The sequence below is a fragment of the Cnephaeus nilssonii genome (assembly GCF_951640355.1).
Source record: "Cnephaeus nilssonii genome assembly, chromosome: 2".
NCBI classification, from domain to species: domain Eukaryota; kingdom Metazoa; phylum Chordata; class Mammalia; order Chiroptera; family Vespertilionidae; genus Cnephaeus; species Cnephaeus nilssonii.
The window spans coordinates 91,010,292-91,297,846 of NC_137073.1; the positions used below are offsets into that span (position 1 = coordinate 91,010,292).

Consider the following 287,555-nt stretch of genomic DNA (forward strand, 5'->3'; position numbering starts at 1 on the left):
GACCTGCCCTCCCAGGAAATTGGGTGGGAATGGAGGGATTAAATCTGACTTTATAGAGTTTAAATATGAAATGACTGGCTTTGCCTAATTGACAATGGTAAAGATTCTGCCGGCTTATAAATGGTGTCTTTTAGTTACAGAAAATAAAATTAATCCTTTTTATGCCCAACAAGATGGCTTGAGAAAATGGAACCTGCTGCATAAAAAAATTGAGGCATAAGTATATTATTTAAAGTAATTAAAAATAGACAAGCAAAGAAAAAAATGGCAATACATCAAATAGTATAAAGAAGAGGTGGGAGAGGAGAGGATGGTTACAAAAAAAGCTAATTAAATCCTCATTTTTCATTTCTGGAAGACAATAGGCTAAATATAAAATTTGATACTTTCAGAAATCTCATATTCATGCTTCTTAGTATTTTGAAGGTAACAAGTATAAGACTTAAAAAAAACATTTAAGAGGTTGTTTCTTGGGAGAGGGATTGGGTATAGGTAGGAGTCTTTCTTTTTATCATAAATTGTTCTTTACTATTTGATTTTTTTCTTACAACATACTGGTATTACTTTGATATAAATTAAACTAGAAAGAGGATCACCATGAACCTGTGTGTGTTTGTGCTATGTGCTGTAGCCGTGTACGCTAATAGAATATGTATACTAAGATAAAAGTACCCCAGAGTGTTCTAAGAATATGGAATACCTTGCACCAGAGAGTAGTTTTGCAGAGCTCTGCAAGAATTCCTGGGCTTTATGGGCAACTGTGGCAACCACCAGACCAATAGCAAGTGGAAACAATGGGGCAAGAGACAGACCGAGGACAAATAACCCATGAAGCTTAGATAGAGACTTGTCAATATAGTTATTGTGAGAGAGATTGAATGAAAGGCTGTGTCATAGTAGTTGGAGCTAAGGGATGATAAATGTAACATTTGGATTTTCTTTGGTGAAATGTACCCGGAGTTTACAGTTTACACACACACACACACACACACACACACACACACACACACACGCACACACACACACACACGGTTTAGCTTGCACTCTAGACCACTAATCATCACTTTTTTTCACTTAGCCCTTGAGTCTCCAGAGCCCAGTGAGATCTCCCTACCTTGCCCATGTTCTCTCATAGGCAGAGGCTGACGGCAGTGGGTAGAGGGCTTATGACTGAAATAGCTGGTCATTTGACTGTCACTTCCAATGGGTGTAGGAAACAGCCCAGCAAATCTTTGTAATGTTGCCAAGCACACCCCTGTACAACAACACTGAGCCCAGTTGTTTTGTTTTGTTTGTTTTTAGTCAAAATTTGTACTGACTCTGGCCAACAGGGCCGATGGAGCTGTAAGAGGAGATAAATTCGGGGACAGGTGAATTAGTGATATGGATCTGCATCCCTTAATTGCTTCCACATGCAAAATAGCATTTTAAGGATGCTACCAAGTTCATTCTCATAGAGTCTGAAGAGGCAATTAAGGGTTTTATATATTCTATTTAAAAAATGTTTCTTTATTGATTTCAGAGAGAGAGATCAGTGATGAGAGAGAATCATTGATTGGCTGCCTCCTGCAGGATTGGGGATAGACCCAGCAACCTGGCCATATGCCCCGACCTGAAATTGAACTGTGACCTCCTGGTTCATAGGTTGACGCTCAACCACTGAGCCACCGTGACTGGGCGTTTTATATATTCATGATCCAAAATCAATTCAAGTTGGTTTATGACTGGTAACAACAATCAGTGGGATTAGTTAAAATTTCCAGCCTGACAAATTTTCTGAAGTTATTTCATAAACTCTTGAAAACCAGAGAATGAGCTGAGATTTATTTTTTAAAAGTGATTCCAACCCATGACACCAAGGGTATAACCACACTCTTCCACAGCCACATTCCACCAAAGAAAAGTCTATTCATGTGGTAGGTGAATGGGAGCTCCTGACCTCTGACAGTGCTATTTACTTTCCCAGCAGCAGCATCTGGGAAGCACTGGGGGTAGGTAGGTTGCTTTTGCCAGATCGCAACACCTGAAAACTGGCATTTGCTTTCTGGCCACCCATCTGGCCAACCCGGAGAGGGCTTACAGCTGAGGACAATACAGATAGAGGTTTAATCAAAATCAAGCTCCATACAGCCCTAGCTGGTTTGGCTCAATGGATAGAGTGTTGGCCTGTGGACCGAAGGGTCCCAGGTTTGATTCAGGTCAAGGTCAGGCAACCAATCGATGTGTCTCTCTAATATCTGTGTTTCTCTCTGTCCCTCCCTCTCCCTTCTATTCTCTCTAACTATCAATGGGAAAAATATCCTCAGGTGATGATAAAAATAATCAAGCTCCATACACATTTTAAACCTACAACAGGGTCATTTGGTTGCAATTCAACATTAGGATGTTTGAAGTGTTGATAGTTAGGAGTTGGAAAACCTGTCATTTAAAAACCGCCAGCAGTTGTCTAGTTCAGTGGAGGCCTCCTTTCTGAACAAGATGGCTCTTTTGTTCTGGGTGAACTGTCCAAATGGGCTGCTTAGTGGACTGAACACAAGTACACCTAACCCTCGTCTATCAATTTGAATTTTTTTCCTGAAACTTCTGCCATTTAGTGAAAAGCTGATTCATGAAAAACATTTCCATTAGTTGTAATGAATTTTGTCCTCATCTAAGACTCTCAGTTATCTCGGAGAGAAATATATCAATTGGATAATGAAAATATGGTTAGTTAGTAAACAATAATTGTAAAATATATAGAACTTGCACATAAAATGTAATGTAATGAAGGTTTATTACCACTTTTTTTTCTCTGCACCATTTTCTTTACCAGTTTTTCAATGATTTTAGGCCTCGTGGTTATCTTGCACGCAAACTGTATTTAAAAATAAATTGAAGCACAGGAAAATAATCTTTCAGGAAAAATGAAGGCTAAACAGGAGAGCGCTTTGTGAGACATGGAAATGGGGCAAGGTACAACAGCATGAGGATTAGTGGAAGAGGCCACTGTCTCATTTCTCTTGCTTGGTATAGGTACACCAAGCAAAACATCCACACATGTGCACGCTTCACTTTGTTCCAGATGATATTCTCTAACTAGAAGCTGTTGGCCTGAAAATTGGTGTGTCTTTGCCTGAAAATATAATTTCAGAATATCACTCCTGTAGCTCATTTTTTTAGTATGTTTTGGGACACAAAAGTCATCCTATTGACAAAAAGGAGTGGTAGGCATCCCAAGATGCCCATGTCCTAATCCCCCAAACCTGTGACTATGTCACTTTACATGGCAAAATAAACTTTGCAGATGTGATTGAGTTAAGGATCTTCAGATAAGAGGATTCTTTGGGATTATGGTTGGGGTGGGGAGGTGGGGGCAGAGGAGCAAGGTAATCACAATGGTCCCCATGAGAGAGAGAGGCAGGAGGGTTGGAGAGAGCTGGTGATGATGGAAGTAGAGGTCAGGGTGATGCAAGGGAGAACTCACTGGACAAGGAAGCAGACGGATGGTTTCTAGAAGCTGGGACAGGCAGGGATATGGATTCTCTCTAGTGCCCCTGAAGGAACATGGTCCTGCTGTTCTATTTTAGATTTCTCATCTCAAAAGTTGTTACATAGCCTGGCTGGTGTGGCTCAGTGGGTGAGCGTCGACCCATGCACAAAGAAGTCACTGGTTCGATTCCTGGTCAGGGCATATGCCTGGGTTTCTGGCTCAATCCCCAGTAGGGGGTGTGCAGGAGGCAACTGATCAATGATTATCATCACTGATGTTTCTATCTCTCTCTGAAATCAATAAAAAGCATTAAAAAATTTGTTAGATAAATTTGTGTTGTTTTAAGCCACTGAGTTTGTGGTAATTCATTACAGGAGCAATAGGAAACTAATACAAGTCATTAGTTTTGAAAAGAGTCATTGCAAAGTAGTGCAATTTTCAAGAGCCAGTAGGACAAACTTGTTGATTTGACAGTCTCTATGAAGTGTAAGTCTGTGCCTACCCTTTGTTCTATGCAGTCTCTTCATCATTGGCTGACATCAGTATCCACCACTTGGTTTTGTGATTCACTGAATGTAGTATTTTATTTTCAATTGTGATATAATTGACATATAACGTATTAGTTTTAGGTGCACAACATAATGATTTGATATATGCATATACTGCTATTGCAAAATGATTGTCACAAGTTTAGTTAACATCCAAAATTTTTTTTCTTGTGATGAGAACTTTTAAGATAGACTCTTACAACAGCTTTCAAATGCACAATACAGTATTGTTAACTATAGAAATTTATTGACTTCACTGGAAAGTATAAAATTAGGCCTGGCTCCAAGTACTGTCTTACCCAGAAGTTCGAAATGCTACATTTCCACGTGGTTGTTTTAGTTGTCCCTCCTGTTTATGCTAGATTTATCTTCAGGGTGGCTCCCCTCATGTGAACATAATAACCCCTGCAATTTCAGACCTGACAGCCTCACCCTCACCTGAGAAGAAGAGAATTGGACTTCTTGGAGTTCCTGTGGAAGATAAGATTTCTTTCCTCAAAGCCCCAGCAAATATCTCTATGCCTCATGAGAAGAGATGTCTTCTTCTCTAAACAAAATATCAAAACTCAGGGATGGGGAGGAGAGGAGAAGGCGAGGTAGTGGATTGGTTTATGTTCCACATGAAAACAGAAGAAGAATAAATTCCACCCAAATCACTGGCTGAGAATAGGAAAGGGGAAATTGTCTAATGAAAGATTTGGGTGCTGTTGGAGAGATGAGGTGAATCAATACATGTCCTCAATAATAGAGTACAATAAATACATTAAGATAAGCACCAAATACTATGGTGCTATAGTATCAAAAAGGAGAAAGGTTCAATCTTTTGTCAGGAGATAAGAAAAGGTTGTGTTAACTAGTTGTGGCTTGCCTATTTTCTACCTATCCTTAAAAGACCCACCTTAGAGAGGGGAAAAGACATCCTTCGAAGTAGGAACAGAACAGCAAGAGCAAGGAGGCAGAAAACTGGGGAGTTGTATTATGGTGACACTAATTAATGTAGCATGACTACAATACAAAATGTTGGAGGACACAGCTGAAAAGGGAAGTTGGAACCTTATGGTGAAGGACTTTCCTTGAATTCCAGCAGGAGTCATATTTAATTTAGAAGCCAGTGGGGAGCCATTGACAAGTTTTGAATAGGGGAAAGATATAATGAAATATGCCCATTGGAAATGTTAATCTGTCAGCAGTGCATTGGATGAGCTGCAGCCAAGTGAGACACAAGTCAGGGAGACCAGTTCGGGAGCTGTTGTAGAATTCCAATGAAAAGCTATGAAGTACTAGTAGGTGGCAGCTAAGAAGTGAAAGGAGATGATGGGTGTGAGAAACTCAAGATGGTAGAATCTTCCTGGCTTGCTAATAAATTGGTTGTAAAGGGCTAATGGAGGAGGATCAGTGGTGACATAGAGTTCTGATATCACCACCATGAGTAAGAAAATGGTATCATTCATGAAAATGGAGAACTCAAAAACAGGTGTTTTATAGAGGGACAAGCTCCACAGGTAGGGGGCAGTAAAGACTGCCTGTCTCCATGGCAGCTGATCTCTAGTTGCATGAAAAGCAAAGGGGCCCCTCATCTAAAATTCACCTCTTTTATGAGCAAAAGTGGTTAGCTATGACCTTTTATAGTGTCAGTTCATTAGTTCTTAACATCTCAGAGTCATAACCCAGGGGCAGAATCATGAGCCTTCCAAAGTGTTGGGGTCTGAGTGGGTTAGAATGACTTCCACTTTCCCCTAAGTAGGTTCATAATTGAAACTCTAAAGACAAGTAGATGGAGATCCAAATATTATCTTTAGTGCTGATACAACCATAGGAGAATGAGGCTTACTGTGAGGGTCAGATGGACTTGCTTAGATTGTCCCTGAAAATTAAAACAACTCACGATTTACAGTCAGTGCTCGGGATGCAGATTTTCTCCTGCAGGGATAGAGCCTTTACATGAAAAACTGACACCGTGCCCTAAAAGAATGGCACTTTCTCTATGGGCAGCCAGGTCCCAGAGAGAAGAGGGCCATAGTGGCCCATTTCTTTCATTTACCAATAGGTCTTCCTCTTTCTCCAGGGAGGGTAGAGATGGGCTTGAGGTTTTGTTCCTCATGCAGAACTTGTCTCCCCTTTCTTCAAAGCCTGGTGTCCCTGATCCATGATGACCCTGAACTCTGGCGCTCTCTCTCTTGTGCTGGCAAGACAGAGCAGTAGAGGAAGCCAGACCAGGCAGAGTCCCTGGTTGCTCACATAAGGAGCTTGAACTATTTTAATTTATGACATTCTGTGGTCAGATTGGGGTTTTAGAAGGTTCACTTTTGTGACAATGTGGAAAGTGGCATGTGGCTAAGTGTCAGACCTATTTTTGATAAAATGGATTTGAGATTGTGGCTTTAGGTCAGCAATCATTAGGGCTTTCGTGAAAATCAAACCAGCAGGCCTTCCCTGGAAACATATCAGGTGGGGGAGCTGAGGAAGCGCTCTCTACGTGAGCAGACATCTGGAAGGAAGAGTGCCCAGAGCCAGTTGGAAATATGGCTGACATGTGTGTGTCTTATTTATCCGTTGGTTCACAACTTTGGAGGAGACTGTATTAGTTTGCTAGGGCTGTTGTAACAAAGCATCACAGACTGGGTGGCTCACACAACACAATTTATTTTCTTATGGTCTGGAGGCTAGAAATCCAGATCAAGGCATCATCAGGACTGGTTTCTTTAGAGGCCTCTCTCCTTGGCTTGCAGAAGGCTGTCTTCTCCCCCTGCCTTTACATGGTCTTCCCTCTGTAGCAGCCTGTGTCCAAATTTCCTCTTCTTATAAGGATACCAGTGACATTGGATTAGGTCCCAATGCTTAATTTTAATTAGTCAACCCATCAAAAGCTCTATCTCCAAATACATTGTGAGGTATTGTGGGTTAGGGCTTCAACATATGATTTTTTTTTGGTGGAGGTGTGGGGGAGGCATCACAATTCAGCCTGTAACAGAGAGAATGGTACTTATTGATCCTCTAAAACTCCATCAACAGCTCCTGTCCTGTCTTCCTTCTTAAATTCATTCTTATACATAATTTTTGAGACAGATTTTCCCCCCTCACTCTATTTATTTCAATGCCAAGAACCAAGAAAATTTTAATCAGGGCACTGTTTAGTTTCATTGAAGAAAAAGCAGGGCAGTGACGCTCAAAGGCTGGATCTCAGTAGGGGCAGGGCTGCTAGGCTATGCATCACCCGGATCTGGAGAGGTTTTAGACAGGCCTGGTGAGAACCTGACCCCCTGACAGTCAAGATGTCTGTAAGTCTTCCCTCAGAAACAGTGGGGAGCAATGAGGTCATCGTTTCTCCAATCCTACGGAATGTACGACTTGCCAAAATATCCAAGGTCAACACTGTGTGTATATTTAGGTTCACAACTAATTATGAGGCCATAATCCAGACTTATGTTTCTAAACTAATTTTGTTGTCTGATATTTCTCTCACCAAATTTGAGCTTGAATAGTTTTCCCAAGGGAAATGATGCATCTGGAATGATGGCTGATTTTATGGAATTCTGTTAATATCCAACCCAACTGAAGACTGTCATTCAGAGCTTTGTTTCTGGGACATAAAACCTTTAGTGTCTCCAACAGTGAAAGGAAGAACTGACAGATCTGAGGCAATGAACTACTTTTCTTGATCAGTGTGATGATATTAGGATGCTTAACTTGGATATATTGATTTGTCTTTGAGAGTGCTTTGTGCCACATAAATCTCAGAGAAATATCTGTAAGGAGCTGCCCCAGAAGGCCACTGCTTCCCTCTTCAGCAAAGAGAAGCAAAGCCAGGGAGTCATTTGTCAAAGTTTCCAACAGAATGGTCCATTTATGAACTGACATTGCATGGTTTCCTTTTCTGACATTCATGGGATTTTTAAACAAAGATGCATTTTATGATTAACCTCGGCAGATAGAAGCAAAGATATTTTGTCTCTTTTGACATACTTCAGCTACCTGAATTTTTAAAAAATCACCTTCAAGGAGAATCATATTTATTCTACCTCAAAAATTCAGTTTACATGCACCATTGTTCAGAGCAATTTCTTTCCCCCTACGTCTAATAGCCAAATGACCACATTTGTTTTGGAGATGTGGTCATACTTTGGGAGATTTGGCCACCAATGGAAAGAACATTCTGGAGAGCGTCCCCCCCCCCCCCCCCCCCCCGCCACTGCCTTAGTTCATGGAAATCGGGTTTTAAAATTATAGATGAATTTTACAATATTGGTGAAAAATTTCATCCTTGCTCTGTATTTTGGAACACATAACCCCGGTTTTCTAATTTTTTAAGAGCTGTAGTGAAAAGAGAATCTTTTCTCTCTTTTGAATTGACTGACCTTGAGCAAATTGTTGAATTGAAGCTTAAATTTTTTCTTCTGTGAAAGGAGTATGTGATGTTCAAGTTACTAAGTAGGCAGTGTTAGAGGAAGAGGGGAGGTGGTTTAGCACATTGTTTATTTGGGAGCATGGGTTTGGAGCCAGTTGCTTGGTAAATCTGTTACTTGATGGTTGGGTGATGCTGGGTGTGTGACTTAATCCCCTAATCCTCAGTTTCCTTTTCTGTGAAGGGGACATAAGATATAATACTCCTTTCTCAAGAAATTGTTTGAAAAGGAAATGAAATAATTTACAACATAGTGGCTAGCATACCATAAATGTGAGATCATGATGATGGTCTCATCATGATGAAAATAACAAATAACCATGAACTATTTAATTATTTTACTTCCTTTAATATACTAACTAAGACTCAGACAAAAGAAGGGAAAGTGAAATCCAGAAAATTCAAACTCTGTCCTAGGCAAATGGATTTAAACCAGACTCATGTAATTTGAAATATATCTTTTGAATATTTATATTCATATCTACAAATACATATATATACACAGATACATATATAGATACTTATATAGAAATATAAAATATATCTATTTATACTCAGTTGAAATTTCATGGAAGTTTTAAGTAACATCTTGAAATGTATTTACCAAGATTTTATAACTATGCTTCCATTTCTAATGCAAAACTATTTTCTAAATAAAAATTTATTTAGTCACAAGTACAAAATTGGAATAAGATTTAATAATCTCCCTTGGCAACTTATTTTAAACTGCCCTTTCATGACTGCATTAACTCTTAAATCCTTCCTATAATGTCTTCATGTTTAGGCTTCAGTGGAGAGAGAGACTCACCATTCTTGCATTTATTTAAAATTATTTCTGGATTTAAAAATATTAAGAGCCTCTGCTTGCAGATAAAGATAATTGTATTAAGCTCCACTTTCTAATATTGACTGAAAGCAACACAGATTCTAACAAAAGAGACCATTTTTAATGAAGCCCAGAGGCAGACACAACCCCAAACTATGAAGAATTGCTTCTAAATATAGAGACATTTGGCCCCAATTCCAGGAGGATGCCCGAAGGAGATTCAGACTCCACAATCTACACACACACTGCAGTGTCTTCCAGTAGTGGGTGAGCAGCCCGGGAGGGCTTCACCGGCTATCCCTTCCTGGAAACCATTCATTCTGCATCCCACACTGAGGAACTGTAGACCAGATGGTATCGGAAGGAGAAAAACCCAGTGACTTTGCAGGAAACATCCTGGAGGCATGTAATGGGAATAATAATAATACCACTAACAATATCAACAATAACAATGGCCGATATTTATTGAGTGATTACTATGTGCTCAATGCTGTTTTCAATGGTCTACATGTACCCACCCAGCTATTCCTCAGAGTAACCCTATGATGAGGGTACTATTATTATCCCAATTAAAAATATATATATTTCTTTATTGATTTCAGAGAGGAAGGGAGAAGAAGAGAGATATAGAAACATCAATGATGAGAGAGAATCATTGATCGGCTGCCTCCTGCATGCCCCCTACTGGGGATCGAGCCCACAACCGAGGCATGTGCCCTTGGCCAGAATCAAACCTGGGACTCTTCAGTCCGCAGGCTGACGCTCCATCCACTGAGCCAAGCTGGCTAGGACTATTATCCCAATCTTACTGCTCAATTGTAAACCCTGTACTCCTTTTTTTTATATATATATATTTTATTGATTTTTTAGAGAGAGAAAGGGAGAGGGATAGAGAGTTAGAAACATCAATGAGAGAGAAACATCGACCAGCTGCCTCCTGCACACCTCCTACTGGGGATATGCCTGCAACCGAGGTACATGCCCTTGACCGGAATCGAACCTGGGACCTCTCAGTCTGCAGGCCGACACTCTATCCACTGAGCCAAACCAGTCAGGGCAAAACCCTGTACTCTTAACCTCCATGCCCTCCTGTGCCTCTACGGTGTACCTGGAGTCAGCTTTGATGAGGGGCTCAATGTCAGTTGAGGAGAGTGAAGATACACGGCCAGTCACCCCACTGAGCCTGTGGGGCTTCACTGCGAGCCACAGAAACTTCTGCTCAGGTCCAGGAGGAGTGTGGGTCACTGCGAAGGCCCAGCCGAGCTGGTGAGGAAGTTGTCTGAAACAACCTGCTGGAACGTGGCTCCTGCGACCTTGGCTCTCGAGCAGAAAGCTGAACAAGATGGAGCTGCCCTCATTGAAAAATGAGCCACAATTAGAAAGAGACTAGCAGAGACTAATGTCTAAATATTTAAAAGATAGAAAAAAAAGGTGGTGTGAGTGGAGACAAAAAAAAGCAGTAAAAAAGGCAAATGGATAATACATGTCAGAAGATGAATTAAATCGCAAAGTGAATAAATTTCAAACACTTTTCCACACAGATAAGAACAGAATTTATGGGAGCTCCATAATATTTTAAAGGTTAAGAAGAAAAACTCACAGCCATCAAAGAAGACTCGATCCTGTGGGTTGAAGGCACATACCATGTCCTTATGTCATAGGATAGTTACAATGGCAAAGCTGCTGGACATAAAGAATCCAGAACCTGATATGGACCCAGCAGTTACAATGGTACCTCTTACACAGTAAACATTCAACTAATATGAATAAGCCAAGCCAGAAAATAAAGCAATTCAGCTATATCAGGGGAAAACCAAGTTGGTATTAAATTTCACAGCAACTGTACTAAAAAATGTTGAGGCAATTACTCCAAAATCTTCAGGGAAAGAAAATGTGTTCCGAGATTTTTATATTCAGTTATGTCATTCAAGTATATAGAAAACAAACATTATTTTGACACACAAAAGAACTCAGGAAATATAGTATTCTTCAGCTTTTGTTGGCAAAAATATATACTTGATTATGAAATCTAGCCAAGAGGTAAGAGATAAATAAAAATAAAGAGTTCAGGTATAGAAAACTGAGAATACTGATGTGAGGACTGAGACCATTTAAATATAGCAGCGAGACTAAACTCCAGGGAAGGCAGGCATTAGAAAAGAATGCAAAGGTTGTAAATTGTAACAACATAGAAATGATGATCTTAGTACAATAATCAGGAGGTCAGAAGGAAGTAGAGATGGGAGGATGTGTTCATCTCATTTCCTCTTATTTCATTACAGAGCTTAAGAGATTCTAACACATGCTGATAATTCAAATTATGAAGGTTTAAGTGTATTATTTTAAAGCATAAAGATAACAGCAGAGTAATTTGAAGTAGCAATTTAACCAACCAAATCCATAAGTGGAGGGGTATGTAAATTTGGGAGGAGAGATTTATATGATAATTTCCTCATCTTCCTCAGTGGAAGTTTGTACTAGTATATATAGTTTTTTGTGAAGTTAGAACTCTACTGTAGGCACAAGCCTTGGAGTCTTTTTTTGCATTCTCTTTGGAGACCCTTTGACTTCTCCATTTGACTCTCTGATTCTGGGTTTTTATTCAACTCACTGATCTTAAAATTCTTGACATGATCTTAGAGGAGAATCACTTCTTTTAGTTCTATTCTTGCAAGATGTATAGGCAGGTTTTTAAAATGGCTCCCATGACCTTTGTCCCCTGATACTGCTCTCACAATTATGCTATGTCAGATGGCAAATGGGAGAATATCTGAATGTGCCTAAATCACATGAGCCCTGTAAAAGCAGAGTTTCTCTGGCTGGTGGCAGAAGAGAGATTCATGGCATGAGGATTCACCGCACCCTGGCTAGCTTTGAAGATGGAAGGGGCCACGTGCCAAGGAATGCAGGTGGCCTCTAAAGCTGAAAGTAGCCTTTGGCTGACAGCCAGCAAGTAATCGGGACTTCAGTCCTACAGCTGCAAGGAACTGGATTCTGCCAACAACCCGAGTGAACGTGGAAGCAGAGGCTCCACATAAGAGCTCAACCCAGCTACACCTGATTTCAGTCTGGAGAGACCCTAAGCAGAGAGAACGTAGACATGCCATGCCAGACTTCTGACCTCTGAAACTCTGAGCTAATGAGCGGTATTGTTTTAATTCACCCAGGCTGTAGTAATTTTTACACCACAACGAAAAACTAATGCATAAACATTGCTCAATAGCTTAATGTTCCAGAGAAATATCTGATATAAATTCTGGCTGGGAAGAGGGCAGGGAATACTACAGGACTTTTGCAAACAGTGGCTAAACCAAAATATAACATTGACTCTTTACTCCACACCTGCTAATCATCCTTGTAGTCACAGAAAGAGCTGGTGTCCACCGTAGCCCCCACTTTCCCCTCTTCCTTATCCTCACATTCCTTTACATGGCCATCCAAACTATCTCTCTTATTTTTTACTAGAGGCCTGGTGCATGAAAATTCATGCACTGGAGGGGGGTCCCTCAGCCCGGCCTGCCCCCTCTCACAGTTGGGGAGCCTTCAGGGGCAGGAGGCGACCTGGCAATCAGGGGAAGATGACACTCCATCACACCTCTGCTGCTGCCACTGCTGGCAGCGCAAGCCTTGGCTGGCCTGGTTACTTGAGCCTTGGGTGGCCCTGGGCAGCTGGGCAGCCGCTATCTGAGACTTGCCTGTGCCTCAGGCTGGCCCTGGGCAGCTGGGGGGCTGAGGAGACTGGGGTACTCCAGAGGCAGGCACGCAGAGCAGCCGGGCCCGACTGGGGGCGGGCTCAGCCTTACAGTGCAACTGCTGCCCAGGTGGGGCTGAGGGGACTGGCTGCCACCATCTTGTGACTGTGGGTGCCACCATCTTTGAGGGCAGGGCAGTCAATTAGCATATTCCCTCCTTATTGTCTGTTGGTGCCACCATCTTTGAGGGTGGGGCAGTCAATTAGCATATTCCCTCCTAATTGGCTGTGGGCACCGTGATCTTTGAAGGTGGGTCAGTCAATTAGCATATACCCTCCTTATTGGCTGTGGGCGCCACCATCTTTGCAATGGCGTGAGGGTCAATTAGCAAATTCCCTCTTTATTAGATAGGATTCTCCTTGAATTGTCTGATTTAGGAAACTCTGTTACTTCTTGATTAAATTAGTGTAATAGCCTCCTAACTCAGGGCTTTACTCAGTTCTCTACATTGCTCTTGTTTTGAAGTTTCTGAATCTCTAATTTGATTATGCCACTCTTTTACTTCAACTCTTTCAAGTACATCCTCTAGACCTCAGCAGAAAATTAGAACTCCTTGGCATAGTATTTCCAGCTTGAAGTTCTCCCACACTTATCATTGACTCGTCATACTAAATTACTTGTCTTTGCTACAATGAAGCATATTTTTTCATCACTCTGTGCTTGGAAGACTACTGCCAATTCTGTCTGGAAGATTGCTATTCATCCTTAAAACTCAATTCAAACATCTTGCCTTCTAGAAAGTGTTTTATGAGTTAGATACAGACACTCCTCCCACATGGTCCTCTTCATACTGAGATAGTTGGGTGCCTTAATAGGGGCTTTCTCCCCTTCATCACTGACAGACCACTTTCCCAACAACACAGACTTTAGATTTAGTCTGATGCAGATGTTCAGGTTCAAATGCATAACTCAATATTTATCACTGTATTAGTTGTTTGACCAGCTATGGAGCAGAGATGGGCAATTTGCATAGGAAATTCAGAGTTGTCTGGGAAAGATGGTTAATCACTCCTCTATCTCTTCTCACTGAAATTTGAATTTTTGGAGGACTTGGGATTTACAGGCTTGACCTGATGAATGTCTAATGGGAGGGAAGAACAACAGGCTTTTGATATAATGCTGGTTTGAATCAGACAGAGATGTGAAAGTCTATTCGGTGCTGCTGAAATGGCCATGAACTGGTTAATCTGGGGTCTGCTCTTGCCCTGAGATGTGGCAATTTGGGAATGGAAAGGGCTGGTAACTCAGGCCTAGAACAGCATGGCCTGCCCTGATACGGGACCTAATTGTTTCTCCAAATAGCTAATAAACATTTTACAGTCATTCATTTTTCCCCCCTATTTCTAATGAGTATCTGACTCAAAATAGATAATTCAGTAACATTAAACCAATTTTTAAAAATTCAGGGTTTTATGGATGAACCTTGAGAACATTATGCCAAGTGCAATAAGTCAGACAGAAAGAGCTAAGAACCATACGATTACACTCATATGTGGGATATAAAACTGAACCTTACGAAAACAAACAGCAGTGTGTTGGTTGATGGGGGGTGGGCAACCTAATATGAGGTGACAGGAGAAGACTTGACTTTGGGTGTTGGACACATGGTTCTATATACAAACTTTGTAACTTAGAAATCCACATATGAAACTTACATGTTCATGTTGACCAATGTCACCCCAATAACATTTAATTAAAGAAAATTCAGGGTCTTATATACTGTATTTCTGTTCATATGTTTTATCATACTTGGTTTTACAGATATAATGTGCATTCTCAAAGGATGATGAACTCTGATAATTAAATATACTCCTTAATTACAAGTTATTTTGATACTTGAGAAAAATATTTGATGCAGATCTGTTGGTAACATAATTTTGTCTAATCAAATGAATACTCTGAAAGTTATAATAAAACACTGCTCTATTAACACATTTAAGGTATATTGTTTCCCTCCAAATTTGAAAATTATCTTAAAAAAAAAGTCTTTCTCCATAGGAAATATATAAATAAGAAGTAAATAATAAAAAAGCACATTATCAGCCCGGCCGGAGTGGCTCAGTTAATTGAGCATCATCCTGTGCACTAAAAGGTTGCTGGTTCCCGGCCAGAGCACATACCTGGGTTGAGGATTTGGTCCCTGGTCAGGGTTTGTACAGAAGGCAACTGATCTATGTTTCTCTCCCACATAGATGTTTCTCTCTCTCTCTCCCTATTTCTTTCTCTCTCTGACTCTCCTCCCTTCCTATCTCTAAGCATGTCCTTGGGTGAGGATTTAAAAAAACACAAATAATCCCCCCAAACAAACAAAAAGCACATATCAAATAATTACGCATATTTAGCTATATCAAATACTCTTTTACACTAATAAAATGCTTAAATATTTCTTTCTTTATTTTTAAAATATATTTTATTGATTTTTTTTTTTACAGAGGGGAAGGGAGAGAGAGAGGGATAGAGAGTTAGAAACATCGATGAGAGAGAAACATCGATTCAGCTGTCTCCTGCACACTCCCTACTGGGGATGTGCCCGCAACCAAGGTACATGCCCTTGACCAGAATCGAACCTGGGACCCTTCAGTCCGCAGTCTGACACTCTATCCACTGAGCCAAACTGGTTAGGGCTTGAATATTTATTTTTTATCATTTTTATTTTTTACTAATTTTATGAATTAGTAATTCATATAATAAAGGAAGGACACTAGTAATTTGAACAATTATTCTAGTTTTAAATTTTTACTACAAATGGGAAGGATACCTTTATTTTTTCAAAAGTTCCCAAGTGGATAGAAAAAGACAATAAATATCTAAGTCATTATTTTTCTTTGAAAAATTTAAAAAATATTTTCTTGATTTTGGAGAGAGAGCGGAAGGGAGAGAGAGAGGAAGGGAGAGAGAGAGAGAGAGAGAAACATTGATGTGAGAGAACAACATTGATCCGCTGCCTCCTGAACATCCTGACTGGGGATTGATCCTGCCACCCAGGCATATGGACTTCACTGGGCATCTAACCTCCTGGTGCATGGGATGAAGCCCAACCAACTGAGCCACTCGGGCCAGGGCTATACAGCCTTTTTTAACAAACACTGCTGAGCCATCCTCAGCCTGAAAATATTTAACAACTCTTCCAGGATAATAACAATTCAACTCTCTTTTTATCTCTAACATGGCTTTGCAAAGAACTTTGTGTGGAGTAGGTGCATGACAAATGCTTTTAGAAACAATAATGGATGCAGAAACAAAGAGAAGTTAGTGCACAGAGAAGTTAAGACTGTGCTGAAAGCAAAACACACATTAAATGTTTTGAATGGTTGGGATATTGAGAGTAAACTTAAAAACAGTTTTTATATGTAAAAAGTTATCCATTTCATTAACCCTCATTTAGGAAATAATTTTTTAAGTTTAAACCAGTGGTTTAAAATTTTTGTCCTGGCCTGAAGTTTCTGGTGCTATGCCTCAATTATCTCTCCTTGTCATAACCGCCTCCCCCCAACAATGGACCAATAGATATAAGTAGCCAAATCCAGAAAACAATGTTTTCTTTCTTTCTTTTCTTTTTTTTTTTTACAAAGAGCCACAAATTCAGAAAGCAATCTTAATCCAAAATCTTTTTTAAAAAATAACCTAACTTTCAAAATTAAAATACATATTTTCAAAGCTGCTGGATGAAACTTTTCCTCATCGGTTTTGATTGTGCAGCATTTCCCATGGTCCACACTATTATCCTGAACATTGTGCTTGTTCAGCACCATTCTCCTCTCCATTATCATGTATTCAGGAGAGATGAGCATTGCCTTTCAGTGTGTGTATAACACTTGTCCCCCAGGTATTCAGGCTCTTTTCTCCTGATTAAGAAGCTCAGCTGCAATATTCAACACTTAAAAAAAAATTAATGTCTTTTCCTGAGTCACCATCTAATATTGTACCTGGGGATTTCAAGGTCAATGTGTGTGATAGCTCAACACTGAGCGTCTTAACTATGTGGGATCATTGCAAACATGAAAAGGATGCTTTATGTACTTGCTGTTGGAAAGTGAATGTGAAAGCATGTAAAATTTAAGATACAAAAAGCTTAGGAAAATATTACAATTGATTACTCTTAGACGCAGCTTGACATTCCTGAAGAATAAATATTAAAGAGTAACTCTTCTTCAAAGATATGAAAATTCACTCATTCAGGTAGTCAATAAATATTCATTGGGAACCTACTGGGTACGTAACGCAGCTGGTACACTGATGGATAGCAAAGATGTATATCATATCATGTTGTCCATGTGTGTATCATTTCCTAGAGGGCTTGACCAACAAAGCAGAAAAAAAAGAGGAATGATTATTGTGAATGGTGTTGAAAGTTAATCTTTACGTACAGTAACATGACCAGGAAAACCTTTAACAACCTTATCCCCCAAAGATACATTATATATTACTCACCAATAGCCAAGGATAATTTTAAAAAGACTCTTCTGTGGAGGAAGTGGACCTAGACTGTATTTGGTTAAGGAAAGATAATCTGAACACCAATGGTTTAAAAAATTTCCAAGTAAATGAGATCAGCCTGACTTGATTATAAAGGGCATGTTTTCTGAGATAATTACACAGATTTAAAGCAAAAGGTGTCAGTACAATGCAACATTGGGAATCCCATGATTAGAGGGGGGAGGGGATTTTGTATATATGGAGCTACTCATTCTCTAAGGACATAATGAATAGCCCTTGAAACTAAGGGAGCTAGAATAATCCAATTGGTTACATAAGAGAATCATTTAAAAGCTTTTTTCTATGGAGACATGATCTTTCAAGTTGTGAGCTAGATTGTCAAGAGACTGAAATTTTAATACTGCTGAATTATGTCACGGAATTGTTCTGTAAAGTACAGTATTACAATTTTCCTTAAATTTTCTATGTAGCTTACAAATTTGATGGAAAGGTGCATGGCTTTAGATCACATTATATCTTTTAGTATTTGAACAAAAAGATGATTCAAACTTTAATCACAGGCTAGAGATTGGAGCTACCACAAGTTCATGGTCTTGAACATCAGCTTGGACCTTAATGTTACCTGGAAGATGCCTGGCTGGTGTGGCTCAATGGTTGACCATTGACCCAGGAACCAAGAAGTCACTGGTCAGGGCACACGCCTGGGTTTCGGGCTTGAACCCCAGTAGGGGACATGTAAGAGGCAGCCGATGGATGATGTGTTTCTATCTGTCTATCCCTCTCCCTTCCTCTCTCTCTCAATAAAAATATATTTTTAAAAAATGCTACCTGGAGGAGATTGGAGAAATCCTCTTGGTGGAAACTTACTGACCTAAGACAAAAGATATACAAATGCCAACATTTGGGTGCTCCCATGAAACTATTAGTTTCCTTCATGCTATGCTGAGGCCCATTAGCTGACCAAAGAGCTTCTAATTAGCTTTTCAGGACCTCACCATTAACTATGAACAGACAGCTCATGATCACTAGACATTTGAGGAAGACTTCTAATGTGAAGACAAAGACCAAAGCAAACAGAGAAAAGAAATTCAGAAAAAATAGAAGCACTGGGGAGCAGAAGAAAATGTTTTTAAAAATTATCTATGACATCAGAGAGATGGAGAGTTTCTATCGTGATGTCGCAAAAAAAGAGAGAAAACTTATAGAAATTACTTTACATGGTAGAGAGGAATTTAAGAATCACGTCGGGAAATCTGTGGCTGAATTATGACAGGTATATAGGAAACTAAGCAAATAAAAAAACACACACACACCAGGCAATTATTCATTTCAGGAAAAAACAGAGTTGAACAAGAAAGGAAACAAAATTATATACATTCTAAGGCTCAACTATGAGCAATATTTACATAAGGTAATAATGTAAACTCAATTAATAATTGTGCTATAATTATATTGGAAGAACGAGGGAGAAATGAGTGTGTGTGTGTGTGTGTGTGTGTTGGTGTTGCAGTAAATTCTTACTCTCCATATTGGGATGTCAGTAGATAATGTTCAAAACTGTAAACCCAAGGAATAGTAGTATTAAGTTGAACCACCTGAAATTCTTGATATTAACCACTTTTTACCCACAAAAATGGCAATTTCTTATGATTCAACCTAATATAAATATTATTTACAAATATGGAAGTAAACACCAGAAGAACTATCTGGAAGAGTTAAAGGGTGAGTGAATGAGGGTAGAGTGGGAAGTTTTTGCTATAAGCTTTATAGAACTATTTGGTATCTATAATAATAAAAGTGTAATATTCTAATTAGACCGGACATCCTCCCGGACGTCCTTCCAGACGACCTTCCAGACGAAGCTGGGGCTGTGAGGGAAGCCCGGGTCCTGGGCACCAGAGGGAAGTTGGCAGCTGGGGGAAGGAAGGCCTGAATGAATTTCGTGCATCGGGCCTCTAGTTTTAGATAATATGCATATATTAATTTAACAAAAATTAAATTTAATAAAAGAATGAATAAGTGGTTTATTTCCAAATTACCTATGTGAAAAGAGCCAACTTTACTTTAGGGATGATTAATAGCGGTAATTGATCTGATTGTGCTCACCTTTTCTCCTTTAAAGATTTCTACCTTTTAAAAAATGACTTTTAGGAGAAGTTTCTCTGAAAAGACAAAAATAGTCTGTTCTAATAGCTCATTTGGAACTCTAATTGGAAATTCGGTTGTGTCTTCTTCCAATTAAGCTAATTAAAGTGGAACTCTGATTGGGCCCTGGGAGAGGAGGAGTTCCCTAGCTGAGACTCATAGAATAACAGCTGACTTTAAAAAGAGAAAAATAGAAGCAAATGCTTAGGAAGCCTGGTGGATCAACTCTAGAGAGATTTTAATGATTTACTTATTGACTGACACATGCAGGGAAAGTAGCCAGAAAAGTTCTGAAAAACAGGTGGGAGAGTGGAGAGCTTCACCTGAGGTTTTAAATTAATGTGTATGAACCGCTCCTGGTACCTTAATTGGAAACTTCTATTCCTTTCTAGGGAGAGCACCGTTTTAATCCCCTTATTATTGGATAGACAAGCCCATGCTTTGAATACAACAGGTAAATGACAGTTGAAAACGTGTGAAAATATTAGAACTTTCATCTCTTCTGGTCTCTTCCAGAACCTTCCTTGCTAACCTGACTGACTTATCCACAGCTCCGTGAGCATGCCTTTGCCTTGTTACCTCAATAACTTCACTTCTACCTCAAATTCTGGTGTGCAAACAAGTCACAAGGAAATCTATAAATGCAGATTCCCAAGCCCCACCCTTATTTTCCTCTGTAATGTCTTTGAATTCATTATGCACAACACACGTCAGTACCTATTTGCTCTCAGATGATCTACAGGCGAAAAAAGCCAAAATAAAAAGAGGAGGGCTTCAGATTATGTCCCCCCCTCCTCCCCCCGCAAATGGTGGCAGAGTAAGTGGAAGCTTACTCAGGACTGAACTGGAATTACAGCTAAAATACAGAAAAACCACCCTGAATAAGCAACTGAAAACTAGCTGGAAAGAACCCTGATAACCAAGGACGGAAAGTGGAGACCGCATAGAGACTGGCAGGAAGTGTGGAGGCGTGAGAGGGCCGGCCGGGCTCCCTCAGACAGCAGCTGAAGCTCCGGAGAGATATCTCAGATGTGGGGGTTCCCACTGAGGACTCCGGGGTCTAAACCCCTAGCTGGACTCCCCAGCCCAGAGCACCAGAAAAGGAGGGCTTCAAAATAAAGAAAGAAAATTTCAAAAATAAAATCAACAAGACTCTAAGGGCTCATATAACAATGTAATGTAAACCGGCAAACTGCAACTTGACTCACGTCTATAAGGTAAAGTGTGGGTATATTTTCATAGTTTAATATACTGAAGGTGGAGCCTCCAACTTTGGAATGCAACAGCCCTGATTATTTCTGGGATCCGGGGATTTGCATTTTAGAAAAACATCCAGGGACTTTGCTGTGGGTTCTAACACTCTTCTGAGGCCCAGCTCAATCAACCTGCCCCTCACCTTTTCTGATTTGAATCTTGATGTCATTTTTGCCAAATTCCAGTCAGGTAGATAGATATATTTCTTTGGATCCAAAGGGATCTAAACAGTCTAGATTTAATATATTTATTGTTTTCAATACAACTTAATTGTTAAATATATATTCAATTTGATTTAATTTTAGTAACTTTGCAAGATTTTTTATATAAATGTATTCACAAATCAGAAAACACTTTGTCACAATCCTCTTGATTTACGATAAAGAAAAATGTATTTTATGCATAAAATAGGAAAGTTCTCAACGCATAAGAGAGGTTCAAAGGTCGAACTTAGTATATTTATTTTATATATTTTCATACTATAAATGAGTACTCGTATAATGCTTGACATAGTAGAGCATAAGAAGACTGTTATAAATTAGCATTAAATTGGAAATAGTGACATTCTGAGGTAACTTTTAGCTCTTTCTGAATCTGCGAAAGCCGTAAGTCAGGAATGAAGGAGGTGTCTCTCCTAAGCTTTTGATCCTGATGCTCTGAGAATGAGACATAATGACAGTAACATAAAATATTTCAGATCAATAACCTTTAGCCTCCCCATTTTGTAATGGCTGAAAGGACGGACAGGGAAGGTGAAAAGAATTATTGTGTTTTCTTCCGGAATCCATCTGCTCTTCTGGCTCCCTCAGCAGCTCAGCTGTAAGCTCCAACATGCCTCATCTTCCTTCAAACCCTAACTCTTATGTTACCTAGCCCCTGAGAACCGAGCTGAAATATCAGTGAAAGGTTGTAGAAGGAAACCCTAAATGACTAATGTTGAGTTTCTGTTGCTCATAGGAATCAGGGTTTAAAAAAGAAATTATGTTAAGTTATAGAAAAATACAGAAAATACATTACTTTAGTTTATTAACAAAGATTTGTAGCTACTGCTCTGCCATACCACCTAACTGGAGAGTAGGGTTTTCTAGGATAACACAGATACCACATCATTGGGGTGGGCACCTGGATTCAGTGGGAGCTCATGGTCAGATCAGGTCTCCCTTCTTCCTCCTCCTTTAATCACAGAGTCTGAATTGCCTGAAGAGCAACAGGAAGTTCTAATTCCCTTCCTTTCTCTCTCCACCCTACAAAGGGCTTACCACAGTTTGATATTTGAAATATCAATATTGTCAATATTATTATATAATTGATTAGAGCTTTTGCGGTTTTGGGTGGAGTTTCATATTTCTTGGGAATAATTTTCCTTGGGAACACTGTTCCAATTTTATAATAGGAATCAGTTGGATAATTAAGGTTAATAGGCAGAATTTTGCTTTTCAGATTCTTTTTTTTTTTTTTTTAATTCATGGAGCATTTGTCCTGATCTTATAGAGAGGAATATCTTAGAGCCTGCATCCGTCAGCAGGTAACCTCATCTGAATTTGTATAAAGGAAAAAATAATCCTTTATCCCCTTCCAATATTTCTCTCAAACGGATGAGATGGGATTGTGCATACACAGGGGGGAAAGTGGGGTTCAGTGGCAAGACTGAGTTAGAAGAAGTGGGTTTAATTCTAATTCCTGTGATGGGATCTAAGGACAAATGACCTCACTTTGTGAAATGGGAGTGATACAGCCTATTGCATGGGGCTTTTGTGAGTGTTATATGAAGTTCTATATATGATGGTTATTTCAAAAGTGCTGTATAAAAGTAAGGCATTATTATCAGACTGCCAAGCAAAATTAAAAGCTGTAATAAAACCCATCCTTTACTCACTGCAAGGAGACATTTTCTTACCCATGTGCAAACAAGACATATTTGCCATTGAAAGTTAAGTTTTTGAGACTAGATGGCTCAGGAAGCAATAAAGATGATCAAATATGTCAAGGGAGACATTTTAAAAAAGGGATAAGTATATTATAGCAGAAGTAGGAGACAATCTACTTCTTTTAAAGAGCCATATCTATTCATAGCATATTTGGAAAAGTATTGAATTCAGGAATATGAGACCTAGAAAAGTGATCTAAAGAGTCAGGGTGTCATTCAGTATAAAAGGTTTAGTCAGGCAAACTAAGATTAATAACAGGAGATTAAATCATGGCCGTCCTTGAGGGAAGGATATGCACAGAGAAGGGTGCACGCCTGTGTATTCCTATCACCTTGATCCATGCCTTGCCCATAGTAGTTTCTCAAATGATTTTTGCAGAATGAATGTAAAGGCTCAGGAGTATACCTGAGAAGCGATACATCAACCAAGCTGATAATATATCTGAATTGTTCAAATAGAGATACGTGCTTGTTGGTTCTGATTTATGAAATAAAAGTGTGAGCTAATTATGAAGGCAGACCGAGCCTTGTAGCTTCCTTAATTATTCCAATTTTTTTACAATCTCGGGATCAGAATGCTCTCCCCAAATATCAGTGGTGAGTAGTCAACGACACTTAGAATGAAAGAAAACAGGTTTCACAGCAGAACTGAATCTCTTTGGTTTGGGATGGCAAATAGGTCAGCATTATTCTGTTGTGATGGCTGCTGGGATTCTAAGGCTAGGCCCTAGGGGATCTGTGAGTCAATTGATTAGCAATATCAACCATGGGTGCTGGAGTCAGGGATGGTACACAAACACTTTCTCAAAGGGGTTTCCAATTTGAAGGTTGAATTTGTAAATGACCTCCTACCTGCTCTTCTGATAACAACCTCATGATTATTATGCGGCATGGCTTATTATGGTGACTAAAATTGGGATGAATTGGGAAAGGTATTGCAAGATTGACAGAGACTGAAACTATGCTCACCCGACACAATGTGTTTGTGTGTGTATGTCTCCCAGCCTTGGTCCAGTTAGTTTGGGCCACATGACTGAGTTCTGGCCAATGAGATGTGAGCAGAAATGGTATAAACTATGTATGGGCCTGCCCCTTAGAAACATCCCATATGATCACCCGGCAGCTCTCCGCTGCCATGGTAAACCTTGGGGCATTGAGCTCCGAATGCAAAGCTGCAAGGGGAGAAAGGCCCACAACCACCCTGAACTTCGAAGGATCGAGGCATAAACTTCATGGAGATGCTAGATTTTGTACTGTTGCAGCAATAGAGTGAATGATCGTAATACATACTAATGATTATTATGGGTAGTGGTTTGTTATCATGATGGGGAATGTTTGCAGGAATCTGCTTCCTGACCTGCGCCTTTGAGACAGTGCATTGCACTGCCTGCCTATGTCACCATTAGGTCATGGAGGTTTCCTAGATCCTGTGGACTCTGCTTGCCCTGGGCTGGTGCAGAGCAGGGGGTGGGGTGGGACAATGTACTTATCCTTCAGAAAGTGTATTTCTAATAGCATCATTCCTTTCCATGGATTTCTGTACCTGACCAAGTTAACTTTAAACCAAACAGCAGAAAACAAAAGTAAAAACAAAACAACATCAAAACCTAGCTGCTCTGGCATTGCTGAGCCTCTGTTTCTGGTGCCACGTGATTTTCCAAGCTGAGACCCCTTCAGGGACCTCAGCTGAGATCAATGGCATTGCTTAAACATCCCTCTCTTTTCTGTCTTTCCCCGGCTCTTCTTCTTGATTTCTTATCTTCCTTTATCTCAATTTTGCTAATTCCTAAACCTTCCATACAGCCCTCCACTGGGGCAGACACAGTTTCTCTAACCTGTGAACACTGTCATCTGTATCTCTCTGAAGACACCTCCAGGCCACCTCCTGGTGGGTACTATAGTTACGTACTCACAATATTTACAATACACTTATGGCGGCCCTTCCTAGACCATGAGCTTCTGGAGAGGAGGGAAAATACAGCTATCTGGCTCCTGTCGAACATTCTACAGCACACAGCAGTGTGCCTACGCTGTATTGAACACATGAATGAATAAACAAAAATCTCCTTTGCAAAGCTATGAATTCTCCCAGCTTAAAAATTATGAAATAGCCTCTGTAGAAATAGAAGGCAGCTTAAAAAAAGGACAAGCATGTAAAATATTATAGCTCTGAATAAACAAAAAACATTTTATTTACTCATAGTATCAGAATGCTGGATGGATTTTATTATTTCCCTCTGGTTTGGTTCTTGCTTTTCCTTTTTCTTTTTTAAATCTGAAGTCCTTAGACAATTGCTTTTATGGGAGTAAAATAAAGGATGGAGATTTGGGATTGGCAAAAATATAGAACTTCCCCCCACCGCTTTTTTTAAAATCTAAAGCAGTTACCATGAGGATAAACAGGTTTCTTCTCAATGCAGCAATTCCATAAATAATAGAGGAGTTTTTGTCCCACTAGTGAGAAGTTTGCAGGGCAGTGCCTACGATATATATATTTCTGGCTGGGAGAAGCTATGGTTTTACAAGCTAATTATTATATAACAAGTTGGCTTTTGTTAGCTACCTGGGAAGTTAAAACAGCAGGTTCAGAAAGATAAAGTGTGCATCCACGTGTACATTTTAAAAACTATGATTACAAACAACAGTTTGAGAGAATTGAAAAAAAAAAACAAGTTAGAAAAAAACAGTTTATTAAGTAATATCATATAAATAACTTGTTACAAAAATTGATCTGCAAAAGGCATATTTACTCTTTGTGAGAAATCACTTTTTAAATTGCATTCTTTTCAAATGTATACGTCTAAGAAAACGAAGGGAAATCAGAGAAGCCGTTTCAAGGAGCGTGTACTTGCCATTGGATTACAACAAAAGGCCCGGCCACAGTGAGCTGAAAGGTAGTGGTCTCACCCCTTTCTTCTAATACAGAAAACTTGCTCATGTAACCTGTGACGTCTGAACATCTCCCTAACTAGGAATGTTGATGAGAGCTGAGCAGCGACTGTTTCCATCCGGTGTTCTCACTGCTGAAGACACGAGCAATACGGAGAAAAATGATATGAACCGAGCACTCCAGCCAGTAAATCTTCAAGGGTGGCATCGGCTTCAATTTGTACTTGGGAGTGTTTTTAATTAAAAACAATCAATACCCGAAAGCTTTGATTTTTCTGGGTTGAAAAATCACAAATCACAGTAGGAGAAAGCCAAATTGCCTTAGCTCGATACTACCGAAGACGCATGTAGCATTTATTATAAGGCCTATTCTTATGCAGTGTACTTTCAAAGCAATGAAAATAATCACAAACAAAAGAGTACAGTGGTTTGGAAGCGTTCCTGTGTTTCTTCCGAGAAGATCAGTTTTACGTTTGCTACACGGCATTCCCCCTGGATGCCTCGTAATTCTATACATTTGATTCCTTAATAAACACTAAACTAACAGATCATAGAAAACTAAAAGCTTATAGAAGGTGCCTCTAGACATATTTACATGAATAGCACAGTCTCGCAGGAAAGACCAAGATCTCATTAAAGTGGAAAGCTTTTTCCACAACACTGGGTCCATGCCTCATTTGTCAAATTAACCCCATTTGAAGAGAAATTTGAGTTTGTGGTCCATGGGTTTAAAAAAAAAAAAAGAAAGAAAGAAAGAAAAAGAATTAAGTAATTCATAAAAGCTCTTTTGAAATTAATCTAATAACCCAGTGGCTCTTCAGCTAAGTGCCTGGGTCCTGACTGTGACAGTGGGTAAAAGGCTCTGTCCATCTGACCTCCTTTCGGCACTTTCATCTGCTGGCTCTGTCGGGCTAATGTTCCCCCCAAATTAAAAAATGAAAATGCATCATAAATAAGGTATTACAAAATGGGGAGTAGATTAAAGATTGTCTCAGCAATGCTTAAATTAAATTGACGATGCAGAGACCATAAACGTGTGGCTTTAAAAATGAGCTATTTCTTTATTAACTTTTAACAAGCATGCAAGTCATTGTATTTCTTTTCTAAGAGGGTATTAAATATGGTCAGGGTCTGATATATTTTAGTAGAGAATTATCCCTTCAGAAAATGATTCCATAAAGATGCCAGAGGGAGATTCAAAATGCTGCAACTGTAATAGCACTGAACTTTTCAGGAGACCATACGGGGATCCTGTATTCTCCGGGGAAAAAAAGTTGCCTGTCAGACCTTAAGAAATAGTTCATCCTCCGGAAGATCCACACACAAAGTCTTGATCTTTCCTCTCTTACAATCTGATAAAGAAGGCTGACTAGTAGTGTTAATGTAAACGCAGTAGATTTTTCATCCCCTGTCACAATTCAAAAAAGATTTCATCTAGATAAAAACACAAAAGACAAAATTACACTAAAATGATCCTTTTTAGAGGATGCCTTGCAAAATAGTGGGGTCATGACTTTCTAGAGTGTTCTTCCAAAGTAATTACACTACTTCAAAATTAGTGACGAAGATACAATAATTTATTTGGTTGTAAATTTCCTGGGGAAAATACATTTAGCTATACCTGATTTAAATATTGAGTTTGTTCTCAGGATTCAACTCTGTTCTTTCTTTTCAACTGCATAGTCTTTTTTGCCCTTAAGTATATAGAAGTGAGGAATGCCCAATCATAGTGTATACATTATTATCTCCAATAAAATATGCATTTCAAGACAAAACATTTGATATAAGGCCTTGTTCAGCAAATCAGGATATCTAAAATTTATGTACTTGACAATGAGAATAATGGAAACATCTTAAAGTTAATTTGGATCCATAAAGTTGAGATGCTTCTAGGATAAAGATTCAATTTTAAGAACTTTTTGCACAACTTTTTGGGAGCTGAAAATGAAAACTCAACCACAAGTTTTTATACTGAGTTAAAATTGAATAGAAAATAGAATTGTCCTAGCTGGTTTGACTCAGTGGATAGAGCATCGGCCTATGGACTGAATGAAGGGTCCTGGGTTTGATTCTGGTCAAAGGCACATGCCTGGGTTGCGGGCTCCATCCCCAGTGTGGGGCGTGCAGGAGGCAGCCAATCAATGATTCTCTCTCATCATTGATGTTTCTATCTCTCTCTTCCTTCCTCTCTGAAATAAATTTTAAAAAATATAAAAAACAAGCAAACAAAAAAGAAAAGAGAGTCAATTTAAATCTGAACCTCTCTTTAAGCACCTAAACCATAAAGCTAAAAAAAAGCTCTGTAAAAAAATATTTACTGTGCCTAGATCCCCTCTCTTATGGTTCTATGGAGCCATCTTTTCTTCTCCCCCATTAGATTTAGTTTTTTATTTGGGGACAAATATATTCTAGGCCTTTCAGGAGAAAGTGGCCATGAAGTGAAGGGGCTTTAAATGTATGCACAATGGCTGAATGTTTTTAAAATGTCAGCTTACTCCAGTGAACATCTTTGTAGTTTAAAAAATTCTCCCCTTTGAATGGGGGCGCGCTCAGAAATACCTCAAAGTTCCTGAAACAACCCATAAAAGCAATCTGCTTATATTGACTGAATTTTAGTTTCTCAGTAATTAAAGAAAATATTAAAATTTTACCTCTTTCTATTTTTCATACTTCTCATCATAAACATCTAATATCAGGGCAGAGACAATGTGAAAAGTGAGCTGAAAGATTTTAATTTTTTTTCTCCAGTGATCAGTTGTGTTGCTCCTGGTCCTTGACCTGATGTTTTGGTGGGAAGGAAGTTAGACCTGGGTGGAATAATGGAATTGTGGTTCTTATTGTTTCCATGATGTCAAAGAGTCTTAATGGTAGGAAAATAGTACTCTGCCTCGATACTAACAGGACCCTACTGCTAAATATTCAGCTCCGGCCTCAAATTATCCAATTTCTTAGACATTCACTTCATCATCAGCTTCTGTGGTAAGAGATTAAATAGTTATTTCAATATTTAGTCATATTCACCTGTTCTTGGTATACTGACTGTATCATCTTTAGGATGGGATAACATATCTGGCCACTTATATCTCAAATATTCCACTACAGAACTACTTACTATCACTTATAAGGAAAGAGTAAACCTTACCCTTAAATATTGGAAGTTGCTAGTGTCAGCCCTCAGACTTTCCAATTAATGCCAAAAGTTCAAAAGGAAGACTTCTGCTGATAGTTTTCTTTTTATAGAACTTTCTTGATTCAGTTTGTTACATGACATAAAACATAATGATAGGAACTCTTTAATTTTACAGTAAGTCTTGTGATTAAGGTGCTGGTCTATTGCTATAGATAACTAATTCTTATTAATTAACTTTACTAAGTTTACCTTTTTCCAGTGCTTACCTATGACTATGATATGTGTCGTTTCATTACAAGGAAACCCTCCTGTAGTATTTTGTTTGCATTCCTATGTGTGTGTAACTAGGAAAAGAAAACCATAAAAACAGGAACTAACCTAAACATGAAATAGTTGTTAGTATACAGGGGGGTACTTTACAAAATAGGAAAACATTCAGGAAACAGAAGGAATAACATGGTTGTAAAAATTTTTCACTCTAAATGGGTAATCTTAAAGGTGCCATCTTTACTTCCTGGGCAATATGTCTATTTAAAACTTGACTAAATGACAGTGTATTTTCAAATATAAATTATGTGCTGATATGACATTATCCTCAAATGGATATGACACTAAGATTATCTGTAGAAAATTAACATTAGTTGAAAATAAATCTCTAAGATTAATAATTGAAGTCAGCATATTCTTATATATATATATGCAGAGTCTGTTTTGTTTTTAAGTTTTCAAAATAAGGATGTTTTCATTACAGTACTTTGGAAATTTCTGATGACTGCCCATGAAGATTCTAATGATAAAAGTCATTAGAACAGCCACATGAAATAAATGATTTGAACCTGCCAAAAGGAATAGTTCAGTTCGGTTAGGTCTTCTGGATAATAACTATGATGCTAATTGCATAATTAGAGAAATAATAGATTTGGATGGATTGTACATTATCTTCTGTCATCATTTGAGGACCATTACTTTATCATTGTTCAAAGACAAAGAGAGCAGAGTTGCCATGGAAATAAAGTTAAAAACAATGAAAAAATATTAATGCTTTTGAAAGCCAACTATCATTTTAATTTTAACCTTAAACACTCTTGTTGTAGGGAATCCAACTTTTCCCTTTGTAAGCGTCTTCCAAGCATGTCATATGTAGGTTTTCACGATGATTTCAACGTTCATCTATATCTATCACGTTATATAAATATATAGGTGTTTCCGGATGTGAAGGACAGGGTGTCAGGTTCAAGTGTGGCTGGCTCTTACCACCCCATTAAACTCTGAGTGGGATTTAAGTTTTATTTAATCTACCTTTACTAATGCAACTTAATTTAGTAAGAAGTATCTGAAGAACATGAATTATTGTACCTCACACTGCTACTTTCAAGTATATATTAGAATAATACTGACGACAACTACAGACAAGAAGTTAAAATTTATCTCAGAAAAGTTCCTTCAAGAACTTTTAAACAAGTAGACTTATTTGTAATTAACCTACTGACGGTTGGAAAAAATTCAAGTGATCTGTGGTACATTTGGTGGCCCAGATTTTAAAATACGCTAAATATGTCCTTTGTTAATATTATTAGCTACTTTCAATTTTCCCTTCTAAGGTACCAGGGCAAACTTCTACATGGCTAATATATAACAAATTATGAGTTAGTGGTAAGGAATGAGGTCTTACTTATTTTTTTTTTTTTTGGTTGTTTTTGAATGTCGCTATTTAATTTGCTCCTATTCCTTGAGAGGAATGAGAATCTCAAAACATTGGTGGATATCATGCTTAGAATAGTCACTGGTGTCGGAAAAAGTTCTTGAAGAACAAACAGGATGGGCAAATGTCATTTTAAATTCATTGTGACAGAAATACACACCCATATATATATATATAGTTCCTTGTCTCCTTGTGAGCTGAGATAACCGGGGACAACGTCACGGTCGGTCGTCCCCCCCCTTATTTCTTTTTACTAAAACTATATTTTATCCTTAAAGAACAGTCCTTCCTCCCGTTAGCAGGGAGAGGCGGAGTCAGAGCAGTCAGCTGACCTGGGTCCATGGGTGGTGCACCAGAGGCCAGGCCGGTGGGATGAACGGGGTCCACACTGCCCGCCGGGAACGCGGGGGCCACGGCTCTGCCCTCCGTCCTCCCCTCCAGCACGGAGCCTGCTGGGCCGACGTGGTTCGCTGGGATGCACTAAAAAATAAACATTTGCCTCTTGGGAGCTCAGAAAAGTGTACTAGAAAAAGGTCTCTACCATTGGATCCACGCGACGGCAGGACAAGGGACCCCTTCCCGGAGCCAGTGGGTCCATCGGAAGACACAGCCGCGTGGCGCGGTCCAGCATCCCACAGCCCAAGGGGAAAAGGCCACAATCAGGTTAGGAGTCCTTGTCGCTGTCGGCCCCTCCGTACAGGTCCGCGAGCTTTTTGAAGCGGGGGCCCCAGTCGCTCAGGTAATCGTAGTCCTGGTCTCCATCCGTGGTCACCGACTCCAGCGAGCTCAGGGAGTCGGCCACCGAGCCGGTGCCCTCGTAGGCGTAGGTGGCCAGGGAGTCGTAGGGCGGCGCCGCGGGGTCCGCGTCGTTCTCCTTCAGCCTTTGGCTAATGAAATCGCGGACGTCCGTGTTATCTCGGGCGGCCGGAGTCCGTCGGGGCAGGAAAAGGGCCTCGGGCACGATGTCCCTGCGCAGTTTGCTGTCCTCGATGGCCTCGGGGTTCCTCAGGGTGCCGATGTCGAAGGCCTGCGTGTCCTCCTCGCCGCCCCCCTCGTCGTTGTAACTGACCACATTGTCGCGGATGTCCTCTTTGGAAATGATCAGGGGCTCCTTCTTGCGCTGCCGCCGCAGGGCTGCGAACAGCGCCACGGTCACTGGAAGCAGAAACAAAACAGCCAGGGGAGGGGAGGTTAGTGTGCCACCCAGTGCCCGCCGGGGGGGAACCCCGCGCTCCCACGGCAAGTTTGCAAAGTCCTCTCGGAAAAGTGCAGACTCAACGTCTACTCCCTTAAGCGTGCATTTTTTTGCCTTCGTGCAGGATCAAAGCAGGACCCCAAAGAAACGGAGGAAAAATTTGAAAGAAGGGTACCATTTAAGCAGAGGATAAGACGTTGCCAGATTTTGTCAGTAGGTCCTTTTTGCTTTGAAATGACGGACTAGTTCCGAGGTAAGGAAAGAGAGAAAATGCTAATAAAGAAGAAAGCTCAGCCGGCGTGAGAGGACTGCAGTAAGAGTGCAAATTATGCTGAACACCGAAAACGCTCTGAATCTGCTTAAAAGCACAAGGCTGGCACCTTCCCAACGTGTGGAGGGGTTTGCATAACGCCACATCTAAAATAACGTTGGCACTGCGCTTTCTTTTTTGTTTTCCCGAGAAGAGTGTAAAATTAGTTTAAAGCCCGAAGCAGAGATGCGAATATTTGCATACCTCTCCCACATCTGAGGGAATATGACAGATAATACCTGGAGGGACCCAGATACAATTCAGAAAGCCACTCTGGATTTCACCATCAGCCCATTTGAAGGGGTCAGGTAATACACATACCAGATTATTTCTGTTCAAGCTAAACAAAATGCACACATTGAAGTGGGGACGAAAAAAAAAAATTCTTTCCAAGATTCACGTTCTGCAAGCTTATTGCCTGGAGAGTCAGTCTTTTGATTTTTCCTCCTAAGTCAAATTAGGGACGAAGGAAGCGTTGTGTTTAAATAGCTCCTGATGTTTCTTCCCAGCTGGCTGGCTAGAACACAGCTGGCTACCTGTAGAGACACACATCTGCAAATGGACATATGGGTGGGAAAATAAAAACATAGCAACAGCTTAGAGAGAAAACAGCTACCCAGGGCAGAACGTGCCTTGTTAAACTGGGTTTGTGCAGGGGACTTTATTACAGGAAGTACCAGTAACATCTCTTTATTCTGTCATCCATAACACGGATCCATTTTTTAATAAGCCATGAAAATTGAATTATCGCATTAAGAACACACACAGCAGTGCGGTGGTTGCCAGAGGGAGGGGGGTGTGGGTAGAAAGGGGTCCTAATATGAGGAGACAGGAGAAGATTTGACTTTGGGTGGTGAGCACATGGTCCCTTATGCAGATTTTGTAAATTACTAATCCACATATGAAACCTATGTGTTCATGTTGACTAATGTCACCCCAGTAAAATAAAAGGAAAATAAAATTAAAGAACAATTGATGGATATTTGTATCTACCTATATAATAATGGATACATGCACACATTGTGTCTATACATTAACATTTTAGATGTTAATAGTACTGATGATTGGTCACCTATTGAGAGAGTTCTATGTGTCCAGCACTGGGCTAAGTGCTTTACATACTGATCTCATTTAATGATCGTAATAGCCCTACAAAAGTAGCCCTATGTAATGAGGAGATAGCGAATTTAGTGGAGGGAAGGGAGCCCGAGGTACTATCATTATTAACTCCATTTTACATAAGGAAGCTAAGATGTAGAGATGTCACACGTACAAGCAGTTGAAATCCAGGTCAGCCAGATGAAAAAGCCCATACTGTACCATGCTTTGGCACATGTTTGGATTACAGATCATTTCTCAAGGCTATACAATTTTGCCTTTCTCAGATGTGTCGTTGTATACATTCTCTTTTGCTGTCAGAGAGTATTTTGATGCCCCATTTGTCATGTCCATTCAGGGTATCTTATTTATTCATTCATTCAATAAATATTTATGTCGTGCCTACTCTGTGTCAGGGTCAGTTCTTGGCACTACCAATAAAAAAATTGATCAAGACCTCTGTCCTAATAAGGTGGGCAGGTGGTGGTGGTACAGGGAGACAGAAAATAAACCATGTGCATAATAAAAAAGGAAATTACTGAAAAGGTGATAAGTAGAGCAGAGTCAGGAGGATGGGAGTGCTTCTATGCATGTATGAGGGGCTGTCTATTTATTTTTGGGGTAGATTGCATCATCGAGAAAGTGACATTTGAGCAAAGACATGAGGAATCATCCAAGGAGCTCTCCTCTGGTGAAGAGGTCAGAGCTAGAAGGCCCTGGAGAGGGAGTGTGCCTGGAGTGTTTGAGGAACAGCTAGGAGACCCTGTGGCTGGACCAGCGGGAGCCGGGAGAGGAGAGCAGTAGGGAAGGGCCACCTCATGTGAGGTTGTGGGTGCTTCTGTATGCCTTCACTTTACTCTGGGGTCTGGATGAGTAGAAATTGCAGGGCTTCAGGCAAAGGGATGCTCACAATCTATCTTTCTATACTGACTTGCAGAGTGACCAGTGACATGGATTTGCAAAACAGAAGGTTGTGAGTAAAAGCAGCCTTTGGGATTAGAGAAGAGCATCAAGCTAACTCACTCTCAGAGAATTAAACTCTGATGTCCATGGGTTTGTTCCATCATTGGAGGCAGGCATTTATCACTTCCTAATTCTTCCCCAGCTTAAGCTACCTACATCTTTTATTTTAGTCCTATGTGTACCTAAAAGTGCAGCTGTCTAGGAGAGAGAGGACATATCCAGTCATTCAAAGGCATTTATTCACTGCCTAATTCTCCTACAGCTATTACTGCCTAGATCTTTTCTTAGTAGCCTGAGGCACATCTGAACAGAATTTCTTGATAGTATAACTGTCAAGAAGAGAGAGCTTTCCAAAGCTAACTTTTATAAATGGAAAACGTGTGATCTAAGCACATGGAGCAAAAAAGTTCTGAGCGAGTAATTGACCAAGGAGGTGCCCTTCCCAGTCACTGAGCCTCCCCCTTCCCCTACTCCTTTGGGCAGAAGACAGTAATAACATTATTTTGGAGGAGGAGACCCGTGGACAAATTTGTGCTCAAATCTCATCATATAACTTAGAAAGTAGCAAGGCATTGGGATCAGGTTTACTTAAAGGATTTGACTTGTCTAACTCTGTTTCCTTCTCTGAAAAGAGAAGCAATATCATAATGCCCAATGTTGTTGTCAGGAATGAGTTAATATATGTGAATGTTTTGCAAATTCTAAAGAACCATAGAGACACGAAATGAGTGGTTGTTTTACTGTTTGTTTTTGTAAATAAAACAATAGATGCCACCTGATCCACTTTCTTGACTGAAGATCCCCTCCTATTTGGCTTTCCTTCTCTTACAAACTCTCAGGTTTATTCCACTTTCTTCATCTGTCTCTTCACTTCTGGCTCTCTTTCAGCCTAGAAGTTACCTTGCATTCCGTAAGTTCACAAAGAAAGGAGAGTGCCATGTGGAAGCACAAGGCTCGCGGGGACAAGACCTGAGTTTGGAACTTAGTTCTATCACCTGTTAGCTGTGTGACTGCACATCTTGGAGCCTCAGTTTTCATATTTAAGATGCAGATGAATATATTGCCAGATGATGCTGAGGATTAAGTGAGAAAGACATTTGGAAAGTATTTTGCTCAGTGTCTAGCTCATGAAGTGAGCCTAATTAAAGGTTAAATCCCATTTTTCTTCTTTTTTAACGAGTATAGAATGCTGAAGAGATTAGACAAGATGTGGGAGGCACTGAGGCAAATTAGAAGTAATGAGGAGATAGTGAATTTAGTGGAGAGAAGAGATGGAGGGTCAGGAGGAAGAAAAGAGGAAGGAGAAAATGGGTAGGTGATGAGGGAAAGGAAGAATCACCTCTAGAGATAAGAATCACTCTCCTTACATAGACCATAAAAGAGTCCATGGAATTCTACCTGCCCATCCAGCCCTTCTAAAAATAACCTCTTTTAAGAAATAAAAAAATTAAAACTATTCATATTCTTCTCTTCCAAAAACAGTTTTTACAGGCTCACCATTAGAAGCACTGATTTGTCTTTGCATACTGTCGTTTTTATTTATCCTCATATCTTAAAATACTTCCCCCAAAGATTAGATGACAAAGAGAATCACAGTTCTGTAGCTGAGTTTCAAGGCTTCTGTTATAATTAGCAAAGCTGATCTGGAATGTGAAGCTCTTGAGCAGAGATCCCTAGGCATTCTCATTCTCTTCTTGGAGAAATGTAGGTCTTACTTTGCTCTTCTCAAAGTCACTGTACTGTCAACACCCCCCCCCACCCCCACCCCCCAGTGTAATCCAGGTTAACTCTAAATTCTTACTTTTCTTTTCCCATTGTGTAGCAAGCTATACAAATCTAAGTTTTATTTTTGGAAGTGTTGCATTAGCTAATATTTGATTTCTTAGTTCACAACAGTCAAGGTGCTGCTGGATCACTTTGAGCTCAGCTTATGTGCTTAATCTGTTGGTCGGGGGTAAAAATTTTCATTTGAATTATTGTTACACCTTGATTTTTGCTTTTCTTACATTTATATCTTTTAGGTCCCAGGTTTATTTCCTTGGTCACAGAAGTTCTTTATTATCGAGAGTCTGAGAAATAATAGATATTACGCCTGGCAATTATAGAGCAATGCTAAGAAGGCTGTTATTTAAATGGGTTTAAGTTTGCTGGGTTAGAGAAAATTTATGTGCTTTTTATTTTCCTGTATGAGAGAGAAAAAGTCATTGCATCCCTCTTTCCAGTTTCCCATTGATTTTTAAACTTGACCGTCATAGAATGGGCCCTCATCAGATACTCCATGTCAGATGACTTTCATTCTTTAAAATTTAACAATTGTCAGGTTAAATATTAACCAACAAATGAAATGAAGAGGGCATATTTATGCTGCCCTCACACCCCCCCTGAGATTCAGTCCCAGTCTGATAGGTAAGAGATTCTTTGGTTCAGTGGCTCCCTGGGTAGGTAAAAACACAGGCAAGTTCCACATCTGCTCATTCCCCAAAGCCATATTCAAGCAAAAGCTAGTTCATGGTTGAACAACACAGATTCTCAGCATATAACTCTACTCACCTAGATCAGGCTGTATGCCTTAAGGGGGGAGGTGGATAGAGTGTCACAGTAAGAGAGTGTGCCCCTCAGCATGGGGAGAGAGGATGCAGGGAGCAGTTTACCTAGTAGGATCACGATGCACAGCAGGATGGCCACCAGAGCCCCCGTGCTCAGGCCCGTGGGGTGGACGAGGGCCTCCGCGTGGCAGGACTGCATGTTCCCATGGTGGTCACATGCACAGACCCGGACAGTCACTGTCCCCGTGCTGCTTTGCACTGGGTGATCGTTGTCTGAAATGACCACAGGCAGGAGATAGGTGCTCATCTCGTGTCTATTGTAGCCATTTTTCCGTGTTAAGATTCCCGCTGTGTTGTCTGGAACAGGAAAGCAAATTGGTGAGTACATGTGGATACCGCCTCATGTAGTGGGTCAGTTGGGAGGGGAATAGATGGATATAGGTACAGGTGTCAGTATAGAGATAGAGAAAGTCACTTGGGCTCATTTACCTTTGTTGTCATGGACGGTAAAGTTGGAGCCACTGGCTGCTTCCGGGGCCAAATAGAAGGAGAATTGGTGCCCGCTCTGAGGGTCATCCTTGTCAACAGCTCGGAGGGTCTGAATCAACTGAAACCCAAACCACAACTGTCAGAAAGTTTTGTAACTTAACGTGTTTCCTACAGTGTTGCAGTAAATTGCTCTAGTTTTAATTTAAAAAATGATAGCCTCTATAAAGTTTACAATGAGTCCACTCTATGAAAGAACTAATGGGTTGGAAATAGCTATAGCAGGGCAAATCCCGGAGGTGAGGCTGTCCTGTAGGAAGTTAGCAGCAAGCCTGGCCTCTTCCCACTAGGTACCAGTAGCACCCTCTTCCTTGTGATGATCAAAAATGCCCCAGACAGCCCTGGCCGGTTTGGTTCAGTGGATAGAGCGTCAGCCTGCAGACTAAGGGGTCCCGGGTTCGATTCTGGTCAAGGGCATGTACCTTGGTTGCAGGCACATCCCCAGTAGGGGGTGTGCAGGAGGCAGCTGATCGATGTTTCTCTCTCATCGATGTTTCTAACTCTCTATCCCTCTCCCTTCCTCTCTGTAAAAAATCAATAAAATATATTTTTTTAAAAATGCCCCAGACATTGCTAAATGCCCCCTGAGGGACAAAAGTCACCTGGGTGGAGAGACATCAGCTCTAGGGTGATACAAAGCTATACAATATCAGAATGATCTGTGACAACATTGTAAGTTAAGGACATGGAGGCAACTGTTGGCCAGCCTGCTTAGAAATGCAATCTGGGCATATACAAAAGCCATCAACTTGCAAAAAAGTTAAAAAGAAAATCGGTACATAAAACACATAACTTCAGCTGCCCACGTTAGCATGCATTTTAAAAGTGCACTTTTATTTTGACAAACTGAAACATAATTTCTATATCACTGGCAGAAAAGACCTATTTCAGATGGGGACATGTGTAAAGCACTCATGAATGTGTATTACTTGTACAGATGGGCAATGTAAGTGAGTGGAACTATGCATCATAGGAGTTTGTAAAATATGTTCTAGTGATTACTTTCCAATATGTATGGTAATTAAAACTATCTGCTTACCAATAAAGATTTTTCCAATAAAACTGTGACTAATCTACTTTAATGAAACCTTAAGGCTGATTTGGAATCAGCATCAGACTTTGAGACTGATGAACTTCCAGTTCTTAAAAAGTGTTTTTTCTCTTATGCAAGTTAAACATTCATCCTGGTTCTTCCTTATAGTATTAATTTTGTTAGCATTCACCTCATAGATAATTCAAAACTGGCCCTTGGTTCTGTTTATCATCTGAATTATTAGAGGATCTAAATAAATCGGACTAAATTAATTTACTTTCGTATGAAACTCACCTGATCTGCTTTTGCCTTTTCACAGACAAAGGTTTCATAGAATTCAGCAAATTCTGGGGCGTTGTCATTGACATCTAGAACTTTAATATAGAGAGGTACTCGGCTGCTCTGCTTTGGATTATCTGCAACATGCCAAAACGAAAGGAAGAGACATTTATATGTTGGTCACCAGTCCCTTTTAGACAACAGTCACTCACTCCTTCTTTCTCATTCATACACAGACTCCTCAAGGCTGCTGTGAGTACCAGAGAGCATTCAGTACCAATGTAGTCACAAAAAGGTAGAATTAGATCATTTGGTACTTCTGGTCCATTAGGTACACTTGATAGAGATACCTGGGACACACAGCTACATGTGTTGATGGAGTATAATTGGGTAATAAACATCAGAGTATAAAGAAAAGCTACCCTACAGAGGCCCTCTAGAGCCAGATTTTAAAGGAAGCCAAGGAAGCAGGCAGGTAGGGAAATGTGGACAAGCCGTCGTGGGGTGGAGGGATGAGTGATTGCTATTATCTTAGTTTTTTAGTTTGAGTGCTGAATAAGAGCTAGACATTGTGCTAAGCACTTGGCTACATTATCTTACTTAATCTGTGCAAATTTCTGAGACTACTGCCCCCCTTCTATAGGTGAGGAAACGGAGGCACAGAGAGGTTAGGTAATTTGCCCAGAGACAGTAAGGAGTAGAGCTTAGATTCAGATTTGGGTCTGTCTGACTCCAATACCCAGGCTGTTCATAGTGGATGATAGAGCAGCAGCAATATTTGAAGACCTGAGATCAACAAACTCTCTGGTTGTCTTCCATGACAATCTCCTGGGTAGTGTAATAGACTGGTTCCTGGTCTAAGAATCAGAAGTCGGAGTCTCTCACCTCAGCTTTCTTCTTTCACTTTGCTCATATGTCTATTTGTTCATTCACTTGATAAATATTTAGTGAGCATCTAATATCTAATTTGTGCCAGCCACTATTTGGAGTGCTGGAACACATGGGGAACCGAACAAAGATCCTGCTTCCTGAAGCTCTATTCTAGTGCGGGTAGCAAACTGTGAACATATAAAAATATAATGTGTCAGATGGTAAATGCTATGGAGAAATTAAACAGGGAAAAGGAGTTGGAGAGAGATGGATGTGTTACTTTGAATGGAATGACCAGGGATGGCTTCTCTGATGAGATGCCATTTGTACAGACATGAATGAATAAAAGGATTAAACCATGTGAATATTTCTGGCTCTCTGGATAGAGGACATAGCAGGTGCAAAGGCCTTGGAGTAGGAGTAAGTGACCTGGATTTAAGCTCTTGGTTTTGCATACAAGAAAGGTAGTTAAGAAGGGCAATTTTTAAGCTCCTTTGTGTCTAACATTTTGCGCTCACTATTCTTCCAAAGTCAGAGCTGCTGAAGGTGAAGTTTTGAAAGGTCTTTATCACTAGTGATTTCAAATATATTGTAGAAACTGTAAATCATAAAAACAGAACATTTTAGGCACAAAGCTTAAAAAATTCCTGATGTTATAGAAAAATGGTACTTTTTGGTGTGAAATGATTTCTTAATTTCAAAGCTTTAAATGTGGCCTATCATTGGTATCCACATTAGTCCCTCCACGTAAATTCTGAAGAGCAAATACTACCGTAACAAATTTATAATGAGGAATTTTCATCGCTATAAAAAAACAATGCTTCATTTTACCCATATTGGTTATTTATTTTTCTACTCAATATCCTTCAGCCACTCAAATCTCATAAGTTATGCTGACAAAGGATGCTACTGTAATATACCATTCGATATGGAATGTTTCACACCAGACACCCAACTGAGTTAAATTTTTTAAAATAAAATTTTTATACTAAGTAAAAAAACAAAAACTAAAAAATGTGCCATAATTTAGTAGAAGCCTATTTTTAAACATTTAAGTAATATTTTTCAAGATCATTTTTTTCCATGCACTTAGTCCTACACATTGTGTTTGCATTGCACAATGTTCACTGTGTATAATAATTTTATTTGAAGCCTTCCTTTGGCACTGATTTTCTTTGCCTTAAATTTCATAGCGACTGCCATAAAATTCATTCTAAACACTTTATTGTGCTGCTCATTTGGTGTACCGTGGGAAAGTTAAAATTTATATCTTTTAATTCTGTAACAATTGAAAAATAGAAAATTAGAGGATGAATAACCAAGAAACTTCCAAACAATGCCTACTTTTCAGAATATATTTGATCCCTGCCCTCCCCCCGCAATGTCTAACCATTTTAAGCAGCTCATTTTTTCAGCTGATTCTGCAATATTCTGGTTTATAAGCTTTTTGAAGTCGAATCCAACATGTACCAGTTCAACCCCAGCTGACACAGATGCTTTCCCATTTTATTGTTTCTAAACTGCTGAATTTCCACAGTTGCATTTGTGAATGAACCAACATATGTCTAGCGGAAACATTATTGCAAATCATTACAGGGCTCTTTCCTTCAATATGAATTGAGCAGGGCATGCTTCACCAGCCCTTGCTGGGATGCTCAGTCAATCAAGGACAGCGTGGTATGGGGTTGGACTTACTGATCTCCGTTGCTATCACTGTAATGTTGTGCCACAGCAATGTTTCTCGGTCAAGAAGTTTCGATGTAAAAACGGAACCATTTCCAGAATGAATGTTGAATATTCTGTCCAGATCTGTGTGTCGATCGACAGAATACCTGGAAATGCAGAATAGAATTTATAAAGGTTTTTTTCTTTGTATTCGCTATTCTCACATCCTAAAACTATTCCCAGAAATCTGTTACATGAAATTTTTTTTCTAATAGTAGCATATATTTGAATATCTGTAGCTTAACATTAAGCAAAATATTCTGAGAAATATAGTTGTTGACAACTGAGTTCTTAAATAGTAAACCCACTAGATAAGCTGCAGGATTTTGAATATCACCACTGAAGTTTCTTTTTAAAAATATAATTTGGGCCAACTTTGTATAGTAATTGTTATAATAACTCAAGTTTTTAGAACCTCAGAACTTTAATGCGTGTGTGTGTTTGTATGAATAATTGGGATTATTGGCTATTTGTTTAATATTTATTTTATTTTAAAAGTTATGTTAAAAGAAGCAAAAGATGGGTAGTGTGGCTGAGGTTAGTGAGGCAGGCAGTGGGGTAGGGGCTGAGCTTGGGAAGAGATCCGCAGTTGGACTGTGGAAGGATGGACTGGCTGTATTAAGAAGCTGTGATTTATTCTAAGAGTGATGTGGCTCTACCAACGGATCTTAAGCAGGAGAGTGTCATAATCTAAAACACATTTGGCCAAGATCTCTGGTTGAATCAAGGAGTATTGAGGAAACTGGTTGGACGGTGCTGACACAAACTTACAGGAATTTGTGAAGAACAGGATTTGGGGAAGATCATAAGTTCCAGTTTTGACATGTTGAGGAATAAACCTTGAGAAAAGTCTGGGTTGAGGTTTCTAGTCTGATGCTCAAGATGAAAATCTGGACTGACAATCTAGATTCCCTATTCAACTCTTCGGGAAGAGAGTGTCCTGGGAAGGAGAATAACAATGGGGACAGAATCACTCAGAGGACGAACTCTAAAACAGAGATGTTCCAGGACTAGGACAGTGCCCAGAGCAGTGTAAGAACTTGATAGATATTTAAGGAGAGTTTGGAGAATTCAAAGAAAACCAAGAGTGTGTCTTGGAAACCAAAGAAGGAAGAGTCTTCAACATGGAAACTCATGGAAGACTAGTAGATTTTGAGAACTGTTACCATCTTTATAAATTGATCACTAGTTTTTGGAATAGCCATGTAAGGGGGAAAGATAGTAAATTATTCTCTGAAAGTAAGCCAGGCATTCTGTTTTATGAGGCGGGGGGAACATTAAAGAGAAAACTCAGAAGAAAGTTGATATGTTAAGGTCATTAAGAACAAAAAACTGCCTGTTTTAGCTGGATTCTCAACCTTTATATCATGTTGGGTGATTTAAAAATGTTGGCTCAGAAATACAATTTAAGTAAGTGATCTAATTAGTCATACACATGTGAATTCATTATGAATGCTCTAAGAAAAATAAACCCTTGTTACTAATGTGTACAATGTCCAATATTCTCTTTCAGCTAATTATTTTGTTTTAAAATATAACTAGTGAATTATAATAAACAAGATATTTTAGCTTAATAAAATCTATTTTTTTTCATTTAGCAGGAGTCAAAATAACACATACATCCAATTATTGCAGGCTATGCAAGCCTGGTTTTAAAGAGAATGAATGGCCCAGCCAGTGTGGCTCTGTGGTTGAGCGTCTGACCTATGAATCAGGAGATCAAGGGTTCAATTCTCTTTTGGGTTAGATCCCCAGTGTGGGACATGCAGGAAGCAGCTAATCAATGATTCTCTCTCATCATTGATGTTTCTATCTCTCTCTCCTTTCCTCTTTGAAATTAATAAAAATATATTTTTTTAAAAAAGAGAATGAATAAAGATCACAATGGATCTATATTTATCAAGTTGGGTTAGAATTTTCATTTCAATTTATAGAAACCTAATGTTTTATTATCAAAAGGATTGAAACAGATGAAATAGGTCTTATTTTTCCATTTATGTCATGAATCAACATTTACTAAGAATTTAGGCAATAGCATGGAACTTGCTTGATCACCTTCATTTTTAATCTGAGAATGATAAATATTTACATACTTAATTAAAAGTAATTAATAATAAACCAATAAAAAGAAAATATCAATATTCATAGACTTTCTAAGAAATTTAATAATTATCTACAAATATATATTTTCCTCGTGAAATACATCAAGCTTAAGATGTGTTGCCTATTGCCTTTATAAGCTGTTACAGCAGTCATCTTTTCTTGTTCTTTGCCTCTTTTTATCTTGCTATAGTTTTTAAAAATATATTTTATTGATTTTTTTACAGAGAGGAAAGGAGAGGGATAGAGAGTTAGAAACATCGATCAGCCACCTCCAGCACACCCACTACTGGGATGTGCCCGCAACCAAGGTACATGCCCTTGACTGGAATCGAACCTGGGACCCTTCAGTCCGCAGGCCAACGCTCTATCCACTGAACCAAACCGGTTAGGGCATCTTGCTATAGTTTTTAAGTTTTACAAGCAATCATATTTTCCCATCAAGCCTTGACATAAAGGGTACAAGGTGAGGAACTTCTAGTTGAAGGCAGCTTTAGGTTTTAAAGAAAAAATAACTTATTTTCTTTAAAAGTAAATACCAAAATGTATATATTTTTTCTTTAATTGTGAGATTTAAAAATTAATAGAAAATCTAAAATGTTTATATTGTTTAGGAAAGATGATTGCATATAAAGCCTTATTTATTTGTTGTTTTTCTTTCCAAAGTATTTCCAGTTTATATCCAGGCTATTTACTGTCCAGTCCCATTAATTCTAATCATAATTGATAAGGAACAAGGTAATCAATCCCACCATGATGGTAGCAGATCATTCTGCTAGATAGCTCTTTTTATTTTCTTTCTAAAACTTTATTGTATTCTGTGATTTAATAATTCGTCTTCTAATGCATCCTCAAATCAGGAAGATTTGAGGGTTAGGAAGGAAGTGTGCATGCATGTAACTTTTTCACAATATGGATTCATAGTGACATTTTATAAGGCTCTTTCATGGAAATCAAAGGTCATTTGTGATGGTTATTGGATGAAAATTATTTTATGTTATTGAAGAGTTAAAGATTTGTGCCTGCATAATGATATATCAATGTTTGGGGGGAGGATTCTCTAGCATTAATTGTAGACCTAACATATTGTCTAGCACCTAGCAGTTCAATATATATGGATGTACTTTCCTAATATAAGAATCAGTTTATGCTATAAAAGGAATCAATGGCATATGTACTTATATACCAATATGTTTATGTGTATTTCTATCCTTAAATCTATATTTATACATCAAATCCATATCTAGCAAGGGAGGGCTGGCAGAAGGAAACTTCAAAATTAGCTGTCAGCCAACCTAGTTTGACGAACTCCTTATTTTCACAAAACATAATATAATGCAGGGGTAAAAGTGATATAAAAAGAAAAATAGACATAAAAATTCAGCTTAAATTTCCAGAAGACATTATCTCTTCCAATTAAAAACAAGTTGACCAATCAAGGAGGTAAACGATGCTCGGATTTGTCAACCTCAGTATTAGCACTTTTAAATTGGTCTTGACATTGACTTGCTAAGGTTTTTTTCCTCACGCAGTTAGAACAAACTCCAAGTGAGAGAATAATTGTTAAAGTACTTAAAATTATTTGTGTTATAAGGTGAAAGCCATCATTCATTTTCCTTATTAATAACACTAATGTAAATGGAAGAGCTCTCATGCAGCTACTTTGGACCATGGAGCTCTCATGCGGCTACTTTGGGTTGACCATAGTCCAATTCAAGGAGTCTAGATATTCCAGTGGAACGATTTAAAATTATTCTCTGAAAGTAAGCCAGGCATTTTTGTGTTTTAGATATGGGACTTGCCACAGGTTTCATGCGAACTAAGGGCTCAAAGGCAATAAAGTTAGAAAATGACTGCCTTAGAGTCTCAAACTCTTATCTGTAACAATATTTTTCCTGCACAGCCAGTGTTATCCTTTTAAAAAGTACTTTTGGATTAGGTAATGCTTTTACTCAAAGCTCTCCAATGGCTTCTTACCTCAATCACAATAAAATCCAGCCTTTACTAGGGCCTACAACCCCCCGTAGGACTTCACCACCCATCAAACCTCCTGTGGCCTCATTCCTATCACTCTTGGCCTCACTCACACTCTTCCCTCTTCATAGGCCTCCTTGCTATTCCTTCTGCTGGCCCAGCATTCAGACCTTACCATTGCTTTTTTCTCTTCTTGGAATGTTCTTCCCCCAGATATCAACATGGTTCATCCCTTCATTTCATTCAAATATTTACTCAAATTATTTCCTACCAAGGCCAAGCCTGATCACACTATCTAAAATAGTTTTCCATATACCTGTTGTCGCCATACTGTCTTATTTTATTGCTCACAATTTATTTTTACCTGACATATGACAATATTTAGTGGTTGCTTATTTCTATCTGCCCCGATTAGAATGTAAGCTCCATGAAACCGGGACTTGGTATCATTCTCTGTTGTTTCCCTGATGCCACCAACATGCCTGGCACATGGCAGGTGCCCTGATTAGGATTTATTCGTGGACTCCCTGGCAAGACTTCCGCTAGCTTCTCAGTTTGCTTGCTTTCTTTATGGGGAATCATTTACACAATGATATTCTGGTTTAGCACTTTTCTCATGTCGTCAACTAAGCTACTGGGTAAAGGCTGGAGGTTGGTTTACTTCCATGCTTTCATGCTAAGAGTCTAGAATCCTGAAGCATCAATGTCTCAAAGAACAATGAGGCTTTTCTTGAAACATGGTTTACAACTAAGGTGTAAAGGAAGTACAGGGAAAATAGAGCTTACACAGTATAAATTGGATTCAGCTCTATTCATTTCCCCAGGATTTCACAGACATATATCATGAAATGGTTCTCATTCTTATCCACTTCTGCAGAAGAAAGAAATTATGCATCCAAATGGAGCAGAATTCTGCCTCAAAGTGTTACACAATAGGTCTTCCACACTTGAAAAACACTTTTACAATGCTTTCTCCACACTACTCTGTAACAAATGTAAGATCTTAAAAAAAAATAAAAAATCCCAGGCCATTCGGGGGTGTTACCTTATACCACTTTAATGTAGGAGCTCCTTATGGCTCGTTTTATGCCCCCTCCCCCCAATTTTGTTTTTGAAGTTATGCTGCTGATAAAATAATATTTATGTTGAGCAAGGAGATGAAAGGTGCTGTTTAGAATAGTTTTTCAAGAAGATACTACTGTCAGCTTGGATGAAAAAGATTAATCTTTTCCAACTTGCAGACATATTTGAATATAAAACCACTGAACCTTATGAAAGAGATGTGTCTCAGAAGTGCGCTTACTTGACAGGATTCCGGGCAGCATCTGGGTCCTGGGCTATGACCGAGCCTATTGCCGTGTTTATCTGAGCGTCTTCTCTTATTTGCAAGATGTAGGCTAGTTTGCTGAAGACAGGGGGCTCATCTACATCTTCCACCACAATTCTCACCGTGGCTGAGTCTTTGAATGGACCCAGGTAGAGAAAGTGGGGTTCAACGTGAGGGTTGGAGGCTTCCACTTTGAGGGTGTACACTTTCTTCTTTTCAAAGTCCAGCAGCTTGGGTGGGAGGGAGAGGGAAAGGGACATATTTAAAGCAGCCAAGACACAGAAAGCCAAGATAGGAACTATTTTTGTGTAAATCACTGATGAATGAAGAGGATCATATTGCTTAGAGACATCACCACACCGTGTGATGCAGGGCTAAAGCCATGGGCGTTCACAGGGCTCACAGTCCGGATGAAAGTGGGAGCAGGGTGCACGGTGTAATGGTCAGGAAAGGGAACCTGGAAGCAGGAGTATGTTAGTCACCCTTTAAAATAAATCCTATGTGACTGGAGGGAGCCATACCAGGGGCAAGTTGGTGAATATGTGGTAGATTATTCTAGGTCAGGGGTTGTCACATCTGGCTTTAACCAAACACCAAATGAGTGTTTAAAATTTGCCAATATCTGGGCTGCACCCTGGATCATTAAACCACAATGTCTGGGGGGCAGGGTGTGTGTGGAATGGGAATTTATACTATTAAACACCTGCCCTAGTGATTCTAATGTGCAGCCAGAATTGAGAACCACAGGCTAGTAGCACGATTCCCTGTTCCTCATTCAGATAAAACAGATTAAAAATGGTGGTGTTTTTCTTTTCTTTTCGTGTTGCATGAGGTGATAACATATTCCAAGTGTTATCTTGATAAGGGCATTGGGCTAATTACTTGCCAAAGAAAGTAATGATCAGTGTTGTCAGAGGTCTTTAGGAAAAGCATCTCTGCTTCTGGAGACACAGTGAACCCGAATGCTTCTTGCTGACTTTTGGTTTTGGATAATAATATGACAAGGCTCACTAGAAACACAATTAATCAAGACGTTCGAGAATGTGATTTAGTCGGCTAGGCAAAATTTCAGTTTGTATCTGATAAGGCACCAGAAAAATTAAAAAGGTTAATGGACACTAATGGGCTTCCTAATTATATTAGAGTGTAAAACATTGGTCTGAGTGTCACTTAAACATGCTTTATTGTGTTTCCAGTTATTAAGACCTGTAATCCAAAGCTTAAGAAGAAAACATTTTCTTGTTATTTACCTTTCTCTATAGTTCATTATGCCTGCAAATATAACAGTGTGCTAAAGGAGAGGGAAGACATGGATGGAAGAGAAATCAGTAAAATGAGTAACCAAAATTAATATTATTTTTAGCTTCAAAGCAAATAGGTTATTGGTTTTAATTTTTGCCACACTTCTCTATAGTACTCTGTAGTACTAGACACATGATGCGGAGATAAACGGTGAATAAATACAGAGGGGACAAACAGGAATTCAGAATATAAAAATTTATTATTGTGTTCCAGAGAGTAGCTAAAGAGCGCATAGGAAATTTGTGTTACTTAATTTATTTTTGTGGTCTTTATAACTCCTCTCAATCTAATTACATTCATTGTTACCATTGCTTGTATTCCTTTTCTTCAAAGCATGTATCAGGAATCATAGTTATGCATGTTTTATTTATTTATTTGATTCCTTGTCTCTTTTCTCCCTATACTAGAAGTTCCATGAGAGCAGAGACCATCCTGTTAAATGGACCATTAAACCTTCAGTATCTAGAACAGTGTCTGCCACTGTTTTTTCACATATTGGTTCATTTCTATTATTTATTTTAGATACTTTTTTTTGTATATCATTTATTTATATTATCTAGTTATTTAGGAGGCCCTTAATAAATTTTATTGAAAGTATGAATGAATGAATCCATAAGATTGTTGAGGACCCCTAAAAGCCAACCAAAGAGATCTCAATGTAATTAGACTTGGTGTTTTAAAAAACTAATTAGTAAAAGCAGAATCCAGAGGAATGTTCATGTGAGATGCGATTGCCCCCGGTTACTTGGGCAGCAGAGAAACGTAAATGCATTCATTTGTAGGGGATTTACCCAATGGCATTACCTTTTTGACAGTTATAATCCCTTCCTGGGTTTCCTGGTCGGTGATGACATCAAACATGTCCAGCCCCTCTCCCTCTGTAATGCTGTACTGAATCGCAGCATTTTCTCCCACGTCGGCGTCGGTGGCTTTGATCCTGCCAATTGATGTACCCGGTGGAGAAGATTCAGGGGTGGTAAACTGGTATGTACCTATTAATCACCAGAAAAATGTAAGTCAGACACAGACTAAGTGTACTCTATCGGAATAGAAATGAACCCATTTTCCAACAGTTCTTTCAGACATCACCACGGATGCAGGCTGATTTGTGCTTTTCTTAAAAGAATTAATGGTGCCCTATACCTCTCCATCTTTACTTTCATGATGGTTAAGAATATTTCTTTTGTTTCATCCCTGTCTCTTTGCAAATGGAGAACACTTTTCTCATTCTGTAAAAAGGTGTGATTGTGAGAAAGACTGAGCTGTTAGGGGCGGCTGCAGGTTGCCAAGCCTCCTGTGAATGTAACCGAGCAGAAAGAGTAGAAAAGAATTTAACCTGAACTGTGACTTTAAGCCAATTACTAGGTTTTTTGTTTGTTTGTTTGTTTTGTTTTTAAGAGTTCTTGCTGTCATTGCTAATAACAACTGAAGGTTAAAGTAAATTATAGCAATTTGGAGAATTTATCCTAGAAGACATTTACTCAAACATAGAACTGGTCTAGTCGCAGTTAGGCATACAGATAAATACACTCAGAGATAAAGCTCTTCATTTTTTTCTTTTGACTAAATTTTTTGTTTAAGTTTTGCTTATATTATTTTTTCTATGCATAGATTTCTCCCATTCTTGAATTCATATCCCTAATTCAAAACCCATATTTCATAGACAGACACTTTGCTTATGTTCTCAAGTTGCAAAATTGGTTTAAGGAGACTATATGTGAATTTCAGTCTAGATCTGCTAAGGCCAGCATTTACTAAGGGCCAAAAAAGTAAAACAAATGTATTCCCTCATCCAATACATTTTGCCAACCATTCACGCAAATTGTTTTGAAAAAAAAGTTGGACTATGACACCACTAGAATATTGTCCTTGAATAATATTAATCCACTAAGTAATGGGCTCGTCCTTGGTAAGATAACAGTTTTCTCTGGTGTATTCAACTTCCATTTGGGGTGCCTCCTACCCCTTTCTCTATTCTCCTCTCTCTTGCCTCTGTACATTATTCACTAATGATCACAGGCTATCCAAGGAGAGAGGAGGATGACATAAGTTACCTGTGGCATCAAAGTGCCCATCAGTCCTTTTGTTATCCTTCCCCAGGGCATTTCCAGATGGAAAAGGGGTTGTTGGGGTTAAGTTGTTGGTAATCCTGATATTTTTACTTCAGGCCCATGGGGGATATTATTGGGCTCCTAAAACGTTTCTCCTACCCATTAAATCAGAAATTATTTAGCCACACCGTTTTTGCATTTAGCTAATTGTGATTAATTAGTGGACAAAAGTAAAGAAAATAGAACTATTTCCTATTGATCCATGTGGATCTCCATTATATAAGAAGCCTATATTAGCTGACTGGCTTTTTAAAATGCCATGATTGAGTAAGTGGGTTTTCTGTTTAATAATGGGCAGCTGTTTTTTCCTGGAAGACAGGATTCAGGTAATTTTCTGAGAAGACCGTAGTCAGAAAGGAATTTTGTTCCTGGGAGAAAAATTACATTATAACCAGTACCCACTGAGGTGCTCTGGGTGAAAGGGGCTAGTGCTCAGCTAGATACAAAGTGGGCATTGGTGAAGGCTGTTTTTCCTTCTTGTTCCTTCCTACATAATCATGAGAGTTAATGGTTTTGGAGATGATTTTCGGGATCTCAATTAACCATAATGTAGAAAAGTATTTATGAGCACAAATGGATTAAGTGCACAGTTATTTCCACAGATGTATTTTTAGAAACAGTAAAATGATAAATCCTCCTCTTATGAGGCTTCGTGAGGATTTAAAAGAGATTACATGGCTGATTAAATTCACAAAATATAAAGTCAAATTTTTCCTAACAAATAGCAGCATGCTTGTATGCGTATGTTCTGAGCAAGCAAATTTATGTCTGCGGTTGTCTTTTTTTAATAAGGAAAAAGAAAACAATGATGTTGCATTTGCAATGACAGCCATATCAGAAATCGCTTGGCTAATTTCCAATTCAGGAACATAAATGTTCACATCTACTGAGTGTAAACGTTGTCAACTCATTCTTAATAAAAGTGTCAGCTCTTACTAAGTTAATTAATTCTGACAATTAATAGCAACAATTGAAAATAAATATCATTCTTCAATTTAGAGTTTTACAAAAGTGCACTGAAGAAAGTCATCATTCAAATGTTCCTACTCTGAGGAAACCGGGGAGGATTGTCGTTGACATCTGTCAGTGTGATGTTCACCGTGGTGGTCCCAGATAATCCCCCCATCTGGCCGGCCATGTCCTTGGCTTGAATCACCACTTGGTACTGCTCCTTGTTTTCTCGATCCATGTTGAACAAAGCTGTCTTGATGATACCTATGGATAGGAAATTCAGAAGTGGAAAGGAATATATTAAAAATACTTTATGGAGTCATTTATTTATGCAAACACACAGATTTTCACCCACAATATGCATAGCACTTTGCAGATGTCATCGGTGACATAAAAATGATTATAGTTAGCCTTTGTACGAAAGGAAATGAAAACCACATAGGGGAGAGAGGTGCATTTAAAAGAACCACCTACAATACAAGAAGAATAAGTCAAATCCTGCAACCGTGGAGAATGTAAGTGGTATAAATATTAATTGTTAGAAGATGACACAGCGAAGTGAACTTGGCGTGTTGCCCAATAGTATACCACAAAAGTTGCTTGATATATTTAGGTGCATTAGGAGGAGATTGTTAAAAGAAAGCCATATACATGAACTGTGTCTTGAGTTTCATTTTACTGAATTGGCTAATTGCTCAGCAAATATACCCACCATAATGAATGTTCTCAGGATTTTCTAAACCATGAAACTATGGTTTAAAAAAAAACCACAGCATCAGTTCTTTCATAATCATCATATTGTGTGATCCAAGAGATTTTAAGATTTCCTAAAGCTGATGTGAACATTAGTTCAGCTGGCCCCAGCAGTGACCAAGATTCTGGTTAGGTGAAGTTTACCTCTATTGTTAAGTAGTTATAAAATAACTAGTTGGAAGAACTTGTGAAAGTTTGCTTAAATTCTTAGCTAGGTTTCATGCTTAAATTAACAACATTCTTTCAAAAATCACTGGAGAAGGCTTTTAACTCTCTCTGGTAGCACATTCCAGTGCTGAACAGCCATGAAACTGGAAAAAAAAAAATCTTCATTGTTTTTAACAAGAATACCTCAGAAAACAGGACAGTTTAATTCCCACAGTCCTGGCTTCATTGAAAGTGGAGCTGTTATTTCTGTTATCCAAACAACAGTATTTTTTTACCTAAATAGCTTAGCCTTGTGTTCTTTAAATTGAATAATTCTAATTTTTTCATCTTCATTGTTTTTAAACTCAACATTTTCTTTCTCTTTGGGCTTCTTTCCAAGTTTATTGCCCCTCTTAACCCATCGATTTCCAACTGGGCGTAATAACCTAGGAGGGTTTTGATTTCTACTAAGAATAATGGAAGCTTGAAAAATGTTTCAAAGAAACTCCACTCCTATTATGACAACAAAAATAAATGTAGAATTTACTAGACAGTACAAATGATGTTCACTAAAATGATTCATTATAAAATAGAATGTTATTTTCTGGAGAAAATGCAGAAAAAGGAGATGTTGAAAAAAAGAATTCCATTAAGGCAATCCACTTTATTAGGGCTATCTTAGTCTGGATGGGGTAGACAATGAGGTAACAACACACAAAGCAAAATCTCAGTGGCTTAATGCAACCCAAGTTTGCTCTGAGCAGGCCGGCAGGTAACTATACTCATCATAATACCCAGATTTCTGGGCTGGAGAAGCATCTCAGCATTGGCTCCCATCTGGGGTCACTCTGGCAAGTGGAAGGGAACATGCTGGATTGTACACCAGGTCAAAAGTTCCACTTGGAAGTAACTCACATCACTGCTATGTTTTATTGGCCCAAATAAATCATATGGCTACATCTAGCTTCAGAGCATGGTAGAGAAATGCAGACCTACCAAATACCTAGAAAAAGAAGAATTGGAATATTTGTAAGCCCACCAAATAGCTATCAGAAGGGCTTGATCTTTCAGCTTCATCCCAAACTGGAAGAAAAAATAAAGCAATGTATAATTGCTTCTGAATATGCCATATAGTGGCTGAAAGATCCATTGTCATATTTCTTGATTAAAATGATCTGGGTGTTATGTTTATAAATATATCACTGGTATTTGGCAGGCAAATCTAAAAAAATTCAATCACGTGGATTGTTTTTATTAAAAAATGTGCTAGCTTAGCCGAGCATGTCAAGTAAAATTACAGATTGTAAAAAGAAGATAAAAATGGAATTCTAACCTGTTTCTGATTCAACTGAGAAATAGGGCTGCCCCTGCAGGATGCTGTAGACAACTTTAGCACTGTTCCCATACGTTGGGTCATCAGCATCGGTGGCAGTGACTTGGACAACAACTGTGCCTGTAATGACAGAACATGAATTGAAAAGATAGTAAAGGGCCCATTTCAGATCCCAGTTAGGCACATATAAAGAGAAAGCATGATCTTACTTTTGTCAGAATCTATCATGGCAAGACAGTGGGGAACTTCAATAATATGCTAGGTTAAATAGGCTTGGATCCCTCACTCTGAAGGAAAGTGATTGCCATTTATAAATACTGTAAGGATTAGATAAAGGGAAGCATGGGAATGATCATGACTTTGGTTGGAACTGATCTCAATCCTCCAAAGGTGGGATTTGATTGGATTCTTGCTATGGTACTTCTTTTAAGTTATCCAGGCCCTAGTCAATCCGAATCTTGCATTACTTCATCCATAGGGATTAGTTTAGGAGTTATCCAACCAGGGGGCCACTCATGATTTTGCTGGAAATTCTGTCATTGGTGATCTTTCTACTGGACTAGAATGTGCTGAAGAGGAGCATGAAAATGCAGTCGCTATTTAGTGACATTAGAGATGGAAGCCTGAGAACAAAGCTGAACAGAACAGAGAATTTAGGGAAAATAGAACTCCAGTCAAACCATGTCTAAAGCCTACTTCATTTCTGGGCTTAAGTAATGTGATCAGTAAATACTTCTGTTGTTTAAAATAGTTTGAATTGAGTTTTCTGTTACTTGCAAATAAAAGCATCCTAAGTGAAAATCTACCTGATAATTCTAAGAGATTGAAATGCCTTTTACCTTAAGTGAGGTAGTTTTGGGTTAAATAAAGAATTAATTGAAACAACAGAGGATACACATCTGGTATCTGTAATACCCAAAATGATCGTAATTAAATGTACAAAGAAAACTGTGGTGTTTTAGATCAGCACTCTTATTTTAGGGAACCAGAGTCGCCTAATAACCTTTGAGGTATCCTTAACTTCCATAAAATTCCATGCAAATGTTTATATATATGCTTGCATGTATATTTCACTAAAGTTCCATGGATTTTTATCTGATCGCAAAGGGGTCTGTGACTTCCAAAAAGATCCTCTGATTAAGATCATTTTGTGGCTGACTTTTGGAATTCCTGGTAGATAAATAGTAAGCACACCACCAAGGTTCTCCTGTCTATGAACAGGGCAGGGAAGCTACATTTAGGGAATACTAGAATTTTTACATCGCTTGGGTACTATCTAACCAATGCATGTATTGAACAAATATGCTGCACTGCTAAGGTTGGCTGCTCTGGATGCAGCATGTTGGTGCATGAGATAGAACACACACCCTTTTAATTCAATGAGGGACTTGGGGAGAATGAGAACATCATGATTTTAGAGTGAGAGCTAATAGCAGAAGTCAACAAACATGTTCTTATTTGACATCAATACAAATTTAATAGCTTTTAGAATATGACTGTCTGGACGTTTTGAGCACTTGTGAATAGCCAGATATTGTACTGGGGGCTGTGCACTTGTTTTCTCCTTTTGTCTTCACCTTAGAAGTTGACATCCATTATTTATTTGTTAGAGATATGGAACTGGAGGGGGAGAGAAATCAAGTTATTTACCTAAACCACACTGCTGTTTATTAGTAGAGGTAACTTCAGACTCAGGTCTGTTTGATACCAGAGTTCATTTTTACTATTCTGCTGTTGTTTCTTTATGTAATTTCTTTAAAATGCTTTTATATATCAGAATACTGACATGTTAATTTATGATAATGATGACTATCAAGATACCCATGCCTATATGCAAATTAGAAAAAGACCTCCCTTTCTCAAAATATGTTTCTGTTTAGCCATTCACTAATATTTGTATTACATATTTAATTCTATAATGGCTTCAAATGAAAGAGAAACAGACTCATAGATACAGAGAACAGACTGACAGCTGTCAGAAGGGAGAGAGGAAGAGTTCTAAATGAAAAAGGTGAAAGGATTATCCCACAAACCTTATAGACAGATAACAGTATGGTGATTACCAGAGGAAAAACAGGGTAGGGGGAGGCAGAGGAGGGTAAAAGGGGGATAAATGGTGATGGAAGGAGATTTGACTTGGGTGGTGAACACACAATACAATATACAGATGATGTATTACAGAATTATACTCCTGAAACCTATATAATCTTATGATCCAATGTCACCCCAATAAAGTCAATTAAAAATTAATCTCTCTGTACAAAAAAACTCAATGGTACCCCTGAGAGTTGTTCAGTGACAACTTGCACATCTGATTACGGTTGTCCTGGGTGGTATTGATGACAGGACTATCCTTTATTCATTCTTTCTGTCTTTTACCACCAAATGGAAAAATATTCTTCCTAACAAATCTTCCTTTTAAAAGAATTCTAATCCTTCTATTTGCTTGGTGATAATCTGTGATTTTTTCAAACAAAACAAAGTGGCTTTAAGTAATGAGATGAGCAACTTCTTCGTGAGAAAAATTTAGATGTTTTACAAGCATTTCCATGGTTTAAATATTTTCAAAGTCTTGGAACTTTGGACTGAAACAGCTGTGATATATGACTCAGAATTGTAGAAACATTTTTATTATGTAATTTAGCTCTTTTGAATTTGATACTGAGTGAAAATTAAAATAACCCTTACATGAGTAGTTTAATATTTGTTACTGTCTCCCATGAAGTATATTAATGTGGCTAAGAATGATGTCAGTAGGATTTTTTTTTCTTAGTTGAAATTCTGTTTACCTTCTCCCAGTCTAAGCAAATTAAATGCATACATATTAACTTTAAAATTGGTAGAATTGTGCACAAAATATTAATTTACCATATTAATGTCATTTACTAATTTCTACCAATTAGTAAAGGATATCTCCCTTAGACATTCTCTGCATATTTTTTATGGATTGAAAAGAAGTTTTCTTTGAGTCTCTTCTCCAAATATACAGTCACTTAAAGCAACAGTCATTACTCCTTAGTCTGGACTGTAAATCCAGGCTTTTGTTTTCCACTGGGGAGATTTTTACTTGGAGCCTTAATGCCAGTACGTGCATTAGAAATAGAGAGGGCTGCTGTTTTCCAGCCCAGGAAATAGAGCAGGGATTTAGGGTGGGAGAAGTAGATGAGATGGCTCTTTTTTTTTTTTTTTTTTTCCTACTCTCACTCTACCCTCATCTTTAAAGGAAGTGCAGTTTTCTTAAAAAGGATAATAAAGTGAGACTAGAATAGTATTAGGAAACATGGGGATACTTACAAAAGGGACATAAGTAGACTGTTTGAAATATGGTACTTTAGAATTTAACATCTATATTTATTCAATCAGTAAATTTTACTCATAGGATTCTTTGTTTAATTGATGAACTGGAGGAGAAGCATTGCTGGTTGAAATCACGTCCCACTCACCCACATCAGACATTTCAGGAACTGTGGCTGTGTAGACCTCCTTGGTGAATATTGGTTCATTGTCGTTGATATCATGGATCTTGATGACAAATTCAGACTCAGGCTCTACAGGAATCCCTGTCTTTTTGTTTACAGCTTGAGCTCGAAGGATGTAAGTAGGTTTTTCTTCCCTGTCTAACCTTCTGGTGGCTTGTATATCGCCTGTGTTTTCATTGATAATGAAGAGATCTCCTGCTCCATCTCCTGAAAGGATATATTTAAGTGATCCATCTCCTTTATCCTGGTCTGAATGTAACTAGTGTAGAAAAAAAATTAAAGAAAGTAAAAATCAAACGTGATTCTAAACTGTTGGTCTTTATGATGCATGCTTTCATTCAATTCTTTCTAAGGGATGCAGTTCTTTTCTTTTACTTCAGTCTCCCATAGTAAATACCATTAATTAATGAACATGTTTCCTTATAATCATAGAAATTTCCAGAACTGAAACAGAGCTTGGAGAAAATTTAGTAATCCTTATTTTGAAGAAGGGAAAACTACAAGACTGACTGGAATGAAACTATTTTTACTACAGCTTTTAGATTCTATTAATACACTCTCCTCCTAACTTTTATGTAAGCAGACACACTAAAGAAGCAATGTATTATTAAGAAAAGGATTTTGGTTTTTGAATCAGACCAGGGTACATTCTGCTTCTATACTGAATTTAGGGGAGCTAATAAATCTCTTTGAGTCTAATATAATGGAGACTATAATCAATTTTCTACATGAAATTTATGTATTTATTTATGAATCAATGAATGAAATTCAACTCGAAGCATTTGAAAAACATCTTAAGTACTGCTATGGACATTGTCTTGAAAACCGCCAACTACATCATTTACAAGGTCACTGGAAATAAGAACATTTAACACTTAGATTTTAGTTTAATATGGGAAAGGACTACTTATAAAGCAGAGCCACCTAAACTTGCATAGTCTGCCTTAGGAAGTAGTGGTTCCTGCTCCTGAAGGCAGTCAAGCAGCGACTCTAATATGGTTAAGTCAAAGCAATGGGTCAGGGTAAAGGGTTGAATTAAATGAATGTGAGGAGACCTTTGAATTGGAAGAGGATGATTGTAACTTGGAAAGTAGCCCATGTTACCTAATCCTAAAGATTATTTCCAAAGAGTTGACTTCCTATTATTTCCCTTTTTCCCACTTCAGCAAGAGTATCTCATAGGTCTTCTAATCTAACCCTTATTTACAGATTTCCCAGAAGTGCTCTTTATTGAGAACTATTTTCAAACCCCAGTTATAAATATCAGCTGCATACAGACAAGTTAGTTTCAATGGGAAGGCTGCTAATCTCTACCTTATTTCAACTTCATCTAACCAGGGTATGGACCGTGTTACAGCAAGTTATGGCAACAATAGCAACAGGTAAACCAGCTCTTTGCCCTCCTGATTACTAATACTGTATGGAATGCTCACAGTAGTGTCTAGAAATAGACAAATCTAAAAATAGAATTTCAGGGTAATAAAGGGATTCTAAGAATAATGTAACCCCGCCTTTCTAAAAGTGTATCACATGGAATGTAATTTATATAAAATGCTGACTCAAAAGGGTTCTGTGGTCCAATAAGTTTGGCAAATACTTTATAGTCTGCCTCTTTTTTGGAGTCATCCGTTGCCCATTAACATATGAAAGACTGTGAATGTTCACAGTTCAAAACTGTACTTGACTTTATTTAATCTAGCTTTCCCGAGTTCTCTTATGTAAAGAAGCCTTTTTGGGTGTGATCCATAGTGATATTCCCCAAAACAGTTTTCCAAGAAGCACAGTTTGGGAAACATGAGCTAATTCAATCCATCGTCGCAGAGTCAAGAAAACTGCAGTTTCCTTTTATGTAGTGTTTCCCAAATCACACCGCTCCCGTGAAAGCACCAGAAGTATAGAGTTAAAGTGTAAGAAGAGGCCTTATAGATGATTGGGTGCAACCTCCCGGTTTTTAGAGATGGGAAATTGTGTCCAATGCCACACAGCTAATGCTGGTTAATAGCAGGGTTTGAGGAAGAGAATATTATTCATACAATTAGTGGCCTTGAAAGCAGTTTGACAGAAATAATGGAAGATAAATGCACACGGGGAGGAAATTGCTTAGAAGTGAGACAAACGCAATAAGAAATGTAAAACAAGAGCACTCCATGATTTGTGTAATGTGATATGCTAAGAAAACGTTGAAACCATGATTACACAGAAAGAGCCACTGGGGAACGTTTAACTCTCCACCATCAAACTCTAATGACTGAAGTGAGCTCTTAAAAAGCTATTTCATTAGCTCATGAGGAACGCAACCAACATCACTGCCCATTGGGTCCTGGCTCCAGGGCAGCCATGGTTAGCATCCTGGCACATTGCAGGCGCCCTGCAGCCGCAGCCCTAAGTATAGGTCTTGCTCATTCTATTTCCTCCCCAAATATAGGACCCCAGCAGTCAATTAACCTCCCTGTGCCAGGCTCCTTATCAGTAACATGAGGATGATAAGAGCTACAGGACAAGGCTGTCATGAGCATCTAATTAAAGCCTGTATATAAATACCACATTAAACGCTATGTAAACATGATAAAAGCACATATGTGTTTTATAAATGACAAAGCTCCTTCCAAATTTAAGAAATCATTACTATTTTTAACTCTCAGTTCATCATAAGCATGTTTTTTTTTCTCTCTGATTTTGACTTTGAGAACTTTGTTGTAAGGACTTTGAAAACCCAATTTTGCAAATACACAGTGTCTCTAAGGTGAAATCTGTTATCAACACCCAGTATTCTTCTACCAGGTGGCAATTGCCAGTTTCCCATGTGATTTATTATATTCTGCATTCCACTAGATTATAGACTCCCCTTGGCCTGTTCTCTCATCCCTCTCAATGGTAATTGTTGCACACTTAGTAGGTGAATACCACATCTGGTCACAAGATTTATTCAGGTAAAAGTAATCAGAAGCTTATTTTTAGCTGTCAGGAGAGACCATTTCGATGACTTATAGAACAAACACCCGAGACGGTTTGGAAGAGCAGCAGAGACACTAAGTAAGAGGGTGAACAGGGATTGCTCTGCCGATCCCAATTCTGATTTACCAATATTTGAAACCCAGTGGGAAAATGCACCTCTCCACTCAGGCGCAGGATGATAAAACCATTTAACCTCATCTCCTCCACCTGCAGGGTGTGTGTCTGATGGGGTGCAAGGCAACAGGAACCTCAGAAGCTTTTGTATAATTCTTTTCCTACTCTCCCTCCACCCCCACCTTGAACTCCCCCGGGGCTCAGCTCTTTTCTCTCTTCTTGAGGAAAAAAGGAAACATAAGACATCGGTGCTAGTGAAAGGGGTGGTGACAAGCAGACATTAGGGGTTTATTGAGCACTTAGATTTTAATTGGATTTTTTCTTTTGTGATGTCATTCATCACGGCCACTGTAAAGGCAGAAGTTAAACAACAACAAATAAAAGGTTGTAGGCTGCCGGAGGCATGTTCTTACTAATTTCAGTTGAATGTGGCTGTTCCATTAAGCTTAATCATCTGGTTCACTTTTAACGATTCACCATCAAGTAAAAATTACCCGCTTCCCTCAGAAAGGCACATCTCATCTGACGCTGGCGGGACTTTACTACGTATCTGTGGCATTTGGTTTTAGAAGGAGCTCTTGGTATTATTCGTTTTTCGGTTGATTTATTATTATTATTATTTTTAAGTGCATCACCTTGACAAATTCGGGTTGTGGACGTGGCCCCCTGGAGAGTGTCACCAAAGCAAATCTTAGTGTCCTCCATTCCCTTTCTCACTTGATTTTAGGGTAACTCTATGTATCAAGAATATTTGTTCCTAAAGTTGCCAGATAACTTAGCAATTATTACCAAACACTAGGCACATGGTTCAATCTGAGCAATATGAAGGAGGAATACAAGTTATTGTCTCAGTTCTGAAAAAATGTCTTTAATAACCAATGAAACCTCAATACAATTATGTCACTTGTATTTGCTGAAAAGAGCAAAAACGTTATAAGCACATTAAGTACACTGACCATTGTAATTACACTAGGGACTGGGACAGAAGTCACCTGTTAAGGGTGAAGAAGCTACAAGATTTTACTGAGCCATATTTCAAGTATCATCCTGATGCAGAAAGTAATGAATAATGTATGGAAAATGATCCATTTTATGGGAACGTTGCTCTATAATAAACATGATTTAACTGTCAACCAAGACCATTTAAAAACACTTATTGTCTTGAAGAGGCAACAAATAAACAATACCTGTCTTCTACACCTCAATCACAATAAAATCCAGCCCTTTTTTTTTTTATTTGCAATTTAGGCTTGTAAATACTCATATGTAAAAGATACAGAATAAAAGCAGAAATTAGATAGTTGAGTACTTTGATTAAGTATTAGGAATAAAAAAAAATAAAGGGAAAGATGGAGAACAGCATAGAAGGAAGTTATAAGTTGGACAAGGTGGAGTGAGGGAACGTGTTGGGTCTTTGATGGTTTAGGAAGAGTTCTTGGAGGAGTTTAGATTCACTAATGGGAAAAAATGATTTAGCAACCAGATGAGTGCATGGCATGGCTTCAAGGTTCAGTGTGGGAGAAAGTCAAAGGACGCCTTGAGTAGGTGCCTGGGTTAATAAAAGCAATAATGTCAGCTAAAATAAAAACACTCTTTCCCTTGAGTTGCAGGATCCCATATTTTCTCACACTGCACTCAGATATGAAAGGCAAGATAAAGCTTCTTATTATTATTGTTAATCCTCACCTGAGGATATTTTCCCATTCATTTTTGGAGAGAGTGGAAGGGAGAGGGAGAGACATAGAGAGAAAAACATAGATGTGAGAGAGACACATCAATTGTTGGCGCGAGGGTGGGGTGGGGTTGGGGAGTTGAACCTGCAACTGAAGTATGTGCCCTTGACCAGACATGAACCCATGACCCTTCAGTCCATGGGCAAATGCTCTATCCACTGAGCCAAACCCGCTAGGGCCTTATTTTTTTTTAATAGCTTATCCCTCAAGCTCTAATCCTATTGAATATTAGGAACTCTATATTAGGTTGAATATTGAGTCAATAATTTAGTGCAATTCAATAAAGTCTGCCTGATTCAATAATACAGTCTTTTTAGATAACTTTAAAAAATAAATCCTAGTCTTTCTGGCTTCAGCTTTCTTCCCTTGCCCCTGATCTAGTCCAAGATGACATCTTGGTGTATGAAAAAGGGAGAGCCACATGGCCTGAACCAGAGGGAAATTTGGGGCTTTTGGAACCAAAGGTAGTCCTTGCACTGTCCTCTGGCTTGCTAGTCTCTAGCCTGCTAGTCTCTCATCCATTACTTTCCTGAGTGGTGTCTGTGGTTCTGGCAGGTGGAATCATGACCTCAGCTCCTTAAGTCCCAGGTGACCTGCTCTATTCTCTTCTCCATAGGCCCTGATGTCTGGTTGTGACTCCATCATTGTCCTTGGTTGTAGCTAACGAGTTGCTTTGTCCTTGGTAGGGACCATCTATAGGACCATCCACCTTTTTCTTGCCCTGGAGAAGCTTTGGAAGGCTCTTGGGAGCTAAAATGAGCTTCTTCCTCACTACATGATTTCCCCAAAGGGAAAAGGAAAAAACGACTCCCTGTTCACCTGTACCCACAAACTTGCCCCTGCTGCCTGGCCCCCTTCAAGGACTTCAGAGACATTGTCTCAGGGCAGTAAAATGACTTCAAATACACATAGAGCTGTGTGTGTGCACGTATTTAGGAGCCAAAGATGTGAAATGCCTCCCTTGGCTGCAGGAGTACCCCACCACATGAATTTTGGTGACAAGAAGAGCTGATTCCCACTATAAAATCTGAGAGGAAAGCTGGGATGGAAGCATGGCCTGCAGCCCTGAGCCTGGCACCAATAATTTTTGTTGATGACATTTATACATGACTAGAGGCCCAGTGCACAAAATTTGTGGATGGGAAGGGGAGGTCCCTCAGCCTGACCTGCACCCTCTCCAATCCAGGTACCCTCAGGGGATGTCCTACTGATGGCTTAGGCCTCCCTCTGCAGGAGGCAACCAGGCTGACCAGGGGAAGGTGCCGCCCCTATCACCCTGCTGCTGCTGCCACTGCCGGCCGCCACAGCCGCCAAGGTGTTTTCATCAACACGGACTCCAGTCCCTTCACCACTAAAAATGACAACTTTCTTTAGGCATTTTCAGATGTCTCTTTCATAGGATATGACATTTCCTTCTTTTTTTTTATCCTCACCTGAGGATATTTTTCCATTGATTTTTAGAGAGTGTGGAAGAGAGAGGGAAAGACAGAGAGAAACATCAATGTGAGAGGGACACTTTGATTGGTTGCTTCCTACATGAGCCCTGACCTGGGCCCTGGCCAGGGAGGAAGCCTACAACCTAGATACATGCCCTTGACCAGAATCGAACCCAGACCCTGCGGTCGGCAGGCCGAGGCTCTATCCACTGAGCCAAACTGGCTAGGGCAGAATATGACATTTCTTAGCCCCTCCAGCAGCAGACTGTGGAGAGCAGCCACAGTGTTTGGACATGTTCAAGCCTCGGACTAATGAGAGGGCACAGTCCTCTCATTGCCACCTGCAAGTTCCCTCAAGCTCTAATCCTATTAAATATTAGGAACTCTATATTAGGTTGAATATTGAGTCAATAATTTAGTGCAATTCAATAAAGTCTGCCTGATTCAATAATACAGTCTTTTTAGATAACTTTAAAAAATAAATCCCAGTCTTTCTGGCTTCAGCTTTCTTCCCTTGCCCCTGATCTAGTCCAAGATGACATCTTGGTGTATGAAAAAGGGAGAGCCACATGGCCTGAACCGGAGGGAAATTTGGGGCTTTTGCACAATTATAGCCAACAGCTAGAGTTGTAAGCTTGAACCTATGGTCTGAACATGGCCCCATGTGTCTGAGTGATGTGGGCTTGATAGAGTTCAGGTGCATGTAATTGAGTAGGATAGAAACCCACGAGAATGTTGTAAACATCTTGATCATGCCCTTACTTTGCCTCATGGCATCTGGCTATCAAATAAAGACACGGCTTGTAGACCATGGCACTATCGCTAGCTCTCCATCAGAGAGGCTCTCCATCAGAGAGAACAGCATCCCACCGAGACCCAGCTTTCATTCTCTTGTCTGTCTTTTCTCAATTCTTCACCACTCCCACTCAGGTTCACCCTTGGTCATGCTGGTGCGGCATAGCAGGCCTTCATTTTTTCCTCCAGGAGTGAGATGGAAAAACCCTAGATCACCTTCTTGGATTCTTATTACCCAAGTTACCAAGAACACTGTGAGTGGCATACTGGGAGCTTAGCCAATGAGCGGTCAGAAAAGGTGTTTCCTCTACAGCTCATGTGCAGAGGCGGGACTGCCAGCGTGCCCCGGCTGGCAGGCCATGTTCTCTGCGGGCCTGCTCGCTGCTGCGGCGGCTGGCAGGCAGGCCCTGTTCTCTGCTCTCTGTGGGCCTGCCTGCTCGCCGCCGCCACCACCGTGGCTGACAGGCAGGCCCTGCTCCCTGCTCTCTGTGGGCCTGCAGCATCCGTGGCTTGCGTCACCGCGCAGCAGTTCCCTCCCACCCACCTGAGCACGCAGCCTCCTCCTGAGCACTCGTGACTGTTATAGCATCCAGGCTAATTTGCATATTACCTCTTTAAATATATAGATTAGTGAGTTTTATTCTAGTTGGCCAGACCCATCTTTTGATACATTGAATGGGCTCTAAAAGAACCTGGAAAATCTCCTTTTCTCTGACAAAACCTAGGATTGGGTTATCTCCATATCCTATGTTCTTTTTCTGGTTATACTATGTTGCCTCTTGTAATGACCTGAAAAAATAATTTTCTTCTATACAACATAAATAATTTTGTGGAAATTTTCCACTTTATAACAGTGGAAATATTTTATCTTTAAAGTGTTCTTTTATATTATTTTCTAGATTTGTGCACTGGTGGGGTCCCTTGGCTTGGCCTGCGGGGACCAGGCCAAAACCAGCTCTCCAACATCCCCTGAGGGGTCCCAGATTGTGAGAGGGTGGTTCTAGGGTGATGCACCGGAATTGGGCTCCCTCCTCTCTGGTTACGGGTGCGTCACCCGAGAACCACAGCTGCCAAATCACCACAGCTTGGCAGCTCCTGCATTGAGCATCTGCTCCCTGGTGGTCATTGTGCATCATAGCTACTGGTTGGACGGTCAGACAGTCAAATGGTCACTTAGTCTTTTATATATATAGATCATTTGGGAATTGGTTTGGCTGGGATTTGGGAAAATAGTAATAGCAGGCATTTATTAAGTTTATACTATGGACTAGAAAACGTGCTGAATTTTTATATAGATTATATAATTTTTTACTCATTATGAATCTCTTCCTATCCCCTCTACACTAATAAGGAAACTGAGTCAAGATAAAAGTTAAGTAACTTTTCAGCATCATACAACCATCAGGAGCAGAATTTGAGTTCAGGCAGTCTGACATTCCAGCCTAGTCTGTTAACTACAACACAAGTATTTTCTCTCGATGTTTACATACAGTTCTATGAATATTCATTAAAGGCTTACTCTGTACCAAACAATATTTTAAGTGCTGAGTTATAGAGATCTAATGCAGAATTTTCCAACCTCTACACCATTGACAGTTTGGGCTGGGTAACTCTTTGTAGAGGTACCTGTCCTATTTATCAGCATCCTTGACCCCTACCCACTAGATACCTGTAGCAGCTTTCAAGTTGTGAGAATAAAAAATGTTTCCATATATTGCCAAATGTCCTTCGAGGGAACAAAATTGCCTCCACTGAGAGCCATTCATGGAATTCTCTATCTACCTACTATCTATCTATCACCTTTCTCTCCTCCCATCTTTTTTTCTCATTATGTACCTTATAACTTTAAAAATTCATTCAAATTATATCATAAAGGGTTCCACATTTATAGAAATAACTCACGACCCCACTCAATTCCATCTTTTATCTTTTGTTAGATTTAATAGCCACTGAAAAAGACCTTGTGTTATGTGGAGGAGAATTTTTGAAAAAGTTATAAAAGTGAAAAAATTTCAATCTAAACTCAAGAAAAATTTATTCATATCCTTGACATTTATCTTTTACACTCAATACTTTGAATTTTATGTCAAAAGTACCAAAGTAACTAGTAAGTGAACAAAACTTTAGGTTGTGGTAGATGTAGTAGGCAGAATAATGGCTCTCCCAAAGAGGTTCCTGTACTACTTCCCAGAAACAGGGACTATGTTCCCTTAAAGGCAAAAAGGATTTATAGGTGTGATTAAGATAAAGATTTTCAGATCGGAGATTATCCTGGATAGTCCTGACAGAACCCAGCATAATCATCAGCCTCCTTATAAGGAAAGGTAGGGAGTCAGAGAAGGAAATGTGCAACGAAGCAGAGAGATTGATTTGAAGATGCTACACTGCTGGCTTTGAACATGAAGGAAGGGCCCACGAACCAAGGAATGTAGGCTCTAAAAGGCAAGGAGAGGACTTCTCCTAGTGTCTCTAGAAGGACACATTGCAGTCACCTTGGTTTTAGCCCAGTGAAACCCATTTTAGACTTTTGACTTCTAGAATTGGAAGATCATAGATTTGTACTGTTCTAATTCACTAAATTTGCTTAACTTGTCAACAGCAGAAATAGAAAACTATGACAGTTGTTTCTTATCTCTGGGATTCAAGGTGAACTGAAACTGTATGTTGTTTCAGTTCAAGAATCCCAGTGAAGAGGGAAGAAAACTACTAGGTGTACTGGTTAATAATGCGGATTTTTTTTTCCAATTGATAGAGTTACACATATGTTGATATACAGTATATGCGATTTGATATGTATGCTATTTAGTTGTATTGACAACAAGCTTCAAAACTTCATATGTCAAATTTTCTGAAGGTGTTAACATCATAGATATTTTTACACTTAAAAATGTCAAATTTCATGCCAAAAAAAGAGCATTTGCGGGAAGTTATAATACATTATTTTGAAGAAAAGTGCTGCTGAATACTTTGGGAAGCTTATTGTGAACATGCTCCATCTCAAGATCCTTGTGAACTCTGGTTTAAACACTTTAAAAGTGATGATTTTGATGTGAAAGACAAAGAACGCCCAGGTCAACTGAAGAAGTTTGAAGACCAACAATTACAAGCATTATTGGTTGAAGATGCATGTCAAACTCAAAAACAACTTGCAGAAAGATTAAATGTTGCTCAGCAAACAATTTCCGATCATTTACAAGCAATGGGAAAGATTTTAAAGGAAGGAAAATGGGTGCCACATCAACTGAACAAAAGACAAATGGAAAACCGAAAAGTCATCAGTAAAATGTTGCTTCAACGGCATGAAAGAAAGTCTTTTTTGCATTGAATTGTGACTGGCAATGAAAAGTGGATTTATTTTGACAATCCCAAATGCACAAAATCATGGGTTGATCCAGGTCAACCATCAACTTCGACTGCAAGGCCAAATCGCTTCGGAAAGAAGACAATGCTCTGTGTTTGGTGGGATCAGGAAGGTGTGGTGTATTAAGAGCTTCTAAAACCAGGTGAAATTGTTAATACTGATTGCTACCGACAACAAATAATTAATTTGAACTACACTTTGACCGTGAAACGACCAGAATGCTCCAGAAGACAGGGCGAAGTAATTTTGCTTCATGATGACGCACCACCACACACTTCAAAACCAGTTAAAAACACGTTAAAAGATCTTGCCTGAGAAGTATTAACCCACTTGCCATATTCACCAGACCTTGCTCCTTCAGATTACCACTTGTTCCTATCGATGGCACACACACTTTCTGAGCAGCACTTCAAAACATACGAAGTGAAAAATTGGGTCTCTGAATGGTTTGCCTCAAAACAAGAAAAGTTCTATTGGGATGGTATCCACAAATTACCTGAGAGATGGGGAAATGTGTAGCTAGGGATGGACATTACTTTGAATAAAGCACTTTTGATGTTTCTCTTGAAATTATCGTGTTTTCTTTTATTAAAAAATTCGCTATTATTAACCGGTACACCTAGTAACCTTTGGTGACACTATATGTCTGGTACTGCTTAAGCACCTTGTATGATACATCAATTAAGTCTCATAACAACTCCAGGAAATAAGCATTACTTATTACTTTCTCCTTTTTCTTTCTTTCTTTTTTTTTTTTTTTCCAGAGAACCTGAGGTCAGGGAGGTTAAGTAACTGGCCGAAAGTTAAGGGCAGAGCCAGGAAGGATACCAAGATCTGCCTGACTCCAAAGTCTATGTTCACTCACATGAGCACATACTGCCAAACAACACTTCCTAGGATGATTACAAAAGTTTCCCGATTCATTGTATTTATTATATTAGGCCCCAGGCTAAGTTACTTGTAAATTCTATTGGCACAAATGATACAAATTGTAATAGCGGTTATTGTTCATTTTGGGTTTATCAATTAAACAAATGCCTTTTGGTTTATTCACTGCATGAGTTTGTTTCCCCCAAAAGGCATTGTTTACTCCTGCCTTGTGCTTGGCTCTGGATGTCCAAGGTCTTCGGCAGATTAAGACATTAGTCTCAACTCTTGCTTAGTCTAACATTTTCATTTTCAAAATGCCAGTGGTAAATCAAGTTGAGAGCCAGATACCCAGTCAAAAATTGATTTACCAAGGCACTGTAACTCATCAGTTTTAATCCTGCTTTTTTGCCTCATACTGTAATCTTTTCAGCAATTGACAAAGCTAAGGATACACACACACACACACACACACACACACACACACACACACGCACACACACATACACACACATTCCCCCTCTCTCTTTCTCTCCCTCTCTCTGAAAGGGTTAGCTAGCTAGATTAATTAGGCAGGTTTAGGTGAGGAATAAAAAGGGGCCTATGGGGGAAGGAATACATAATGGCGACTTGAAGATGCCAGGGTGTTTATCTTATTTGTACAGAGAGCAGAGAAATGGAATAGGCAAATATATATTTGGCCTGTGCAATTTAAGCCATAAACCAAAAGCCATCTCGGGCCTGAGCCATTAAAGTGACCATAAGTTAGGCCAAAGTAGCCCTGACCTGAGTAGCGGGGTGGGCCATAAGATAAGGCTTTCTCTGCCAACACAGCTGGGAGAGCTGTAAGATCAATCAACAGTGACTCCAACCAACACAATAAGGGGGAGAGAAGGTGGGGGACACTACGTGGTCTTTGAGCTTCGAAAACTAACTCTATGTAGCACAATGACCAATAAGAAGGGGTCAGATTCAGACAAAGAACTGCAGCCTACTTAATGCCCCAAGACAAAGAGAGCAACGGTCACCCTTCTCAGGGACTCCTCTGTCCGTCCAGGAGGGACAGAGTCTCAGGCTTAGGATTTAGAATTAGCTTTTAGAGGTAGTGTCTGCTTGCAGTAAAGTTTCTGTACTTTTCACCTATCACCTTTCATCCGTGGCTTCATTCTTCAAAACCATCCAGACAAGAACCCGGGAATTCAGGGCATTCCAGTTCAATTTTTGCAGTTCATCTCTCTGTATCTCTGACACTACACTTGGAAGAACATATTTATAGATAAATGCAGACATTTAAGACACAAGAAATCAAGCAGCAGAAATTAAAAAAATTATGTTTCTTACTAGCTAATGGACTTTTCCTCAAAAATGTTTTTCTTCAAAGGTAAAAATCATATTAGATATAATAATCTTATGTTGACTCTTACTTGGGATTTAAAAAGTTAAAGCCATATCTTCATAAAACACATAGTTTACTTGAGGGAGAGACTATTTTTTATTCAAATTCAAAGCTCTCAAGCATCCTGTATGTGCTCAGGAAATGATGATTAAATTGAATTCTGTAACCTACTCGAACTAGTACAGTCAAGGAAATAATGGTGAGCATTTCTAGGAGAGAAGATTATGAGTTCATTTATTAGATTTTCTTGCTTGGGAACTAGCATATAAATTCTTAAATGATTTGAACAACACACACTCTCTCTTTTTTTTCTTTAAGGGAGCTACCTGTGAAATAATCAGTGAAGAGAAATGTGTACGGGCCCAACGGCTACACTGGGTAAGTGTTCTCACAGTGATGTTAGAGTCATGAACTTTAGCGCTCAACTCCTAAGCATGTGTGCTATTATTTCATGTGTCCACCATGTCTGAAATGCTCTCTGCTATGTTAATATCTTAATAATAATGTGGTTTTAGGGAACAGTATCTGATGTAACCGTATCAGAAAAGCTGGATTCTGGCTTCCTCAAGTGGAGGCATGCTCCCGTGAATCTCTCTTACAAGTGAGAGAGACGCCCTAAACTGTAGTGCCTGATAAAATGTGAGATAACATCATCACTGCTCCTTATCTCATGACCAGTTGTCTGCAGTGAAACTGCTAAAAAGGATCCATGCTGCCTCGACCTGCTAGGGGATGACTTCCTGTTCTGTCCCTGCTTAGAAGTTGCTTGATGGTTTGCTTCACACTAAGATTCCTACTGCCTCGTTATCTCTGTAAAACTTAAGTCAGTGATGTGTAGACTGTTGAAAAGGAGATAAAACTGAACAAAGTACTGCCACTCAACTTTGCCCAAGTCACCTAATTTCCTTGATTTAATTTTAAAACTACATTTCTCTTTAAGAGGCCAGGTGATTGGTTATCACCAAGATCATAGCTTGAACACAGGGTAAATAATCCCCCCTTTTATTCTTTTTACATAATACACATAGATGGGAGGATGGATAGAACATTCAAGATACAAATAGGATCAGAAAATAATTTCTTATAATCCATTCTGCCTTGCTTTTTGTTTTTTAATTTTTAAAAAACCTTTTATTTGGAAATAATCTCAAACTTAGAGAAGATGCAAAAAAAAAAAAAAGAAAAAAGAAAAAAAAAAAGCTTTACTTGATTTCTAAAAGGGAAGCTCTCTTCCTGGAGGGTATTTGGGGATGGGGTGGGTGTAGCCCCAGGCTATAGATTAAGGAAGGCAATGAGCCAGATTCTTATGCTTTCCAATTTATGAAAAGAGAACAATAAAAGCACATACAGCTTTACATGTCTGTATTTTAAAGCAAATTTTCTTTGCATCTCCTCTTTTATGTTTCTCTTCTGAATTGTACTTAACATAAATAGTAGAAAGAATTAAGATGAGATTATTCTCCAGAGATGATGATTTTTCCTGTGAGAACTAAAACTATGTTGATTAGAAGAATATATAGTTGGTAAAAAAAGAATAGTCATTATATAAAATTTTTCTCTCCCTGTATTATCACATTTGTCTTGATCGTTGATTTATTGTGAATCATTGCAATCAACATTCTCAGGTCTTAAATGATTTCTCTTTTACTGAACACTCTGTACTTTCTTAGGAATTTTAAGAGAAAGAAACTTGTTTTCTATTGGTTAACTCTGGCTTTTTTCTCATTTTGTTTCAAACTTTCTTCTACTGAAACCCTAAATAATGTTTGGTTTTCATTTGTAAAAGTCTTAAAGGAGCCAACTTTTATGATATGATGCTATTTGCTATATATTTCCTTTTTATCTTTCTTGTTAGTTCATGCACATACAGCTGTGTTGTTTTTAGTTTCTCTGGTTTGCACTAAGGAAGCTTGAGTTTTCTCCTATTGTATCATAAATTTTTGTGTCACTTTGATGGGGAAATTTCAGAGGTAGTTTCCATGGAAAGACCTTCATAATAAATTTGGTTTTATATGTTTACAGTTTATATTTTCTTGAACTTTAAAGACTAGATTTTCAGTTGTCAATTCAATGACACAAAGCACCACCAATAATATCCATATCAAACCATTCACGCCAATAAAGTGGGAGGCAGTTTTCAGACAGTACAGCAGATTTTCATCTTTTGTGGTCATTGCAGCTTAATTAAGGAATACTTAACTGTTTCCAATATGCAAAATCTGTGCCAGGACCTTGGAAGATACAGAGATGAGCAAGATGTGTAGTATTGGGCCTTGCAGAGTTTACAAAGATATAAGTATTCAAAGGTATAAATTCAATATCTTAAGTACTAATCGAAAGAGCAGTGCTGTGATCCAATATAAAACACCACTCAATTATTGAAGGTCAAAATTCAGTCTTAAACAAGAAATTCATTATTTTGCTCTAAAACGTGAAGCATTCAGGGTAATTAAACAAGTAAATCAAGAGTAGTTTCCCCACAATAAAACTTTGATTCAATAATATTAGGAGATTGTAATATTATTCCAACTTAATTATGAGAACTCCAACTTGAAATATTAGTATGCCTGAAGTACTATAGTCATTTTTTGAATTACTGGGACACTTAGCATTTCAAAGTAATTTAAATAATATAAACTCCAAATTGTGGTGCAAACTGATGCTTTAAAATGAAATAAATGATAAATAGCCTTAATAGGAAGATGAACAAAAGTTACAAAGATTGAATACAAATGCACACTAACGTGATTGTAGTTTGTGTTTTATTTTTTGTTTGGTGGGGATAATAAAGAAAACTTGGTATTTTTATGTATGCTTAGCCTTCAGAATTGTGGTTGATTAATCAATCATATTTTCAGATGCCTTAGCTGCTTTGACACCATCTTCTGACCCATGATGCTTGGCTTCCCTGAAGGAGGCAGAACATTAGTGGGATGTTCTGGGCACCTTTGGTTCTTCCTTCCCTTCACCTTTTCTTTCTTTGAAGGCACACTTGGTAGCAGGGAGCCTCCTGCCTGGTATTGGTCTTCCCTTAGTTTCCTACGATACACCAGGCCCATTCTAAGCCCTTTCTGTGTATTAACTTATTTAAGCCTCACCTGAATGACTTTATTACCCCCCTCATTTAACAGTTAAAGAAATCGAGGGCAGAGAGGGGTTAAATAACTTGCTCAACATACCTAGATAGTCAGTGTAGCTGTGGCTCAAACATAGGCAGGCTGCCTCTGCTATTAACTTTGCACTCTGGTGAGTAATTGTTGAATGAATGAAAAGCATTTTCTTTCCAAATCTATTTGAAAATGCCATAGCTGAGATAACTTCTTCAATTGCCTTCTTAACTCCAATCTCTGTTCCCTCTAGTCAGCATTAAATCCCACATCCAGAGTGATATTTCAAGCTTTTTGTTATGCTTTTATTACTGCCCTCAGGTCTGCTGAAATACACCAATGCACCTAAAATATTTATTCATATATTTCACACATGTATACATTTTAATCTTTTAAAGTGCCTCTCTTTTCTTGTGTACATGCATTCTCTGTGAATAGAAAACTGGAAGAAACTATAAATATTTTTCCAGTGAAATATTTTGGCATGCTGCTTTTCTTCTTCTTGCAGGTTGCATAATTTCAAATTTGATGCCTCACATTACCTTTGAGAATACGTGTTACTTTTACTTATTTATCAATAATGGCAATAAGAGGAAAAAATCTCTTATTCTCTTCTGGGGAATTCTGTACTTTCCTTCAGCCCCTTCTTCAATTCCCGAGGGAAAGCTAGGTTTGGAGAGAATACAGACATACTTAGCATGCTCATTAGGATTATAGTGCATTGCTGTCTTAATAACTGACTGCATGAAGGCTTATAGGAAGGTGGAGTTGCTACCAGCAGCCTACATCGACACAAAAAGAGATACCTTCTTGAGTTTCCAATGACTCATTAAGATCTAAACATAATCCCTAAATTTGATGAAGGTTATAAAAGGCAGAACCCCTATCAAAAACCTGTTTATTTTTGGTAAAAAAAAAAAAAGAACATTAGGAAGATATATTTAATTTTGACTAGAGAGGTACTGCCCTCTAATAGTAAAATTTATAATTCTGGTTATAATATATACTTGTCATATTTAAAATAATGTTCTAATGCTGTCATTCATATCAATGGAAATGAAAAAGATTATGGTTTTAGAACCTATTGACTGTTAATTACACACATATGTTAGGGATTTTTAATCTATTTTTTTTGAAATAAAATTCAGTCAAAATTATAATTAGGGATTTTGATTTTAAAAGCAATATAAAGTAGATGTGGGCACTCTGAATATTTGCTATTGCAGACCCATAATAAGATAAAAAAGGAAGAACTCTGGTGCAAATCAAGAATTACATGGTTCAATAATAGTACAAACAAGTTAAGGCAATCAGTGAAGAACTACTTAACAATGTCCATGGGCTAGATTCTGGGGGATTTGTTATAATGAGCATGTAGAGTCTCCATAACCTTCCAACAACCTCTGGCTCTGTTTGACTTGTAGAGCATGGAAATAAAATAGCTCAGTGGGGACAAAAAGAATCTAAACCCTTAACTCTCTTTTATTCACCTTCATCACTTTATTTTGTTGAACAAATTGAATTATAAGCAGAAGGATATAGGGTTCCACAGGCATAATGACTTGGAAGTTGGAGGATTCTGGATTGAGTCATTGTTGGCTTTCTGTACTTTACTCTGTGTGAACCAGGAAGCTGAAAGTTGCCTTTGGGTTTGTGACCAAGGTCAAACATTCTAACTGTTTTGCTCTCTATGTGAGCAACTGTGCAGAGAGGGGAGTTTGAGACTTGGGGAATTGCTATTAAATGGCACATTTTCTTAGCATCAAATAGCAAACTGAAGCTTTCGTCATTAAGGAATTGAAATTAGTTGGCTGGTAGTAGAAACAAAACAAGGGTTACTACCAATATTAGCAGTTGGGAAGTTACTTCTTGAGACATTCTAAAAAAGGACATCCAACCCAACAAGCAAGTGAATGCACGTTCTCTAAATTATACCATCAGTTGAAATATAAAAGTGTTAAATGGCTGAGCATTAAATTTAAATGATGAAGAAGAAAGATGTGCTCAAGGCAGTTGTCCTGACTCAGGGAGAAAAGATTATTGCAGGTCATTGAAGTTTAGAGAAGGTTATCAAGAGAAATAAAATTGAAAAAAAAAAAGACACTTTTCATCATGATGACCCAAAAGACCAATAAGTACATACCTAATTTTAAAATCCTCACATGTAACTCTTTTGCATATCGCTGATGTGTTCTGGAAATTAAAATCAAGCAAAAATAAAAGGAAGGCACAAAATATTCATGCAAACATATTTGCGTAGCTCTTTAAAAGCAGTCTTTAAAAAATTCTTTCTCTCTCTCCTCATGGCTGTCACACAGCAGGTTCTCAGTAGGTATTTGTGATATTTAATTGAATTCTATCATTGAACGCCAAAGTATGTTGTGTGTCTGTTTTTTCATTTGTGCCTTGCACTGGCTCTTCGAAGCAGTGGTGTGTGTGTGGGGGGGAGATAACGGAATAGACAGAGGCCAACTGCCAAGTTCTGGCAGTGTGAGACTTTGGGCTAAAATACCTGACTGCTCTGAGCCTTAGTTTACTCATCTATAAAACAGGGATATAACTAACATGTGGGCATCAAGGTTGCTGCGAGGGTCCAATGAGGTAATACACCTGAAGCACTTGGCAGAGTGTCTGGAACAAAGTAATGCTCAGTAAATGTTACTGTGATGATCCTTTCACCTGATGCTGCTGTTTGAAGTAACAGGGGGTTAAATGAGTCTCTGAATCACCCATCAAATTAGCACCAGGAGGTTTCTATTCTTACGTTTATGCTCTTTTCAGAAAAAAATAGGAATATAATAAAGCAATATTTCAATGACAGCATGTTTTAAATGGTCTTTCAGAGTGTATATAATATGTTGCTTTATGTTGACTGATTTTGGATGATGTAATTATAGGAACAAATAATTATTCATCCCTAATTTTAAAGGTGTATTTGGCTGACAACTTTTATTTTTATGGGCCATTAAAACATTACTGTCCAATCATCCTAAGAATATTGGCTTTGGTGAACTGGGTAAAGACTAATTTTAAAGACTCAAGGGAAAGGCTTATTAGGAAGATGTGTACATCAGAGTTTCAAATAGAAGCCACATTTTCGTGATATTTTAAAAAGCACAGTTATCAGTTTTTGGGAAACTCTGCCAAAGAGAACCATCACCAACTTCCAAAAAACTAGCATCAGAAAACATCTATGAAAATATACAGTTTACCAAAGTCCATAAAAACAGATCTTCTGGTATGTTACCAAAAATAGAAGCATCTCGAATGCTTCTAATGGAGATTAGTTTTAGGCACACATTGTGTGGAAGAAGAGGACAAAGAACATTGTGAAGGATCAAGTGGAGGAGACAAGGAAATTAAGCTTCGCTGGGGTCTGTTTAGTGACAATATGCGAATCTTTTGCCTCACATTGTGCAAGTTCTGAGGTTTAAAAATATATTTATCTATGTTTTAATGCCTGTGCCTCGAACATCTAATCAATATCTGCCTCTGTTCTTCTTTCTTATTGAGCTTAATCTCACACTATAGACTGACCATCATCAAGGAATTGCTACATTATGTCAAGTTGGCAGGAAGGCATGGTGTTTTTCTGAAAGTGTGAAATTACGATGCTTTCTTCTTATTTTTCTATAAGCCAAAGACAACCTAAGTAGATTTTGTATAAAATCGTACACTCTTCCCTGAAAACCTGGGCGAGAAAATATGCACCTCTTTCTGTTTCCTGTGCCGGCATTAGTGACACTTTCACTGTCTGATTCTGAATAGAGATCTCTGAACCTTTGGCTTTCTCTCCTTTGGCATCCAATTAATTGGAAAGCCCTGGTAATTCTCCCTCTGCTGTGCGAGCTGACACCTTGAAGCGGTTCTTCAACATCATCACCTCCGTCAGGAAGCTCGGCTGAACCCCGCTCCCAGTTGGCCCTCTCCCTTATATTTCCATCATATGTTTATCACTGACCTTGCCATGTTGTGTTATAATTGTTGCCAATAATATTCTCCTAGGGCAATGATTCGCAAATTTTGTCACATATTGGAATCATAAATAATTAAAAACCAACTCAATCAAAATCTCTGGGGAGGGGAGACCCAGGCAAGGTATTTTTAAAAGCAGCACTTGTCAAATATGAATGTGCATACAGCTCACCTGGGGATCTTGTTGAAATGCAGCTTCTCAGGTGGGGCCCAAGATTCTGCATCTCTAATGGGCGCCCAGGTGACACAGATGCTGCTTATGGTAAATCAGCTCAAAGTTGCCCCCAAATATTCATGTATGTTAGAAAAAATTCACATTCCTTATCTGTATCTGTATCTATATATCTTAAGCTCACAAACTCTTACCCAACACAGGCCACTTCTTCCTGCCTTGTTACCCCTACCTGCCACAACCATTCTAGAGTCAGGTGTTGAAATTTTCCCATACGTCAGAGTTTGGGTGTCAATATCTCGGCTGTTCGCAGTAAGTGCATCCCTACCCTAACCGGCAGAGTCCATGTTTCTCTGTTCATCTTACGGCCATGAGTGAAATGCTGAGGAGTATTAAGACAAGAAAAGGAGGAGGGTCTAACTGCTCTCGCTTGCACTTCAAGTTTTAAGTATGATCTTGTCCAGGGGTCCTCAAACTTTTTAAACAGGGGGCCACTTCACTGTCCCTCAGAGAGAAGGAGGGGAGTCGGAGAGTGCGGCGCACATTCCACACCTGCGGGCCTGGGACGAGTCGGCTGCTAAGCAGGACAGGCAGCGGTGGCAAAAACACCCGGCGGGCCGAATAAATGTCCTCGGCAGGCCGCATGTGGCCCGCGGGCCGTAGTTTGAGGACCCCTGATTCTTGTCTATTCACTTTATTGTCATCCAGCCTCCAACTCTGTCTTCTCCTGCCTCTTGGATGCTCATGTGACCCTATCTTTTTTCTCTTTGGACTCTCGACAGCCCTTTGCTCCCACATCAATTCTCAAATATTCCTTGCTCCACAATTGTCACTGTCATCTCTATTGACTTAAACCCAGGATAACTGGAACCAATGAACACAAATACAAATACAAACAAATGCTTATAATGCAAAAACATTTTTCTTCTACTTTAAGTGTTATTTGCTCAACTGCATTACTTTTCCTCAGTTAACGCTTCTATCCATTACCTGTACTGATTAATCTTTTCAGTTTTAGGCCTCAAGAAGAGGCTCTAAGTAACTATTATTTACTAGGGCTAAGGTTCAGTTAGTCTTTGTATACCTTTACATGGGAATCTAACTATTGTCCAATGGTTCCTAGAGTGTTCACTGAGGTACCCTGGGGTGTAGCAATGAACTCACTGTGGCACCAGGAAATATTTTAAGATTTCCAGGGAAATAATGCAACAAACCCTTGAGCTCTGTCAGACATCTTGTGAAGTACTAGCTCAGAGTAGTTCACAGTTTCAACAGTAGGTGGTACTACATTCCTTTTGATGATGTTACATATTTATGAAGCTGGCTTTCCCCCAGCACTGTGGCAGAAGGCAAGTATATGCAAAAATCAATGTGGAAAAGGGAATGAGGGGGCGGTGTCCATTCTGAGAAGTTGTGCAATGCCCAGAAGGCGCACACCTTCCATTAGTAATTTGTTAACTGATGCGTATTTTTGTCAAACAGTTATTTGTTTTTAGAACATAAATAGTTAGTAAATTGTTTGGGCCTAACTATTTCTTTTGACCTAAGGACACCGTGAAAAAAATGATTGAAACTTTAAGGACATTATGAATTGAGAAAATTTGGAACCCTTGCTATTGCCTGATCTTGAAAAAAAAATTTGTTTTCCAAAGCTTCTTGACCCTATAGATCTGGATAATCTCATCGGTTTCTGTTTTATTCCTTATCTATTAAAAGTGGACCAACTTGTTGCCACATGAGGAACCCAAACCAGTTTCTTTTTAAAATTTCATTTATTTATTTTTGTGTATCTTTTTTATTGTGGTACAAAGCACATTATAGTCTTCCTTTTGTCTATTGATGATACATAACTCCAAAGACAGACTCGGGAAAACGCCCTATGAATAGTGCACAAATACCTCTCACACACATCAGATGAAGCAAGCTGGCCACTACTGGACAACTTCAATCTCCGCCCTTGACTTTCTTCTCCAGCTAGTGCTCTCTTCTGTGTCATAGCTTTAGGGAGGTCGGGGAGGGGCACGCAAAGGTGAGGCAGGGAAATTGATCTTGCTGCTAATGAAATATCCCAACCCAACCAATCAGATTGAAGCTGTGCCTCTCTCCTTTACATTTCCCACCCACTGAGAGATCCATCAGTTACCTCATTTTACTTTTGCAATGATATAAAGATCAACATTCCACTTCGAGGCATTATCAATAAATGTGATAGAGTGCATACAGTGGATTTTTCATCAATAATAACGACTTCTTTATGCCCCTACTATGTGCCAGCCACTAGTTGTCATCTCATCACACTTAAACACTAGGCAACTCCAGGAAGCAGGCATTGTTTTCTAGATGAGAAGCTGAAGCCTGGAAGGTTAATCACCGGCTCTGGGCCACAGCTCACGACTCTTCCCTGCGGCAATACTACTTCCCACAATTATAATCCTAGAGCGGATTCCTAGGCGGTTTTTTTCGCTGCTGCTCCTAGTGTCCTGAAATAGCTTGCCTTTCTTTAAAAATGCGTGGTATTTTTGTTGTACGAGGGCATCACCATTTGAGAAGAAAAAGCAGAAAAGAGAAAGAGGAGGATCAATTAGACAAAGCACTTGAAAAAATGTCTGTGACAGTAGTTATTTGTATTCTAGAAAGTGCTTTAAAGATGATAGGATTATTAATGTTTCTACAACCATTACCCTATTAATGCAGCGCTATTCAAATTTCACAAAGGAAACAGAGAGAAGAACAGGCACGCGGACTGTCTTCAGCAGTCGCTCGGCGTGTGAATTCCACAGCAAATACAAGGGTAGCCCCTTGGGGATCTGTGTCAATGTTCACCCCTTCACCGAATACTTCCTCTCCTACTTTATTCCATATTAATAATTCACCTCATTGGAACAAAGCCTGGTTACCTCAGCCCACGCCATGGCTGGCTCTCCTTCACTGATAGTGGTAAATACTTAAAGAGACTTCTCTGCACATGGTTATTCAGGGCTATTTGACAACAGATTGAAGTGTGACCACACAGCCCTTGGAATCTGCAAAATTTATGCAGTTTGCAGACGCTACTATTGATGTCTGAAATCGTAGCTGCAACCATAAACGGAGACGTTTATCATCTCTGTTACACGTTCATCCCTAGTTTGTTTACGTACAGGATGTGTGACAATGATTTTTCTTACCAACACCATATGATGAAACACGGAACTCACAAAGTTCAAACCCCTATCCCTGGCGTTTTATTTTTCACATCTTTACAGTATGCAGATATTCTGCAACACGAATGGAGCTGATGATAAAATGTCAGGGAAACTCAGGCTGACAGCGTAACCAAGCTGTTTCCCTGACTCAGCGCCAGCCCTCGCTCAGGGCGATCAGAAGCGATGCCTCCTCATCCCACTTTCTGGAGTCCATAAAATGGTCAGATGATATTTGGAAATAGCACCTCTCCATAACCATTTGTCTCTTCTGTGAACCTCGCCACAGCGAAATCACAAGTCTTTGCAATGCCTGGCTCTCGCCCATTAGCTGAGACAAGACAAACCGGCAGCAGCAGTCCCAACAGCCAACCTAAGGCGGTGGTGGGTTTTGAGGGCCAAGGGCTCCATTAGGTCTGAGAATGGCTGGCACTGTAGGTATCGGAGTTAAGAAATAGTTAACTTGAACCTGGCCAAAGAACAAAAGCTCAGAATGTTTGCTTTCAGACTGAGAAAAAGGGACCTGCCTTTCCTTACAGCTTAATCGCTCTGTTCCTATTTTTAATACATCCTGCTTCATAGAATAAGCCGGGCCATATTTTTCCAGCTAAAGTAAAAATTAAAGGATTTATGATAATCCTGCGTGGATGGTTGTGGGCGTTTCATTTCCCACCGGGGCATTTCTCTCTCTTTGTAAGAGCGCTAACATTTCTCAGCTTCTTGCTACAGTCCTCTACCTGAAATGACTCAAGTGGGGAAAAAACTCTTACCAGATAAGCAACAGTTCTTGCTGTGTTGGGGACTAGTGCACACCCTCCCTGTCTGTCCATTAGCAGTAACTTCTTCAGGCTTTTAAAACCACAATGTCAGAGCGCCCAATGGAATCCTACCTTGCCCACATACTGATTACCGGATCCCGTATATTCCTCCAGGAGAAAGAACTGATTCCACATCCAGCTCCTTTTCGAACGGTTCAGCTCATGCCTGCTGTTTCCAGAGAGCTCCAGGGCCCTTTTCTTTGCTGGGAAACCACTAGTCCTCTTAGATAACGGAGTTGAGAAAGTTGGGTAGGGCTGACCAACCCAAAAGAGTAGCAAGAAGTACCGGTAAGTTCTCATGCTGACGACACGGTCCAGGCTCTGGGCAGCGGGACGCCTCTCCTTGAAGCTCCTTTTGTTCACTGCACTGTCTTCAGCGTCATTCCTCCTTTCTTCCTTAACGTTCTTTGTGTGCCTCTCAGAGGCTATCTGGAAAGAATAAGAACATATCAAGTGTTTTTAGAGATGCTTAAAATTCAGTGTTAGAGTAAATAAGCTCTGGCAAAAGAAGACAGACATTTAAATAGCAAGACAACAAAAATAAGTTGGCTATCAGTTTTGAAATGAGGAAAAATGGTCCTTTAGATGTGCTAAATGGAAAGCATAGGGTCAGTAGGAAGCTGCTTGTTTTCCTTTCTCCTCTTCTAACACTTAAAAATCCTATTTTAAGTGATAGCGTTGTTGTAGGTCAGCACGCCAGAGTGGCTAATTTCACTACTCGGGGTACCTGGGCTGAGATCTAGTGAGAAGAAATGAGTTTGTGTTTCTGACTCAAAATGTATACACACTTTAACGGCTAATGGCTCAATTTTGAAAATGGAATGTATTTTAATAAACACCGCCTTTATAATTATTCAAAATGTGTATATACATTTTTTGGGACACCCTATATTTGCATATTTATCCTCATGAACAAGTCTAAGGCAAAGAATATTACAGACAGTTTCAATTCAATTGAGAGTGGATAGTGTTGAAATTTTGCTAGAATGTAGTGAGTACCTGTGATGTGTGGATATGTCCAGCTGGAGCCTGTTTTGCAGACTCTTGGCTTTGGAGATGACCTGCTAGAACAGTCTGGGCCAAATAAGTTTGAAAAGGCCATACACCTTCTCTTCAGAATGCATATTAGCATATTGAAGTTTCTGAAATGGAATTTTGTAATGATGATGATAAGCCTATATTTAATTCAATATTTTCCACATTTAACCAGGAAACTTAATTTTCTCCTATTGTTACCAGTGAGATGAAAAGACCTCAGTTCTTGTCTTCTTGAAGGAAAGATTTCAATCAAGAGACAAAGTGCAGCAAAGTAAGTAAGATTTTACTGGCCACAGCGAAAATATACTTAGTACAGTGAAGCAAGGGAGGTGCATAGACGAAGTAACAGGAGAGCCTAGGCTGGGCTGCTTTGGCTCACTGAGAAGTCAGAGCAAAGAGGGCCTTGGAGACAGGTTTAAGGGGGTTAGCCCGGTCTGAGCTGCCGCTGCCCATTGCTCCCCTAGTTACAAGTCTTGTGGGGTTCCTTAGAGGAAAGAAGTGGGGGAGGGAATGGTGCGGGCATGTTCCCCTAGGGGAGAGAGTGTGCTGGGTCCTTCATCCTGAGCATATTCATCTCTCTCTTGCAGGTGGAATCTTAGGGGCGCTCTCAAGGGAGGATCTCAATAAAATTTTTATCAGCTTTCGAAGTGTGCTTTTTCAGGGTTGTGGTCTCCACTGACTGATTGGCTGGTGCCAGAGCAGGGGCCATTAGTCATTGCAGTTGGTCCTGAGGCAGCCAGAGACACTTTTCTGATCTTGCCACTTTTCTGGGTCTGGAGCTGAAATACAACTGAGGCCTAGATGTTATCTTTTTGGCTTTAAAGTCAATCTTCAACCCTAGCCAGTTTGGCTCAGTAGATAGAGCATCAGCCTGCAGACCAAAGGGTCCCAGGTTCCATTCTGGTCAAGGGCACATACCTTGGTCATAGGCTCCTCCCCGGCCCAGGCCCTAGTCAGGGTGCATGCAGGAGGCAACCAATCAATGGGTTTCTTTCACTTCGATGTTTCTCTCTGTCTTTCCCTTTCTCTTCCACTCTCTCTAAAAGATTAATGGAAAAATATCCTCAGGTGAGGATTAACAAAAAACAAAACAAAAGTCAATATTCATTCCTTAAGGCTTTCCGGTGATATCCAGTGTCCAGGCATATCTCTCTCAGACATGACATTCCAGTCAAAGTTGTGGCTAATAAAACCACAATTGGAAGTTGGTCTTATTGAATTCATGCAAAGAAGTGTATTGCCATGAAAATAATAATACTCATTAAGAGTTGCCAAATCTGGAGGGATTAGGTAGGGAGGAAAATATAAATGCTTCAATGTTGTTTATGAGGGTATAATTTTTTTTGTTTTGCTTTGTTAATCCTCACCCAAGGATATTTTTTTCCCCATTGATTTTTAGAGAGACTGAAAGGGAGGGGCCAGACACAGAGAGAGAAACATCAATGTAAGAGAGACACATTGATTGGTTGCCTCCTGCACACACCCGGACTGGGCATGCATCCTAGGGGAGCTGAGGATCGAGCCTGGATTGAACCTGGATTGAGCCTGCAACTGAGGTACGTGCCCTTGACCAAAATTGAAGCTGAGACCCTTCAGTCTGAGGGCTGATGCTCTAACCACTGAGAAAACCGTCTAGGGCTATGAGGATATAACTTACCAAATTGCTGTAGGGTAAAAACAAGTTTTCTTATATATGGAAAACAAAAGATTTTAAAATCAGCAATATTTTGAACAAAATAATAGTGTTATAATTATTCTCAGTCTATTCAGTCCCACATAACCAATTTTTGTTTATCCTGATTATTTGCCAGTATTTTTATGAATCCAGTTATTTCTTAGCGTTCTATAAATCTTCATCTAGTTTAAAGATATGACATGTTTAGAAACCTGGAATTTAGAGTAAGTCAGAGTTCCTTTCATGAACTAACTAACATATTTGCAAATGCATCAGAGCAAAACAATGACTGTCTGTAAATGACAGAACTTAAAAGGATGTGGTTATAGACCTGAATATTATGCAATTGATAAAGAACTTTGTTTTTCTTTGTAAGATATAACTCTCCAAGATAACAATTTCTTGGTAAATAATAATTACTGTGAAATGACTCAAAACACACATTTTTAGGTTTTATACACATTTCAATATATAAAGAACAAATAATACGTGAGATTTAAAAATACTACATGTGTGCACTGAGCACTGAAAACAATTCATAGGTTTCCAATGTGTGGACCACAAACACATGGAATACTACTGCTGGATGCCTCCACAAGGAGCCATCCCTCTTAGCTTGCCCGGTGTCACTGACAGCACACCTGAGAGTTTTTTGTTTGAACTTGGCTTTGAATTTTGCAAGTTCCTTCTTAAGGCAGGCTGAAAATTTTAGGACATTCATTTAAATAAAAATATATGTATACAAATAGAACATAGTTATTATTACTACTAGAGGCCCAGTGCATGATTGAATCATGCACGTGTAGGGTCCCCTACACGCTTTCGCTTTGATCACGGGGGAGCTGGTGCACCAGGCCTTTCGGAAGCCTCTGGCTTGGTGGAGGCTTCCGAAAGGCCTGGTGCCGGAGCAGATAGGCACCCAGCTCCCCCGCTTTTGATGGTCCACGGCGGGACATGAGCTCGCTGCCCCAGAGGCCCCTTCTGTGCCGCAGCACAGCCGTGGCGCAGACGCTGAGCTTGCGCCGCCACTGGCGACGCGAGCTCAGCGTCCCGCTGGCCCAATCGGCTACCCCGGCCACCCCGAGTCCCGCCCCCGCGCCTCCTGCTGGCCCAATTGTGGGCGTAGCGGAGTGATGGTAATTTACATATTACCATTTTATTAGGTAGGATTATCATTGTTATTGTATTTGGCAAAGCTTCCCATGTAATTTTAAGCATACTAAATAGCCCTAATTAGCTCAAAAACTTCTCTTATTTTATAAGGAGAGAGAACTAATGTTTGAAGCATTCTAGGGGCCTATTGGAATAACTCAAAGTCATTTCTCAGTTAAAAAATGTTTCTTAAAATTTAAACTTTGGGAAGGCTGTCAAACAACCAATCAAAAGATTATAATATACATTTTTTTAAAATAAACCCAGGTAAAACAAATACAGATTTTATAATAATGACTTTAAAAGATCTTAATACAACTTAAACTGGTTTTAACATTAAATATTTTTTCCAGAACACAGGATCCTTATTAATCTATATAAATATTTCATTCTTTGGACCAATAAATATTATACCCTAATTATGCCATCTGGAGACAGAAAACACATCACATATAATACAGATGAGCACATATCACATACTCAAAATCATCCAAATTACTAATTTCTGTAGAAAAGTAACAAAATCTTTTTCATTTGCTTTTGACAACTTTTAAAAAGACTGTAGAAAGGGGTGTGATCACAAATCTTTTTACCCATTTAGAAATAACCAGCTTTAGAACAACTTTTTCTTTTAAAAAAAATTCTTTTATTATTTAAAGTATTACACATGTCTTCCCTTTCCCCCATTGACCTCTCCCCAGTTACCTCCATCCCCAGCACATGCTCTCAACCCCCCTAGTGTCTGTGTCCATTGGTTATATTTATATGCATGCATACAAGTCCTTTGGTTGATCTCTTACCCTCACACCCCCCACCCCGCCTTCCCTCTTCGATTTGACACTCTAGAACAACTCATTTTCAATCCCTGTCCTTCAAAACTGCATTGCCATATTTTATAACTTCTATTAACAAACCATAGTTTCTTTTCAATTTAATTTGAATTCTTAACTTTTAGTGACAACTAAAAGTAAGCGATTAGCATGGTTTAGATTAGCAAATACATTTTATGACTTCTAGAAACATGGGCTCTTTTATTGGCAAACACTCATATCTTTAAGAGACATGTCTAACAAAGCATAAGACACTTATTGATAGCTCTAAAGCTATTTTCTAGCTTTTTTAGTAATAAAAGGCCAAAAGTAGGTGAACTTAAGACTTGTCTAGCAATCAGTGTTTACCAGCTAAAAAAGTTAATTTGTTGCTCAAATGACTAAGGTTTTTTTTTTTTTTCTTTCTTTAAATAAGAATTACCTCTTAGAAACTTGCATTTTAAAAAATGGTGCCGACAAGATTTGGTGGCCCTGAATTGTTTCTGGAGCCACACCTCAGGCCCTGTGAAGATTTCATTTGTATGACCAGGATAGTGGTTTTCTAATATCTCAAGAACTGGGTTGCCACCCAAATGTAGGCAAAGAACTGACAATTTTATTCACCCATTTTTGGAATGCCTTTTTATTTTTTTCCCCATCTGGGTGTACTTTTTTTTCAGGTTCTGTAGCAATTACAGAGATGTAGTTTACAGGTAGTACATAGCTTAGGGTCATCCCTTAGAGCCAGAGAGACTTGGGTATAGTTCCCTGGGACTGGCAAAACTGGTCTAGCTGCAAATCTTACAAAGGGCTGGATTGTTCCTTAAGGCCATAAAGATTTGGATTTAGGGGACTTCAGTCCATTTTCCCTGATGATGGCAGAAAAGATCTAGCTGGAGAATGGTGTTTTATTAAGGTTTCCGTTCTCTGGCCAGGCCTCCTGGTTCCCCAGTTTGTATCAGGGCCATGCTGTATTGCAAAATAAGATTAATCTCCTTTTCTTTAAGGTTTGGGAGTCACATTTTAAACCAGTGCTTGAGGATGCATTCTAGGGGAGAGTCCTGAGGAATGGAGGGTTGGTTTCCCATCTGGAAGAGAGTGGAGAAGAGTATGGGAGAAACAGGCATCCCCATTTTACACCCCCTGCCTATAGTGGGCTCGAAGGACAGTGTCCCCGGGTTCATGCCCAGATTTCCAGACTCAGATAACCTGCCCCCAGTCCTGTGTGAGAGACCGAGTCCCTAAACTCACTGATGGGATCTTTCTCTTCTCAGACCCCTTGCTGCTGTGGTTTGGGTACACACCCTAGTCTTGAGCAAATGAGCTTGCCAGTGCATCTCTTATCTTTCCCATTCCTCAACATGTATAAGGAGGCCTAGCAGGGCAGTGCCTGACATCAGGGACAAGGAGCTGACTCCTTGTTGTCTTTTCATTAATTTCTGAAATTCCCAGAAAAGGGGGGGACCCACTGGAGACACTAACAGTATGCAGAAAGAGTTGCCACCTTCCGCTCCGGGGCCCTCTTTTGTCCCATTTCAGTTTTCTATGACCCTTCTCTACAATAGGTGACCTGGCTCTCTACAACAAAAGCAGACCCCCTACAGGAGTTTCCCAGCATACTCTATTTAGTAATTCTGTGGTTTTGCTCCCCCAAACCAGTAGGTAGATTAATTAGAATAGGTTAGAAAAGCCAGGACCATGTTCTCTTAACAGTTACAGTAAATTAAATTCCTTTGCAAACCCATCGGGACTTTTATCTCTCGAGTCATCTCAAACCCTCTTATGTGCCTCAGTTTCTCTCCCCGGCTTTCTAAGACAGCTTTGAAGACTTGGAGTGCTAAGTAACCAACGTTTATGGGCGCTCACTGGTTGAGTCAATTAATTAATTACAGTTGAGTTGGGATTCCCTATGGGGCTCCTGCATGTCATGAGGTACATCCTCTGACACCTCCACAGAGATTCTTAGTCGCCTAAGAATGCCTACGCTTTGGGCTGGAGAGAGGATGTGTCCCTCATCTTCAGAGTGAACAAGTTCAGCCCTCATTTATGTGGTAAAAGGTTTTATTCAGACCCTCAAAAATTCCAATTGCGAAGCCAAAGTTAAAAACCAGCCATCCACTTTTTTCCTGTCCTTAGTTATCTTGACCCTTATCTATAGCCTAGGTTCTTCTCAATCCTTAATCTTTAGATGTATCTTGAGGATTTAAAAAAAAAACTCAAAGAGAGTCAGCATGAATTTAACTACAGACACAAAGGAAGGAAGAGAAAGGGAAGAAAAGAACATCTTCTCAGCCAAAGGGCACAATCTCTTTTTTCTCTTCTCTTCTCTTCTCTTCTCTTCTCTTCTCTTCTCTTCTCTTCTCTTCTCTTCTCTTCTCTTCTCTTCTCTTCTCTTCTCTCTTCTCTTCTCTTTCTCTCTCTCTCTCTCTCTCTCTCTCTCTCTCTCTCTCTCTCTCTCTCTCTCTCTCTCATTAGAGCTAGTAACCTGACAGGGTAAAGCCATGGGGAAGGGCTTTGTGTGATTTTACAGTGTCCCTGGGTGCATGGACATTGTCTGGCAGTCAGCGGGGTGCCTATTCCTGGTCCATGACCAACTCATCCTGTCACAGGAGTCTTCTAGCAGTGAGAGCCCTAATGGCTTTTAAATGCTCATCCTGTGCCCACACAGCGTGATGAGAGAGAGAGAGAGAGAGAGAGAGAGAGAGAGAGAGAGAGAGATCCCATGGCCAGAGGAGAAGATGCAGGGAGGAAAGAGAACACAGTGAGTCATGTCCTTCAAGCCAAGGTGGCCAGGACGACTGGCTCACCAGTGATAAAACAATCCGAGTCACAGTGAGAACAATCTGGGTAGAGGCACCAAATATGTTACCAACGAAGCAATGAGATCTCAGTTCTTGTCTTCTTGAAGGAAAGATTTCAATCACGAGACAAAGTGTAGCAAAGTAAGTATTTATTTGCCACAGCAAAAATATACTTAGGACAGTGAAGCAAGGAAGGTGCATAGAAGAAGTGACGGGAGAGCTAGGCTGGGCTGCTTTGGCTCACTGAGAAGTCAGAGCAAAAGGGGCCTTGGAGAAGGTTAGGGGGTTAGCTGGATGAGCTGCCGCTGTCCATTGCTCCCCTAGTTGCAAGCCTTGTGGGGTCCCTAAGGCTTAGAGGAAAGAAGTGGGAAGGGAATGGTGTGGGCATGTTCCCCTGGGGGAGAGAGTGTGCTGGGTCCTTCATCCTGAGCATATTCATCTCTCCCTTGTAGGTAGAAATCTTAGGGGAGGTCTCAGGGGAGGGGCTCAATGGAATATGCATGAGTTTTCCAGGTGTGCTTTTTCAGAGGCCTGGTCTCCACTGATTGGTTGGTGCCAGGGCTGGGGGTCATTAGTCAATGTAGCTGGTCCTGAGGCAGTTACTGCATTACTTGTGTGGTCTTGCTGCTTTTCTGGGCCAAACAATTCCATTTCCATTCAGGACACAAGCTCAGGTTGGGGGCTTGATCCCCAGTGTGGGGTGTGCAGGAGGTAGCTGATCTCTCATCATTGATGTTTCTATCTCTCTGTCCCTCTCCCTTCCTCTCTTAAATCAATAAAAATGTGCTTAAAATAAAAAAAAAATATTGGGCCAGATTGTTCGGCAAAAAAGTCACAAATTGGTTTACTATTTTTTATAATTAAAGTAATACCTGCCTGTATCTCCTTCCTAAACTTTTCCACATTTTTTGGAAAAAAAATAAAAATAAAGATCTAACATTACTCCTTCACCTTACTGTTTGATATAGGAAAAATATTTTCATAAATAATATTAACAAAAAATAAAGTGCTTTATAATGTAGAACATAATAGCAATGAAACTGGTACTGTTGGTGGTGGCAAGAACCATACCGGGTATTAGACTGGTGGGGTCAGACCAGAGCTGTGCTCAGCAACCTCGGTACGTGAGTTCTGGCTAGGAAGGAATTCAGAGCCAAGACCCAAACTATAAGAGCACGTTTATTTGGACAATCACAGAGGTAGAAGAAGAAATTTGTAGATGAAATGGGCTTGGGAAACAAGTTATAGAGGCCAAGGAAGGGTCCTTGGAGCTTAGACGTGAGGAAGGTAAAGGTGACATGCTCAGGGGGATGCAGAGGGGAAGGGGAAGGTATAGGGGGAAGAGGCGTGTGCTCCCGGGAGGGAGAGCGCTGGGTCCTCCCTCCTAAAGGTTTTAAGGGCAGAGATTTTAGGGGAGGTCCCAGGTGAATATCTCAATAGAATATTCAGCACTTTCCAGGTGTGTCCTTTGATGCTCTGAGTCTCCACTGACTGATTGGTCGGTGCCGGGGTAGGGGGTCACTATCGATTGCAGCTGGTCCTGAGATCAACCTTGGCATCACTTGTCTGTTTTTGCTGATTTTCTGAGCCCGGAGCTGAAGTACAACTGAGGCCTAGATGTTCTCTCTTTAGGGAGGAAAGGTCAGGGCATCCAAACTACCTGACCAGTGATATGATAGGGGAGGAAAGGCCACCTTGGGTATGAGGTTCTACCCTACAATTATTCATTGCTAGGCAGCTGGGGATTTCTAGCCTGGTGACCTTCTGTACCTGGCCATCATCCTTTCTCGGCTCATCTCTGTCTAACTTTAGAGTACACTCACTCTAAATAAATGCAGATAAATAAACGTTTTAGGTAAGCTGGTCAGTAATTTTCTCTCTCTTTGTCAGAAAAGATTTGTTCACTTGTCTCCTATTATTTTACCAGGTAAATGCATATGTGACCAGTTTTTTCCCCACTCAGCAACTAGTACTTATAGCCACTTAAGGCTTAATGAAAGCTCTCTGTTGGAATATAAGTAAAATATTTCATAGGGTTCAGCATTTTAAAACCTTTATTCCATTATTATGCATCTTCCTGACAGCAGGCTGGGGAAGTTGAAGATTCCACAGGTGAGTAAATTAGTACTGTGACAATTAGTCACCCTGGAAAAATGCCAGGCAACAGAATACTTGTCGGTACGTGGCTTTGGTACAGGTGTGGAATGACTGATGCTCAATTAGGTAACAAGGACTCTTCTCTCCTCATGTGGATGGTGAATAAAGGGGACTGAGAGAGCATCTGGAGAAACGTCTTCCTAAGACATCTATTGATTCATTAACAGTAGAGATGGAGCTGAGGTTGTGTCAGTGGGAATCACATTTTTCTTAATTTCCCACATTCCTCATTATTTGCATAGACAATCCTGCGGTAGAGAATTCCCCGGCTGCAGCAGCACTCTGAGTGGCCCACGGTGCTGGCAGGAAAGAGGGGTACAGAGAATGGAGGTGTCAGCTGTTGAAAAGGCAGACTCCTAAAGGCCATTTTAAAGCAAAATCTATCCCTGTGGGTGTTGTGTGCAAACTCTGCAAGCTGTTGTCACTTGAATATTAAATATTAGTTCTATTGAATATCACAGATACCAAAATGTCAAGTATTTCATTTTTTTCTTTTTTTTGCTTAGTTGGTAATGAGCTTTTAAAGTGGTGCAGATTTAAGCAGTGTTGCTAAGTGTGCTAGAGCTAGAACATCTAGTTTGGCTATATCCCACCTCTTTTTGGATCAGCTTGGCAGGGTGTGTCCGAATTAAAAACTGCATGTGCAAAGTTACTAAAATTAGCACGGTCCACTCATATTTGGTGTTAGCTTTTTAGAAGGATATGTTTCCCTGGGAAAGTCTATGGTTAAAAAAATACCCAACAAACTTTAAATGGTTGAGTATATAACTTCACAATTCTCACTTAATACTCCTTAATCGGCAGGATTGCACAGTGGTTGAGATTATCAATGCTGGAGCCAGACTACCTGGGTTTAAATCCACACTCTGCCTATTTGTTTCTGTGAACTTGGGAAAATTGCTTAATCTCATGTACCTTAGTTTCTTCTTCTGTAAGTGGGGATAATTAGAGTTACTACCTCATAGGATTTGTAAAGATTAAATAAGTGATTATAGGCAAAGCACACAGTAAGGTATTAATAAGCATTAGCTGTTGCTATTATTATTCCTATTGTCATCGTTACTATTACTTGCATGGCATGTATGGATTCCATCTACAGCACAATGCAGATGTCTGCAAAAGATGGAATAATTTCCCTGGAGGCTTAGTTTTTTATTTTTATTTTTCAAGCAAGTCAAATTTTTTTACAACTAAAGAATGGAAGCACTTTTAAAATTAGAATTAGTCCACTTGCTAATGGTTTCCCTTGTGTGGACTTCAGTTGAGGACTTCACAGGGATGGTGTAAAAACAAAGAAGGCAGAAACTCTGTGCCCTGTGCCTGCGTGCAGAAGAATGCGGGCAAAAAGGAAAGTTCGCTGGAGGATGGACTCATTTATAGAATCTTTGTGTTCTTTTCCCTTTCTGTTTTGCTATGTTATGGTTTTCATAACCATCTTTATTCAGCGCTAGCTTCACTTTGTCATTTTGTCCTGGTGAAATGGTACTGGGCAAACACTTCCTATAATTAACAGGTTGACATTATTCTAATGTTGTATCGGATAAAAATTTGATATCGTTAAAATGATTGATATACATACGTTAGATTTTACTTAATCTAAAAGCATGGAATGTAGAACAAAAAAGTGTACTGCAAGCATGACCTTAGATGGGGAAAAAAAAACCCCAAACAGGATGCTTAAGATGCTGAGTGGCTGTAAGTTTCAACAGAAGAAGCCAACTTATAGAAATACAGGAAAGTTGCTAACTGTTGAGCAGTCAAAATATAGTGGAACCACGTGGTAAATAGTAATCAGATGGGCTCGCTCATTTTAAAGATGCCAAGGAATAAACTAAGAGGACAAAGACATGAGGGCACATATAGACACCTAACTTAAAAATAGCAGGCAAGGTTACTCCATCAGGAAAGGTTAGATAGTGGAAGAGGAAAGAATGCCAAACAAAGTAGGTATTGTACTTTTTGCCTCCACCCCCTCATGGTATTAAGAGCCAATCAGTTAGAAATATCAAAAACTCTATAAAAATAGGGTTCAAACTGCCCAGAGACAACCTAATGACAGTTTAGCAATGGGTTAAAATATTACTTAATAGACCACTGGGATTGTTTTTTATTTTTTTACTTTCTATTTCTTCTAGGCTATTGTTTGTATTTTCTTAAATTTGATGTGCAAAGTGGTTAATCCAGAAACTAGTTAAAATCTTTGCAGAAGCCTTTTTTTAGTGACATGTAGAAGATAATTAGGATATTTATGGGTAGCAGGCAAGGTTCACACTTTGAAAATTTATTTGCCTGACAGTCAATATGCATATATACTTCAATCTTCATAGGAGTATATAATCAAATACAACTTTTATTTAATGCATTCCACTTAGGAGGAGCCTGGGCCTCATTAATTCAGGTTCTACTAATTTAGAATATGTGCTAGTTAATGCAGAAGCTGGGCTGAAGTTTTCCTTTGATTAGCAAAAGGATTTTCCCTAGATTTTTGGAAATTAATAATGCAAAAATATTTCCTAGAGATAAATAAAATGAGAAGATACACTACAATGTCTTCAAGTTCCCTAAAGTACTTTGGAATCATCTTTTATTTGCAAATAATTATTACGCTAATTAGAAAACTTCTCTATTGATTGAATTGCTTCCCTAGTGACTTATGTTTGATAACAGTCTGAATGACTCACTGTATTATCTAGTTTTGAGATAGTGATTCTACTATTTATAGGCAAACAAATAAGTAAATATTAAACAGATTTCAAAGCTATAATTACTTTAAAGTTGTTGAATTCAGACTTCACATGCATTTGTTCTGATGTTCTTGATTAATTCTAATCAGTGCAATATTATTATAATGCTATCTGGGCGTACAAATTAAACCAAACACATTCATTCTTTGGTGTTCAGAGCCTTAACTTTGGTATTGAAAGAAGAGTAAATATTAAATAAAGCAGCATTATTAATATACTTTAACCACTTACCATAGAGAATGTTTTAAAATCTGTTATGAAATTATTTCTTCAAATAAGTAATGTTGTATATAAATATTATAGCATAATATTTTGTATGGTGCTGCTCACAGAAAACATTTCTGAAAATATTGTCTACACATAAGTCATCCTAAACCATTGGCATAACCCATTAGCAATATTTTTAGCATATGTATCGTAAATCCCGTATTAAGTTCTGGTATATTTTACCATATTACCTCATTAATGAAGTAGAAAACAGCTTGTTATTTCCAACTATGTAACATTTATCTTGACCCTATTGTATTCCAACTCAGCCTGAAATCCCTCTAGTCCCACACTGTCTTTGGGTGCAATGGGGAGAGGATGGTATTTGCTCCATTGAGACCTAGCAAATGAGAGAAACAGGACTGTGATATCAGGATGAATTAAACAGAGTGAAACCAAAGGGACATGTCTACCTACAAGTAAATCTTTAAAAAATATGAATGTTGTTTATTCTGAAAGAAGAGTTTTACAGCCAATTAAGTGAGTTCAAGATCAATTTTCTGACCACCTAAGAAACTTTGTTTTGAGTAGGTTGCCACCTGGTATAAACAAAAATAAGTCTGCAGAACATGCTGATCGTCTAGAAGTGGTGACATAAGGATAGAACCAATTTACAATTTTTGGTAGAGATTTCACATGAAGTCTTCATTTCTAAACCTCCATTTCATTTATCTGTAAACGTCAAAGTCACTGTTGAGGAAAATTGGTTCCGTTTCGTGTGTGTAATGAACTCCACTGAAATGTGTCAATTTGGCATCGCTCATCACGTAGCATTTCTCTGGTGCCAGTGAATCATTATGGCAACAACCATCAAGTGATGCCTGGTATATATTTTTTGTAAATGTTTATATTTGTGGATAATTTGTGAATCTGTTTGCAAACTGATGTGTTTCCAAATGATGCTATTCAATGGTATTACCCTCATCCTAAAATCATCTTCCACACATTGCATTAATGAAGATAAAGTCAAATGTGTTACAGCACATAAAATGGTGTTTCATATGTAGCTGAAGCTCAAGGCATATTGGTTGATTTGAAATACTCACTTGGGACAAAAACCCCCAAAACTTGAATCAGAGTATAAAGACAAAGTTCTTTTTCCACATGAGGGGAAATGCCCCAACTCTTTATTATGAGAGGAGGGATTAGAACAGACTCTGGCTTAGGAAAGTCAATCCTGGGTTAGAAGCTCAATTCTGTCCAACCCTGGCTGGACAAATAGGGGACCAATGTATATGTCAATTTCTTTATCTATAAACTAGAGGCCCGGTGCACAAAATTTGTGCACTCGGGGGGGGGGGGGGGGGGAGGTGTCCTTCAGACCAGCCTACACCCTCTCCAATCTGGGACCCTTTGGGGGATGTCCGACTGCCTGTGGGATCGGGCCTAAACTGGCAGTCGGACATCCCTCTCACAATCTGGTACTGCTGGCTCCCAGCCGCTTGCCTGCCTGCCAGCCTGATCAGCCCCTAATCAATCCCTTGCCAGCCTGATCGACACCTAACTGCTCCCCTGCCAGCCTGATTGCCCCCAACTTCCCTCCCCTGCTGACCCAATTGCCCCCAACTGCCCTCCTCTGCTGGCCCAGTAACTCCCAACTGCCCTCCCCTGCCGTCCCAGTCGCCCCCAACTGTCCTCCCCTGCCAGCCTGGTCGCCTCCAACTGCCCTTTCCTGCCGTCCCAGTCACCCCTAACTGCCCTCCCCTGCAGGCCTTGTCCCCCTCATCTGCCCTCCCCTGCAGGCCTGGTCCCCCTCAACTGCCCTCCCCTGCAGGCCTGGTCACCCCCAACTGCCCTCCCCTGCAGTCCTGGTAGCCCCCAACTACCCTCCCCTACTGGCCCGGTCACCCCCAACTGCCCTCCCCTGCTGGCCTGATCACCCCCAACTGCCCTTTCCTGCAGGCCATCTTGTGGCGGCCATATTTGATCACATGGGGGCGGCCATCTTGTGCAGGGCATGAGGGTCAATTTGCATATTACCTCTTTATTATATAGGCTGGGATGATGCTGACAGTACCCATCTTACAGGTTGATTGTAAGGATAAAATGAATAAACTCATGTGAGGTGTTAGCTGTTAAGATGGCCACAACTACCTAAACTGTCAAAAACTGTCTTAGGAGAAGACGTGCATTGGCTGTCCTAAGACTAGTTTGCCTCTTGTTCATTTCTTGTTTGGCCTCTTACAGCTAAGAAATTCAGCCAGTCACTAATCCTGAAAGCTAAAGATGCCCATTTCTGGATTAACTTGCAACCTCAGAAGGTCTGGTGACATTTTTATTTGTGGAGCGGAGGGAGCTGCCTTCGGAAGCAGTGCAGGCCCTTCCCCACAGACCTTATTGACTCCCCACTCCCATTTATTTGCTATTTGTCACCTCACTTTCACTGTGCCTGCTTCATTCCTTTGTCTGCACTGCCTGGCTCCTGGGACCTCTGGTCTTGTGGATGCTGTCTTTTCCTAAAAGATTTACTTATGAGACCCCAGGAGAAGAGAAAGCATTTTATATCTTTTATTAGCTATTCATGGCATGAATTTTAAATATTTCGGTAGCAAACTCTAGGTCTAAGTTGCAAAAATGTATGAAAGACTTGGCTTCATATTACACCCTGTTTGTAACCTGGGCTCTCCGGCAGGCAGCTACGGTGATCCTCTTGGACATATTGCCATTTAAGACAAAGAAGCCTGAGCAAGCCTGTAAGATGTTCAAACCCACTTGCACACCAGTGTGAATGGTTTCTATGAGTTTGTTTTTCCTTCAATAAATGGAGGAAAGGGTAGCCTGAGAGTACTGGGGAGGGGTTGGGGGGGAGGGGGTTCTGCCTGGGTCAGCAGGGGACAAGGACGCCTTAGTGGGTGTGAGGAGTTCAAGTAGATTTACCTTCATTAACTTGCAAAATGAGTCCCATGGCCAGGTTTACCATTAAGTCATTGTGAAACTTGGCATGTCGCAGGTGATTTCTAAAGGCTCATACTTGTGTACAGTGTTATGAGGAGTAGTTACTTTCGCTGATGTGATGTCTAAGCCTCTTACCAATGACGTGAAGTCTAACTCATAAATAATAATAAGAGTTAATTTTGCTGTGTTCCAGCCCTGCACTCACCAGGTGCTAGCTCTGTGCTAATCACATCACAAACATGTTTTCACTGAATTCTCATGACAGTCCTGGGAGGAGGGTAATATTCTTAAAATTTCTGCAGATGAGAAGCTAAAGCTAGGAGAGAGAAACTTGTCCAAGGTCAATGCACGTAATGAGTCTGTAATGAAGCCAGATCCTAGCCCTGACATCAGACTGTGGAGTTCTCACTCCCAACCCAACCTGAGGAGTCACAGGCCAGGCTGCTGCTCACGATAAGCGCTCAATATAGCTGTGACCTTAGAATTGAGTCCTCACAACTCCCTAAAAATATAACAGCAATACAGGTCTCTGAGAGGTAAAAATAGTCATCACAAAGCATATGAGCAAAATAAGAACTGCAAACAGACGTTTGCTCTGTGCCAGGTAATGGAATAAATGCTCTATAAATAAACATGTAAACCTTAAACAGCAATCCTTGGAGAGGCAGACCATCATTCTTATGCTCCACTTTAGAGACGAGAAACACAGGCTTAGAAGGACTGGATATTTGGCTCAAGGATGCACAGCGAGTGGTGGGCAGAACTTGGATAAAATCCAGCTAATCGAGAGGCTCCCTTTTAACCAAGACATTCACTACCTCATTTGTATTTTGCTCATGGAAACAGCACCTAGGTTTTATTTACTTTCGTTTCAGACAAAATTTGAACAGATCTATCATCAGGTTTCTAAATCCTCAGCCAATTAGAGGGATGAGGTAAGGGGTGCTGGAGGCGGGAGAACCAACATTAGTGAGAGGGGGTGGCTGACAGGCAGCAGATAGAACAGAGGGAGCTGGGGCTGGCCTTGGGGAGTGACGACGTGTTATGTGCCTATGCCAAGAACCGTGCCTGCACATAGTGACGCCAGATAAACATTTGTGAAATAAGTGAGCGTGTGGATGAATGCATGAGAGACTGAATGCAAGAATGATTAAACACATGAATTGATGATGATAATGACTAATGCTCGTAAGAGTGGACATATCAATACTGCACAGTGCTGGAGGAAATCCAGCACATGAATATTTATGATGATGACCCTGCACCATTAAGAAAAGGTCCAGTTCTTTTGAATGTTTGGTTTGAGAAGGCATGGAAATGGAGAATAAATACAAGCAAAATGACTGCCGATGTTGCTATCGTGGTGTTGAGAAGAGCTGGGTTTGAGGCCTGTCTTTCTCTCTCTCTCTCTTCCCATGTTATCCACATCTCTGAGCTTTTGTTTTTCATATGTGAGATTAGGACTGATGTGCTAATGCCCGGGGATAGGACAGCACCGTGGTTAGATGCATAAAGCCAGTTCACCCATTCGTATCCCAGCACATAAATACTTATTAGTCTTGAGAAGTTGACAGGTGGCTTGATACTATGGGCTTCAATTTCCTTCAAGTTTTGGGTCATAGTAGAGCACCTGATAAACAGCATTCCTCTATTTCTACCAAACTCCAAAGACATTAGGAAATAAAACAAAGGAGCTTTAGATGGAGACCAAAATATCACCTTTATTACTACAATTAAAATCCACCAGGTTGGAAAGGTAGCTTATTTTGAGAGCCCAGCAGGCTTGCTAAGTAAGCCCCAGCATCAGGCAAATTCTTCCTGGAGTCAGGGTTACATTTTATTTTGCTTTTACTTTTACAAAAGCAGAAGAGGTTGCTACCTCAGGATAGCAGGCTTCAATTCTTTAGTTCAGTGCCGGAGGGACGGACTTTCTGCTCCCACCTCTGGCCAGCTCAGGTACAGAGCATGGAGGTCTGAAGAAAGCCATTGGGAGGAATTGGTTTTAATTCCCATTAATTAAAAATGATCATTAGGGAGATCAGTGATCCTGAGGACCAGTGAATCACTTGTGAATTACCAACAATTCTTGTATTGAAAGCTTTGCTCTTTGGAGTTGTTTACAGTCTCACTAAAAGGAAAAAAAGTATGAATAATTTAAAGATGGGGAGTTTGAAGCTTCCCTTAAAATATTTTTCACTTCAGGTCAATCAATGAATTACAGACAAAATGAATTCCTTTTCATCTCTCTTCACCTTTCCCACTTTGCACACATGCACACACCCCCCCACCCCCACCCCCACCCATGCACAGACAGAAATATGGCAAAAGGGGTAATTATCCAGATATTTAATGGGCTGTGGACATTTTTCTGTTAACATTGAAAAGCTACAATGACTATTCTCACCCAAAAGGCTAGAACTATTTATAGAGGTGTAACCCTTTATACCAAGTTATGATGGGAAACAATAATCAAAGCCCACTTGCTATTTGGATAGTTTCATTCATTCCATGTATTTTATCTAACACTTTATTTGCAGAGTCTTCATAACCTAAATTAGAAGCTTCTCATAATATCCTGGTGAAATGTAGTTGAAGAAATGTTATATAACAATTTGAAAGGGTACTGCAACTTTTAATGATTGATTGGTTGATTTGAGGGAGAGGGGAAGAGAGAAAGAGAGAGAGAGAGAGAGAGAGAGAGAGAGAGAGAGAGAATTTGTTGTTTCACTATTCATGCATTCATTGGTTGATTCTTATATGTGCCTGACCCGAGATCGAACCTGCAACCTTGGCCTATCTGGATGATGCTTTAACCAACTGAATAACCTGGCCAGGGCCGGTACTGCAACATCTAAAGGTTTATTCCCAGAGACTAACTAAAGTAGAAGGGGCCTGTGAAGGTAGGGATATCTTAACTAATTCAGGCTAATGTTAACTGACCATCAAATTAAACTTGCACTAGACAGAAAGACAATGTGCTTGAAAGGGCTGCTGGATGTTTCATCAACTTTGATTGCCTTCATTTAAAAACTTTAATTAGAACCTCTGTTTACTTGAGTCAAATTGTGCATAAAATATCATGCAAAACATTTTAAAAGGGAGTTTTAATTATACCACTAAAGAAATGCCCTTGTTCAATGTTTACTAAGCACCAGCCAGAACAAGTTAATTAATACATGTTTAAATAAGTGCAAGAAGAAGAAGGGAAACAGAAAAATAATCACATTCATCTTTTGTCAAGTTTTACTGTGGTTGTCAGAGAAGTTCCGTTTCTAATTTCACGACGGCGCTGTCACAGTGGACATGTGTAATTATAAACCATGGGCACCAGAACACAGGGAGAGCAAATTCCCTCTGCCCATTGTTGTTCAACATAATTGTGCATTGATGCTTCATGTTCTATGTCATCGAATCAAGTGCTTTTCATCTATTCATTTACTCCATGGTAGAAAATCAGAAAGTTCAGATGCTACTTTTTAAATAGATCAGGATATGGCCTTTTGATTATTTAAAGCTCCAGAAAAATACTTTTTGATAGAAAAAGCATAATATGTACAAAAAGAAAAATGCTCATGATGCTCAGTTTTTAGTTCTAATTTTAATATGCCACCAAATTTTTTTACTTTATCTGTTTTATAATCCCCATTTCCCCATTTATTAATGTAAACTATAATTGCTCATGTTTGTAAAGATTAACATCGGAAAGCAATTGATAGTCTACTGGAAAACAAAATGAAATAAATCTTTCTGCATGTGTCCTGCTATCTCAGTAGCTTTATGAAAAGATCAGGAGAACAGGTATTCAAAGTAATTTTGAAATCCGTTGGAGACAGAAAATTGCATATATCCCATCAAAGGTCACTACCATTATCATTTTTTCCCCACTTATTTATTTATTACATTTATTTGGGTGTCATTGGTCAACACAAACATATAGGTTTTAGGTGTGGGTTTCTATGTTACAAGATCTGGATATTGTACCGTGTGCCCACCACCCAAAGTCAAATCTTCTGTCACCTTATATTAGGACCTCACTACCATTATTGAGAAAATTATTCTCTTTAGCATTCCTCTTATAGTTCATTCCTGCATTGCCGAAATTGGTTGCCAAATTTCTCAAATCCTCTACGAGCTATAATCTGTGCAAGTCTGGGAAATGACAATGACTTAGGAGTAGGCCTTCTTTGGGTGTTCTATTTGAAATTCCCATAAAAATATTTTAAGGGAAGCTTCAAACTCCCCATCTTTAAATTATTCATACTTTTTTTTCCTTTTAGTGAGACTGTAAACAACTCCAAAGAGCAAAGCTTTCAATACAAGAATTGTTGGTAATTCACAAGTGATTCACTGGTCCTCAGGATCACTGATCTCTCTAATGATCGTTTTTAATTAATGGGAATTAAAACCAATTCCTCTCAATGGCTTTCTTCAGATGGGCCTGGCCAGGCCAGTTGAGACAGTTGAGTTAAGTCTCCACTGGTTTGTTATAGAAAGTAAATATGATGCCTTATGTAAAACACTAACTGCATTATCATGTAAGCAGGCAATACATTTTAGCCAGTGTTGCTTTTGTTATCATTTCTTACCAGGAACTGATCTTACGCTGTGCACCAATAGCTCCTATAACAATCTGCAGTCCTTGGGCCAAGTAATATTTTAGTACAAAATATTTGTCAAAATATCACAGAAGGCAGCCTACTTACAAAACAAAAACCAGAAAACCCTTTTCTTTTCCATATTATTTTTCTTTAAAGAGGAAAACTTTATACTGAGAAAAAGGCAGGCTTGATAACTTAAGCATGCCACTGACTGCTCTGTAATTTCAGCTGATGGGAGAAATAGAATTTCCTAATGTATTTTTCGTAATAAAATAGGAACCTGAAATGCTGGTATATTTGCACACCTACCAATTATGAAATGAGTTTCTCTGGATATTAAAATTAAGCCAAAATATAATTTAGTCCTATGAACTACTGTCAAACTCAGCTATAGTTCCATTTGGAGAATTAGGAATTATTTGACTAGAGGCCTGTTGCATGATATTCGTGCAAGAATAGGCCTTCTTTCCCCTGGCTTCACTCCTGACCACCCAGGAGCCTGCAAGTCCTCGCTCCAGGCCAGAGCACCGCTCTTGTAGCTCCCTCTGCCATTCCCCCTCCCCCTTATAGCAGGTGTCCGCCCCTCCTGGCAGCTCTGCACCTGCATATGCAAATTAACCTACCATCTTTGTTGGGTTAATTTGCATACTCACTCCTGATTGGCTGTGGGCATAGCAGAGGTATGGTCAATTTACATGTTTGTCTATTATTAGTGATTGATTAATGGACTTTAAAGTAACTGCTTATTTTTTTCACCATACAGTAGAACAATTTTGTAAAATTAGCATTTTTCTTCATATGAAGGAAAAATATCTGTACATACATATATGTATATACATAGTCTAAAACAATTCCTAAATATATCTATGTCTATGTCTATGTCTATGTCTATGTCTATGTCTATGTCTATATTTATACCTATCTCTATCATCTACTTCTAAACACCTTAAAAGCACCTTTGAGAGTCAAGTGTTTCTGACATCCTGACTTTAGAAGATGCTGCGGCTTTGTCATTGATGCAGATTTCTTTCAGGTGACTGTAAAGAAAAATCAGGTTCTATGGTTATAAATACCCCATTTCACATTTTCTTTAGCAACAGCAAAAAATTTCAATTAATTGAACCTCAGCCAACTGCAAATAATGCCAGAAGTGCAATACTTGGTGCTCCAGGTCATGGACAACCATTAATTAAGATGCAAAGGATCAGCATTAAAGGACCAAGTACAGATTTTTTTTTCCCCCAGAATTTTTTTTTGATGGGTATGGACTGAAATATCTATAAAATGCAGACTCAGCTATATGGGAAAAGAGGGAATTGGGTACAGTCTTTATTTTGCTTGCTCTGGAATTTTTGATAAAGTTCTGAATTGTCATTTTTGAAAATAAAAAAAAGAATCTTACTTCAGGATTTTTATTTATAGAAAAAAAACCATTTACATCCCATGATACTTTTATTTTAAGAGAATACCAATTTAATGCTTTTCCACTAGAGAGATAGAGGAGAAGACTGAGATCTGTTTGAAATAACTAAAGCCTCTACATGTGAAATTTGCGACTATGATATACCTTATTTAGACATTTCCCCCAAATTGCTGAGGCTAATAGAAATGAATTATTTTCAAGAGACAGTTCACAATCTTTCATACTATCTACATTTTTTTTGGCAGTATAATTGTGTGTGTGTGTGTGTGTGTGTGTGTGTGTGTTACTGTCTGGAATGTAGATATTTCTTCATGTTGCTTTATGGTGATTACGTTCAAACAAGAAGGACTCTGGAAAAAAGATCAGTACAACTTGTTAGCCTCCAATTTATCACCCACCTGTACAAGATTTAATGGTTGTGTTAACCCAGAGTCTCAAGAATAATTATAGTCTAAAACAAGCCCTTAATGTAAAGAGATGAAAAGAACTATATAAAAGGAAGGCTGTCATGAAATAGAAATTGCACAAGCAGGGAGCTTTCATCGTGTTGAGTAAGTACTTTAGTATGGGATTTTTTAAAAAAATTAAGATGTCTAGTAAGTTGGATGAAAATAAAATATGTATGATTAGCAGGGAATACTTTGGACCAGAGTAGTTGGATATGAGTCAAAAAAGGACATAGAGGTGTGTTTTTTTTTCTCTCTCAAGTCATTAACCAGCTTTAGTTCACAGAAAAGTTGTTTCAAACACTTGCTTTGAAAGACTGCTTTGAGGTCTGCTTTTAATTTGAACAGTTGAAGAGTATGGTATTCATGCCAATAAATCTTTTTTTCTTGTTTTAATATCATTAGGAAGAAAGCCTCCTAGACCAAAATGAATCGTGTAATTGCTTAAAAGAAGAAATATATAACATACATAATTAATAGAAACTTTGAAAACAATTTCCCTATGTGGGCTAAGCACCTTTGTTTATATATGATAGACTTTTAATTTAAAAAAAAATGAAACTACTCGGAACCATATGGAAAAATCTCTAGAATAAGATTTTAGCAAATAATCCCTCCCTGCCCTCCTCCCACCCCCCCCTCAATTCTTTCTCTGGTTATATCTGTCTTCTCTGGTTATATCTGCTCAGGGTGCAGGCCAGTTTTACAGGGTCCTTAATTTGCTAATACAGTTAGAGTAAGCCATGCTCTCTAAATCTGAAAAACTCCTAAGAACAAGATGGGGGTCATCATAAAACATGGGTCATTTATTCTCTAAGTGTTTTGAAATTCTTATTTTGAAATGCTCCCACCCTGAAAATACTTGTTTTCATGAAAAGTTTTTTAAAAATAGAATGCTACTTTTCATAGCTCAACAGATTGCTGTCTGCGTGCACAGCCATGCCTAATGCTTATAACCAAAGAGAAATGACTTTGGCATTTTATCTGTTTGATGAGAGATTGTTATTGCATTTGCCCTGTGAGACATCAAGCCACCTGCCACAGCATCACTGGATGTTTTTTGTCCAAGACAATCACCTCCAGTCAGTGTGGAGATAGGACACCAATGTGCCAATAGATAGAAGTAGCTGAAAGATTCTGGCTAAGAGAATGGGCTTTGGAATTGGCCAGATATAAGTTGAAAATTTTATTTTCTTGTGTGATTTTGGACATAACCTTTTTAAGTTTTAGCCTTTTCACCTTAAATTGAGGATGGTCATATTCGGGTCTCAGGGTATATTATTGTAAAGAATGAATGACAGGGTGTACATAAGGAGTAGATGGATAGATGCTATTGTTATTTTATATATATACTAGAGGCCCGATGCATGAAATTTGTGCAAGAATAGGCCTTCCTTCCCCCGGCTGCTGACACTGGCTTCCCTTTGGCACCTGGGACCCGGGCTTCCCTTGCAGCCCCAGCTTTGTCCGGAAGGTCTTCCAGAAGGACGTCTGGTCTAATTAGCATATTATGCTTTTATAATTATAGATTATTATAGACTAGTGGCCTGGTGCATGAAATTCGTGCACATTAAAAGGGAATTAATTAGAGGAAATATTTTAATATTGCTATTTGCCCTTTCTCTATAATAGAAGTGTCAGAGATGAAAGAAAATTAGTAAACTGTATATGAAAATCTCCCTCCTGTCAGAGTCTGGGGCGCACTGCTGGACCCAGAGTCAAGTCCCTGCCCACCTGCATGCACTTCGAAATCACAGGAGACCCAGACCCGGCTGGCCCCACCCCCGTCAAGCCCCTCTGGGCGGGGGGCACAGCCTCAGGTCCCCCAGCCCAGCGCCAGGCAGGGGGTGCAGGCTCAGGTCCCCCGTGAAGCCTCGCCTGGCAGGGGGTGCAGCCAGAGGTCCCTGTCAAGCCTCTCTGGGTGGGAGGCACAGCCTGAGGTCCCCTGGCCTGGCACTGGGGCGATAGGTGTGGCCTGAGGTCTCTCGGCCCGGCACTGGGGCTGGGGGTGCGGCCTGAGGTCCCCCGTCAAGCCCTGCTGGGTCGGGGGGTGCAGCCTGAGGTCCCCTGCCCAGAGCAGGCGCCATGCAGCCTCAGGTCCCTGCTGTTCGGTCATTACGTGACAGTGTCCTGACTAATTTGCATATTATGCTATTATTAGATAGATATACATTGGTAAAGATCTGGTGAATTGGTGACTTTTGAGATACTTTTCTTTTCTATAATAGCTTTTCAGGTATGGTAGCTCTCTGATCTTCAAACTTGTCTGCAGAGATGTCCTGAGTAAAAATCCCTCTGAGTGATAAAGGCAGGACCCAACCTGTGAAATTTACTGAAGTCTTCCATTTTATTGTCAACATGTCTACATACTTTGCATTCTACTCAGCAATAAATCTAAATTGTCTTAATGTTAAAATAATCTTTGCCCCTCAAGTCTTCTTGTAAATCAGACGCTCCAGTGTTACCCTCATGTTGTGACCTCTAGCACAGTGTCAGGCATAAGAATAGCCAGCCTGGGGCTCACTGGAGAAAGACCAGATAACTTAGATTTCCATTAACTCTGCTTTTTACTGCCTTTGTACAGATGGTGGCTGACCACCCCATCTCTTTCCAAAATGAAATATAATCAGGGTGGATTATGGATTGTCCTTATGGATTATATTCCCCATTTTTATTTACATTTTTAGTTGATTTGGCTAAGAAATGGGGTACAATAGGTAGAGAATGGAGAAAACAAATATGGATTATATTCCCCATTTTTATTTACATTTTTATTTACAAGAGCACATGCCTGGGGTTGTGGGCTCAATCCCCAGTAGGGGGCATGCAGGAGGCAGCTGATCAATGATTCTCTCTCATCATTGATGTTCTTCTCTTTCTCTCCCTCTCCTTCCCTCTCTGAAATCAATAAAAATATACTTAAAAAACATGCTTTGGATGGCTGACTGAGCAGACAACTGGGTGCTTAGCTTAGACTTGAAAACATTTCTTGTAAGTGAAAATCCATTATAGTAAATCATTATTATAAATAAATAATCAATCCATGATATAAATAATAAAATCACTGTTTGTATCAGTAGGTTAAACAACTACTCCACTTAAAACAAAATCTCATAGGGTTCCCTGCTCACCATTAGCCCTTCTAATTCTGTGAGTGGGGACACACAGGCTGAGGAAATCACAGAGGGAGGATGGTGCTTGTTACTATTTCATCCTGGACGAAGAACCGAAGGTAGGTGGGAGAGAGGGAGGGAAAGAGAGAGAGGGAAAGAGAGGAAGAATAAGGACAAACTCTGTGATGGTCCATTGATCATTATAACTGGAGAAAGGGTCAAGATTAAAATGTAAATTTATCTCCCGCTGTCTGGTGACATTTCATGCAATGGAAGTAATGTTTATTTGTTCCTGGGGCCCATGACTTGTTCGGCCTTCCTTAGCTCATAGATGGGCTGTCATCCGATGCAGTGGTTAGATATGTTGGACACATGCCATGGTCAAATCAAACCTGGCTCAGTGTAAATGCCCCTCCTCAGCTAGAGCCTGCTTCCTGCTGGGAAGGGATGTGGCTCTTCTGCTCCCTCTCTCACAGCCCCAGCCCCCAATTCATTGGCTTTACTTGCTGTCCCCTGTCAATGTGAAGCTTTTAGGAGGGGTAGGGATAAGGTAATGGGACAGTTCTTTATTCTTCTTGGCCAGTCAGATTGTTCAAGTTGATGTTTCTGGGTGGCCCAGGTATACGATTCAAGTGGACTTTCCTCTTCTGGGGCTCTTTGATGGGCTCCTCAAAGGTTCCCTACCTCTAACTCCTCTTCTACAGTTCCCGCCCTCCAGGCATATCTGATTCCATTCAGGATGGCCTAAGGGGAAGCCTTCCCCAGCACCTGGACACTGAGATTCTTTCCTCTGAGGTCAGCCTGTGCCTCCAGGCAGCCCTAATATATAGAGTCCAAGATAACCCCCTGACATTTCTTTCCCATTTGGCCCACAGGTGTCCTTAGCAAGCAGGAACACACCCATATCCTGACAAACTCCGGCCCATCCCAGGGAAGTAGAATGCCCCTGGCTCTGTCACCTACGTAGTAGCCAGCCCTTCTCTCTGACCCCATTCCACAGCCTACTTTCTCTGCCTCAGTGTGAGTCAGGAACTAGTCCCCATCTGTGTCTCCCAACACATCTCACAACTCCCAGGGTGGTCCCATTGACCTGCCCTTCATATTGAAGTCTCCCTTGATTAGGACTGGAGGCTAGCAGCTCCTCTTACAAAGAAGGGTGGGGACTTAGCAAGGACAGAGCCCTTCAGGTATCTCATCTGCAAATCCTCACTCTGACCCTTGTCATCTCTGTCTGGTGAGGTTTACCTTCACACCTTTTATAAATTGTGCAAGTGATGGGAGTTGAAGGCACAACCTGTAGCCCACATTATCTTGGTAACTCAGTTTCAACTGAGTTAGTAAACGTCTTCAACCTTATCATACACAGATCTGGCTTAATTCAGTTAGGAAAAATAAGCAGAACCTCCATGATAACTAAAATAAAAAAAAAAGTATGAGCATGTCACCAACATTAAGTCACTGCAACACATTTAACTTCTCTGGCAGGTAATCCAGCACGTGGTTAGATTTGACCATAAAAACAAGCCTGCACAAAATCAGTCCGAAACTGTCATAAAAAGAAATGAACTTTAAAACTGTATCCAATTCACACCATGAACTTTTCCTTTAAAAGTGGTATTTATAGGCTTGGTGCCAACCCTGTAAGTGAAATGTGAAGCAAACATTTCCTTTGCCCATTTTCATGCGATGCCTTTGATTATATTGAACAGAGAGTGGGTAACATACTGGTTTGTTTTAAAGACATGGAGCAGGGTCCTAGGTTTGAGCGTGACTGTGTTTACCTCTGGGATTCCAGCAGGTCTAGATGTGCCTGGCAGACTCTTGGGATCAGCCGGCCCAGAGTCTGTGAGTGTGAGACACCGCGATGCCTCCCAGGAGAGGACTCGTCCTCAGGGAGGGAAGCGTCAAGCAGACAAGTTTGAACCCGTGATGAAGCCTCAGTCATCACACGGGAAGGACAATTCTGAGCACAGTGTGATGCTGCCATTTGGTTTTTGTCTGCTTAGGGATTCAGACCTGAGTCCTAGGGAGGGTAGGGCTGCAAATAGAAACTGGAAGAGTTATTTTCACTAAAATCTTCTGAGACATTGAGGATTCAGTTGACCTGATAGCCCCAAACCTCAATCTCCCCCTGTGCCTCCTTGGCTGGAAAAGGCAGCCCCTTCTCTGTGTTGAGACGGATGCAGTCTTGCTTGAGACTGCCTAGTAACCCCAAATTGGGATAGTTACCTTGCAAGGGGAGGCTAACTCTCATGTCCCCGCCTTATCAAACCTCTTTGCCTCTGGACCTGTACCCAGCAGCAGACCTCAGCAGGCTGCATGGACCAGTTACAACATCGGACCCCGGAGAAGAAGTTTCTCACGTGAAAAGAACTGCAAGATTTTGAGGACTCTGTTTTGGGGTGTATTCTAAAGGTGTTATACCAGGTAGGGAGGAACACAGTTATAGATTGGGCATGTGTTCATGTGCCAAAGAGTTGTTCGTTACAGGCTGGTGATAAATATGGCAGCGCTACCTTGAAATGGGCTTCCTAGATGCTGTAGTGACTAGAGACTGCCAGGTACTGTGCAGCATGAGACCTTAAGAGGAAAGGTAGATGTGGCATCATCACAGACACCCCAGCCAGAGTGGTGATCAAGGAAGGGTGACCTGCAGAAATCTTTGGGTGTGGCTAATGGATCACAGCGGTCTTAGGACTGAAATAATCTATTAAGACCTCCCTTGATCTGTAGAGCTGAAAAACTCCAGATTTGGCAAGCAGAGTCACTCCTTATAACCATCAAGCTACTTAAATTCTAAGACTTGAGGCAATTCCTCGATCTAGAAAGTGTGAATGAAGAAGAGGTTTGGAATCTTTGAGATCTGATCCTTATGAACCCCCAGCCTTCCCTGAGGGACTTGTAGCCATTTACCCGAGCTACTGTGTGCATGGAGAGAGAGTGACTGTCGATGGTGACATATCTCTGAAACTCCACTGCATTGGTATTGCTTTTGGTTTACTTTGTTAGAGAGAGGGATCGTCATTTACTTCCACTTGACTCTTCCCATTACAATGCCCGTATTCCAGGAAGCAGGGAGCTAATGTCAGGATTCGGTTCCAGGGTTTACCTATCCCAATTGTGTACTCAGTAACGGAGTTGGGGTGGGCCTGTGGATACTGGGTCTGAGCTGAGGAAAATCCTGGGGCCCAGACACTACTGTGGTCCACTGGTCACAATGGGGGCATGGGGAAGTGCAGAGAAATATGGAATTTGGGGTCAAGTCTACCTTTCAGTGGGGCCAATGGGTCTATAGGTCTTGGAACACAAACTGTGGTTTTTTTTTCTCAGTGGCGGTAGTAAAATTGAGTTGTTCTATAAACTAATTAGGATTAGAGAGGCCTTGCTTGCCTGGGACTTCTTCAAAACTTCTTGCAGCCTAAGCAGAGAATGAATTGGGGCATCATGCACAGATTGCTACACTGTCTACAAATTACAAAGAAATTCTCACCCTTCTGTAGGGAGGACCAGGCAGCAACTAGGTTTTAGGTCAATTCTATCAGATCTCTCCCCTCCTGGGTACAGATTTGCTTTCCCTGCAGTCATGATTCTGCCATGGATTTACATTGTGATATTCGCTGTCATAGCAAGCCACTCAACATTGCTCTGAATAAAAAAAAACAAAAAACTTCTTTTACAGGGGAAAAAAGAGCAAAGCACTGGGTGAAAGACGATGGGATTTTCTGATTTTTACTATGTACTCTATTACCTTGAAGCAGCTGGACTTAAAGAAGAGTGGAGTGGTCTACTAAATCTCAGTTGTAACAACAGTTGGGAGACCACATTGTGGAATCCAGTTACTGTCTTACTGGATGTGCTGATCTAGTGAATAACATGGTGCGGTTTCTCCAGAAACACAATTCCTGGGGGAGGATGGCGGCTCTCATTATTTCATCTAAATTTCACTTGTAAATATTTTATTTCCCAGCCCCACTGGTTTGAGGTTGGCTGGTTTAAACATCTCAGGACACAAATGAAAACTGCCTCCATTAAGGGTCATAATAGTGGGTTCATTTAATTGCATGTTGCGACTGTCACCTGGTTATTGGGCTCTTCATGCCACTGGATCAACAGGGAAAAAGATGTCCCTGTGCTATGGGATTCATCCTGATTATCAAGGGGTCATAAGGTTGGTGCTTTATAATAGGGGCTAAGAGGAGCCCAGGGACCCTCTTGAAAGAAACCTGGAATTGCCATGAAAGGTGGTGAAAGTTCATGGAAGAGTGGAATAACTCTATGACAGAGACTGTAATACATTCACCAAAAACACATTTCCTTTTTCCTCCCAGGCACATGGCTACACTATAATTTCTAGCCTGCCTTGCAGCTAGATATGAGCATGTGACTGAGGTCTGTCAATGGACTGTGAGGGAAGCATTATCTGCTACCTGCAGGACTAGCCTTTAAACACCTCCTACGCAATCATCTGCACTCTCTTTTCATAGAGGCCAAATGCAGAGAATTCCAGGGCTATGGTGGAGGGCGGAGCTTTAAGGTAGAAGAAGCTGTGATGCCAGAAGGCTGCCATTATTTGGGAAAAAGACACCCTCTTTGGACTTAAAAGAGGAATAAATGTTTACTGGGTTGAACCACTGAAAATTTCAGGTTTGTTTGCTATAGCAGCTGGCATTTCCCCAATGACTTACAAACTCCTTAAAAAAGTGATTTTCTCATGGGCCAATGGCACACTTCAAAGAAAGCCTGGCCATAGGCCTTTATGTCTATATTAGAGGCCCAGTACATGGATTCATGCACTGGTGGGGGGGCATGGCCTGTGGGGATTGGCCTGCTGTGGGAGCAGCTGCTCATCCTGGTCAGCCAAGTGGCTGTGGACCTGCCCTCTGAGCGGCTGTTGAATGAGGAAATTAGTCTGAGCTGATATTTCAGGGTAATGTCTTGGGTAAAGACATGATCTGTGTCCTGGAGGAAACTGATAGAGAGCTTTGCACCCCAAAGCCACTCAGTGAATGTCTTGATGTGTGATGCCAGGTCGGTGATACCATCGGGGATGTTCAGGGCAGCCATGCTCCAGGATCCTCAGCCATCAGGACAGCCTTCCCGGAGGGTCCGCAGTCACATTCTCTTTTGCCATCGGCCTATGCCAGCTCCCCACGCTCTTTCTAGAACACACCTTAGAGGGCCTGCATCAGCTGGTGGGGTCAGGCCAGAGTCTGGATTGTCTCAGGTATTTGATAGGTGCAGAGACTTGGCCTCACCCTGGCCTGTTAGTGGCTGCTCCCACTGTGGGAGCAGCTGCTCACGCCAGTCAGCTGAGAGACACTCCCACTATGGGAATGCACTTACCACCAGGGGGCAGCTCCTGCATTGAGTGTCTGCCCCCTGGTGGTCAGTGTATGTCATAGTAACTGGCTTACCAGTCATTCTGGTCATTCTGCCATTCGGTCGCTGGGCTTTTATATATATAGATTCTATCCAAGGTGGATGTTTTCTGGATGAGGGATCCAAACACAAAGGTTGGAAGAGGTTGAGCTGGAGTGGATCTCTCACCAGCAAATTGCAATTGATGGACCTTTGTTGGATGCCTGAAAAACTCACACTTGGTTTACATGTTAGAGCTTCATTTGAATGCATCCAAAGTGTTGATGGCCAAGGGATACCATGACCAGTAAGGCAAAGATATGCTTTCTTTGTCCATCTTTCTCTTCTTTGTACCTGGCAAAGAGGATCCAGGACTAGAAGACTGATGGGAAGGAGGAGAGAAAGAACCTGTCTCTAAACAAACTTCCTGGCACTGCAGCCTGATTGAGGCTAGGGAAGTCAGAGAAGTGTTGGTCAGATGTGACACTGTAACTTCCAATTGGACAGGACTAGATGGGACTGGAACAATAACAAGGCAACCAAACGTTCTGGAGTTTGCCCAAGATAAATAGGGTGGGAGAGATTCAAGAGAGCTGAAAGAATGTAGCAGCCGAAGAAGAAAGAAAACCATTTTGTGGAACAGGAAACTGTTGGACTCTGTGAAACACGACTTGGAGTGACAAGATAGTCACACACTCTTATTTTCACTCTGTTGCAGCATGGCTGTGGAGCATAATCAAAATGAGTGTGAGCATTATGTCTTCTAATTGTGGGAGAGACTAATTCATATTAATGAATAAAAATTGCTGTTCTGCTTCTTGGTAGTTGGTGGGCTGTCTGAGGAGAACGAGGTTTTCACAAGAGAGGGAGGGAGGAACTGTTGGTGGAGCTGCTGCTTACAGGATTATAAGGTGATGGTGTCATTTCTTCAGAAGCACTTTTTCTGCTCCAAGAACAATCTACCCCACATTGTCTCTAAGTGAAGGTCAAGGTGCCCCAGGCATGGATGTTGGAACTATTCCCTCACTGCCTTCCATGAACCAGTGCTTCTGGTCTGGCACACTGCAATTGCTTCTACCTCTTTCCCGCAAATCGAAAAAAAAGAAATACACAACATTAGCATTTCCTAAAGTGTGTTCCACTGGAATCTAGTTCCATGGGATGCTATAAGTGCTACAGAAGAACAAACAACTCTATGATCAAGTAACTTGGGTAAATCTGGATTGAACAAAGGGGAAGGGGTTTATTCTTTACCACAGAACTTCTCACAGCCTTTGTTATGCTAAAGTGCATGGTGGAGCTCTTGACAGAAATCCAGAGGGCAGAATTTCACAGACTTCTAAGTCCACAGACCCTCTTTTTCGCCCCACAGATTGTCTTAGAGAACTGAGTGCTCATGGGTCCATGCTTTGAGACTTGCTGGTCCAATTCATTCCCCCTTTGCAGAAAAATTCACAAGTAATGAATGATGTGAATAAAAAGAGAAAGAGAGTGAAATTTTTTTCATTGATCTAAAAGACTATTTGAAGAATGGTCTGTGTTAAAATTATGTGCTTTTTTCCTGGACTAGAGAGAGGGCAGATCATCCCTTGATAAAGTGGAGGCTGGAGAAACAGGAATACATGTTTCATCCCAACACCAAAGAGCTATGGGTTTCTCAGTGGCTCTTCTAATATATGACTTTTGTGCAAGTGAGTTTTAAAGTGAATGCTATGCCTTTGCCTGGTCAGATTTTTCACTTTTCATCACATGCACCTCCTTTAAACTGCCCATGTGGATAAGGGAAGCAGCATTTACAAGGCACATGTTTCATTCTAATCAGGACAGAACCTAAATTCACCTTGCTTTTAAAGATGGGTTTATTAGCCATTCATTTATAAATATTTGTTTCATATTCTTCTGGAAATGCTCCATTATACCATTTCACATCTTTATGTCAATGATTTCTGATGAGCTAGATTTTATTTTAAAAAAATTCTGAATATAAATGGAGAAATAATCTTCCCCTGAAATAACATGGGTTTGGTAATCATCTAAACTGTGTGACCAATAACTAAATCAATTCTCATTATTCATAAAATAAAACAAGTCTGACCTGCAGTCAGGAAACTAGCTTCTATTTCCCTGTGTTCCTAATAAGTTCTGTGGCCGTTGGCGAGTTTCCTCATTTCTTTAGGCCTTAGTTTATTCAACTGTAAAATAAAGGGGCTGGCGATGATATCCTGCTATAAAATTCTATGATTCTCATACAATTTTTTTTCGAATTTCCACTTTTAGCAGATTTCAATATGCATCTGTCACTGTGGTGCCTGCAGAGGAACAGTTATGATTTCTGGAACCGCACATCCATGGGATGTTGAAATAGATGACCTAAATGGAAACACACCCCATTATTTTCTAAAATATGAACTGGCCTCGTTCTTCTAGCCATAGGTAAAAATTGTGTTTGGGCATTTGTCATTTTCCCCCTAAGTATACATAGAGGGAAAAAATGTATGACCCAATATTCAGGCTAACTTTTAACTTCTGAATATCCTCCAATGCAGTTAAGGACGAGATTAAGAAAGAACTGATAGATATACAGTACAGGGAAGAGGCAAACATTTCTAGAGCTGTGCTGTCCACTGCAGTAACCACTAATTACTTCTATCTATTGCGTACTTAATGTGTTGCTAGTCTAAACTGAGATGTGGGTAAAATGCAAATTAGATTTTGAAGACTTGGTGCAAAAAACAAACAAACAAACAGCTACATGTCATTGTAATTTTAAAAATATTGATTATATGTTAAAATCATAATATTTTGGATATATTAGGTTGAATAAAATGTATTATTAAAATTGATTTGTTTATTTTTACTTTAAAAATGAAAAATTAAAATGATATATGTGGCTTTTAGTATATGTCAGTGGCTAGCACCAAGCTAAAGGTTATGTTAATGAACGTAAAGATGCTCTAGATGTCAACACTGAATTCCATTTTATCCCCATGGAAACGTTAATCAATATAAGTGTGTCCAAACTTAACTTTTAGGCTCTGTTCCAAAATTTCATGTCATTATTCTCTTAATTAGAACTTTTTACATTGAAACAATATTATGAAAGACTGATTAGTTTGCCAGCTCAGTTCTAGAGTTTATTTTACCATTTATTGCAATTACAACATTGCATATAAGCAATGAAAATACTAGGGAACAGTCCTGTGAAATTGATAGTAATTTTAAAAAGTAAAATGAAATAAGAAATATTTTTGTTTGAATTATTTATGCTTGAGTTAATTCTGTCCAAGCAAAGGAGGAATACGAGGAGATGGAAACCTTCATTGCGGCCCTAAAGAGGACTTGTGGACATTTTCAAAGATTTAAATCTTTTATGTATGTTATCACTTCAAGACTTACAGTCTTAATTATCTTCTTCATTTTTTTTACTTGTATAGTGTTTATTGCATCCACACACTATTCCAAACCCTTTACTTAAATGAACATATTTGTTCCTTGCAATAACCCAATGAAGTAGGTACTGATATTATTTCCAGTTTGCAGATGAAGACATTAATTTCCATATGAGGAAGTAGATACACCTTCTTACTTATTGTCAGTAAATAAATAATCACCGTAATTGCTTTGATCTACAGCAATGAAAACAAAAGGGAAAGAGAGGAAGAATTTAGGAAGAGTTCTTCTTGGCTACTTTCTAGGGGATAACTGAACCAAGAGCACTTGCTTTGAGGTTGGGGGAAAGTAGAACAGCTCTGGGGTGAGAGGGGGTGGAGATAGAGAGAGAGAGCAAGTGCTTTGCAATGGGCACATTTCAGTTCTCAGCCAGAGGGTTCTATAATAGCAATATCACTTCCCCATTTGATGTTTTTTAGAACACTTAAAATACACAGTACAACTTGACTACTTTAAAGCAAACTACCACCATCTGACAGTTATATCCTAGACAGAAAAATCCTTAAATGTAAACTTTAAGAGAATTTAAAAAATCACCAATAGCTGATGAATTAAACAACCATGTCTATGCAATGAAACCTTCATAAAATAATCAATTTGTCACTTATTAAAAAAATCAAATGTAGGAATACCTGAAGATTTAACTCAGTGATGGGCAACCTTTTGAGCTTGGTGTGTCAAACTTCGCCAAAAAACTGAGCATAACTCGGGTAGTGTGTCACTTTCAGGAAAAAACATTATTTCGCAAATGTTTCATCCTCGGCATGCGGCCGCCTCAGCGGCCACCTGTCATCAGAAATGGCTGCGCGTGTCAGTGCTGACGCGCGTGTCATAGGTTCGCCATCACTGATTTAACTGGTCCTAACTAATACTTTCCCCCTTTAAGCTTTCACTGATGGGAAGAACCCCCCAAAAGAAAGGATTTAACACCGATTGAGCATCTTCTTTGCACCAGGCATTGTGAGAGGTGATTAAAATCTTTGGGCTTCTTAACCATTGAAACCAGCCTGTAGGATGGATGTTATCTGTCATCCTGTAGCTTGGAGGGAACTGAGACTCAGGGATTTCTGAGAAGTTTTGGAAGCTGCTCACAGTTGTGCAGTGAGCAATGAGACCAGAAACGGATCAGTGTCTTAAAAGTGACTTAAAAGTCTATTTAGCCCTGCTGCTTATCCTGCTTTGTCTCCTCGAGAAAATATGAGGAAGAACATTGCGTGGAAGAGAATTGTTGAGTGTCAAACATATTTCACACACACACAGAAATATCAGCAAAAAAATAAAAAATAAAAAAAAAATAATCAAATCTATTTTTTTTTTACCTCTGTATCAGGAATAGAAAGTCAATTTTTAATTATATGGGTAAGATTGACCAGGGGCTAACATATAAAAAAATTGCTGAGTTCAGGGTTGGAGATTAAATAAGGAGAGAAGCACAATTTATTACTACTTGGGAGGAATAAACTTCCTTATGGAAGAAAGAGACTGGAACCTTTCTGCCTCCAGCCCACCCTTGACTCTGAGGTGTGATGTGTGATCTCTCAGGACAATAAATGAATAGCTAGTGGAATAGCATGGTCCCAAGTTTACACCATACATCCTGGGGTGCTGGTCGGGTATGAAATCAGGTGGCTGTCACCACGTGATGACACCTCTATCCTTTTGCTCATGACATAGAATATCCTTGAGAGTCTACTGAGGGCTCCTTTTTGCCTTCTGGTATCGTGCCCGATTCATTCTTTTCTATATAGCATGTCTCCCATTGCTAACCACTTATTAACCATTATTCCTTACTAGAAGCCCGATGCACAAAATTCGTGCAAGGGGCTGGGCCCTTGCAGCCCCAGCTTCGTCCAGAAGGTTGTCCGGCTGTCCAGTCTAATTAGCATATTACACTTTTATTATTATAGATGCTTACCTTACCTTGTTCAGCTGCCTTAAATCCCCTCTGGAACAAGGCAAGATTTTAATAAATGAACTGGGTTCATTCATTCTTAAACATGCTATCTTACCAAACAGCTATTTTCCTGCAGGTTTAAAAGTATAAGATAGCTAAACAGATACATAGTTTTCAACATACAAATCTATGTGGATTTCCTTCAAAAATGAGATAAATTTTGCTCTTTGCCAACTTATCAGCATGATTCCACAATACTCCCAAGCATCAGAAATCACACTGAATAAGGCACTCGCTGTGATAAAAGACATCTGGGGGAGAGAATGGTGCATCGGGACTCTGTTCTCCATTCAGAAGTTGGGCACAAATATTGATGTGAAATCCCAGCAAGAGAAGCCAGATTTTCCAATTCTTCTGATCAAAAGAAGCTCATAGCTAGCACACTCAAGTTCAGACAGAGGACACTAGGAGACAGGGGGAGAAGGGAAGGGATCCCTTCTAAGCAGAGCCTTCGTCTTTATCTCCCAAAGTGACCCAACAGATTAAAAGCAACAAGGCTCGCCAAAGAAGTTGGAGGGGACTTAATGATGTTTGTGGTAGGGCAGAGCATGTGGCAATGAACCCCGACACATGGCTGAGCCTGAGAAGGATTGTGTACCCCTGAAAACGAAATAGATCGGATGGAAATTTGCTTCTTTTCCCCCTGCTTCACATCACCTTTATTCACATTGTGTTCTCATAATTTCTTAATTAGGGGAATATGTTATGATACTTCAGGGTGTCATTACAAACTAATACAAAATAAAGTTGAGTGGTTTGTTTCACTGAAAGACATCTTGATTGAGATGGTTATTAGTAAACTAAAAAGTACAATGAGCATAATTGGTGTAAGCACTATTATTATTTAGTGATGTTTTCAAATTTTCCCATTAATTCTCCTGTAATTATAGAAAATTACTTATAGTTAGCCAATTGAATATAGAAAAGAAAAGTTGTTTGCCAGAGTATAAAATTGCTATTTATACTTAAACCATTAGTAATGTTTATACTTCATAATAAATTGTTAAGTATTTTTAAACATCTATTTCTTATTGAAAAGCCTGATAAATGTTTTCTATAGTTCAAAACATGAATGGCAAAAAAAAGAATAAATTCTTTGCAATTAAAAGCAAATAAAACTGCAAATATCAATCCTATTAGTACAAACAATAGTCATAAATTAATACAAATAAGGTGACTAATGTCCCAGAATGTCCACAATTTCCTTCTTCTAATAAAAGGATACAAAACAGGTATTTTATAATGAATTTAAATTATATCATTGTCTTAATTAATATCCTAGAATGTGACTAAAGTATAGCTTCTTGCAAGTATTACAGTATATTCAGTTCTTGGCATTTCATTTTGGATTAAAAATATGTTTGGAAATGAGATTGTCTTTCATTTATTTCTTGAAAATGAAAAAATTATTTATTTGGGTTTATTGCTATAAATAAATTACTTATTTGAGACTTGTTTCTCTAAAATGAAGGGTTTAGGCAATCAGTCATGCATAAAAGTTATTTTTCCCCACTTAGTCCAGTAGCTGCTTGCAGAGAAATTGTATGAGTAGTTAGTTTTCACTGTCTTTATGGCAAACTGGAGACAGAAGAATAAGGGAGAATAGTAGAAATCAAATAGAAGAAAACTCTAAATGTACCATGAGGGCGGACAGCAATAAAACTGTCGACTTCGAAATGAAATCATAGGACAATAATTCCTTCAAATATATGGGCACAGAGGAGCCACTCAAATCACAAAATTATTCTTTTGTTGTTGTTGGCTCTGATATAATGTGTTGGCTGAAAAAGTGGAATTTTTCTAACTTTCTAATAGAGCAAGAAAATAAGTCTTATGTAGCTTCAAAACCATAAAAAGTATATATAACTATAACTATATATAACTATGTAAGTATATATAACTATACATATAGTTATAAATATACATAGAGTATATATGAGTGTGTACAGTTCTATATATAACTATGCGTGTCTATACATGCATTATGGATACATATACATATATATACTAGAGGCCTGGTGAACGACATTTGTGCACTGGGGCGGGGGGGTCCTTCAGCCCAGCCTGCACCCTCTCGCAATCCGGGACCCCTCGGGGAATGTCCGACTGCCGGCTTAGGCCCTGGAGAGTGGGCCTAAGCCGGCAGTCGGACATCCCCCGAGGGGTCCTTAGCAGTGCCATGGAGGCGGGAGAGGCTCCCACCACTGCCACTGTGCTCACCAGCCGTGAGCCCAGCTTCTGGCTGATTGGTGCTCCCCCTGTGGGAGTGCACTGACCAGCAGGGGGCAGCTCCTGCATTGAGCGTCTGCCCCCTGGTGGTCAGTGCACATCATAGCAACCGGTCATTCAGCTGTTCAGTCAATTAGCATATTAGCCTTTTATTATATAGGATATATATATATATATATATATATACACACACACACACACACACACACACACACACACACACACACATATAGCTAGCTATACATGTATGTATATACAGATATATATATATATGCAATTCAGGTTAATCATCATTATAATAATGGAGGCCTAAGAAAGAAGGTCTGGAGCCTAGAAAAGGAGACAAGCTTATCTCTATAAACTCTGAATACATGGGCAGGGTGTTGGAAAGGGTTGACACAGAAGAAGTGAAGCAAAGAGGTGGAAAGGAAGGGAGGCTGATGCTCTGATTTACAGTGACATCCCCCAGTTGTCAGGAAACCCGAAGTGGACTGGAATGCAGTTTCCCACCCACCTTCCCTTCCCTTCTAGATTTATAGGATTCTGAAGGGCAGATGTTAGAAAAACAGCATCTTAGCTCTCAGTAACTTTCTCTTGGTGTCATTACTCTGGGGACACTTTCCCATTTTTAATCTGTGATAGTTTTGCTAAATTTGAAGATCTGACTTAATTAGTAGACACACATGCACTCGATGTATGTGATAAGACTTTGACGTCATGGCACAATTCATTAAAAAATACAGAGAGTCTTTTTGAATTTTATCCCAGTGTATAGAAATGTCCAAATCTACATATTTCCTTTTCTAGTATTATTTTAGCATAATATTTGCATGTACTTAAAAATTTAGTGTGTCATAAGTTTTTGATACAGCATCAGAAAAGACTAACATATTAATGAAGAATAAAATTATACCCTTAAATACAATTATTAGGCTAGAGGTTTATAAACCTCCAGGCTTTAAAATATATTTTGTCAAAATATTTATTAAGAACACACTTTAAACAAGATAGCATTATGAAAAAGAAATTTTGAGATGTTAACTATCACCAGGATTTTTCCATTTATTTAAAAGCTATCAGAATTGAACATTTAATAATTTAATCACTTGCTGAAGATTATCTTTGTCTTCTTAGTATACCACAGACACAGAGTCCTGCCCTGTGGGGTTTACAGTGTGGTGGAGACAGGCCGTGAAGTGCACAGGTAGGTAAGGAATATATTTTTGCATAATTGAGAAGGCCTGTGCAGACAAAATGGACATGGTAAATGGATATTGAGTTACAGAGAGTGAGGGAGGGCTATTTTATATAAGGTCAAGGAGGACCTCTCTATGAAGAAACTGAAATCATGACAAGCCACTCATGGGAAGAACCGGTGGAAGTTTCCAGTAGAGGAACTAGCAATTGCCCAGGCCATAGAGGAGGGAAACTTCCCAGCGTCTCAACAGAGCAAGGCCAGAGTAACTGAAGTAAAGTAGGAAGGGAGATGACCAGAAACTGTAATGAGTAACAACAAGTAATAATAAAAAAATAGGGTAAGCAAGGTTTGGTAGTTAAAAGGTAAGTGTGTGTATGTATGTATGTGAGTGCACGTGTGTGAATGTGTATATATATCTTTGTATGTACATGTATGTAAGTGTATATTCAGTTTTTCATTGCTTGGTAAGAGTATGGTACAGTGGATTTGGATGGCCTCAATTTACAGAGCAGCAATTCCATGTTCCAGCTCTGTGACCTCTGAAATGTTATTCAACCTCTTCGGTGCCTCGGTTTCCTCATCTGTACAATGAGGATTATTAAAGTCCCTACTTTGAAGGGATGCTGTGAGGATTAAATGTAAAGCCCTTCAAACAGTGCCTGGCACATAGTGTATGCAGCACAGAGTATAATTGCTGTGTAAGTGTTCCTTTTCTAATTTCCTCAACCAACTAGCATTTTACCCAAATGAGTAGACTATATTGTAATTAGTAACTCCAATTGACATTCTCAATTTGACTCGCTATTTCTTCACTGGCCACTCATATTCATTGACTTGGAAAACTAGTTTAAACTTCCATTTATTTCTGGAGTATTTCAAGCTTGAAGAGGAAACCTCTTCTGCTTCTCAATTGGGACAATTCAGTGTTTCTGTCCTGGGTAGAAGGTGCAGCCAGAACCGTTTCTAGAGGTTAAGGGCGCATTAAACATGTGTCCACTTGAGGGAGCTCCGGGATTTTTCCAAAGCCCCCGTCTCAGTCTTCTTGGCCCTGGGACAGGGTGCCCACCACACTGGGCTTGGGTTACATACATCGTGGAAGGAAAATTTAAAATGTCCAGAGTTTAAGTTTGAAAAAATGTGCCGGGTAGTAAAAATGATAATTTTACTGTTTCCAGTTATGTATTTAATTGAGAGGAACAGAAACACTTTTTTGAGAAGTTCAAACCGCTCAGCTGGAAGCATAGGAATTAGCATAAAGTGAAATATTTATGGGAGCTTAATACTGTTTAAGACTCGTTTTCTCCTTGCCTTAAGACAAGAAGTCAAATTAACCATTTCTAATTAAAGAGTTGGCAACAAAGTAGGGTGAGGCCAGAAGTGGAAGCTAAATGGTAATGTCTTAGTTGTAGAGTGCGAACTAGTCCTTTGACATAGAGGTCACGGATGTGGAGATACATATGGATCCCAGTAGAACAAGAGAAACAAATCAGGGTGATTTAAAAAGAAATAAAATCATGCGGCTTACTGCCATTGCTTGTGACATGAATATTTCCCTCTCAGGGAAGAGGTCTACAACTGCACATCATAGTCCCCCTCTGTCTCTCTATGTGGGTAGTTCAGCTACATAGGAAGCATATACACAATTTCAAAATGAACTGGGTTTGCTTTAAATATGATGCATGGGAATTCTGGCCCAAAGGAATAGCCATCCACTAAGGATATGGAAGAGGTAAGAACTTCTCAAAGCCTAATGAAGACACAATGATTTGCTTCAAATACTAATTTCATGTACATATTTTAATTGTCATTGCATCATGAGTGAACTGTTAAAAAGAGCTTGCACATTTGGCCCTTAAGTCACTATAGGTCGAGTCATCTAAAGATGAAAATGAGGCAATGGAGACTGCTACCCAGAAGAAAAGGAATATGTTGCCTTAGAATATACTTTTAACAAATGAAAACTATAATTAAAATATAATCGTGTGAGTGGAAGTAAATTAAAAAGAGCATATCACGCTTCCAGCATATTCTTTATATGCGTAGATATTAAATTTTAAAGTTTGATTGCCTTAACATGGCTTTAAGCATTTTACACAAAGATTCATATCAATCTTTTCATTTACATTTTATGAAATTTCCTATAATTGTTTGTTAATTAACACAATCTTTTAACCTGGATGGTGTACTATATTTTTAAGCTACTTTGTATGCCGCTCAAATTTCCCTTCAGTGTTATCTTGATTTTTGACTAAACTGAATGGATTCGTGCTGTGTGAGAACAGGATCAAGATTATGCTGCAAACGGTTTTTAAAATCATTTTCTTTTTCATTTCCATTTTTCATGAAGCATTTGTTTCTTTTGCTTTGCCTAGAAGTGTCTTCTCTTGTTTTTCATAAGTACATTACCTCAAGGTCTTAAACACCTTCTGTTGATTTCTTAACGATGAAACAAGGCAATATGCCTGTTGAGGAAACCGGATGCTTCTGTATTCCCTCATAAAAATGATTGGAAGTGTATTTTAATGATGTTTAACGTACAAAATTAAATACATACGCAGGGAGACTGCTTCTCTGGCAGGGAGTGAAAATAAGCCAGGGTTTTTGAGATTTTTCTCTGTCTGTGACGGCTACGCAGACAAGCCTGCCCACTGTCTGTTTATACAACATCCATCACCCCTGAGTGCGTTCTCTGTGTCTTTTCCGAGCAGTTACCAAAGGGGCGGAGAGGACTTTCTCCCCCTGTATATTGAGCTGATCTTTTAATTTGCAATGTAGACCTAAACAATACCCTGAACGAGCGCTGGGAGGAATACACAGGCCCCATGCTTCTGAACTGCTGCTTCTAAGTTGGGACTTCAGGGCTTTCTGTGCAAAAGAGAAAGCAAATTCTTTCCAACTGGGGTATTCTGCAATGAGTGGGATCTTTGTTATCCTGACTTTGTTGTGGAGACAAGACACAGTGGTGGTAGAGATAGCATTGGCAATTAAACTCAAATACAGCGTTCAAAGGATGTGGAAGATAGAATTTAATTATGAAACAGATAACACTACTCAGTCATAATTGTCATACCAGCATTTAAGCGAAGGGCCTGTTAATCACCAGCCATGAGAATGGATAGCAAAGCCTCTGATGTCACCAAGGGCAAAAAATATCAGGCCACAGTTTCACTGCATCTTAATAATCCCAGTTAGGAACAACAACAAAAAATAGACACTTCTTTTTCCCCCCAATACTAAGTGAAATATTTATTCAGTTGCTATGATTGTAGGCCATTGGATTTCTCTTTCTCTTGGTTGATTCTTTCCCTAAGAAATCTTTAGGTGGACTCTGGGCTTTCTTTAATTCTCACACATATTTTCAGAGTTGTAATTCTTTTTACATAAAAAATTAACCACACTTACAGGTTTAGCCAATAATATCAGGGGAACTAGAGACCTATAAAAGCTTCCAAATTGGCACCAGCCAGCGAGCCAGAAGAGCCGAGTTGCTGTAACAACTTGTTACAAATGCCCAACAGCTCCGAGAGAAAATATTTTCCTGAGACTCTAGTTCCTCATCTGTTTTGCTTTTCTGCAGACTTCTCAATTATAATGAGCAATATGCCTCATTTCCTATACACCAATCTAGTTGGGCCAAACATTTCATTTCTAACTAGTATGGTGATCAGAAGTGGAGAACAGGTTGTCTGTTATAGAGAACAGAAGACCTCAGGACTTGGAGTAAAAAAATACTTGCGTTGCCCCTTCTTCCTTTATCACTGAGTTAAGTCCCTTGACAGTCCCTGGAATCAATTTTTGGAGACGGGGTGTAGATTAAGAAAGATGACATGGTTAGGGCAAGTTGATAACCTTGGAAATGTCATACAATCGCTAGTTACATGAGATTGGAGCTATGGCATCAGAATGACAAAGAACTAATCTTAATTGAACACCTACTAAAGGTCTGTTGGTATACTAGGTACATACATGAGCTATGATTTTTCTAGATGTTACAGGCAAGGAAGCATGAAGGGATTAAATAACATGCCTAAGATCATAGAGCTTTGTTATTGGCAAACCTGGATGGAAAAGTAGGTATATCTAACCCCAGGATTATACTTTTTTCCAGCCCTCCCAGTTTGGAATCAAGGTGAATGCAGCTTCTTCAGATGATTCGGCTCCTGAGGCTGGCACGGGGGATTTGTGGTGAGCAGAGTAATGGTCCCCTAAAGATGTCCATGTTCCAATCTTCAGAACCTGTGAATATGTTACCTTAAATGGCAGAGGGAATTTGCAGATGTGATGAAGTTAAGGGTCTTGAGATAGGGAGATTATCTGGGTGGATCTAAATGTCATCACACATATCCTTATATAAGAGGGAGGCTGGAGCATTAGAAAAGGAGGTACGATGTGAGCACAAGTCCGAGAGAAAGAGATATGAAGATACTACACTGCTGACTTCCAAGATAGAGAGAGAGAGAGAGGTCATGAGCCAAGGGATGCAGGTGACCTTTAGAAGCTGCAAAAGAAAAGGAAATGGATCCTCCCCTAGAGTCTTCAAAAGGAACACTGCTGGCTGACTCCATGACTTCAGCCCAGTGAGATTTCTGACCTATGAAATTGTAATACAAACAATTGTATTGTTTTGAGCCACTACTTCATGGTAATTTGTTACAGAGGCAATAGGCAGCTTACACAGGATCTTTTCTGGGGCCCTCAAGCTTTGCTTGTCCAAATGTTGGGTGGCTCAGCTAGAATCCCTTAATTTAGGTGGTGGGTGGATCCCGGAGGCCTGACAGTTGACATCAGGGACTGTCTGAGAAGCACACTGACATCTTGTGGCTGGGATGGGGTGTATATTTGCCTTTTTAGAAAAATGAAGTTGGGGTTGAAGGCCATAGAGATGTCAGTTCAGGAGGAAGCCTTGGCCTGTGAGGGTTAGTAGGAGGTGAAGAAGTGACTAGGGTGCTGGACTCTGATGCACTGTCAAAGAGGGAGCAGGTGTATGTTCCAGATCCTTGGGAACGAGCCAGAAAATGGTTCTGTTCCAGAACATATAGAACAGTGACCTCCCCAAACTGCAAAGCATATAACCCCTTAACAGGTGTATTTATTTGTTAATTATATCTGTATTAACATACAGTATATGGTATTGAACAAACACAAATATGAATTGTAAGTATATGTGACAAAAATAATTTTATAGAAGCTCAAATATTTTCTTCACAAACCCCAAATGATTATCTTTCACTTTTTCCCCGGGAGTGTAGAGCATGAGGGAGGTCTGGAAATGTGATTTGATGGGTGGAGGGTAACCCCTTCCTTTCTCTTCCCTCATCTCTTGCTCAAAGGGTGAGAAGAAACCTCCCTTCTCTCTCAGTTTGCATGTGACCTAAATGGAGGGTCCGTGAGCTTGGGAGTTTGAGGAGCCCTGTTTTAAGGGAAACATGTCTGCAGGTAACATGCTGTGCTTGGGCGAAAGGAGTGCAGTTTCCAGGGAGGAGTAATTTTCAGGTTTTGGGATTATGTGATTTGAACAGACTCACCATTTTCTTATGAAAATCATGAGATCATATTTCTTCACATTTGATTCTGAGGAGCATAAAATACTGCAAACTCCGTAATTAGTTTCATGAAGTGATTTGACTGCATAATAAAAATGAGGATTGTGGGATTTCCATATTCTCATCTTTCTTCTTCAAAGGACTAATTTTCTACAACATATTTGCAGTCCTAAACAATTTCTGAAAATAAAGACAACACTGAGTTTGTGTCCCTAGTTTGTGAAAGGGTTTCACCAGTTCCAGAGGAGGATGAAGCGACAGTTTTCCTACCATCAGCCATCCTGCAGGGAGGAGCAGGTCCAGGAGATGGGAACTCTGTGGGAAGGAGCAGAAAGGGACTAGAATTTGGAGAATGGGTTCTGATCACAGGCTTCCCTAACTTGCTGTGTGAGCACAGTCAAGTTGCACAACCTCTCTGTGCCTGCTTACAAGAAATGACCACTTATAATCCATCCTAAATACTCTATTTTATACCCTATTTATGAGATAGCAGAATGTATTTTTTTTTGTGTGTGAAACTAGAACATTTCCCCCGTAAAACTCTCATATCCAATGGGCTTCTCAATTATATTGAAGTTGAAGAGCATTAAACTTTATTGGAGGAAAACCCCCCACGTTAGTAAAAGATTAGGGTAGAACTCATGACTTGATATCTCTCCTGCTAATTGTATCTGGGGTATGGTGAACAGAGTCAGTATTTGGGATGTGAATCTTGGTCCATCTACTTATGAGTTATGCAAATTTAGAAAAGTTGTTAACATCTGCATATTCAGGTTCCTTATGCACAATATGAATAAAAATCAGTATTGTCATGAACATCTGAACATGTAGAAAACTGGTATAGTGAATGTCTAGAATGGGCTCTCACGTTGTGTTTCTAGTAGTAATAATATCATCAAGGCCAAAGGATACAGTACTTACATCTTCCACGACACTAAGGGATGATGTAAGCCTTCTGTGTTTATTTTATGCAGTCTCTTCTATAAACACAAGGCCCAAAGTCATTTATGCATTAAAACAGAGCAGTTAGAACAGAAATCAAACCATATAAAGACATGATTACCAGAAAATCATTCACTGGAAAGATAGCTCCTTAAAACAGGGTCTCACAGCCTCAACGACTTCTGGGCCAGACAATTCTTTATTGTGGAGCAAGCATGTCAAATGCAAAGGCTAACACGGGCCAAATAAACAAGGTTTAAGTTTATGTGGGCCGCAAAAAACCAAATCTTCAATTTTCATAGAAACATAAGTTTATTTCGATAGAGACATGCTGAATACAAAGGGCTGAAATAAACGAGTCATTCTTAACATGAAATAATAGGACTTTTTAATAAAAATTAATATTTTTTTCTTGAACATTAACTTACCAGACACTGAATAACTGCACAAATTAATAAGCATAACGCAAATAAATCTATTTTTCTTGTTCTCCGAAAGCGAAATATTTCCTGTTGCGCACACCAAACAAGTCAGTCCAAGATTAATGACATGGCAATCAGCTGTTAAAATATTTTCTGCTAGTATTAGTGGAGAGGAATGGTGCGCCTGTGCGTAGGGTGAGTAAGGGAAATGAATGCAACACAATTATGCCTCCAGACATTGCCAAATATTCCCTGGGGGCAAAATCACCCCAGTTGAGAACCACTGCCTTAAAATTCTGAGCTAAACAATACAGAGAACTAGACTGAAACATAAATATTGTGAGATTAATTGTTATATTAGTAAAATCTAAAAACACTAGTGAGTTAAAAGCTTGTCTCTGGAAAGTTGGTGTTTCATTCTACCTCTAGCTATCCATGGAACTTTAAATATTTTACTTAACCTTGCAAAACTTAAGTTCTATCATTTATGAAATGGGGATAATAATCACACATGTCTAACAGGTCCTTGTGAGGATTAAATGAGTGAGATAATGTCATGATTTGGGCCCACAGGAGCAGTTAGTACAAGTTGGTAATCATCTTTCATTATTACTTATCACTGCTACTAATACTACTGTCACCATCATCATCATCATCATCATCATCATCATCATCATTGATAGATCTTCTCTATGCAGCACTGCTCTATTTCTCAATAGAGTATGGCTTTAAAAATAAGCATTTTGGAAAACTTTTTAACTCCTTTATGGTATTTCAAACTTCATCCTTCTAAATGAAAGACTCAGCTAAATATCCATCCTTTTATTTTTTGACTCATTCATTCATTAGTAGTCATATTGCACACAGTTAAATATGCGTTTCATCCAGAGATGCTCCAATGCAACATATACCACCAAAACTGAAATGTATTGTTAATGGAAGTTAACAAAAGACAAATCATTCTATAACATACAAATTAGTTTTTTAAGAATTAAACACTGAGAGCTGCACATTTTACAAAAAATTACAAAAAAGAAAAAAAATAAGAATCTCATTAAACTATTTAAACAAAATACTAGATTTATACAACTCCTAAGTTCCACATTAGAAAGCACAATTATGATTCTGGGAAAGGAGGGATAATGTTACAAGGCTCCTGTTTTTCTGAAATCCTAATTTTATTAGCAGGGAAATAATTAATTTTGGGGACAAAAAATTCTTCAAGGAGAAATAAATACTAAGTTGGAGCAATATGAGCAAAGCAGTTCAAGAAGGGGATAAAACAATATCAAGGAAGTCTTAAGAGCCATTTTTATCCCCCAGTGTGACACTGCATACTAAAATCTGCTTCATTTCCAATGGGCTTTTAAATAAATCTCCACTACTCAAAAGATAAAGGTGGTATCAATGAGCTTGAAGAAAAGTCAACTGGGAAAGAAAACAGAGGATATTTTTTTCAGGTACTGAAAGACACTGTATAGATTGAAGGAGTGAAGAGATTGCTAAAAAATAGGTGTGTGAGTGTGTGTGTGTGTGTGTGTGTGTGTGTGAGAGAGAGAGAGAGAGAGAGAGAGAGAGAGAGAGAGAGAGATATGAAGGTGTTATATAAGAAAAAAGACTTCATCATCTAAAAAATAAGGACTTTGAAAGATAATATAGTATCTCAAATATCTAATGATCATGGCATTAATCAGGATAATACATAAAATACTAAAAACTGAAGATGACCTAAATATATATTAGATTGACTTAATTTTATTTTTGCTATATGTGCAATTAATGAATAGAGGATATGTGGAATTAGCTAGACTTTGATTTAGGTTATAAACCTATCATTAACTAATTGTGCCACCTTAAATAAATTTCTTAACTTCTTTGAATCTTAATTTTCTCAACTGTACAATGAATCTAAATATTTATATGTTTATATCTCAAAAGTACTGAGAGGATTAAGTGAAATAAAGTATACTAAAGGATTAGCATTGAACTTGGCACCCAAGAGATGATTCTTATTGTACTGATATCTGAGTCATTGAAAGAAAACACTTTCATCTTAAGCCCAATTTAATGTACTCTTTTGGAATTTGTTAAATTAAAAAACTTTTTGTAGCATTATCTCAGGCAAAATAAAAAGCACAAAGTTTAATATGTATAACAAATAAAAAAAGGACTTAGCATTTTTATATCTAATTTGCTCTGATTTATGTGCAGGGCTAACTTTTATATCTATATGAATCATTTACAAGATGGCAGGATTATATCCTCAGAGTAAGGAAAAATTGGTTTTAAAGAATGTTCTGAATGATGTCAGAGTTTGGTCATTATATATCTTATGTTAAAAGCTATATATTTTAAATATTAAAATATCCCTAGAAGTAGTAAATATTCCTATGCAAGGTGTTATTGGGGACATTTTATGATTTATTTCTCTTGTAAGGAATTTTATAGAAAATCTGGTTTGGGAAGTCTTACCTATTCTTAAAAATACAATGGGAAAAGCATTTCATAATCTTGAGGAAAATGTTAATAGGTAAAAAAGAAAGGCAAACTAACATACTGAAGCTTACTATTTGAGAGTGAGCACATTCAGTGGTTTTGCATATGGTTTCTCATATAACCCACACAACAAATACAGCACTTTTGATCCCTATTTTTATATCTGAAAGGACTGAAATTTAAAGAACTCGAGAACTATCTGTCTCAAGGACTCATAACTAGTAATGGTCAAGTTGGTAGTTTAATAATTTGTTGTATAATAGTCTACAACCCATGCTTTTCCTGCCACATCACTGGGCCTTTACTTAACAATCCTCCCCCAATATCTCAAACAAACAACATTCCTATTGAAATCTGTTAACTCACACTTTTCATAAGAGGAATGACCTTTATTCTACTTTACAGATGAACAAATGAGGAATAAAAGAGATCAACTGCAAGATGACACACATCATCAAGTTCTATCATTACACTAAGTTGGGTTTTTTTGATATCTTCCAATTCCTTCCATGAGTCATAGATTTTTGGTGATGGCCATCTATCAGGTGTGATTCATAAAATGTTTAGTAAAGGCCAATAAAAATATATTTAAAAAGGTAAAGTCTTCATCAATGAGATTAATTTTCTAAAAATCGGAGGACTGTTCCCACATAATTCTAAGATTCTATTACTTGGATATCTTATGGATTTATTCTTTCAGAATAGAATGAAAGTTCGTTTCGGATGACCTACATATATGTGGACTGAATGCAAGACCAATAATAGGTTTCTGATTTTGGCTTACATAGTCAACTCTATTGGTATGTACGGAGAAAAACTATTGATTGAATCCACCCAATCAGAAGTGTTTACTTTCTAAAGGGTTCTGGCAGTGAGCTGGAGTGCTGGACTGGTGAGTGAAGAGTGACTGGGGACAGACTGAGTTGCTGCAGTTGACAAAGGACTTCGTCAATGTGCCGCCAGACTGTGCTTGCATAATGAACAACCGGGACATCTATTAAATCAAATCCTGTTCAAGAGATTCAATTTGCATGTCAAACTACATGGTTTCCATTGAAATGTCTTCCCCTCGCATACCCGTGTTCAGAACAGGGTGAGATTTCAGGCAAGACAGCATAAGATCTTAGCCAAAGCCTAGGAAAAATCCAAAAAGGAAAGAAAACATCCAGAAGATTTTAAGGACAATACCCATAGAAAAAGATCCCTTCAGTTCTTAAACTGGATCAAGCATGTTCCTCCCTCAGTCCTTATTCACGCTGCCCCCTTCCTGGTACCCTCTATCCACCTTCATTTCACACCCCCAGTTTTTCTTTAGTTTTCTTCCTTTTCATCCTTCAGTTGCGAGATAAATTATCACTGCTTCGTAGAGGCCTGTCATGACTTCCTTATCAGAGTGCATGCTCCCCCAGTTATTCTTTATCATTCCATCAGGTCTATCTCCTTGGTAGCACATATTATAGTTTTTAAATGACATATCTGTTTATTAAATTATTTATTTGCCTACCTTGTTTTCCTTCTTTTATTGTAACTTTCTCAAGGGTAGAGGCTATGTCTCCTTTATTCAGCAATGTTATACTTATCATCTAGCTCAGTACCCAGTGCTTAGCAATGCTTCATAATGAAATGAATGAACAGGTGAGAGAATAAATGAATGGAGAATTTGATCACCCTCACTTTATTCAACTACATTAACATCACGAGATAATATGAGATCCACGGCTTGTGATGGAATGTGTTTATGAAGTTAAAATATTCAAAACACTTTTAAATGCATTTAGCATATCTGTTGGAGTTAGTCCTGCTTCCTGAGTTCTCACATTAAAAATATCAGTTTTTGCATTGATTTTGGCAATACGTACAATATTGTCTCATTAATTTAAAAATAAAAGAAACTAGTTAGTAAGTAGAACCTTAATGCTAGGTCCACACCATGACAAGATCTATTGGTGCTCTCTGATAGGGATGATTTGCCATAGGAAATATAAAGAATTGCTTTTAATTGTGATTGTGGAAGCTTACAATCTTATATAATAGAAGCCTAATATGCTAAGTGTCCTGTCTTCTGGTTGGCCATTCAACCAATCAAAACATAATATGCTAATGATATGCTAAGACCACTCAACTGCTTGTTATGATGTGCACTGACCACCAGGGGGAAGATGCTCTGACTGGTAGGTGAGCTTGCTGCTGGGGTCCAGCCGGTAGGGACTGAGTGAGACGGGCCAGACTAGCCCTGGAGCCCTCCTGCTGTCCCTCCCCAGTTGGCCAACCTCCCGTGTCCCGATTGTGCACCGGTGGGGTCCCTTGGCCTGGCCTGCATCCTCTCGCCATCTGGGTCCCCTTGGGGGATGTCAGAGAGCTGGTTTTGTCCCAGTTCTGCAGGCCAGGCTGAGGGACCCTACTAGTGCACGAATTCGTGCACCAGGCCTCTAGTATAGGAGTAATATTCTTGCTCTGACTTAATCAACTTTACTATATAAAACTAAGGGATAAAAGAGAGATAGATTTAGGACATTTTTAGCAAGTATATAGTTTTCATATTTAAGAGTTATGTACTACAATTTGTGTGTAGAAACTAACCAGGGAACTGCAACTTTTTAATGAGATGTTTAACTGGCTGCCTATTTCATTATTGTTAGAGTTGCGAAGGAGGAATGCACCAGGCCAAAGTGGTAAGGGATTATACATTCATTACGTCATCTGGATACCGGATGGGCTGAGCCCCAAAATGGCTTCAGCACCCAGGGATGGGGAGTCAGAGATTTTAAAGGACTCTAGGTAGGCTTTTTTTCTGGGCAGAGAATTCTCTGGGTAGGTCGGATTCTGGGGATGTCTGGAGAGGAGAGATAATGGTCTTAGCAAGTGGAATGTGGTCTAAGTGAAAGGAAATGTCTGTTGTGAAGTGGCCTAAAGGTCAATTCCCAGGGGAGGGGTATCGATTCAATTATTTGATCAGACCTAACAATTATATTCTGAATCTTGATAAATAGTGTTTAGGAAGTAATTTGAACTTTAACAAAAATACTTTCTTTATTGATTTGTTCATTAATTTACTCAATACTTACTGAATGCTTACTGTGTCCCCAGGCATTGTTCTAGGTGCTGGGGACCTAGCAGGGAACAAGATCCAACAGGTATTTTCCCTCATGGAACTTGGAATTAATCAGGGGAAACAAAAAATATACAAGCAAACAAGTGAGTCAAGATCATTTCAGGATGATGAGATAAATAAAATGAGGTGATGTGTTAGAGTATCTGGGTGAGCTACATTGAGCTGAGACATGAGTGATAAGACATGTAGTGATAAGCTACATTGAGCTGAGACATGAGTGCAGTTATACAGTATGTTGAACCTGGGAAGAGATTTTCAGAAATAGAGAGCATCAAGAGCTAAAGTGGTTTAGTGAGAAAGGATGTTCTAGGGTTATAGGTGTTGGAGGTGTAATAGTGAGGAAAGGTTTGGTAAGTTTGGTGTATTAGTCAGGGTTCTCCAATGGAACAGACACAAGAGGACATCTGCCTATCTAACTTTATTTATTATCTATCTATCTATCTATCTATCTATCTATCTATCTATCATCAATCTATCTTTATTTATTTTTATTTTTTTATTTTTTTCAATACAAATCAATATTTTTCTATTTTCTATTGTATAAATCCATTCTTTGTATTTTTATGTGTTTTTGGGTTTTTTGTTTTTTTTTTTAAATTTCTTTATTGATTAAGGTGTCACATATTTGTCCTCATCCCCACATTCCCATCCCATACCCCTCCCCATGGATGCCCCAACCCTCTGTTGAACTTAAGCATTGGTTAGGCTCATATGCATGCACACAAGACCTTTGGTTGATCTCTCCCCCCTCCCCTATCCTCCCTCTGAGGCCTGATAGTCCGATCGATGCCTCCTTGTTTCTGGTTCTGTTCTTGTTCATCCGTCTATGTTGTTCATCATTTCCCCTAGATGAGCGAAATCATGTGTCACTAGAGATATACTTATAAGAATTGAATGTGCGACGAGCAATAATAGTTATGCTGACAGGCTAATGAATCAGTCAGTAGTGAGTTTCTTTCTGGACCAACAGTTCTTTTGAGACCCAATATCAATGTCCACCAGTTCCTTATGAGTACATGTCGGCACTGACCCCTCAGCTCTGGATGGTGGACAAATGGTGGTAATGCAGGTCCGACTCCCTCTGGTTTGGTCTCGGCTGGACCCAGGGGCACGGCTTCACCCGGATCCAGGGGCCCATGGCCTCACCCGGACCCGGGACCCAGCCTCACCCGGATCTAGGGGCACACGGCCTCGCCCAGACCCAGGATTCAGCTTCATCCGGACCCAGGGGCGCATGGCCTCACCTGGACCCAGGGACGCGTGGCCTCTCCCGGGCCCGAGATCCAGCCTCACCCGGATCCAGGGGCACACGGCCTCGCCCGGTCCCGGGCTCCAGCTTCCCCCGGACCCAGGGGCACGTGGCCTCACCTGGACCCAGGGGCGCGTGGCCTCTCCCAGACCCAGGGTCGCGTGGCCTCACCCGGATCCAGGGGCCCACGGCCTCACCCGGACCCGGGACCCAGGCTCACCCGGATCCAGGGGCCCACGGCCTCACCCGGACCCGGGACCCAGGCTCACCCGGATCCAGGGGCCCACGGCCTCACCCGGACCCGGGGCCAGGCTCACCCGGATCCAGGGGCCCACGGCCTCACCCGGACCTGGGGCCAGGCTCACCCGGATCCAGGGGCCCACGGCCTCACCCGGACCCGGGACCCAGGCTCACCCGGATCCAGGGGCCCACGGCCTCACCCGGACCCGGGACCCAGGCTCACCCGGATCCAGGGGCCCATGGCCTCACCCGGACCCGGGACCATCTATCTATCTTTATATAAAGGAATTGGCTTATGTAATTGTGAAAGCTTGGTGAGTCAAAATGTGATGGGATAGACTTGCAGGCTGGAGACTTATGAAAGGGTTGCAGTTCAAGTTAAAAAACCACGTGCTACCTGAATTTCTTCTTGCATGGGGCTAGAGGAGGAGGAGGAGGGAGTGCTAGTCTTTGTTCTCTTAGGGCCTTCAACTGATTGGATAAGGCCCACCCACATTATGGAGTAATCTGCTTTACTCAAAGTCCACCAATTTGAAAGTTAATTTCACACAAAAATTGCCTCCATAGAAACATCCAGAGTAACATTGTGGGCACTGTGGCCCAGCCAAGTTGACATGTAAAATTAACCATCACATTTGGGAAACAACAACAAAAAAAGTGAAATGCGACTAAAGCACAGTGTACCAGGAAAGGGGTGGTAGAAAACAAGGACAGTAAGAGCAGAGGGAACCAATGAAGCTTTTGAAGCAGCATGAAAAACACCTTCTGATTTAAATTTTACAGAAAACTGTCTAAAGGCTGGAATTTATAGAAGCAGAAGAAAGAAATTAGGGAGACAAGTTGGGCAGTTTCTGTGGTAGTCTGGACAAAAGGAAATGGTGGTTTGGATGTAGGGTTCTGCAAATGGAAAAAGGGAAAGCAGAAAGATTCTGGGTACAATGGGGAAGCAGAAATGACTGGGCACCAGTGCACTGGGTGTGGGGCTCACACCCAGGGGTCTACTGCTCCCCCAAACCTGGAGCAAGATGGGGAAGAGTGGGAGGCACTTATGTAGGAATTTTCTATCAGAGTAAATGGAAGTGGGTGTAATTTCTTTAAAACTAGAAACCCTGTGCTTTCTCATATACACCTGTAAAATAGGTTCTTTGTTAAATGGATGAAATTGCAGTACGTTTGGAATTACCTACTTATGTTTTACTTTAATTAACTATAAATCTTTAAGACGTGAGATAAACCCCTTTCAGGTACAGTTTTCTTGCAGCTACAATTTTAAATACAACAATTGGGTATTGTGTTCTTTTGTTGTGTGAATGTACCTGCTTGCTTATAAAATGTTTAATTGCATCATTGGATAATATATTATAATTAAGCTTAAAATAGTGATGGTTACAAAAAGGTATTGCAAGTATATTTCAAGTTAGTATTTCCAGGATTATAAATGCTCTGCAATTTCAAATGTATTATAATAATATTATTGAATAATTTTGTTATGAAAATGAATTAAAATAAAATTTAAAACTTCAGTATCAGTGGAAAAAACAAATGCCTTCTCTACTTAAGCAAACAAACTTCTAAATGCCTAGTTTCAGTATCACCTATGCTTACACCCAATTTATAACTCTATTTAAGCTAAACATATCTTAAAGGTTTTTGTACTCTCAAAAACTGGCTTAAATTTTTTTTTTGAGATATTAGATCTATCTAAGTAGCAGAAAAAGAAGCCATGTCTTAAATCCAAAGCTAATTAAAATAGTAGCCAAATAGAGGTAAGGCTGGGCCTGGGAGTCAGGTATTTTTCACTTGCTGCTGGGAACTCCATACTACAGCTTGTGCAAACCCTGGCCAACTGAGGAGCATTCAACTTCCACATCCCCTGCTCTTTGCTTGTTACCTTCCCACCTAAACATACAGCTCTTTGGGGTTAAGGAGAATGTCTTGTTGATCATAACATCCCAGCAACTGGCATGGTGTCTGGGCCAGGCACTTATGAGGTGCTCAGTAGTCCTGAAAGAACTGATTCCCTCAATTCACTTGTGAGTATCCAGCTATTTATTTTGAAATACTTTAGATCCAGATTTTCAAACTGGATTGTGACAATTGGTTGGTCATGAAACTAATTTAGTAAGTCTGACAAGAATTTAAAAATAATTAAATGGAATACAATATAGTAGGTGGATAGCTTTGCATGTAGAAAGATTTTTTTTTTTTTTGTAAACTTCTCTTCATTATAAATGTGTGTGAATGTGTCTATTCGGTTGCAATGTAAAATGTATGTCTTACTGTGGTTTGCAATTAAAGTTAAAAAGTTGGTGTAGGTTTTAAAGTTGAAATGACCTTTCCTTTTTTAAAAATAAGGGATACAAATTTATGAAAATTGCCAAATAATAAGAGACAGGGACTATATGGGAAAATTAGGCCATATTGACAATTTAACATACACAACATAGAATAAATGTTCTAATCTCATTTAACAAGTATATAGTGTGCACTTATAAGTGCCCTTGGCCGAGTAGTGTGAGGAATATAAAAATGCCTAATAAAAGGACTGTCTGAACTCAAAGAGCATGAGAGCACCCAGCACAAGGGCTATAGGTCTCTAGCTACAGCCTTTAATCAAGAAAAGGTAATGGAAATCTTTTCCTCCTTTCTCTGCAGTTATAGCCATCTATTTCCACATGTAATAACGCAGACTCATAGTACTATTTATACTAATAAAAGGGTAATATGCTAATTAGACCAGGAGACCTTCCAGGAGATCTTCCGGACGTCCTTCTGGACAAAGCCATGGTGGCGGGGCCAAGGCAGAGGCAGTTAGGGGTGATCAGGCCAGTGGGGGGTCAGTTGGGGGCGAGCAGGCCAGCAAGGGGGGGGGCAGTTGGGGGCGAGGAGGCTGGCAGGCAGAGTGGTTAGAGGCGATCAGGCAGGCAGGTAGGTGAGCAGTTAGGAGCCAGTGGTCCCAGATTTCGAATGGGATGTCTGACTGCCAGTTTAGGCAGTCAGACATCCCCCGAGGGGTCCCGGATTGGAGAGGGTGCAGGCTGGGCTGAGGGTCACCCCCTCCCATGCATGAATTTCATGCACCGGGCCACTAGTAGTTAAAAATAAATGAAAAGTTAATCAGCATTTGTGGGTTAGCCTAGGAATCAAAGTGTCACTTATTATATTTGGTATACATGGACAACTGACTTCCAAATGGATTTTTGGTATCAAGCCTGTTGCTAAGTTGGATGTGCTTGTACAGTTCTGTTTTGAATTTTTTTGCAGCAGGACTCACTATATTAGAGCAGGAGTTGGCAGACTTTTTCCCTGAAGAGCCAGACAGTAAAGATTTTAGGCTTCGTAGGCCATACATGGTCTCTGCTGCAACTATACAACTGTTATTACACTGTGAAAGCAGCCATAGATAATACACAAATGACTTGTTCCAATAAAATTTTATTTATGGGCACTAACTTTGAATTTTATATAATTGTCATAAAATACCACTATTTTCCTGACTTTTTTTCAACCATTTAAAAGTGAGAAACCCGTTCTTAGCTTGCAGGTCGTAACAAAACAGGCAGTGGCTGGATTTGGCCCGAGCCATAGATTGTCGACTTCTGTATTAGAGCAACAACATATTTTTTTTCCCCCAAGAGATTTACTGGACTGGTTTTGTGCAACTGAATCAACAAAATTAACATTAGATTGCAAATAAACTTCTTAAGCCCAGTAATGGACTCCTTTATTTTAAAAAAAAAACACCCAGGTTTTTGAAAAACATGCCAGATGTAACTTCTAAAAGTGTATAGAATTCTGGCATAAATGAATGACTTAAATAATAGAGTAGAATATCTGATATATCTTATAAACATGGGAGACCCCTTTACTCTTCTGGTATAGGAGAGCCCAGATTTTGAAAAAAAGTCAAAAAGCCTTCCTCTTGCTTTGTAACTATGTTTTATTGTACAGTCATTGTGAGGAAAACAGGTTTCAGGTCATCTGTTTCTTGGTTCCCACGTGGAACTTCTTTTTCTATTGTCAAATTGGATGATCCAGGTTTGATTTTATGAAAGGAGCTGGCTGGTTTCCTTATGTATGTGTGTGTGTGTGTGTATGTGTGTGTGTGTGTGTGTGTTTAGGGGCGGGACTGGGAGGATTCAGGAGTCACAATTTTACTTGCATATAATAATCACTAATAAAAATTATTATTAATAAAATAATATTACTAATTAAAATGGCCAAGATTTATTGAGCACCTACTGTGAGCCAAGAATTGTGTGATGGCTCTATATATCACTTAATCTTTCTGGTAATTTACAGACATAAGACACTGAGGGAAAGTGACTGTGGCTGAGTGATTTACTCAAGGGCACATGACTGGTGAGAATCCAAGAAAGGCTCTGACTCCTAAGCTTAATCGCCACACTGAATCTGCTGATAGGGGCAGTGCTCTTTAGTTTAGACATGGGAACATTAAAATCACTGTTGTGGAACAAACCTACAGCCAACATCATACTCAATGGGCAAAAACTAAACCCATTTCCCCTAAGAACAGGAACAAGACAGGGATACCCACTTTCACCACTCCTGTTCGATATAGTACTGGAAGTGCTAGCCATAGCAATTAGACAAGAAGAAGAAATAAAAAGTATCCAAGTTGGAAAAGAAGAAGTAAAACTTTCATTATTCACAGATGACATGATACTATACATAGAAAACCCCAAAGACTCTATCAGAAAACTACTAGACTTAATAAATGAATTTGGCGATGTAGCAAGATGCAAAATTAACACCCCAGAGATCTATGGATTTTTTATACACCAATAATGAACTCACAGAAAGAGAAACTAAAAAAAAAATCCCATTTACTATTATACCAAAAAAATTAAGATACCTAAGAATAAACTTAACTAAGGAGGTAAAAGACCTGTACTCGGAAAACTATAGGACATTGAAAAAAGAGATAGAGGAAGACATAAACAAATGGAAGAACATACCGTGTTCATGATTTGGTAGAATCAACATCATTAAAATGTCCATACTACCCAAAGCAATTTATAGATTCAATGCAATCCCCATTAAAATACCAATGGCATATTTCACAGACCTAGAACTAACTCTCCAAAAATTCATCTAGAATAAAAAAAGACCTTGAATAGCCACAGTAATCCTGAGAAAGAAGAACCAAGTTGGAGGGATCACAATACCAGATATCAAGCTATATTACAAAGCCACGGTTCTCAAAACTTCCTGGTACTGGCACAAGAACAGACATATAGACCAAGGGAACAGAACAGAGAACCCAGAAATAGACATAAGCCATTTTGCTCAATTAATATTTGACAAAGGAGGCAAGAGCATACAATGGAGTCAAGACAGTCTCTTTAATAAATGGTGCTAGGAAATTTGGTCAGATACATGCAAAAAAAAAAAAAAATGAAACTAGATCACCAATTTACACCATACACAAAAACAATCTCAAAATGGTTAAAGGACTTAAATGTATAAACAAACAAACAAAAACCCAAATAAAATAAAAACCATAAAAATCTTAGAAGACTCCATAGGCAGAAAAATATCAGACATATGTCGTAGCAATATCTTTACCAACACAGCTCCTAGGGCAATGGAAACTAAGGAGAAAATAAACAAATGGGACTACATCAAGATAAAAAGCTTCTGCACAGCAAAAGAAACCATCATAAAAACAATAAGAAAGGCCACTGCATGGGAGAACATATTTGCTAATGCTGTTTCAGATAAGGGTTTAATCTCCAACATTTACAGGGAACTCATAACAACTTAACAAAAGGAAGATAAACAATCTAATAAAAAAAAAATGGGCATAGGACCTAAATAGAAACTTTTCGAAAGAGGACATACAGAGGGCTGAGAGACATATGAAAACATGCTCAAAGTCACTAATCATTTGAGAGATGCAAATCAAAACAACAATGAGGTACCATCTCCTACCTGTCAGAATGGCTATCATCAACAAATCAACAAAGGACAAGTGCTGGAGAGGATGCGGAGAAAAAGGAACCCTCGTGCACTGCTGGTGGGAATGCAGACTGGTGCAGCCACTGTGGAGAACAGTATGGAGTTTCCTCAAAAGGTTAAAAATGGAACTCCCATTTGACCCAGTGATCCCACTTCTAGGAATATATCCCAAGAAACCAGAAATACCAATTAGAAAGGACATATGAAGCACAACTTACAATAGCTAAGATTTGGAAACAGCCTAAGTGCCCATCAGCAGATGAGTGGATTAAAAAAACGGTGGTACAGCTACACAATGAAATACTATGCTGCTATAAAAAAGAAGGAATGTTTACCATTTGCAACAGCAGGGATAGAACTGGAGAGCATTATGCTAAGTGAAATAAGCCAGTCTGAGAAAGATAAATATCACATAATCTCACTCATATGTGGGATATAATGATCAACATAAACTGATGAACAAAAATAGATCCAGAGACAACGTAGTACTGAACAGACCGTCCAACCTCTGAGAGAAGGTGGGGGAGGGAGGTGTTAGAGATCAACCAAAGGACTTGTCTGCATGCCTATTAGCATAACCAATGGACACAGACACTGGGGCAGTGGGGGCTTGCCTTCAGAGGTGGCGGAGGGGGGTTAATCAGGGAAAAAGGAGACATATGTAATACTTTAAACAAAACAAACAAACAAACAAACAAATAAAAAATAAATAAAGTAACCACCCCCCCCAAAAAAAAATCACTGTTGTGGAATGAGTAATGAGTCTTCTGCACACTACACATAGGATTTGCAATTGACCTAACTTTAGCATCGTTATATCCTATTGGCTGAATCTTCAAAGCATTGATTTGCTCCAATCAGCATTATTTTACATGGTAGAATGGAATTGGCACCAGGCTGTTTAGTTTTATATTTTCTATTACCTAAATGTTGATGGTTTCCCCCAAACACCACTTTCACTGCATTCCTAAAGGCATGTTTTTATTAACAAAATTAAATGTTTTAAATTATTTCAGGGATCCAGTATAGGAGCTATAGTATATTGAAGCATGGGTTGAATATTATTCACATGCACAGCAGTTTATTATAGCTCAATAAATGTAGTATCTAATTCTATGTGATGCTGTATTTAAAGGATTTAAAAAGTCATTAAATATTTTCAATAAAAAGTAAACTATCATATAAAGCATCACTAACTAGTTGATTGGTACTTGCTAAAGTACTTTCCTTCTAATTATAGTTAAAATCTATTAAACTTAATGATAGACATCATTCAAGAGAATATTCAGAGAGAATTATGGCAGAAAAGAATTTCCAGTTCTCATTTTTGCCAGTTTATCCTAAATTGGGTGAGACATGTTCTCAGCAGCAGGACTATAATTTCAATTGTAGAAACTAGATAAAAAAAACAATCAAATTTAATCATTCATATGTGTGACTTGATCCATTTCTATTGGATTTCATGAATGAGTTAACATGAATTGTAATGCTTTTTACATCAAAATTTCAAACTTTTTGAAGCTAGGCATTTTGAAAGTAGCAAGAGGAGAGTGATAGTATAAAATGATTAAAAGTAGGCAGGTCTTTTAAAACAAACAAATAAACAAAAAGCCCACACAAAATTGGCAGTTCATCTGAGTGACCAAAACTTTACTAGGATATTTTTCATTAATTGCAGGTAGATATTTATCTGCAATCAGTAAATAAAGGCTTACAGAAATAAATTCCATTGTTTACCTTGGCTTTAAAATGTGATTTCTTTTAGATACAACACAGTTTCTTTCTGATCCTGTACAGATGGGCCTATGCTAATATGAAATGGTGTCTTAGAAAGGATATTTCTCTGTTCTGCGGGGAGCAGTCATCCTTTGACCTACATTCAATATGTGACACAGATCTGATTGTGCCACAACCATTAGCCTCATCCGAAATCCCCAGTTGGAGGTCAGGGCTCAGGTCAGGGACCATTACTCTTGGGTGTCAGAACTAAACGTAATTAATGCCCTTTAAAAATATGTGGATGATATTTTGTTTTCTGTAGGATGTATGAAAACGGCCTGAAAATTTAATCCTCAAAAAAGTTAAAAACAAGAATGGCTTAGTTGTCTGACATGTCCCCGTGACCTCTTTCCGAAATCATCAGCGTTGCCCAGTGCATTTGGCTTTTTCCCTGCCTGCTGTCCAGTTGTGTGTGTGTGTGTGTGTGTGTGTGTGTATGTGTGTGTGTGTCCGTCTGTGTACCTTTCTAGTCCTCAAGACACTGTCAGGTAAACCATGGTCCTTTGAAAATAGACTGTTTCCAATCCTGCTGTGCCAGAACCCAGGAAGGCACAGAGGGTAGAGAGTTACAGAGGAGGGCTTGAACTCACAGTATACGGAACAATGGCAATTTCTATAGTGCCCGTGGGCAGAGCAAGGAGCTCTTCCTCTGAGCTGGTGCTGAAACGTTTAGCAATCATTTTCCAATGAGAATTGGCAGTTGCTTGCCAGCATGAGATGTTATGTCAGCACAGGTGTCAGAGAACAAGGGAGGTTTCTGAAGGAAGTAATTGGCAGATCAGTTATGGCCAGAAAAAGAATCTCGCTGGGGAGGGCAAGCGGGAGGGGGCAAGGTGCTACTCGGCAGATAGCTTTAAAAGTAATTTTAAACCAACATTATTTAAGAGCTTTGGAGAAAGAGCCCCCTTTCCCAGAGGCACCTGCTAACTGACAGTGCATGAGGAAAAGAGGAAACGGCTTCCGTGAAGGCTTTAAAAAAGGACTTTTAGAGGCAGTTAAAAAGACATACAATCACGTTCCACGTAAACCTTTTTAAGGAGCAGTTTACTGCCCAGGCTGGGCTTCTTTCACTTCAGTCTGCTGTTTTCCTTCACCCACCATCCCACCACCTCCTCTCCAGAGCCCTTCACCCAAGAGCTGAGCAGCCTCTGTTTTCCGGCTGAGCTCCTAGCAGGATGGAGACACAAGCAGCTAGTTCGCTTGTGTGAGGTCCTGAGATGTAGCTTTAATTTTAACTCTTTCATCCTTGCAGTAAAATGCACACCGCCCCACCTCTGAATGTCGGTGGCATATACTGTTTGGGAGATTTTCCAATCGGCATATTACAGCCTTCATTATGTACATTCATTGTTTGGGTTCTAATGTGCTTTCCCATCATTCATTACCCAGCCTGCAAAGCAGCTTGCATCTGTGTTTTCAGAGTTGAAGAAAATGCATCCAAAGTGTCCCCCACCAGTTCTTTTTGAGAATTTTCTTGGAGATATAAAAATGCTCATTGAAGGGAACAGGAATTCCATTCATCATTGTACCTGCTGTAATTAGCACATAGTAGGCAAGCAATCAATAATTGTTGAAAATAAATAAGAATGAATGAGTGTATGAATGAATGAATATCAGAAGAATAGGAGTAGGGAATAGCAATGGGAGATGTTTAGAGGCACAGAGTTGAGCTAGAAAAACAGCTTTAATCAGCTGGCAGCCTTGATTTCTAGAATTGTCACTAATTTACCCTAACTTTTTAAATATGCAACTACTTTATTCAGGGGTGTTTTTACAGAGAGCAGTATTTTAGGCAACAAAGCCAGAGAGAAGGAGAACCAAATCAAGAAAGTGTTATCAAGTTAGCCACAACTTCATGGCCCTAGAAACCCTATGAAATGCATTTCAGGATTATGTCTCCTGGGGAAGAAAGGGAGAACCATTTATCCATGGGCTCCCACCCCCATTTGTCAGAGGTTCACTTCCTGGGACAAAGAGCCTGCACTTCTGGCTTGTCTATGGTTTAGCATGAAACAGGTTCCTGTGGTGTCTCGCTCTGTGGCATCAACAGAAAAGCGCCAGACCAGAAGACAAGGTGTCCATGGCACAGGACTGACCGTCAGGTTGCACCTGCAAGAAGTGAGTCTGAACCTGTGCAGAGCTGGTCGTCATAGCAGCGGCTGGAATGAGAGACAGGTGAAGCCAAGGAGATCTGAAATGGTGCCTGAGCAGTATTTGATACAGTCCCTCAAATACTAATATACAACATGTAGCCATTGGTTGTTTTTAGGAAAAACATGTAAAATCACATACATCTGAGTTTGTAAATTGAAAACTAGGATGTTAAGTATTGTGTTTAGTAATGTAAATTGAGTGTACCATTAGTAAAATAATGTCATTATAGAGTTAGAGAAATGGAGAGAATTAAACTCATCTAACTGTGTGTTTATGTGTCTTAGTTTTGATCAATATATTGTTTTCAAGAGACCTTAAAACTGGAAGCCTGCCAGGAGGGACCTGTAGGTCTGATGCTTTAGTCACTCATGTTAGGGGAATGACTGTGTGAAGGAATTAGTCTGGGCTTGGCTCAGAGCTATTTGGAACGGATTTCTGGGAAATCTATTGTTGGCTACAGAAGTGCTCCAACTGGTGAATTTAGGGATGAACCAGAGCATCAGAGCGAAAGCATGCCGGATAAATTTGTACCGATACGAGTGGTAGAGTATGGGCACGTTAGTCTTCCAAGGTCTACCACACTGGACCTCAACTTTTTGTTTGCACATCAATTAAAATAATACTGAAAAATGTATGCATTTCTTCACATCAAGTTAACGCTAAAATATTTTGCTAAAAATTTAAGTTGTTGAAAATGTAATTTCTGGTCAATAGTAAACATAAATATTAAGATTAAAAGAAATTATCAATCACTTTAAAACTGTGGATGATAAAGGGCCACATGCAACCCTGACTAGCTCAGGGAAGGCCTGCGTGGTGGCCTTGAAAAGACCTGAAATAAAATTAATGGTCTGATGAGTGGTCTGAAATTAAAACTTTTTAACTAAAAGCAGTTTATGGTGGGTAGTCATGTCCTAGGCCAGCATCTTTCCCAACAAAGGTCAATCTTTATCTTTACTGAGCCTGTCTGTTGTCTTTTTGCATCTACAATAACATATCTTTGGAATGTCAAAGTAATTTTCCTCTTTCCAGACCCCTCAAAGCACAGGCACCACTCTGCAGAGACCACAAATCCCCTCATTGTTATTGAGTTAATTGTTGACTGTAACCTATCCTATACCCACCTGTGTAAAAGAAGCATGTGCCTATCATTTTACTTTTTATCCAATCCCTGCTTTGCTTTCTGCTGCCTCCCTAATTTATCATCACTGAATTTCATGTAACCCCCTTATGCCTCCTCCTTTGATTGTAATGTATAAAATAAGGTGCAAAACTGCCATTCTCTGGAGCATTATTTCAATCCAATTGTTGACAGTTTGGTTGAAATAAACTCACAAAAATTCTTCACAGGTTTGAATGTTTCTTATGTTGACACATTTCCCCCCCTATAGAATCTTAATACAATAGCCATTCAGAAGCCAAAATGTCTCATATAAATATATGTGAACAAGATCATTTTAATAGTCAAAAATTGTATGCCATTCCTTTTCTTATTGAACTTCCTTTCATTCAACTTCCCCCAGATGTTTTTAACTGAATGGTAATTATTATTCTTAAATGTCTTATATCGATCCTATGAACTCTGCAAAAATTATGAAAAGGAATTGAAGTTTGAAATGAACATTTTTCTAGAAGTCCCTAAGAAATACATTTTTTTTTTCTGAATAGATTTAGCTATTATCAGTATGACCCTAAACAACTTATTTGGCAAATTTTTAAAGTTCTATAATTATACTTACAAACATAAAAGTTATCTTTATATGAAAAAGGCTCATGCAAATATATACAATCCTTCACTCCAATTAGCCCAAGAAGAATCTCCATGGACCAAGGCCAGGTGAGCCAGAAGCAGGTGCAGGTGATGCAGAGGCCAAACTCCCGGCTGCAGGCGATTATAAGAGCTCGGCTGGGGGATCCCGCGTGACTGCAGGCGGGCTCGGGGCACCGAGATGCCCAGCAGGGCCTGTGCTCCCCGAGACAGCTCGTCCTAGGCCCCAAGGCCTTTGTGGAACTCGAAGCCCATCTCTCAGGCTCAGCAAACTAGGCTCTTTCCAGAAAGATGGTGTGTGTCAGCGGGCTGTGCAGTGCCCGGAGGGAGGCACCTGCCCAAAACTCTCGGGGCCCTGAGACCCAGGACCGGAACCCCCACCACCAGAGCCGGGCGGTCCAGGGGGTCCCCTGGGCGGCAGCCAGGAGAACCGGGCTCTAGGGCTGTAAGAGCTCCCCTGGGGCGATGCGGGTGCCCTGGAGCGGGCAGGACGGTGTGATGGGCAGCCAGGGGCGCCCAGCCATGGAGCGGCAGGGAGAGGGCCTCAGAGATGCGCGCACCAGTTTGTGTCTGCGGAGAGCACCCCAACAGCCCCACGCGGGTGTCAAGTCAATGCCTGCCCCTCGGGCTGAACCTCAAGCCAAGCAGGTGAACCTCCAAGCCAAGCACACCGAGTGGCCCGACTGGTCCTCAGATGGTGAGTCTGAACGCGCGCACCCCCACCCCCAGCCCTTTTCGGGGTTCCCTGTAGCCCAGGTCTCCTGGGAAGCGCAGGTTGGTTCTCAGAGCTACAGGTGTTGCGGGCTCCCCTCTCAGATGCGGGCCTTCAAAGTTGTTGGTGCTCCACGTGGGGCTGAAACTTTCAAACTGTGCTGCTCAGGGAGAAGCTTGGGGTTCTGCACAGGGAGTGGGGTTTCTGGCAGGATTGTGCCCAGCCTCTCCTATCCGCTTCCACAGGCTCTTAGAGGAGGTACTGAGCTTTAAGGGATGTTTTCAGAGAAAGTTGTTCCATATGTAGCTGTGGATTGGTGTGTTGGAAGGGATGGGTTCAGGACCCTCTTGATGGTGATCCTGAACTGGAACCCCGTTCCCCTTTGAGGTGTTTTTGGCAGTGGAGCTGGGGGTGCTGGGAATGGGTGTGTATTCTCATGGGAGCGCCTGGATTGTTTCAGGTGCTACAGTTGTGGTCTCTTGCTTCTCCCCAGTCACTACCCCGGGAACGAGGGCAGGCTGGCAAACAGCTTAGCATAATATCCACAGGCCATGACAAGCAGAGTGATGAACAGAATTCGCATCTACCATTTTGACTTCATTTTGGCTGCAGTTAGTTCACACCTTTGCAAGCCCAACTGAGGGGACCAGCTCGGGTTGCAGATTTTTTCTGGGGAGCAGCGCTGGAGAGGCTCTGAGGAAATTCTGAATTTCAGCCACATTTGCCACATTCACTGTGTCAGCCAAAACACGTTTGAGTGAGAAGTATTATGGGCATAGTGCCCCCAGTGCCACATTACACTTGTGACATTAAAAAAAAAAAAATGCTGTGCTTCATTTCACTTAGTGAAATTAAAAAAAGAAAAAGCTTGCAGCTTGTTAAAAAATACCCAAGACCCTCAAGTTGATTTAAAATTTGTAAGAAATAATGGCAACAACAGTAGCAGCAAACAGAAACACCTAACATTTTGGGGGTGCTTCCTACGTGCTCAGCACTCTGCTCAAGTTCTTGTCAGCATTCTCTTAGCTACTCCTCAGAACACCTTTGTGAAGTTGAAACTACCATTATCCCCGTTTTATAGGAGGAAACGGCGCTGAGAGAAACGTCCAACAGGGTCATCTGTCCAACTGGGAAGTTATTGTACCTACACCGTCAACCTGCGACTCTCATTGTCATGCAAAAGTAGGACAGTGTAAGAACTCAATGATAAAAGGGGTGACCCTTTTCTTCAGAGTTTCACATATAACTCATCTAACTAAATACGAAGCCTTTATGGCCATGGCTCCTTAATTCTGCCCCTAAATTGATAGGCCAAAAAAAAAAATTTTTTTTTTTTTTTTTGTCATAGCTAAACATTTGCAGAAAGGTGAACACACACTGTGGCAAGGTCAGCTCTAAGGGGACACAGATAAGATTAGGACAAAAATGTAAGCTTTTAGACTCTATTGCAGGATGTCTCAGGAATATCTTGTTGTGTGGCATACATCACATCCACATAAATGCATTTGTAAGAAAAGCAACCCCACTACCTCACTTTGCCCAAAACCACCCAGATAACAGTGGCGGCAGTATCCTGTTTTATAATTATTTCTCCTACTGTTTTGACTTGGATTTAGATAAGCATCTGCATTTCAGCTTATTTGCCTTTCGAATAAAACCTAAAAGAAAACAAAAAAACTATTCTTAAAGAACTTGAGATATTTTTAGTACTAAGGAGAAAAGAAAATTGTTTGCGATGCTATTTTTAAACCCTTCTTAAAGCTTTCTTAAAGCTCCAGTGGTTAGGACAGTGCTAAAGGCAAAAATGGTGCTTAAGGAAACACTTCAGAACATGCTAGGAAAGTTAAAGCCCAAGCCAAGCCCCGGAGATCGAGGAAAGTGCTCACTCGGCGTGGTGTCCTTTGACTCTTTTAAGGTTATTTCCTAAATGAGACTATGAGAACAAAATGAAATTATACTTTCCTTCCAGCTAGTTAAGCTTCAAATCCCCAGATGAAAAAACAAAGTTTTCTTTTTTGGACAGTGATGTATTTCTAGTCAGTCTATTCCCAAAACAAATACACCAGAAACCCACTTCGTGCACAGAGGAAAAGAAAAGATAGAAACAGAGGTCCTTCAGATGGTTTGGTATCGCTCCAGTTGCCATTTGGCAGGTAACCTCACTTGATGGAATAGGTGAGCTTTGGTCTTGTTATCTATTACCTCTAAAGCCATAGATTATTAAGCTGAATCCCATTTGAATCTCTCACTTACAGAATACTTAGATTTTTCACTTGGAGCAATGCTGACTTTAAGAGACTAAATTGTAGTAGATGGTGTTAGTTGATTACTCGGCATCCCTTTCTCACCTTTTTTCCTCCTAATAGAATCCTGGTTTTGTTTAGGTACCTTCCTCTCCTCTCTCCTCCCTACCCCCCCACCCCCCCACACACCAAGGGAAGCTAACCCCAAGAATGAATCTTTAGTCTAAAAAAGCCGATGAGCACATGGAATTTTGCAGCAATTAGTGATGTATTAAGAACATTCCTATGACTTGAGCGGGTTCAGTGGGTTTGATGGGCACTAACTACCCTTCATCCTTGATTGTGAGAGAGGTTATTCTCTCTCTTTCTGCTTAGACAAGAATAAGGAAGTACATAGCCCCACTTGCCACTGGCAACCATCTTAAAATCTGAGGAAGAACAGGGGTTGAACAGCTTTGATGCTGAAGGTGACCTGATGGAGAAACAGAAAGATCCTACCTAAGTTTTTGATCACACCACTCATCTGTGGGTCACTAGGAGCCTGTTTCACTATGGGCTCTCTTTTCTATAAAATATATTTTATTTATTCCTTCATCCAGTTGGAAATGCGATTTTTCTCTTACCGATAGCTCAAAGTATTCCTAATACACAGGCTGAAAACACTTAGCGAGAACGAATAAGAAGTAATTAGATCTTTGGGATGCTGACCATGAATTACTGTAGCTTGTTTTTTTTTTTCTGATCGTCTTTCTTCTGGTAATAGGCTTACTTATTGGCTTCTCTTTTACCCCTACCAGCTTAATCACTTCTGAAAATCCTTTAATTCTCTACTTATTATTCTGAAGTTGGGGATGTGAAGTGTGGAGGAGGACTGCCCCTATTCAGTTAGATTACTTGTGTTAATGTGAGATGTTACTGATTGAAAGTGTTAATCAAAGGAATGGCGCAGAGGCAGAAAAACAAGTGGTGCAGAGGTTGGGAATCAGACTCCTAATATTTCAGAACTCATAGTTTCTACTCCTTTTCCATGGGAGTTACGATTTTCCATAGTGTTGAGATGCAATAGAGAAAATTTCCAGAATGTGTCATGGTACTTATTTTAGGCTAGAAGTGTGCTTATGTAAAATAAACTAACATCGATTGATCAGTAAGTTTAAAAATCCTCTATGTGCCTTTGACTTCAGGAAATAGAAAGAACATCACCTAAATCTCACCACTTAATTTCCCAACCTTACAAAACATTTGGCATACTCAGGGCTGAGCGGAACTGCATATTTCATTGCCAAACAGTATTCAAGAAGACCCTATTACATGTATTGACTGCCACTTAAGGAATGAAACAGGACTACATAATCAGTTGAATTTAATTCAATCTATTTTCTATAGCCATGTTCAAGGTTATAACAAGGTATATAGAATCTAGTGTTAGACTTCCTGTAGAACCTCAAGAAACATTTTCAGGGTAGGAATTTAAGGGGAAAATGATTTGTTCACAAAACATGTACTTAAGAGTGTTCTGTAGATTATTTTGTAGATTCACCTTGATGTAGCACTATGGGTGGATAATAAATAAAAAGATAACCGAAAGTTTATCATACTAGTTTACACCAAAGAGAAAAAATATTCAGCCTCATTTTGCAACATTAACATATAAATAAAAACTGCAAACAATTCTATGCTATGGAGTAGAGTGACCAAACAAATGTCAACTTTCAGATAAGAAATTATCCCAAATAAAAACTTCAAGTATTGCCTTAGGACAGTGGTCGGCAAACTGCGGCTCGCGAGCCACATGCGGCTCGCAAGCCGAGGTTTACCGCTCTGTTGACTAATGAGTTTGCCGACCACTGATCTAGACTCTTGATTCCAATAATTACAGGCTGTTGTTGTTCCTTGTGATTAAGCCCCTAGGAGACCCACCACTTACAGGGTATGCAACCCTATTTCAGATATTTGGTCAAAGTCACCAAGATCATCCTGGGAATATCACCGTTCTGTAGGGTATAAACCTTTGGTCTTGACAGTCTAGGAGGCTGGCACCAACTTTCTTAAAGTGTATTTCCACAGTGTGTCCAAAGGAAGTCAGATTACAAGAAAAGAAAATTAACATCCAACATGAATAATGTAAAAGCATATAAATGTAGTCCAGAATTTAAAAATGAGCACTCTCCACTTGTTCTTTCAACAAACATCTAATGTATTTCTGCCATTTGTTAAAACAGTGCTATGTCTTAGCTGTAAAAATAAGACCCAGAGGCCTCGTTCTCTAGATGCTTCCAGTGTGATAGGTGAGGCCTAGACACTAACATAGAGACTTTTGAAAAGATGTATTTACAGCTTCATTGAGGCTAAGTAAAGTCTGTTATGGGATCTTGCAGGATAGGTAAGTGGAGGTGAGGGAAAGCATCCTGGATAAATGGATTCTTGACCTCTTTCCTAAAGATTCTGTAGGATCCAGTAAACAACTTGGATGGGTGAATATTAGTACCAAGCTTCAGTGTCAACATAGCAATGGTAGATCCTAATCTATTTCATGACTAAAAGACTCAATCCTGTCAGAAATCTATTTATTCATTGAATAAATTTCTAAGATGGCAGTTCCCAACAGTCACATTTAATATTAAATACAGATTGTAACCAAACTGGTGTCAAAGCATGGTGGCATCCATGGCACTCAACACAATACCTTGCACCAAAGTGTTTATTAAATGGTTATTGAATTGAAATCCTGTTGCCTAAATCCTAAGTTTCAGCTAGTCTTCTTGTATAAAAAGATTACTTGCTGAAATGTATTTCTATTGGCCAGTATACGTAAAGCTGTGTGGCAAACTCATTGGGGGAAATTGTAGTGGTTAGTGAAAGAAACACTATGGAAATATTTTGGGGCATATTATAAAAAAATAAAATTCTTAATAAGCTTTTGGTAGTAAAGAGGATATGGTCATTCTTTTTAAGGTGGGGCAGGAGGTCAAAATCCAAACCTGACAATGAATAGAGACCCTACAAATCACAATGTAACCTGAAATGAAAGGCTAATTTCTATATTCCTGGAAGATGTAAGGATAGAGATAAGACCAAATCTAATAAACTCTGAATGTCCTAATGCTATATAATAAAAGCCTAATATGCTAAGTGTCCGGTCATCTGGTCAGCTGTTCATCCAATCAGAGCGTAATGTGCTAATGATATGTGAAGGTCGCTCAACTGCTCGCTATGACGTGCACTGACAACCAGGGGGCAGACAGTCAACCAGTCAACCAGTCGCTATGACCTGCACTGACCACCAGGGGGAAGATGCTCCAACTGGTAGGTGAGCTTGCTGCTGGGGTGTGGCTGATCTGGACTGAGCGAGATGGGCAGGACATACCCTGGAGCCCTCCCGCAGTCCCTCCCCAGCTGATCAACCTCCTGCGTCCCTCCCCAGCCCAGATCTTGAACCAGTGGGGTCCCTCAGCCTGGCCTGCACCCTCTTGCAATCCAGGACGTTGGAGAGCCGGTTTCGGCCCAATCCCGGAGGCCAGGCCGAGGGACCCCACTGGTGCATGAATTCGTGCACTGGGCCTCTAGTATTATGTACAAAGTTAACACTGTTAGTCCATTATTAATAGAGCCTAATGATGCTGCCTTCCTTCACTTTGTTTCTAAGTTCTGGCTTTGTGCTTAGGAGGTCCATTACTATTGCAAAGATTGTAAACATATATTTATCTAATTGTCAACTAGCAAATATCTAATTGTCAACTAGTAAAGTTACAATCTAATTTTGTACTCATAAATCTTTAGTCTACTTGGGATTTATCTTCTATGAAGCAGGAAGAAAAGAAAAATCTAACTATTTTCTCCAAATTGTAAGTATATGTTTGTCTTGTCAACCACTGTCTGTCCAGCACTGGGCACAGGAGGCCCTCAATAAGTATTATAGAATGAATAAATTAATGAACGATGAATCTGAACTTCAGACTTTCTCCTGCCAGGTTCCTCTTGGGATCAACAGTAAGTGATTGCAAGACTGACTCAGATTAAGGCAAAGAGCCAGACCTAAAGCTGAAAGGCTTTTGTGAGGCAAAATCTGCTGCTTTGAGCTATCAGTAATTGATCTATTGTTATGTGACCATACTGATAAATCTATTGAGGGATGAAAAGAAAATATGTATTTTCTTCTTTTCTTTCTAATTATATTTTAATTAGATTAAAAATCTAATTAAATGTGTACATTGCATGTGTTGTGTATGTATATCTTCCCACATCATTGACATTCTGTGTACACTGCATGTGTTGTGTATGTATATCTTCCTACATCATTGACATTCTTTGATTTGACATACATTTGAATCTATCTATCTGAGTATATACATATCATACATGTCCATACAGAAATAATAATAAGCATAAAAGACATGGGAATTTAATAGTTAAGAGCATTGACTGCCAAGACTAACAAGTATTAGCTATGTGATCTTGGGCAAGTTGCTTAACTGTACTGACCTTGTTTTGCCTTTAAAAGTGGGAAGATAGACAGTGTTTACTTCAGAGCATTGCTGTAAACATTAAGTTCATGTAAAGCAATGAAAATAATGCTGGAATATTGTAAGTGCTCTCTAATTGTTAGCTTTTATTATTATCCAACTCAGTTTTCCCAATAATCTTTCTTATTTTTGCTCAAGTAACAGATTCAAAATATCTTAAAAAAAAAAAACCCCATAGGATTATTTGAGTGAGAGGTTGAAAAACTCACTTAGCAAAAAAGCAATTGCTTTCTTTATTATAGAAAATATATAGTAATATACAAGGGCACTAAAACTGTAAAAGAAAACTATCTCAGAAAGAACAGTATATGAATTCTGAAAAATATATTGAAAGTAAACTCAGAGGCACATCCTGTTGCCAAGCACAAATTAAGAATTAAAAAATCAAAATGACAGACCTGTTAATCTACTTAGGAAGGCATAAATTGTTAATCAGGCCCCGGGCAACATTGCTTAATACCAAGTTTAATAAAAAGTCTGCCTCGAGGAAGAAGAGGTCTGGTGGCCGGATTTTGAAAGCTGGGCAGCTCTACTTACAGGCTTATCCCTATAGCTCTCAGGACACCATTGATAAGGTTTCCTTTGAAATTGGCTCCTTTTAAAGGAGTCAGAATTATTAAAAATTATTAGCATGGGATAGAAAAGTTATATTTTTCCCTGGTATGAATGAACTTGAAAAAGAAATAAATTGGAAAAAATATTTAAGAGAATCATTTGCAGTGTGTATGAGAATTTCACCCAGTAAGCATTTATTGAGCCCTCACTATGTGCTTACATTTGCTAGTGATGCCTTTACCCACAAACTGTGATCTTGAGATGGAGAAGTGATGTTTTAAAGCCGTTTTCTCCCCAACCTGGATTTACCTACATCATAAGGCATCTTATATCATGTGGGGTTTTGCTGGGCAGGGAATAAAATAAGAAATTTTCCAGTAACCTTTGCATCATTTTTAGGAACATTTGTCAATGAGGTAAAAACTAAATTGGAAAGTATTCAACTAGCACAACATCTTCTGAGCAGTTGGAGCCTCAGGGTTGCTTCTTTGAATTGAGCCCAAATTTCATTCCTTGCTTTAAAGTCTTTCTTCATAGCATCACGGAGAATAGCTCATTCTTTCTTAGTTACAAAGCAGGGCTAAGGTTAGCTCTCATTTTCTGTGACTGGTTTCTCTAACTGGCCATGATGGAAAGATTGTCATAAGGAGAAAAAAGAAAAAAAAAGCCATTTAATAACTCATTTTAATTTAGTGACAAATTGGGAAGCAAGCATGTGCTCGATTATGTTCAGAATGCCCAGGGTGCAAAGCAAACTTCTTGTTCTTCAGTGCCCAATTAATCCAGCATAAGGTTTCAGGAATTTCTCTGCTCTCTGTCCACTACATAAAATCTTTCATTACATCACATTAAACTTAGTCGCTTGAGAGCATTTCACTCTTAGGTTGCTTTCAACTTCATATTTTAAATACATTAACTGTCCTATTTAGCATTCTCTTGGAGAAAGTGGTTATTCACATGATCTCTAGATATTTTGCAGTGCCCTTTCCTCCATTGTAGTCATCACTTTAATACTTTTTAGAACACAAAGCACATACACATTTAAATTCAAGGGCGGGGGGTGGGGGGAGGGATTTTAAAGAAAAAAACTACCAAACAAACCCTGGTACTATTTGGAAAGATATTGTGGAACATAGTATCTGAGAATTAAAAGCAAATCTGAGAAAGAAAAAAGTATCATGAGAACATTTTAAAAAATATAGGACTATGTTTGGCATGTCTGCGCTTATTTCAAAGGCGATTTACCTGCAGGTAAATGTACATTGAATGCAAAAGTTATTGCAGAGCTGGTACTTTCTGGATCTGGAGGTTCGGGATTACGTGCTCTTGATGACACTAATCAGTAAGTGACCCCTTCATTCTGCTGTCCTAATTGACATCTGCCCCAAACATCTATTTTTTTTTTAAAAGGGAGATTTGAGTCAGAAAAGGAGTGAAACTGTGGCACGGATGTTTATTATAAGGCCTCCTTTCATAGAATTAATTCTTTAGGAAACACTGACAAAATCCCAACTAGATAGTTTTAAACAAGTAGTTTAATTTGAAAGTAATTGCTGGGAGATACAGTAGCTTGACTTGGTTCAATTTAGAATGGGCAGTAATATAACAAACTGGGTGATTACTTAGTCTGACCACATCATTTTAATCTGTGTTAAATTAAAACCTGTTGCTAAGAAGAGCTTAGAATATTTTATTTGAATGTGAAATTGGGCAGTTTCATACATTTTAGAAAATGGATGATAGCAGACTAATGAAACTTTTTTTTTCAATTCTGCAAAGGAGGTTTAAGCTTTGTAGCTAAAAATATGACAAGCTCATTTTCATGACTGAAATCTATACAATATGCTAGAAGGCAATTGGTTTTTGAAAAAAAATGCATAACTTAAAATATAAATCAACACCTTAGAAATTTTGTCCACGGTTATATAAGGTTCACTTTTAGGGAAAAAAACACCCTTTTACAATGGATATGGTTAAGCTGAGTTTTCTTTAACTTGTCAAATTAGATATGCATAAATTTAAACAGTTTTTATTTTCCCTGAATAACCTAATTCACAACCAAGTGGGAAAATTCATTGTTTATGACACATTCTGGCCATGGGCTTGGCAAAGCATATTCTTACAGGCCCTTCAGTAAAGGCAAAATTGTATCAGTATTCATATCCGTAAGGTTTAATTAAGGGATCCAAAGATACCTTTTGATTGAATGACTTTAGTTTGTTGTTTTGGCTATTTTAATATCATTATAATTCCTCTTTACTTTTCATTTATCCAAATAAACAGGAAGGGAACCAGGTCAATAATTTTTCATCATGAAGTTATTCATTATCTAAACCAGTTGTCCTCAGACTTTTGGATTTCATGGAACATTAATAGTTTTTTTTTAAGGGGGAGGTTGACATTGGGTTGCTTGCCAGGTTTCAGTTTTGTTAAGGAAAAAAACAAAATAATCTATACACACCCTTTCATGAAAGAATAGACATTTTAACTCCAAAAAAGTAGGAAGGACACTGTTTAAGTCCTTTAAATTGAATAAATTTAGAGTTATGAAACATTGAATAGGTTCTCATTTTCCATGTGTGACCACTCACTAGTAAATTTTTTTGTTTTTTTCCCCCTGAAGATGGACACAAGAGTTTGGCTAGTCCGAGGAATCACTAGTTCAGTTAAAACTCACTCAAAACTGCCATCAGGCCATTACAAATAAAATAGAAGCCTAAATTTATCATGTGTCCTCTTAGTACTGGTCAAAATTTCAAGGGACAATTTTAATTCTTCTTTGCAACAGGAGCTTTACAAAATGGTATGAACACATGGAATTCCTAAAGAAGCCCGAATCTTTATTTTCTCCATAAGTTTCCACGTGTACTCCTTCATGGCATATTTATAAATAACAATATTGTGGATTTAAATTTCCTTGTTAATTTTTAATGTCAGACTTAAGTGGAGATGGTAAAAAGCAATAACACTCAACAACTAGAAGTTAACTTACAGAAGAGAGAGATAGAGATAAAAAACAAAATGTATTTAGTATATCCATGAACAAGCCACTTCATCTCTCTGGTCATCAGGTATCTCAAATGTAAAGGACAGGTATTGGGTAAAGTCATCTCTAAGCTCCTTCCTGTGTCTCACATTCTCTAATTATGCTTCTAATGTTCTAAACTGTCCTTGAAGGCTAGATTAACTATATGACTTTTTTGAATGGTAGCAGTAGAAAGAATATAGTTCAATGAAAATGGCTCATCAATGTCAACTATATATAATATTATATTAAGAGATGTCTTCCTTCTTTCCCTCACTTCCTCCTTCCTCCCTCTTTTCTTCCTTCCTTTAATATTTTTGGTGAAATTTTACTTGGTAAAGAAATAATTCAGAACAAATACTGAACTGTGATGGTAATGAAATAACACAATTGTGGTTATAAAAGAAGAAAATTATTTTTACCCATCAGATAAGGATGAAATAAATACAGTCTTACTTTTAAACTCTACCCACAGTCCCCAATGCTGTGTATATAGTAAATATGCCATGCACTGAGAAAGCACAGATGTCCTCAGAGGGTGCTGAGAGGTTGGGATGCCCCTGGTCAATGAAATGAATAGCTGTCACTTTTAGCTACCTTTGTGAAGTACCCCCCTCAAATGTGAGGCTCTCTTTGAAGGCAAGAGAAGATTATTCTCTTATAAAAGTACCATTATTATGCTCAAATGGCCCACACAATCCTATTATAAACTCTAATGCATACTTTTAAATGGTTTACAAAAAATGACTAACCTACAAACATTTTTGCATTGCTCTGATCAAAATAATTGAATAATTCCCATGCCCTCTGCTGCTCTGTATTTCTCAGAGTCACACTTTTGCTTCTAAGATACCACAAGTGTTAGTTAACAGCAAATTCATTGAGTGCTTGGCTCAAACAGAAAATCATTGGAAATTCAAAGTAAAAAAGAGCTAAAAACAGGATAAAAGTATAACATTTTCCTTTGAGCTATTGAATAATTGTTACTATACAGAATGTACATAAAATACTTAGTATGTGACATATTGAAAAGCACAGTAAAGGTTAACTTATTAGTGTGTACTTTGTAATTGTGATAATTATTTTTTGGATATATAGAAAATTTGAGCCCACGGTCACTTTTTTACTATCAGGTGGGTTGGGCTGTCTTGCTAGTTCAGTCTTTTATCATGATATACACATAGGATTCAAATGGGTGACATATTTGTATGTCTATTGTATGCTTTGGGTTGTAGGCGTCCAGAGGACACATAGTATATCCATTTAGTTTGCAGACAATAAAGGTAATGGAAGGAAGAGAGTTCATTTTCTTTGAAGCACTAAGACAATCTCTTTCTTTTATTCTCATGAGAGTTCAGACCACTTTTTAAAAAACACACTCCTCTAGTTATTTTATGATTCATGCAGGATCATTTCCTTTAGATGGCTATTTTTTAAAGGATAATTTTCAAATTTTCATTCTGTGGTAGAATGTTTATAAACATGTGGTAACATGTTTATGAACATGTTAATGATGTAACTATGTTTCTAAAGTTGTATTTAATGGTAGTAGTATTTATAAAGTAGAAAATACAAACTTTACAAAAATGGCAGTTTTGATTCTACTTCTATTCCTATGTTTCCCTCATATGTAAAAATTCACTTCCTTATCTCTTTTCATTTTGCTCACCTGGACACCTCAATTTAATTTTTTCTTGCTGATTTCTATTCCTATGACTTATGAGGTCTCCTGTATATATTTTGGGTGATCTACCAATTTGGGAAATTGTAGAAAGAGAAAATCACAGTGCTCTCTCAAGTGATAAAATATGAAGATCAATCATACTCTGCTCTGTGGTGGCTAGCTTTATATTCCTCACCCCCATAACTTGTTCTCCTCTACAAGAGAGCACTCATATTGCAGGAGAAGCTTGGGACCCATGCTGCCCATTTATACTGCACATCAAATTTAATAGTAACATTCTAGCTTTAATTAAATGCTTCCTCTTAGAAATCTCAACAAGTTGATCTAATTAATAGAGGAAATGAGCACTCAACACTTAGTATAAAGATATTAAACAGATGAAACAAGGTAAAATAATTTCTAATAATCTGTTGGGATGGAGGACATAGTATCCTCTGCATATGTGTCTACACTTGTGTATGTGTGCTCAGAGCGTTCGTTCATTCTCCAGTAAGTTTTCTTTGTTGGAAGAGTTAAAATTTCCTGGATAGTTCAGTCTTGTTCAGAGTACTGGCTGTATCTGGTCCCCTCTGACCCAACCATTTTGGCTTAAAGGGCTTGTACTCCATTTTACTTTTGTAGTAAATGAAGGTGCACCACCTTTTCGAAGGGTTATTTGTACTTGTCCCCTCTTACCTTATCTTCTTACTTTGTGAATGATGAGGTTACAAAGACTCTATACATTTGGCTCTAGAGTTAATTAGGGAGAACCTGAAGTTTCTCATATGACTGCTTTGAAAAAGGGAGCATTCCTAGGAATAGGAACTTTGAAAAATGTAGGCCAGTTAATCTTTATAAGTGGAAAGCTCAAACAAAAATATTACTGTTCAGATCCAGGAAAGTGCCTCAACCTCTCATCTGTCTTCAAAATGGAATAAAAATCCCAGCAGAGGGGGGAAAAAAAGAAAATTATAGAATGAAGAGAAAAAAAATCAACTCAAGCCCTATATTTTTATATTTCATCTCTAATTCTGTTGGAACAGTGTGACAACTGGGTGCTCGGTGTGTGTTTTTTTCTTTTGTTCAGCAATTTCCCTATTAGCATGATGTTCTCGAGTCTTTGTATTTAGAATCATTATTCAGAAAAAGAATTTAAACCAGAGAAGGTTTGATTTTCTACATTTTCACCTTTTTGTGAAGCAAATCAGATGAGCTCTGTAGACACTAGCTAGGCTGAAACACTATTAAAAATGCAATTCTGACGGAGGCACTGCTTGGTACTTTTATAAGTGAGACCCTAATTCTGATCGACCCCAAAGAATGGGCTGCCATGACTAAGCAAGCAGCAGAAGGCGACTGGCTTCTGCGGATGTTATCTCATTTGGAGCACATTTCAAACTTTAGAACAGATTTTTAAATTGGGAGTTGAAACTTGCAGACTGTCAGCAGAAGGGGCTGATTCACTCCCATGGAACTATCTTACTTCAAGTTACAGAGTTTTTAAAGAAGTAGGTTACCTACAATGTGTTGTGATACATCAAAGAGAGAAATAAAAACCACCTTCCAAAATAAGGGTGACATGTCTATCTAAAACATCTTTTGGACTTCTAGTATATGCTTATTTGAATCGGGGCTTCTTTAAATTAGAAACCTCTAGCTTTGTCTAACTTGTTTTTGTTCATGGATCTCTGAAAGGTTAATGAATTGTTTTTCTTAAAATATTTCTTTAGCGGTGGGGGTTCTTCAGGTGCAACTTTATGAGTTATAGCTATAGCACCATTATTATTATGGGATAGATTTGAATAGAGGAAGGACAGTCTCAACAAGGTCGGGAAATTTATATTGCTGGTGATGAATTCCTTGCTTTTATTTGGAATCATAGAAAAGTTACCGAAAATCTGGATACCCAAAAAACGGTGCAAATACTCTTGAATTCCTTAAATTAGAGGAACTACACAAAATATACCAATGATAATGATTTTTGACCTGGCTTGAATGTCAAAATAGCATTTGGAGAATACTATCTTGTCTTTGAAGAAAAAAAAACCTGTTACATGCTTATTATCTTAGATAACAAAATCAATGATGCAACTGAACTACAGAGAGAGATGCATGGAGTGACCCACTAGATGTCCCTTCCAACTAAAAAAAGTTTCTGTCATTCAAGAGTAAGTTGCCTTAGGAAGTTGGCATTTGTGACTGCAAAGCAAGTAAGGGCCAGAAGGGGGGACCACACGATTCAGTTTCACTTCCTTAGGAAGATACATAGTTTTATTCAGAATATCTGTCATATTTGATCTCTTTTTAAAAAATCCTTATGGGGGACAACCACTCAATTAGCTCTAAATCGATAATCAGAACTTGTTCTAACTTACGATGCATTTGCAATAAGAAAGTGTCTTTAAAAAAAGAAAAAGTGTCTTTTGATACCCTGGAACTGTAGTTGTGCTTTCTAGAAATTTTAGCAGTTTCAAGTATCTCAGAGCGGTATTTTGCAAGATAGTTTTTTTTTTCCCCATAAGAAGGAAGAGTGCCTCAGAGCAAGTTTTTACTTGCAAAGCTGATGGAAGTGGTGGGTGGAGGAGGTAAAGTACATGTTTTCTGATAGTAGGCAACTTGGTAGAAAATGATTTTGTTTCTATATAATATCTTTGCAGAGTTAGCATTAAGAAATGTAATTGCAATAAATTGATGTAAAAGCCAGAGAGTAAAGGGACTGAAAGTCCCTATAGAGACACCAGTCTGTCACTTACTTATAATGGCAGTGGAAGATAATTGTAGACAACTACAGTATAACTAAACCATTGCCATTTTCCTTCAAAAATGTGCTGCTGCTTCTCACGTTTTTCTGAAGAAATTGTACTTCCTCTGCTTCAAAAGTATGCCATGAACCAGCAGAATCGGTAGAAAAAGACCTGCCTTTTGTTTCCCCCCCAAATGCCTACTTAGTTAGAACACACCAAAGAGCAAAAGTGGGTGAGATACAATCCTGTGTGATTGTATTCCCCAATAAATTGTGGGGTTTCTTGTAAGTTTTGGAGCTCTGCATTGAAAATCTGGCCTCTGGCATAAACTTTGCCCTCTTCCCTATGACACAATGAAGACATCTGCTGGGCCATATCCCCTTCCTCCACACAGCTTGTTTTCCGGCTCTCCAAAATAGCAGGTACAGAGCCACGCAAGTGCCATTTCACAAAGGAGGATCTCAGGCTAACCTGGAAGAGATTTGTTTTTCCTGAAGTAGAATCCTAAAGGTTTTCCTTTGCAGGTAAAGGCGTCAGCGAGAGAAGAAAGGAAATAAGCAACCCTTGCCCACCGTTTGTATAAGCGTATTCATCATTCATTCTCAGAAGAGTTGTGCACTGACTAGGTAGGTCCCCGAGTTCCTCTCCCAGCACAGGGAGGAGTCTGCACCTTCTGGACAATGAACGCTCCCAAAGCGCACATTTTGCATGTGCATCCCTCCAGACCAGCCATCCAGAGCAGCGTTCTCGAGGGAAAAAACCTCTTCTTTCCCCCATTATGTGCTTTCTGTAAGTGAAAGTGGAGATTGGACAAGTCATGGGCCCAATGCACCTCTTTAGTGTGAATATCATAATTAAAATGTCTTTACCAAAATAAAAGGAGAGGGAGAGAGAAATGTGTGGCTATTCCAGACGATTAAACTTCTAGGTTCTCCACTGTTCTCGGTAGTTAACTCAGGTGAGCAGCCCCTTGTGCTCACGGAGACCTGCATATAACTCCCCATAAAATATGGATTTTATTGCAGCAGTGACAACACTTCTCAGCGCCACGCTGACCTCTCCAGCATCTCCCATCTTAAAATCTCCCGCAACTCCTGGCAGAAGGATAACTACAGAAGTGATCTCAGCTCTGCAACTGCGGCAGTACACATCGCAACCACGGCCCCTGGTATTCAATTCCCGGGTCCACAAGCAAAGCACACCGAGGCTCCACTCTCCCGCATCGGACACCCAAGCCCGGGCGCGCCCGGTCTGCTCTCCAACCAGTCCGGGGAGGCGCTCACCCCTGATTCGTGCCTCGCCAGCCACGAGAGCACGGGGCGAGCTGCGTTAACACATGACTTTTCCCTGGACAGTGTGCTCCATTTTCGGAGCCCAAGGTTGGACTTTTCTTGCAATCTAAGCATTTCTGTCCGAACGGAGCACGCTAACAGTTTTCTTTAGCTCCTTCTCTGGGCCAGACCATCTCCTCTTTAGCTTAAGTTTTCCTTATTGGGAGCATCCAAGAGTTTTCAAGCCACCCGATTTTCTGCTTTACCCCGAAGCCAGGGAACGTAACTCGGCCAAAAGCAGTCCCTGCATAGACCCTTGTGATGTGGGCAGGTGGGAATAAATCAAGCCCCAAACGGCCCTGCGGGTCCTACACGCACCAGCGCCCTTGGTAATTGACCAGCCAACTTTGCAAATGCCGGCGCTCCGCTGGAAGCCTCTGCCCTGGAGAGAAGGGCAGCGGGCTCTTCCGGGCGGCCCCGTTACCTAGCCCCCCATCCAGCCCCGAGCGGATCCGTCTTACCAGCAGGCGGAGGAGCAGCGCCCAGGCTCCCCGGGAAGCGGCGCTGGTCGTGGGCAGCGGCAGCAGCGCCCGCTGGACCCGCGTGCCCACCCCAGCCCGGGCTGGCAGGCTGAGCATCCCTCCCAACTCCGGACGCGCGCGCGGCTCCCACCGAGAGGGCTCTTTCTGATTGGCTTCCATCAAAGCTATAGAATTAAAGAAACTGAAAAGGCATGCACGGCCACCGCCGCCGCCACCGCCGACAGAGATCGAACCCACCTCTGCTCGCCTGCCGGCGCCGGGAGACCCCGCGACCCGCCCAGGCTGCTCCTGCCTCCGCCACCGCTGCGCTCCCCACTCTGCGGTTCTCGCCGCCGCCGCCGCTGAAACTGCAGCTCTCGGGATGGGGAGGTTACGGCTCGGCTCGGGAGAGCTGGCTCTTGTGGGCACACACTGATTTGCAAGTGAATGAAGTGGGAGGGAGCAAAGAGAGGAGGACTTTGTTAGAGAGGCCCAGTGCCTGCCCCCGCCCGCCCCCTCCCCTTGACAGAATGACTCCCTGTGTTTGAAGTCCTGAGCAATTCGCTCCCTGGAACACTCCGTCAGCCCGGGCTTTCCTTTCCTTTTCTTATTTTTCTTTTGGTGCTGGGGGGTGAGGGTGGGGGGTGGGGGGTGGGGGGTGGGGGGGCGGTTTAAGACAGACTCAGAACTTCTGTGACTCTGCCTGTTCTCCCCTTTATACTACCAGAAGGCACCCTGTGCTCATAGCAGCAAGGGTCTGCTGTTCTTATTTTACCGAGTGAGCAATTCCAGTTCCCAGGGACACAGTGCCTCCTCCGCTATCAGTGGGCCAGCTTCGCGTTGCAGCACGCAGAACATGCACACATGATAAAACCAACCCGAGCACTGATGGCTTTTCTTGACAACATAAGCAGGCGCCCCCCGCCCCCCCCCAGAGGCAAGCGGACCTAGATCGGAGGAGTCTTTCCTTCTCTCCTGCCAGGGAAGACAGGTTTCTACATAGTCCTCTGATCTCTGTTCCGCTTTCAGAGCGAGTAACGCCGGGATGCTGTAGCATGAAGCCATGCTTCCCTGGGTTTGCAGGAACACGTGAAACCCAAACCCTTCAGGCTCACCACCACTTAGGGCCAGTTCCATCTTTCTAAGGGAGTTCATAATACAAGGCTACGCAAGACTTGTAGAAGAGGGGTGGGTAATGATATTCAAGGTCTAACTGAACTGGTTTAGGATCTTTCGGGAAAGTTCCTGCATAGGATAACCTCCAGATTAAACTCTTTGGGGCACATCGTTTGAATAGCTATATTTACAGTCTCCGCCCCCCCCCCCGCCCCCAAAGTGATTTCTAATATTGGGGAGCTCAGCTGCAAAAATCTTAATCATGTCCAAGTATTATTAAACGAGAGTAATGGTTTTCTGAATAGGAGATGTAGACATGATGGAGCCAGGCACTGTTGGATTAGGAAAATTAAATCTAATTACCACCGTGATTGCACCCGGGGTCAGCAGCCTCCCAAACCAGCTGTTGGCGTGTGCTCTGAGTTCGCGGGGAGCTCTCCAGTGCATGGTGCTCTGAAACAAAACCCAGGCTCCTTTGGCCTCTGAGTAGTTAAACTGGTTGGAGGTTGGTCTCTTTCCCAGCTGAGCTTTTACTAGAAAATCTTTTGTTTCTCCAATAGAAGTCCAGGCATTTAAATAAAGCCCAAATCAAAGTCTTTCCTCCAGGCAGTCAGCGCTTCAAAGCAGTGTGCATGGAATGGCTTAGCACAGATGTTACACACATGGAAGATAGAAAGACTTGGAGTTTCTTTCTTGAAAAGATCTTCCCCTAATGAAGAATTGCCACCAACTTATGAAAAGAGGCTGATCACTTTTTCATGCAGCTCTTTCAACTCTTGTGGAGACAGAATGGGCAGAAGCAAGCTGCTTTTCATTCATAGCCCATTCCTCAGATTATGAATTTCTTATACACTTAATTGGGAATGCGAGCTCCTTAACTCTGTATAATCCTTTACTACTTACAAAGCACTTTCATAGACTTTTATGTGAGTCATCTTTCAACAAGTGGTGTGATTCCCCCCCCCCCCCGCCCCCATGAAGACAGAGGACGCATCTTGATGAGATGGCATAGGTTAAGTAACGTGCAACACAAGAAACCTGGTATGCAGAAGAGGCAGGAGTATTATTGGTAAACGGTGTGCAGGTGTGTATGTGTAGGTATAATTATATAATTATAAGTGTGCCAATTAAATGTCACATTTTAAGACTACCGAAAGATATGCAAGATTGACTGATTTTTAGGGTAAAAGTGGGATAATGGTAAAATTGATATTCTACCCATTGAACCAGTTAATATCTCACAAAGGAAATCTCTAATTGTTTGCAATACACTATTCTTCAAACCCCATTAAGTCACATATCAAAGGTGATTAAAACAACTACTTTTAAGAGTGGATAAACAAACAATTTGCTTCTGGACAGTTCAAGTGGCAGCATTAAATTACATAAAGGATAGCACTTAAAGTATTGTCTTTCTTAAACATTTTTTTTTTAAGGATAGCACTTTCATACTAAAATAAACATGTTTTGCGTGATTTTTGAGGATTTCTAGACACATTTTCCACAATTATTAATTTTTATTTACACGATGGATGTAAATACCCAGAATTATTATATTCTCATTTTAGATATAAAGAACTACTGAGCATTTACTAAGGTTAACTGATTACCTGGCATCACATACGTACTGTTCCAGTTCATTCTTTGGCACACCAAAACATGCTGGCAAGTAATAGAAGGTAATTAGAAATAGTTAAGCAAATAAGGGGGTCCTTGCTGTCATCATGTAGTGTCTTCTCAGGAACCTGAAGGGAATTCTGCAGGACCCCCGAAAGGCCTTGGAGCAGACACCCAGACTCCACCAGCACTCTAGCTGTAGTGCTACTTTCTTCTCTTGACTGGGCTTCTGCTCCTGTTTTGTCTGCTTTCTCTGTCCTTCAGTCCGCAGGGCAGAACAGCACCACCCACAGTTCAGAGCTTACCCGTGGCAAAGGAAGGGAGTTTCTCTTTCTGCTGCATTGCCAATTTCTTGGAAAGTAGCTCTGGTTGGTCAGGTGTTCCTCTGGACTGGTTAGCTAGGGCTGGGGCTGGGGCAGGAGGAGGCAGCAAGGTTACCTACAGGCTGGCTCCCCCAGGACCAAAATGAGGGGCTGGAGCTCGGGAGTGTCCTTGTGACCTGAGAAGACATTTCAAAGGCTGTGCCATTCTCCATCTCCTCTTGTTTTGTTTAGTAATTGGGTAGCATCTCACCAGTTTTTAGGCTACTTCACTATTTTTTATGATTCAGTAAAACATACTTGTATTTTTCTCCTTTTACAGCTTGCAAAGTTTCAATGTTAAAAAAAAGCACTTCTTCAAAGACCATTATTAGGGATATTAATTTTGATGAGAAATTCCTCAACTTCCACTAAATCTCTCTTCAGATGATTAAGAGGCTATCTTATTCTTATAATGGGGATGCATATAAATAAATAATTGCAAGTTCTCTGACTTTCTTTTCCATAATACACATCTGCATGCAATGATTATCTGATAAAAAAACATTTTCATGATCATCAACTAGTATTCCTGATTAGAAGAAAAAAAAAAGTTCACTTTCAAAACCACATGCCTAATTAAGAATCTTGGGATAGATGGTTTTGATTCATCCAGTCCAAATCTTCTACCTAAAATTTACCCTAAATGTGTTGCTGCCTGAGAAAGCACAGGCATTACAATACTTATTATTTAATCATCATGCCTGTGCACAAGTGGACATATTTCATTGAGAAAGCCATGTCTGTTCCCCACCTACCTCTGTCCTGTGTGTGGGTGTGTATGTAAATTCACACACAGTGTTTAAGTGGGGGGGGGGGGGAAGAGGTTTAAGCACACACAGTGTTTAAGGGGGGCAAGAGGTTTAAGCACTCTGGATATTATTGAACTGAAACAAAGGAGACAGGAAACCTCGATGGAATTCCCCTTTTGTGAGAGCCATAGACATCTCAATACAAGCTAAAATACATTCACACAAACTTCATGTGCTCATCCAGGTTTTCTAATCTTGGGAGAGTTTCCAATACAGTATTTAAAAATGGGTTGGATCCCAGGATGCATTAAGACATTTCTCTCCTGATCGTTCTATTTGACTCATCACTATAGGTAGATTACAATAGCCAGGAGATTTCCAAATGACAGAAATGCACAGCAGCAAAATGTTATTGCCCTACACAGGACGTTTTAGTACTCTGGGCATTTCAGGGTAGGTGGGGGAGACTTCATTTTTCACTGAATTCTTTTCACATTTTATTCATTGTGATGAAATCTAAATTTGCCTGCTCAGATGAGTATAATTCATGTATGGTGGGCTGCACTATGCTGCCGAAGAGGCATGTCCTTGTTTAGAAGAAACAGCTTACTGGGAGGATATGAAATATATCAATATATTCTTTGAAATAACTGGTCTATATTTAAACCATAGTAAATTGAAATAGACCAGAATAAAATTCTAAATTCTACACTTGCATCCAGAGGGAAACATTGATCTCTTTTGATCATCATTTTGTCTCCTGGTGCTTAAAAAAGTGCTTGGTACTTATTTGTATAAATATATAGAGATTCAGACAACCTATAAATAGATTCAGTAGACAGAAACTAGAGATGGTTCATATATGTAAGATCCTGCTTATGAACTAAAATCAATAAGACTGGAAAAGGGAAGGTTCTAGTTGGCCATGAACACTCTTCAAATACTTGAGGAACTGTCTATGGAAGAAAATTAGACTGGCTTTTAATATGATAGAAGCTCCAGTTAGTATCAGCTGGTGAAACTACTGGATGATACTACATTTCTTTGATTTTGAGATACCCATATTTTCAAATTTTAACGTCTCTGAAATTTTGATGCCTCTTACATTTGACATGATGAGAAAGCACCATGTCATGTCATGTTATAATGGGCATCTCTTCTTTCTTAGTGACACAAAGTAATGGTAGTAAGTGAACTTACTACCATTGGCTTCTTAGATCTGATTACATGCAGATGGTAGATTTCATCTCACCATATGGAAGAATTTTCAAGCTATTAGTGCTGTTCAAGATGAAAGGTACTGTCAGCTTTAGTATAGAGAAGGTTTCCTGAAGTCATTCTATCACAGACTGATAAACACTTATTATAAATGAACTCAAGCATAAGATTTGGGATTGTATGATCTTTCACATCTTTGTCATACTTGAGATTCTTGAATTTTGGTCCAACCTTCTTATTTTTGTAGATGAGGAAAAACGGATCACACAGGTTGAATGCTTTGTCTAAAGTCACACATCGCATCAGAGGCCAAGACTGGACTATTCATGTCTCTTATTTCCCAATCTGACGCTCCTTTCATTTACTATTTATCCTTGTTTTCTCTGAGGCTCACAGAAAATGGGCAGACAACAATATTTTGAAAAGAGCAGTAACTAATATTTATTAACTGTATACAATGTTCTTTACATGTATCATTTCATTTAATCCATCTAACAGCTGATGTGCGGGGAAACTGAGGAATGGGAGGTAAAGTAATTTTTCCTAGGTTACACAGTACTAGGAGTGAGAGCTTAGTCAGGGGTGGGTACTATCTGGCCCTTGGGCCATATAAGGCCCATGAAGTCATTTGGTCTGGCCCTGCCAAGGCATTAGGGGTGAGTTAATTAAGTGTTTGATCAAATATAGCAGGCTAATTTTTAAATTGATAATTTTGTATGGCCCACGAATGACAATATAAATATACAAATGGCCCTTGGCAGAAAAAAGGTTCCCCATTCCTAGGCTTAGATTCAAACACACACTTGGAAGCGAGTTCCTATACTCTTAATCACTACATAGAGGCTTACAGATTTGCGGAATTTACTGTGGAATCTAGATGTGGTGATGTGAAAGTCAAAACCTGCCATCGTCCAGAATTTCTGACTTTAAGATAAATGTGCTTTGGGTGGTACATTACTATCTTTATCATTTGCCTCAAGGTACCTGGAGAACAGTTCCAGCTTTCTACTGCATTTGTGTCCAAACAAAACCTTACGTGCTTTTGTTAAATTTTGGGGCCAGCGGAAAGCTTACTGAAAAACCAAGTAATTTACCTCTCAAATCAAGAAAATTTAATTTTATTTCCTGCCATTTGTGTACCCAACCCAGGCCGACTTCCACTCTTTCCCTTTCTGTAAGTACTCCAAAGTAGAGAAAATGCTTATTTCCTGACCTCTATTTCTTATTCATTGTGGGCCCTTGGCCATCTGTAAAAACACTTCTTACTGGTCTTTTCGAGGGGAGTTATCTTGGTGAACTTAACAACCCTCAGGGACAGTCTTATTCCTTAAAGAGGATACTTCATAGAGGACACAGAAGAATTCTTGGTCACAGCTGAAAGTCTTCCCTTTGCCCCTGGGAAACTATATTTATTATCTCTCTCAGAAAAAAAAAGAAAACTGCAAAGTAGAAGCTGCTGAATGTTAATTGATAAGGAAATTGTTAAAAGTATTTTAGTTAAGTACATTTGGAGAAAATTTTCCAGACATCATAATATTCAAAATATAAAAAATATTTTTATACACTGGTGGTTTATTGAAAAATTGTGTAGTCTTGATTAACCCCTTGCCCCTTGGCCTTAGTTTGTTTATCTGTAAAATGAAGGTGTTGAAATAGTTTTCTACTCCAATAGTTATTCTGGCCTCTTCTTTACATAGCTATTTTGTTTGTGGCCACTAGGGGGACATAGGCAAGGCCTTTCTTTCCATTTCTAATTTGGAATATGGTCTTAAAGAACAGCCACAGGGATAACCCATTTTTCTTGAGACATTGAATATTTTAAAATGCCTTTTCATTAATTAGTATTAAACTATGATGTAAAATTGTACTTCTTTGTAAAATTTGAGAATTTGAGGAAAATGATTATTACTATTTCTATGACCACTAAAGTCTTTCTAAGTGTAATTATGTATCTCCACGAACATTACCATGTAGAATTCACTAAGCTCATTAAAAATCACAGATACAAGACTTTTTGGAAAGTATTACAAGCCATGATATTTTAAGAATGCAGATAAATACATTTAAAGGATATTTTGAAAATTTTCAGTGATTGTCAAGGTTGATAATAATTAGTCAATATTTTCAGAAACTAGAGCAACACAATAAGAAATTTCTAATTGCAAAGTTGAAAGGGAACTCACTATTTTGTAACTGAAAAAGGTCCATACTTCATACTGATCTTTAAAAGCAATTTTAGAAGCTACCATTTATTGAACACTTATGTATTGGGCAATGTGTTAAAAATTTTGTTTATATTTTTTTGATTCTCTCAACAACTCTGTGAAGTAGTTGCTCTATCATGCCCACAAGTAAATGGAGATTTAGAGACTTTCATTATCGGGCCTGTCACTCTGCTGGCCTGTAGCAGAGTGGAGCTTTGAACCCAGGCACTCACATACACTAGAGTGGCACACGTCCACATGGGTGATAGCCTGGGCTATATGGCCCTTCTAGATTATAAAATGCTTTGTGTTACCACTATTTTGTGTGCTTACTACAATTCTCTTCAGTAGAGGATGCGTATATTATTAGCCTTCGTGTTTTCAGGGCAGACAAACTCAGAAAGGTTGAATCCTGAACAAGAATCTATAGTTTGACTTCAACAGAATGCATTTAGAAACAAGAGTTTATCTTCAATGATTAGAACTAGAATCTGGGGATCAGATGAAGATTTCTAATTCCTGAAATGAGCTGCTGGTTTTTAAATGCTTATAGTTATAGTCTACTGTAGTTGCTTCTATCTTAAAAATCAGACTGTAAAATTCTCAGAAAACTTGAAACTTCCCATTTTTGAACATCAACAATCATACCATTTATCAAATGCCTATAATGTGCTGGGCATTACAGTCAGTGCTTTATAAGGGCCTTGTTTGATTCCTCACAACAACTTCCCAAGGCCAATATTAATCTCATATTACAGATGAGGAACATGTACCACAAAGAGATGGAATAATTTATCTGAGGTCACACAGCCAGCAAAGGGTTGGATAGGAACCCAAATCTTAAGTATGACTTGAACTCAATACACTTAATGAGGTTCAAGGTATCAGATTTGTTTTGCAATGGTAGTGATGACACTTTCTATTCTTAGATATAGATATGATCCATTGCAGCCGATGAGACAGGAAGCCTTTGGCTTTATGTGGATATGAGGAAGTACATGCTATAGAAGAGGTGGGTAAGGTTTCTGCTGGTCTGTTTATTTTAAAAAGTAAGATCATTTTTGTGAAGAACAAGGCAGGTCATATAACAAATTGGGGCAGTTGTCCTGCAGTGATTGGTCCTAAGCAGTGAACATGGGGCTTGAAATGCAAGCACTGTCTGCTGATAATAATACCCAGTTAGTCTATTAATGTTCCACCCCCCCCCCCCAGATATTAAGTATCTTACCTTATATTAGACAAATATGCAAATTGACCGCACCTTCGCTATGCCCAAGCCACGCCCACCAACCAAGCCACGCCCACCAACCACGCCCACCAGGAAACCGTTGCAGGGACGTTGGGGTGTGGCGGAGCCCAAGGCCGGGAAAGCCTCGGGCGGAGGCTTTCCTGGCCTTGGGCACCAGCGGGGAGCCTGCACGGATCGCAGGCAACGACCAGGGGGTCGGCTCCTGTGATCGGTAGCAGGGAAGCTGGGTGCGGCCTTGGGCACCATCGGGGAGCCTGCACCAATTGCAGGAAACCACTGGGGGTCGGCTCCTGCGATCCTTAGCAGGGATGTTGGGTGCGGCTGAGCCCAAGGCCACCGCCCGGTTCCAAGCCCCGACCCTGAAAGAAGGCAGAAGGCGGTGGCCACAGCCAAGGCCTGGGTCCCCGGTGCCGGCAGAAAACTGGTGCAGGCAGCCAGGTGAATGAAGGTCTATTGCACGAATCTTCGTGCAAACGGGCTACTAGTTAAAAATATTTAGATTTAATACTTAATATCTTTGTTTAGAGTGAAAGGAGAAGGAAGCACAAAGTGCGCCTCTCCTCAGTCCCCTCAGCCTCTTTGAGATGCCACTGGAAAAGGGGAGGAAATCTGATACAATTATATTGCAGTTCACAGAGAAATCGGTGGTCCTTCTTCAGATGGTTTCTCACTTTAAATAACTGAGGATAGACATAAAATTAGACTAATAAATAGTATAATGTTATATACTCCTGTATAGATATATATTTGGTATATTTTATCAGTGACAGTTTGTCCATGAGGGTGTTGGATAACTGCATGACAATTATATTGTGTGCTTAAAGATGGTAGTTTCACTTGTTATTTTTATTTGTGCATTTATTTACAAATGTATTCAGTCTTCATGTACGTTTTATCAAAAGTTACTTGAAACAACCTTTTTGTGCCCAAAATGAATATATTCTTGAGGTGTGACTTCTCTCATGCATGTGTGTAGGCAGACCCTCACTCCCATCACACTTCACTCCCTGCTCCTGCACTCAAGACTTGCCACTGAGTGAGGCAAAGTGATTGGGGAAATTGAATTTTCTGTGCATGTATTGCAAGACTACATTTAACTGTGGCATTCTAGTTTGACCCCCTCATTACTTCCGTTCTCTTCCTTCCTTTTTTCCACCCTTGGCTTGGAGCATTGAGGCTACCCCCAAAGAAAATGATTATGTGATTATGATCCCAGAAGAAAGTACTAGTTACGGCGAGTCTTCCTAAATCATTTTTGGGCACATCTCTTATTCCACTAGCATTCATATGGCCCCTGATTACAAACATGCAGAGTTCTTGAAGATTGATTAAACATTATAAACACAGCAGCCTTTTGCATTTCTAAATGAAAATCATTAGAACAGGCTATTAAAAATGGCAAGAGAGTACATAGCCTATGGGATGAAACATTTAAACTCGTATTTTTCTGGTGCAAGTTTTTATGGTGGAAGCCGTGTGCGAAATATTACTTAGTTTACACTTCCTTTGAAACCCTCTGCATGTTGCTGTCTCTGTGGCGTTTTACTAAAAAGTTACAGTAGCTTCAGTGAGATTTTGTGGTAAGTTGAACTCCTCACAGCTTGATCCGTCCCTGACTTTGTAGTGGAAACCACTGTTGTTGAGTGGAACACAGGTTGCTAGTTGCTCTGCTGGACCTGGCATTCGACCCAAATGCCTCCTGTTTATTCCTTGCTGCCTGGTGGCTCCATTTGATTGCTCTTCTGATGCATGCCTCTGAATATAGACAGAGGTGGGATAATATTTTGGGGTTCAATATCTAAAAGCAGAGCTTAATGATCTGGACCTTCCCAGAGAGCAGATTTCCTGGTTTGCGGTTCGCCCTCTTGGAGTTGAGACTGATGCAAAGATGTTGCTGGTTTTTATAGGCTGGCCTCTTGGGACGTGGCAGCTTGCCATGATGCCATCAGTTTAGACTAATGATTGCACAGAATTCTCATGAAGCAGATGGCTACTCACCACAATATTAATATTATTTTGCTTTGTACATTTAGGGAAAAAAGTCATTTCCACAGTTGCAAAGGAAAACCTTGCTTAGATTTTATAAAGAATGATCTGCAACAGAAATAACATGTTGTCAAGACCTGTTTTATATGCTTTCATTATCAGTGACAAATTGTGATATTAGTTCTATAGCAAATTTGTGCTTGGGATTTTAACATCATGCTCAGCCATTTCCTCCCTCTGCATAGCTCACTGTAGAATAAAATGCTATGAATTTTACCTTGGAGGGATCAACAGCTGGATTTAAATGTCATCCTGTAATTTGCTTAGAGATACTATTGTTTATAAATTTGAAGAGGGGATATTCTTTGACAGGATTCGGAAGGAAATGGACGTTGGCGGTAATAGTTTAGATAATCCGGGTAGCAGAGACACTTCTGCCTGGATTCCACTAATAATGTAGCCAAAACAAGAGAAGTTTATTTCTGTTGGAACCAGTCAGGTAATTACTCCTGTGCTGTTTTGTTTTGCTGATGACATTCTGATTGTGTGTGTTGGGAGAGATGATGGTGACAGTCCACTTCATGCTGATGGAATGGCTGTCCTGTGATCTGTGTAATTCAGCCACAGAGTGCCAATCATCATTTTATTGTGATCACTGATCTAGACCTCTGTAATGCTATTTTCAGGATAACTCACAAAGGTAACTCAGGAATGACTACTATTAGGGCACTAGGGAATTTAACATGACTTTGCCTCAAGCATAAGAATTTTAAAATTTGGGACACAAGAGTGAAATGGTACACTTGGCAGCAGTGTGTACTTCCTGCTCATTTCTCAGTCTCAAAGCCCAGCGTAGGCAGACGTGGGGTCACTGTATATAGATTTTTTTAATAGACCAGATGTTTGGAAATGGTTTTTCACCTGCTTGGTTTTTAGATTTTTTTTTTTATTCCTGTGAAGTCTTAAAACATAATGTATAAATAAAAGAAAAAACATACCCTCAACTAATTTTTGTATCTAGTAAACTAATAAAAGAGACCTAAAATCATCAAAAGATAGGAAATGGCTAATGAATAAGAGTAGAAGGAAATCATATCTTTTCACAGAAAGCATTGGAAGGAAGACTGAGTAAGGGACAATAAATAGTCTTATTCTACTTAGGTCTGTTTTGAATTGTTGGTAATTAATTTCCAAATCCAAAATAAGAAAAGTAAAGTCTTATTCAGTATCCAAGTGACTGTTCCTTAAACAAACCATCCTTAATTATATTCGACATCTAGTTTTTGACCACTTAGCAGTTTTTCAGTAATAAATTAGAAGGACAGGAGGTGACATGGTGTTAGATGGAAGTTTAATGACAGTGGAAGTGACAGCTGCCCTTGTGTGGAAAGAGAACAACAATCACCACAAAAAAGCAGATATTGAGGGTTATTATAGTGGAAACACAATGATGAATTCTTGCAAAGGTGACTCTGAAGTTCAAGAAAAGTTAAATTATAGTCACTTTTCCTTAGAAAGCTAGTAATGACTTCTTTAAGAAGCTGATGAATGAGTTAATGGTGAAGTTTAGCATATGAATAAGTGTGCTTCAATAATTTGTAAAATTCATTTATGTGGAATAGTAGGTTTCCAATGATGCAGTTCATTAGGTGTCTTTGTATTTGAGTTGGGTCATATTAAATCAAACACGCTATCTCTCCCTGGGTAGTGATACAAGGAATACTGGTGTGGGTCAAATATCTGAAATTATTCACTTGGAGATTCATTCCTTTAGGCCTTGAAGCCATTTTCATTTTCACAGTCCTCCTGTTAAAATTAAAATGCCTATAGGGAAAGAAACTGTACCTTGGTAATACATGGGTATTACATTATTGGACTACTCTGGCAGTTAAGTACTGTAAGGATTTTATGCAGGATGAGTACTTATTCACTTCTCGAGCTAAAACTATCTTGGATACCGAGGGAAAGATTTTGGAGGCAAACTCGGCTTCTTTCAATTCTATAGAACAGTTGCGCAACTTTCATTTTCACCTTCCCATGGAATAGAAATCTTCCAAGCTTGATGCACTGGAAACTTCCTTCCATGGTGCTAGCTCTAGCTGATGAATTGATCAGTCACTCTTTTGGACTAAATGACAAGCTTGCTGATGCTACAATTGCAAAATAAACCTTTCAATTAAAGGACACTTACTTATATGCAAGGAGAACTAAAAAAATGATTGACAATGTTGCATACAATTGCTAGAGAAATAAGAAATATATGCAGTTCCAGCTAATATATATGGACATGGACAACCATGCTTCTGGTTAGTAATAACAAGAGAAAAGAAGAGATGGAGACTGCAGAAGGGGTGAAAGAGATGCTGTGGCTGGTGTGGAAATCAAGTGAATTATTGGCCATATGGCCCACCTTGTTTACAGAGAGCACCGATGGTAGGCTCTACCAATGTCAGTTACACGTAGAAAAACATTCTGTAGGAGGATTGCTTAGTTTTAGGGTAATCATCCATTCTAGTTTACTTGGAATAGTCCTAGGGTATGCATGTTGCACTGGTGTAATTATTATTAGTGCCTTATTTTACTGGCAGATGTGCTCTGACTTGAGCAATAAATTATTATGTGGCCACTCCACTTAATTTTGAGTGAAACAGAAGAGAAAAATATGGAGCCAATTTTGGAACCGGTCATTCACAGATAACCTCTCTAGCAACCTCTTATTTCCTTACAACGGAAATAATGAAAACACACCTGACAGTCATAAGTCTAGTTTCCTACCTAGTAAAGAAATGACATCAAACCCTACAGCAACTTCAACCTTTCCCCCTTACTGCCTTTATGTTTTATGGAGCCACCTATGCTCACTGTGGAATTGATAATAACTAGGCAAAGATGAACATTTTGGATGAGAAATGTGGAAATAAACAAAGCTGGACTTCTATGTTTATATCCGACAGCGTATCAGCCAGGAATAGGAGGGGAAAAGTGAAGTCCAGAGAAATGTTAATATTCCCTGCCGCATCTGGCCTGAGCACTGTTCCTCTTTGGCATCCCATCCCCACTTGTAGCTGGCGAGGTTGTTAAAATGAATTTATCATCCTTTCGTAGTCATTGACACTGACAGCAGTGGACAGTAAATTTTTCACACTCTTTATGAATGGGTCTGGAAAGCAGTTTCAGAAATTTTCAAAGTGATTTTTGGGGGCAATATTCATTATATCAGGGACATATCCTTGCAAACATGAAGAACAGAAGAGCTAACTCTCAGCAATCACACAGAGTTGCTTTTAAGGTGTTTCTGGTTTTAAAAATCCTTCTTACTAACTTTATATTCACTCTCTTATGTGACATTAGTATTTTTTTGCCATTGGCTCTTGGAATGTGTTAGTGTGTAGCTACTTACCCTTGGTGAAGGCAATTGAGAGATTTCTGAATATTGTGCTCACCTAATCGGACCATATCTTATTGCATTTTTGGCATCGATTCAGTGCCTTCTTTATCTCTGTCTTCTTTTTTGCTCCTACCATGAAAACACTCTTGAGGAAAATTTTGAGGATCAAACAGGAGGATTCCACAGGGCATAGTACAAACAGGTAGTAGAAATATGACAGATATTAGGAGGACACATGAAGTATGGGGTGAAGTGAGAAGGAAGAACTTAAGATAGTGAAGTGCAGGAGTGTAGTCCTTAGGACCCCCAATACTGTGATGTAGGAATGAAGGGAACAGTGGGTTAGCAAGCATTCCAGATATTCCATCAAGTAAGAGGGGAGGGTGAGTCCTCAGCAAAAGTGAAGTGGTAGCAAGGACCTCTGATTACTGATACAGTATAGAACCCTGGATCTAAATCCTAGCAGCTCTCCCTAATAGATGTGTGACTTTAAGCAGATTCTTAATGTCTCTTTGCTTCAGTTTCTTTATCTTGAACTGGACATAATTGCAGTATCCATCCAATAGGGTTGACATGACTCAGTCTATAAAAAGAGCTTAGAAAAGTCACAGGCACATAATGAGCACTCAGTAAATGTTAGCTGTCTAAAAACACCCTGACTGGTAGTTTCTGGCATGATTCTCTCCCTATAGTGGTGTAAAGTGTAACTGAATGTTGCTGAGCCAGGAAGGACTTAGCTAACAGGACAGGCAGCAATGTAGCCCTGTAACAATAGTAGCATTTCTCTGTGGCACAGTGTGGATTCTCAGCTTGAATTCACAGTTCCTGACTAGGCCAAGGAAGACAGAATGCTGAATGATTACCAGATAGAATGGGACATTTATGACCAAAAATCTAGGCATCCATTGGGAATACCAATTGGCCCTAAAGCAACGATTTGTCGCCCTTTGATGGTAAGTGCTAGAAAAAAAAGTATCTCTTGTTCTCTTCTTGTTCACTCTGTGTCCTTAGAGATGGTGTTTATTGCTGGGGAGAGTGTATTACCCCCTTCTAGTGAAGGATAAACTATTCCCTATAACTGGAGTGTCTTAAAGTCCTCTTGTTTACCTTCTTAAATCTAAAGCATCTTGAACATCGATTATGCAAGTAAAACTGACTCTCCCAGTTTCTCATATCAGTGCTCAATAAACGAGCCTTTCTTGAATGTATCTAGGACTGTGCTGAGAATAATGGGCTTATTAGACATTTTCCCACCCTCAGTGAACTTACGATCTAAATTGTGAAACAAAATAGCATGCTTTTAAAAAATATACGTTTTTATTGATTTCAGAGAGGAAGGGAGAGGGAAAGAAAGATAGAAACATCAATGATGAGAGGCAATCATTGTTTGGCTGCCTCCTGCCTGCCCCACACTGGGGACTGAGCCCCACAGCCCAGGCATATGCCCTGACTGGGAATCGAACCTCAACCACTTAGTTCACAGGTCGATACTCAACCTCTGAGCCATGGCGGCTGGGACATTAGTGTGCTTGTGAATATTATACTGCTGGATATCAATGCAATTTCTGTGTGTAAAAAACAAACAAACAAATAAACAAAAAACACCTTTCAACCCCTTCTTCATATGTGTTCTGATAGTGCAGCCCTTCCTTTCTGACTTGCCTTAATTCACCATCCTGGTGGCACCACACCTAGTGCAGTGCGCTGGCTATGTTTGCAGTGTTGTGGGTGACTGATGAGCCTGGCAAATCAGTCACTCCCTAGCTTGTTTCTGCCTGAATAATGAAAAGACCCTGTTTCCCACATGCTTTTCTAATTTGTCTGCCCTCACGTAACAGTGTTGTACCTGAATTCTTAAGTGCTATTTTTAACACCTTGATTTAGTTGTAATTTTTTCAACCTCCTTTTTAAAAAAAGAAATTTGAGGTCATCTATGTGAGGTGCCTATTACAGGGTCTAAGGCATTAAAAAGTGATCAATGACAGCTAATTCAACGTAATCATACACGTATGTTCTTTCATATACACTTCCAAATCATTCTTTTCAATCAGGTAACACATCTAAGTCCATTTCCTTTCTATGCATTTGTTCTCACATCTGGAAGATGAAAACTAAAATGGGAGGGGTATCATCTCTCTCTCCTGGGACAGGAACACAGGCCCAAGTAGTATATTCTGTGGAGCAAGAGTAAAAACAATAAATGTCGGGATATACTTCCCATTAATCAGGTAAAATTATGTTCCTATGTTCATAGCTTTGTATTTTAGTGTATAAATTCTGTGCTCTTTTCAGTTGATGCTGCTGCTTGTACTGAGCAATGGTCACTAAAGACTACTTTTTGCTTCCCATGCGGTGTTCCTGACCTGTACCCAAAGGTTTTCTCTCAGGTAACTTGCTCAGTTCTTTCATAGCAGCAACATGGAACATCATTTTAAAATCTTGAAAACCTCAGGTTTATACGTGGTCATATTATTTGTTTAGTCTTTAAAATTATTCTTTTTGTACAAAGTAACTTTCATTTTTTTCTTTGAACTGGACTATAAAACATGGCATGGCATGAATTGGATTTTCATGATTCTTCCTCAAATTTAGGCTTTCTTGTCACTGGCAGATTATTTTTTACCTCTTGGAAGATTAATTGCATTGTATCATTCATCTCGGAGTACTCCTTTGAGATGAACTAAGAAAATAATAAATATGGTTCTACACACACTTTAAAAAAATATACTTTTTTTATTGACTTCAGAGAAAAAGGGAGAAGGAGAGAGAGATAGAAACATCAATGATGAGAGAGAATCATTGATTGACTGCCTCCTGCATGCCCCCCCACTGGGGGTCGAGCCCACAACCCGGGCATGTGCCCTTGGCTGGAATCGAACCTAGGACCCTTCAGTCCTCAGGCTGACGCTCTATCCACTGAGGCAAACCAGCTAGGGCTCTACATATACTTGTAAATGGGCGATTTGTTAGAAGACTATGACCAAAATGGGAAAAATGCCATCAGTTTCTGGAGATTTCTGGCACTCAGGCCTGACTGCACTATGGATTTGGTTAGAGTGCTCCCAGGTTGGGAAGCGGAGGTCCACCTTCCCCTTCTCATCACAGGCTCCACCAGTTCTGATTCTCTCATGCATCCACCAGGCTGTTTTGGATGGTATGTTCAGATCATTTGGCCATTTCTATTACAGCATCCCCTAGGGATACCAAAAGACTACCAATTATAATTTCATTTAGAACGTGTATTAAATGGAATAATCTCTTTTAATTTTACCAGACAGTGAAATTAATTCAGACTTTAAAAATATTAATCTGTATGAATGAAGATGAAGATATATAATATTAACTCCTCACTTTAGAACTTGCTCTCTGTCCAATATTAAAGATTAACTCTGGCTACAAAAAATGCCCACAAAACAATCAGAAGATTTTGCTATTTTCTTTTACCTAGAGGACTGGTTTATCTTTATTTGTGTTGGTTGGTAGTAAACCCCAATGCCCAGGAAGATGAAACACTGGTAGACAGTCCTCAGAAATGGCTCAGAAAATTTATCCCATTTAGACCTCATCTCTGATGAAGCACAGCCAGTATCCCAAATACGTGCCCTTGTCAGCAGCACACAGTGTTTGACACTCTTCAGGCTTCTATTATATTATACAACTACTGGATGGACAATTAACTACCTCACTGAACTCTTACCTAGTTCTGAAGAAGAGACTAAAGGCCAATTATAAAAACTTGTGTTAACTTGAACCTTTGTATATTACAACCCTCTGTCTTTTGTAAGATGGTCATGATAGGCTTTTAAACTCTGAATCTTTTATTTTTTTAATGTCCTATTTATGTGAAGTAAGCAGCGTAAGGTGCAAGAGAAACTGAGATAGAAGAGAAGTAAGGATTGTTTGTGATTTCAGCTTTATAACTGCATACAGTAAATAATGATGCATTCAGTAAGACAAATTGGAATGAGAACGAAGGAGACATAAAAAGTACCTATACATCCCTTTTCTGTAACTTTTTTCATATCTAAGACATAGACTTTTATTTAGAGGAGAACTTATAAATCATGTTGGAGACCATTGCACTTAATGCAATGTCTGTATGGGTGACCAGTTGGCATGGCAATGATAGATGGACTCACACAACTGGGTCTGGCGGTTCAAATGTAGTTCACTTTGGCAGTGACTAAAAGTCTTTATGATCCAGCAATTGTTCAGCGACCTGGATGAAATGAATTGGTCTCTTTCCCAGTGAATAGCTGTCCATGTCAGAAGACTAGAATGTAACCGGTACTAATTGTCTCCCTGGTTGATAGTTTCCGAAACAGAGTTAAAGAGGTCATAAAGAAGGGTGACGAAATGCTCTGTCTTTTCACACCATCGCTCATTTATTGAGCTCATTGCACCAGGTCATCCCATATGCTAGGCAGAGAGGAGGAAACCATTCATTGTTGCAACCTTAGTTAAACTGAGCCTATCTTAAATGACACATCTTCAATTCTCTTGATTATCTCTGTGACAAAAATCTTTATACATGCCAAATCTAGTCCAACACCTTCACCCCTAGGGGAGGAGGGACAAAAACAGAAGCAGTGTTAAGAGAGAAAGTTGTCTTTAAAATGACAAATGCTTCTGCTCATTTAGAGCAAAGTCCAGATTTAAAAGATTTGTGGAATTAGCTCCATAGTTTCTTTATAATTACATCCCACTGTGTTAGAGTTGATTTAAAATTTATTCTCATCAATGCTTGTCCTTCAGGACCCATTAGAATATTTTTAAACTTTTTGTCCTACATAAAATGAAGTCCAGAAGAATTTTCCCTGGATGGGAAGAATTAATAATGTGAAGATGTTATTCTCTACTAAAGGGATTGAAAAAATAGAAGTCAATCCCAATCAGCATCCACACAATTGGTATAAAGTCCACAGGGAAAAATTCCAAGAGAGTTAATAATAATGAGGTACACACAATAATATTTAAAGAGATAAAAGAGTTAGTACAATAAAATAATGTGAGACTGGAAGTTAAATAGACAAGCAGATCAATGGAACCCAACTGGGCTGTGGCCACATCCCCACATCCCCACATATGGGAAGTTAGTATTTGTTAATCATGGTATTTCAAATCTATGAGATGTTTGGATAATTGAGCATTCAAAAGAAAAACAAAATTGGGTTCCCTCTCACACCAAACACAAAAGATAAACTGCAGATGGATCAAAAGTCTAAATACAAAAATTATAAAAGTGTTTGTGAAGAAAATGTTTGTGGTTGGAGTGGATTTCTTAACTAAAATACAGAGATCAGAACCCACAGAGAAAGCACCATGGCCAGATCAGAGTGCATAAAGATTCCAAATTCTGTAAAGGACAGACAATCCAAAGTAAAAATACAAACAGCTAAAATTAAAACAGGATACCTTTTTCTGGCTATTAGAGTGGAACAGTATAAAGAAAATGGAAAACATTCTGTATCATGATATGCTGGGCTATGCTGAGGCATGAAATTGACCTTTCATTCTCTTCTGCATTGAAGTGAATTTGTAAAACCTTTGGAGATTAGTTTGGTAATAAATGTTAAATATTTAAATGCACAGTTCCTATAACTTAGAAATAGCACTCTAAGGAACCTCACCTATAGTTACAGGTTCCAAAGCATATGTTTGTGCCAATCACAAACATAAATGTCCATTAATAAGAAAATGGTAGCTCGAACCAGTTTGGCTCAGAGGATAGAGCGTCGGCCTGAGGACTGAAGGGTCCCAGGTTCGATTCCGGTCAAGGGCATGTACCTTGGTTGCAGGCACATCCCCAGTAGGGTGTGTGCAGGAGGCAGCTGATCGATGTTTCTCTCTCATCGATGTTTCTAACTCTCTATCCGTCTCCCTTCCTCTCTGTAAAAATCAATAAAATATATTTAAAAAAAATAAGAAAATGGTAAAATAAATCACATCACACCTCTACAATGGATTCTGTATAACCATTGAAAAGAATGTGGTAGAGTTATGCACACTAGCATGAAAAAAATGTTTTTGCTATATTTTTAGTGAAAAAAATGTGTAGTATAATGACAGTTCTTTAATCTGTGTGTGTATGTGTGTACATTTCTGTATATCTTAGGAAAATATTTAGAAGTATGTGTCTCCAGTTATTGGAAAGTAGCTATAGTTGAAAAGGTGAGTGAGACTGGAGAAGCCAAGGTGGGACTTCTACTTTCGTAAAAAAATTTGTTTGAAAGGATGTGAGTATGAATAATTATCTGGACTTGAAATTTTGGGCTTTTCAGTTCGATAGGTTTTTGCCTGCATAGTCACACCATGCATATACAGTACTTGTCAACTCCTCCTCCTCCCCTTTTTTTATATTAAGGCCAAAGCAGGAATTATCATTAGTCTGCTCACCAAAGGAGCAATTAGACCTGGCTAAGTAGGCCATTGACGGTGTACAAAGTGCCACTACGAGTTTGAGGGTGCCGCATTCTGGAATATAGATAAAAGGAAAGTGACCATTCAGTGCCTATTGGGAGAATGTTTGCCTTCCTATCATTGATGCTTAATTTCAGTCATTTGCTGTTGGTTCCTTTTTTTTAAATAAAATTTAAATTCTTTATTGTTTAAAGTATTACATAAGTCTCCTTTTTCCCCCATTGACCTCTCGCCGACCACCCCCACCCACCAGCACATGCCTCCCCCCCGTCCCCCCCCCCCCCCCCCCCGGTCTGTGTACATTGGTTATGCTCATATGTACACATACAAGTCCTTTGATTGGTTCCTTTTTTTTAATGAATGCATAATACCCATCTATACTAATAAAAGGGTAATATGCTAATTAGACCAGATTGACTGGACATCTTCTGGAAGTCCGACTTCCTTCCGGACAAAACCACGGTGGCAGGGGCCAAGGCAGAAGCGGATAGGGTTGATCAGGCTGGCAGGGGAGCAAGCAGTTAGGGTTGATCAGGCTGGCGGGGGAGGGCAGTTGGGGGTGATCAGGCAGGTAGGCAGGTGAGTACCAGATTGGAGAGGGTTCAGGCTGGGCTGAGGGACACCCCCCCACCATGCACAAATTTCGTGCACTGGGCCTCTAGTAATATATAACTCTCAATAAGTGTCAATTTTGCAAAATGATTGTCAGTTGGAAAGCTAATTTAAAAAACCTTTGGGTTTTAAAATCAGTGTTTTAGTAACATGTGGATATTGTTAAAATGGGAGCATCTTGCTCTTTCTTTTTGGTTGTTTTTGCACTTTTTTCTGTAAATAACTTCAGTAGTTCATGTTGTCAAATTGGCATTTGAATCAAGGAGGGAATCTGTCGTCCCCTCAAATAAAGATGTGTGGCAAAATTTCCAAAAGACTAAAATGAAAAACTTGTTTCTATACTCATCCTATATAATAAAAGACTAATATGCAAATCGACTGAACTGTGAAACAACAGGTTGCTATGACACACACTGACCACCAGGGGGCAGATGCTCAATGCAGGAGCTTCTCCCTGGTGGTCAGTACGCTCCCACAGGGGGAGTGCCATTCAACCAGAAGCCGGGCTCACAGCTGGCGAGCGCAGTGGCAATGGCGGGAGCTTCTCCCACCTCCGCAGCGGAACTAAAGATGTCCGACTGTCATTCGGGCATTGCCCAAGGGCTCCTGGACTGCGAGGGGGGTGCAGGCTGGGCTAAGGGTACCCCACCCCCGTGCACAAATTTCATGCACCAGGCCTCTAGTGTTTTTATAACAAAGCATGGAAATGCACCTTCTGATTTCTTGAAGTGAGGAATTACTTTCTAAGGTACTGAATTGCTTGAAAAAAATCACTTTTTCTCATTCATTCTCCTTTTTCTATCTTTAATATAACAGTTTTTGTTACTGGCTTTTGCAACACGTTTGTTATTTGTTTTTACTCAGCACACATCAAACTAGATATTTATATTTTGATATCTAAATATATTTTTTTTACCATGACCAGTATCCTAATTTATAGTTATGATATCAAGTTGATATCTCCCATATGGGAGATATTTTATTACCAGATTGTATGAGAACTATTCTTCTGTTTATACCATGGCTTTCTGTTCTCATTTCTTCTAAGAAAGACTTTTCTTTTTCATAGGTAAAATCTTAATTTAAGGGATCAGTGATGGGGAGTGATTATGGCATTTGCTCAATACTAAGCTAGTGAGAAGGAATTATGGAGATCAATTTCCCTGAAAAGCTGCTTTGACTTGCTAATCTGTTACTAAAGATTCTCTATTATTTTAGTTCTGTAGCAACTCTTGGCTTTCATAAAGTAAAATAAAACATTTACCTCTGACCTCTTTACAGTCTGTACAACTCTCTTTATACATGAAAGGGTGGAGACTGGTAAAGAGGGTTCCCACCTGGTGGCAGGACCTGTCTTGAAAGAGCTCACCTCTTGCTCAAGGGGAAGTGGCCAGGAAAAATGATCTTCACGTTCATTATATTCTTGATCTTCCTGCTAAAAAAGAGAGAAAGGAGCCCTGGTAGGGGTGGCTTGGTTGGTTGGAGCATTGCCCTGTACACCAAAAAGGTTGCAGTTCGATTCCCTGTCAGAGCACAAACCTAAGTTGCAAGTTTGATCGCTGGTCAGGGTGCATACAAGAGACAACCTATCTATGTTTCTCTCTCTCCCTTCCCCTCTCTCTAAAAATCAATAAAATTATATTCTTGGTTGAGGATTAAAAGGAGAGAGAGAGAGAGGGAGGGAGAAGGAGAGGAAGAGAGAGAGGGAGAGAGAGAGAGAGAGAGAGAGAGAGAGAGAGAGAGAGAGAGAGAGAAGACAAAAAAATATAAAAAGCTAACAAAAGTTAAGTCAAAACCAAGGCAGATTTCAAAAGACACTGACTTAAAAGTGGATATTTGTATAACTATTTTATCCATGGGAATAAAAGTTAGCAATTGCAAAAGCACTTTGGGGATAAATTCATGAGATTTAGTGGTGGCGATTCAGATTCGAGGCAGGAAGGTCCTTGATGTCAGCTTTGGAAGTAGAACAGCTTTTCCGGCTAAATATCAAGATGGGAGAGCAAGGCACGAAACTGTTGGAACACATTGAACTGATACTTCTGAGTGGACCCGAAATAAAATAATTTATATGTGTTTTAGTAATGGAATGATGCAAACATTATTTTCAGTGAAAAGCACTGTGATATAATAAAGTTTGTGGAAGCATTTAGGTCCGGGTTGAGGGGATGGCTGTGCAGAGCAGCCTGTTGACAAATAGAAGTTTAACTACTGGTACCGGTAAATCACTCATTGTGCAGGGACTAAGGGTGATGGCCACTAATGCCAAGGGGCCTGCTCACTGGGGTTTGTACAGCAGTGAGCAAGCTTAAATGACTCAGGTGTTCAGAGAAGGAACACAGCCATGGTCCAGAGCTGCTGTGCACCTGGTGTGGTTCAGCAAGGAGCAAAAGCACACCCGACCCTCATTCCCCTGCGTGCTCAGGAATTGGGCTTCTCTTGTCTGGTTGCATGTTTATTGGGCAGGAAATGATCTATGATCTGTCAGTTTAACTTAGAACTTGTATTTTCAATGGAACTGACATTGGGTTAAAAGAAATCAATATAAGACTTAAAAGATAAAGTACTGTTATCTTATTGACAGCTATCAATAATGGATAATGAGACCTTAGTTTGCACTTTCTTGAACAAATAATGACTTGAGACTGTCAATAGGTTATAAATGAAATTCATTAATGTAGAATTTTTAGCTCGAATTCCAGTTTTAAACATTAATGTAATTAATATGTGGAAAAGTGGCAATTTGAGTGTGAGAATTCAAGTATGTTTTAGAAATTTTTTTTCAGAGATGAAATGGTTTTTATTTAAATGCATAGAATGATGTTATTATAATTTTCTTTAAATTTTTTATTGTTGAAAGTATTACAGATATCCCTGTTTTTTTCCCCATTGGCCCCTTCTAGCCTGCATCCACCCCCTGCCCCAGGCTTTTGTTTTATTAGTTTTTTTTTTTTTTTACAAATAGTTATATTTATAAATAAAAATACTTTCCCCCTTTGCAAACAGAACCATTGCACATGTATATGTGACATGTGAGTACATGTGATATGACACAGATTTTTTTCCAGTTTATAGGACATCATTATAAATTTATTGAGAAGAAAGGAAATATAAATTGCTCAGGCAATCTAATAAAATTCAGTTAGAAATAATTGAGTTTAAGATACTCAAGTTAGTAAGTATCAGTTCAAGATAAAAATACATTTTTGTATTCTGTGCAAGTAAGGTCACTGTTATAAGTTGCTATTTTTTCCCTGATGTGGTTTAAAATAGAAGAGGAAAAGTACAATTCCAGAGCACTTTCCGTTAGGTTGGCTCTCTAAAAAATTAGGATCCTCAGAAAGGGAGAGATGAAATAGATTTTTAAAAAAATTCTCTCCTCTGTGCTTTTATTCATAATAGCCAAAACTTGTAAGTAGCTAAGATGTTCTTTAATAGGTGAATGGGTAAACAAACCATAGTATACCCATGCAATAAAATATTATTCGGGGATAAAAAGAAATGACCTATTAAGCCATGGAAAGACCTGGAATTTAAGATACTTAAATGCATATTGCTAAGTGAAAGAAGCCTGTCTGAAAGGCTGTACACTCTATGATTCTATTTGACATTATGAAAGGCATAGAGACAGAAAAAAGATCAGTGGTTTCCAGGGTTAAGGGTGAATTAGAGAGGAGGTATGAAATAGATGGAGCATAGGAGATTTTTAGGGCAGTGAAACTACTCTGTAATGGTGGATACATGACATCATGTATTTGGCAAAACCCATAGAATGTACAACATAAAGAGTGAACCCTAATGTAAACTACGGACTTGGGGTGATAATGACGTGTCAATGTAGGTTCATGGATTGCAAGGAATGTTACACACGAATACAAGATGTTATAGGGAAAACTGTGTGTGTGTGTGTGTTGGGGAGAATGGGGTGAAGAGGTAGGTATATGGGAATTCTCTGTTCTTCTATTCAGTTTTTCTGTAAATCTAAAACTGCTTTAAAAAATAAAGTCCATTAATTAAAAAAATTCTCTCTTCAAAATTAGAGTTTGACACTGGCTGATGTGACTCAGTTGGTTGGATGTTGTCCTGGGCACCAAAAGGTTGCTGGTTTGATTCCCAGTCACAGCACATGCCTGATCCCCAGTAGGGAGTGTGCAGGAGGCAGCCAATCGATGTTTTGCACTCACATCAATGTTTCTTTCTTTCTCCCTCTCCCTTCCTCTATATCTAAAAGTCAATAAAATATTTTCAATAAAAAAGTCAAAAATATATACATACTAGAGGCCCAGTGCACGAAATTTGTGCATGGGGTGTGTGTGTCCCTCAGCCCAGCCTGCACCCTCTCCAATCTGGGACCCCTCAAGGGATGTCCGACTGCCCGTTTAGTCCCAGTTGGACATCCCTTTCACAATCCAGGACTGCTGGCTCCCAACTGCTTGCCTGCCTGCCTGCCTGATTGCCCCTAACCGCTTCTGCCTGCCAGCCTGATCACCCCCTAACCACTCCCCTGCCAGCCTGATTGACGCCTAACTGCCCTCCCCTGCTGGCCTGGTTGCCCCTAACTTCCCTCCTCTGTCGGCCTGGTCACCCCCAACTGCCCTCCCCTGCAGGCCTGCTCACCCCTAACTACCCTCCCCTGCAGGCCTGGTCCCCCCCAACTACCCTCCCCTGCAGGCCTGGTCCCTCCCAACTACCCTCCCCTGCTAGCCTGATCACCCACAACTGCCCTCCCCTGCTGGCCATCTTGTGGCGGCCATCTTGTGTCCACATGGGGGCAGCCATCTTTGACCACATGGGCATGGCCATCTTGTGTTGGGGTGATGGTCAATTTGCATATTACTCTTTTATTAGATAGGATATTTACAGAATTACAGTTTTAAATGGAAACTTACAACTCCCAAGATAAAGGCTATTCTGGGTGAACACATTCCATAAACCTGTGGTCGGCAAACTGCGGCTCACGAGCCACATGTGGTTCTTTGGCCCCTTGAGTGTGGCTCTTCCACAAAATACCACGGCCTGGGTGAGTCTATTTTGAAGAAGTGGTGTTAGAAGAAGTTTAAGTTTAAAAAAATTGGCTCTCAAAAGAAATTTCAATCGTTGTACTGTTGATATTTGGCTCTGTTGACTAATGAGTTTGCCAACCACTGCCATAAACCATTAGGGTCTACTTTAAAAAGGTAAGTGGCTTTTTACTTGTGTGTTTGCATTGCTTTCCTTTTGGCTCCAAGCATTAATCCAGACACAGCAGGATGAATTAGTGATTGCAGAGACTCTGCCTTGGCCCGCAAGGAGGATGTCTACAGAAAGTTTGTCATTTGTATCAACCCTGGCCAGTGAGTTGAGACTAACCTGAATGCATTCCTGGGTTGGGGTGGTGTCATTGATCACTTTACTCAGGACAAATTTTGTACCGAATCTCGTAATTAAATGGGTCCCATAATAGTGATAACTACCCACACATCAATGACAAGTCAATTATTCCTTCAGAAAGCTCCCTGATTACCCAAGGTTCTCCTCATTTTGGAAAGATCTTCACAGTCATGTTTTGGCTACAGAATTTACTGGTGGTATTTTCCTAATATTTGCAGGTATCTTATGCCCACTCCTAAGATGCAAGTCAGGGTGTTTTGGGGAGTGAGGCAAATGAATGTCTGGCTTCCCCACAAGCAGCACAGTTTTGGGGGCATGCATAGTGCCTTTGGAAAGAAAGTGCCATTTCTACACGTTGGTCCCTCTCAAGTGAGACTTACATCGTCACAGAGAACAAGTTGACAGGGCTTGCAGTATGGTCTTCTGGCTGGCTGCTAAGCCTTAGGGTTCCCAGGTCAGTTTCAATAACTGAGTCTAGTTCTTGATTTCAGAAGATGAACAATTCAACCTTTCCTGTTTATCTACACCACTAACTAGGTGAACTTTTCTGCTCCATGGAAAGACTTAGATCTGGGAAGGGGAGAGGGGAAGACATCTGGAGATTTTAGCAGGTGTTTTGCATGGCAGATTCAGAAGCTTGGGGGCATATTGCTGTTTCTGATGAACTTTTCAGTGAGGGGAATGGTAAGAAAATTGTAGCCATAGCCACCTAGCAGGAGAACTGCATTTCAGCATTTCTTTAATGAGGAAGGTTCCAAGTATGATACTCTTCTCTTTCCTCTGAACCTTTCAGGGTTTAAGATGTTCCCTTTCTAGGTATCTGAGTTGCTCTCCCTCCACTGTCACAAAATTATGTCTTCATGAAGTAGTTATAACTTCACTTTTCCATAGTAATCTCCTACTTACTCTCAGACCTTTTATGCACAAATATGAGGTGTAAGAGGGACACCATTATAGAACTTACAGAGCCCTGAAATGACTCAACCTTGGCCAACTGAGCCATTGTAGGGGCACTCATGAGAATCTTTATCATATGGTCTAAGGTCATTTGACCACAGTGGTCCTTATTCTTACGATCTAAGTCCAAGTCTCTCTAACAAAATAATCCAGGCAGCTGAACTAGAATCAAATTGAATCCCTAGCTTACATTTTGCATGGGCCATCACCCAGAGAATATGTAACCAGATTGACCTGGGATCACTATTTGGGGAAAGGATGATGTGTCATGCCCAGGAATGGTCAGGGAGGAGTTCTGAAGTTTCAAAATATTTATATACTAGAGGCCTGGTACACGAAATTCATGCATGGATAGGGTCCCTATGCCTGGCTGGCGATCAGGGCCAATCAGGTTCCCTGTCTCCCTGCCTCCCCCTTCCCTTGCCACCCATGTGCTGCTGCCGCCGCTGGTTGCCCACCATGTTCTGTGTTACCCCCTGGTAGTCAGCACACGTCCTAGAAAGCGATTGAACTGCTGGTCTCCCGGTTGAACTCCCGAGGTTCGACCAGTCACTATGATGCGTACTGACCACCAGGGGGCAGACGCTCTGACCTGTAGGTTAGCTTGCTGCTGGGGTCTGGCTGATGGGGATTGGGTGAGACAGGCTGGACACGCCTTGGAGCCAACCTCCCCAAGTCCCTCCCCGGCCGGCCTATCTCCCACAGTCCCTCCCCGGCCTCTAAAATATTTCTTCTAATTTAATTTCCTTCCAATGTGCATGAATCCAGGCACCAGGCCTCTAGTGTCTATATAAATCCCACTATTCCTTTGTTCTGATCATTATCCGTAAGTAATTGTTTCTTGTTTTGTATTAACTAATATATATATTTTTATAAGTCATATTGAATAGTTACTATCTCTCTCCAGGATATTTTCCTACGTAACAGTGGGTTCTTTAAAGCAAGGAATTTTGACCATTACCTTTGTATTCCTAGGACCTAGGAGGGTACCTGACATTATAGAAGGCTCTCAAATAATGTTTCCTAACTAGAGCTCAGTGATGAAAGATGGACTAGGATAATACTACTCAAATTAACCGTGAATTATGTAAAATATACAGAATATGATGAAAAAGCAATGATTATTGATTCGTTATATGAAGAGGGAACAATAGGTTTGAGGACAAATATTACGTACTTCTTTAAAAAACGTATAATTGCATATCATTTCCGAAAAGTTCAATAGAAGTCTAGGAGATTAATATATATTTCTCATGTTCTTTTTTCTCCTCATTGCATTAAACTATGTAGCAATAACAGCTATCTAGAGAAGTATTTGATTCAATTATATTAATTTTTTTGGTCTTAACGATGCTTATCAAATTAGTTCATTAAAATAAAGAACATCCGACTAAATTTCAAAGTGCTTGCCTGAGATGAATGAGAACTTCATGAAACTAAAGAAAAAGAGTTAACTACTTGAAAAAGAAATCAGCAGAGTTTTCTCAAACTTTGTTCATATATTTTGTGGTGAGTTTGGGCAACAGTGGGAAAGGGGCTCTGGTACTCTGGTTAAGGGCGGATGTGCTTGTATTTGGAGAAGTTCAGCCAACCCGTTTTATAAGGTGAACATGAGACGAGAGGCGCTGCTGTGATGGCAGTGACTGGGCTAGGAATGGCACGGGTAATAAGCTTGTCTGAATCCCTGGTGACTCAATGGCATGCTTTACTTGCTAGCTTTCAAGTCTGAGTTACTGCTTCACTGCTGGCGACAAGGCTCACCTTCTCTTGTTTTTCTCCTGAATGCACTCTGCAGGAAGTAAGAGTCACAGCTTGCCTTGGACATTCCAGAGCCTTTGGATTTAATGGACGTAGGGAATGTGTTCAGAAGCTTCCTGTTTGGTGATCACATCCTTTGTTCTTTTGTGCATGTCCTACGTGAACTTTGCTCCAGACAAATTAGCCTAAGGCAAGGCCTTAAAAAGAGCTTCTAAGAAAGACACAAAAGGCAAGAAAAGGAAGTACTCATTTAATTCTATTTAGGTTTCTAGTTTTAGCTGAACATTTATCATTTTCATCTTCAATTCCTTCTAAGAATGTTGGTAATTTACAGTTTATTTTGTTATGAGAATACAATAGCTTCTTTCCCCTAAAGTGTTAAGTACTGGTCAAATTTAGGAGCAAGAAATTCTTACATTTACTGGGGGAACAACTTGATCAGCATGTCTGTTTGAAGTTTTTACTGTCTGTAATTTGAGGCAGCAATAGGTCTGAAGAATAGTTTCCTTACTAACCTGGAACAATTTGATTACTTTGTCAAGTTAAAAAAGATAAGCAAGAGTTGTGATAATAGTTTGGGATAAAAATGTATTGTATTCTAGAATTAAAACAAATGTTGGACGGTCAATTATTTAACACACACTTTCTACCTCTCTCCGTATAATATTTATTTGCAAGTGTGGCAATGTTTTTCTAAAAGAGGTGAGTGACAAGGAGAGGACCTGGTTAAGAGCACTGTGAAATGATCAAGCTGTGCATACATTGGAGCACGTGTCTCTCTGCTTCTTATGGTTCCGAGGGAGACTGGATAGATAAAACACGGTCTGTGGTGCAGGCTTTTCAAATATACACAGAGAGCTAGAACAGCTAAGAGGAAAGAGCGAAGAAAGCAGGCAGGGAATAGAGGGAGAGGAAAATTGGGGTAACGGAGAATATGACAGTAGAATAGGACAGGACAAAAGAGAAAGATGAGAGAGGAGAGACTTAGCAAGTCCCTTGTAGTATGATCTGGGAAAGAATATTTAGACCTTAACTTATTAAGAGATTTATGAATGGGTCACACAGGATTTGATAATGACGAAACCTGCAGATATCTTAAGTAAAGGTCTATCCATATTTTTGATTGGCGACCCTCAAAATGCCTGCCCACTGCAGTTCCGATCTCTGAGGAAAGGGTTGCTGTTGAAAAGGGGCCGGCTCACTGTGGGGCTTTCGTGTTGCTTTCAGAACTCCACAACTGAAGTGTCACACAAGTTCTCTCCACATCATACATCTGTGAGTTTAAATTCAAGGAAACCCATTCCAATACTGTGAAATTAAGTAATAATGGAAGTGGATACCAGCTACTTCAACACAAAATGATTTATCTTGGTCTATTTTTAGGGCTTGGTACAACACACTGATACAAAAATACTAAATCACCAGAAAAAAAAAATTAGTAGTGTTGTGAAGGATAGGAGAAGACAGAAAAGAACAAAGGACTTTTCTTGAATCAAATGCAAATGCAAATGACCTGCAAGATTCTGCAAACAGTCTTTCTCCTGACAGTGAACATTTTCATGCGGTGAAATCCATTTTTGAGACTCATTAGCAAGTGCTGTGATCTTGCGTATTTTCTACAGCAGCGTCTGTTTTTTTCAAATTGATTAGGAGACCTCTGATGTGGGAGACCGAGTCACTGAACTACCCCAGGTATTTCTGTAATTGGTTATCATGCTTAATTACAGATGTTTCAGCGCAACCAATTTATTCTGGAGTAGATTTTTCTTGCCATTCCACCGCTGCTCCTGCAAGTTCTGTTTTCTGTTTTCAAGGAGAGAAAGCAGAGAGAGAGAGAGAGAGAGAGAGAGAGAGAGAGAGAGAGAGAAATTAACCTTCTCCTGTGCATGTTTCAGTTCCTAAGAAAGCAGATTAATGAATTGATAGCTTCATTCAAGGCATTCTATCAATACTAGTAGTTGAAAATGAAATAAATGGAAACATGTATGTATTGGTTTGTAGTGGAAGGTCACTCATTGCAAATAGTTACCAATCTTTTCTGGTTTTATTCTTTCCATTACCTAGTGCTGAGAGCTAGAAGTTCAGCTCTCTTTCCTCTCTCACCCTGTGATGGTGCTGGCTGACCTTCATGTATTCAACCCACTGGCTCCTGAGCTCATCAGAAATAAATGGACTAGAATAAAACAGACTAGGGCTCCACATTGCGCTGTTCATCATTGGCGATCCTAAAGACCTGAGCAAGTGGCTAGTTGTCCGGGCTGCAGGCAGAGCACACATTACCTTCTCCACAGTCTCTTACCAACAGCCTGGAGCATTCCAGAGTCAAATAATGGGAGACAGGACTCTGACCAGGGCACTGGCTTCCTGCCCCCTGCCTCAGCCCTTTTGTGAGGATCTGCATGAACTTTGCAGCACTGAAGAAAGATGGCAAGACCCCACATCTTATCATTAGAATGAGATTTAAGAAAATGTGGACATTTCTTTTTCAAGGCCATTCTTGCTAGAGGCCACATGTCACAGGGGCACTGGCACCTACTCAGAAGTGTCTGCTGCCTGTGCTGTGACAGACACTCTGCCATAAAAGCAAAACACACCTTACTTGATGCCAACTTTGATTTCTGTCTCGGTCTTTCAGATTTAAAGAGTTATCATATTATCTAAAAAAAAATGAAGTAACTGTTCAAATAAAGTGAGTCTAAAAATATTCATACTACTAAAGAATGGGAGAGGTTAGATTGGATTTAGTTTGATATCCCACTGGTGAAATTTATTGGGTTTGATGGGAAGTTATAAAAAGTTGGTGCTGGGAGGGCTCCTAGAGGTAATTTAGGCTAATCTTCTCAGCTTCCAGGTGACAGAGATAAAAAGAAGTCCAATGGTTTTCCAGGTCCAGTAGTGGCAGAGCTGAAACCAGAATCTAGCTTTACCTCAGGTGTAGAACCTGCTTGATAGAAAAAAAAGTTTTCTGTTTTCCTATATTCACAACAACCAGCATCCTCCTGTATAACAAATTTTCTTGTCCCAGCTGGGTGGCTCAGTGGGTTGGAGCGTCGTCTTGTACACCCAAAGGTTGCAGTTTTGATACCTGGTCATGGCACATACCTGGGTCTATACCTGGGTTGCAGGATCTATCCCTGGTTGTGGCACATGTGGGAGGTGGCAGATCTATGCTTCTCTCTTTTTTTCTCTCTCTCTTTTGCTCCTTTCCCCTTTCTCTCAAATCAGTGGAAGCATATCCTCAGGTGAGGATAAAAAATTTTATTTTTCTGCCTTAAAGAGTGATTTCATTTTGCTTTTGTTGTGGCAATATATAGGAATTATTGGTAATTGCACATAATATGATAAATGATAAGGAATGGCATTTTCAGTTTTTCAACATTCAGAATCTAATGAAACTCTTTGTACTTGAGTCTTGAACATTTGAGAACACAGAGAAAGCACGTTTCTTTGTGGCAAAGATGTCTATTTTACAGTTCCCAGTGTTTACTATCAGCATTTCAGTAAACTTTCATAAATCATTATTGAGGGTGAGAATTAATTTTAGGAGAAGTAGCCACTGGAAACATTCACACATATGTGTGAGAAAAACATTCCAAATGGGGATTATATAGTCACTGAAGGAAAAGCTCTTCTGTTATATTAGAGCTGCCAAAAGAATTCAGAGCTTGAAAGATCCCAATGACAGCAAAGCAGATTGAAGCCACTCTTCCCTCTCCATTCTCCTTTCTTTATGCATTCAGGGCTCTGCATCAAGAAAACTTGCGTGCAAGGGGTGCAGAGAAGATCCAATTATACAGAGCTCTAGCTAATGTCTGATGTTTTAAAAATTTTCAGAATTTTTGTAGATCGCTATAGCGTCACCTCTCAATTTCTCAAAGTAATGAGGGAAGCCTTGGAATACATGACACCTATACCCATAGAGTGAAGTAATTAGAATTCATTACCAATTTTATTTCAATGGCTAATTGCACTTTACACTCATATACTGAACAAAAATCTGGACAGCTGAGTAGCCTCCACTATAATTTATTATGTGGCTATGGAGAGACTGGTTGAAGGCAAGGTTTTGTTGGCCCAATGAGTCTGCAAAACTTTGCACACAGTTTTATAAAAGATCCGTGGTCCACTTACAATCATACATGACACAGTGGAAGTGGGGAGGGGAGGTTCTTGATCAGTAGGATGGACACCCATTAAATTTGAGGAGCATGGAACTGGCCGCCATGAGAAAGGTGGTGGTGTTGGCATTCCTATGCATGTGCGTGCACTCTGACACCTACAATGGGCCTAAGTGGGCATGAGAAAAGATTTGAGAAACTTAATCACTTTTGTCTATTGAGGATAATGAACTGGGCAAATTTCTATTTGAGGGACATACCTCTACATTTTCTCTTCTGAGTCTTAAGTGGCATTAACCTTTGCTTGAAAACACCAGAGTGCTGCAGAAGTCCATAAAATCAACTCATCCCATCCTTGCCTCTCTTGCATTGCCACATCGATGTAACATGAATAAAGAAATCCATTTGATATTTTTACTCCTGGAAAATTTCTGGAGGCACTGTACTAGGTGTTTTAGCTTGCATATTGGGAACAAGCAAGAATCAGAAACATACAAAAATTATGAAATTTTGGAAGGCTAACAGGACAACTAAAATGTGTAGGTATTGTGTAGAAAAACCATAAGGTATTATGCGTTACCTCAGAGCTAGTAAAATTATTATTGGAAGTCTTCATGACTCTTAGGCCTGAGGGGCACATGGAACTCAGAGAGAGAGAGAGAGGACTGGCTGTGGGAGTTCTAACTCAGTGGAGGGATACAGTCAGTGAACAGTAAGCCTTTAGAGAAAGAGTTGGGGGAATAAGCACTTTTTCCCAACTCTCCTTCCTCTGTCACATCTCACGCTGGGCTTTCTACTGGCTGAACTCAACTGGAACCAAAGGAGAAGGGTGCTTGTTGATGCAGTTCATTATGGGTCAACATTTTGGTATACAGATTAGGGTGTAGGTCAGGGGGTCAAAAAGAAAGGGAATGTATTGAAAATGCTGAGACTGTGTGCTTCATCTCACTTCATTGCTTAAACAGCCCAGGGTGGGTAGTGTAAGGCAGGATTTTCACTTGCAAACAACAGAAACCAACTTTGGCTGGTGTAAGCAGGGAATGATAGTGAGGGCCTTCTACAGTCACTGGGATACCTGGAAAACCACTGCTCTTCACCCTGGATTTCTATCAGAGATGTTACTATTGCTGCTATTCCAGAAACTGCTGAAGTTACCTTTGCAGCTAGAAATTCCTCCTCGTGGACCTTTTTTTTGTTTGTTTCACCGGCTGCTGATACAAACGTGGGGTGTCTTCCTGTCACTGGCTGAATGTAGGCTTCCTAACTGAGCTTTGCTTCCTAAGAGGTGGCAGACAGAGCAAGTACCTGGCATTACTAGCTTTCAGTAGAGGGGCAATGCCTCTCACTAGAATTTTTAGGCAAGGAAGTCTCCAAATTTAGGAATGGGGTTCCTGTGAAGGATGGCCAACGAGCATGACAGATGTTTATTACAAGTAGGTTTTATTAGCTACATTTTATAGATGAATAGCTGAGGTTCAAAGAGGCTAAAAAACTTGCCAAATTTGCAGCTTTAGTTGGGAATCAAATCTCAAGTGCAGTTTTGGCTCTTTCTACTATGTCAAATTTTTTCTCCACTCTTTTAGACAATTCAATCTGACTTCCACTTTAGTGATTTTTTTTTTCTTTTTAAGATAGCACTGGATATTTTTTTGAAAGTGCAAATGATTCTAAAGTTAACTTGGATAAAGAAACATGTGAGAAAAACATCAAAAAAGAAAGAGAAAAGAGAATACTGAGAGGAGATATGCTTTCTGAGTATTAAAATATAATAAAATGCTACAGTAATTGAAATAGTGTGCTGTAGGTATAAGGATATACAGATTAACACAATAGACTAGATGTTCCAGAAGTAGATACACATAAGTATAATACTCTAGTATGTGATAAAAGTGGAATTTTAATACAGTGGAAAAAGAGTAGATGAAAAATATGTTTGGGCAACCTGCTGACCATTTGGTTTTTTGGAAAAAAAATTATATATTAACACTAATGAATTCCAAAGGCATAAATGATCCTATATAATAAAGAGTAATATGCAAATTGACCATCACTCCAACACACAAGATGGCTGCCCCCATGTGGTCAAAGATGGCTGCCCCCATGTGGACACAAGATGGCCAGCAGGGGAGGGCAGTTGTGGGTGATCAGGCAAGCAGGGGAGGGCAGTTGGGAGGGACCAGGCCTGCAAGGGAGGGCAGTTGAGGGTGATCAAGCCTGCAGGGGAGGGCAGTTAGAGGTGACCAGGCCGGTAGAGGAGGGAAGTTAGGGGAAACCGGGCCTGCAGGGAAGGGCAGTTGGGGGGGACGCAGGCCTGTAGGGGAGGGCAGTTAGGGGTGACCAGGCCTGCAGGTGAGGGCAATTAGGGGCAAACAGGCTGGCAGGGGAGCAGTTAGGCATCAATCAGGCTGGCAGGGGAGTGGTTAGGGGGTGATCAGGCTGGCAGGCAGAAGCAGTTAGGGGCAATCAGGAAGGCAGGCAGGTGAGCAGTTGGGAGCCAGCAGTCCTGGATTGTGAGAGGGATGTCCGACTGCCCGTTTAGGCCTGATCCCCAGATTGGAGAGGGTGCAGGCTGGGCTAAGGGAAACACCCCCCCCCCCCCACCACCTGTGCACGAATTTCATGCATTGGGCCTCTAGTTTAATATAAAAAATGAAAAAAACACACAAAATGTGTAGGTGAATATTTTTATAATATTGATCTGTGTAAAACATTTCTAAGTAATAGAGGCAGGGCGAAAAAACTATTGCTAGATTGTAGTATATAAAAAGTAAAAACTTCTCCATGGCAATACCAATTTAGACAAATAATCACAAGGAAAAGTACTTACAAAAAATGAAGTAAAAGGGTTACTAGTCTTTGTATGTAAGGAAAAAATTCACAGAAGACATGATAATGGCTGATTAACATATGAAAGGATGTTTAATCTCATGTAAAGTAGTATTCAAGTAAGTTTACATTACAACAAAATTAGCAGAAATTAAAGCAATTAAGAATGTCCAAGGTAGACCTGTGTGTGTATTTTTATTTTATACTGTTCTGGTCTGGGTCAAAATAAGATTAATTTTGCTGGAGAGTTACTTGGCTTTATACACCAAAACTCTTTAAAATGCTCTTTGATATAAAATTTCTCTTATAGTAATTTTTCAATATGAAATAGTTCAACAGACGTATAAATCACACAGGGGTGAATATTGCAGTGTTATTTTTAATGAAAAAATTAGGAAAAGTACTATTAATTATTCATAAACTTAGGATAGCTAAATGGTTCATGTCCATTTATAAAGTAGAATACTGTTTAGTCATGAGAAGGTAGATATCTATTTATTGATATTAAAAGAGATGCATGTTATATTTTTAGATGAAAAAAATGGATGAAATACTATGAATTAGTATATCCAATATTTAGAAGAAAAAAATGAGAATTGTACTTAAAAAAAAAAGCAAAAACCCTGGGAAAATTATGCTCTAAAATATAGAAATGATTTTTTTCTGACTAGTAGCAGACCTTGCATTTTCCTTTATTCATTTTTACATTTCCTAATCCTATATAATAAAAGGGTAATATGCAAATTGTCCCCTCTACTGGGAGTTTGACCAGGGGGTGGGGCCGGCCCGCCAACCACCTGGGGCCCCTCCCTGCAGCCAGCCCGTCAGATCGGCCCTGATCGGGGTGGGCCGGCGGGACCTCACCCATGCACGAATTAGTGTACTGGGCCTCTAGTTCACTTATAGTAAGCATTGATAAGCATAATAAAAAAACAAAGTTTTTTTCTATTTTGAAAAGAATGAAAAAAGGTATATAATATTAAACAAGATATAAAGACTAATTTTTATGTTCTCATTTTGTATTTTTAGTATAATTGTGTGTGTATGTGTGAACAAGAGTACTATAAAGCTAGAAAGAGGAAAGGAAGAGAGAAAGATGGAGGTGATAAAGAGTGATGTGTCCTAATATGTTGTCTTCAGAGGGTGTTGAGGGAGAGAATTTATTACTGTTACCTGCATCTAACTCCTACCTTTTACCCAGAGCTGGTCCCAGTCCTCTTCATGGCTGGTCTAGAAGACTGTGGCTCTCACCTTGCCTTCTCCCCACCCCTCTCTCCTGTAGCAGTGCTGAGGTGCAAGGGAGATGACCAGAGACCCCCAGAGGCAGAGGGACATGAGCAAGCAAGAGGCTAGAAAAACTTCTCTTGATCTATTGCACTCTTTTACTCAAGGAATGTGTTGACTTTGGCAGGGGGGGGGGGGTCAGGGGAATAATATTTGGTGGAAATAGAAGAAAACAAGGCATTGGGGAAAGACACTTGGGGGGTTCCTGAAGCGCGATCAGGATGGGTCAGTAAATCTCATCATGAAGGCCTGTCATCCTCACACTACAGGGGTCAGTGTGCCTTTAAAATACAAATAAAGTGATTCCAGCTCCCATGCTGTGCACTGATAGGGACCTTGAAGCTTCCCAATATGTTTAGATGGGGTCAGGGTGTCTGTACCCCAAAACTGGGAGAGGTCACACCTCTCCTGCATTGGTGAATGCTGCTGCCTGACTCCCAGTGTCATTGTTCATCTCCTGAGGCTGTACTTTCCTACCATTTCACTCCATACCGGACACCACCCCTCTTTTCCTGCCTAAAGTATCACCAACACAAGCCTGCTATGGGCAGCAGATTTAGAATAGGGCAGGAGAAGATGGGGGTGGTGAAGAAATGAATCAATATGATGCATATGGCATGAGGTCTAAATGTTTCTTAAAATTGATTGGTATTTCCCCCCTCTAGCTGCTTTACATATCCCCTCTTCCTTAAATCCTGGGACCATTACCCCTTCTCATTCAGAGGCAGAAACTTAAAGTAGCTTTTTGATATGGGGGTGAGAGGAGCTAACCTTTCATATCCAAAAGAATTCCTAAGCTGTTTTCTTAAAGAGCCATTTTCCCCTGGAGATTAATTACACTGTTCCCATGTTTGCAATAAGAATTGGTTAAATATTCTTTTTTTTTATTCTCCTAATTTATAATACTGGATTGGGACAGGATTGAGGAATGGTCAAGGTATTCTTGGGATCTTTATTCTGTTGTGAGATCTTTCTTTATTCTCAGGGGCCACTCTGTAGGCAAGGTTAATTTTAATACCAAATAGACCTTCACTTGGGACAGAGAGCCAACAGGACCTCAAATCTGAGAATTAGGTGGCTGTTCTGTAACTGAATCAGTGGGGAGGGGCTGCGAATAGACAGAGGAAGGCATAAAAAAAGTGCAAAATGGAAAGGAAAGAGCAGGGATATCTCCTCTCTCTCTCTCTCTCTCTCTCTCTCTCTCTCTCTCTCTTCTCTCTCTCTCTCTCCCTCCCTCCCTCCCTCAGGAAAAGAAAGGACAGAGAGTCAGGCAATGCAAAAAGGAGGAGCTGGGTTCAAGTTCCTCTCTGAGTACTAGACTTAGAATGGATCATAGTGATCTACTACAACCCACAATTAATACAGATATGGAGACAGGCTTAAAGAATTTAGGTCACTTGCCCAAAGCCCTTCAGTTAATCAACATAGAACAGAGACTAGAATTCAGATCCTACAGCTACCAACCCAGTGATGGTTCCACTAACACATATATTAGTTCTTATAGGAGGTATTAGACCAGCCAGATCATCACTAACTAATGAAATAATATGGAACAGATATGGACATTAGTACAACAACATTATTAACGATATCAAGGGTTTGGGATTACCTCTTTTTGAGAACTTCACTACCTTTTATTTTCTCTAGTTATTAATAAAATTTAGTAGCTTTATTGTTTCCTGAAACAGAATACTGTATTTAGGAAAGTACTTTCAACATGAGAGGACTCTAGTAGTAAGATAAATAGGGATCAGTTTCTAAATCTATAATAATAAAAGCATAATATGCTAATTAGACCGGACAGCCAAACGACCTTCTGGACAAAGCCGGGGCTACGAGGGCAGAGCCCCTTGCACGAATTTTGTGTATTGGGCCTCTGGTAGTCGAATAATAATCTATTATGAGCACAAATAATAGAGACCTGATGATAAAAACACTTAATTTTCTTTTCTTTTTTTAAAATATATTTTATTGATTTTTTACAGAGAGGAAGAGAGAGGGATAGAGAGTTAGAAACATCGATGAGAGAGAGACATCGATCAGCTGCCTCCTGCACAACCCCCACTGAGAATGTGCCTGCAACCAAGGTACATGCCCTTGACCGGAATCGAACCTGGGACCTTTCAGTCCGAAGGCCGACGCTCTATCCACTGAGCCAAACTGGTTTTGGCAAAACACTTAATTTTCTTGAGCACGTATGTTCGTGTTGGAGGATATATGTACCTGCTCCCTGCTGGAAAAGATCAAAGGGCCAAAGCTCAAGAGACAACTTCAAAAGGCAAGTCAGCATTGTTTTTGACCAAGTTGGAGCACTTTGCATATAGGCAACTGCACAGCAAGACCAGCAGCAAAGGGATCTGCCAAGCAAAAGGAAGAACATTTAAAGCAAGAGAGAAATAATTCTCTAGCAGGAAGGGCTGCGTGATGATGGTTCAGCTGGTGATCCATTATGCCTGTTAAGAGGCCAAAGAGAACTGTAGATCTCTGAGGTCCATGGGCCAGAGGCAAGGGAATAAGGCGAGGTGAACACTGGAATAAATGAAGGGCCGTAACAGCTGAAAGGGGCTGATGGATGTGCTGTGCACCTCAGAAGACGGAGCTCTCAGCAGGAGAATAAAGCGTGCAGCAGAGCAGAGCTTGCTAGAACCACACAGTTAGGGAACTGATCCTCTAATAACCTCTTGTTTCAGGAGTTTATAATGTGCTATAAAAAACCAGTCTCTAGACTAAAACCTGGCATGACCATACTTAACTGCATTTTACTGCCATCACACAAATCCCCGATTTGCTGTTACTTTCTCTTAAATAGGGCTGGCTCTATTTTCAGCATTGCAGGTGCCAAGATGTTTTATAAAAAAAATTTCTGTAGAGAATGGATTTGATTTTTTAAATGTAGAAACTGGATTTCAATTCTTAAGTTGAAATGCTGGGCTAGGCACCAAGGACTTTTGATTAAATCATGCCTATGTTCGGGCTATTAATTTCAACTCGAATGGTGTCTGTAGATACAGAAATCACTTGAAAAGCAGAGATATTCAATCTCCAATGGGTGAAGGTCATCCAATAGCTAACTCTCCTCAGTGGCTCTCATAACAAAAATTTTAGGAAGCTTTGAATTCTCATACATATTGGCAGTTCCATTTACTGTCAAGAGGGAAAATATTTTATTTCATAGAAGAATCCATTGATACTTTAAAAAGTAGGTCCAATAAGAGACACAGTACTTTACATGTATTTTTCAAATGTTGCAACTATCAGTAATGCATCTTACACCTTCACCTGATGATTTTATTTCAATGATTGGTTACAATTCATGAACTCTGTTCTATAATTTGAAAAAATGGGCTAACTAGCAATCTAGTTAAATGATTGTGCACAAATTCAGTGTCAAAAATAAAAGCCAGACCATTTTATATCTGCTTTTCTTCTCTATAGTGTTCTCTATATCAGAATCAATTATAATGAACGACTTATCATTATCTATTCACCAATCTCCAAAGACAGTCTTTTCCTAGGTACATAGGATAATCACAAAGTATAGACAAAATAGTCTAACATTATAGCACATAAATAAATTGAAGCAAAAAACACATAACTAGGGAACCAAAAGTTGAATTAAGCAATTTACAATATTTTATATTTCTCAGATTTGTCACTTTGATAGTCCAACTGTTCCAGCTAATTATTTTCAAAGTGAATTGCTATTTACCCTTGACTCTTGGTTTATTTTCAAGTTAGAGGCTTACTTTTAAGAAGATACTTTCATTTCAAAGGTCAAGTTAATATCTTCCCTTTTTTGAGGAAATAGTGGGCTAAACATGCTCTGCTAGGGAAGAAAATTTTGCACAATGGGTGGAAAACCTTATCTTTTTTCCAACTTTAAATCACACATTCCTCTTTTCCTTTCTTTTGTCACTAGGGCCAGTATGTGAAGGATTAAAAAGTGCCCTATGCTTTATTACTTTAACAACTCAAGACTGAGAGTTCAGTAAATAGACTAAAAACAAAAAAATCTCACTTTTACATGAATTCTTTGCAAGCATTTGGATTCTGTTTTCAAGGCTGAATTCTTTTACTTTGATTATCTGAATTATGAGACGCTGCCTTGCTTTTTTCAGAACCCTTCTTGGGTTCTTTTTGTGCATTTTGAGGTGTGCAAGTCAACTGGTATAGTGATTAGAATTTAACTGGTCCGCAGTTGTTTTTGTCCAGTTTTCTGAAGTATTCTGTAGAATAAAGTTCGAACTGGGATTTGTTTGCATATGATGCACTTGAAACATATAAAAAGGGAGCGTTCTCTAGCCTGGGTGGTAGCTTTCTGGAGGCATGCTTTGAGTTGAGTCATGAACATTCAGTATGAGCTGCCAACGCATGTGTTTTTTAAATTATTTTATTTTCACATGAATTCCAGGCTGAAGGCACTATGGGTGAAAGTTTCCAGAGATAAGAAAAATATGGTTTGCCCTATAATTTTGTGCTGCAGGAATGTAGGGTATACGTGTGTAGAGAAGGGGAACGGTGCAGAGGAGAAAGATAGGGGATGAAGTCTGGTGGCTCCAGAGATGTAATGGCTTTGCCAAGGGAGTGTGCAGGGGAAGGAGGAACTCTTTGAAGGATTTTAGACAGGTAACCAATTGCATATGGCTAGACCAACTACCGAACATGTTGCCTTGTAGCCCTTTGAGATTTCTAGAATTCATTATTATACCACCTAGCAGCCTGCTCTCCTGGCTTTATAAAGTGAAAATCTTTCAACCAAATAGAACAGTTTGCTGAGATACCTGGTGGCAGGGCTCACCCTTTCTGGGTACTGTACATTTCTTTGGGCCTCTCCTTGCTTTTTCCCCTTCAGTGCTTTTTACAATGCCAGATTCTTTCCCAGATATCTTGACAAACTATTGTATTACTGGGTAAATTGAAATAAAAATCATTCCTCCCTGTTATGTTTTTGTATTTGAGTCAGAAATGGCTTTCCTGGAGGAGATTTCAGGTCCATGCCAGCCATGGAGAGATGCAAGCTTTCAGCTCATCTCAGACTAGGCCATGTGAGTGACCATCTACACTGACTTCAGAGACACTTGGATTTGGTGTTAATCCGGTCTACCTTCTAAAGCTAAACGTGTGTGAATGTGTATTTAGATTTAGCATAATCATAATGGTGTGTGCATAATTTTTTTTTTTTAGTTTGTGCTTTCTAGAGTCAACTATGAAAGCTCTGTTATTTGATCCAGCTGATGTTCCCTTTCAGACGGCTGCCACCAGCATTGCTTGGCCACTTCCTTTTTATTTCCTATTCCCTTTTAACTGTCTAGCTTACTTTGATATGATTTTGCCTCTCTCTGTAATGGCAACGAGAGAGGATGTTATTTCCCAAGGCCATGGCATGATACGCCTTTTAATTCATTTTAGGCTTATTACCTCGCAAATGTAAGAATGAATTAGGGTTCTGTTTGCCTGGGCCATGCATATTTTAGACATGTTGAAAGGTGAAAGTATGCATTAGACCACATGTATGCTTGAAAGCCCCATTCTATGACAGAATTGGTTGTCAGAGGTTTGATACCTAGGTCTGCCACTTTTCTGCTTGTGCCTTTGGATAACCTACATCATCTATCTGCTCACTTCAGTAAAAGAGTAGAAATAATATAATTTTACCTTCCTGAACTCCCAGGGATGCCATGAGCTTTCATATCAGGTGTGAAAGTTGCTTGAATTCCATGAATCCCATGCAAAAATGCTTATAAAATGGCTTAATAAAAAATGGTAAATAGAGAGCATATTTTGTTTTGGAAAACAATGTGTGTTTTTTAGAAATATTTCCATAGCACAATTACGGTTTAAAAATTTTTTTTTACTGTGACTTCTGGATCTTATTTTAACACATGATTTAACAATATGCTGCGATTTTGACAGCGTTATATATCTTTCTCTAGAAATCTGTAAGACTGTACTGTTAATTTGAATCTAGGGAATGAATTGGGTCCCCAGTGAATATTGCCACCACTGGAACCTGATGTTCTATTAACAATCCACAAAATGAAAATCACAGGTAATGCTACTGTATTGTGGAGCAACTCTTTCCAGTAGATTCTAGTACCTATTTTGCAATGCATTTTTCTTTCTCAGTTATTTCCTCCTGATTGCACTCAGCTTCTGGCTGCCCTATTGGTAACTCCAGGATAGGACACAGCATAACTTTATAGGACACTCTGTAACTTTAGGGGGGGAAAGGTTTGCAATGAACACAGAGCCATACATTTATATTAAGTAATATGCATAATGAAGTACCCTAATATCCATATTTATAATTCCTTGTTACTACACATCTCCAATTCTTCCTGTGTCTGTCAGATGTGGCAATTTGCCACTGGTACTTTCACAGGAGAGGGAGCATATGGTCAGCTCCCTAGATTTGAAAATTCAGACCATACATACCCACTAGTGAAATGATTTTGAAGTTATGGAGATTGCGTCTTTCTCTCTAAAGACTAGAGCTGTGATTCCCAACTCCAGTTTCATCGCCCTCCAGGGTAGCTGCAATCATACCAGAAAGTGGCATGAAAATTTTAAGACAAAATTAATTTTAACTCATTTTAAATTAAAAACAAATGCATGCCAAATTGTGCAGTGAAAGAGAGGTTATCTTGACATTCAATTCATGCCATGTTGAAACTGAAATAATTCATTCTATTCAATGCATGTTGTGCACGCTGTAGCCAGGAACTACATGAGATTTGTTCTTGGGGTGGCCCCGCTGAAAAGAGCATGCCGGGGAGGAAGAATGTCATTCTTCTATAGAAGACCCTTTTTCCAGATTTTCTAAGTAAGGCTAGAAATAATCTCCAGACATTGTGAAGGAGGCACAATTATAATTTAACATTGACCCCTGTTTTCTGGTAAATCGTAGTCCCATCTGCACTATAGATAAATCTCCATGCTAGAATGAAAAATGTTTTGTTTCATATTCCTTTCATTTGATGTTGCCTGCCCCTCAGTATTCCTAGAGTTGGCCTAGAATCCCTACCTGATGTCATATACCAGCTGTCAATTGAAAGTACTCATGAAAGACATCCCCTTACTTCATTGCATCGTTACCATGCTTTTAAAAGAATTAGTACTGTGTTAATTAATTGTATTTCAGGAGTAAGAATATTTTTTATTAATCATGGAAGTCTGGTCATCAATATTTTTGCATTTTTTCTTCTGATGTCATTGCTGAAGTTCGGCGTAATTTCTTTTGAGCCCAATAGCATATTATATTTTTACTACTATGCCTCTGTGAGTTTACTGCCTCATCTTAAATGGAATCCTCTTTTTTCCTTTACTTAAAACATGTTTAGGACAATTTCAAGGTAATTTTTATTTTTATAAGTTACACAAACCTTCTTATATTTATGAACTCATTTATTTGAAATCAAAGTTATAAGCACTTACTTTTCTTGACTCAAATAATTTCTCTAGGAGTTGGAAAAAAGTAAGATTTAGATTTCTCCGCTTGAAGTCATATTCGAGCAACTGATAGTGTTTTGATCAGTGGAGCCTGGGTGTGTCAGTGTAAATCTCAGCAATTTGGAAAGGTCTGAAAAAAAGGCAAGCAATCAAAGTCATTATCATTACTGGACCTCAGCCTACAAAATGCTAATTGAGGCCCTGATGCATTAAAGACTCTCCCAGCAGTACTAATTTCTGTGCTTTCTATTTAGAAAATGGGGGATTATATCTTATCATAAACGTAAAACTTCCAGGAGAAGTGAAGACTGGAATATGTAAGAATGAATATTCTTTGTATATGCTGAATTTTTTTTCATCCAAATTTTAAATTATTATTATTAGCACTATTTGATACAAGCATCCAGATTCAATTGAAGTCTACTGTAGTATTATGGAAGACGTAAAAGTGATGTTTCTATTCTATCACAAAAATTATTCCTTGCATGTGGACGTGTGTGATGATTTGACTCCCCTCTAACTAATTTTAGATCTTTAAAGGCAAAGGACATTGAGAAGAAATGCAAATGGCCTGTTTGGCAGAGACACCTGAACAATCCATGGCCCCATTCAGTGTAGAGGTGATGCTGGGGAGTGGTGGCCCAGCCAGCGACTGCATTTCCCAGCTCCTTTCCCCTCGAGGCGGGGCTGTGTGACTAGCTCTCACAGATGAAATATGAAGGGATGCGGCTTTCAGACTGGTGTGGTTAAGAAACAAGTGGGCTGAATGACAGGGATTCCCAGGACCTAGAAGAGGGCAGAGCTTTAAAGAAGATGGAAGAAGCATGGGCCCTGACTGACCATGTGGAAGGCTGCCCAAACAAGAGCACATGGATGAGTCTGCTGCACAATAAACTTTGTATAAACAGAGAAGTTGGGACCTATCTGTCACAGCAATTAGCATTTACTTTGATCAAGATGACATGAAAAATATCGTATCTAGTTATGGGACAGTCAGCCGAAACCATCTGCAGACTAGTCAACAGTAGGAACAATCAAGATGAATACATGCTTACGGTGTGTCTCTTTTTAATATCCACACTTGGGAAATATTCTAAAAGGATTTGTAATTTCTAATTTTATTGATCATCTTTCTACCTGATAGTATTATCTGAAAGGTTTTCATGAACCTGCTGAAAGGCAAAGAATTTCAATGGACAGTTTACTTTAAAGGGTTATAGCATTGGGTTTTCCAAGTGTGTGCCTATCAGTTATGTTAACTAGCATATGGTGCAAATGCACAGCATGTAAAGGTTTGCCTGTGACCACATATTAGCATTAATGTTTTGGATGTTGTACAGCACAATATACTATAACAGTCTTATCACAGGATAATTAAAATTGTTCACATGCCATAGAACTAGGAATGACAATGCACAGAATGTTGATACTGGATAGAGAAAAGGATTTAACATGCTCCAACATTCTAAACTTCATCGTCCTCTAGCATGGACATTTTTCTTTCTCATGGAGATTTGATAAGACTTCGAATTCCAAAAATTTCCAACTGAAATGAGACCTGATAGTATAAAGGAAGCATCATAATTATTATTTTTATTTAACCTGCATATAGTTCTGAAGGGTGTGGAATTTGGAATATAGTTGCACTTTACACACTAATCTAGAAAATTTTGATGTTTATCGTAGATGGAATTATCATATATATATATATATATATTAGTTTTTAAAATCTCAAAATTAATATAAATATAATTAATACAAATCCAATGTACAGGTTGTATTCAGATTTTGCCAATTGTGCCCATGATATATATATTTTAAATTGAATTTATTAGGGTAACATTGGTTAATAAAATTATATAGGTTTCAAGTGTGCAATTCCATAATACATAACCTATATATTGTATTGTGTGTTTATCACCTCAAGTCAAGTCTCCGTCCATCGCCATTTATCCCCTCTTCTACTTCTCCTCATCCCCCTTTCCCTCTGGTAATTACCATACTGTTGGTTGTGTCTATGATTAATGCTTGACATTGCAGTACCATGATTATTATAAAATTGTCACAATATATCTGTAACAAATTCGTCATGCTGTGGGGTAGAGGGAACCTATATTGCAGGTGCTTTGTGAATATCCCAAATGAGGAATGGCAAGCTTTCAGAAATAGAAGTTTGTGTATAAAAAATAAACTTAGGGGATTCATTCTCAGCCATTGTTTATTTGCTCCACTAAGTACTAAGTCTTTACAATAATCAAAGCGTGGGCTGGGTGCAAACTGCTCTAGTGGAGATGCACTATGTCACTGAGACTTAGAATTCTTGGTGTGGAATAGGTTGTAAAGTTTGGGAGACCACAGGTGTTTTTCAAACATCTCTGTATTGTCCATGCTGAGAACTTTTACATAATAAGCCCTCGATAAATACTTGTTAAATAATGATCTAGTGTTGTGTAGAGCACATGCACACACACATTTATTTAGGGCTATTATTTTCCAAAAGAATATATGATTCTTTCCTCTATTTAATTTTTAAATGGTATTGGATGCCTCTGAGTCCTAGTATTTCCTCTACTTCACACATTCCTCCCTTAATTACATTGCCCAGGCCGTCTGAAAAGTGTCATTTGTCCAGCTTTGTAGAATGCTCAGTGTCACTTCATGACACTGTCATATCTAGTGGTTCATAAGAGACAGCTTTTGGTGACTTTCTTTGTGATTTTACTTTCCTAGGAGGCCACACCATTCAGCAGGACTTGCAATGCTGTCATCTTCTGTGAGTGTACACTGAGATCTTGAGCTAATGCTCCTTAACTTCCATATGATTTCTCTGAGACATTGCTAGGATTCTGACAAGTAGTCTAACACATAGCTGTTGTGTGTGTGTGTTTTTGTTTTTTTTACCTTACAGATAATGCATTTGAGCACCTAGAATAAAACCATTTCTCTCTTCGATACACATAGTATTTAATTTCCTTTTAAGCATTTAAGTCTAATATTTTTATTTGCTCTGCTATTTTTCAAAGTGCATTTTGATCAGTGTTGACATAGGCATTGTCATTTCTTCTAGAAAACATGCGCAATAAAACTGAGGAGCTTCTAACCAGACCTCCCTTAATCATAATGAAATTAACATGAAACATGAATTTAAACTGTTTCAGGGTACTATGTAAATATAACTTATTACAATTACTATTAACTACTACTTTAAACCCCTATGACTTGAAAACTTCATATAATTTAAAAAATAGCTATTGTTTTTAATAGAAGGCTGTGCATCTTTTAAAATACACAAGGCTTGGATTTTAAAATGGAAGAACGAGTGGCCTTTTGTAGATTTGTAGGGGTACTTGATTTATGTTATTTTGAATGCACCTGTTATTATGTTGGCTCACTTTGCTGTCTCCTCCAATGTTCCTGTGTGAAATGGTTTGTTAGCGGACACTAAGTTAGGTTGAATTAAAAAAATCCTAAAATCTCAATGGATTAACACCACACAAGTTGGTTTCTCCCTCAGGCTACATGTTCGCTGTGGATTGACAGAGGGAGCACTCTTCACAGTGGTTGCTCAGGAGTGACTCCATCTGGAAATGACCTTCCCAGGGAAAGAGAAGGCAGATCCTAAAACTCCTCTTGAGAAGTGACACATTTTCTTTCTGCTCACCGTTCATTGGCCAAAGCAAGTCAGATGACATGATAGACTTCAGCCAGGTGGGCAGGAAGTACATCCCTCCCAAAGGGATGGGAGGAGAATTGGGATCTTTGTGAATGACCCTAAAGCCAGTCACTGTGGTCACCACTGTGTTAACTGGAAACACAATTGGAAAGGAGAGGGAGGGGCTACATCCTGAAGCTTTGTTTGCAAAACAAACAACTTTTACTTTTATGTTTCTGTGGACTGTTTGTTTATTTTAATTGGGTAGATAGATGAGGGAATATTAAGGGAGAAGTTTTGGCAGTTACAAGCTACCTCGTTGTCCCATCTTTATGTTTCTTCAGAAAGTATATGTAGCGATGAGCTGTTTCAGGCCAATACATACATTATTCCATGGGAGATAGTGAGATATCTATTTATATTAGGTTAATTATAGTGATTTTCAATCTTTTTAAAATCTCATGCACATAAACTAAAATTCTGTGGCACACCAAAAAATATTTGCTGATTGGATAAAAAATTAGGTATAATTTTGATTCATTCACACGGGACAGCTATTGTGTTGGCTGTTGTATTTTTTTTTTTTTTTTCACAAGCTAAGGGAAAAGAGGTCAGTGCTCCTGAATAAATAAGTATTGCATGTTTTAAAAATTCTGTGGTGCATGAAAATCAGTGGGTTAATGGTTTGCTTTATTTGTATGTGTGAAGTTTAAGATGATCAATGTCTATTGCTTCTATTGTCTGTGATGGAATGATACTGTAAAATACTAAACCTGAGAGACACCTTCCCTCCCATATCTGCTCTTTTGATTTCTTTTGAAAATACATACAGGGTGGGGCAAAAGTAGGTTTACAGTTGTGAGGAAACACAGAGTTTATTCTTGTGTTGTTATTTATTATTGTATTATTTTCCATATGAACAACTGTAAACCTACTTTTGTCCCCCTCAGTATAGTTTTACATTTCTGAACTGAGTGCACATTAAAGATTTTCATAACAACACAACAAAAATCACATCATTTTAAGTGTGTTTAATAATTGCTTGATGTATTCGTATTTTCCCCATTGGTGTCAATTCAATGAGATATTTCAAAAATTAAAAAAAAAAGAAAATTGGAAACCTTAACACTGTTATGGCTACAACGAAGAGAGTGTTTTTGGTAAGGGATTAGCATAACCCTGGGTTGTAGGTAGGTTTCATTAGATGGTTTGGGAAATACAAGCCAAAATAAAATAATTTTTATTTAGTATGCATTTAAAAAGATGGAATGTGGGTGTACACTTTCTTATGAGCAAAACTTTAGCATTAAAGTGACCAATATGCCAAGTGGAATGTAATGCCTTTAATGGAGGTATAATGAGTAGTAAAGTCAAGAAATGGATATACTCTACATTATTTTCTTAGTAAAGGACAGACCTTTTTTCCAACAATAAAGATGTTTAAACAGTAGACAAGGAGAGCTAGACTGGGCTTCTATTTTATAAAGTGTCATCAAAAAGTATTTTAAAAAGTTTCTAATAGGACTGTCTCATTAATGCTGCATTGGTTTTTTAGGGACTTTGAAGCTTGGGAGGTGTTCTCTTTTGTTAGTGAATTACCTCCCCTGTTTGTTTATTCTCCCTCTACTAAGGCTTGTTCCTGGCAGGAGCAGATATCCTCTGGGCTGCACAGAGCTGGACCTGTGCATTCTTTGTCTAAGGAAATGATCACTGGGACCAACGGGTTTCTACAACGATGTGTCTCTGCTCACAGCAAGAGAGGAAATAGGAAACGACTCAGAGCAAGTCTTGCTAATCTGGAAAAATGAATTAGATGAACTCCTAAATAGAATCGGAAGGCATTATAGTCAGAAAAAGGAAATGAGAAAGGTTGCTTACCATTCCCTGGGAACTGGAAGACAGTGTAGTACCTCCTGACAGCTCCAAGTTTCTTTTCAGTCATGTTAACCAGAAAAGGGCATCACCATGGAAGAGAGATTTTCATTATTTCCATTGGTTTTGCCTCTTTTATTTTAAAAATATTACTAGTTATGAAAGAAGGACTGTATAGCAGAAACGAAAATTAGTGAGTTTGACTGAAGTAGCATTTCCCACTTAAAATGTTGGGAAATTAAACTAAAGATAGCTCTGACCTCAGAGGCACCCTCCTTTATTATATCCAGTGTAAACTTGGGCTGTTCCATCTAACATCAGATTTATAAAAACAGAAATTTCTACAATTATTATTTTACTAGAGGCCCGGTGCACGAAATTCGTGCATGGTGTGGGGAGGGTGTCCCTCAGCCCATCCTGCACCCTCTCCAATATGGGACCCCTTGAGGGATGTCCCATTGCCCTCTCACAATCCAGGACTGCTGGCTCCCAACTGCTCACCTGCCTGCCTTCCTGATTGCCCCTAACCGCTTCTGCCTGCCAGCCTGTTCACCCCCTAACCACTCCCCTGCCAACCTGATTGATGCCTAACTGCTCCCCTGCCAGTCTGTTTGCCCCTAACTGCCCTCCCCTGCAGGCCTGGTCACCCCTAACTGCCCTCCCCTGCAGGCCTGGGTCCCCCCCCAACTGCTCTCCCCTGCAGGCTTGATCACCCCCAACTGCCCTCTCTTGCAGGCCTGGTCCCTCCCAACTGCCCTCCCCTGCTGGCCTGATCGCACACAACTGCCCTCCCTTGCAGGCCTGGTCCCTCCCAACTGCCCTTCTCTGCTGGCCATCTTGTGGTGGCCATCTTGTGTCCACATGGGGGCAGGATCTTTGACCACATGGGGGCAGCCATCTTGTGTGTTCGAGTGATGGTCAGTTTGCATATTACTCTTTTATTAGATAGGATAGAGGCCTGGTGCACGGGTGTGGGCCAGCTGGTTTGCCCTGAAGGGTGTCCCGGATCAGGGTGGGGGTTCCCTTGGGGTATGGGGCAGCCTGGGCGAGGGGCCTGTGGTGGTTTGCAGGCTAGCCACGGCCCCCAGCGACCCAAGTGGAGGCCCTGGTACCTGGGATTTATTTATCTTTTACAATTGAAACTTTGTAGCCTGGAGTGGAGCCAAGCCTTCTGCTCACTCTGTGGTGGCAGCCATTTCTGTTGGGATTTATTTATCTTCTATAATTGAAACTTTGTAGCCTGGAGTGGAGGCCTAGGCCGGCCAGGGCTGCAGAAGCTTGGTTTCCTCCATTGCTAGGGAAACCCAAGCCTCCCTCTTGCTCTCTGTGGCCTCAGCCACCTTGGTTGGGTTTAGGTTTATTTGCATATTCACGCCTGATTGGCTTGTGGGCGTGGCTTGTGGGTGTAGTGGAGGCACAGTCAATTTGCATATTACTCTTTTATTAGATAGGATTAAGGCAGTGGAAGGGAAGCTAGAAAAGCAAATTTTATCTTCTAGAAAAAACAAATCTCTGAACAATAGCTTCTGCTGGTCTTCATGTTACTCTATGTTACTCTTCATGGTACTCTACTTCATGTTCATTTTATTCCTTTTTTAATTTTAATTTTTTAAATTTATTTTTATTGTTGAAAATATTATAGACTTTACCCCCCCTTCCTTTTCCCCATTGACCCCCTTCACCCTGCACCCATCCCTCCCAGGTCTTCACCACACTATTGTCTGTGTCCATGGGTTATGAATATCCTATCCTATATAATAAAGAGGTGATATGTAAATTGACCATCATGCCATCTATATAATAAAGAGGTGATATGTAAATTGACCATCTTCACACAAGATGGCTTCCCCATGTGGTCACAAGATGGCCACACCCATGTGGTCACAAGTTGCTATCACAAGATGGCTGGCAGGGGAGGGCAGTTGTGGGCAATCAGGCCGGCAGGGGAGGGCAGTTTGGGGGGACTAGGCCTGCAGGGCAGGGCAGTTAGGGGTGACCAGGCCAGCAGGGGAGGGCAGTTGGGGGCAATTGGGCCAGCAGGGCAATCGGGCTGGCAGGGGAGCAGTTAGGCGTTGATCAGGCCAGCAGGGCAGTGGTTAGGGGGTGATCAGGATAGCAGGCAGAAGTGGTTAGGGGCAGTCAGGCAGGCAGGTAGGTGAGCGGTTGGGAGCCAGCATTCCCGGATTGTGAGAGGGATTTCTGACTGCCGGTTTACGCCTGATCCCACAGGCCAGGCTGAGGGACCCAACTGGTGCATGAATTCATGCACCAGGCCTCTAGTCCTATATAATAAAAGGGTAATATGCAAATTGACCGAACAGCAGAACCACTGGTTGCTATGACACACACTGGGGCAGTCAACCTCAGGATCTACCTTGATCGGCCCCTCCCCTCCCAGCTGGCCCCACCCCCCTGGTTAGCCCTCCCCACCCAGGGCTCAGACTTTGAGCGTCTGCCTCCCCTCAGCCGCTTGGTCTCTGCCAGCCGAGGCTGCTCCAGTGGGTAAGCTGCAACCACATCTACAGCGCCCTGGACCAGATGGCTGTAAGATCAACCTTGCCAAGTTCACCCATGGCAAGTGCTCATCCTCATCATGACTAACCTGTCAGCCTGGGGCCTGGACATCCTGCTGCTGGACAATGTCATCAACTCAGCTTCCCGGCCAAAGGCAAGCTCTTCCTGCAGTGTGGTCGTGTGGCCCAGGCTGGCTGAAGTGGCACAGCCTACTCCTTGGTGGCCCCAGATGAGTTCCTTTACCTGCTGGACCTGCACCTGTTCCTGGGCTGTGCCCTTACCCTCACTGCCCCCACAAGGAGCCCTCAGGTGTGGTCAGTGTGGACAGTGTGCTGGGCTGGGTGCCACAGAGCATGGTGGACAACAAGGACTGCGGCTTGTATAACACTCTGGAGGCATCGCTGGAGCTGCGGGCCTGGGTCGTGTGGCCAATGCTCAGCAGCAGTATGTGCGCTCGCCAGAGTCCATCAAGTGGTCCAAGGAGCTGGACCTCGTGGAGCTGGGTCTGCACCCTCTCTTCAGCTCGAGCTTTGAGGAGGAGCTGCTGAGGCTGGTGGACAGCATCAAGCAGTACCACTCCCGGGCGACCATCTTTGTGATCAATGCCTCCAGCCAGGACCTGAGCAGCCAGGTGATGCAGGCTAAGTGGCAGAAGGACTGCAAGGCCTTTGCCAGCTTCTGGCAGGAGCTGCAGGAGGGCCTGGCTGGCCCAGCCCCAAGCTGCCCAGCACTGTAGGCAAAGCAGCTTGGGAAAGAGGAGGAGAAGGGGGAGGAGGGGAAGGGAGGGAGGGAGAGAGAGAGAGAGAGAGAGAGAGAGAGAGAGAGAGAGAGAGAGAATGGAGGACATCTTCACAGAGGTCGTGGGCTGGAAATGGCAGTATCCAGGACCTGAGCAGAGAGCCAAGAGGTAGAAGGAGGAGGCCTGGCCGCTGGACCAGGATTTCTATGTCCTCTATCGGCCCAAGGACTTCGACAATGAACGGGGCCTGAGTGTTTGTGGGGACAGGGGCACCTTTGAGCATCAGGTGGCTGGTGCTGTCCTGGACCTGATGGGGGATGAGGCCCAGAACCTGACCAGGGGCCGGCAGCAGCTCAAGTGGGACCGGAAGAAGAAGTGGTTTCTGGGACAGTCAGGACAGGAGGAGTAGAAGAAGATCAAGACAGAAAGTGGTTGCTACTTCAGCAGCTCCTACAAGCGGGACCTCTACCAGAAGTGGAAGCAGAAACAGAAAATTGCCATATGCTCAACGCCTGAGCCCCAGCAGGCTGCCAGCAGTTGGCCCTGTCGGCGGTGCTGTTTCTGCTGGATCCGGTCTGGGCATGTGCAGGAGGCAACCAATTGATGTGTCTTTCCCACATCCATATTTCTCTCTCTGTCTCTCACCTTCCCTTCTACTGTAAAATTCAATGAAAAATGTCCTCAGGTGAGGATTAACAAAAAAAACAAAATATGCATGCATACACATGTGTACAAAAATACATGAATATTGGGGAGCTGAGGGGAGGGGCCCCACAGGTGCACGGATTTCATGCACTGGGCCTCTAGTTTTCTCTAATAAAATGGTAATATGCAAATTAACCATCACTCCGCTACATACGCCACGCCCACCAGCCACGCCACGCCCACTAGCCAATCAGGGCGAGTATGCAAATTAACCCCATCCAAGATGGCTACAGCCACAGAGAGCAAGGTTTCCCAGGTAACAGAGCGAGCCAAGCTTTCCATAGCCATTGCAGGCCTAAGCCTCCACTCAAGCTACAAAGTTTCAATTTTAGAAGGTAAACAAATTCAAACAAATGGCGGCAGAATGGAGCTTGAGAGAGCAGGCCAGAGTTGCCGGCGGCAACAGGGGAAGCAAAGCTTTCCGCACACCCTGGCCGTGCTCACCCGCTTAAGGCTACAAAGTTTCAATTGTAGAAGGTGAATTAACTGCCACAGAAATGGCTGCCACCCCGGAGGGAGCAGCAGGCTTGGCTCCGCTCCAGGCTATACAGTTTTAATTGTAGAAGGAAAATAAATTCCAGATACCAGGGCCTCCACTTGGGTTGCCAGGGGGCGTGGCCGGCCTGCAAACCACCACAGGCCCCTCGCTCAGGCCGCCCCATGCCCCAAGGGAATCCCACCCTGATCCGGGACACCCTTCAGGGCAAACCAGCTGGCCCCCACCCGTGCACCAGGCCTCTATCCTATCTAATAAAAGAGTAATATACAGATTGATCATCACTGCAACACACAATATAGCTGCCCCCATGTGGTCAAAGATCCTGCCCCCATGTGGACACAAGATGGCCACCACAAGATGGCCAGCAGGAGAGGGCAGTTGGGAGGCACCCGGCCTGCAAGGGAGGGCAGTTGTCAGGGACCAGGCCTGCAAGGGAGGGCAGTTGAGAGGGACCAGGTTTGCAAGGGAGGGCAGTTGGAGGTGATCAACCCTGCAGGAGAGGGCAGTTAGGGGTGACCAGGCTGGCAGAGGAGGGAAGTTGGGGGCAAACAGGCTGGCAGGGGAGCAGTTAAGCATCAACCAGGCTGGCAGCGTAGTGGTTAGGGGGTGATCAGGCTGGCAGGCAGAAGCGGTTAGGGGCAATCAGGAAGGCAGGCAGGCAAGCAGTTGGGAGACAGCAGTCCTGGATTGTGAGAGGGATGTCTGACTGCCCGTTTAGGCCCGATCCCACCAGGATCGGGCCTAAACGGGCAGTCGGACATCCCTCCAGGAGTCCCAGATTGGAGAGGGTACAGGCTGGGCTGAGGAACAACCCCCCGCCGTGCACGAATTTCGTGCACCGGGCTTCTAGTATGTATATAAGTTCCCTGGTTAATCTTCCCCACCTACCCACCGACCTCCACCTTCCCTCTGAGATTTGACAGTCTGTTCCATGCTTCTGTGTCTCTGGATCTATTTTGTTCTTCAGTTTATTTTGTTCCTTATATTTCACATATGGATGGGATCATGTGATATTTATCTTTGATTGGTTTATTTCGCTTGGCATAATACTCTCCAGGTCCTTCCATGCTATCTCAAAGGGTAAGAGATCCTTCTTTTTCACAGCTGTGTAGTGTTCCATGGTGGAATAATACTGTAAAATTCTAAACCTGAGAGACAGGTAAATGTGCCACAGCCTTTTTATCCACTCATCTGATGGGCATTTGGGCTGTTTCTAGATCTTAACTATTGTAAATTATGCTGCTATGAACATAGGGGTGCATACATTCTTTCTGATTGGTGCTTCGGGTTTCTTAGGATATATTCCTAGAAGTGGGATCACTGGGTCAAATGGCAGTTCCATTTTTAATTTTTTGAGGAAACTCCATACTGTTTTCCATAGTGGCTGCACCAGTCTGCATTGCCACCAGCAATGTACTAGGGTTCTCTTTTCTCCACATCTTAACCAGCACTTGTCTTTGTTGATTTGTTGATGATAGCCATTCTGACAGGTGTGAGGTGATACCTCTTTGTCATTTTAATTTGCATCTCTCTGATGATCAGTGACTTTGAGCATTCCTTCATACATCTCTTGGCCTTCTGCATGTCCACTTTGGAGAAATGTCTATTTAGGTCCTTTGCTCATTTTTTAATCAGATTGCTTGTCTTTTGTTAAGTTGTATGAGTTCCTTACATATTTTGGAAATTAAGCCCTTATCGTGTGTATCATTGGCAAATACGTTCTCCCATGCAGTGGGCTTCTTTTTCATTTTGTTAATGGTTTCTTTTGCTGAGCAAAAGCTTGTTATTTTGATGTAGTCCCATTTGTTTATTTTCTCCTTAGTTTACCTTCTCCTAGGAGATGTATCAGCAAACATATTGGTATGAGAAATGTCTAAGATTTTGCTGTCTACGTTTTCTTCTAGGATTTTTATAGGTTCATGACTTATATGTAAGTCTTTTATCCATTTTAAGTTTATTGTTGTATAAAGTATAAATTGGTGATCATTTCATTTTTTTTTTTTGCCTGAACCTGTCCAATTTTCCCAGCACCATTTATTGAAGAGACTTTTAAAAAAGTGATTGAGGTTGAAAGTCTAAAACTCAATGCCAATTATACATCCTCTCATTTAGTTTTTGTTTAACCAAATTCAGTAAGGATATTTAAGAAATCACTTCCTAAGCCTCTTTGGGTATTTACTTTTATTCTGAATACCAGAAATTCAAAAAACAGGATAAAATGCTTATGCTCAGGAAGGTGTAGAGTCTAAAAGTTTACATTTTAGACTAAACAACAACACAGCTAAGAAAAATAGAATGTGAGATGATGGAAACAAACAGGAAAAAAAAAAAATCCCAGCATCTCAGGATAAAGCAGTCGTTAGTGTTTACATCGGTGATTAGGGCATGTGAGTGTGAGAGGTTTGTGGGCAATTTATTTTCTTCATAATGATCTCTTCTCTTTCTCTTCCATCTTCTCCTTTTCCTTTATAATGATAATTCTAGAAATTCATGCAGACAAGAAAGTTGACAAACTTAAATGAATATCAACCACCTTCTAATAATATTTTTGGACACTGTAGAGATACAGGCATCAAGGGAATATTCTCATGGAGAGCTCTCTCTCTCTGACCCGGTTTTATGGGAATATAATTAGCACTTGTGTCATAGCCATCTATTAAGCTTGATACTTTGACATGAGTTGTAACAAAATTTAAAAATTGTACCAATTTCTAAGCAAAAGTATTGCACTTTTATTATTGAACTTAAAAAAAAATTCTTTCCCGAGGATATTTTTTTCATTAATTTTTAGAGAGAGTGGAAGGGAGGGAGGGGAGACAGAGAGAAACATCAATGTGAAACACAAGGATTGGTTGCCTCCCCCACATGCCCTCCCTCATTGGGGTCTGGGGCTGGGGGATTGAACCTGTAATCCAGGTATGTGCCCTGGACTGGAAATGGAACCCGAGACTCTTCAGTCCACAGACCGACACTCTAACCACTGAGCAAAACTGGCTAGGGCTATTATTGAACATTTTTTAATCCTGTTTACCACCATCAACTTTCCAAAGGAACGAATAAAGCAGCGCTGAGTTGCAATGTGTACATTTTTCAGCTCCTTTAATAGGTTATTTGTCTTTAAAAGGTTTTCAAAGATTTTTGTTTGAGCATTTCAGGTTGAAAGATATTATCTAGTATTTACACATGTCTGTGTTTACTCTCTTTAATTGTGAGTCAGATTTAACACACAAGATAGCAGACATTTGTGCAGTCATGATTCTCAGGGTGTAGAATGCATTGTTTTCCTTAGGTGATAACCCAGTGAGTGATGCAGGACTCCAAACGCAATGGTTGACCACACAACAAGTTTCGGCACCATTGCTCTTGAAAACCTTTTTGGTCAAGTGTAGAACTTCTCAAAGATTAAAACAGATTTGAGGTATCAAAAGGTATTTTGATGGCCTGCCAAAAATCCCGTGAGGGTAAGATTATGCACCATAAAATTTATCTTTTCCCCCCAATGATTTTAAGATATGATTTTTAGAGATAGATTAAATGTAGATTCCCTTTGTATTTGTAATGCATATTCTGAATTACTGCAATAGATTTACTATGCAGTTTTGCTTGAACACCAGAGTTCTGAAGGCTGGCTTGGTCAAATGACTTCCAAAAGTGCCCTGGTTATTAACATGCTTAATGTTGTAAGCCAGATGAAATAAGGAAGCTAGCAGAAAAGCTCAGCTTTCTTGGAAAGAGGGCACTATATTTTGCTCTAATTCACTCCTTGGAGTCTTTGCATGCTATTGGTTACATAGGTAAGACAAGCTCACAAAAATATCTTTGTGTTATTTCTCCAAGGCAGGGTCTCTTCTTTATACTGAATTCCATAAATTTGGATTTCCTCAAATGCTTAAGTTGTCTTAAATTCATAAAAATATTGCATTTTACTTTATACTGAAGGTTTACAATCTCTCATCCAAAAACTCTTGAGGCCAAAAATACTTAGAATTCAGATTCCCACCCACCCCTCAATTTTAGAAAGATATATTGTGCACATACTATACATTATGTAGTACTTTCAGAAAGGGCTCAGGCAAACACCATGATCAAACAGATTATTTTCCCTACATACATATGAATGACCATAAATGACCTGTCTTCAGTTCAGTTTTGATCTTTTTTTTTTTTTTTTTACCAAAAATATGAAAAACCCTGAAGTTTTTCGGAGTTTTTATTTTTTATTTTAAAATTTCAGATAAAGAATTGTTCTATATCAGTTTTGTTTTTCTGATACAGTTTGGTAGAATTTTTGAATCTTTTAATTATTTATCAATAAAAGGAAGCATAATAAAGTTGTTTTAAAATATTAAATGCTTATACTATTTTTTTTTAAATTTAGAAACTTGTGTTATTCTCGTGTTGTTGTCATAGATGGTAAAATATTACTTATAACCAATGTTCATGGACATAAGCATCAATATTTGCTTCATAATTATAAAAATGAGATAAAATTACATATTTAAATTTTTACAAATTTCCACTGGGAACATTGCTTGCTGTCATACTGGATATACACATTATCATATCCCCCTCCAGCACACTTGATTCCATCTCTTCTCCTATGCCAGGAATTACTCTTTTCTTTCTTGGATCATGTTGTATTATTTTCCTTCTTGCTTATTCACCTGTGAGCTTGTTTTATATTGTTCTATGCTTTTTTTAAAAAAAAAATCTGCAATAATATTGAAATTTCCAATTTCAACTGAGCCCCACAATAAAATAGACACTGAAATCCAGAGTAGGTGCTAAATTTCCAAAGGAGTTTTAGACAAAGTGGTTGCATGACTCTTACATTCTGCACTCACATTATGAATATAAAAAGGTCAGATTAAAAAGCAGAATTTGGAGATTTCTTTGAAGAGAGCAGCCCATGTGAGATGAGTCTTCTTCCTTCCTCTGCTGCCTCTCATCTCAGGTGTGTGAGAAGACCTTCAAAGAGACCACATGGAGAGCACAATGGTGTCTTAACGAACCCAGATGTGCAACCCCATACTGAAAAATTTAATGGGAAGACAATGATGGTTCAGAATACCCAGTGAAGAAAAATAGCTGCTGCTGCTAAAGGTCTAACTATATTCCCAGGGTCTGTTTGGGCAAAGAATGCAGGAGTGTTTGCAGTGAGTTTGTTGAGGGTCATAAGTGAGAAAAGGCTGCTCTGGGATCACTGTTGATTTGACCTAATATGATCATCTTCAGAGGATTGAAAAGGCTTCAACAGAGAAGAAGCTGGAGATGGCCTGATGAGAAATTAATGAACTGTTAGAAGAGAGCACATTCATCTGGTCAGGCACATGCAGGTGAGAGGCCGCAAGTGTGAATCAATAAGGAAAAAGTCCCACAGAAGAGAAAGCTAAACCTTCACTGAGCCAAAGAGCACAAATCCAGCTTCCAACAGTGTCAGCCATATAAGCCCTTTCCCGTGCTCCTTATCTCTGTTCTTGTCTCCCCCCTCCTTCCCTTCTAACCCGGAAAAGATAAGTAAGAGCAGCTCATGATGGGAGGGGAGGAGAGTGAGAGAGAATGAACTCACTTCATTTCCCCCTACATTTCTGTGTTGCCCAGGGAATTCACAGATATTAATTCTATGGGCAGTATTGGATTTGAGATTAGATCTCTATGTGTACATTTTTCATAAATCCATAATTTATGTCTTTCTTTTGAATGAAATTGAAGGCTTTGACTCTTACATGGTACTGGACAATCTCATTACCAAACTGTCCCTTCTGTGCATGCCAGGTGACTGCATTTGGGTTCATTGCTTTATGTCATCTACAGGTTGTTGACATCCAGCCCTGACCTTGTCCCTGAGTTATGGTACCAACTGTGTATTTAATTGTCTACTTGACCATATTGTTACATTTGGATGTCTAACGGATGTCCCAAAATTAATAGGCAGTTAATAAATGTCCACAGCCCGTTTTCCCTCAGATCTGTGCTCTCTGTCTTGCCTGTGTCAGTAAATGGCACTTCCATTCACTCTCTGTCTTGGGTCAAAAATCTAGTTGTTACAGTTTCCTTTCCTTTGTATTCCACATCCAAGTCATCATGTCTTATCAGTTTTATCTTCAATATTTATTGTGAATATAGAATCTATCTGTACTGCAACAATCCAGGTGAGAGATGATGTTTTTGGATCATTCTGACAGATATATGAGAAATAGATGGTTGGAACAAGACTGGACTATTCTCACTGCACTCCTACAAAGGTCAGAGCCCTACCTCAAATATTGCCACCTAGTATACTCCCTTTGGCTGACTCTGTCCTGGGTAGACTTGCCTCCTCTTGTTCTTGACACAGACCAAGTTCTTCACTGACTCAGGCCTTTGCTTTTGTTGCTCCTCTTGTCTAGACATTTTCTTATTTATATATTGGCTTACTTGTTGATTTCTCTTTTCTTGATCCCTTGTTCCCGTAGATAACGTATGAGTTCTTTCCTGCTCAATCCTGTATTCCCAACAGTAGAAGACCAGTATACAGTAATTGCCTGTAAATATTTCTTGGTTGAATGAAATAATGTAAGTATTTAAAGCTTCAAAGTTAAGTAGATAAAAAAATCATGCCGTGATAGAAAGAGCACTGGGAGTCTTGATGTCCACTCCTGAGTCCTGACTCAGCCACTCTGGCAAACTCATTTAAAAAACGTCTCCATATATTCTTTTCTTACTTCCACATATGCAGCTTCTCGTGCCCATTAAATAAAAGCAAATGACAGCCCACAGAAATAAAAATGTGGGACATATATTTCCACATTGAATTCAATATAGTAAAAAACACATAATTTCAAGCAAATGGTTTCTTCTTAGTAACAGTGTCCTTTTGATAAGATTTCACACCACAGGAAATCCATTACAATAAATATCTGTTCCAGTATCTGTCCATTTAGCAATAATTCTCTTTATGCTTGATGCTTCTTCCCTAATGACCTGTCCTAGGAACCCTCCTCTCATTCCCTCTGAGATTTCTGGAGTTTATGCTCTGCCTCTGAGTACTGGCTTGTTGTCATGGTAGCCTTGCTAATTTTGCTTATATTTTTTTCTCCATATTTTCCCACAACCTTTGAAAAGACCAAGTTAAATATGTGCCAAAGGCTATTTCTGACTTAATGTTGTAGGCATGAAAATATTTCTTTTCTTAGCCTCTTGAAAATGTTAAATGGTGGTCCCAGCGTCATTGATTGAGACTATTTGTTTATTCCCAGGGCTGAAAGTTAAGGCCATTCTATTTTGATAGAACTATTTATTTAAAACAAGCTTGAAATCAAAGACATCTTATACAGTATGCAGAGAATGCTGTTTAACCCAAGTAATCCCAAAGTAAATAATTTATTGGATTACTTGGCAGGCTGAGAAATGAAGGTAGGATTTGGGTGTATTTGGTCTGCCTTTTCCTTTTTAATTACTCGCTAAATAAGTGCATGTGTTGTGTGAGTTTAGAAGAAAACAAAGTCTTAGTGAAAAGAAGACATTATCCTGGTAGTGACCTTAGGTGGTCCTAAGAAAGAACAGATCCTGTCCATACCCTGTAGCAGGGTCAGCTCTGCTGTCATGGTTGCATGGTTCAGTCACTTTTGTATCTCACAGATAGCTTTGCCAAAAGAAATCTAGCAGTTAAAGATTACAAATATGAAGTTTTGTTCTTCGCTATTGCTTTTCAATGAGTTTTTGGATTGCTATTTTTTGTTGTTGTCGTCAATTAAAAATACATCTCCACAAGCCCAGCTGCTCATGGACCCATGTCGGCTGCACATCCTGCTTCCTTGGAGTTTAGGTTCCTGTTGTTAAGCCCCGAGAAACAATACTTATTCATTTATTTACTTTTTGTGTGTGAGAGAATACTGATAATTTGCTCTTCCTGGTAAAAAGAAGGAAATAGGCTAACCAACAGAAATTATTTAAGTTGACCATAAGAAGGAACGTGTTGACCCTGGGCAATATAATGCTGACAAAAAGTCCTAGGAATTGTAGATGGACAATTGATAACCACCTGTTTGGGGAGGATTTGAACATTTAATGGGCTCAGTATGGAGACCTCAATTAGGCAGAGTCACAGTTACTGGTCTACCAATTCTAAGCATATTTCGACAGGAAACTCTTGGAAATGTGAAGCAGATAGGTTAGGTCAAATTAAAGGAAACAGATTTATAGAGCTCATTATATGAAAAGTAGTACATGACTAAAATATCATTAGATGGGTTTAAATGAATTTATGGGTGAAGATACATTGTACATCAATAAAGGAAACCATGGACATTTGAAATAGATACCCGATCTAAGAAACATGCTTGCTCATAGCCTCAAATATTTTGGAATTGACAACATGCACAAAATGTACCTTGTTGCCACTCTCAGAAAAAACGTATCAGACTAACTGGCTCATTAATTTGACCTATTATAGCATTTCTTATGTTCTTACGTTCCTATGACCTCCTTGAAAGCTCATTTGGCCTTGAAGCACCACAAGGTGAAAAAAAAATCTCAAAATTAATAGGGAAGTTACCAGAGTGCTTTTCCACAGGCTTAGCAAATTATCGGCTTATCATTGAAAGAATAGCCTCTACCAGAATCTTTTCCCCTAGACCAGTGGCAAAGGGGCAGAGAAGGGGATTTTGAAATTACTGTCATAGTCTGGGTTTCCTCCCTAATTCTTGTCTACCATTCATCCAGGCACAGAGTAATCTTCAGTTCAAATATTTATATAATCTCAGATGAAGAAATAGAGATCGCATTTCTTAAGAGTTTCAGGGTAAGGCCTGACTAACTGGACACAATAGTCAAGTCAGGTGTCTTTCATTTCTAGTAAGAAAATCAAAACTGACTCAGCCTAAGGCAAATAAATCCACTTGAAGCAATTAAGAAAGCACAAAATACATCTTTTTAATTTTTAATATATATTTTTATTGTTGATAGTATTACAGATGTCTCCCATCCTCCTCACTTTTATTCCCCTTTTCCCAGCCCCTAGCCCCTACCACCAGGTCTTCACCATCCTATTGCTCATTTCCATGGGCTATGCACATAAGTATATACATTCTTTGGTTTATCTCTTCTCATCCCCCAATCCCCACAAAGCGATATGTCAGTCTATTCCATGCTTCCCTGCTTCAGGTCTTAATTTTTTGGTCAATTCATTTTGTTCGTTAGATTCCACAAATAAGTGAGATCATGTGATATTTGTCTTTAAAGGCAAATGCATCTTTATTTCAAAATATTGTAATAATCTTAAAGGTTTTCTCTTTTGAATGCATGTGATATAATGTAAAAGTAATTAGTTACCTAAGTATGATTACTTTGACTTATGTCTATGATGTATAACATTTTATGACAAAAAGAAATAGGATGGGACAGCAATAATGTGTGAATAGATCTATTTTGATGAATATCACCAGTACATGAAAATGTTTTTCCAGAAGGTAGGTACTTGCTGCAGAGGTGGTTGTCTTTCACCTGGTTGTTATGCCTGAAGAAATTAATGCTTGTTCTGCAACTATAAACCAGCCTGTAAGGGAAAGCATCCCTGCCAACAATGTTTGAGTCATTAGAAGAGTCGACTAGTTGTTCCCCTGTCCTTTCTGCGTGGCTGAATTCCCTTAATGACCAATTCATTGTGTGTCCTCAAGCATGACACCTGAAAAGCTGTGATCTCTTTAATGAAGGATCCATTAGTTTTTCAAGAATGTGAACATGTGAAGTTGAAAAACCTATTCAATAAGGTATCTCCTTGAAAGAACTCTAATCATGCTGTGAAGTACATTTACACAAAATATAACTTATTCATGCATGTTTAACTGAGCAGAATGGTTTTTTGGAGTCCCATTAGCTGACCCTGGAAAGAAAACGGACTCAGTTTACTAAATACTTTCCAGTTTCATACAATTGCTAAGATGCCATTTCTCTCTTCGGTCCACATTTATATATAGCAGAGCATTCTTTTTTGGAGCAGAAGCTATTGTACAGTACTCTTTCTGAGTTCTTTGAACCTTGGAAGCACCCTGTCTCCAAGATTCCATGATCATAGGCAGCCACCCTGCTGTTGTGTGCAATGTACAGCGGCTTTATACAAATCTTTCTGGTGCCATCGGAAGTGACTCCCAGGAGACAAAACCCAGGAATGACCCTGAGCATTACCTCTTTGTATATTCACCTCTGCATTTTATCTTTGCAGTTCTAAACCTATTCAAAGGTTTTTCTGTTTGAGCTTCTAAAATTTAGCATATCCTCTGCTGAATCGAGGGAGAAAAAGATGTAATTATAATACATGAACTGCTCTTGCTCTGCACATGAATATAGTAATAGAAAATAGAGTTTTTCAATACAAAAATAGGATTTTGCTGTTATTTCACATATTTAAAAATAATGCAATATATCAGGAATTAATTTTAAGGTAGTCATCTGTGATCCATCACCATTAAGTCACTTTTACCAAGGAAAATAACTTGATATACTTTCTATATTATTGAAGGAGAAATAAAGTATATTTCATTTTAACACAGAAATCCAATTTTGTCCCACAGTATAATTGGATTAGTAATATAGGAAGGTAACTCATAATTGGTTTTTATTGTATTTTTTTTCTCTAAAGTTGCATAATAAGTATCAGCTCTTATAAAGGCACTTACCTGCAAGATCATCTGAATACTTGTTTCTCTGAGAATATTCCATAGTTTCCACTGACTATGTTCACTTGGGAGTTTTCTAGTTTAGTATTTTTTAATAGAATTAAATATTTGGACAGTAATTGTTTAAAAAGAATTGGAGTTAATAAAGGATTTGGTGAGCAAAGAGTTGGTCTATTACCCAATTTTTCCAAGTCAGAAAGGGTTGGAGCTAATGGTTTTGATTACCTGCCCGATTAAAGTACTATATATACTGTTATAGTTAGGGCCTTGCTTGAGTTGAACACCTTGGATGTAGACATGTGTGGGCGTATCTGTCACCCTGTCAGGCACTGCCTACTCATTGCATGGAGGACAGAGGAACTTTCCTGGGAGAAAATGCCTTCTGAGGAAAGAAGAAGGGAGGCAGCCAAGCTTGACCAAATCACAAAGACTTAATCTTCAGAAGGAAGTAGGGAATTTGAGTCCAGCATTGAATCTTGCTCTTTATAGCTGATTTGTCTTCCAGTCTAGACCCCTGTGGATTCCTTCCCATGGATTCTGTGTTGAGTGAAGAGTGTGTGTAAGGAGCTTGGGTGGGCATGTGAGAAAGAAGGACTTTGAATAAAGGCTTGAAGAGCTGAATGAGCAGGGATTCTTTCAGACATAGATGTAACACAAAAGTAGAAATAGGAGTATCCCCTTGCTTCCCCTGAAACCAAACCAAAACAGGAAAAAAAATACTCCAAACCAAAAAACACTGCTGTTTTGATCGCCTGTTAAAGGGCTTGTTCATCTGTCGTGTGTGAAATTGTGAGGCCAAGTGGGAAGGAATGTAGCTCAGCAGAAATGCACCATTGTCATTTCAACTCTGTTATTGAAACAACAGGCTGAATGAAAAGGCTAACTTTGTATTTAACCTACTTTTAAAACTCAATGCTGTACTTACTGAAAAAGGAGAAAATTCAAATGGGAGAAACAGATTATTTTATATGAAATTAGTGAATTTGTGGAAATATGCATTAATAGTATATGGAAAACAATTTAAAAAATCCTAATTATGATATCTGCCCAAATAATCCTTTATAAAGGGGGACCAACTAGCAAAGATCAGGTTACTCAACTTCTGGGCCGATGCTATATGAGGAATTCATGAGATGGTTGTGCCCAAAAGGTCATATTTTATCAAGGGGACTAACATTATCTAAAAATTGTAGAGACAAATATAATTCAAATTTTAGTGAGGTCTCCCTCCCTCCTTCCCTTCTGAAATATAGACTCAAGTGGAATTGGCTTGATTAACTCCAAGACATATGTCCTTGGATGTTAGTATCCTTTTCAGGTCTCTGGAGATTCTGAGGAGTGGCTGATGTTTTTTTAGTCACCCCTGCCTTTAACTGGTCAACTGCAACCATCAATTTCATGAGTCATTTCACTATTCCCAGGGTGCTGTCCTCTTGTATGCCTTGGTGTCCTGATGTGACAAGGTTTATTTTCCTTGATTCCCTCCCCACATACCCCTATTAACAAGTTCACATGTATAGTGGACTGTGGAGGCATTGCAACACAAACAACTTAAATTATTATACAATTCATATATTCTCTAGAATCCTCTGAAGTCTCCAGTCTCCGAAGATATTTGAGGATATTTGTCTCTCACCCAATCTCTCTCCTTTCTCCTGGCCCCAGGAAACACCTCCTCATCCCCCCAACTCTCTTCTACTTTATTAAAGGGAACATTCTCTGTCCTTTCAAGCTTAGTCCTATTTATGGAAAACTTGCTCATACCCTGTGCTTGACAATAGCCTGTCTGCTCTGGCTCTTAGCAATTTTTCCTCCTTCACCATCTATAAGGGGAAGGAAAGAGTCAAGTGAGTGACTACTCCCTGACATGAATTAATTAACTTTCCTTAGGCAGCAGAAGCAAATACTTTTCTTTAATTAAAACAAAAACAAAAAACCCTACTAAATCTTTAATGTAAAATTCAGTCCAACTTTGGAAACTATAGCAGCCCAAAAGTTTAAAGTTTATCTATTTTTGTTTGTTTTATTTTATTCAGTTGTTTGTTGCCTTCCCCTGGCCAGCTATGCAAAGATGATAAGGTTCTATTTACCATGAAATAGGAGAGAAGCACCATGGGACAGCTAGGAAACGCCTTTTCCAAAATTTTTGTTTGGGATTATACTCCTGGCAAGGTATAGCCATAATTACAAAATTTGGATTTATTTTTGAAACTATTCTTCCAAGCTATTAAAACTGTATTTTATTTATAGGAGTTTTCCCTTTCCCTCTCCTTCTTCTTTTGCCATATCCTCAGTTGAAAGTGAACAATTAAGCACTTAATTGGATAATTTAGGTCTCTAATCCCCTTTAATTTGAATTGTACATATAAGATCATCTGTGTCTTACTTAATTTTACCTTTTGAAGATTCAATCATAAAGAACAGGTGGGGAAATTTTCCCCCCAAGAATAATGACATGGATAGAGAACTGCTACTAGTGTGCTTAATTCCTGAGACACTGATTGAGATAATTGCAGCAGAATTGAGAAGAAGCAGAGGTTGCTCTTGGTGTTACAGGGAGACTTTCTTCAACAGTTTTGATATTCATTATAGGAACCAGCCAAGAGCAACGACTCAGGCTAAAGTTGTAAAGAAATATGTGGTTATATCAATGGTGTTAGACCTGAAAGTATTTGTACAATTCGATCAAGTGAGTTATGAAAAAAAAAAGACAGGATATTTTGCCTTTTATAAAAGCCTATTTTAAGAAAATTATGTACATCATGGCCTAAGGAACCTTAACTACATTTTTTAAAAATAAAAAGCTACATTCCTACAATGTTGATGTTATGGAAACCTGTAGAGGAGAAATTCTGATTAAAATTAATTCCTGTTACTATGAAAGTAAAAGGCAGCCAGCCAAAGTTAGGGCAAAATGAAGTGTATGCCTTGAGGAAGAGCAGTTTCAGACGATAAAATTGTGAGTCTAGAAGAGGAGGGAATTGAGATGATTTATTTAACTCAGTAATGAAACTTAAATATAATCGAAGTAATGGTCTCTAAAGTAACCTAAGGTTACTTTAAATCGTCCAACTGCAAAAATTTAATTCTGAATGTATTTTAATTTATAACAAGAAGGTATATCTCAACACATTGACTAACAAAAGGTGTTCACAAACATAAATTCCAGAGGATAAATCCATAGAGTGAAGTGGATGGCAGATACATACTCTAAGGCACTTTTGAAATTATTTAGTATTTTAATGTGTCAAATTTTGTGATTAGTAAGGAATTGAAATAGCCAATGAAGCTCTTAGTAAGGATAAAGGCAAATATTTTTTTAATGTAAAACTCAGTCCAATTCAATTCAGTTCCTGAATATTTTTGAGGATTAGATGATCTCTGGGGGCCTTTTACACAGTTGCATACTGAGTTGTAGAAGACATAGATTTATTCGCTGTGACCGGTTGTGAAGAGGTATGACCAGAGCATTTGGATACATTTTATTATTATTATTATTGCTGTCTCTCTCCTTCTTTTCTTGACTTTCCAAAAACCTTTCTTGGATATTATTATTTGCTGTTTTTCTCTTAGTACTTCCAGGTTCATTATAGCATTTTTATCTCTATTCTAATGTGGTGAGTAGCATTCTTTATGGAACCAAGGCTCTTTCATGGAATAGTCTTACCTTGAATGACATTTTATATGATGCCCTATTTTAATAAGGATCCTGAGAACAATGGTAGCTTCTGAACCTTTCAGTGTGGAGATTTTGTCTGAATTTCAATAGTTTGCATCTTGAAAGTGTATACAGGAGTGAGAGGTGAAATTTCTCTCCCTGTGTGCATTTTCTGTTTTATTTTTGGTGCATTTATACAAGGATGTGCTACACACATCACATTTTGCATGGCATAATTTTACTTCACCCTGGGCCCAGCTACATCATCTATTATCACCAAGTAGTAAAGCTATTGCCACTGTCACTCTAGTCTAACTTAATGTCATCTCCTTTGGCTACCAAAGTAGCTTTCTCATTGGTCTCTCTGCTGCCACTCTTGCTTCCCTGAGGTCCACGATTCACTTGACACTCAGAATGGTCTTTTGAAAGCCTGGGCCAGATATGCCTGAAATGCAATAAAGGTTTTTTATAATCTATAATAATAAAAGAGTAATATGATAATTAGACCGGATGTCTTCCGAACATCCTCTGACTAAGCCGGGGCCCGAGTGCATCCATAATTCTATGCATGCACTTTTAATTCTATGCATGCACTCACTACAATGAATACTAGCCGAAGGACGAGGCCGGAAGAGGGAAGCCTGGGTTGAGTGTCGGAGGTAAGCCGGTGCTGGCAGCCAGGGGAAAAGCCTACTCTTGCACGAATTTGCATGCATCAGGCCTCTAGTATTTAAAATAAAATCCAAACATGATTTTGTCCTTGACTCCTTGATCTCATCTTGCATTGCTCTCCCTCTTGCCACCACACTCCGGGATCACCAGCTTTCTTCCAGCCCCTCTGAAGGCCTGTTCTTGCTGGGCAATACTCTCCTCTGTTCATTAAGGACTCCCCCTTACAGCTACCCAGCCATGGGTCACATTGTCCCACCTGCAGAGAGGCTCTTGGCAACCAATCCATTGGAAGCAGCCACATAAAACCATCCCTCATATCACCTCTTTTAATTCTATGCATGCACTCACACTATTTAACATTCATCTCCTTTATTTAATTTTGTTGTGTTCTGGCCATCTTGGTAAAATACAAGTCTTTATGCCTGAGGGCCATGCTTGACTTGCTCATCTGCTTCCTCTCAGAGCCTACGATAGTGTTTGCTATGTAGTGAGTGCCCAATAAATAATTATTGAATGAATACTAGCCTTCTTTACATTTTCCACCTTGGATGTAAGACTATAACTAAATTATTGCAAATCTAGATCTATCACTAATTCAATTGGTTAATCATATCCCCTGTGTAAATAATGATATGATGTATATTTCTTGTAAGAACACAGAATATAACTTACTTCTATTTTTTGACAATGAATTTCTACTGTCCTTGAACTGAAAGTAATTTGATATCTTTCTCATTGTGAATGTTACACATTTAATTTGAGTATGTATTCAATTTTCAGAATCAAAACAGATTATTTTATCTTTACCTTCTATCTCCCTAATTTTATTTTCAATTTGATACATAGAAATTTAGGATCCTAAGACCAAATGTTTTAAAGATCTTCGTACCTTGAAGATGGTCTGCCTTTGAGTTTATGCTGACTAACAAGGAAAGGAATAGAAAACCAGGGGCACTATTTGTTGTTGTTTGTTTTTTTAAGTTGACCCTAAGTAACAACACTGAGGCTGTTGTGGAAACCAGATATCAAAATATATTTTGTCTAATGAAGCTTCAGTGTTAATATTAGAAGTTAGAAGTAGTGCCCAGAGGTAGTGAGGTTGGGAGAACAGATTTCTGACCCACTCAAGCTGAAAGTACAGGGTGCATGTGGTTTTAGGATGATTCAAGCAAATATCTATGACCTGTGTTCACAGGTGCTTATAAAGCCAACTCATATTTTTACAGACCCTGTCAGAAAACCAGTAGTAATTTCTTTAAACAGAGTATAAACCTTAAAACCCTGACCTAGTCAAAGGAAAGACCTAGTCTCAGGTGGTATTCAACATGTAGCAGGATGAGCATTAGTGGCTCATATAATCAATTCAATGGGTCATGATCAGCGGTTTTTTAAAGAAGGAAATATAATAGAATTGAGTCAAATAGGAGGTATCAGAGGGCATCATACATTGTAAAATTTATAACAGTTTCATTAAAATTATCTATCAGTTTTACGACTGTAGTATGTTTGGCATCATGTTTTAAAATACATTTCTCTCTGTGAATGGGGTCAACATTTTGTGAAAGCCAGCAGAGAATATTGGATTGGGTTGGATCGAGTTCATCTGACATAAAATGAAGAATAATTTACAGAAAATTTTCCCAAGGGTATGAGAACCAGGCCCAAAATAAAGGCAAAGTCAAATTGTCACTGAACTCCAGTAAGTAAAAATTGCTGAAATATGGAAGAGAATCCTTATTTCACAATTCCCTGAAACATAGCCTGGTGTACTTTGCCCATGGATGGTTCATAACTTGCTTGAACTTCCCAGCAAGGAGTTAAGGTCCCTGAAGTAGAAGTGGTAACATAATTCTTCTGTGTGTCTTGTAATGCTGAGAACATAGTAGTCACATAAGACAAGAATTGAAAAATAAAAATGTGAGTAACTAAAGGTCAGATATAATCTGCATCATTTTAGCTGGGCCAGCAGTATAACCCAGTAGTTTTGCCTGCCAGGCTTGTCTGTCAGTAGCATATATGTAAATTTTCTATCTGCACATATTTTCAAGCTAAATCTGTTTTGAATTTATTAAAAATAAGACATGTGCCCTGGCTGGTGTGGCTCAGTTGCTCAGTTGGTGGGAGTATTGTCCTGTACACCAAAAGGGGGCAGGTTCAATTCCGGGTCAGGGCACATACCCAGGTGGTGGGTTCAATCCCCTCTGTCAGGGTGCGTACGGGAGGCAGCTGATCGACATTTCTCTCTCACATCCATGTTTCCCCCTCTCTCTCTCTGTCTCTTTCTCTCTAAAAAAATCAATTACATTTTTATAAAAAGCACATGTAATAGTTACAAAATATCAAAAACACTTAAAAATCACAAATAGCTTATCATAATCGATTCCATTTTTTAAAACCTTTAAATCTGTGATTCTATTAAGGAAAGATGTCACATTATCCTAGTTTGGTTTGTTTCCCTTCATTATGGTGAAGTCAAAACCCAGAAGAGATTTAGATTCCTTTGTCTAACTCAGGTTCGGGATCAGTTCCTCCTTCACTATCCAAAGTCACTGGGTTAAATTAAACAAGAGATTGCTGAGAAGATGAAGCCAAGCATGACTAACATCTTGTCTCAGACACATGTCAAGCTTGGTTAAGAATTAGACTCCCCTTTGTTATTGCGGGGACAGAAGGAAGTCCCTTATAGTAGGACCCAGCGTGAGTGAGCAGGTCTCATGTTAGTTTGAAGCAATTTATGTTCGCATTTCTCTATGGTAGTTCACAGCAGGCTCTTTTAGTAGGAATAAAAGGGCTTGCTCTGCAATCTGCTTTTATTGTTTCACTGAAGAGTAGAAGCAAAACATATTTCAATCAGAAGAATTATACCTGAGTGCTACAATCGGTGCCAGAGCCAACAGAGAGAGCCTTGATACATTTAAGGTCAGGGCTGATGTTTTAAGAGAAAAATGTTGGTGGTGAACCCATGGGGAAATAAAATCCTAGGCTAGCCTAAGTGAGCTATCTCATTGGGTAGTAATCAGGAGATAAGGCCAGAAATTCCCAAGATTAGCTAAAATAGATAAGATTCTAGATTTGTAAAGAGAAAAAGACATTGCTAGGATACGCAGTGACTTCTGCGGAACTCAAGTGCCCCTGTTTTATAGTGAAGCCATCTTTCTATTGATTAGTGTTAATGAGATGAGGGGGCCCCACAGTGATGGATTATCGTCTACCTAATCTTGTTTTTTACTATTTAATCTTCCTTGTTGCTATGGTTAGAAATATGTGCAAACGAAATCCTTGTTTCTTCTTCCACTTGACCTTATTCTGATTCATCAAATTGATTCTCTTACACTCTGAACTATGCCAATTATTGTATCTGTCAAGCCATGCATTCATTAGAATATTGGGGCTAATGGACATTCTCTAAGAGCACATTCATCTTCAGAGATACGGTAAAAGCTAATTCTTCTGGCTCAGCAAACCTTAGGTTGACATCTTGCCGCTCTTCTGCTGCCAGGAATATCTGGCGACTTAATGGAGCAAAGATCTTAAACACACAACCCAGTGGATTATTCAATATTAAGGTTTGCACTAGAGTCTGTGAAAAAGGACTAACACTTTCAGTCCTACAGAAGCACAGGCGATGAATGAAAACAGAGGACCAGGATGGACAGAATGTCAGATGGATTACAGAGTAACTTGTACCTCAAGAGCCCATTGATCTTCCTTTTCATATGGCATTAAAAAAATAATCTTTTTATATGCCCGTGGTAATGCAGCTGGATTAGTGGAGCCAACGGGCTGTGACTGTTTAAATATTAATTGGGACAGCAATGTCTAAATCAGTTGGTTTTAACCCTGACTGCATATTAGAATCACCTAGGGAGTTTTTAAAATTTGCAGATGCCTAGTTCCCACCCCCAGAGAGACTGCTTTATTTGGTTGGGGCTGGTGCCCTGGCATTAGAATATCTTAAAAGCCCTGTCAGTGATTTGCATGTATAGGCAGCATTGAGGATCACTAGTAAATGCATGCTAAAGCAGAATAGCTTTTTGTTACCAGAGTGTCTGACTAAATATCCTATTCTTTTAGAGGTTCTCAACATATATCTTGTTCAAAGAGTAGAGCAAGCATTTCATTTTGTTCAATCCCAATTACTTTGGCCTTTGCCATGCGAGCATATTATAAGCTGTGCTGAATGCAATGAAAACATTTTGACCATTTTCAGGAAAGCTTTTTTAATTTTCAAATTATACTCAATATGAAATTTTAGTTATAGAAAAGTCTCTTGTTTTTTTTTTTTTTTTTTGCAGCGTCATGGAATTTGTTTATTAAAGCAAAAAACGCAAAATATACCCAGAGACTCTTTGTCAGTCCAATAAACAAAGGGACAAAACCATAAAACCTGTTTTGTTTAGTTAGTTCAATTGACTACAAATGAAGGGGACAATTAGTTACTCATCAATTTGTGGCAGAAAAAAAATCAGTGTTATTTTACATTATCACACACACACACAAACATGCACACACACATACAAATGCAAACAAGAGACCCACCATCAATTGTGGAGTTTGACCAAGTCCTCAGCCTTTCTGGGCCTTGTGGTCACACAGTTAGTGGTGGGGCTGTGATGGACATCGGTGACTTGTCTCACACGCTGTGCTCTGCTACTTGGGAAAGAAGTGGGTTCCAAGTAGCTAGAGAAGGTGACGAGGGGAACTGATGTGAGGCCCTTCCTTAGAAATTAGTATGATTTCTGCATTCCTCTACAGCCTCCTCCCCGAACCGTGTGTGCCGAGTGTGCATGTGTGCACTAGTGTGAGTCCTTGTGGAAAGGCTGGTGTTAAGCCTCGGTTCTGTTCGGGAATCCATGCAGGCGATCGTCTGGCCAAGGGTCTTCCCGGCAGTGATGCTGATTGCAGAATGGGTGACCTGCACCCTCATTGGGGCCCCAATTCCTCTTCTGTCTGCTCCCTATGACCTTGTGTTTCATCACAAGTCCCTGCTAACGGTTTCTCTAACTTTCCAACAACGTGGCACCAACCAGAGCAAGTGCTTTCGCCCCTTGGTACCTAGTTAGTGCCTTTCAGGTGGTTTCTCAGTAAAATGCCATGGGAAAGGGGAGGAGCCAAGGCAAGCCGCAGGGTGGTAGGGGCAGGACCTCCTGTAGGGAAACTGGAACCTGAATTGGTCAAACTTCTCCAGGCCTGTCCTACTTTTGCACCTCCTCTCATGTTCTTGTTTGCAAAAATGCAAATCTTCTACACTTTTGTTTGCTTTCTTTTTTGTTTGCTGTTTTCCTAAAATATCTTGGTGGCCTATAAACTTTCCTCCAAATCCACTAACTTCACACATGCATGTTCTAGTAATTCTGGTACATGCTCTCCAATCTCAGTTCCCTCTCCAATCAATCTCTGCCTGTGGGGCATCTCCTAACTTGTACATGGCTTCCTGATTTGATTGCTTTGTAAAAAATGATACCATTTACAACATATTTTTTGGTTGATCTTTGTTTTCCTTTCTTATTTTATAGTGCATTTCACGATGTAATACTAAAAAGAATAATATGAATTTTTGTTACTACAGTGCAATTCTTCCATTCTATTCTTCGAAAAGTGACATCTCTTTTTTTTTTAAAACTAGGTTTAATTGCTAAGCCAAGAAGCAGTACCTTTCAACCATTATCAATAACTTTATTCTGCTTCCTGCCCCATTTAAAAAATATGATGGTATCTTCACTACAACTTTTCCTCCCACTAACCCATGACTGTGTTCTGGTATTTTTTAACAGCATTTTTTGAACATGCAGAACAGTATAGAAAATAGTAGTAAATATATGCTCACCAGCAAGTTCAGTCAAATCTTGACATTTGCCCAAACCTACTTTAGTTATTTTTGAGGGAATAAAACACTGCAGAAACAATTAGTCACCTATGTACCCCCTTTTCTCTCTTCCCATTCACCCCCTGGCTCCCTCCAAGGTAAGCACCATCTTAAATGTATTGTCATCCCCATACATGGGCTTTATCATTCTCAAATGCATGGATCCATAAATAAAACCACATTTTACTCAAGTGGCATTTTATGAAGTACTATTCCATAACTCCTTTTTAGGGTCTATATTAAGATATGGAACACATGGCTCAAATTTATGTATTTTAACTCCTATGTCATGTACTATTGAATATTTGTATAATGTATTTAGCCAGTTGATGGAGAATTTCTAGTTCTAAATTATTATAGACAATGTTTCAACGAACATGCCTGTACCTGTCTCTTTGTGTAATCAGGCCCCATTTCTCCTGTGTCCCTAATGCGTTATTAGTCCTGTAACAACTCCTGCAAAATTAAACTTTCTTGCCACTTGTGCCAGGGGGCTGAAAGGAACATTTCCTGGTTTCTATTTCATTTCAGTCCCCTCTAAGAGTGTCAATAGTAAGGTTCTGACCAGGACAATGAAAAGAGGTTGAGCTACCTCTTTAGAATAAAAATAGCCGGTGGTGTGAAGTCTTTGTGATTCATTGGCTCCCTTAACTGTAAATTTGCACTGCTCTTGCAGTCGATAATTTCTGATATGCCACTTCCCCCGTGTTCCCTCTAATTTACCTTCCCTTGGAATTTAGCGGAAATTGTTCTTTACACCCCTCGAGGATGAGAGGCTTTTCCGTGGGGTCTTTCACACACGTGCATTGTGAGCCGCTTAGCGCTATCTGAGATTTAATGTTTAAGGTCACTATTCCAGCTTTCCCTAAGATGGGCTTGTCCTCCTAATGACACTGGAGTCCCAACCACCCATTTCTGGTAACTGCACTCAGAACTGGACCACACTTTATCCCACCTCTGCCTTCAGCTCATTTCTTTGTCTAACAATAGGGAAGTATTTTCCACAAAACCTCATCCAATCATTTTAACAATTAAGTAAACATAAAATCTAGCCCATGTACTATTGAATTTTTTAAAATATTTTTTTCAATTATAGATGATATCCAATATTATATTAGTTTCAGACATTTATATAGTCAAACAGTAGCAATGAGTGTTTGAGTCAGTCATGGCAGCTCCTGTTTCATGGGTTGCTTTCTTTTCCCAAGTGGCCTCTCCCACTGGGGCAGGTGCAGCTCCAATTTTGCTTTTTCCTGCAACCTGAGCTTCTTCAGGTTGGGAAATTATGCTACTCTTCTTCACTCTGATGCAGTTAAGAAGAGCAGATCAAGCCAGGCTGCATAGACCACCACTCCCTTCACCTAATTTTTTATTTGGGTTGAGACAATGATATTCTAGAGAGCTGTCAACTTCTGTCCCACATGGGGCTCCCCTAGTTTTGCAGCTGAGTAACCTGACTTTTTCTACTTCTATCATATCAAGAATTTCAACTTGAGCTACACTAGTTCCATTAGAGAAAACAGGGCAAGGGCCAACATTAACAGAGAATCAATTCCCTGGATCAATATCCTGATTGAACAAGACTCATGGCCCCTCCACTTTCAATGAACCATATAGCATTTGAAACCAGGAAAAGGATGGGTGGTGTTGCCTACTCCAAGTAAGCTACATTCTTCATCTGAGCTGTCATCAGCTGCGCCCAGCTCTGATTATCCCACTATGTGTGAGTTAGGATGACATGCATGGGTAATGCCACTTGGATGCCAAAGACTGAATTTACCACAGGAGGAAAGATGAACATGCTTCCCACTGTAAACTTTCCCTTGCAAGAAGGGCTACCCTAGGCATTCCCAATTGCTTGTTATCTCTATCGGGAGGCGGGGGTGGGGGGAAATCACCATAATTATCTAGAGAAATAGGAAATCTTTGAGTATTCTGATTATCATACGTAAAAAACTGGATAAGACAAAAAAAAAATAAAGCAAGATAAAGTTGGGGCCAGTTTTACTCCCAGAAGGCTTTGAGTTGGCTTATGAGTTGGCTTGTGTTATTATGTAAACCATACACAGTTACCTAACAGGGTACATGAAAACAAAAAGTGGTCTGCCCACCTTGACTAAGGGAAGAGGATATGACTGGGTCTGTTCACCATCATTCCCCAAGCTCTGCAGCTTGTTGTGCTGGCATGCCCATGTGTGAGCACGTGCTGTTCCCACTCCTCATGAAGCCAATTGATTTAAATTCAGGACAATCTGCTGCAGATTCTTCCTACACTGAGCTGTCAGTTCAGTCGCCTCTGGGATGGCAGGGTGGTGTCTGGATGCTCAATGTTTGGTCTTCCATTCTTCCATCCTAGCTCTGCTCTGAGTGCGGAGGAGTGACTGAGCTTTGGCTGCCTATCCTAGCAAGAAAGCAGCTCCTAAATTTAAACATTTGTTGCTTGGGAGCTTCTAGGTTTTTGCCCATTATTTAAATTGTACTGCTTGAGGAGTTTGATTGTGGGTCTTTACTGATGGTAGCTGATCAGGATACATAGATGTTACTCAGTCAACTAGTGTTTATTAGAAATGTAATGTGGGTCTATTTTTAGCTTAGGTATTAATAACTTACTGGTATATGGTTCTTGCTTTTTATGGTAAGTAAATTAGATGGTTCTTACTTTGATGGTAAGTCCATGGACAATTTGAAAAGTGTGTGCATGTAGTTCACACCAGTGGGTAGTCTCCAAATGAAACAGATTAGGATGCACAGTGCCTGCCATGTACCCTGGGTAAAAATAATCACATTGAAACTTAAAAACTTACTGCTAGAAATACAAATTAAGACTTACGTGCTCATTTAAGTAATTGACACCGCAATATTAAACAAACCTAGAATTTAAAAAATAGAAAGTAAATAACTTTTAAACACATGTAGTAGAAATAAGAAATGGGCAAAATAATCAATTGACACAAATTTTGGTTTCTAACAATTGGAGTCTGTTGACCTGGTAATGGGTTGAAGAGATATTCAGCACAAAACCTGTAAATCATTCAAAGTAATGAGAAGGAAGTGAGACTGCATGAAAGGTATTACTACTACTTATAACAGTGACAAGACAGTAAGTTTAAGTGAGAAAGAGCAATAAAAAAGCATACATTTGGTTATATCTTAAAAATACGAAAACCTTAAAATAGTAAAAGATGGATAAATTTGAACGAGGCACAGATAAGAACAACTATTACTGTTAAATTTTAGCTACTAATTGCTAGAGATCACATACTAATATTGATATACTACTTTAAAAACTTGTAAAAGAATTGTAAAATTTCTGAAAAGCAGAAATGACATAGAAGAGAATTAGAAGACATCAGCTTAAACGAAAAAGTTTCCATGTGTAATTCTGAAATAAAATCAGTCAACTGAAAGTTTTCAGAAATCCTCAAGACGTCAGAAGTCATCTCATCCTATTATAAATTACTATGTTATACAAATAGTTGTTTTTAAAAAACAAATATTTTGACAAATGCATTAGTAAATATACTATCAGCCATTCAGCATATTGACTTTTTGTGAATTGACTAGAATGGTAAGGTACATAGCATAGTTGAATCAATTCTATTTCCCAGAGAAACTTCGTTTCATAGATAAAGAAGCAAAGTTCTTATCTGTTTTGTGTGTACAAGGGTATGGTTGCTTGTTCCTTAGAAACCTGAAGACTATAGATGATTCAAGCTCCTGTCTGACATTTGAAAGCTATAACAAAAATAGTCCACAAAGCATATTCATTAAAGCATCCTATATAATAAAAGCCTAATATGCTAAGTGTCTGGTTGTCCGTTCAACCAATCAAAGTGTAATATGCTAATGATATGCTAAGGCCTCTCAACTGCTCGCTATGATGTGCACTGACCACCAGGGGGCAGACCTCCTACTGGTAGGTTAGCTTGCTGCTGGGGTCTGGCCGATTGGGATTGAACGAGATGGGCTGGACATGCTCTGGAGCCCTCCCATGGTCCCTCCCTGGCTGGCCAGCCTCCTATGTCCCTCCCTGGGTCTGATTGTGCACTGGTGGGGTCCCTTGGCCTGGCCTGTGCCCTCTCGCAATCCAGGACCCCTCGGGGGATATTGGAGAGCTGGTTTCAGCCCGATCCCGCAGGCCAGGCTGAGGGACCCCACTGGTGCACAAATTTGTGCACTGAGCCTCTAGTATCAGATAAGAAATATAATATGTAATACAGCTAATTGCCAGAAAACCTCCTACCAAGCTTTTCAGAAACACACATTATGTCACTTGAGCTCTTATGGAGAAGAATTAAATCCAAAGCAAGAGAGCTCCGAGTGCCAGTATATATGAGAAAATTGTCACTTCCAGATCTGGAATGGTATTTGGCACATGGTATGACATATGTCATCTTCACTACAAGCACTTTCTTATGCATATGGTCCCTCCAGCTAGAGGAGCCCATCCACAGTCTATTTTATCAATAGTGAAGACACCCAGACTGAAAATAATATTGCATTAATAGAATCAACTTATATTTGACCAAGAAAGCGGTATATATTTTACAAATACACTTTTTCCCTTAAGCCGTTATTGTAAAAAAACACTGTGTACTGATGATATAGAATAGTTCCATGCCTACATGCTAAACATTAATTGTGTTGTAGCAAAAGTTTAAGAGTGTTAATTAAATATAAAGGATTTGCTATGAATTCTATTGTCTCATCTGGCTAACTTTAAACAGAAATCCTTTTTAAAATTAAAAATGGTTTATAATTTTGATATCTTGTTTTGATGCATAGCAGTGGGAGTTTTGTTAGTCAATAGGATATTTAATGATGTAACTTTCAAAAGGAAGTCTTAGCACAAATGCTTTTATTATATCTGACTGTTTCAATAAAGTAAAATGATGGTTAGTAGCTAATATATAAATGCAATATGTTAAATAAAACCAAGTTCATTCTCTTTTCATAGTTTTTAAATGAAAATAATGCAGCACATAATTTTTTAGTTCTATTTTGATTGTTTACTTTCTTTAAAAAAATACAAGAACATAATTTTAGAAACTAAAAAAGACAATGATTTAAATACTATTTTTAATAGTAGGAAAACACTGTTAATAAAGCACATTTTACACAATGTGACAAGTAAATTTCTATAAACATTAAGAGAACTCACAGCTGAACTACAACTGCTATTTTTAAATATTGGGAAGGACCAAGGAATTATTTTGAATATAAATAAATGGAATTTGGAAATGTCTAAGAGTTCATAAAATAAAAGTAACATTTTAGTTAAATATTTTCTCACACTCTAAAGAAATTTTGTCATGGAATTTTCAAAAATTGCTTAGCACCTTTACCAATACTTTATGAATTTAGAGCCATAGAATCTAGACTTCTGTAAATCAGTGGAATTACAGTGCTGTATTTGATGTGGAGTCTCCAAAGGTAGGAGGCAGTTAGCTCCATCTCTCGAATTGTGTTTGGCAGTTATAATCTATATACATAAAAGCTTAAGTGACCATTATGACTGGATGATTGGACAACCAGGCGACCGGCCAGTAGCTATGACCCACACTGACCACCAGGGGGCAGACGTTCAACACAGGAGCTGCCCCCTCGTGGTCAGTGCGCTCCCACAGCCAACCTCCCGCAGCTGGCCAACCTCCCACAGCCGGCCAACCTACTGTGGTCCCTCTCCCCAGCCAGCCAGCCCCGATTGGCCCCGATCACCAGCCAACTGAGGGACCCCACCATGCATGAATTCGTGCACTGGGCCTCTAGTGACTGTTATAAGAGCCTATATCAAATATTCTAGCTTTCCTCCTTCTTGGATTGTGGTAGAATTGTACGTCCCCACTCCCCTTAAATTAGACATGATCTCTTGACTTGCTTTGAGGACTAAAATATGATTCCAGGGGATGTGTCATTTCTGGGTGGAAGTTTTTAAAAGAGAATATGCTATATGCTATATTCTCTTTCTCCCTGTCACACTGATGGGCACTTCTCTGCATGGAATAGTCTCTGTCAGCTTGGTTCCCAGATTGAGGGTACATGCACATGGAGTCCCCAGTTGACCCAGGCAATATGGGAAATGAGCTTCCCTGTTAAAATCATGAAGATTTGGGGGATTCTTTATTACTGCAGCATAATGTTGCCTATCCTTACTCAACTGAACAATAGTAAAAGCGACAGCAAATTAGCTACTATACCAGAAAAGAAAACCAACAACAACAAAAATATTGCAAACTAATTGCTAAGGAAACAATCACTTTTTTTTTTCTAGAACATATGAAAAATTAATCAGTTAAACTGTGATTTACAAAATTTTATTTGATTTTAATGTGTAATAGAGAATTTATCATTGGTCCTGTATTGCTTTATGTTATAGATAGGGATCAGGACACTTTTTCTATTTATGGACTGATAGTAAATATTTTAGGGTTTGCAGGTCATATGATCTCTGTCACAACTAAACTCTGTCACTATAGCCTGAAATTAATCATAGACAATATGTAAGTAAATGGACATGACTGTGTTCCAATAAAGCTTTATTTATAAAAATGGGTGGTGGGCCTGATTTGCCCTAGTGGCTCTATCTATCTAATAAAATGGTAACATGCAAATTAACCATTACTCCGCTATACCCACAAGCCACGCCCACCAGCCAATCAGGAGTGAGTATGCAAATTAACCCAACCAAGATGGCTGCAGCCACGGAGTGAGCAGGTGGCTTGGGTTTCTCCGGTAATGGAGGAAGCCAAGCTTTCAGTAAACCCTAGCCAGCCTTCCCTCCACTCAAGGCTACAAAGTTTCAATTATAGAAAATAAATAAATCCCAGATACCAGGACCTCCGCTTGGGTTGCCAGGGGGCATGGCTGGCCTGCAAACCACCACAGGCCCCTCGCCCAGGCCGCCCCATGTCCCAAGGGAACCCCCACCCTGATCCCGGACACCCTTCAGGGCAAACCAGCTGGCCCCCACCCGTGCACCAGGCCTCTATCTAAGAAAAGAGTAATATGCAAATTGACTGTCACTCCAACACACAAGATGGCTGCCCCCATGTGGACACAAGATTGCCGCCACAAGATGGCCAGCAGGGGAGGGCAGTTGTGGGCGATCAAGCCAGCAGGGGAGGGTAGTTGGGAGGGACCAGGCCTGCAGAGGAGGGAAGTTGGGGGTGATCGGGCCTGCAGGGAAGGGCAGTTGGGGGGGACCCAGGCCTGCAGGGGAGAGCAGTTGGGGGGGACCAGGATGCAGGGGAGGGCAGTTAGGGGTGACCAGGCCTGCAGGCGAAGGCAGATAGGGGCAAACAGGCTGGCAGGGGAGCAGTTAGGCATCAATCAGGCTGGCAGGGGAGTGGTTAGGGGGTTATCAGGCTGGCAGGCAGAAGCGGTTAGGGGCAATCAGGAAGGCAGGCAGGCGAGCAGTTGGGAGCCAGCAGTCCTGGATTATGAGAGGGATGTCCGACTGCCCGTTTAGGCCCGATCCTAAACGGGCAGTCGGACATCCTCGAGGGGTCCCAGATTGGAGAGGGTGCAGGCTGGGCTGAGGGACAACCCCCCGCTCCCCGTGCATGAATTTTGTGCACTGGGCCTCTAGTATTAGATAACATATTAATGAGACCTAGTATGTTTATGTTGACATTGCTTTTATTTTTTTACATGACCCAGTGAAGTATATTTTCTTAAAAGTGAATTCCTTTTTTTATTCTTTTTGCCATGTTCCAACTCTTTTTGTAGTATAGGTGGTATAATCAACATCAAGGGAGAAATTATTTACTATACAGTGAGAAAAATGCATATTCAATTTCTTGTTTACTAAATAACATGATTTTTGACCAATTTAAACTTTTTAACAGATAAGGCTGTTGAAACACATTGAGACTGAAGGTGTGGTTGAAGGAAGTCATGGAGGCAGTTTGGAGAAGAGCGGGGCCTACAACCCTGGGCTCCTGGAATCCACCCATTTCCCCTTCCTTTATGCACTGACTTCCAAATGGTGAGAACCAGTTCAGAAGGATTAGGCCAAACATTTTAAACAGGGCTTCTCTGACTTTAAAGACTGTAGAGACTGATTTTATTTAATGATGAGTAAAGTATCAAAGTTAATAAAGAATAAAGGTATTAAATGAGTTTGTCTGAGTGTACACAGAGGGTCTTAAGCTTCAGTTTAAGCTTTTTTTCAAGGTGGGAGGAAAAGGAGAGGTAGAGTACTGTCTTTAACCTAATTTATGATGTTTACTTATTTCTACCTCTCTGACTAATGCTTCTTTTGTTCTCTTTATAATTCTTAGTTTCTATCTACTACTTCGTTCCCCCCCAAGAACTGCAAACATTAGCTGATTAATCCTCAGTGTTCTCAGCTGCTGTGATCAGCGGAGGTAATCTCTCATAGCACATTGATATCTAAATCAACATAATATATCTAAATCACCTTTGCTAATCTACTGGAATTTGCTTAACGTTTCCTGAGCTTATATCTCCACTACAACAGTGTGTTTAGAAAAAGAAATACCCAGGACATAAAGATATAAGAATTCAATTCTGTAAAAAAGAATGGGTTTCACTTTGTAGTGTGAAATGTTTCATCCGTCTTTTCAAAAGTTTTACTTTCTTTTCTTCCTTTCTTGTGTTTCTTTCTTTTTGGATTAGGTCATACTGAAGATAATTTTTCCACATACAAATCACCAGTTTAGATGACACTTTTTTCTTTTATTTCCCAATGTTTCTCTGTACCTAACTGGATATATGAGAAGAAATAAACATTTTTTGAATTGTTTTTTAGAAAAAAGGTGATAGTAATCTGCAGTTCAGCTGCATGCTACCTTGCAATTTAAAGTGTCATTTAATTTGCTTTTTTGAAGATCTAGGATGTTAATCCAAAATATAGAACTTTAAGCCAGTGGTCGGCAAACTCATTAGTCAACAGGGCCAAATATCAACAGTATAACGATTGAAATTTCTTTTGAGAGACAAATTTTTTAAACTTAAACTTCTTCTAACGCCACTTCTTCAAAATAGACTTGCCCAGGCCGTGGTATTTTGTGGAAGAGCCACACTCAAGGGGCCAAAGAGCCACATGTGGCTCGGAGCCGCAGTTTGCCGACCACGGCTTTAAGCCATATCTTGATTACTTGAACATTGTGAGGATTCTCTGTACATATGCTTGATTATAGATTGAAATTGGTTGCCGTGAAAGCCTCAACAATTACCCTCAAAGACAGTCAAGTCCTAGCCCCTGGATTCTGTGACTGTTATTTTACATGGCAGAAGGGACTTTGCAGATGTGACTAATTTAACGCTCTTGAGATAAGAATATATTGGACTATCTAGGTGAGTCCAGTGTGATCACCACAGTTCTCATAAGAGGGAGGTAGTATAGTCAGAGGGAAAAAGATGTGAAGATGGACCAGAGTTTGGAGTGAGGTGCTTTTAAGATAGAAGAGACCACGAGCCAAGGAAAGCAGGCAGACTCTAGAAGCTGAAAAATTGGGGAAATCGACTCTTTCCGAAAGTCTCCAGCAGGAACACAGTCCTGCCAATGCCTTGATTTTCAAATTTTAGACTTCTGGCCCTAGCTAGTTTGGCTCAGTGGATAGAGCGTCAGTCTGTGGACTGAAGGGTCCCTTTTGATTCCCCTCCAAGGTTGCAGGCTTGATCCCCTGTAGGGGGTGTGCAGGAGCCAGCTGATCAATGATTATCTCTCATTATTGATGTTTCTATCTCTCTCCCTCTCCCTTTTTCTCTGAAATCAATAAAAATTTCTTAAAAAAATAAATTTTAGACTTCTCTGCAGAACTATAAGAGAATACATTGGTATTGTTCTAAGTTACCGTATTTGTGGCAATTTGTTACAGTAACAATAGGACACTATTACAGTTTTCTTTTTGGATTATCAAGGAATGCAAATTTTAATTTTACAATGAGCACCTGCAAAAGAAATAACCAGCTTCTGTTTCTCTATTACTAGAACACATGTTTTAGTAAAATACAATTTTGTTTTAGATTATTCATCATCGTATCTGTTTGTTTGTTCTTCCCTTTTGAGATAATTGTGAGCTCTTAGAAATACATGGATTTTAGACTGCTTTTCCAAAGGTTACAATTGTTCTGCTGTTTATTCTGGGGATATTGTGTGTGTGTGTGTGTGTGTGTGCGCGTGCGTGTGTATGCGTGTGTGTGTGTGTGTGTGTTTTGCTTTTTATAAAATTTAAGGAATACCACTGGGAAGTAAGAAGCTGGCCTATGTAGACTAGTTAGCCTACCAGAGCTGGTAGAAGGAGTGGGTGTGTGGGTTCACTTTGCAATTAGGCACAGAAAGTGCCCTGTCTTTTCCCAGGGCCATTTCACCTGCATGGCCTGAGGTAGGGCCAGGGGCCCAAACACAAGGAAAGCAGAGATCTCCTCTTATAATTTAATTGGAAGAGAGGACAAACAAACAGAAGCTTCTCCCCTTTTCTTTACTCAAGTGGCTTGTGAACTCTCAGTGTGAAAGGGAGAAGCCTTAAACTCCATTTTATAATCAAGCATTCTTTTAACATGGGTCAGGGCCCAGCTGCAAAGGACTTTTTAAAGAAACAGTAGTCCTAGAATTTTCTAGGACTTTTAACAATAAGCCTGGAGAAGTGCTTAGTCACTTGCTGGAGGGACCACAGACCTCACACCCTGTTGCTAAGCTCTTTGAAGAATCAGCTGCCATTCCTGCGGTTTTATCATACCATAACTCATGGCTGGTTTCAGATTTTTATTAAGCTCAGAAGGAATACCTTTTCTAAAATATGCAAAGTTTAAAATGTAGATTCCAGTAAATGCTTTGTTTTTGTATGTCTTCCTCCCCCCAACTATTCATTGTGGGTTGATTTGTTCCCCTTTCCTTCCTGATTTAAGAAAATACTTGTTTTGGAAAGTGGTTATATGATTTGTGGTCCAAGGGCAAAGAAATTTGTTTATATTGGGGTGGTAAATTTAAAAATTTTACAATGATTCTTTTTAAAAAATTCTTTATTATTTAAAGTATTACATATGTCTCCCTTTGCCCCCATTGACCTCTCCCCGTTTGTTCCCACCAACCCAGCACATGCCTCACCCCTCTACTGTCTGTGTCCATGGGTTATGCTTATATGCATGCATACAAGTACTTTGGTTGATCTCTCACCCCCCACCTTTGCCTGGGGGGTGAGAGGTTGGATGGTTTGTTCGATGCTTCTGTGTCTCTGGATCTATTTTGATTCATCAGTTTATGTTGTTCATGATATTCCAAAAATGAGTGAGATCATGTGATATTTGTCTTTCTCTTACTGGCTTATTTTGCTTAACATAATAAGCTCTCCAGGTCCATCCATGCTGTTGCAAATGGTAAGAGTTCCTTCTTTTTTACAGCAGCATAGTATTCCATTGTGTAGATGTACCACTGTTTTGTAATTTATTCATCTGATGAAGGGTACTTAGGCTGTTTCCAAATCTTAGCTATGGTAAATTGTGCTGCTATGAACATAGGGGTGCATACGTCCTTTCTGATTGGTGTTTCTGGTTTCTTGGGATATATTCCTAGAAGTGAAATTACTGGGTCAAATGGGAGTTCCATTTTTAATTTTTTGAGGAAACTCCATACAGTTCTCCACAGTGGCTGAACCCATCTGCATTCCCACCAGCAGTGCACAAGGGTTCCTTTTTCTCCACATCCTCACCAGCACTTTGTTGATTTGTTGATGATAGCCATTGTGACAGGTGTGAGATGGTACTAAATTGTCGTTTTGATTTGCATCTCTCAGATGATTAGTGACTTTGAGCATGTTTTCATATGCTTCTTGGCCTTCTTTCGAAAAGGGACATATTTAGGTCCTTTGCCCATTTTTTTGATTGGGTTGTTTATCTTCCTTTTATTAAGTTGTATGAGTTCCCTGTAAATGTTGGAGATTAACCCTTATCAGTGATAACATTGGCAAATATTTTCTCCCATGCACTGGGCTCTCTTGTTTTGTTGATGGTTTCTTTTGCTGTGCAGAAGCTTTTAATTTTGATGTAGAACCATTTGTTTATTTTCTCTTTAGTTTCCATTGCCCTAGGAGCTGTATCGGTAAAGATATTGGTACAACATATGTCTAATATTTTGCTGCCTATGGATTCTTCTAAAATTTTTATGGTTTCCTATCTTATGTTTAAGTCCTTTATCCATTTTGAGTTTATTTTTGTGAATGGTGTAGATTGGTGGTCTAAAAAAGTCCCATTTACCATTGTAATAAAAAAAATTAAGATACTTAGGAATAAACTTAACTAAGGAGGTAAAAGACCTATACTCGGAAAACTACAGGACATTGAAAAAAGAGGTAGAGGAAGACTATACCGTGCTCATGGATTGGTAGAATCAACATCATTAAAATGTCCATACTACCCAAAGCAATCTATAGATCCCCATTAAAATACCAACAGCAAAGTTTATAGTCCTAGAACAAACTCTCCAAAAAAATCACATGGAATAAGAAAAGACCCCCAAAATTGCAGCAATCCTGAGAAAGAAGAACTAAGTTGGAGGGATTACAATACCAGATATTAAGCTATATTACAAAGCCACTGTTCTCAAAACTGCCTGGTACTGGCACAAGAACAGACATATAGACCAAAGGAACAGAACAGAGAACACAGAAATCAACACAAGCCATTATGCTCAATTTATATTTGATAAAGGAGGCAAGAGCATGTAATGGAGTGAAGACCAGTTTCTTCAATAAATGATGTTGGGAAAATTGGACAGATACATGCAAAAAAAAAATGAAACTATGAATGATTCTTTATAAATTGATGTATTCTTAGAAAAGAGAAATCAGTGGCATTTCTATACAGCAACAATGAACTATCAGAAAGAGAAACTAAGAAAACAATCCCATTAATTATTGCAACAAAATATAATTAGGTACCTAAGAATGAATTTGACCAAGGAGGTAAAAAAACCTATACTCAGAAAACTCTAGGACATTGTAGAAAATAATTCAGGAAGATACAAATAAGTTGATGCATATATCATGTTTGGATTGGAAGAATTAACATAATTAAAATGTCCATACTACCCAACACAATCTATAGATTCAACCTAATTTCTATTAAAATATCAATGACATATTTCACAGATACAGAACAAATAATCCAAAAATTATGTGGAACAAAATAAGACCCCAAATAGTCTTAGCAATCTTGAGAAAGAAGAACAAAATTGGAGGTATCAATACCTGATATCAAAATATTCTATAAAGCCATTGTAATGTAAACAGCCTGGTACTGGCATGAGAAGAGGCTTATAGATGAATGAAATAGAACAGGGAGCCCAAAAATTAATCCACACCAAATGGGTAATTAATATTTTACAAAGGAGGCAAGAACATACAATGGGGTAAAGACAGTCTCTTCAATAAGTGGTATTGGGAAAATTGGACAGGTGCATGCAAAAAATGAAACTAGACAACAAACATACCATATATAAGAATACTAAACTCAAAATGAATAAAATATTTAAATGTAAGTTGCAAAACCATAAAAATTCTAGAAGAAAACATAGGGTCAATAGACCTATGAAAAAATGCTCAATGTCACTAATCATCAGAGATATGCAAATTAAAACCATATTGAGATATGAGATATTGTCTCATACCTGACAGAATGGCTACCATCAATAAATCAACAGCTGGGATTGTGGAGAAAAGATAACCCTTGTACACTGTTGGTGGGAATGCAGACTGGTACAGCCACTGTGGAAAAAGTACAGAGTTCCCTTAAAAAATTAAAAATGGAGCCTGGCAGGTTTGACTAAGTGGTTAGAGCACTGGCCCACACACCAAGGGGTTGTGGGTTCATATCTGATCAAGAGTATGTACCTGGGTTGTAAGTTTGATCCTGGCCCTGGTTGGGGAGAGTGTGGGAGGCACTCAATTGACGTGTCTCACATTGGATGGATGTTTCTTTTTCTCTCTCTCTCTCCCCAACCCCTTTCCACTCTCTCTAAAAAGCAATGGGAAAAATATCCTCAGGTGAGGATTAACAAAATAATTAAAAATGGAACTGCCTTTTGACCCAGCGATTCCACTTCTGGGAATATATCCCAAGAATCCCAAAACACATATATTCTTTCAAAATAGTACTACCATGTTTATGGCACCATTATTTACAACTAGAGGCCTGGTGCATGAAATTCGCGCACTTAGGGGGGTTGTCCCTCAGCCCAGCCTACACCCTCTCCAACCTGGGACCCCTCAGGGGATGTCCGACTGCCGGTTTAGGCCCGATCCCTGTGGCATTGGGCCTAAACCAGCAGTCGGACATCCCTCTCACAATCCGGGACTGCTGGCTCCTAACCACTCACCTGCCAGCCTGCCTTATACCCCCTAACTGCTTCTGCCTGTGGCCTGATCACCCCATAACCACTCCTCTGCCAGCCTGATCTCCCCTAACTGCCCTCCCCTGCCAGCCTGGTCACCCCTAACCACCCTCCCCTGCTGGCCTTGTTGTCCCCAACTGCCCTCCCCTGCTGGCCTGGTTGCCCACAACTGCCCTCCCCTGCTGGCCTGATTGCCCACAACTGCCCTCCCCTGCCAGCCATCTTGTGGCGGCTATCTTGTGACCACATGGTGGCAGCCATCTTGTGTGTGAGGGTGTGACAGTCAATTTGCATATTACCTCTTATATAGGATAGCCAAGATCTGGAAATAACCCCAAGAGCCCATTAGTAGATGGGCAGTGGTAAAAAAGCAGTGGTACATTTACACAATGGAATGGTATGTGGTCATATAAAAGAAATCTTACCTTTTGAGACAGCATGGAGATTATTGTACTAAATGAAATAAGTCAGTCAGAGAAAGACATATACCATATGATATCACTTATATGTGGTATGTAATGAACAGAATAAACTGACAAACAAAATAGAAACAGAGGCATGGATACATGGAGCAGACTGACAGCTGTTGCAGGGGAGAGGGGAGAGAGGAATTGGACGAAAGAAGATGAATGGATTAGCCAGAGAACATATATGCATAGCCCATGGACACAGACAACAGTGTGGTGATGGGCAAAGGGAAAGGGGGCAGGGGCTGGGTGGAGGTGGGCAAAGGGGGACATCTGCAATAGTACCAACAATAAAAATACTTTTTTTTTTTAAAGAGATTAAGAAATTGAGTACTTAATGCTCACTGGGCTGTTGGTATTGTATGCAATAAGACAGGATACTATTATTTCCCTCAAGCAATTTCAGACCTTACTGGGAGGCAAAATGTAAATGCATTGGAGAGGCTAGTTGATAAAGCACAAGCACATGTGGTCTGATACCTGGTGCATGATGAAAAGTTAAAGAAGCAAGAGAAGACAGTGGGTTGGATGGTGAGGATGGAACATACCTTCTCTAGATGAGACGAGGCTGAGTTAGATTCTGCAGTATGGGGAGGATGTACTAGTAAGAATGTGAGGAGGTGCAGTGAGGGAGGAAAGAGTCCAAGACACCAGGAGATGTCAACAGCAATTATGAGCACATCATGTCCCAGCGATTGAGAGGAGTCCTGATTTGTGCTGCTGAAAACGTGCATTTATAATATAATTGGAGGGCAGGTCACAGCAGTGTTTTCCTTTTCTCTGGGATTCTAAAGAGAAAGGCACTTCTCGTTTCCAGGTGGGGCCCAGCTCTCCCTCCTTCGTGCCAGCTCAGCTGGTGAAGTGTGCCTGAGCCGGAATAACAGACTCTTCTCCAGCAGGCACAGGCTTTTCTTAGAAGGCGTAGCATCCTGTCACTTTTCACTTAGCATTTGCTTCACATAGATGAAAAAAAATACAATCTAGCAATTGGAAATTTTGCAGTATCAACAAAGCCTGTGTTGGAGCTAGTCCTTTACTGTGTATATAGTTTCCGAGTTAAGGTCCAGTGATATCCTCCACCCCTCATCATAGTCCACAATTAGGCATAATTTTGACATTATCACAACTTTGTCTTGTCTTTCTTTAATGTATTCGTAAGTCGTTTGGAGGTGGGTGACATGAGAAATAAAATGCCCTACCATTTGTGATCCCTACCCTGAAATTTGAAAATTATTTTTTGCCCTCACAGTTTGAAAATATGACAAACTCTGAAAAACCACCCTTTGAAAGCAGAAACAAAGTGGGTTACGTCAGATTCTGTTTTGAGACACGGCTTCCTAATTATCTTGTAGGACTCAAAAACCTTTCAGATGAACAGCCTAATTTTGGAAATAAACTTCTTTCCAAGAATGAGAACGTGCCACATGGCTGAGTGCTGTTATTAAACCGAGAAGAAGAACCCACAGGCTGCGCAGAAGGCCAGCGCCGTGGCACCTTCTGCACTTGTTTTAATATGCATACTCGCAGACTACTCCCAGACCCACCTTCTTCCAGCTCCTAATGTTTGTCTATCCTCCACTGTCACACCCAAATACCGTATCCGATGGCTCCTGTAATAAAAACACAAGCTCTTTAAGACAACAAAGAGCCCTTCACATTTAAACAAAGTTTTCAACAACATTTTTCAAAGCTCCCTCCGCTGGGTACCATTTTTATTTATTTATTTATTTTTAAAAAATATATTCTCACTAGAGGCCTGGTGCACGAAATTCATGCATGGGTAGGATCCTTAGGCCTGGCCAGCGATCAGGGCTGATCCGGGCCTTTGACTGCTGGCTGGGACCTTCCTTCATTCCGTGCCACCCCCTGGTGGTCAATGCATGTCACAGCAAGCGATCGAACTCCAGGTCTCTTGGTTGAACACCTGAGAGGACACTTTGCATATTAGCCTTTTATATATAGAGAGATTGATTTCCGAGAGGAAGGGAGAGGGAGAAAAAGATAGAAACATCAATGATGAGAGAGAATCATTGATTTGCTGCTTCCTGCATGCCCCCCACTGGGGATTGAGCCTTCAACCTGGTCATGTGCCCTGACCAGGAATTGAACCCGTGATCTCTTGGTTCACAGGTTGATGCTCAACCACTGAACCACACTGGCCTAGCTTAGAGCCAAGTTGCTTATGAACAACTTGTTGCTTATGCATCACAGCACCCCTAAGTGATGACTCCAGAATTTATCAATTTCTATTTGGTCCAGCAAGTTCAGCTTCCATATTTCCAATAACTAACAGGGATGAAGGCCCTTAATTCAATAAATTTAGAGCCAAACTGATGAATTTTCTCCCTCATTTGCTTAAATCTCCTACTTCATCTAATTACATTGCCATTCTTTCTGATACTCAAACTAAGACCCTTAAACTCATTAATAGCCCCCTCTTCTTCACCATCTTTTATCCTTTCCAGAGTCCACAGGGACTCTAGTTCATTTCAGGCCCTAATTTCTTACCCAATTAACACCACAGACACCTCTTTCTCTCTACTGTCTTAAATATATTCTTTGTGCTGCCTCAAATAAACACATCCCAAACACAAATCTGTTCGTTATACTGTCTTTTCAAAATCTTTCACCAAAACAAAAAATACATAAATTTCTTGGCATGGGTTATATGTTCCTACATAACCTGGCCCCAAACTACTATATTTTACTAATTTCCCACCCAACATTATTGCTGGTTCCTTCTCAAAGACATTGTTCTCTGTCAAGCCTTTTTGTTTTTCCTCACTTTTTCAGGACAATCCTTTTCATACATGTTAAATCTCTGCCATTTAAGACAGTTAAAATGCCACAACATCAGTAACTTATCTTTGATCTTGCCCTTTCAACTCTCATTACCCTTTAGCTTCTTCTCTCGTCTGTAACATATCAAATTCTAACATGTAGCATAATTTAATAGAAGAAAGTTTGGAATTGTCACAACCAGTTTAGGTTGAGGTCTGAGTTTTTCCTTATCTGTGATCTTGGACAGGATATTTAATTCCTCTTAATCAGTAAGAAATGGATACCATTCCTCACTTTTAAGGGATAAGGTTTGTGGCTATCCATATGAAATTATGAAGTGTGACAAATGTGATCTGTTAGCATTTGAGGAACCAGAAGATGGTTATGTTTGTAAGGCTAAGCCTGAAGGTTCAGTGGGGAAGGAACATTGAAATTATAAGTTTTGGTTGAACTGGTCAGGAGTATATTTAAGCATAATTGGCAGAGAGAAGTCTAATATTTGAATCTTTGAATTAACAATGTTCACCTCTAAGTTCATAGAGTTCTAGTTGCCACCACTATGTAAGTCAAAATGTATAGTTTTTGGAAATAGGAAAATCTGGATTTAGATGCTGAACCAACATTTAAGCTATCTTACCTATTTAAGATTCTATTCCTCACCTATACAAATAATTCACTGGTAAAGATTTACATGAACTTGTGATGAAACGCACGGACACTGTGAAGCATTACTCCTTTTAAATGGCACAATTGTAGGAAATTTAGAGGAAAAGGATGCTGATTTCTGTTGAAGGAAGAGCCAGTTTCCTTGGTATCCTGAAGAAGTATTTTCAGCAGTTAGTCCAGTCCTAGAGCTGGAGTTTCTTATTTTGAAGCAATTTCAGGCAGCAGTACCAATAAAGAGTGGTGTTTCCCATAAAAACTGAGGTTCTGTGAGTAGTAATCAGGAGGGGTTAGAAGACTCATGAGGCTGACACATTAGTTGGGCTATTTTCTTTTTTTAAAAAATATATTTTATTGATTTTTTACAGAGAGGAAGAGAGAGGGATAGAGAGCTAGAAACATCGATGAGAGAGAAACATCAATCAGCCGCCTCCTGCACACCCCCCATTGGGGATGTGCCTGCAACCAAGGTACATGCCCCTGACCGGAATCGAACCTGGGACCCTTGAGTCTGCAGGCCGACGCTCTATCCACTGAGCCAAACCGGCTTCGGCTAGTTGGGCTATTTTCTTACTTCCTCACCATCTTTATCTCTTCACTTGGCCCATACACCAAGGATGGCCATATCCTTACAGGCACCACAGTGGTGTTGCTTGTTTCATCTTTGTTGAATGAGGGCTGCATACTCCTTCTCTAAAGTCTTCCCCCTCTTTTTTTGCCAGCTTTTTAATATCTGAGATAACTGCTAAGCATCAGGCATGCTTTTAAAAATCATGTTTCAAAGCATATTTTCTATTATATATATAATAATAAAGCTAATTTATATTGTAACTAGAGGCCCGGTGCATGAAATTCATGCACAGGGCAGGGGGTGTCCCTCAGCCCAGCCTGCACCTTCTCGCAATCTGGGACTGCTGGCTCCTAACCAGTCGCCTGCCTACCTGCTTGATCACCCCTAACCACTTACTTGCCTGCCTGATTGCCCCTATCCACTCTGCCTTCCAGCCTAATCGCCCCTAACCCCTTTGCCTGCCTGCCTGATCACCCCTAACTGCTTGTCTGCCTGCCTGATCACCCCTAAACCCTCTGCCTGCCTGCCTGATCGTCCCTTACCACTCTGCCTGCCTGTCTGATTGCCCCTAATCAGCTCTGCCTTGGCCCTGCCACCACGGCTTCATCTAGAAGAATGTCCAGAAGGTCATTCGTCTGTCCAGCATATTACGCTTTTATTATTATAGATCATATGACTCCATGGCAGAGGGGGGCTTAGGTGTATGCATATACATAACTTTGAATTACTATTGTTTCTTGGCCTTTGACCTGTTGGTAAATCGAGAATTAAAAGTTTGTGAGAGTTAAATAAGATTACATTTTAAAATAAAAGATTATTCAATGGTACTTAAAGCATGGTAAGGAAGACTTTATTCAAGTGTGTGTATGTGTGTGTGTGTGTGTGTGGGGGGCTATTGCAATAAGTATAGGGACCACTGCAATGGAATTTTGGAGTGAGGGAAAGAGATAGGACTTAATTCTTAACACAATATGAACAAGTGGAAATTTATAGCCAAAGAGCAGGTTGGGGGTCGGTGGATGGAGTCACTAAGGGGAAACATGTAAGAGGGGTTACATAGGCTATGTTGATGTACAGGATTCTTGCTGAAGATGTCAGCAGGAGGATGGTAGAGGATGAAGAACCTGATCACATATACTAGGGTTGGGGAGTTTTGGTTAAACTGACTTAGCAGGGTTCTTGCTAAAACTGAATTTTACAAGGAAGTACACAGATGGGCTTAGGCGAAGGTTTAGGAGCCTGATGAAAATTTGGTCAAGCAAAAAATCTTTGTCAATATATGCAAAGTATACATTTTGTGTATAACAGGCACTAAATAATCCCTCCCTCCTTCCCTCCCTCCTCCCCTCCCTTCCTTCCTTCCTTCCTTCCTTCCTTCCTTCCTTCCTTCCTTCCTTCCTTCCTTCCTTCCTCTCATCTAAAATATTTTCCCTGGAATATAAAATATCTCCCACAAAAGCCCTATATAGGATATCAAATAGGTTTAACCTCCCTCCCCCCAAGACAATGATTGGAAATGGCTGTGTTAAAGAGATTGTGAAGCTCTGTTTGAGTTCATTGAAAATAGGGCCTAGTTAATAAAGTTTGCCATGGACATGCCACGGGACAGTGGCAGCAAGCAGGCAATGTGTTTTCCATCCTCAATGCATGGAGATGGCATGTGGCTGTTCAGTTAGAACAAATGTTCTTGGAATGGTTCAGAGGCAGCACTCTGTTAAATACACACCTAAGAGTTTACGGTCTAATCTCAAGCCCAAGGATACTTTCCTAATTTTGAAATCATGGGTTGTGACCATGCATATACAATTGCACTTTTGTTATTGATTAAAAATTCTAATGACCAAAAATTTAAAAAACAAACAAAGCCACCAAAATAATAAACCCACATTGGTTGTCATTGCCCCATCACAGGATGAACTCTGCTTTTTAAAAATAAACATTGTCTCATTTTCCTACTTGTTCAGTTCCTCATCTGAAAACACTAAATGGGTAATGCTTCTGAAAGGCAACTGCAACATCAGTAAAATGACCAACTAGTAAAGACCATTGTAGCATTAATTTCCAGAAGTATAAAATACACATTTTAGGTCTGGGATTTTCATGATTTGGGACCACTTCCACTTTAACCTGTAGGAATATTTACAGTGAATCTCAATCTTCCCTCTCTGTCTGGACCAAAGCTTCTAACTCTTCTTGTGCTCTTCTTCCTAGAGTTGACCCAAAGGCTGAGGCTGATAAACGTAGGGATTCTTCTGCCAGTCTACTCCACAGATCCCTGTAAATTTATGATTCCTCTGTGGTCAGGAGCAGATTTCATGTACCTGAGTTACTCAGGCAAAATCTCTCTCTCTCTCTCTCTCTCTCTCTCTCTCTCTCTCTCTCTCAGAGGGAAAGAGAGAGTATTTAATTTTTCTGAACAGTTACGTCAATTCTTTTCTGTATCTGCCCTAAAAACTAGGCTGAAGTTGTTTGAGAGTGACGGTGTGTGGAGATTTTAGTTACTTCCAGGTGAGACTCAATCTCATCTCATTTTTCAGGACCTCAAGGGATATGCTGCTACATTGCTCAAATGCCCTCTCAGTTCCTCTGCATTTGTTAAACGGAGGCCCAGAGATTACATTTCTGCCGAGCAGTGCATGCTGCTCTAATGCCGATCATTAGCTGCCTGTCCAGATGGTCCCTGCTCTCAGTGACAGAGAGCGAGTCTAAATTGTTCATCTCCAGTGTTTCTAGTAGACTGCCCAATATGTTTACTGTGGTCCATTTACAGGAGGGTGATGTTAAGCAGATCTGACGCTTACGTTCTGGCACTAGTCGTGATGCGAAAAATGGCAGATCTGGGGAGGAAAGGGGAGGACAGCAGAGGAGTAAGTTACACTCGAAAGCGCCAGCATTTCCAGGGCAGCTGACTATGTCAGTCATCTGTGAAAGGCAGGTAGGAATTCAGGCTTAGTGCTCCCTTCACACTGGCCTGGAGATTAGCAGTGCAGCATCGCACACCTCGAAACTACTTTCCTTTAAGTCCTGGAAACAGCAAGCAACAAAAACACACCAGCCTCACACCTACCTTAAGGTCATTCTCATCAATGTCAATCATGCTGAGATCAGTGGGGTTTCTGGAGACATGCATCACAAGAGACAACTCCCTTGCGGTAGTGCTTAAAAGTTGCATCCTCCTTTTAAGGTTTGTGCTCATGTCCACTTACTTGATCTCACAGTTCTGTCACCTTCACCTTTCTCCTAGTTCAGCTACCAACTCAGGGAATTCCAGCGTGTATTTTCTGGTCTGGGAGCTGTAAATGCCAATGCCAGAAGTAACTTTCCTCATTTTTTTTTTTTTTTAATAATGGGCAGAGAACACGTGGAGGTGTAGAATGCATAGGCATGTTTCGAGTGGTGATACCAATACTCTTTAAAAGACAGACTAAGGGCCCATTGTGTACAAGGCATTTGGCTTCATGATATCATGGATCTAAAAGACTACAATCAAATTCCCTGCTATTAAACAACTTAAATGAAAACCACCAGGACTGTTAATCAAATACATTGTACGTTTATTCTTTTGAAACCCTACCATGGCTGCACAGTTTCTAGAAAGCCATTAATTGCTTGATAGTCAATTTAAAAACATTAATTATAAAGATGTGCAATTTAAATAATTTTGGCTGTCTTTAAAAAGGTGGGCTGCAGAGTGCAAGAGGAGGACTTGGAAGATCTGTTAAAAACCTGGCACAATGCAGTGGGTGAGACGCACACAGCCCAGCGTGTTGTATGCTAGGGAAAAGGATAATGGTGATCCTATTACTGGGGTCTTTTATAACACTCCCGATAACTTGTAACTTTCCAGCTCTCTTGGCTTTAAAATACACATATTTATCTTTCTTTTGGAAAGACATCAACACAAACTATTTCAACTTCTCCCGATGTATGGAATAACCATGTTTTGCACTTACAATTTTTATGACTTCAATACGTTTTAGAGCAATGAACATGGGTCTTACATATTGGGAAAGAATTAGAATTTGAGAGGAAGCAAATCTAGATATGAAAGCAGCAAGGTAATTTTCCTGTAAGGTTTTTTGAAGTTTCATTCAGCCTCACTCTTTGATAGCAGCAGCGATGGAAAGAAAGAGTGGTGTGTGTGCTGCAAACCCCTGAAATGATCCTCCTTTCTCTGGACTTCAAAGTACAGAAATTGTTCCATCCTGCTTTTTTATTTCAAACCACACAGTTTGGTGGTCAGACTTTGAACTCTGGGTGAGAATAGAATTAGCCTTCAGGAACTTTGGGGGAGATTTATAAAATAAGCAATGAACGTTTCTCTGCTTTCTAAAGACTTTTTGCTACCATTCCAATAACATCCCTGGTGGGCTATAATAAGCATACTTAAAAAAAATCCCTCTTGGATCTCTCCTGCCCCACTTTCCGGTTTTGAAGAGCTACCCAGGAAACTATTATCTCTCTAACTGTTCCCAGGCTTATTGAAGAAGGCAAATACAGGAAGGCTCCCCCCGATTTCTCTAAAGGTAGGATTAGAATTGGAGAAGATAAGAGTGAAGAGACATGTTAGGGCTTTTCAGCCAATTTCATCTTTGTAACTTGACTCTGAGTATTTAGATAACATTATTTTCTTTAATGGTAGGAAGTATATACTTATGTATGATTCCCACCCCCCCTCCCCCTTTTTAGCATCTTGGAATCTTAGGATGACCAAGGTACATTTCCAGTAGTTCTTGATGATCATTTTACACATTTTAAAAATAGAATGTTTGTAAGAAGCTTACAACCTCTTCTCAGAATTCTAGACTTTCTGGAGTTGCTGCTCAAATACCTGTGAGCACATCAAGTTAAGCAAATTCAAAAATAAGCTCCTGGGTATCTACATCCAACCTCCTCTTCTCCTTCACCACCATTCTTGTTGGGTGGTGTCCACATCTTCTCAATCTCCAGCAGAGGAGCATGCCGAACAGCCTTCATCATTTATTGCCTCTAACTACTCTCCATTAGCTCACATTCCACCATGTCCCATTGATCCTGTTTTCTGGGCCTTTCTGATCTGTCTCCCCTTCTCAAAACCTTCTACAAATCCATTAGTTGAACTGAGGGAACTACAGCAGTAGCTTTATTTCTCCAGGCTTCTCTACAGCATGTTACCCTTCTCCTGGCACCAGAATGATCCAAACATGCACATTTGATTACATGAGGCAGCACTGTGCTCTTTCTTAAGGTTCCTCTATTACCTAAAGTCTGGAGTCCACAGTGCCAGTATGTGGCCTAAAACCTCTCGAAGATCTGGACCCTAACTTCTGTTCAGCCTCTTCTATGTCCAGTCATTCTTCATATCTGTCATCCCAACTAACCAACTATGTATGATTACCTTAAAAAGTTAAGCTATTTTATTTATAATATTCTTCTCAAATGCTGTTTCCTCAGTGTGGAGATATTTCATGCACTATGCTAAAGGAAAATATTATTATACCTATTTTATAGATAAGAAGACAGGCTTAGCGAGGTTAAATAGCTTTCATCATCATCATCATCATCATCATCATCATCATCATCATCATTATCCTAGTAATCATTTTTGTCTCTAGTCACCATGTACTTTTGATTCTACTTATAAGTATTTTTGTAATCTACTTTTCCCTTTCTCTTTCTTACCCTAAGCAATTGTTTCTTCATTCATTCAACAGATGTTTGTTGATTATGCACTCGATGTGTGTCAGTCACTTGCAGGTGATACAGTGGTGCTATCTCAAGGTCAGTGTGTACTGAAGCTGGCTCATACAACAGTGAGCATCTCTTCCCTACTCACTGTTCAGTGACATCATTTTGAAGCTAAAAGTGGCCACAAATTAGAGTTTCCTTCCATAGGAAACTAATCACACCTCTTAATCCCATACCTCTTCTCTTAGAACATTCTCATCGTTGGTTCTCCCATTTCATGATTACCTCCTACACAAAAACAACAGGACTGTGGTCTTTTGAAAACATAGACTTGATTTTTCTCTTGCTTCTTTCTGTCATCAACAGGTTAAAATAAAAACTTCTTATTGGGGTTCATAAGACATTTTTTGAACTAGTCATGTCTCCATATTCATTTCCCATTAATATTATATTTTATACTGTCAGTACTAAATGGTGTCTAGATTCTGGATAAACCCACTTGTTTCTGACCTCCTGGGTTTTGTGTATATTGCTTCTTGTGTTTAGAATTTCTGCTTGCAGTCATGCATCCCTTCTTTCCTCCTTCCTTCCTTCCTTCCTTATGGTAAACTCTATCCAAAATGTAACAACTAGTTCAGTGTTTGGCACAAATCAAGTGAATTTCATATTTTATCATTGGATTGAATGAACATTTACTTAGTATTACTTCCTTTGGTAAGCTTTTCTGGGGTCTCTCCCCTTCTCCATTATAGAGATAGTTAAGTGCTCTTTCAGAGTATTCCTTTTATTATCATACTAGAGGTCCAGTGCACAAAATTGGTGCACTGGTAGGGTCCCCAGTGGCTGCTAGCTGCCAGCTGCCAGCTGCCAGCTGGGTACTCCTTCCCTTCCCCCAGCTGCCTGCCACAGCCACAGGCCAGAACCTCCCTCCCTTTCCCTGGCCGGCCCCACCCCACCCTCCTGGTCAAACTCCTGGAAGAACTCCAGTTGAGGGGACAATTTGCATACTACACTTAAAAAAAAAAAACACCACACATTTTTATTGATTTCAGAGAGGAAGGAAGAGGGAGAGAGAGATAGAAACATCAATGATAAGAGAGAATCATTGATTGGCTGTCTTTTGCACACCCCCTATTGGGGATTAAGCCCGCGACCTAGGCATGTGCCCTTGACCGGAATTGAACCCAGGACCCTTCAGTCTGTAGGCCGATGCTCCATCCACTGAGCCAAATCAGCTAGGGCCATATTACCCTTTTATTATATAGGATGTATACATCTATGGCCACGTATAACATTGCATGATCAGTCCATTTATTTGTAAATTTATCTCCTTAGGCTAGATCCTTGAGGACAAGTAGTGAGCTCTCCACTTCTGTTAAAGTTTTGAAAATGAGTACATTGCATAATAACTAACTGCAAATTTGGGCAGTGTCTATTACACACTTCCATTAGTGAGGATAGGCACGGTTATGCTGTGATAATAAACACATCCCTAAATGTAGCAAATTTATATGATAAAGAGTATTCCAACTCACAGGAGCCAGCACATGTTGGGCTGTTTTCTAGGACGTCTCCTCTGTGCAGGTTTCCAGGATACAGCCTGTTTCTTTATTTTGAGAAAACTCCATCTGTGGCTTCCAAGATAGGTTATCATATCACTTCTCAGAATCCATTGACTCTAACTCTGAAGAAAGATTGGAAATATAGGGATGAATGTCAGTATTTGGAGAACATTACCAATCAGCCACAACACATTGAAGAACTGAGTGTGAAAGGAAAATGTCATTATGGGGTAGCAGAGTTGGGGGAAGTCTCGTGGCAGAAATGGGGCTTAAGTTGAACTTGAGATAAGTATAGAATTTAGATAGTGAAAGAGAGAAGAGATTCCAGGTTTTTTCTTAGTTTTTTTTTTTTTTTTTTTTTTTTTACCTAGAGTATAATCAGACTCTGGCTTAATTCCAGATGAATTTCTAGTTTCTATTTAACTTTCGGATTCATAATTGTACTATACAGCTTGATTTAAAACAAATTAATAAAAAGTCATTTAGTTTAGAATTCTCATAAAAAATTCAGCAGGGATTTATGGCTACTAATCTAAGATTATTAGAACAGTTTAGGCAACACTAATGCTTGGAAGTTTGGAAAAATGTCATTTTGTGGAAGACCAGTTATGTCAGTCATGGAAAGTTCTGGATCTTCTACATAAATAGTCCAAAGGCACATTTAACTAGAGGTCATCTTGCATAAGAAAGATGGTCTGATTCCTCATGGAGTCTTGACTATCCACTTCTACTGATTAAACTAATTAAGCTTTGGTTCTCCCAACTAGATCCTTTTCCAAATGGTAACAAATAACAATGCCTCATGCTTGCATGGGACTTTCAAATTTGTAAAGCAATTTAATTTTCTCCATTTACTTTGATTTTTCACTTACCTCTTGTTGTGGATTGGGCAAATATTATTAAGCCCCATTTGCAAATTAAATAGTTGATATTACTTGACTTTCCTAAAGTAACAGAAATCAACAGTTTGGGATCCAAGCCCAGTGTTTATTTTTTTACATATCACATACATATCGCTTCTATTATCTTTTTGATGTCCTGATTTAATTTATTATTAAAGATACACAATGAAAACTGAACTCTTTAGGATCAAATATTACACTCAAGTCAATATAAGGTTGTATGTTGATCACATTAAAAATGTAACAAAACAGCTAATTGATAGAGGAAAATAATCACAGATTGAAATTATTCCTCAAATTAAGTCTTTATTCCTTCTTATCCTAGAGTTTCTGAAAACAGTTTATATGATTTATATTGTATCTGAATTATAAATCTCATGACTATATCTGCTTGCTTATAGTATACTTGAGGCCCGATGCACGAAAATCTTACAAGAGTAGGCCTTCCTTCCCCCTGACTGCCGGCACCGGCTTCTCCCTGGCACCCGGGACCCGAGCTTCCCTCCGGCTGCTGGCAGGCACCTGGGACCCGGGCTTCCCTTGCAGCACCGGTTTTGTCCGGAAGGTTGTTCAGTCTAATTAGCATATTATGCTTTTATTATTATAGATGGCATTATTTATTTATTCATTAAATACATATTCATCACTTATAACATGTTAAGTTATAAACCAGCAGTCAGACATCCCTCTCGCAATCTGGGATGCTGCATGCATCAGTGACCGTACTTTTCCTACAGGTGAAAGGCATCTTGCTGTTGTATGGGCAGCTACATTTTTTTGCCCTGATTATAAAAAGTAGTATATAACACGATCCTTCTGAGGCAGTAGTACCATTTCCCCATCTTATGGGTGGGAAAACTGAAGCAGAGAGAAGTTAAGTAATTGGCTTTGTCACAGTTATAAGTGTCAGAATCAGGGCTGACCACAAAATGTGCAAGCCAGAGTCCATGCATGTCATCACTGCATCATCCTGTTTTTTCAGTGTTAGAGTAGCCTTGCCAGGTTTTAATTTTTAAATCTAAGAGACTGTTCTCAATATATAGGGTAGCGTCCCTAGGCCTGGCCAGCGATCAGGGGCGATTTGTGGGGCGACGTGCAGGCAGGGCGATCAGGGGGCCCCCTATGGCACCATCCTTGGCTGGCTGCCTGGAGCTGCCTGCTGGCTAGCCCTGTCCCCCACTGCTGCCGGTTGCCTCTCTCTGGGGGGGAGGGGGCAGATGCTCAACCAGTTGGGGGCAGCTCCTGCGTCGAGCGTCTGCCCCCTGGTGATCAGTGTGTGTCATAGCGACCAGTTATTCTTCTGGTTGTTCCTCCGTTTGGTTGATTTGCATATTAGGGTTTTATTATATAGGATGCAGGAGATCCAATGGGGAGCAATATATAGTTTGTACCTTCACAGAAAAGTTACCAGAAAATGCAGTAATTGCCAAGATAGGATTAATACAGGCATTTAAGAGAATTCAGGGAGCAGATGACTCCATCAGGGTTAAGAACACCTCCTTGGAAGTGTCCAGAAAGGTGGGCAAGGTTAGGTATGTGAAAAGGCTATTCTTGCAGAGTGGGCTTTATGCTGTGTTGGTTCTACCTGGAGGCCAGAGAAGTATGTAAACCTTTATGTAGTTCAATTCTGATAATGTGCAGGTGTATTTATCATGTAGATATAAGGCTATTAAGAATAAAAGCAATATACTTAAATTTTTTAAATTTAAATTCTTTAATGTTGAAAGTATTACATATGTCTCCTTTTTCCCCCCATTGATCTATTCCTGGCTACTCTCACCCCCCAGCACATGCCCTCACCCCCCTACTATCTATGTCCATGGGTTATGCTTATATGCATACATACAAGTCCTTTGGTTGATCTCTTATCTTCCCCTCCCTCCCCTGCCTTCCCTCTGAGGTTTGACCATCTGTTTGATGTGTCTATGTCTCTCAATTTATTTTTGAACATCAGTTTATGTTGTTCATTATATTCCACAAATGAGTCCATAAGGCTTCTCTGACTGGCTTATTTAGCTTAGCATAATGCTCTTCGGGTCCATCCATGCTGTTGCGAATGGTAAAAGTTATTTTTTAAAGCAGCATAATATTCCATTGTATAGATATACCACAGTTTTTAAATCCAGTCATCTGCTGATGAGCACTTAGGCTGTTTCAAAATCTTAACTATTGTAAATGGTGCTGCTATGAACATAGGGGTGCATATATCCTTACTGATTGGTGTTTCTGATTTCTTGGGATATAGTCCTAGAAGTGGGATTACTGGGTCAAATGGGAGTTCCATTTTTAATTTTTTTTGAGGAATCTCCATAGTGGCTGCATCAGTCTGTATTGCTACCAGCAGTGCACAAGGGTTCCTTTTTCTCCGCATCCTCTCCAGCACTTGTCATTTGTTGATTTGTTGATGATAGCCATTGTGACAGGTGTGAGATGGTACCTCATTGTCGTTTTGATTTGCATCTCTCGGACGATTAGTGACTTTAAACATTTTTTCATATGTCTCTTGGCTTTCTGTATGTCCTTTCTGTAAGTCAATATAAAAACAAAATACTTTTAATATGGAAAAAAATCTTAGAGCAGTGGTTCTGAAATTTTGGTGTGCATCAGAATCACCTGGAGGCCTTTGTTAAAGCGGATTGCTCCTTCCCACCCCTAGAGTTTCTCTGATTCAGTAGGTCTGAGCTGGGTCCTCAGAATTTGCTTTTCTGACAGGTTCCCAGGTGATTGATGCTGCAAGCCTGGGGAGCATGTCATGGAGTGAAAGGATTAGAATTTGTGTGTTAGTGACTTTCAGCTGTACCTATGCCATTTGCCCTTCGCCTACTTCTGATAGCAATTAGTATTTATTAGAAAATTTTGTATGGCACTGAATAAATAAGTCAATGAATCTAATTTCCCTCCATTAGTTATAGCATTTATGTGGATTTATGATTATTTTGGATTCACAAAGAATACATAAGCTATAAAGAAATGATATCTGAAAAACTGCAACTGGAAGAATTTACTAGATTTGCTGGCTTTGTACCTTGACTATATTTTTAGGGCAACTGTTTGAAAAAAATTCATTTAAAAATAGAGAAGAGCTCACTTGGATATTTATAACTTGACAGGTTAGAACTAGCACAACATCTGAATGGGAAATTGTGACTCTTAAAACCTACATACCCTTTTTCTGAAAAAACTCAATGAGCTAATTCATAGGAAATTCTACTAAGAAATATGTAGTTCTGGACAAGAACTCTTACAGCAGACAGATCTTCCTATAAGGGTTAACATGCTAAATTATCTACCCTTCCCTCTTTGAAAAAATTTAATTCTATTAGAGGGAAGGTACATTTTCTTGATTAAATCCTACAGAAACTCCTTCCCCTAGGTATTTCCTGGCACCAACTGGAAGCAGATGGAGGGAGGGGAAATAAAAAGTCTTGGCCTTTACCCAGACTCTGACTGCTGCCTTTAGCACTTTCCCCCTAAGGTCACTTGTTTAAAGGGCCCAGTTGGGCTGGGAGGAGTCCAGAGAAAGAGCCACCTCCTTTGATTCAAAGGCAGAGCTGTAGTTCCCAGAGTTCTGACTGGTTTGCTGGGGAAGGAATGTCTGTGGTTCTAGGTGCTGATTGACTTAATTGAGCAAAGTCTCATGGCCTGAAATGAGCACAATTTGGGGGATTGTTTTCAATGTAGAAGGGCAAGTCTTGGAAGGATGTTGAAATGGTAGAAAATACCAACTCAGAACAAGGATGGAGGCACCAAAGAGAAGAGACAGATAAGGGAGGGAAGAAAAGTTTCTGGGTGCTTTTTGTCTAGAGGACAGAGAGTTCATAAACACAATCTCTAACCCCACCATCAATCCTGAGGAACGATTTCTAATCCAACCAGCCATCTGTGATGTCATTAGTATTCCCTCTTTACACAGGATGGTACTGAAGCCCTGAGTCTCAACAGAGCAGTAAGTAGCAAAGCTGGGATGAGATTCTGGGTCATTGAACTGCAAAGCCTCACCTTATTTCACCATACCAACCTAACTTTTTAGTAAAAGGCAGATATGACAATTGTATAGCTCAAAGAAGATATTTATCAGGCAGAGAATGTGGATAAATTATTGAGAGAAATTTGAGCAATTATCATTATAGTCAGACTCTGTCATTTAAACCAGAAAAGTAATTAAACTATCTATACTAATAAAAGGGTAATATACTAATTAGAGTCGGAGACCTTCCGGGAGACCTTCGGGATATCCTTCCAGACAAATCCGTGGTGGTGGGGCTGAGGCAGAGGCGGTTATGAGCCATCAGGCTGGCAGGGGAGGGAAGTTGGAGGCCATCAGGCCAGCAGGGGAGGGAAGTTGGGGCTGAGCAGGCCAGAAGGGAGGGGGGAGTTGTGGGCGAGCAGGCCAGTGGGAGGGGCAGTTAGGGGTGGTCAGGCCAGAAGGGGGGAGCAGTTGGGGGTGATAAGGCTGACAGGCAGAGTGGTTAGGGGTGATCAGGCAGGCAGGCAGGTGAGTGATTAGGAGCCAGTGGTCCCGAATTGCGAGAGGGATGTCCGACTGCCAGTTTAGACCCGATCCCACAGGAGGTCCCAAGGGGTCCCAGATTAGAGAGGGTTCAGGCTGGGCTGAGGGACACCCCCCCATGCACAAATTTCGTGCACCAGGCCACTAGTTTCTACATAAGGCTCTTAGTTTGCTTGTCTCCTGGAAACTTTCCTTCAGTCATTTCCTCTGTTTTAGTCCTCTGTGTTGTATTAATATCCTGGATCTATTTATTACTCGAAAGGCCCGAATTTGAGTGATCAATTCTCCATCTGTTATTGATTTTTTGAAACATACTCATAACCAAGTCATTATCAGCCACCAGCGATCTGCTACACTTTGGCATCCCACTGCTCCTCCTCCAAGGTTGCCTTTTAGCATTGCTCTTTTGGGAATCTCCCTGACCTTCCAACAAAATCTCATTCCTAGCTTATGTTTAATGTCTAGGGCAGAGTGGCAGGACCACTTACAGATGAACAGTGTAATACAGGAGCAAGATAAACCCTTTCTAATTAACTGCTTCTTCTCTTACCTGTTCTGCCTTGGACTCCATTTGAACACAAATATTGCTCCTTTGCACTGCATTCCTTATCTCCCAGATGCGATTGTGCCTTATGGAATAAAAATCTTTGACATGTTTCCAAAAGAGTATCTTCTTAGACAATTAACCTTTTAATTCAGGAGGACTCTTATTCTTCCAGTTTCCATATCACCAGTTTAATACCATTTTACAAAGAATGCATGGAGCTTTGTGCATACGCATGTAAATCATTTCTGTAAATAGCTATTTACTAAGGATGAGGAGCAATTTGTGCTGGGTGGGAGGTAAAGAATGAGATTTCATCATTTAGTAGTGAGATACACATACTTCTCAATTATCTGTGCTAATGGGGACAGTGATAACAAGGGTAATGGAGTCCATAAGAAATCCATGGTGGAATTTAAATCAGGCTTTTTTTTTTGCTTCTTAGTAGTGATGGCAAACATTTTGCTAGAGTGAAATTTCAGATTGTTTATAGCTTCAATTACTATGCTGTTTCAGTTCCAATTTTTTCCTCAATAACTAAAAGTTGGATACTTAAAGAGATAAAAGCCTGGTTGGATTTTGAAAATAAAGATACTTTAATCAAACTGTCCATAAATATATAACACCTAAACAATAGCCTGTTTCCCCCTCTCTGTTGAATTGAATAAATGTTAGCATTTGGTGAACAAAGCAAATCAAACACTTTTATTAAAATTTACTAGAAAAAATTCTGTGATGTTATTAAAAAATGAGTTGAATTTGTTAAGGCTTTCCTCGAATTCCTGTAAAGAATTATAGCTGTAGCCTGACTGGTTTGGCTCAGAGGATAGAGCGTCAGCCTGCGGACTGAGGGGTCCCGGGTTCAATTCCAGTCAAGGGCATGTACCTTGGTTGAGGGCACATCCCCAGTGGGGGATGTGCCAGAGGCAGCTAATCGATGTTTCTCTCTCATCGATGTTTCTAACTCTCTATCCTTCTCCCTTCCTCTCAGTAAAAAAAATCAATAAAATATATTAAAAGAAAAAAAGAATTATAGCTGCAGGTGGTAAGATATTCACCAGTAGCTGGCTCTTTTCCTATTTATGACAAGAATTTCAAGTAAAAGACTCAAAATTGTTCAGATAAAACCACTCCATGGTGCTAATTTTTGCTTTTCATATACAAAGGTCTGACTTTATTGGATAGCATAAGGATTTTAAAAGACTACTAGGAAACTGGTATAGGCATTAACAATTTAATATCAGAACAATAAAATAAAAACCAAGACACAAATAAGCCTCCTCCCCTAATATCACATCTGCCTTCTGTTCCATTCATACTTTAATTTTAATGAAAACACTTCTATTTCAGAGTCAGAATCCCTTTCACTCCGGAATGCAGAGATTCAAAGAGTTTCACTCATATGACTTGGGCAGAAGGTGGCTTCAAACAACTTTAAATTTGGGAAACCTTGATGCGTGCCGTGTGTTCAAAGGCTCTTGTGCTAGCTCCAGTCTGTTCCCTTCGGCAGCAGATCCCTAATTAGGAGCTTACCCCGCATGTGAGCTAACACCTCTCTGGAGAACTGTCTTCTGCTGGTTCCAGCAAGATTTCTAATTTGCCACATATTTTTTTGCCAGCCACATCACTAAATTTTCGTCCTCTTCCAAGTTAGAACAGAAAGACGAAGAAAAACAATACAGCTTCCTATCTCTTTTGAGCAGACCAACCCGCTCAGTGTTTTGAATTTTTTTTGGGGGAAAAAAATCTTGAGTGACAAAGATACTATATTAGACTCATTTTGTTCTTTGCTATTTTTCTTTTGGATTTCTCTCTCTCTCTTTCCCTTTTTTCCTAATGACTTAATGAACAGTGAATCAGCTTTCTTTTCTGGAAGTAGAACTCCCAGAAGTGCTTAATATTCACCTAGATTTATACTCTTTGCTAAAAGGAACTCCTATTAACATTTTATTCTATAAACATGTCTCAAGTGTCTAGTGGTACCAGGTGAGCTTATGTAGACTCTACCACGTAGAGACGAGTTGTCCAATATAGTAGCTACTAGTCTCATGTGGCTATGAGCATTTGAAATGTGGCTAGTCTGAATTGAAATGTACTATCAATCTAAATACACACTGGATTTAGAAGATTTGGACCCCCCCCCCAAATCTCACTAATACTTTTTATATTGATTCCATGTTGAAATGATAATTTTTTGATATATTGGGTCAATCAAATGTTCTAGAAATTAATTTCACCTATTTAATTTTTTTTAAATGTGGCTATGAGGAGAAGTAAATTCCATATGCAGCTCGGACTTGTGGCTTGTATTGTATTTGTCCTGCTCAGCACTGGTAGGGACAGCCGACACAGCATTATGGGAGCCAAGGATAGGATGGGTTGGTCAGAGCAGCTATTCTGGCCTGAGTAAACCAAGAAAAGTCATGTGGGAAAGGTCCCCTTCAACTGTTTCTCAGAGGACAAGGAAGAATTACTCATGTGGGAGAATGGGACAGGTATGTTCCAAGCACGGAGAGCCATGAGCAGAAAGATAAGGTTAAAGGTGGCTCTAACTTAGGGCATGCAATGGGGACTAGAAGATGATGATGGTAATGAGGTTAATTTTAAAAGAATCTATTCATCCAAAACATGTTTCCTTAAGTGGTGTGTTCATATCACAGAGTTTCTTCTGTAGTCTAGAAAGAACTAATGATATCAAAGAGGAAGCAAAAGCTCACCTTCACCCTATGTCAGAGTTTGCCTATTCTGAGGATTGGGGGGAGGACAGACGTAAGGGTTGCTCAGGCTCACAGAGCCCCACTTTCATTTGCTTCCTGGGGTGCTTAAACTATTTCTAAAAGCATGAAGAAAGCTGCGACTGTTGGGGTTGGAGAGGCCAATGGCATGCTTCCTCAGCAGCAGTGCCCACAGCTCTGGCATCTCAGGAAGCAGTAGGCCGGCCTTCTAGTTGAGGGAAATGAGATAGATGAGCCTGAGATGGTGGAGGATCTGGACCAGCAAGACCTGGGGGAGGGCTTAAAATTCCACAGATTCTGGGTAACTTGTATGGGGCAAGCGGGCAGGATCATGGGCAATAGTGGCTGTGGGTACTTATGTTCCCTGTCCATGTGGTCCAGGCATTTGCTGGCCAACAGTCCTATAATAGGCCTGACTAATCATTCTCCAGCAGGGACCAGTGAAGTTTAGTTACCACCCTCCTCTGCCCCCAGCCCCCACAGGTCTTGGTGCCCTGTTGAAAAGGAACAGGCAAAAGAGAAGGAACAGAAACCCAGAGGCCTAAACATTTATCCTCAAGGGTTGCTTTGTGATACTATAAACTGGCAAATTAAAATTTGTCCCTAGTCCCAACTAACCAGTAGCTTGTGGGATTGATAAACAATGTTATAAGAAAGAAGGAGGGTACATTTTATTTGAACATCTGAGTAGAGTGTAAGGCTGCCACATGCAGCAGAAGTTAGGGAGAATCCTCTCTAATAAAATGGTAATATGCAAATTAACCATCACTCCGCTGCATAAGCCACGCCCACCAGCCACGCCACGCCCACCAGCCAATCAGGGCGAGTATGCAAATTAACCCCAATCCAAGATGGCTACAGCCACAGAGAGCAAGGTTTCCCAGGTAACAGAGGAAGCCAAGCTTTCCATAGCCATTGCAGGCCTAAGCCTCCACTCAAGCTACAAAGTTTCAATTATAGAAGGTAAACAAATTCAAACAAATGGCAGCAGAATGGAGCTTGAGAGAGCAGGCCAGGGTTGCCGGCGGCAACAGGGGAAGCAAAGCTTTCCGCACGCCCTGGCCGGGCTCACCCGCTTAAGGCTACAAAGTTTCAATTGTAGAAGGTGAATTAACTGCCACAGAAATGGCTGCCGAAGCCCCTGGCTTGGCTCTGCTCCAGGCTACAAAGTTTCAATTGTAGAAGGAAAATAAATTCCAGATACCAGGGCCTCCCCTTGGGTTGCCAGGGGGCGTGGCTGGCCTGCAAACCACCACAGGCCCCTCGCTCAGGCCGCCCCACACCCCAAGGGAACCCCCACCCTTATCTGTGACACTCTTCAGGGCAAACCAGCTGGCCCCCACCCATGCACCAGGGCTCTATCCTATCTAATAAAAGAGTAATATACAGATTGATCATCATTGCAACAAACAATATAGCTGCCCCCATGTGGTCAAAGATCCTGCCCCCATGTGGACACAAGATGGCCACTACAAGATGGCCAGCAGGAGAGGGCAGTTGGGAGGCACCCGGCCTGCAAGGGAGGGCAGTTGTGAGGGACCAGGCCTGCAAGGGAGGGCAGTTGAGAGGGACCAGGCTTGCAAGGGAGGGCAGTTGGAGGTGATCAACCCTGTAGGAGAGGGAAGTTGGGGGCAAACAGGCTGGCAGGGGAGCAGTTAAGCATCAGCCAGGCTGGCAGCAGAGTGGTTAGGGGGTGATCAGGCTGGCAGGCAGAAGCGGTTAGGGGCAATCAGGAAGGCAGGCAGGCAAGCAGTTGGGAGCTAGCAGTCCTGGATTGTGAGAGGGATGTCCGACTGCCCGTTTAGGCCCGATCCTGGTGGGATCGGGCCTAAACGGGCAGTCGGACATCCCTCCAGGAGTCCCAGATTGGAGAGGGTACAGGCTGGGCTGAGGGACAACCCCCCGCCGTGCACGAATTTCGTGCACCGGGCTTCTAGTAATTAGATAATAATGAAAAGGTGCCAAGTACAAATATAGGTACCATGTATATTGTTATATTGGTGTAAGGATATGTATTGTTTAAAGAGAGAAGTTAGCTAAAACATGTGGAAGAGAAAATGTTTAGGGGAGCTGAAACTATGAAAGAAGAATACATTTGGGGAGCATAAATAGCATATTTCATGGTATCCTTAAATTGATCTTCATTTCCTCAGTATTTGTGTTAAATCTGACAACATTGCTTCTAATATTCACCATTGTACAATGTGTGGCAGGGTTGGGGAGGGGAATGGAGAGAAGGATTATTTCTCTATCTTCTAAATTTATGTGTGTTTTTACTTTCTGCCCTTCCAAAGTTTGAGGTGACAAAGGAAAACACCATTCGGAAATAGTGTGACTAAGATGGCAAGAGGAGTATAATGGGCACATTCTGGGTGGCTCCCCACTTCACAACAGTTTTAATGGCCCTTTCCAGGATCATAGGAAACTGCACCTGGAGGCGGATGTAATGTTGCTATTTGGAGTACCTGTGAGGTTCTGCTTATCTTTTGATTCAGAAAACTATCTCAGCACCCTTCTAGTAATTCCTCTTAACTTCAGTTCCTTCAAACTGGCTTTCAGTTTATTGCAACCAAAGAAGTCCTGACTAATTCTTGGTGTGGTTAATAACCAAAATGAATACATTTTTAAGTAGTTTGGAAGCAATTACATATGAGCAATGCAACTGACAGATAAATGGTGGTCAACAATGCTTCACTTAGTGTTGTTATATAGGAAATGTTATTTGTGCATTCTCCCAAAACTTTACCCAGGAAACATGTCAGTAACCTAGATCAACTTATTAAATAAATGTGAACACAATAATATATTATTGTGTTTTATTATTCAAACTTTATACTCTAGGACTGCCCAGTGAGATTTTATTTAGCTCCATTCTCTACTATTTTCATTATGTATAGCAGCATCCCAGCCCCAGAGGTTTCTGCTTCTTAAGGTTGAGGGGTCATGTATAGATTAAAAAAAAAGATTTTGAAGAGAAATCTCAGATATGGTCCAATTTAGAAAATCTCCTAGCACATCCACTCTGGAAACTTGTCACTAGCTTGCTATGTAAGAATTCTAAGCTAGGGCAGTGCAAGGAGTGTAAATACAGGGCGTCCAAAAAATGTATGCACACTTTGAATAATCATTAATTTCAGTGGGTTAAATCTGAAAAGAAAGAAACAGCAATTGAGCTATCAGCTGTAAAGTATGGATACATTTTTGGGGGACACCCTATATTTTTGTGTTTGTCAATATTCTGCTCAAGGATCTACAGCAACTTTTTCTTTTATTTGTGCTGCTCTTCATTTAGCCATTTAAAAAACTACTACATATATTTGCATGTGTCCCACGGGGCAGTTCAGGATAGATGTTGGATGCAACTAAACCAATCAGACTCTTTTTTTAAGATATGTTTTTATTGATTTCAGAGAGGAAAGGAGAGGGAGAGAGAGAGAGAAACATCAATGATGAGAGAGAACCATTGATTGGCTGCCTCCTGCATGCCCCACACTGGGGATAGAGCCCACAACCCAGGCATGTGCCCTGACAGAGAATCAAACCGTGATCTTCTGGTTCATAGGTTGAGGCTCAACCACTAAGCAACACCCGGCAATAATCAGACTCTTGTGGGAATTGTCAACCTCTCTCAACTGTTTCTTCATATGTGGTCTCTTCCATGTTCCTTCACATGCACGCATTACTCTACTGGGATAATCCAGGGTTTATTTTTCTACTGTTCCTTCCAGCTGGTACTATCAACTCATCAGTTCTTGATTTTCAGTAAGGATACTTTTATACATTTTAATTCTAGATAACTAATAGACTATTCATATCAGGATATTTAGTTTTTAGAAAGATCACTCTGTTTCTTGTTGGCAAATAGCTATTATGATATACTATTTAGGCCCTTACATTGCCCACAACAAAATCCTAGCTCTAAAAATGAAGCTTTTCAGTGTTCATAGGACACTTATTCAAGTATTTGAAAATAGTGCTGCAAAATTAACAGTCATAGCAAGCTCTTGTAATCAAAATGTCCAACATCTTCAGGGATTTAATCAAATTACCAAACATATCAAATTGTTATTTAGGCAACGCATCCTGAAGAATTACACATTTTTAGCAGAGTTGGTCTTGAGAACTATATGTTTCCAAGTTAATAAAAACATCTTAGTGTTCACAGCCAGTGTTTCACTACAGTTTTCTGCCAAAATATTCAGAATTAACAGAAAATTCATTTTTATGAAGGATTAATTTAGGAATATTGGCTCTTTACCACTTCTCCTCTTTACTCTTTTGAAAGATAAAGAATTGTCTTAAAACTGCTGGCTACACACAAGGCAAGGTATTAAGACATACAATTAAATTAACACCCATTGTTAAAGGTTTGCCAGATATCAATCAAAGGTAAATGAGATTTTTAAGAAACTGAGTAAAATTTTGATATTTAATTATCTTCAAAAGCTTTGATGTAAACCTCAGTTGATTGAAAGGGAAAATGAATAGAGGAGTTCTGACCACATGTCAATTATACCATCAGTATAGTAAATATTGTAGACGTGGTATAGGGCATAAAAGTAAAGAAATTAAGAGTACTCCTGGGTTGAAATTTGAAATGAAAAGTTTCATTAATTTACCTTCTACCTCAAACAGAACAGGAGATTTAGAAAGGGTAAATGTGACTTAAAAGACCACCGTTAAAAAAGAAATAGCCAGTTCATCTCAATCTGATTATTTCCCATGTTCATGTAATACCAAATGGTGGACCAGTTGGTTTCTATAATCTCTACTCTTCAAAACATTGTGGGAATACCACAAAGACATATTTATCCATTTATATTTTTAAATTAGTGAAGGTATTGAAAGGTTTGCGACACAGGAAACAAGACACAGAGTCCAGGCGATAAAAAGGGGGTGGGAGGTTTTAATCTTGTGCTCCCGAGTGAAACTCACCGGGTCCGAGAGTGGGCCAGGGAAGTTTGCGCCAAAACGGGGGGGGGGGGGGGGGGCTTAGGTACTTCCTTTATACAGCTGTTTAGTGAGGGGAGGGTGGAGGGCATGAGAGGTGTGGAATTCCTGCCTCGGGCCTCGGGCAAGGGTCTGGGAAGGCTGGCAAGGGTCTGGGAAGGCGCCAGTTATCTTTGTCACCATCTACCTTGCAGATGCTCGCATGGCTGTGGACTTCCCCCCTGCCTTGACCTAACAGGTATATTATTTTAATTCTATAAGAAAAGAAAATTTGTGTTACAACAAAAAATCCAAGGTAGTAAGCACAAGACTATTCTATTTAGAATGTTGCCCCCATTTAAGGAAACTTTCTAATAAAATTTATAAAACTACACTATTGTTCTATTTAATGTCATTGATGATTAGGCATTTATCCAGTAAACAAGTACACTGCATTAGATAGCTGGGGATGACAAGAAAATGAATAAGATATGGTGCCTGCTCTCAAGGAGTTCACAGAATGATAGGGACAGTAAGTAAATGAACAAACAAATAACAGTACACTATTGTGGTTTTACTTACCACTGTCTCAGTAGAATCCAGGCCAGCATTTGGGATTCAGTAAATACTTGTACAACAAAATTTGTGCGGTAAGAAAGAGCTGCCCAAAATATAATGGTGGCCAAACTCTGCATGGAATATTTGAGTAAGGGTTTAAAGAGTTGATATTGAAGAGGTCCTTGCCTCTCCTACCACGTGAGGACATAGGAAAAGATGGTGGCCATCTGTGAACCAGGTTCTCACCAACACGAAATCTGCTGGTGCCTTATCCTGGTCTTCCCAGCCTGCAGAACTGTGCGAAGCACATTTCTGTTGTTTTTAAGCTACCCAAATTCATAGCATTTTTTATAGAAGCCTGAACAGACCGAAAGGGATTACATGCAGGAAAATGTGGGTGGTTTCTAAAAGCTGAAACCTTTTAGAAGGTTTAGAAACCTTCGTTCAGTCCTATAGCTGAAAGGAGCTGAATTCTATCAGCAACCATATGAGCCGGGAAGAGCCTGAGTTCTAGATGAGAATGCAGCCTGGGACACCCCTTGACTGCAGTCCTGTGCGACTCTGAGTAGAGAGATTAGTTGAGTTGTGCCCAGACACCTGACACGCAGAACACATGAGATAATGTTTGTTGTTTTAAGCAACTGACTTTGGGTGATTTGTTACACAGCAACAGAAAACTAATATAACAGGATCAGTGAGGCTATTGTTTTTGGTTTTCTTTCTTTTTCTTTCTATAGAGTAACTCGAGATGAATGGATGCAAATTATGTTAGTTTGTAAATTTAAAAAGTTCCCAGGTTCTGTTTCCATAATACCTGTTAATGTTAATTTTCTATCCTGATTTTCTCTCTCTCCTATATAATAAAAGCCTAATATGCTGTGTCCAACTGTTCATTCCACTGTTTGACCAGTCGCTATTATGCGCACTAACCACCAGGGGGCAAATGCTCCAACTGGTAGGTTAGCTTGCTGCTGGGGTCCAGCTGATCGGGACTCGGTGAGAAGGGCCGGACATGCCCTGGACAAATTCATGCACCGGGCCTCTAGTTTATCTATAAGAGATGTTTCTGGGTGTCTTCTGTTTCTTCATTGTCTGATTTTGTGAAAATCTTACAGGGAATAAATAGACGATATTTTGCCCTCACTGCCCACAGTGCTCTCCAAACACACAACCTGAGTTTGTGGCATTATTTTATGCTTTTATTTTTTGCTCTGGGAATACCAATACCAATTCTGAATGAAGCATATTCTGATGTTGGTGGATTTGCCCACATGGCCGCCTTCAGTGTTAATGAGAGTGTAAAGGATCGACTCCGTGTCTTGAGCTGAAAGGCTTTCACTTTCCAGCTGCCTCAGAAAGAGCCAAGGAGAGCTCTTATGTCATTGTCATGCCAACCAAAAGTAAAATGTTTTTTACTTAATGATGAGAAATAATTCCCAGCTCTACCCAGCTGGAAGGGAGTGAAAAATGGCTCACCCACTTTCAATCAAGTTCTTTGCATGTCAATAAAAAAAAGCAGATCTTTTAAACAACAATAACAGGAAAGTAGGACACATGTTTTGATTTCTGTGTTGAGAACACATTAAGAAATTATCTCTTGGACCAAACAAAGGAAGGGAATAAAGAGGTTTAAAACAAGATACAGTGGGGGATCTCTCTGTCTGTGTAAATAAAGAGCACATGCATAGAAAGACACAGTAATCAACTAAATTAGCCTGTAATTAGTGTTATTTATTTTGGAGCGCTATTTTGCCACCCCCAAGAATTATGAAGAGATACAAAATAATATCTATTAACTTTTTAGTGGTTTAAAGAGTTCATGTCATTTAAGTGGCTGAGAGATTGCTGTGTAACTAGAGCCGAAGAAATGGAGTGCAGGAATAGGCTGTCAGTCAAGCAGGTGTCATCTCTGCAAAAGCCTGGAACACATCTTTTTTATTATCGAAGAGCATTGTCATGTTGGCAGTTTCAGGGACAGTGTCTGAAATAAAAAATATTCATGCAGGTAGAAGTAGCTCAGTCCCCACGTCTGCTTAATGCTTTTCCTCCTGAGGCTGGAGGCCTTCTAGGTCATTTCTGGTCATTAGATGCAATTAAAAATTAGGAACAGAAAATTGATCTTCACCAGTCTCCAAATGCATCCACGTTAGGTGGCACATGGATATTAAACTTGTTAATAATTCAAAACTTGGCATAGACATATTTCCTTGAAACTTAACAGTTTGGAGAAAAAAAGAATATATCCAGGCTACCCCAGAGGAGAAAACAAATTACCTTTTGCCTCTCTGACATCTTATTCTCCTTCACTGCACCTGGCCAGTCTCCATCAGGCAGTGCTTTCCATCACCCAGATGGAGAGGGAGTTTAGGTGGCCCCTTCAAAAACTGATGAGGTTCAGCCTCACTGCTGCTCTAATAGAATGTGCTCTATGGTGGAACAATCTGCATTATATGCATCTGTCTTTCAGGGACCAATAAGCTGCATATATTCTTGTTTTGCACCATAAAGCAAAAAAATATTTTTCTGACTGTTGCCACATTTACTTACCCATAATATTATCAGTAGATTGCTTTTATCATTGTGCCTAGTCTCATGAATAATACTTTAGTGTTATAGCTTGCCTAATATAGCATTTAAGTAGCATTTTTTAATCTGCTAATATACGTTGATGAGAAATAACACTTCTTTTAATGGTGTGAATGTTTATTTTACTTCCAATACGTTCAGTGTTTTAAAATCAGGATAAGAAGAGAGAGTAATAAGATGGATATACCACTATGTGTGTGCACAAAATAACAAATTAGCTTCTTTTTCTGCATAAAAAATCTTGCAGTTGATTATTAAACCTTCTTTAAACTACTGACTCAAATTTATCAAGAGGAGAATAGCATATTTGAAACTCTGAAAATATCTCTATTTCTAGTTCTGCCACTGACCAGATAGCTGAATAATGAAAAATTTGAAGAGATCCAGTTACCAAAGAGAAATCTCTAGAGAGTAACCATAAATGTTTTTATTTCCATGACAGTCCCTGTGCAGGTTAAAGAAGAAGGATCACAAAGTTAAGAGTCTATTTCTATCTGCATAATTTCAATACATTACCAGAGTTAATTTTTGGTAATGTCCCTAAGACTGTAAGCAGAAACTTTATACTCCCTAGTCTCTTGTGATCAAAAACTTCCAAATCAGACTTGCAAATCGCCTTCTCATCACATCACTGGAGCTGCCAGATAAGAAAGTCTTGTAAGAAAAGGAACAACCAGAGTGCATTCATTAGTGTCATTGCACTCTAATTGAAGAAGTGACTTCATTTGCATCCTACGTTGGAAAATCAGTAAGCTTGTGGCTGGGCTCCATATATGTAGCTCCTGGTTGAACGGTGGAACAGTACAAACACACGCAGAAATACCTATGAAAGAAAATGCTATGACATATGGAATCCACTCTGAAGTTTCCTTTAAGATGGTGATTGCACTTAAGATATACTTTATAAGAAATCGCTTTAAAAGTTATTAGGAAGAGCCTCCCCAAAGGGCATTTTCTTTTACTCAGTTTTCTGTCTTGTATGTAGCATTCTTGGTTGTGAAGACATGAGGAATCATTAAATGTCTTTATGGATCTTATATACTCATGCCACATCCACATTGGTCTCTGCAGAAGCAGCTCTTGTGGCATCGAATTTGTTCCCATGGTGCAGTCATACTCTCTGACCTCTGCAGGTGGAAGGATGTGCAAATTCTGGAATCTTCATGAACATCAAAATAAGCAACATTTGCCTCAAACCAGAGCTGCATTTTGGAGTGAATGAAGGCAGATCCCAAAGGCATATATTTATCAGATCTTCAACTGTTTTATTACATAGCTTAAAATTTGAAAGACCATTCTATTATTTTACTTTTTCCATCACTATTTATTCCCCCATACCTTCTTCCACCTCCACCCCCTAACCCCCACAATCACCACACTGTTGTTCATCTGTGTCCATGAGTTCTTCCCCTTCTTTTGCTCATTCCCTACCCCACAACAACCCCTACCTACCGACCAGAGCTGTCTGCCTGCTCTCTTTCTATGACTTTGTCTCTATTTTGCTATATTTATATATTTTTGAGCTTCAATTTTCTCATCTTGAAAGTGGGCTTATAGTTTTAGTTGGCATTAGTATCATAAAGATAGAATGGGATAACATATATAAACACTTTGTAAACTACATGAAGTGCAGTGTAAGTGGAAGTTATTTTTACAAGAAATTCTTTTTCATATCTCCTCTTGCTTAGTAATGGAGTAGGTTACCTTATCTAGCTGCTGATACCCTATATATGGGTAAATTAAAGCAGAAATTGTCAGAGATGTTATATAATAATAGTTACAATGGAAGGGACGATTGGCAAGATGATTACATAGTATCTACCAACTATAAACCTCTATGACCCTTTGATTTCATTCACAATTGCATTTAACTATAAAGTATTTTGGAGGGAGTGGTGATGGGCTTGTCAAATATGCATATCAAAGATTATATATCAAAACAGTGTTTAAAATTGTATAAATGTGGTAAAGATATTTGATTTGTATACTATTAAGAGATGAGCTGACAGGTAACTCATTTAAGGTCACATCTGGTCAATACATCTGTCTTTTAGAAATTGTTGTCTATTCAGGGAGACCTTAGGACCTTAACAAATCAATCTGCAATCTCAAAGGCAAAATGAAAGTCTATTGCCTCCCTTTACTGTGTTATTTTCTCTATAAAAAATTGATTCATTAAATACCCCAAAAAGACACAAGTGAATATTCAGTGCTTAGGCTAGAATAAATGCTGAAGGCACTAACTCTAATTTTTGCCTGTAGTGTAATGGCTTGATGTAAGGACAATTCAGTGTGAGACCCCTTTGCCCTGCTTTTCTCCTATAGTTGGTAACATCCATCAGATAACGACCTGCCAACCTAACCTGACTTACTATGCAGAATAATCAAAGTAGGTGAATACAGCCTCTAGGAGAATCATATTTCCTGCTTCTCCGTTTAATGTGTGTGTGTGTCATAGGAACTCCCTGCAAAACTGTGCCTAGGGGCTTTAAGATCCAAGTCAAAGCGCTTCATAAAATGGATGCGTTATAAATCTAACCGCAGAAGATTGATGTGAAGGCTCCTTAAATGTTTGCTAAGTCCATTCACGAGCAGGGATGGCACAGTTATCTCCTTTTTAGTAGCCTTATGTTTTATTGCTCTTTAAAGAAATCATTAAAGATATTTGAAGTTGTCAGAATCAGAGAGCTCAAGTTTTGGAGGAATTCCAGGAAAGAAATGCCTTATACAGAAACACTCCCATTTTGATTAGGTATAACAAAAGTCTATCCAGTAAAATAGGTGAATTTAGGGTCTAAACATCACAAATACAGTCGCATAGGTTTAACTCATTCATTAATTTATTCACTCATGTACTGTATATATATATGCTATGTCTTATATGAGTCAAGTAAAATTCTAGGTGCTTGGTTCTTAGAGGAAATAAGCTACATACAGTACCTTCTTTCATGAAGCTTATGGTGCAATCCATTTTTATCTGGTGGGAAAAGATGACGATATGTTATCTCATGTCATAGGCAGCACATTAGCATGTTGCACTGTGATGCTGACTAGCGCTGTTAAAACACACTTCGTAAAATGAAGAGTGGCATCTTGTTGAAAAAAGTCACTAAAGTTAAGAGCAAATACTGGTAATGAGAGAACTGCAAAAATGATAATGTAGATTTATTCAGAGAATTCAAGAAATTCACACATACCCTGGCTGTGCAGTAGGTCAGATTATGCACGGACAAATACCTTACAATTGCTGTTAATGTTCTTATTTACTGATAACAAACCACATTCCATCCCAGTTTAGTAGAGTAGAACAGTATATCGTCGAAATAACGGGGAATCCAGACCTTAAGGAAACTAGGGGGTGCTGATGTTGGTGTCCCTCTGTTTTCATGTTCACAATCCCCATGCCGCCCTATTGCTGTCTGTCTCTTCAGGTTCCTTGGGCAAACCAGATGGATAATTGGTGGCTTTTAAGGGGAGGGTCTTTCCTCACCTGTAAATTAACCTGCTTAACCCTTTGCACTCGCTTGCTTTTTTCTCGATTCCTTTATTCTAATGCTAACGGTGTCGAGTCACACTTGATATCCGAGTGCAAAAGGTTAAATGCTTACATACCACCATTAAGCCACCATACAAAATCTCAAATGCCATTAACAAATCCCATGAACATATACTGGTTGAGATTGTTCAAATGAAAAGACATTAAGCTAGGCTTTGAAGAGAAAGAAAACAAACAAGCACTAGGCAGTCTCTTACTCTTGAGATTGGTATATTTCACAACTCTTGAGATAAGAGCGACTATCAGCTTAAATGCTGATAAAAAACTGAAGTAGCATTTTATGATTATAAATGCTTTTTCACAGGATAGTTGCTGATGAATTGTCTAGCCTGGCCTTTGCCCATTTTATTGGGCCCAGAAGAATGAATTCGATCATCCTGGTTGCTCAAGAGGGATCCTCTCCATCAGTTAAAACAGCTAAGCTTTCTCTATACCCGTTAAGAATTTGGTTTCCAGCTAACACAGCCCGGAGAAGAAAATGCATGTTAATTATTTTTTCTATTTCTCCTTTGCACTGAACCTCTTTACAAAGCAAACTTGCCTCTTTGGTGAAAGCTCCTTTCCACTGTTTGACAACTCATCACCCATCTCCGAGTGCCTCGCTCCTTTTTGCTTTTAAGCTCAATGTTCAGACATTTATCTTCACAGAGGTGAACAGAGAGAACATCTTTAAATATGGCATAGATATGTCCTGACCCAGATGAAAGCCTCTTAAGTCAGTTTTCCTCAATCCTGTTACTACACATTAACTCTGAACAGGATTATCTACCAGCCTGCCAGTCAAGACTGCCAGGGAAAAGGGGAAAAAAAGGAGAGCAAGGAATTTTTTTGCTCATCAGTCTGCCATAGGCCCAGTGGGATGAAAATGTGTTCTGACCTCTCTTTATTCACATGGCCATAGATTGCAGTTTAATGCTGCATATACTCCAGGGAAAAAATAATAATTTTGATCAGAAACACACACACACACACACACACACACACACACACACACACACACACACACCTCCTTCATAATATATCTGAATTTCCAAAAAAGTGAGACAGAAACTTAATCTTTATTCATCTGCATATGTAATTCATAGCATATTTTTAATCAATGGTTTAAATAAAGAAGAAATTTAGCAGTTGAGCTCTAAAGAAGTAACACTTTAGGCTGAATTGGTTTGAAGTTAATGAAATAATTAGCACTATTTCAATGTGATTAATATATAGCTGTATATTAAGTGCTCAATTAGTTTAAGGAATTTGAGCTCCCAAGTGCTGGCTGACAAGGTAAATGACTCAGCAGTGGCAAAGTGTGATTGAAATTTAAGTCTTCCAAGTTACCTGAGTCAGCTACTGGCCAAGCTTCATTTCACCCAGCTTCAGTGACCCCAGGGAATGACCTCTAGAGGGAGCTAGATCAGCAAATCTGAAAGATCAGAGGGGTTCCTGGTGTGGTGACTGGATTGTGGAGATAGAGAGCAGGTGAGAAAGGGCCTTTCCCAATATGACTCATAAAAATCCTATAAACAAGCAAAAAAGGCAAGATGTTTAGGAGCTTTTGACTTACAGCTTATAAGGATAAAATATCACTGCCATTTCTAAAGCCCTTCAGGTTTGTCTTATATAATAATAACAACTAGTAGCCCGTTTGCACGAAGATTCGTGCAATAGACCTTCATTCACCTGGCTGCCTGCACCAGTTTTCTGCCGGCACCGGGGACCCAGGCCTTGGCTGTGGCCACCGCCTTCTGCCTTCTTTCAGGGTCGGGGCTTGGCCCCGGGCGGTGGCCTTGGGCTCAGCCGCACCCAACATCCCTGCTAAGGATCGCAGGAGCCGACCCCCAGTGGTTTCCTGAGATCCGTGCAGGCTCCCCGCTAATGCCCAAGGCCGGGAAAGCCTCCGCCCGAGGCTTTCCCGGCCTTGGGCTCCGCCACACCCCAACGTTCCTGCAACGGTTTCCTGGTGGGCGTGGCTTGGGCGTAGCGAAGGTACGGTCAATTTGCATATTTGTCTATTATAAGGTAAGATAGTAATAATAATAATAATAATAATAATAATAATAATAGAGGCCCTTTCACAATCATAGGGCATTCCATCTTTCCTTAATATAGAAAATGATTCTACTTTTTGCTGAATAGACTTTCTGACCACATAACTCTGCTCTTTCTTTACACTTTATTATTAGTGCTCAAATATAGTTCTAAGCTTTTCCAATTACACCTCATTAAAAATGTACAAATTTGGCATTTTTTGAATATAATCTCCTAGAAACAAGAACATATTTTCATCTCAGTTGTGTACAGTACATGTCAGAAAGTGGGGAAGGGATGAGAGTTTGCCATCCTTTGCAAGCTATCTGTTAGCCTGACAGTTTCATGGATTCTGGCAGAAGGCACGAGATTCCGGCGCCATAGATAAAGGACTTTATTACTAAAAGCAATAATTGTACCCAGAACACTGGATTTTCTGGTGCCTTCCTCAAGCCCCAGATACCACAGGGTAATGTAAGGAGGGCCAGGGGACACCGGCACTTACAGTAGGTTGCTCTACAGGAGAGGGAACCCTAACTTCAGGGAACCTACGTCTTTTATAATGGGTAGCAAGGATGCCTGCCTTTTGTTCCAGAGGGATACATGATTTCCATCTTCTAAGACTCTTCATTTTACTAACAGTGTTGGAAAAATTGTCTCGAACAGCGGCAGTAACTATCTCTGTTCACAAGGTATGCAGAAATGTGAGAGACCCTCAGACAATTGTGTCCCAACAGTACCCAGGACAGTGTCTTGTGGAAGAGCTGAGACTGTTCTTTATACAGAAACATAGACTGAGGAGAACTGATCTGTCTTCATGCAACCAAATGGCAAGACTTTCATCTATGCTCCTGAAGCTTGTATTAGGTCCATGGTCGGCAAACTGCAGCTCGCGAGCCACATGCGGCTCTTTGGCCCCTTGAGTGTGGCTCTTCCACAAAATACCATGGCC

The 287,555-nt window shown here is 39.8% G+C and overlaps 1 protein-coding gene across 3 annotated transcripts; it reads right to left on the reverse strand.

Annotated features, from left to right (window-relative positions):
- Positions 1–25,579: 25,579 nt before the first annotated feature.
- CDH6 (cadherin 6) lies at positions 25,580–163,067 on the reverse strand. 3 transcript variants are annotated; one of them, XM_079793071.1, is made up of 12 exons: positions 162,944–163,067; positions 80,507–80,863; positions 56,488–56,782; positions 53,045–53,164; positions 50,908–51,075; positions 48,554–48,741; positions 46,424–46,677; positions 41,017–41,153; positions 38,467–38,588; positions 37,083–37,200; positions 36,699–36,950; positions 25,580–31,636 (listed from the first exon to the last, which is right to left on the reverse strand). In XM_079793071.1, exons 2-12 carry the CDS (start codon positions 80,732–80,734, stop codon positions 31,146–31,148), a joined length of 2,373 nt encoding a protein of 790 aa, XP_079649197.1. In that variant the 5' UTR covers positions 80,735–80,863; positions 162,944–163,067; the 3' UTR covers positions 25,580–31,145. The 3 variants fall into 3 exon arrangements, with proteins under 3 accessions (XP_079649197.1, XP_079649196.1, XP_079649198.1); XM_079793070.1 differs by lacking the exon at positions 162,944–163,067 and adding an exon at positions 162,686–162,752; XM_079793072.1 differs by lacking the exon at positions 162,944–163,067 and adding an exon at positions 139,701–139,741.
- Between the last annotated feature and the right edge of the window lie 124,488 nt (positions 163,068–287,555).

Coding starts and splice junctions, on each gene's coding strand:
- CDH6 (XM_079793071.1), bottom strand. CDS start 80,734: ATGAGAACTTACCGGTACTTCTTGCTACTCTTTTGGGTTGGTCAGCCC. Junction 51,076..53,044: donor CTCAGTTGAATCAGAAACAG/GTTAGAATTCCA, acceptor TCCTATCCATAG/GTATCATCAAGACAGCTTTG. Junction 36,951..37,082: donor TACCGTCCATGACAACAAAG/GTAAATGAGCCC, acceptor TTCCTGTTCCAG/ACAACACAGCGGGAATCTTA.